A 218,918-nucleotide genomic window follows, 5' to 3' on the forward strand; every position below is an offset into this window, starting at 1 on the left:
CTCCCTCCCCACCACCCTCCCACCGTCTCTCTCCCTCTTGTGATCTTTGTCTGTCAAATAAATAAAATCTTTAAAAAAAGGGGGGGGAGTTTATTTTGGGGCGCCTGGGTGGCTCAGTCAGTTAAGCATCCAACTCTTCATTTCAGCTCCGATCATGATCTTGGGGCTGTGGGAGGGAGCCCCACATCATCGGGCTCCCTGATGAGCAAGGAGTCTGCTTCTGCTCCTCCCCTGCTTGTGCTCACTCTCTCTTTCAAATAAATGAATAAAATATTTTTAAAAAAATAAATGTTCGGGGCGCCTGGGTGGCTCAGTGGGTTAAGCCGCTGCCTTCGGCTCAGGTCATGATCTCAGGGTCCTGGGATCGAGTCCCACATCGGGCTCTCTGCTCGGCAGGAAGCCTGCTTCCCTCTCTCTCTCTCTCTGCCTGCCTCTCCGTCTACTTGTGATCTCTCTGTCAAATAAATAAATAAAATCTTAAAATAATAATAATAATAATAAATGTTCCATCCTACTTTTTAGTTGAACTTGAGAGCAATTTGGGTGGAAATGCCGATTCCCAGAATGCCTCACCAATGACCTTCATGTTACCAAATCCAGCAATCCTCATCTTACGTGACCTCTCAGAAGATCTGATGCAGCTGATAACCTCCTTTTCCTTGAAATATTACCTTTACTTAGTTTCCAGAATACATGTTTTTCTTTTATCTTGTTGGTTTGTTTTTTCTACCTCCCTGGCTGTTCTTCCTTATCTGCTTTTTTTTTTTTTAAAGATTTTATTTATTTATTTGACAGACAGAGATCACAAGTAGACAGAGAGGCAGGCAGAGAGAGAGAGGGAAGCAGGCTCCCTGCTGAGCAGAGAGCCCGATGTGGGACTCGATCCCAGGACCCTGAGATCATGACCTGAGCTGAAGGCAGCGGCTTAACCCACTGAGCCACCCAGGCGCCCCCTTATCTGCTTTTATAAGGAATCCCAAGTGCAGACCTTAGACATGTTCTCTTCTCTATCTGCACTCACCCACTTGCTGACATCCCAGTCTATTTGCTTGAAACACACACACACGTACACACACCACGCTCAAGTGTATATAGCCATGCTGGAACGCTCCTGAGTTCCAGATTCCTATCTCTAGCTGCCCCATCTCCATTTGAATGTCTAACACCATCTCAAACTCAGTATGTCTAAAACGAACTCTTGTCTTTCCTGCCCCCAAATACTCTATCTGCAGTTGTTCCCATCTCAGATGATGGCCTCTTTGGGTCATATGACCCCTACATTCACAATCATCCAATGGTTCCTCTTTCCATTGGGAAGAAAAGTCAAAGTCCTCACAATGACCTATAAGATACTATGCCATCTGGGGTGCCTGGATGGCTCAGAGGGTTAAGCCTCTGCCTTCGGATTAGGTCATGATCTCAGGGTCTTGGGATCCAGCCCCACATCGGGCTTTCTGCTCAGCAGGGAGCCTGCTTCCTCCTCTCTCTCTGCCTGCCTCTCTGCCTACTTGTGATCTCTATCAAATAAATAAATAAATAAAATCTTAAAAAAAAAAAAGATACTATGCCATCTGGTCCCAATTCACATTCTGATCTCATCTCCCTCTCACTGTCTCAGCTCCAGCTGTTTGTTTTTCTTTGAACACCACAAGCACGTGCCTACCTCAGGACCTTTGCACTTGTGGTTTTCTCCATTTTGAGGAGTTATCTAAAGGCTCAATTCTTTGAGTCTTTAACCACTTTCTCTGATTGGCCAATTTAAAGTTGACACCACCCTTCCCTTCCATCCGGTATTCCCTATCCCCTTTTCTGCTTTTTAATTCTCCAGGACACTTACCACTAACATGCTTAAAAAAAAATTTTTTTTTAAGATTTTATTTATTTATTTGACAGACAGAGATCACAAGTAGGCAGAGAGGCAGGCAGAGAGAGAGGAGGAAGCAGGCTCCCCGCTGGGCAGAGAGCCCCATGCGGGGCTCGATCCCAGGACACTGGGATCATGACCCAAGCCGAAGACAGAGGCTTTAACCCACTGAGACACCCAGGCGCCCCTAAAAAAAATTTTTTTTAAAGATTTTATTTATTTACTTGAGAGAGAGAGCAAGCGCATGAGCTGGGGGATGGGCAGAGAGAGAGGGAGAAGCAGACTCCCTGCTGAGCAGGACCATCGGATCAGGACCTGAGCCAAGGACAGGCACTTAGCCAACTGAGCTATCCAGGTGCCCCTAAAATTTCGTATTTATTTTGTTTGATCTTCCCATGAAAGCAGGAGTTGTTTTGTTCTCTGATGTATCTGCAGTTCCTAGGACAGTGCCTGACATATGGTGGGCAACAACTAAAAAGGGGTTGAATGACTGAATGAAGTTCGTTCAGCCCTTGTGGTCCAGTAAACAAGGGGCGCGGCTGTCCTCTCCTGAAGCTGAACGCCCCTCCGCTAAGAGCACTGAACTTCAGCTTGCAACTATGGCCACTTCCCACCATCTCCACCACTGGCACCACCACCCCCGGCCACATGCACCAACCCCTCTGGTCTGGATTCTGACAGAAGCTTCCTAATAAGCTGCCTTGTTTCCTCTTGCCCTGTTCCAATCTATGACTCACACAGCAGCCAGTTATCTTACCAAAAAAAAAAAAAAAAAAAAAAAAGCAAGTCAGATCAGGTCACCCCCTGGCATTGCCACGGCCACGGCCACACATTGGTGTTAGGTTAGTCGAAGACCCTGTGAAGCCCCAGCAGCAGCTTCTCCAGTCTGTGGCTGTCCCACGCTACCTCCCTTTCCCGGTCTCTTGTTCCAGCAACCTGGGCTTCTTTTCAGTTCTTTGAAGGGGCCAAACTCTTCTTGGCTTCAGGGCCTCTGCACATGCTATTCCTTTGGAACAGGAGCCAAAAGTGGGTGAGAGGAGCTTTAGCTGCACTCCCCCATCCCTCACCACACACACACACACACACACACACACACACACACACTCACTCACTCACTGCAACAGTGAGCCTGGTATGGAGCAGAGCATCAAGACAGGTCCTGCCCAGGCCCACCTTCCAATCATATTGCTGCCCCTAGGCCCCATGATCTGGAAATTTTGGGGCCTTGGTCATTGAGGCAAACGACTTAACCTAAACCCTGCTCACCCTTCAGGTCTTATACAAACAGTATTTTCTCTAAGAGGTCCCCCCTGCCCCCCACGACCTCTTCGTCCAAGTCGGGTCCGTTCAAGGCATCCACATAGCACTATTCCAATCACGTGTTTTTATTCTTTCTTGACCTGTCCGTTCCTCATAAACTTCGTGAAGGTAAAGATCCTGTCTATCTGGCTTACTACTGTATCTTCTGTCTCACAAAATGCTTTTTTGGAAAGAAGTCCTTTGCTCGGAATAAAGGCACGATGCAAATTGTGTGCGCGTATGTGTGTGTTTGTCTGTGTGAGATACACAGTGACAGAGGCAGACAGGGAGGGAGAGGTGAGGAAGAGGACAAGGAATGTGATAGAAAAGAATGGCAGGAAGAAGGGAAAGACCTGCAGACCACCTCCATCACCCTCCGAGAAAGGGGAAGAGGATGGAGAGGAAGGAATGCCCAGCCAGCAGCTCCCCCACCCCCACCCCGGCCCTCACAGTTGTCAAGAAAGTCAGTCCTGGTACGACTCCAGCCTCCTCTCACCAAGTACAAAGAAACCTGTTATGTAATTGGTTTTAATCCCAGAGTGGCAGGGCTTTAGGAATAAAAAGCCTGCAAGGGGATGAAGGGGAAGGACATGGACGCTGGTGTCCCAACCCCAGGCGGGGTTTGGAAAGGCCCCACCAAGCCTCCTTGCAACACTGTGTTCTGCCCAGGGCCAAGTTACCCAGGGCCCAGCAGTGTGGTTTGAACGCTGGGGGCCTGGGAACTACCTCACGGCAAAACTACCTCACTGCAACGATTTAGCTCTGCCTTGGGCTCCCAGCTGTGTAGGATCATGAAAAGAACAGCCGTAATCAGTAGGCCACCATCACGGGGATCAGGAGATGGTGCCTGTGAACACGTTTGGTGATAAACCAGAGGGCTCCGCGCCTGAGTGCAGCTTTGTGACCCTACGTGAAGTCCTGAGGGACAGGGTCTACGTGACCCCGCCTTGAGAGTCCTCATGTGGGCAGGGAAGGGTTTTCTTCAGAATAGACACTAGACGTCAGCTTTGCCAACCCGGTTATTTGTTCTGGGTAAACTCTTACTTGCAAGGAGTTGAACCAGCCACTGGAACGGTTAAGGAAGGCATTTTTAGGTAAGGGGTACCACACAGGGACCCAGTTAATAGGCGCAGCTGTGTAAAATCTTCTCAGGTAATGCTGCCCTTCATCATTTTTATGAGCTCATTTACAACAGAGGGCTGGTCCCAAGTTATCGGCTGTGTATGTATTTTAGGCTCAAGTCCAAGATCTCTGGCAAAACAACAGTTCTGGTTCAAAGCAAGGCTCTTCAAGAGCTTGTAAAACCAACAGAGGAGCCATAAGCATGCCAGCTACTCCTGGCACCATTCACAAATCCGTCCGCCTGTCATCAGTGCCTCGGGCCCTCTGAAATCCTGCCCTAAAATCCCATCAGCTCTGTAATTGCTACCTTTGGGTGTACAGGGTAACATCCCTGGAATCTGGAAATCAAGCTGCCCTCTAGAAGTTAAACCCTTCAAGTCCCCACACGACAGATAGGATTAGTTAACGTGCACCAGGCCCTAGAGAGAACAGGATGTCTCCCTGGTGAAAGCCGGAAGAGTTGGCCTTGGAAATTCAATCCAGGCATGCCTGCGTGTGAAGGAAGCAGGGGCAGAACAAAAGCTCAGAAAAGCTTCCGTACAGCAGGTGAGGGGCTCTGAAGGGTCTGGAAGACCAGAGAGAGGAAGGATCTGGCACTCACCAGAATAGAGGGGGACCTGGTGGGCAGGTATATCCCACAGAGAGCACACTGTCCTACCTCAGTGACACGACCCATGTAAACACTCATGACTCCCCGCGCCCTGGTCCATGCTCACTGAAGCCTCTGATTCTGACTTCCTGCGCAGGGGAGTGTTGCTGAGCGGTCGCCATGACACCGGTCTCAGGCCCCTTGGCAATTTTATTTCTCATTATAAATTAATAAATCATCATTTTGATAAGCCTCTTGAGAGTCCTTTTATTCTTCTCGGAACGCGATCAACTCTGATTTTACACTTGTACAGCTGATATCCAGACCTCAGCCCAGCCTGAGTGTGCCACCATACTCCCCACTCACATTTTAAGTTCTTTTTTTGGTTTGTTTGTTTGTTTGTTTGTTTTTAGAGTACATGCATGCGTGCGAGCGGAGGCAGGGGAGGGGGCAGAGGGAGAGGGGGAATCTTAAGCAGGCTCCATGCTCAGGGCAGCCTGAGAGGCGATCTCACCACACCGACATCATGACTTTAGGCAAAAATCGAGTCACAGGCTTAACCGAGAGCTACCCAGGAGCCCTCCTCACTCCAACATTCTTTTTTTTTTTTTTTAAAGATTTTATTTATTTACTTGACAGACAGAGATCACAAGTGGGCAGAAAGGCAGGCAGAGACAGAGAGAGGGGGAAGCAGGCTCCCCACTGAGCAGAGAGGACTCTGGGATCCCGACCTGACCTGAGCCACCCAGGCGTCCCTCCCACATTCTTAATCAGTACTTGCCCATTATTATTATTTTTTTAAAGATTTTATTTATTTATTTGACAGACAGAGATCACAAGTAGGCAGAGAGGCAGGAAGAGAGAGAGGAAGGGAAGCAGGCTCCTGGCTGAGCAGAGAGCCGGATGCGGGGCTCGATCCCAGGACCCCGGGATCATGACCTGAGCTGAAGGCAGAGGCTTTAACCCACTGAGCCACCCAGGTGCCCCAGTACTTGCCCATTATTGACCACAGCCTCAAAATCCTGTCCTAGGCACTTCCATGACCGATTGGTGGGACCAGGAATGGGAGATCACCTTTCACCCCTGCAGCCCTGGCCCAGAACAACTTGGCCAGTGTCTTTGACAGCGTGGTAAATGGTTCTCATGGCAGAAGTTACAGTAAGCATGATTTCAGGAAATGGCAAGCCAGCTTATAATGCCCCAAATCAGGGTTATTTTCTGGAGTACGTTCATCTATCTATTCATAATAATGTACAGCAAGAATAGAACAAAGAACAGTCATCATGTCGCTTTCTAAGTATTGCTTTGCACATGATCCCACATCGAGCAATGGCCTTACACTCCTGTGTACCTCAAGGAGCAATACACTTCTTAAAGATTCTGGGCTTACAGATTCTTTGTAAATAAACCGACCTATGTCCCCTGGGAACGTGGACTGCCATTTAAACTGGGCCATTGAAAACAATGTTTATCAGATGTTTATATTGGTAGAGTAAATTTTGGGATAGCCAAGCACAAACTTAGAATATAAACTTGTATTTCATAACTCTATTTTTGTATCAAAAACCCCTCATGTATTATAAAACAGGAATGAAATATACAGTTGATACAGCTGACCCTTGAACAATGTAGGGGTTAGGGATACTAACCCCTGTTCAGTCCAAAATCCACACACAATTTTTGACTCACTCAAAACTTAAGTACTAATAGCCTACCATTGACCAGGACCCTTACTGATAACATAGTTGAGTATATATTATATACTGTATTCTTATACAAAGCAAGTTAAAGAAAACGCTATTAAGAGCATAACAATGGGGGCGCCTGGGTGACTCAGTGAATTAAAGCCTCTGCCTTCAGCTCAAGTCATGATCCCAGGATCCTGGGATGGAGCCCCGCATGGGGCTCTCTGCTCAGTGGAAGTCTGCTCCCCCGCCCCCACCCCGCCGTCCCCTGCCTGCCTCTCTGCCTATTTGTGATCTCTCTCTGTCCAATAAATAATAAAGTCTTAAAAAAAAAAAAAGAACATCATAATGAAGAGATAGCACAGATACAGTTCTGTGTGGTATTTATCAAAACAATTCGGGCGCCTGGGTGGCAGTCAGTTAAGCATCTGACTCTTGGTTTCGACTCTGGTCAGGATCTCATGGGTTGTGAGATTGAGCTCTGCACTCAGCAGGGAGTCGGTGTGAAGATTTTGTCTCCCTCTGCCACCGCCCCCCCAAGTTCTCTCTCTCTCTTTCAAATAAATAAATAAATATTTTTTTTAAAAAATCCATGTGTGGGACACCTGGGTGGCTCAGGGAGTTGGGCCTCTGCCTTCGGCTCCAGTCATGATCTCAGGGTCCAGGGATTGAGTCCTACATCGGGCTCTCTGCTCAGCGGGAAGCCTGCTTCCCTCTTCCCCTCTGCCTGCCTCTCTGCCTACTTGTGATCGCTCTGTCAAATGAATAAAAAAAAAGCATGCGTAAGTGAACCTGTGCATATCAAATCCGTGTTGCTCCAGGGTCATCTATTCTAAGATTCACAGTCAGAATTTGGTGGAAGGATTCCAGCTCCTGCTTTTACTTTTGTTTTTTCCAAATGTTCTGTGAATCTTTATTACTCTTATAGCAAAACAGAAAATACATACTAATTTTCTTAAGTTACCCTGTGATGAAACATAAGCACGAAGAAGAATGAGAACAGAGACCACTTGAATATCGTACGTTATTTTCTCACCTGTTGCACACAGTGCAGGAAACACGATGAAGCAGGTACTGAGGCAGGGATGCAGAGACACAGCGGACCTAAGGTGGCAGCCCCCGGCACAGGTTCATGTCAGGAGCCGTTGCCACCAGGTCCACAGCCAGTCACGAGAAGCTGCATTTCCCAGAAAGAGTTGAGGTTGGTTTAACCAGAACCGCTGGTGTCCACAGGCATCAGGATGGGGGGACACGAATGGACCGCCTTGTAAACCCCCGAGGCTGAATGCTGCCTCGGCCGACACAAGGGGTGCCGTTTCCGTGCAGTCAGGCAGGCCGTGTTCTGCCTTCCATTTCTGAGAAGGAATAGAGGATGAACCCCAGAAAAGCCAGAGGAAATCTGACTTGGATTTCACCAAAAGTATAACAAAATTAAAAGTAGTAGATCTGGATCTTGGTGGAGGCCATCAGCTTTTCTAGCTGTCCAGAAACTGAATGAGCCTTGCGTTGATAAATATTCCCAATTCCCCTTCACTCCCACTGCTGGAACAAAAGCAGCACTGATTTTCCTAACAAGTGTTTCAAGCACCTTAAGTTTCTGGGCAGATTAATTCTTGCCTCTGCTTTAAGATAATTTGCATCTGAAGTCGACTTCCACAAGAATATGGAATTCAGAGCATCAGCAATACCAACCTTTTTTTTTAACTTTTTTTTTTCATAAAGAAGTTTTTTTTTTTGAAGGATTTTATCCATTTATTTGACACACACACACACACACACACACACACACACACACACACAGCACAAGCAAGGGAGCCGCAGGCAGAGAGAGAAGCAGGCTCCCTATTGAACAAAGAGCCCGATGTGGGGCTCCATCCCCGGACCCCATGACCACGACCCAAGCCACAGGCAGGCACCCAACCAACTGAGCCACCCAGGTGTCCCTAAACAATTTTTTATTATTTTTTAAAAAAGATTTTATTTATTTGACAGTGATCACAAGTAGGCAGAGAGGCAGGCAGAGAGAGAGGAGGAAGCAGGCTCCTCGCAGAGGAGAGAGCCTGATGCAGGGCTCGATCCCAGGACCCTGGGATCACGACCTGAGCCGAAAGCAGAGGCTTTAACCCACTGAGCCACCCAGGCGCCCCCCTAAACAATTTTTTTAAGGATTTTATTTATTTGAGACAGAGAGATACAGAGAGAGAGCATAAGCAGGGGGAGAGGGAGAAGCAGATTCCCCACTGAGCCAGGAGCCCAATGTGGGACTTGATCCCAGGACGCTGGGATCATGACCTGAGCTGAAGGCACTTAACCACCTGAGGCACCCAGGCGCCCCAACACCAACCTTTCTAGACACTTGCTCCAGCCCCACATTAGAAAGAAAATGAAGGTCCCTGGAAAGCACACTATAGTAAGCAAGTTGGTTTCAGACTTTTTGTTAAAAATATCAACATTGGGCAACTGGCTTATTCCCATTCCTACTCTCACGGAGTGTCTTTCGGCACGTGGCTGATTTCCTGACAAAGGAAACAGCAGAGGGCTACGATAGGCCTAGTTTGTACCCAAGTGTAACCACAGGGGTCACAGATCACGCTGGCAAATTTCTAATAGCCATCTCTTGTGACCACGGTCCTGGCTCTCCAAGCCCGGACGTTCTGTGAACAAGGCATGGAAAGAGCACCACCTCTGGGTGAAGTGTGATTCCTCTCCACTTCCTAGCCCCCAAATAACTAGGAAGAGATGCCCTCATTTGGGGGTGGATGGATCCAATCAAGACTGGAGCTCCTGCGCAAAGGGCCTCCTGGGAGCATTATCTGAGCCAAGGGCATGAAACTAGAATGGAAACTACTGAGTATGTGTGTGTGGAGGCTGGCGGAGGGGGTTGTCTCATCGCAAACGGAGAGAATTTAAGAGGAATAAAGCTATGGATCAAATGCTAGGGGAATATTCTTCCTGTTGGGAAAAGCCCCGGGGTTCCTTGCTTCTTGATGCCTGTTAGGAAAACACACACAGGGGTCCCCTGGCTGATAAAGTGACCTCAGGGGCAATGGGAGGTCAGCACTACTATTCCCTTGACTCCAGACCAACAAAGCATGCTGCTCTCTGCACAACTTGTCTACCTGCCCAGGAAACCAGGACATGATGATCAGGGAGGCAGGAGATCCTGCTGTGCTCGGCACTCGGAGGGGCTCGGTAAACACCTCAGTGAATCCGGGAACAAAGCTGCCAGGAGAAAGCTGTGTGTGGGGCGGCCTGGGGCAGCCAGCGCCAAGGCTCTAGGCAGCTCTCGGCCGCTCCACAGACCGGCTCCAGAGCACTCCCGTGCCTCCCGCACCTCCAAATGTCACCTTCTGACTGGAGCTGTACAGAGAAGCCGGGGAGACCTCCTGACACAGGTGGGTGTCCCTGGGCAAGTCCTAAGGCCTGACCCAGGGCTACCTGCAGTGCCTGAGACCGGATGTTGGGACCGGCCAAGAAGCGGTCAAGCTACTGTTGCGAATAGCTGGACACGGTTCTTGGCCCCAGAGGCACAGGCAATAAAGCACAGTGCTTCCAAGGATAACGCATGGTGGTGCCCGTTTATTCTACACCTGGTCACAGCAAATCTTACACACCCAGACCACAGCCAGGCTAAGCGCCACATGGCTATAAGCAACTGGAAGAAACGGAAGCTCTGCTCTGCTTTGGCGCATGGTCACCTGCACAGGAAGCACAGCGGCCTCACCAGCCTTCTTGGAGGCAGTGAGGCCACATTCCCATCCCTAAGCCTTAGGAACATCTCTGAGGGGCGACTCCTGTTTGGAGCTCCCAAAATCCTGGGTGCCTCTCTGGAAGCTAAGCCCCGTCCAATAAGTCATTCTGAGTCCAGGCTGTGCCAGAACCTCGAGCATCTGGAGCTGATGTCAAAGCAGCTCGGGAGCTGCAGGGGGACCTTAGGCGGGGTCACAGAGCAGCTCTGGGGGCCCCGGGGCTTCAGGGACGACGATCCTTCCTGCGGAGTTTGTGTCCCACCTGGGATCCCCGCTGGGCAGCTCTCACCAGGCCTTTGAACTGTCCCTGCAGCTTCACCTTCTTCCTGCAGGGAAAGGAACAGAAAGGTCACATCTCCCTGAAGACAAGCGGTCCCCCTCACCGTAATGCTGAAAGATGGCCCCCCCAGCATTAGGAGGAACAGGGGGAAAGTGTGCTGCCTGGCAGTGGACCGCACGTGATCTGGACAGACCGGGCGTTCCCCTGCCTGAAAGAGCAGTTCAAGTCAGCAGCACATGTGTGTGCCAATGGTGTGACGGTGCACATTTAAAAGTCCAAATTAAAAAACTGGGAAACACTTAGCCATTAAGCTGAAGAGTTTACTGAGAATGAGGCCCTCCCCTCTTTGGAGCTCAGAGCTCCCAGCCCCGCAGCCACCATCCCAGCTGACCCTGCACCACCCATCACGTACCTGCGGTTGAGCTTGGTTCTGTTGAGGGGGATGTAGGCGTAGGGGTCGAGCCGACCTTTCTTCTTCACGTCACCCTTTGCTTTCTGCTCAGCCATAGACACAGAATCAGCCAGGAGCATAAGGTTGCCCTTCCTCCCTGCTCCTGACTTAACAGGGCCCGTGTCCTCCCCTTCACTCTGTGCCTTGGTGGCACCAAGGGCACTCACATCCCTGCAGTGGCGCCCAACAAGGGCATGGACTTGAGATGCTAACAGATCCTCAGTGCACCCGTCGCCGTGGCCTGAGTCTGGCCCACACAGCTGACCTCACCCTTTCCCAGGGGTTCTGTCTCTACCCATGGCTCTTACCTTGGCCTTGTACTCGGCCCCAGGCATAGCCTTTTTGGCCACAGGGCGGTGGATGCCAGAGCCTCCAGCTAAAGGGAGAACACAGAGGCCATGAATCAGGCAAAGCCAGGGCAGCATCCTCCCATGAGAAGGGAATAGGTACCTTCTCTCTGCAGAGCTGCCAGGGAGCAGACAAATCAAGGCTCGCAGCCGGCTCTGTCCCCTACCCAGCAAGGAAAAAGACCTTCCTCGAGAAGGGACTGTCCAGTGGCTTGACAGTTTAGACCAGTGGGCTCGTCAGTGGCCCTGAAGCTGCAGAGACCGACCAGCGACGTCTGAGAACACACACCTTCTCTGCTAACACAAGCCACCCCACAGTCTCCAAAGCCAAATCCGCTCTGTCTGCTCTAGAGAAAGAACATAGGCTCTGAAGTCAGACCCAAACCCAGCTCCCTGTTGAACCATGACTGGCTGAAACCTCAGCAAGTCTCTGAGTTTCTGGAGCTTTTAACCTCATCTGTAGAACAAGGCACTTCGGGCTTCAGCTCGTTTGGACTGCACACTGACACTGACAGACAAAGGCAGCTCTTGTCCCATTGTACAGACTTGCGAACTGCAGGTACAGACACCCAGGTGCTTCCAAGGTCACCTGGCATTTCCAGTCCGGATCTGAACACACTCATGAGTGGAATTCTACAATGATGACTCAGGAGGACTCTCTGAGATACTCCCGATGAAGGCCGCTTTTTCTTTCACAGGTGAGAAACTGGAAGCTCAGAGAGGCGGCAGGACTGGGCCAAGTCAGCCTCACAGCAGAGCACCAGCTGTCCCGCCTCTGGGGCCTGCGCCACACTGGCCGGTTCCGCACCACACTGGCCGGTTCCACACCACAGCACCTCAGAGCAGAGGCGACAAACTGGGCGCTGGCCTGGGAGGCCACGGAGGGAGAAGCCAGGAGGCTCTCTAGCTGGGTCAGGCTGCCGGAAGACTCCGAGGACAAATCTGTTCCTGCGGCTGGCGACTTGCAACAGAAGCCCCTGTCCCTCCAGATGCACCGCTGGGGCTCTGCTGGGGCCACCCAAGGCCAGGGGCTGCCCGCAGGGGAGGGGGCTGGAGATGAGTAACAGAGACCTCCCCTGGCCGCAGGCAGCCATGCGGGTATCTCTAGCAGCTGCTCTGGGGAAACGAACAGCTCAGGGGACCAGAGACAAATGAGTAGGGGAACACCCTGGGCTGACCCTCCCAGCTGACCCCCCCAGCTGCCACCTTCCATCCTTCCAGGCTAAGGTGGTCTCCCCAAACCCAGCCCAACTCAGGACTGGACAAGAGATGCAGACACCCCCCAGGAAAAGGGGTGTGCTGCAAGCCTCACGGAAGGCCTAGGTGGGTGGGACAGAGATGGGGCTCAGGGGCTCCCAGAAGGGCTGACCTCCTGACCCCCCGGCCCTGACACTCTCAGGCCCTACCCCAGTCCTGGGTGACATATTGGCCAATCTTTGTCGGTGCTGACTGACTGCAATGTGGCCATGCAAACTCGTGGCTCTGCCTGCAACTCCCTAACACGGGGGACAAGGAACACAGTGTCCCAAGAGGGAAGCGTGGAGGCCTCACCTTGATACCGAGGTGGCATTTCTAGCTCCTCATCGTCAGCCTCGTTCTGATGCTTGAGCTTCTGGTGTTTCTTCTATAAAGTGGTGAGCAACATTCATTAACAAGGATATATGATCACCTCATTAACGTTCCCAGTAAGAGCAAGCAACCTGTGTTAGGAGAAAAGGTTCCCAGCCAAGCACTCCACCCTCCACTTACAGACGAGCACACTGAGGCTCAGAGAGGGTAAGGAACTAAGATCACACAGCTAAATAGCACAGAAGCAAGGTTCCAGCCCAGGCCCTGACTGCTTCACACAGAACTCCTGTCCCAGGGCTCCAAGTGCCCATCTAGGTATCCTAACCTAAGCTTACGCTCCTGTTTGGAGGGGGCCTCCTGCATCAGGGGTCTCTCAAACCCTTAGCTACACTCTGACCCTGTAACTCTGATCTTTTATGTCTGGTTTTCACCCAGGTCTCCAAACAGAATTCTGCATGGGTGCAATGCTGTGGTAACAAGGCAGTTCGTCGGGCCCTGGTGGGAAGACGGACATCTGGCCAGGGACAGGGCAGTGGTGAATGATATTAACGAAAGCAGTAATTTGGGGAGAAGACCACCAGATGCTATACTCATGTGCTTGACACGTCCAATCTCATCAAGCCAGCCCGATAATTCTTTAAGATCCACAGGTAACAAACTGAAAAGTCAGGCTGCAGTCGCAACGGGGCCCCAGGACCTGCCTTCACTACTAACACTGTATCCCCTGCCTCTCCCCTGTCCCAAGGGGGATACCCAGGAAGGCTGAATGGGCTGGCCATAGTCTGAGAGGACAAAGAAATAAGACATTGCTCCAAAGAGCCCCCGGAAGTGCTGTCTGCTGGGCGTAGGAAGGACAGTGAGGGGCTGGGCCCACATCACCCTCGCTAGTTCGGGTGGGGCAGGTGAGAGGCTGCACTCCATCCTGGGAGTTACCAAGGGGGTTAAATTCTGGGGCTCAGGGGAGCCTGGGTGGCTCAGTGGGTTAAGCCGCTGCCTTCGGCTCAGGTCATGATCTCAGGGTCCTGGGATCGAGCCCCGCATCCGGCTCTCTGCTCAGCAGGGAGCCTGCTTCCTCCTCTCTCTCTACCTGCCTCTCTGCCTGCTTGTGATCTCTCTCTATCAAATAAATAAATAAAATCTTTAAAAAAAAAAAAAATTCTGGGGCTCAGGAGATGGGAAGGCCAGGGTTCGAATCCCCTCTGCACCTAACAATCCCTGTAAACTACTTACTTTCTGCAAGCCCCCTCTGCAAATGGGGATGATGAGGGTTCCCATCACCTGTGAGGATTAGCTGAGGTGACGCGTGGGGCCCTGTGCACTCCCCAGTGGTGGCTGCCCCTGCCCCACGCAGGAACCTGCCCCTTGGAACACAAAGGCCAGATGTTGCTTGAGCCCTCGGGGGAGAGAAAAAGGGCTCTGCCTGTCTCCTTCAACTGGTCACCCACTACAGTGCGTCCTGTAACACACACCATACCCTCTGGACTGCCCCCTACGCACCACCGCAAGGCTCTGCTGTGGATTCAGGAAACAGGGCAGGTAGGTGTGTGTGCACTGTGTCCGGGAGGGGAGTTAGGGAAAGACAGGCAGAGGACCTGTCAGCCCAAGGCTTCGCCCTGAGGGCACAGCCACCCATCAGAGGAAGTACTCACACTCCTGACACCCATGTCTTCCATCACGTCAGCCATCTCTTCATCCTCCCCTGGAACCAAAAGGAAGAAAGGCCTATGAGCATGCAGGGAGCACCCGTTTGCCCAAAGCCCACACACATGTTGTCCTGCCTTCTCCTGTCTCATCAGGCTGACGGAGCTGGCAACTCCAGCCCAAGAAAACCCACATCCTTCTGGGCGAGACAAGACTCCTGAACACCGACTGCCTCTTTATCTTTCCCATCCTAGGCCCCATGGATGACGGCCCCTCAGGGAAGTGATGATCCCACTTCTGAGATAAACACAGCTTGTTCTGAGACCCTAAGAAAACCCTGGGTTTCCTCGGGAGTCAGACACGCCTCAGGCCCACAGACATCCCGCTCTTCCTGGAGGACAGCCTCATTCTCCTACTTGAGAAACCTTTCTTTCTTTTTCTTTTTTTGCTCTCTATGAGCTGAGCACTGTGAAGGAATGAGACAAAGAAGTATGAACCAAGAAAATACACAGGCAACCAAAGTAAAAATAGATAAAATGGACTATCACAAAACTATACTTCTGTGTCTCAAGGACACAACAGACTGAAAAACCACTCTACAGAGTGAAGGGGAAAATGTATTTTTAAATCACACAGGTGACAGAGGTGCCTGGGTGGCTCAGTGGGTTAAAGCCTCTGCCTTTGGCTCAGGTCTTGATCCCAGGGCTCTGGGATCGAACCCCGAGTCAGGCTCTCTGCTCAGCAGGGAGCCTTCATCCTCCTCTCTCTCTCTCTCTGCCTGCCTCTCTGCCTACTTGTGATCTCTGTCTGTCAAATAAGTAAATAAAATTAAATTAAAAAAAAAATCACACAGGTGATAAAGGGTTAATGTGCAAATTGTGTGAAGGCCTCCACAACTCAACAACACAAAACAAACATCTCAATTAAAACGAACCAAGGGTTTGCGCAAAGGGAATTCTGGCACACGCTGCAGCCCGATGAGCCTTGCAGACACCAGCTGAGAGAAATACACAGGTCATGGACAGACAGTGCATCATTCCACTTACTTGAGGCACCTAGATTCCAACTCAAATTCAAATGACTACAGACAGATTCTGGAATGGGGACTGTCACGGGCTGGGGTGGGGGCCAGGAGCAGGGGCTGTTTAATGGGCATAGAGTGTCAGTTTTGTAGCTGAAAGTGGTCGTGGAGATTGGTTGTCAGACAACGTGACTGTACTAAGCACCAGTCTACATGCTCAAAAATGGTTCATGGGGTAAGTTTCTTATTATCTGTACTTTCCCCTATGAAATTCTGACCAGCCGGGGGAGACACAGTTAAGCAAAGTCAATCAACAAGCAAATTACACCACAAGACAACCTGGGACGACATGCCCCATGCTGGGTGGTGCCCAGGCTTGCCAGGAGCGCTGGGGGATGAGGCTGAAGGCTAAGGACCATGGACGGGCCACAGAAAAGCACTCGGATTGGATCTTAAAGAGCGGGGAGGCAGGAAGAGAAGGGAAGGGTGTTCCCAGCACCAAGGACATCTGGGCAAGAAGGGAGCAAGGAGACTGAAACCTAAGAGCGGAGAGATGGGGCAGCGGCAGGACTGGATCAGGAACCAGTGTGGTCACCCTTCCACTATACGCAGACACGGCTGTTCTGGCTACCCACTTTATCTACAACCATGATGCCCATTTTGGGATAAGGATATTAAAGCACAGAGAGGTTAGTGATTGTCCCCGGTCACACAGCAGGTAAGCCGTGTGAACACTGGTTCAGAGGCTGTAGTGAGTCAAGCGCCCAGGGATCAGGACAGTGGGAATGAAAAAAAAAGAGGAAGGCAGATAAATGTCTGAAAACAGGCTTTCTGATCCAACAGATGACACGGGGGAGGGGCATCAGGAAAGACTCCACAGGACGGAGACTTCTCACCAGGGCCTCTCCCAGACAGCAGGAGACCATGCAGTAGGGAAGGAGGCAGGCTCCAAGCCTGGGTCCTCTACCTCTAAATGAGCTTCCGGACCTCAGCCAAATCACATTTTAAAAAAAAGAAGGAGAAAAGGAAAAAAATGGGAGAAGAGGAGAAAGAAAGCAGCAGAACAAAATAAATAGAGGCCAAAACAGTGTCACACACTCTTAAGAGGAAGTACGGTGTTTTGAAAGTTCTGCCTGGATGATGTATATATTGTATAAATGGCTAGCTTGCAATAGAAAGATTTCTTAATGTGGTCAAAAAAGTTTGAGAAACTCAAAAAGTTTGAGGAAGTTGCCTTAGCTCCCAGCTCCTTGTCTCTGCTGTTACCTACACCCCCCAGCAAGTGGGAGCTGAACGAGTGAGTGAATGAACAAGAGAGTGCAGCCCCGCCCAGGCCAGCACTGTGTCCCCGGAACGGATGACAGTCCCACCTTTCGTGCCTTCCTCCTCCTCCGTCCTGGCCGTGACAGCATCGTCCTCGTCCTCCTCCCGGATGATGAGGCGGCCATCGGCGCTCACCTTGAAGCCGTGGTCCTTCTTCTTGGCCCGGCCAGGCCCAGGCTGTGTGGCTGGTGTGACAGAGTTGGACAGTGAAGAGGTGGCAGGTCAGTCCTAAGACACCCACAGCCCCCTCCAAACCAACGACACGGGTGCCTGCAGCACACGGTGTGTGACTGTGGTGGTGAGGGGTGCCCACTGGCCTCTGGGGATGTCACCCCAACCCCTAAATGGGGCACCAAGGCGAGCCTCTTTTCTGGACTCATGTGCCAGTCACTTCTTGCTTACCGAGGACTCGCTGGGCCACCTTAGGGTCCAGGAAGTTGAGGGGCTCATCTCCACCACCCTCCTTCAGCCACGCCCGGCTCCTCTGTCGGGCCAGCCTCCGGCGCTCCTTGGCCTGGCTCCTTTCCTCTTCTTCCTCCTCCTCTTCCTCCGAGTCCGCCAGAATCTCCTCGATGCTAAGGACAGAGAAGTGGCAAGTCAGGGTGTTCCCAGGAGAGGCGGGGGCAGCTGAGCATGGGCTGGGCAGGCTGTGGCTGAGGAAGACCCAGTCCACACGACCCCACTACGGGTCTTACCTGTCCCCTTTGCCCTGGGCAGACTCCTCTTCCTCCTCCTGCTCCTCTTCCTCGGCAGCCTGGCTCAGAGCACGGTGCCTCTTGGCGCGGGCCTCTGCCTTCCGAATGTTCACCAGGACCTTGTGGTACTCCTCGGGCAGCAGCCCCTTCACCAGCTCAAACCTGCAGGGCAGCGAGAGGCTGGCAAGGCACACGGGCCACAGAGCTCTTTGGAAGTAGAAGGGCTCGGCCAGAGCCCTGCTGGCCACAGGGGCGGGACTCAGACCCAAGCCCTCCTGCCCAGTCCGCTCTCTGCAGGCTCCCTGCGGGGACTGGAAGCCCCTCAACTCCTCCCTGGCCCTCCCCCGTGGCTCCCGCACACAGACCCGAACTTGCGGATGAACTTGATGAACAAGTTCCGAAGCTTCATGCGGAAGTGCCGCCGCATGTCGTCTGAAAGCTTCCCGATGGCCTCCATCTGCCGGGCAGAGCAGCAAGAGTCAGGGGCACCCTCCACCCTGTCTGCCTCTCACTGTGGTGCAGACCAGGCACACAACAAAGGGGTGAGGGTCGCAGTAACCCCATTCCTGGCCCACCTCTTGATCCAACTGCATTTTTGCAACCCGGCAGCCGTCCACCTTCCCCCTAAGCCTCCTCTGTGACAATCCACGACTACCCTTCCGAGATTATAGCTTCCGAGTCTTCCGAATAGTCTGGCATCTCTCCTTTATTACCTCACTGAATCCTTAGAACCCCATGAGGCAGATCGATCATGACACCCAGTTTACAGACGAGGAAACGGAGGCACAGAGAGTTAAGTGGCGGCTCCACGGCCAGGGAGAGCAGTCAGCCCAGACCTCTCTGATGCCATGGCCCACACTGGGCCCCAACACCGCCAGGCTTCTCCAGGTCCCACACAACCCTTCCACCACTCTGTGTTCATCTCGTGGGGACAATTCACACACCTTCGTTGGGCTTGGCTGGGACCCACGAATGGGTGGCAGATTTCTGCAGTGTCCCCAAACAGAGCTGGGGACACAGAGCCCCAATGACCCTTTGAAAGGCTTTCATAAACTGTCGGAACCCCATGACAGACCACTGCTCTGCCCTTCTCATTTCTGGTCCCCAGTAAGGTGGCAGGCTCGGGAGGGCAGGGGCAGGCTACCTTGACCCCCATCTCCCCTTTCTTTCCTTTACCCAAGGCCAGATACGAAGAAGAGAGGCAAGAGAGACTTGGAGGTGCGACCCCACCCAGCTGGAAGGGAAACACTGAGGAGGTGGACGTAGGGGCCAGAAAGACCCTGCCGGTGGCACACCCTGGGCCCAGCTGAGGGGCTGGGACCCAACCCCGGGGCGCTCTGTGGGCCCTTCTGCAGTCAGCCGGACTGTCCAGAGGAGCTTTCTTGAACCCAGAGGGTCAGAATGCAAACACACAAAAAAAGAAAGCAAGATAATGGGCCCCGTGGTGGGGAGAGCCCTGAGGGTCAGTTCTGAGCTTTGCATTCTGGTCCCAGGGCCACTCTCACTAGCAATGTGACCTGGGGAAATCTCTGGCCTCAGTCTCTCCATCTGTAAAACAAAGGGTGGTCATGCCTCCTGGCCTGCAGCCTGCAGAGCCCTTATTTCTATGAAAGGGGAGGGGGTGGGCCATAGGAGGCAGCCTGGCACCATGCACCTCCTTCACTCCCACCAGGTAGGTATGTGTTACCCTACCGGTCCTTTCCAGGGCTCCTGCATGACCTGTTCCATGAGATGGTTCAGAGCTAAACACATGTCCGGAACTTGCTGGCCTCAAGGCTTGCTGGGTCCGTGCCAGCAGGCCAGAGGCCAGGCTGCCACCCACCGAGGGGAAGGGGGCGCTTACCACCAGCGGCACGTGTTTGGCCAGGCACGCCACATCCATGACCGCTACTGCCACCTTGATGAAGCCCAGTGCTGACTTGACCACATCACGGGTGCGGGAAGCCAAGAGCAAGCACACGTTCTCCAGCAGCTGCTCGATCGTGCTGGTTCCCATGAGACCTGGAGGTTCCAGAGGGCCACCGTCAGAGACGCCCAGGACCCCATCCACACCAAGATCCCTGTCAGGTCACATGAGTTGGAACTAACATTTGGGGGACTTCTGTGTACCCGGCAAGGTCCTAGTCACTCCGCATAGAGTACAGCCAACCTGTGATCAAGTCGTGTTTTTCTCTCCCATGTTAGAGGTAAGAAATTGAGGTCCTACGAGGTCCATAAACTTGCTCAAGGTCTCCCATGGTTGGTAAGAGGCAGAACCGGGACTAACACCTGGGGCCTGACCGCCTCTGATCCCCTCTGACAGTGGGACACAGGGCAACTGCAGGTACACAGGAAAGATGACATGGATAGCAGCAGGGACAAGAGGCAGCTAGGCGTGGCTTTGGTTCTTTCTCCTCCCTCGAAGAAGGAAGGTGATAGCTATCTTATTCTGATAATGACCTTGCCCTGACCTTCTGGGCATTTTCCTATCCTGAGGGCTCCCCAGGCTTTCAAGGAAGCAGTATTCACCTTTAAACTCAAACAGGAGGTGGGTCAGGGCCAGGATGCTGCAGCTGACCATGGTCACAGCGCCCACGAGGCCAGGGTAGATCAGGACGAGGTAGCGCTGCAGGGCTTCTGGGAGGGCGAGACAAGGGCAGTCACACAAAGGCAGAGCCACTCCGCATGCTGCACCTTGGGCCCCCCAGGGAATGGGACTCCACCCAGAGAGGAGCAGCCTGCCCGCTCCAGAGCCAGGCGGCTCTCCCCACCTTTTGTCTTTAGCTAGTGGTTTGGAAGGGTACCTCCCCGACACTTGCGAGCGGAGCACGTACCCCAGCCCCTCACCTTCTTGGTTTGGGCCAAACCGAAGGAAAGCACGGCCCATCTCCAGCAGCAGGGCAAAAGCGTTCTTCCGAGCCCCCACCGACACCTCCTTGGTGCACAAGATCACCTGCCCAGACAATCCCTTAAACACGAGCTCTGGAGCTGCCCGCTAAGGGACCAGGTGGTGGCCTGAGGCAGAAGGGGGCAGGCAGGGGTGCCGAAGCTCCCAGGCAGAGAACTGAGGCACCCCTCACCCCCATACTGCTCTCCCCCAATCCTGACAGGTTGTCAGAAGCCACACTCCAAGGAGCCCCTCAGAACACACGTACACCTCCCGCCCACACCCCTCACCTCCGGGACGAGGGCAGTGATGAACTCCTCGTGTTCAGCGGACAGCTTCTTCACGATATGCATGAGGCACTTCAAACGGGGCTGCAGGGCAGGGCGAGGAGAGTTAGGACCCCTCAATGCCACCTGTGCCCCTCAAGTCCCCTGTCTCTGGGATGCTTCTCCCCCAGTGTCGCCCCTCCTCCCGTGGGCAGAGCACGGGTGCCTCGGAAGCCTCACCCTCTTGGCAGGGGAGGAGGTGCCCTGCAGCGAGTCCAGCAGGGTCGCCTTCAGGTCGCCCAGGTGGCTCTGCACGAAGCGGGCCCCAGGGCCCTGGGAACAGGCGCACACCTCCTCCAGCACCCGGTAGGCCTTCTTCTGCACTCCGTGGGCCTTGCTCTGGGCAGGGACATGGTGGTCAGGGAGAGGTGAGGGAGGGGACTCGGGGTCCCCCATCCATCCATCCACCCCCACATGCACTGTTCAAGGACAGTCACGATACAGCCACCATTAACTGTGACCAGCACTGGGGGGATTCGGGACCGCAGCCTGCCTCTGGAGGGCTGGCAGAGTGGGGGAGGCTAACTCTGTGCCAGGCAGTGGGGGGATGCTGCAGGGGGAGAAGGCCCGCCAGCCTCCACTCCACTCCACTCATAAGCCTCACAGTGACACTCATCCAGCAGCGGGACCCTGCAGTGCCTCGCCTGCACTGAGGCCTGTGTGCCCACTCTCCTTTCTGGCTGGAGCACTCCGCTCTCCCCTTCTTTGCCTAACTCTTTGGCATCACAAAGGAGCTCTGTTACTCCCGCTAAAACAACTCTCCAGAAGTTAGGTGGCCTTGCCCTGGCCTTCTGTGCCTGCCCGAATGGTCCAGACAAGAAGACAGGTCCCACCTTTCCAAGGAGGCCCCTCTTCCCCCAGGGGTGGTCCCATGGGAGTCCAGCCCACACGGCTCACCTCCAGGTAGGGCCGGATGGTGGAGTACAGCTTGCCGATGGCAGCTTCATCCGCGTGGGGAGCCAAAGCCACAACCAGATCCAACACAGACAATCTGCTCAGGGCAGAAGACCAAGGACGGGCTTAGGGTGGGCTGGAGAAGGGCACAGACTATCAGTGCCTTCTATCTACTGGGTACAGAAGTGGGAGAAGTCAGGGTGAGGAGGACCAGGGGCCCCAAAGGAGCCTGGGAACAACAATCACAGCTCGCAGCCAGTTTAGCTGTACGGAACCATCTGTGGTTCCAAGGTCTTCATGTGCATTTAAGCCTTCAGTCCTCACAACAACCCTGGTGCAGGTCTATTATCAAGCCCATCTTCAGAGAGAAGGACAAAGAGCGCACAGAGCAGGTAAGTAATCTGTCCAAGGTCACAGAGCTTGTCATCAGTAGAGCTGGGATTTGAACCTGGGCTGTGTATCGCCAGGGTCCGCATCCTTCCCCAACAGGCTGTAATGCTTCTCTGAGAAGGAGAAGCCAGTCAGGCTTCATTGTCGAGCTGGGACATTCAGTATCTCAAAACCTTCCCAAATAACAGCAGAGAGAAGCCACAGGGCTTCTGCTCGACACACGCTCTAGCCGCCTGGGCTGTCCCAGCTCAAGTGAAGCGTTTTACCTGGTGAAGTCAGAGCTAGCAGAGTCCAGCACCTTCTCGCTGGCCTTTTCCAGGAAGCTGTTCACCAACTGGCAGCCGCAAGGGGATGAAAAAGAGGGAGTCGGTGAAGAGAGAAACACAGAGAACTGCACCCCTCCCCACACAGCCTCGACCCAGGTGCCGCTGGTATCCAGTGCCGTCCCCCAGGTGGTGGAGCCCAGGCAAACCCTGGTAGGTGGGCCCTTTCTCACACACCCAACCCAACAGTCAGCCACCTGACCGTTCCTCCCTCCCCTCCACCAGCACGCTCACCTGAGGGTCTGTAATGGTCAGGTAAGTTTTGACCGTTTCTAGCACAGCCCGGCGGGGGGCTGGGGTGTCCCCAGCTGCAACAGGTTGCCCGTATAGGTTGAAGAGGATTGGCAGAAAGTTCTTGGCAAAACGGCTCACCTCCACACGGTCGGCCTCTGGCAGGAGAACCAGTTTGTGTAAGAGGGGCAGGAGTCAGCCCCGCCTCACAGGCTGTTAGGGCTGCGGCCAAGAGGCAACCTTTTGGAGGACTCATGACAGGACCTGGAGCCCACACATTTGGGGATTCTCTGTGACAAGAGGTGTCCCCATACTCTACACTCCTCCGTGGCTCTGTCCTGTGGGTCAGCCAAGAGCCGGACACATGGTAAAGCCCTTACACCGACTGGATAACACCCAGCAGCTGTCAGCATAGTGGGAGTAAAGAGAAAAGGGGCAGCTTTCAGTGTCCTACTAACTCCTTGGGTCCCCAGCAGAAGCCCCAGGTCCCTGCAAAGCCTCAGCTATGGTTCTGGCAGTGAGGCACAGCAGGCCAGGAGACCCAGGCCACTGCCACTGCCCCCCTCCCCACCCCTAGCCTTAGGGCCCATACATACCCGCCTCACAGCCCTTGGTGACGAGGGTGCGCAGGGCTTGGCACACAGTGACCCTTAGGTCTGGGCGCTCACTGATGGCCGTGCCCAGTGTCCGTGCCAGCCCTTTGAAGGAGGCGGCCACGTCTGTGGGCTTCATGCAGAACCCAGGCAGGAGGGTCCAGATCTGGGGGGTTGGGGAGGGATGGGCAAGGAGAGTGATGTCCCGCCACTCAGGCCCCCACACCATCCAACTCATGTCCCCCCAGCTGATCCCTTACCTGCCACTGGAGTGTATCGTAGATCTTGGACTCCACTGTCCTGCCAGCCTGGGCCAGATCCGTTGCTGTGTGTGACACAAGGAGAGAGTGGGACCTTGGGCACCCTTCAGGCCAGGAGCCTCATTTTTACCAAAACCAAAAGCCCAGTAATGAGAACAAGAATGTGGGTGATTCCGCTCTCCCCACAAACTGAAACATGATACTTGTTCATTCGAAAAAAATTTAAAAGATCTACATAAAAGGCAGTGGGTGTCTCCTCATCATCTTAGCCTTCCAGGGATAGCCACGACCTCTACTGACTCCTTCACATTTCTTTACACACACACTTTTAAAAATATAAACAGGCCTGTACGATGCACATACTGTTCCGAAACCTGGTTTTACTTGACGGTAAGGTTTCTGAGTGGGAGGCTGTCTGCTGGGCACGTCCATGACGACTGCACTTCCCGCTCACATGGCAGCTATCGCCCGGTCTACTGAGGAGCAGACCCGGAGAAGCTGAATCAACTGCCCACAGTCACCCCGCTGCGGTGCAGCTCCACTGAGATTTGCATCTGACCTGCTCAACTCACCGTCTCTAAATATGCCCGTTCCCGCGTGAGGTCTCCCTCTCTTCACAAAGACCACACCTTGGCCCACGGCGGGACTTATCGTAACTAAGTTTACCAGAACCCCCCTGAGGAACGTGGAGGTTTTGTCAGATTTTTATGAGGAACGGCTCTGCATATATACAAACTGGTTTGTTCTTGTCTAATTACCTCAGTAGGACAGGAGGCCGCTGTTGGCCTGCCACAGGGCAGGGTCCCATGAGGGGGAGCTGCCTGGCTGTGCCTTTAAGGGAGGAGGAAGGCCCTCAACCACTGGCTGGCCACCTGCCTAGCAGAGGGATGCGGCCCAGTGTCCTAGGAGCCCTTCCTGACCCCTTCAAGCCAAGGCTCTAGGACTAAGGTGGGGTCCATACCTTTGTTCTTCAGGGTGGTAGCCAGGGGTAAGAAATATGTGGTGAAGAAACCGAGTCGTGTTTCCTGGACGTGGTCCCGGATGACAGGCAGCAGCCAGCTCCGTGGGAAATCCAGAGTCTCCCTGGGAGGAGGCAGGGAAGGCCCAGTGTGAGGACAGCAGACCCAGCAGCCATGGCCCACCGAGCCGAGGAGCTCGAGCCCTGCTGTGGCCTCTCCCGCTGACCCCCACGTGACACACAGAGACCTCACCCCAAAAAAGTTAACACCCTACTGAAGGAGAACAAGCCGCCGACTGCCCCGGGGCCTCGTAGGGAAGTCAGCCAGAACCGCACTTACTCAGAGCCATCAATTTCCAAAGGCACAGCCTCTAAAACCACCTCGGGTCCCATGCTGGCCACCGCTGCCCCCACGGCCTGATCCAGAGCTGCCGTGTGAGGGAAGTGCGGGGAGAGACGCAGGTCACACAGGGACTGGAGGCACTGGAGCAAAAAAAGACATGAGAGGATACACCAAGGCCTGCTCACAGAGCAGGAGCCCACGGCTGAGTCAGGGCCAAATTCTCAAACAAGAGGATGAGAGGTCAGGAACACGGGCCCATGTTCAGCTCTAGGTCAGAGATCACAAACCAATAACCACATTTAACCTGTTGAAGAGTCTCACCTCTCCCCAATGCCCCAAGAATTTAAAAGATTCTGTATTTATTAGTAACACGTAAAAATCAGAGTTCACGTACAAACATACATTTCCAGTTTATCTTGAAAAAATGGGAAACTCTGGCCAAGGGAAAAGACACACCCACGTGTGACAATTAGCAAATTAGCAGATGCTGAGGAGTGGATGTCCCTCAAGACAAGGCTGTGACCTCTGGCCCACCACAGCCCCACAGAAGCCACCAGGGCCTTGCCTGTAAGCAGCCAAGTTCGTCAATCTAACCTATTAGAGGCCAGGCTTCTTGAGGAAGCCCTTGCTGTCCCAGAGTGGCTCCGTTCTTCCAACCAGCAATGATGAGAGTCAGTGAAGGCCCCAAGAGGCCAGGATCTGATGAGGGGTCTGGGGCTTGCCTCCCTAGCTGGGGAGGATCCCTAGGGGATCCCTGACCCTTTTTTTTTTTTTTAAGATTTTTTATTTATATATTTGACAGAGAGAGAGAGAGACAGTGATAGAGGGAACACAAGCAGGGGGAGTGGAAAAGGGAGAAGCAGGCTTCCTGCTGAGCAGGGAGCCTGATGCAGGGCTTGATCCCAGGACCCTGGGATCATGACCCAAGCCAAAGGCTGACGCTTAACAACTGAGCCACCCAGGTGCCCCAAGGGATCCCAGATTCTTAAATAGTTTACTCTCGGCTGCAGTAATCTGTCTGGGACCTAAGGCTGCTTAAAACACTATAATCCCTTGTTAGAGGAAGTTCAGAGAATTAAAAACAGAGAATAGGAGTAGGGGTGAGGGAGAGTCATGATGGTTCCCTGTTCAAAGCCATCAACCCCAGCCCGGACTTACTGGCCAAGGGGCCAGGGGAGGTCCCACCCCTCTTTTTGTTTCTCACATGTTGGCTCACTTTCCTGGAGACACTGTGCTGGGCACCTGCTGTGGGTGCCATTAGGGATACAACAGGGGGTAAAGTGCACAAGTAGCAGGCACATGACCACTCTAGGAGCCCACAGTCCGACAGCCCAATCGCCACCTCCTGCCTTGGCCCTGGCAGCTCCCCAGCTCACCTTCTTCATCACAGGATGGGCCTGCCTCCCGCAGGCCTGGAAGAAGACACACAGCAGCTGCAACACGGAGCTCCAGGCTGCGTGGAATCTGTATGTCAGGCCTTCCTCCACTGCCCTGCCAGGGGAACAGTCAGGGTCAAGTTCCTGCTCATCTGGGCCCCAATCAGGAAGTCAATGGCTGGCCCATGAGCTTCAGACCACCAGCTGGCCAGTAAGCATGGAGCCCCAGGAAAGGCCAAAGGGGAGAACTAGCATTTACGATGCAGCCCCTGTGCTGAGTTTCATCTGAAATCCTATTGCTTAAAGAAAACTCTGAGGTACGTGGTTTCTTCCATCTTCAGATTGGGAAACTGAGGCTGAGAGAGAGGAAATAACCTGCCAGGGTCACTCTGCTAGTGGCCACCCTGGGCCTCCAAAGCCCATGCTGTCCCTGTCTCATGCTCTCCTGGTCCGACCCAGGATGGGCTGCAACGGTAGAGCAGGTGGTCTGGGTCGAGCGGGGAGAGTGGCACAAGGTTGGCTCTGCCTCCCAGCCTCCTGGAGGTCCGAGGCAAGAAAGGCCAACAGGGGTCAGAGTCGGGAAACAGGAGAGCTGGAGGTGCGGGTGGCTCCGAGTTTTCCTGAAACTCCATCACAGATGCATCCAGAGGCAACAGGCCTGTTTCCTCACAAGGAGCAGGACCCAAAGCACCACAGCCTGGAGGTGAGCACACAGACCCAGGGCAGACACCAAAGATCCTCACTCCTTCCCCAGGGCCCCTCCAATGTCTGCAGTGCTCGGAGGCCCCTCACCAGCTGCAGGAAGGACAAGGATGGTCAGTGGCCACGCCTGGGAATGGCTCCTCTTGCAGGCGTGGAGGGCAGCACGGCACGTGAACAAGAGTGGGCTCTGCTGTCAGGTGGCCCCCTCCTAGTTGTGTGACCTCAGCCTGTCTGTAAAGTGGGGGTCAGTACATATCTCCTAGAACCACGAAAACCACTAATGGCTTTTATTCGTTGAGTGCTTAACTGCGAGCCAGATACAGTTCTGAGAACTTTACACATACACACACATTGAACCCTCATATCTGTCAGTAATCTTTGACTGATGAGGACCTTGAGGTATTTAGACGTGGAGGACACGGGGGAACTTGCCCCAGATGACCAGCTCAGAATCCATACTCATGAGCACATGATGGCACCTGGAATGTGGCCAGTGCTCCATCAACAGCAGCTATTCTGGCACTGCACACGTGCCCCCAGTAAGTGACAAGTGGAACACCTGTCACTACAAGGAACTTTCTAGAAGGTACACCTATTCCTTCCTAACACAGATGCTGTGTTCTCACCTGAACATCTTGAAGACATGCTGGGCAGGGCCAGAGGCTGAAGAGGTCACGGAACCAATGCTGGCCATGTGGGGAGCGACACATTCCTTCAGGATCTCCTGCAAAAAGAGGCCCCAGCTGTCTGGGCCTAAAGCAGCCTCCCAGCACCACTCAGACCTCCTAGCAAAAGTGATTGCTTTTGGACACTTCCAGGAAGTCGATCCCCACCCCAAGATCCTCCTCCCCAGATCCAGCTAGAGGTCTAGGGCGAGTTCCAGGAGAGACAGAGCAGCCAGTAGAACCCTCTGTATTCTCTGCTTCCCCCCCTAAAGCTGGGGCTGGGGTACCTGAAGGCTCTGAGTGGCAGCTGTCACCACCTGCGAGTGTGGGGAGAGGAGGCAAGTGGTCGCGGTTCCAAAAAAGCGAGGGAGGTGGCCCAGCCCCAGGTCCCGCTGCAGTCTGTGAAGACAAAAGGCTTCTGTGGGGCCTGGTCCTGGGCCTCAGGGACCCACATGGCCCAGGTCCAATGACAGTCACTGATTTGGAAGGTTCTACAGGGCCCTTCTAGTGGGCAATTTTAAAAAGTACTGTTATTCAAGTTAATAGCCACATGTGATAAAAAAATTTCAAGTAGGTCTTCAGAATATAAAGAGTATACTTTATCACACTTTTCTCCCAGACTGACCTTCAGATGAACTTTCCAGAGGAAAATCAAGGTTAAGTTTCTCAAATACTCTTCCAGAAGGTCTTACACATGTACAAACATAGGAAGTAATATATGCTAACATCTACTTAACACTTTTCATTCCCCAAGCACTGTTATAACATATTCGTTCACTTAAACCTTGTGACAACTGAGATTCAGTCCAATGACTTAATAATTTATTGTAAGTGGGGAACCTGAGGCACAGAAAAGTCAAGTTACTTGCCCAAGGTCACGTCGCGAGTAGGAGGCAGGAGTCAGGATCACACCCTGACAGTTTCACTCCAGAGTATGCTGTGAGTCTTCTCAATACATTTTGGGGATCTTTCCGGGTGAGCATGTACCTCTCTACTTCAGCAACTTTTTTTTTTTTTTTAAGATTTTGTTTATTTATTTTACAGAGATCAAAAGTAGGCAGAGAGGCAGGCAGAGAGAGAGGAGGAAGCAGGCTCCCCGCAGAGCAGAGAGCCCAATGCGGGGTTCGATCCCAGGACCCTGGGATTGTGACCTGAGCCAAAGGAAGAGGCTTTAACCCACTGAGCCACCCAGGTGCCCTACTTCAGTAACTTCTAATGGCTACAGAGTATCTCACAGTATATTGACCAGTCCTCTCCTCAGATACATTTGTGTATGGTTGTGTTTGGCTTCTAGGTTTTTCTGCTATTAGCTACAGCATTACAACAAACAGCCTAGGATGTATGTCGTGGCACAATTGTGGGAGGCTTGCAATCTCAGGACTAATCCTGAGAAGTGGAGGGGACACCTGGGTGGCTCTGTCAGTTGAGTGTCTGACCTCAGCTCAGGTCATGGTCTCAGGGTCCCAGGATGGAATCTCGAGTCCAGCTCTGCACTCAGCAGGGAGTCTGCTTCTGCTTCTACCTCTCCCTCTGGTCCTCCCCACTTTGCTCTCTCTCAAAGAAAAAAAAATCTTATAAAAAAAAATTCTAAGAAGTGGAGAATAAGGCTATTTTGCCATTTTCTGTCCTCTCCAGAGAAAAGCTGGATGGTGTGGATAGAGGATGTGGGCCCGGCAGGTGCGGGCTGGAGACCTGTCTTCGCTCCTTTGCAGCGGCATGACCAGCTACCTCGCACTGCTTGTTTCTGGCTCAAGAAAAAGGCTAGCAGAGGCGCCTAGGTGGCTCAGTGGGTTAAAGCCTCTGCCTTCGGCTCAGGTCATGATCCCAGAGTCTTGGGATCGAGCCCCACATCGGGCTTTCTGCTCAGCAAGGAGCCTCCTTACCCCTCTCTCTCTGCCTGCCTCTCTGCCTACTTATGATCTCTCTCCATCAAATAAATAAATAAAATCTTAAAAAAAAAAAAAAAAAAAGGAAAGGCTAGCACATTCCTCCCAGATGGCTGTGATGAGTGAGGTGGACAATGAGGGAAAGCACTCAGCGCAGGGCCTGAGAGAGCAGGCCGATGGGAGCCCTTCAGCACAGGGAAGGGAAGACACAGCATGGTGGGGCCCCAGGGTCCTCAGAGATCCTCACTCCAGGCGAAACCCAAGTTGCCAACTGATACACTTATTCTTCTCAGCCTTATTCTGGAAAAGCAAAATTATCAGGTGGCTACTGTGAAGTGGCCAAGCTCACACATGCATGTTCTGACAGACACAGAGCAGACACTGGGTGTACAGAACTGCAAACCCCAGAGGAAGAGCCTGTTAACCCAGGTGGGAGGAGGGGTAAAGCCACAGAAAATGCACGAGGTCGTCTGAGAAGGAAACCAACCACAGAGGATTCAGTCAGGGGATGACAAAACTGAGGATGGAACTGAGGCTCCACCTCTGGGGCGGTATGCTTAGCCCACCCTGTTGCTCCTTAGAGCTCACTGGTAACTGCTCTGGCAAGACAGCACCAGCCCCACAGGCCACACCATCCTGCCCTGCACCTCAGAACCAGAGCTGGTCTACAGCACACTTGACAAGGAAACACTGCCCTCCCTCTCTAGCTTCCGGCTTCTGTCCCTCCCATCTGCACTGCAGAGCAGGTAGCCTGGCTGGAGGCCTTGGGACACCCCTCCACCACACCTACCTGACCAGGTTGATGTGAGCTTTCTCCATGACCTTAAGCCAGGCCAGCAGGGGTTGTAAGTCATTCTCGCTGGGAACATAATCATATAAGGCCTAGAGGTTGGACAGGGAATAAGCAGAGGACTGAGTGAGTATGTCTGCTGTGGCCTAATGACAATGACCCCTTCCCAGCATGTCCCAATGACAGGCCTGCACAGGTGGCCCCGGAGCTCCCAAGCCCCTTGGTCTTTCCAGGTCCTGTCTTTCCCTATTCGATGAAACCCTCCCAGTTCTGCTCTTATGGGGTCAGTGTCTCTAGAATCAGCTGAGTAAAACCTGGGTCACACAACCCTTTGGATCTCACAAAAGCCACAGAGCCTCTCTCAGGAGAAATGTACACAGGCGCACATATGCACACTTTGCAAACAAGAAGGGGATGTTTATGCTCCCTTCCCCAAATCCATCCAGGGATCCCTAAATTTGAGAGCCTCTGCTCAAGATATGGGTTACAGCATGAGACCATGCTGAAATTGTTTATTAAGTTAAGTAAGAGTCGGAGTCCCCATGTCCTGTGGACACTGATGTGGCTTCGGTGGCCAGTCTCCTAGCTGCCTGCTTCCTCTCTGCTTGACTACTGGCCTCCTCCGCTGGGCTAGTCCAGTCAGCCCACTCAAGCTCACTCTGTAGACAAGTAACGGGCCCCCCCCTCACCCTTCTACCATCACACCTCTCTGTATCAGGCCTCACCGTGATGATCTGGGCGTTGAGCTCTGCTGACAGGGTGCCCAGGCTGGGCTTGGCAAGGAAGAGGCTGTGGAAGGCCTGCATGGCACAGGCTGTCACCAGCTGGAGAGGACACATACACTCAGTGGGGGACTGCAAAGCCCATGGCTGCCCTGGGCTCCTCAACCTCCAACTCCAGCCAGTGGGCTGGGAGAGACCCACACCCCTGACCTCAAGCATGCCCCCCACGCCTAGACACTCAGAGGACTGTCACTATATGAAGGCTTGGCAGCTACTGAGAAATTTTTAAGAGATTTAAATAAAGATAATAGAGGAACATGACCAAATAGTTTCTAACAGAATGGGTTATAGAAGCAGGCTATATGTGGTGGGCAGGCTATGATTATGGCTGTATTTTCACAGGTTTTTATCTGTTTGTTTATCCAAAAAAAATATCTGAAAGGACATACAGCAAGTTGTTCTGAATGGGCTCTTCCTTCTAAACAATGATTGTGTTATTTACATAATAGATGCTTTAGAAAGAATGTATCCTCCTACAAGAGGCTATACAAAAATTAACAGAATTGTGCTAGCATGACAAAAATGTAGATCGTTTTATGTATTAAAGCTACTGTACAAATTTGTGAGTAAATAAGCAAAAAGAAAAAAAAAGAAAAGAAAAGAAAACAGATCCATGACTGTGGCTGAAACAGCTCAAGCAGGGAGAGGGCTGCTGCCTTACCAGTCGCGCCTCGGCTCCCTTCCCCCGACCCGATCCCTGAGACCAGCTCCCAAAGGGACCGGGACCCTGAAGATAGCCTGGTCTATCCGACACCAAGAATGGCTGGTGTCCTTGGTCGTGGACAAGAGCAGGGTTGGGGTGGGGAGGCCCCGGCTCCTGCTTCTGGCCGGACCGGCAAGTTCTCAGGCATCAACATCATGGGCCTAGGGTCTGAAGTTTAGCCCCCTGCCCCAGCACACTCCTCTGGCTCCCAGGCTGAGCTCACCACATGGCTCAAGGTCATGACCCTGAGAAGGGTCTCACTGCAGCTCTTGACCAGGCCTTCTGGGAAGCAGGGCAGCGCGTCCTTCAGCAGCGTCAGCATGTGTAGTGTGGTGGTGGCCTCCTTAGAGCCTGGCAGGCGAGGGAGCTGAGCCTCCAGCCCACCCTCTCAGGGTGGCCTCAGCCCACTCCTCCCAGGCTGGCCTCAGCCCACTCCTCCCAGGCTGGCCTCGGCCCCCACCGGCCCTGCCGGAGACCCGGTTCCCCACCTCCAGACTTCTCAATCTCCTGGATGCAGAATTTGGCTGTGGAAACGGCAGCAGGATGATGGGCAGGGGCTTTTTCACCAAACATGAACTCACTGCCCTTGAGGACGGAGCACACGCCGTGCTGGGCAGCCTTCCGGATCTGCGAGCCAGGGAGATGGGGGCCAGGCCCAGGTTAGCATATACCCAGCAGCGCGGATGGCATGCCTCCTCCACAACCGACACTATACCCAGCCCTGCCTGTGTGCAGACTCCTGAGCAGGGCAGTGAGACGAAGCTCGGCTCCGATCTCTGCTCTCCCACTAGTTCCCCAAACGGCCTTGAACGAGCTAACCACTTCATCTCTGAGCAGCAGCGTCCTCATTACTCCAGGGGTTCCATCAGTCACCCCACAATACCAAGTGTGACCAAGCCTGGCACTGTTCTCAGGACTGACGGTCTGGCAGTCTGGCCAAAAACTCGCTCTCTCTTTGGCAGGCAGAACACACACACGCATACACCAGGAGGTAAAAGTACTTTGCAGACTATACGGCAAGGGTTGTTACTTTTTACACAGTGGTCAGGCAAGTGTCACTCCAGTGAAGTGACACTGCAGCAGAGACCTGAAGAAAGCGCAGAGCGGCCTCGGGAATACACAGGGAAGGAGGCGTGACCCGACCTGGGGAAGCGTGCGGAGCCCCTGAATGACTGCGGACCGCTGCTGCTGTGCTAGAACAAGCGCCCTGCCCTCAATTTCAGAAGGAAATGCGGTGGCTGGCCACCACTGCCGAGGGCCTGCTCTGAGCCAGGAACTGTGAGAGACACTGGAGTTGCCCCACACCCTTGCAGCGAGCTCAGTATTACCGGCCCTATGTTCCCGCTAGGAAGCTGAGGCTCAGAGAGCTTAAGTAACTCGCCCAAGGTCACACACGAGTGGTGAACCCAGCAGCCAAGTGAGGAGTGTGAGACTCCAAAGCCCCACGCTGCCCCTTCCTGCCACTGTAGCTAAACCTGTCACTAACCAGTGAGGCAGCAGGGACTCAGGACGGCCTGACAGTGAATACCCCTTCTGTAGGATGAGGAGCTGCCTCTCACCTTCTAGGACTAAACAAAGACGGTGTCAGGGACAAAAAGTAGAGCCTCAGGGCAAGAGCCCAGCCCTCGGGGCAGCCTCCCCTACTCCCCCTACTCAGACAGACGAGCCCACTTACTAGAATGGCTGCCCCCTGCCCCCATATCCTGGGGGCCCAGCAGCCTCACCTTGGGCTTCGGGTGCACCGTGAAGCTCAGCAGCCCCTGGTACACTTGCAGGGTCACAGGGTAGCTCCAGGCCTCCAGGTCCTGCTTCCGCAGAAGGGTGGCCAGGCAGGAGAGGACCTTCAAAAGAGATTCGGAGTCTCTCAGTTTCACCTGCTCCAGCCAGCTGGGAGAAGAGCCCAGGTTCTCACCAACTCCAGAAAATCACATGGGAATCCGTCGGAAGCCCACGTGGTGCCTGTACCCCTCCTGGGGAGTATCCGAGCTCCAGCCAGATCTGTGGGGCTCTGGAAGACAGCAGAGGGGAACCAGACCCAGACACTAACCCATCGGAGGGCAGAGGTGGAGCCACTGTTGGTCTGGGCTGCCATGATGTCCATGAAGGCCTTGGAGGTGTCGGAAAACTTCTTAACGAGTACAGGACTGGGCACACTGTGGGGGAAGAAAAGAGACGGCGGAACCCCGAGGGGCGTCCTACAGCAGCAGGAGCAAGCTTAGCCCTGGTCTGAAGAAGGGAGCTAGACAGAGGGAGGCAGCGCTAGCCCAGTCACTCAGCAAGTGGGCGGGAGTCAGGACAGGAGCCCACTCTTCTGGACACCACCTCCGTGAGCTTTTTGTGGCACCTGAGCTCCGCGCCTCTTCCCTTCTCCACTACCCATTCCATTCCCACTAGATGGGCCCCCACTGCTCTCCTCAGTCCTCTCCCTACCTCCCCCACCTGCAAGACCAGGGGCTCACACCCTGTACAACACCCCAAGCTGCCCCGGGAGCCTCACGCTGATAAGGCCATGATGATATCAGGCCAGCTGATACAGTTCCCTTTGCCCCAAGAGACTCTGGGCTCAGACCAGGGACAGGACTCACCGCTTCAGGACAAGGTTCAGCAGGTAAGCGACAGCAGCCAGAGACTCGGGGGACTCCACTGCCTCCACTGTTGTCATCTGAGGGCCAGACCACAGTGGGTGAGTGGGAAGTTGTGTAAGCTAGGCAGGTGGGGTGCTAGGGGCACCCTGTGCCCAGCAGGATGGTGAAGAACAAGAACACTGGTGTCAGAGGTTCAAATCCTGGCTCTGCCACTGTGTGACTTTGGGCTAGCAATAAACCTTCTGTGATTCAGCTTCCTTACTAGTAAAACAAAGATAAGTTGTTCTAACATTTCACCAAATTCGTATGTGTCAATCCCAACACTGCCCAGCCCATAATAAAAACTATGTATTACTGGCTAACTTATTCATTATGCAGAAGGCTTCTTCCATAAAGGGCCAGATCATAAATATTTTTGGGTTTGCAGGCCATAGATGGTCTCGGTTGCATATTCTTTTGAGTGTGTTTTGAACAATCCTTTAAAAATATAAAAACCATTCTTAGCTCTCAGGCTGTACAAAAACAGGCCTTGGATCAGATTATCCCATGGGCCGTAGTCTGCCAAACCCTGTTCCAGAGTAGTGGTTCTCAAACTTTTACATCGTAGAATTTCTTGCAGAGTCCCCGAGAGAAGTTTTGTTTACATAGGTGATATCTACTGATACTTACCACATTAAAAATTAAAACTGAGAAATTTTTAAAATACAAGCATACACGGGGCGCCTGGGTGGCTCAGTGGGTTAAGCCTCTGCCTTCAGCCCAGGTCATGATCTCAGGGTCCTGGGATAGAGCCCCGCATCAGGCTCTCTGCTCAGCGGGGAGCCTGCTTCCCCCTCTCTCTGCCTGCTGCTCTGCCTACCCTCTGTCAAACAAATAAAATCTTAAAAAAAAATTAAAATAAAATAAAATACAAGCATACACAAGTACAATTAGCTGTTGAAATAACGTCAGCAGACATGAGATAACTTCTGGAAAACTCTATAGTACACTCATGAGCGAATGAGAGTGAAAGGGCAAATGATGTTGTAGTATTATTATAAAAATAATTTTGAGGGGCACCTGGGTGGCTCAGTGGGTTAAAGCCTCTGCCTTCGGCTCAGGTCATGATCCCGGGGTCCTGGGATCGAGCCCCACATCGGGTTCTCTGCTCAGCAGGGAGCCTGCTTCCTCCTCTCTCTCTGCCTGACTCTCTGCCTACTTGTGATCTTTGTCTGTCAAATAAATAAATAAAATCTAAAATAATAATAATAATAATAATAATAATAATAATAATAATTTTGATAGCCCACGAACCCCAGAAAAGGGTCTCAGGACCAGCCTCCCACCTGCCCCACCCCTGGCCACACTTTGCCAACCATTTTTCTAGAGGATTCCCTGGGCCTAACTCAGCTTCATGGATCAGGGAAGAAAACACAACAGCAACAACCAGAATGGTAGGTTTTTGTTCTGTAAGGATAGTGTAGCAAAATACCACCAGCCTTATGAAGCTACCACCTGAGAATGACCAAAGCACTCTTTTTTTTTCTTTTTTAGTAATCTCTACACCCAACCTGGGGCTTGAACTCACAGCCCCAAGATATCAAGAGTCATATGCTCTTCCGACTGGGCCAGCCAGGCGCCCCTGAAGCACTCTCCCTTACCCAGGAATATCCTGCTCTATCTCCTCATGCCAGGGGCACCCATCTTCTCTCTCCAACGGGAATAATCTGCTGTTCTGGACACCCACTCTCAAGTCACACCTACTCACCAGTGCAGCGAAGTACTCAGTCTCTGTCTCCTTCCCTCCCTGGGAGCGAATCACCTCAGTGACAGCAGCCAGAACAGCACAGATCTGCACGTAAAGGAGAAGGCACCTAGGACATTTATTTTATACTGAATCCCGTCCCTGGGCTGCTTCTTTTCCTTACTCCTTCACAAATTATTCTCCTGACAAGGCCTAGAGATAGATAAGATGAACTGCACTCAGAGCCAGGCACACACACCATAAGACCCAGCGAGTGGGCAGACAAGTTTGCTGAGACTCCACCTCTAAGACCCATCTCTTACAGGAATACCCGCATGAAACTGCAAACATTTAGGTACAAGTGTGTTCACTGCAGCAACAAACTGAAACAACACAGCAGCCATCAACAGAGGATTAATGAAGTATTACTATTATTATTTTTCAAGATTTTACTTATTTATTTGAAAGATAGAGATAGAGATAGAGAGCACAAGCAGGCAGAGCAGCAGGCAGAGGGAGAAAAGTAGGGTTTCCACTGAGCAGGGAGCTGGATGTAGGGCTCGATCCCAGGACCCTGGAATCATGACGTGGGTCAAAGGCAGACACTTAACCAACACTTTAACCGAGCCACCCAGGTGCCGCAATAAAGTATTATTACTACATAATAAGTAATGATGGATTCAAATACTACAGGACTATTGAAAATAATGGGAAACAATACTATATTAATTTAGAACTACTGTTCAGTGGGGCAAAATTGCAGAACACTGCATATAAAATATAATCTATAAACGTAAATAAAAAAATACACAAGAAAGTCTAAAACAATAATGTTCACAAGAGGCTACTGAGCACATGGAACATGGCTAGTGTGACTGAAGAACTGAATCTTGAATTCATAAATTTAAAAATGAACACTTAAGGGGCACCTGGGTGGCTCAGTTGGTTAAACGTCTGCCTTCTGCGCAGGTCATGATCCCGGGGTCCTGGGATCAAGCCCTGCCTGGGGAGGCTGCTTCTCTTTCTCCCTCTGCCCCTCCTGCCCTTCTTGTGCACACAAGCACACATGCTCTCTCTCAAATAAATACTTTTTTAAAAATCTAGTTATGGGAAAACAAATATATATATTTTTAAGATTTATTTATTTGAGAGAGAGCACTCGCCATGTGTGCAAGTGTGGGGAGGGACAGAGGGAAAAGGGAGAGAGAGAGAATCCCAAGCAGACTCCTAAGCAGAGCCCAACTCGTGGCTCGATCCCACCACCCTGATATCATGACCTGAGCTGAAATCAAGAGTTGGAGGCTTAACTGACTGAGCCACCCAGGCACCCTGAAAACAGATTTAAAACAGCTTAGATATATGACTGTAAGTTTTAAGAAAACAGATTTAGAACAACTTGGAAATATGAACCTTTTGCTATTGTAAATTTTATGACCAAATCAAGTCCTTTCAAAGAAGAGTTAGCATCCAAATAGACATGTAAAGCTAACATACACTCCAGATTCTGAAGACTTAATATGATAAAAATAATACAAATCATCTCATTTTATATCGATTATAGGTTGAAATGACAATAATTAATGATAGTAAGCTTATTATTAAGATTAATTTCAGGGGGCGCCTGAGTGGCTCAGTGGGTTAAGCCTCTGCCTTCAGCTCAGGTCATGGTCTCAGGGTCCTGGGACTGAGCCCCAAATCAGCAGGGAGCCTGCTTCCCCCACTCTGCCTGCCTCTCTGCCTACTTGTGCTCTCTCTCTCTCTCTCCCTGTCAAATAAATAAATAAATAAAATCTTTTAAAAAAAGAAGATCAATTTCATTTACTTTTTACTTTTTTAAAATATGGCTACTAAAACTTTACAATTATCTGTGTGGCTCGCACCACATGTTGGACAGTGCTGGGCTAGGCAGATACGTGATAAGCCATCAACAGTAACTACCATGAAGAAGTTAAGCTGGGAGAACAACTTTGACGTTTTATTCTACTCCCATCACTTTGGCACCATTCATAATTTTGACATTTTTCATTTAAACAATTAATATAAATATGTATAATTTAAAAGTATTAACTAAAAAAATACAAATACAATCTGGTTCTTGTTAGATAAAACATTTTCTATCTATTGTTACTCAGCATTAATTTACTTAACAAACGTGTCTTGAAAATATTCTATGTAGGGGCGCCTGGGTGGCTCAGTGGGTTAAGCCGCTGCCTTCAGCTCGGGTCATGATCTCAGAGTCCTGGGATAGAGCCCCGCATCGGGCTCTCTGCTCAGCAGGGAGCCTGCTTCCTCCTCTCTCTGCCTGCCTCTCTGCCTGCTTGTGATCTCTCTCTGTCAGATAAATAAATAAAATCTTTAAAAAAAAAAAAAAAGAAAGAAAGAAAATATTCTATGTAAAAAGTCCTGCCTTACGAGAGGTAAGTATTTGGAAAATATTTCTAACCCGAGGGACTTTACACTTGAGTAGGAGAGATGCTGGTAGAAAAAAGCAGAAAGTGGAACCCGCCCTAGGAGAGCTAGTGAGTAGGGAACACAAAAGGTAGGAGAGATGACACATCATCCAAAAATACCAGCTGTCTCCCGCCACAGTGAGCCAGCACTGGGAGAAAATAAAAAGAAGCCCAAGTCTGTCTGGCTCCTCCTCACCACCCCCAAGTCCTCCTGACCCTCCCCCCTACCTCCTTGTGCGCAGCTGAGTTGGACTCCCAGAAGCGCTGCACTTTGCTGAAGGTGACATTTGTGCAGTCCGAGAGGCCGCTCAGGAAAGTGCCCGAGGACTTCTCCGTGAGATCGGCCCCCCCCTCCTCTTCCATGGCCGTCTCGGGGGCTTCGCTTTTGCCCACACGCAGGGACCCGGACTGCAGCTCATTATGCAACTTCACCGCATCAACAGTCAGGTCGCTTTTTCCTGAAAACCGGAGGCACAGGTGAGGCCCTCACTTCTACCTGAACCTCCTTTTGGCCGAGATCCACCCATACGACAAAAACTAGCAGGGTCCAGGCCCCAGCTCGAGAGGCTGAATTCTGAACATGGCCTGCCTCATCAGCCCACCATACCCCTAGAACTTAGCAAACCCGCCGGGTTAAAGTTTCTGCTTCTGTGTCCCGACGGATTAAGTGCCGGTGGGAGACGGCGCGGGGGCTGCACGCAGGGGCTTGGGACATAAATGCAGGTGAAAACACTTTGGTCAGACTCCCCCAAAGTTAATTACAGGTAAGTCCCAACTCTGACACCCGTGGTACCCAGGGCTAGTCATTTCCCTACTGCGGACTCCATTTCCCCATCTGTCAAATGCGGAGGGTGGGTCTTTACAGCAGGCTCCACGTGCGACGTTCTAGGAGAAGAAACGTTCAGCGCCTGGGCCCCAGGGCCTCCAGAGAGGCCCAGACCATCAGACCCAGATCCGCCAGAACCCCGCCGCCAGCGCGTTGGAGTCTCGACCCCGCTACCTGAGGGCCGGCTGAAGAAGCGGCTGCGGGCGGCCTGGCGGTGGCGGCAGATGGCAGGGTTGCTGTCGCTACTATGGCCTTTCTTCCAGCGTTTTAACTTGGCCGAGACACCAGAGGGCAACTTCCCCGAGCGACCCATGTCGACTATACCGGGGACAGAGAGAGCTTAAAGCTCCGGCTGCCAGGGACCGGGAAACACGCGCAGAACCCACGTGGATAAGTAGACTGTTTCACTTCCGCTTTCTCTGACGTAACTTCCGGATTCGCGTCTGTTTCTATGGCAAAATAGTCAACATCCGGTTTTACATTTCCTCCGTGGTCAGGGTCCCGGAGCCGCGTAGATGAGGCTGGTTGCTGAGGAGTCCCTCGGGCTTATCTTCCAGGGCATCGGTTCTTGGCTACAGGAGTGAGCCTTATAAAACTAGAATTATTTTGCAGATTAAAAAACAACCAAACGTGGGATACCTGCGTGGCTCAGTCGCTTAAACCGCTGCCTTCCGCTCAGGTAATGATCCCAGGGTCCTGGAATTGAGTCCTGCATGGGGCTTCCTGCTCAGCGGAGAGCCTGCTTCTCTCTCCGCCTCTGCCTGCTTGTGCGCTCACGCGCGCTCTCTCTCTGACAAATAAAATCTTAAAGAAAAAAAAGTGTATTTGTAATTCTTTTAAAGATCTAATTTCGAAAGTAAAGCTTGGAAGCAAGTTTATTTGAAAGAGTCAAAACCTGGGCAAACTTGAAAGAGTAGAAAATCAGTTTGCTCCGAAACGAGAAAAAAGCTGCCAGTGATGCTCTAAACCTGCTTAGTTACTTTCATTTAGTACCGGGGGGTACCCAATTGCTAAACCGCCCCCACGCCACTTCCTCTCACTAATGTCTTCTAATCCCACATCACAATCAGCAATCAATCCTGAATTAATTTCACTTCCATCCTCCCCAAAGTCGTTTAAATGGAGCCCAAACCTTAAAAAGATGCTTTCCTCCCCTGTCTTGGGGTGCAGTATTCCAAGATTCCTCTGGAATTCCCTCTCCCACTTCAAATCAACAAACCTGATTTCATCAAACTATGGCTGGATCCTGGTGAGTTGTTTTGCTTTGTTTTTAAGTAGGCTCCCCACCCACCCAACATGGGGCCTGAACTCACAACCTTGAGATTAAGAGTCATATGCTATACCGACTGAGCCAGCCAGTCCCCCTGGTGAGTGTTGGCTGATTAGGCTTTAATGCATTCATTTTACAAACATTTTTTAGCTGCCACTGAACAAGACATTTCAATAAGTCAGACTTCCAAATGAACCAGAAGTGGACAAAATTTCTGTATACCGCTTCTTTCACTTGATACAGTGTGAATTTTTCCCCTTGCTATGGTCTGAATGTGTTTTTTAATATTTATTTATTTCCAGAGAGAGTACAGGCAGAGGGAGAGGCAGGCTCCCCACGGAGCAAGGAGCCAAATGCAGGACTTGATCTCAGGACGCTGGGATCATGACCTGAGCCAAAGGCAGATGCTTAACTGACTGAGCCACCCACACATTCCTGTTGTCTGAATGTTATATCCCTGCAAAGTCCCTATGTTGAAATCCTAACTCCCAAAGACGATGGTGTTAGGAGGTGGGGGTCTTTGATTTAAGTCATTAGAGTGAAACGATCTTGAATGGAATTGGTATCTTACAAAAAGATTCAAGAAAGTTCCCTAGTCCCTTCCATCATGTGAAGACCCAGCAAGAAGGAGCTGGCTATGACTCAAAAAATGGGTCCTCACCCAAAGCATGCCGGCACCCTGGTCTTGGACTTCCAGCCTCCAGAACTGTGAGAAATAAATTTCTGTTGTTTACAAACTACTAAGCCTATGTTATGTTGGTATAGCACCCTGAACAGACTAAAGACACCCTTTGTTCTTAAATATCCTTTTGCAAAGGTGATTCTCATAAACTGTTGCTACTGAGCTCTGGGGAGCTTGGGAAAAACATAGATCCACCATATAAATTTCATGAAGACAAGAATTTTGCCTTTGTCACTTCCATTCCCAAGATCTGGAGGAGTGCCTGGCAAAGAGTGTAGGCACTCAACAAATTAACTGTTGAATGAATGAATGAATGAATGAGTATATGTGTGTTGTGGTGGAAAGAAGAGGGACTAAAATAGGGGCACAAATTATAAAAATTCAAGGATAAATATAAATACCAATAACTTAGCCAAACTGAGATGGTGTTTGCCTCCACATATAGACACGCAAAGCTCAAAACATACATTTCTGAGGGAGTTAAGAAGTATCAAAAAATAAATTTTGGTCCAAGAACCAAGAAGCTATAGATGGGGAATAAAGAGAAGGCTGGGATGAAATTCATGCAACAGTAGTGTTGGTGCTGGAAGCAGTCACCGGGGGTCATCCAGATCACAGGTCACACGCCAGTCAAGGTCAGTACTGTAGTGGTCTGTAGTAAAAGAAGTACAAACTAGTGATGCTGATACTCAGATGCCTTCTCTCTTACAAAGCAATAGTGAGACTAAATGGAAGGTCCCCCCCCAAAAACATTATTATTTGCCAAAATAAGGAGTTGGCAACCTTCGGTTGGGTCCTCTTTTATTTTTTAGTTATTTATTTATTTTTTAGACCAAGGAGAAGGGGCAGAGGGAAAGGGAGAGAGAGACTCTTAAGCAGACTCCATGCCCAGTGCAGAGCCTGACACGGGGCTTGATCTCACAACCCTGAGATCACAACCTGGGCCAAAATCAAAAGTTGGACAATTAACCAACTGAGCCACCCAGAGGTGCCCTAGGTCTTCTCCTTTTAAAAACAAGTTTACTGGGGCGCCTGGGTGGCTCAGTGGGTTAAGCTTCTGCCTTCAGCTCAGGTCATGATCTCAGGGTCCTGGGATTGAGCCCCGCATCGGGCTCTCTGCTCAGCAGACAGCCTGCTTCCCCCTCTCTCTCTGCCTGCCTCTCTGCCTACTTGTGATCTCTGTCTGTCAAATTAAAAAAAAAAAAAGTAGGAAAAAAAAACAAGTTTACTGCTGTGTAAAATGAAACATCTATAAGCCAATTTTTCATTGGAATATCTGAGACAACTCTTCACTTTGCCAAATCCAGAAGTATTAGAAGTCAGGATAGCATTCCCCATGCTGGTAGTAACTGACAGTGGGAACCAGGTGTGTGGTAATATCCTAATTTTTTAGCAGAAGGGATTTTACACGGAATCTTCACTGCGGGATAATTCATTAGCTGTGTGCTTATAATTTGTGCGCTTTCTTACACAGGTTACTCTTCGTTGATTTACTAAAAATAGAAAGTGCTCCCGGCATGCAGAGCAGAGAGAGGACAGAGACTTAGCATGAGAAGGTGTCACTGCAGAGAAGGTAACTCAGTGCTGACTCTAGGCCCTGTACCTCCAGCCACGAGGGTCAACACACCACCTGCTGGCAGAGCCCGCTCCCAGGACACAGACTGCGGTCTGGGTGGTAAGGCTGAGAGAAGGGAACTGGTGGCCTGAGGAGGAAGAGGAAGCTGAGTTTGGAAACTGTTGTAAGCAACCTGGTGCTCAGAGGTCTAGATATGGGAACAGTCACTGAGAGAAGACCTAGAAAGTGTTGGTAAGAGTCTGGACTTTACTGCACGACACTGGGCAGGGATGTCTGTTTCACGTCCTGGAAAGTGGTGATAATAATACTGAACCCAGGGGCACCTGGGTGGCTCAGTGGATTAAAGCCTCTGCCTTCGGCTCAGGTCATGATTCCAGGGTCCTGGGATCGAGCCCCACATCAGACTCTCTGCTTAGCAGGGAGCCTGCTTCCCCCTCTCTCTGTCTCTGCCTGCCTCTCTTCCTATTTGTGATCTCTGTAAAACAAATTAATAAAATCTTTAAAAATAATAATAATACTGAACCCACTGGGCTATCCTGAGGATTCAACATGAAAGTGTGTATGTCAAAATTTGTACATCTCCAAAACCGTTACCTTGCGATGAGTGTGGTGGTGCACCTCTGCCAGCAGAGGGAGCTCTGCAAACAGCCAGTTAAAGCTGAAACCCTGGAGGGAGGCAGCAGTGTCTGGGGAGCAGGCTGGGCGTTTGCAAATCAGATGGGAGATGAAGAGGCCCTGGCTAGTGGCAGTCTTCCCATCCTTTTCTTGGGCACAGACACCTGCCTCCAAACTGAGTCTGCTAAATCACAACCAGGTACAGCATCTCGATGAACCACCTGTCTGGGAGTGGGCTGGCCCTCCACCTGGAAGCACACTCCACGCAGAGCCTCCTCCAGAAGCTGGTGTCAGGAGAAGGGACACGAGGCATCCAGATGGCTTGAGCATACTTTCTCCCACTCTGCACAGCTAGGGTTCACCTTTCTGGTGAAGGACCGACTTCACTGTCTTTGAATTCCAGCATCGTCTTCTACCTAAATGAATTAGCCTTCTCTATGATAATCCATACAATTTATGGCTAATAAGGACCACTCACATTTGTAGGATGGGTCCTGTAGTTAGACCTTCTGGGGTAGAATCCAAGTGTCTGACCTTAAGCAAATCACCTTACACTCTAGGCCTCAGTTTTCCTCAGCTATAAAATGGGGATAAGAATGCCTACCCACAGGGTTTATGAGAACTAAATAAGATAATACCTGTAAAGTGCTTAGCACACCTCCTGGCATGTAGTGAGAAGGCAATAAATGTGAACTTATTATTATTCAAAAAGCTCTCAGGGTGCCTGGCTGGCTCAGTTGGTAGAGCATGTGACTCTTGATCTTGGAGTTGTGAGTTTAAGCCCTCTGATTACTTAAAAAAAATAAAATCTTGGGGCGCCTGGGTGGCTCAAGTCAGGTCTGCCTTCAGCTCAGGTCATGATCACAGGGTCCTGTGATTGAGCCCCGCATCGGGCTCTCTGCTCAGCGGGTAGCCGCCTTCACCCTCCCTCTCTCTGCCTACTTGTGATCTCTCTCTCTGTCAAATAAATAAATAAATCTTTAAAAAATAATAATAAAATCTTAAAAAAAAAAAGAAAAAAGAAAGAAAAGCTCTTCTCAAGTTCCAAAACCCCTTCTAACCTATTATCTAACTGAGGAGAACAGAACAGTGTCCTCATTTCACGGATGGGGAACTGTTATTCCAAGGGCTTCCATGACACCCCAAGGTCACTTAGTTGGTCAATGGGCAAAAGCCAAAAGATCCCATCCTTACCCTAGGAGCTCCCTCTGCAACCACTGCTCTCAATATTGTCTGTGAAGCGCACATGCAGGGAACAGAGCTGCTGAACCCAAAGCATTGAGCCCACGGCCAACAGGAAGGCCATTTTTCCACCAATGGAGCTGTTGTCTATTACGACACTGGGCAGGAGGAAAGGGAAGTTGAGGCTTAGCCTCTTGCCCCACACAAAAAGGAAGCAGATGGCTTGGGTGTTTAACTTAGAGCTCAAGTTCTGGAAGAGGGAGACAGGCTTTGTCACTCTAGGCAGCCCATCATGCCCCAGGTGGTGGAGTTACGACTGCTTGGAGGGTTGCCCTCACTGCTGGAGCTGTGTCAAAGCCCAGGCCATGGATTCAGGCAAGCCCGTGTTTGGAGCCACATCCCAGGTGTGACCGGGGACAAGTAGCTGAACTTGGTGAGCCACAGTTTCCTCACCTGAAAATAGGGCTGCTGTTCCAAGGCTAAAATGAGATGGTGCACGCAGAACACTGATCCCCATGCCTGGCACATCACTGTCACAGAAGACTGCGTGTCCCTCAGCCTCTGCGGCTTTAACATTCCATTTGGCCGAAGAAGAGCTTGCTCCCTAGACTAATTCCGGGGGGACAAACAGATGGCCTGGTGTGCTGAACAGGACCCCAAACTGTGAAGAGGACTGAAATCTGGGCATGGCAGGTGTGCTCTTACTCAAAGAGGGGACTGCGCCCAAAGCAGAGTCCACCTTCATTTGTCACCTGACAGGACGTGACCGTGACAGGCAGGAGGGAGTGTGGGTGAGCAGAGACCATGTGATCGCCACTCTAACCTGGCATCCTGATGCCCCCAAATTCATTCTTACTGCAAAATTAGGCATTTCCCCACCTACTACTTCCAACCTCCCATTCTTGTCAGGGACCTCTGTATCAGGAATGAATTGTGTACAGCTGCTAACATGGAGACCTCAAGATAGTAGCTCAAACACACAGGATTAATTCTTCACATTCGGCAAGTCAGGAGGTAGGTGGGCTAATATGGTGGCTCCATAGAGTCCTCAGGGTCCTAGGTGTTCTCTTTTTCTGCTCTACCCTCCCTGGTGTATGACTTCCATCTTCGGTGTCACCTCATGCTCCAAAGATGGGGTGCAGGAGCTCCAGCCATCGCATTCAGTCTAGGTCAAGGCCCAGACTCAGTAAGATGGAGCCAAGGGGGCACTCCCAGCCAAGTCAGCTCCCTTTAAGCCAGTTCTACTCACATCTGATTGGCTAGAATTTAATAATTTGGCCAAACTTAACTGCAGAGGGGCTGAGAACTATAGCCTTTTAGTCGGGAACATTGCAGCCCACCCCCTTCCTCCCAGTGGGAGTTCTATTGCTAAGGTAGAAAGGAAGAACTGATACGGGGTAGGCAGTGAGCTGCCTCTGAATCTTTGGTGTTGAGAGGACTGGTTCTGATCAATTTAACTCAGTTACATACCCAAAAGTTCTTTCTTTTTTTTTTTTTAAATAAAGATTTTATTTATTTATTTGAGAGAGATGAACAGAGAAAACACAAACAGGAGAAGCAGCAGAGGGAGAGGAAGAACCAGGCTCCCTGCTGAGCAAGGAGCCTGATGTGGGACTCAGTCCCAGGACTCTGGGATCATGACCTGAGCCGAAAGCAATCACTTAACTGACTGAGCCAGCCAGGCGACCCCCAAAAGTTATTTCTTGAGCACTAATTATATGCAAGACACTGTGCTAAGTTAGCATATGGAGGTACATAAAGATGTTTGAAGGCTCTCCTACTCTTAAGAGACCTACAGGTTATGGGCTCCTGGGTGGCTCAGTTGGCTGAGCATCTCACTCTTGGCTTCCACTCCAGTCATGGTCTCAGGGTCGTGGAATGGCCCCAGGTAAGGCTCCGTGCTCTGCGGGGAGTCTGCCTGGGATTCTTTCCCTCTCCCTCTGCCCCTTCTCCACCACTGCCCCCCCCCCACTGTGTGTGTGCGTGTGTATGTGTGCACCCTCTCTCAAAAAACAAATAAATTTAAAAAATCTTAAGACAACAACAATAACAACAACAACAACAAAAGAAACATACGGGTTACTGCGGCTGAGACAAGCACAAAACTTTTCAGTCTTCTCATCTGTAAATCGAAGATGTATCTCATTCTCTTCAGGACCTCAGAACTCGAATGCTCACTGAAGCTCAATTCATAGAAATGCTTTTTGCTTCTGTGTCTCTTTTTTTTTTTTTAAGATTTTTATTTATTTATTTGACAGACAGATCACAAGCAGGCAGAGAGGCAGGCAGAGAGAGAGGAAGGGAAGCAGGCTCCCCGCTGAGCGGAGAGTCCGACGTGGGGCTCAATCCCAGGACCCTGAGATCATGACCTGAGCTGAAGGCAGAGGCTTAACCCACTGAGCCACCCAGGCGCCCCTGTGTCTCTTCCTTTAAAAAAAAAAAATATTTGAGAGAGAGCAGAGCGAGAGAGAGAGCGAGAGAGCACTAGTGGGGGTGATGGGCAGAGGGAGAGGGACAAGCAGACTCCCCATGGTGCACAGAGCCCAATGCTGGACTCGATTCCAGGACCCTGAGATCATGACCTGAACCGAAGGCAGACGCTTAACTGACTGAGCCACCCAGGCGCCAATCCCTGCCTCCTCCTTGACTGCTGGACCCCCTGAGGACAGGGACCATGTCTGGTCCACTCTTGTGTCCTCAGAGCCTTCGTCAGTGTCTGCATTTAGTAGGTGTGCAGTACTCCTACTTGTCAAATGGTTACGTGACATGAGCAGAGCTCACCGGGAGGTGCAGGAGAGGGTCAGGATCGCTGTCAGAGGGCTATCTTGGGAGCAGATCCTGAAGGGCCTGAGGGTCAGAATAAAGAGTCTGGATTTTCATAGGGAGTTTTTGCACATTGCAGTCTGGGAAAATAACTGAAGGAGCTTGTACTTTAGTAGAAGTATTGGTCCTCCATTTAGTCAGCCGATACACACTACTGCTGAGTATATCGGGCATTGTGGCAGAGAGGAAGAGAGGAAGGTGACATTTAGCAGTCGTCTCTGTGCCAGGGACTCTTCATGGTCATAGCAAGGAGACCCAGCATGGATGAGCGCTCCCAGAGCCAGGCTTCACTGGCGGCATCCGGCCACGGCCTCACAACCACGCCGTGCAAAGTCAGGGAGATTTTTTTTTTTTTTAAGTTATATTATTACTTTTTATTGTTAAGGAATCCATTTCTGTGATTGTCGTGAAGCCCAGACTGGATTAAGGGTGACGAGTCCTGGAGGTAATTACACCCCACTCTGGCCTTTGTGGATACAGCCCCTGTTATCTCCCTCTACCTCAGCTGAGAACCCAAACCCGTGAGGCCTCCATCCCTGCCCTCCTGTTCCTGGAAGGTGCTAAACAGGGGCTATTGTTCTCCACGCTTTACAGGCTTTACAGACCGGGAAACCAAAGGTGGGAAAAGTCACGTAACTTGCTTTAGTTTTCAACAGCATTAAGTGCTGGAGTTGGAATTATCACTCTTTGCCCCAGGTCCCATCCTTCAGTTCACAACGACTGGTTACAAAGAGATGAAAGTCAGCCTTGCTCTTGCTCTCCCGTGCAGGGTTCACTGGCTGGCTGGAGAGGAAACAAAGGTAGGGGGGAGGAGAGATGAGCTGTCTATCATCCAGCTATGCCCCTGAGGGGGTTTGGGAGGTGCTGTGGGAGGACCCAGCCTGGCAGGGAGTGGTCAGACCTAGTAGAAGAATCAGGGAGAGCCTTGGGTAAGGGGACTGAATTGGTCTGTTTGGGCTGTTTATAAATAACAGAAATTTGCTCTTCACAGTTCTGGAGGCTGAGATGCCCAGGATCAAGGTGCAGGCAGATTCAGGGTCCGGTGAGGGTCACTTCCTGATTCCCAGACTGGAGTTGTGGATGCCAGTTACAGACTACTACTGTACCAGTTCAGATGAGAAACGATGAGGTCTGACACTGAGACTGTGATTGGAAACTGTATTTAGGAGGTAGAATGGGCAGCACTCACTGGCTGACCAAGTATGAGGGGTGAGCAGGGTTGCTGTATACGGTTGTGCAAACTGTGGACTGACTGCTTCATTTCCCAGCTGAAGGAGTTGAAATCTAGTCTTCACTGGGGCTTGTCTAGAAGAGTTGGCCTTTTTCTTTTTCCCTTTTTTTTAAAGATTTTATTTATTTATTTGACAGAGACCACAAGTAGGTAGAGAGGCAGGCAGAGAGAGAGGAAGGGAAGCAGGCTCCCTGCTGAGCAGAGAGTCTGATGTGGGGCTCGATCCCAGGACCCTGGGAACATGACCTGAGCTAAAGGCAGAGGCTTTAACCCACTGAGCCCCTGGGGTGCCCCGGAGTTGGCCTTTTTCTAATTCACCAACAATACTGGAGCAATGGCTTTAGAAGTGAGGATAAATTACTCCCAGGAAGGGGATATTCCAGAGTATGAGTGTGTCTATGGAAGATACCCTGTCTCAGTATCTGAAACAAAAAGCTGGATCTATTACTTGAGAGCAGAGCAATGCCTACAAGGTGTGATCCCTTTGAGGGGAGCGAGGGTCTTCTATAAGGTGCTGGGAGGTATGAAGGTCAGTGATGGACACACTGAGAGGAGGCAGAGTTTGGGGATTGGTGGATGATGCAGAGCGTGGCTGGGGCTGACTGGCTGGGTTACAGAAGTGTGGTCACTGAGGCAAACCGTCATTGTTCAGTAAAAGGGAGATGAGCTGTCATTGATTAAATGGTTTAAAGTCCTTTATGGTGGTTCCTCGTTGGCATGGCTACAGGATAATGAGAAACTTGTCCAGGAAACTTGCCCAGGAAAATGAGAACTTTCTTTTCCTCAAGTGACAGCTAACTCAGACCATTCATCCTCCCAAGGGCATTTCACTTTAACAGTGGACCACGGCTGCTCAAGGGGATAGATCTCCAGAGGATTTAGAGGCTGTTTGGGGTGAGGTCAAGGCTGTGGTAGGAAGGCCTGGTGTCTGTCACCTCCCTCCAAAGTCCTAGGGCTGGGTGTTCCCCCAGATGGGGATCTGGGAGAAAAATTAGTTGCATAGCCAGGAAGGGCCTGGCCTGGGGTGGCATATGAAGTCAGAAATGGGACCTAGGCACCTGACTTCCAGTCACCTGTCTGGAAGGAGATGTGAGGTGCCTGGAGGCAGAGTTTGGGGCCTGAGGCTAGACTGCCAAGTTTTTGTCCCTGTTGCCACCAAGACCTCACCTTCATTCCTCCTTTACTCTTTCAGTCGGTTCAGCAAGAACCACTGGTGCTAGCCCAGCCACACCCTAAGGAGCGCCCCTGGAGCTGCCTGAGGAGATCGGGAGGCGCGTCAGGACTGGCAGGAAAAGAAGACTGTTGCTTCCTGCAGCTCAGCAGCTGAGTCCACATTCCCAAGCTCTCCCTACACACCCCCTCCCTGCCCACAAGCGATGGCTCTTAGTGGCGAGGCTCTCACAGATTTTTTTTAAACAGCTTTACTGAGATATAATTCTCAAACCGTCGACTGCACCCATTTCAATTGCACAATTTAATGTTTTTAGTTCACTTCACCGTTATGTGTAACCAGACCACAGCCCATTTTAGAACATTTCATCACCTCACAGAGAAACTCCATGTCCCTTCTTTAGAAGCCCCCAACCCTCCAGCAGGAGGCCTTTTGCATCTGACATCTCTCCTCAGCCTACTGTTTTCAAGGTTCATCCAGGCAGCGCGTATCAGTGTTCCATTCCTTTTTATGGTTGAATATTCCACGGTATGTCTGTACTACATATTATTTATCCATTCATCAGCCGACAGACACTCCGGTTGTTTCCACATCTTGGCTTTGGTGAATAATGCCTTTTTTTTTTTTTTAAAACATTTGCATATGAGTTTTGGTGTGGATATTTGCTTTTATTTCTCTTGCGTATACACCCAGGAACAAAATCACTGCATCACAGGGTAACTCCATGTTTAGACATTTGAGAAACTCATGTGGGTTTCTGATTGTTGTTCTTCTTGTCCACATATCTTAGGCTGGACAACCCTGAGCGGGCTCCTGTTGTCACCTCTGGGAGACAGGCATTTCCTCCACTGTGTTCAGATATAGGACAGCCACCCACTCCCCAGCTCTGCTCTCAGCAAAATCCTTAGCAGGCCTGTTGGAAACCTGGTTGACCACCTTGCCATTGGCTGACAGGCACCTTGGATAACCTCCCTCCGTTAGTCAGTAAGTAGTCACTGAGTGCAGACATAAAAACATTTCTGACAAATTTATTGAATGTACATACACGACCATGAGAATCCATCCCCCAAATCTCCCACAGCTGGTTGACCCGGGGCTCCCACTGTGTCACTCTGAAATCCCTCACAGCATTCAGTCAGAGGCCGTGCTGCCCACAGGCTGCCTGCCGCTGACTTAGTATCCCTGTGCCAAGGATGCGAAGGCAAGGCCTGCTCTGAAGAGTGATCTTGGCTTGAGGATTCCTCAACCTCCCTCCTGAATTTCCTCAGAAACGTTCCACTCCCTCAACCTTCCTTTAATCCTTCTTTCACTTGGGTCACACCAACTCTGTCAGCCTGTCACCCTCCCATTTCCTGTCTCAGGCATTTCCCCTAATACCTTTAATGCAAATCCTGCTGGGCAACTGCTTCTCAGAGATCCTGTACTAATTCATACCACTAATCTCTCAGTCCCTCACTACACTTAACGTGAACCGTTCCCAAATAACAAAAGTGTCTCCCTGTTTTGTACTTAGAATTTCATCTAAAGAAATAGCGTAGGAAAACAGTTTTTTTTTTAAGATTGTATTTATTTACTTGACAGAAATCACAACTAGGCAAAGAGGCAGGCAGAGAGAGGGGGGAAGCAGGCTCCCTGCTGAGCAGAGAGTCCGATATGGGGCTCGATGAAGGCAGAGGTTTTAACCCAATGAGCCACCCAGGTGCCCCGGAAAACAGTTTTATGTAAAGGAAAGTAGAGGAGTCCAAAAGGTTTGCTTATTGCCCACTTTGAGCAGTTTTATCATTGTAGTTATGACATGCAGGGCCTAGGCAGAGGGTGGTTTCTTTTTAGAGACCGGAAGAGTTCCAGGATCCAGAGAGAAGGGCTTGTACTATCGCTGGGCCAGACACTCAAGTCCGAGGCTGGGTTCTGAGGACAGAGAAGGAAGGGTGCTGTCAGGGGAGTTGTAGGAAGCCACAAGTACACTGCAGCGTTGTCCTCTCTCTTTTCCAGTGACACTCATTCCCGCTGTTTATCCTCAGATGGCGACTGCAGAGGGCTGGAGTGGGACTTTCAGGCCTCCTTAAAAGCACTCTTCCTCTACAAGCCCAGAGTCCTGATTAGCTACAATCACTTGGGCTCACTCTCGCTTCCAGACAGAAATCCTGTCTTCCTCAGACAGCAGCACCGATAGCTGGCACGTCCGAACAGCAGGCTATGGATTCACAAGATGTTCCACAAGTAAGAACCCGGGGTGTCCTGGCAGGGATCCCTGTGGGCCAAATGGCAGCTGCCCCTCCTTCAACCCTGCAGAGGATTTGGCTTGTCTCACTTCGATTATAAACCGGGTCCTGCACTGAATGTTCGGTGCTTGATAACAGAGTTGTGCTTCTGTGGAAAACATAAACGGGGAGGGAAGGCTGAGAGAGGGCTTTACTGTTTTAAGGAACAGTGGAGGGTAATTGGGCTGTGCCTCCTGATTATCCTTATCTGAGTTTTTGTAACAGCTTAACCGATAAGCTGGTTGGTTGAAAGCTGTTAGAGTCCTGAGATTTTCCCTGGGTCTGGGGAATGAATTAAAGCACTCTGCTGGAAGAGAAGCTGTCTGCTCTAAGAGTTTGGGGTTTTGAGGCTGGCTGGAGGCCTCAGGTAGAGATGAGGGCTTGTTATTAATGACTGCTCCTGGCCCAGGACCTGACAGCTGAGAAGAGTCTGGAGCTTAGATCCCCACCCCACACTCCAGGCAGGAAGAGGGACTTAATGGGCCACAGTTGCCCCTGCAGGGTAAGAAGTGAGGGCAGTGACCTGGTTGGGAGCTGTGAAGTCATTCCCTCAGGTTGCTCCTACAGCTGGAATCCAGCTGCAATCAGCCCCTCACTCATCCTTTGCTCTCAGGATGTGTGAATTCTCTTCCATATCCACGTGGTGCTTTAGAAGGGCCCAGGAATCAACCCTGACAAATGTCTCTGTGCTGTGTGTTCAGTAGAGATAACACTTAAGGTTTAAAAAAAAAAGTAGTTGAGGACAAACCCCACTGATTTATCCTTACTTTTGACTGACATTTGAGAAATCGCCTTGGTTTGATAGGCTCTAAGCTTCTTCCCAGATTTGTGATTGAAGCTGAGTGAATCCCCATGTCTGCCCAGGAATTCTGGCTTCCAGCTGCAAAAGCAAGCCTTCAAGGTCTTCTTCCCACAGTGCTTCCCATCCCCCGAGCTCTCCCGCTCTCTGGATCTCTCCAGGCTGCTGCCTCCCCAACTTTGGGGCCCTTCCCTGTGGGATCACCTGAGTCCCCCACTAGTGTGCTCTTTTTGAATGGTTCAGGTCACTTTCCTCTTCCGTTACATGTGAACCGGAGGTAGCAGGAGGTGGGAAGTTGCAGTGGAGAATTTTCAAGACCTCTCCCAGCCCTGACACTCAGGGCAGAGCTGTGAATTCCGACAACTCAGTTCTCTGAGTCTGGGCATACAGGGATTTGGGAACCGGCCTCAGCTTGAATCCCGAGCCCTGTAACCTTAGGCAGTTTACTTCATCCCTCATTTTCTTCATCAGTAAATAAGGAAATAGAATACCTGCCTCACAGGACCACTATGAGTATATGAGGATTAAATGAGTTAATGTTTGTAAAGCACTTATAACACTGTTTGGTACATAGGGGGTTTTTTTGCCTTTTTTTTTTTTTTGAGAGCATGTTAAAAACTTTTCTAGAATCTGTTAAATATAGCACACAGCACAATTTCATTGTTAGCTGTTTACCTGTGGGCCTTATTGGCACTCCACTTGCTGTGAAGGGCAGAAAACACATTCAACCCATCTTTGGCCCTAGCACACTGACTCCTGGTTTGGTGCTCAATAAAGTGGCTAGTTTGAAATAAACCAGGAGTCGGTGGCAAGGGTAGCGGAGAGCTGTCCAGACAAGCAGATATTAAACTGCTGATTGGGTGTAAGGGGAAGAACAGGCAGTGACTCTTTTTCTGGAATGTTCGAAGGGGTCCTGAGTTTGCGTCACTGTTGGAGGACCAGGAGACACCGACTAGAGAGAGTGGGAGACACCCGAAGAGGTGGGATAAACGGCCCAGTGTTTCTGGGAAGCGCAGGACTTTGGAACCAGCAGTCAAGGCCAGTTCTCTTACGTGTAAAATAGGATATGAATATCCACTAAAATGAGAAAGCACTCGTAAGGACTATTGACTGAATAGCCCTTCCAGATAGATTGGCACCAGCTAAGTATTTATTATGACCATTCACGAATGAGGCTGGGCGAGGTTAAGCGACCTGCTCAAAGATACAAAGCAATAAAAAAGTAAGAGTGAAGATTCGAACGCAGGTGTGTGAACTCAAACTCTGCATACGGATGGAAAAGTGACCTGGCGCAGTTAAGCCCCGTTCAAATGATAACGGCCACTTTATTAGAACAAACGGCTTATGAATAACAGCAATTCTAGGACAGCAGGGTGGCTCTCGAACGCCCCCTCGGGCTCCCACACGCCCGCGGTGCCCGAAAGTCCCGCCGCCTTTCGGCGCTTACGTGCGCTCCGTGACCGCCTCTACAGACTAGGGGGCCGGCGGCCGAGAGCGCATGCGCTCTGGCGCCCTCGAGCGCGCCCCTCCCCCACGACGGCCGCAGCGTGGGCACGGGGCGCATGCGCACACCCGGCGGGCGGAGGGCGGCCCCAAGCCAGTGGGAAGATTTGGGCGACCCAGTGCGCGGGAGCCCGGCGATAGGGTGTGAGCGCGCAGGCGCGGCTGGGGCCGGGCAGCAACTCCGGAATCTCTGCTAGTCCCAGTGTGTGTCGCACCCAGAGCCGCCGCCATGGCTGCATACAAGCTGGTGCTGATCCGGCATGGTGAGAGCGCTTGGAACCTGGAGAACCGCTTCAGCGGCTGGTACGACGCCGACCTGAGCCCGGCCGGGCACGAGGAGGCGAAGCGCGGCGGGCAGGCGCTGCGAGGTGCGGAGCGGGCCGGGCTGGGCTGTGCGTGGGGGCTGCGGAGGCCCGGGCGGGTGCCTCACGGTGAGGGCCGCCGCCTGGCTCGCCCCCGTGCCCTCCCAGAGAGGGCTGACCTTGAGCTTCAGCTTTCCAGCAATTTATTTTGCAACTGACGAAATGGGCCCAGGTTGGGGGGGGGTCGACTTGCTCAAGGTCATCCAGTGGAGTGAGGGGCCGCGCCAGGAAGAGGGCCGAGGGTGGTCGCCCCGTAACCCATTGCGTTCTCCACGACACCACCTTGCGAAATTCTCCTATTTAATAGGCTGAGCATTTAGTAAGTCGGGGACGGGTTATTACATGGGATGCCCGGTGCCTTCCAGCAGCCGTAACCACGCCTTTTCAGGAGGTCGCTGCGATTCTAATGAAGCGTCAGGCCACACGCGGGTCCCTGGCTGTGGGGGAGTAACGCGGCGGGCGGGGGGTGCGCGGGTATGCAGCGGGCCTCAGAAACCCACGTGCTTATGTAGGCCTTTGCTGTTCAGCATCCCACAAATTCTGTGTCCAAAATCCATCTTCAAATGTAATTGAGCGAATGAATGAATGAAGGATTTGAGTTGATCCTGTGCAGATTCCATAGACAGATTTTAACCCCCTTTTTTCTTTTCTTTCCTGGCCCTCTTTCATAGTTGGGAAAAGTGAAGATTGCATAGATGACTTGTTCAAGGTCGTATCTTTCTATTCCTAGTCCATCCCGCTTGCTCCAGTTTGGGTTGAGTAACAGGTGGGCAGAGGTGGAAGTGGCAGTGAGATAAACTCATCTATCCAGGCTTGCCCCGCCCAGGGGGGATAGCTCTCCTTGGTTTTGGAATGCTTTTTATAAGGAACCATTCCCAGCTGTCAGCAATTCAGAGACTCTCTCTGGTCTGAGAAGGTGTTCCTTTGATGATTAGGGCAGATCCTGCCTTGCTCCTTTCTAACCTTTGGACATAGAAGCAGCCATTTAAAAGGGTCATTGATGCCTGATGTGGAAGAGGTATTTGGCCTCAGGTTACTCTAGCGTCTTGCCTTCACTGTAGATTCTTTGAAATGAAGCACAGGTTTGGAAAGTGGGAAATGTAATCCTGCTGGCTGTGTGTGTGAACGCTTTGGGATGGTCTGGTGTGACTTACAGTAGGAGAGGCTGGGAAAGGGAAAGTGCTGGTAAAGGAGGCCATTTTCTCTCCTGTCTGGCATGAAGCCCTGTATGGGTCTGTGGTGATTTGCTGAGACTAACCCAGGACAAAGATAATGCAGCTGTACCCTAAAAGACTGATCAAATGGTCAAACTTGTAATTTCTCTTTAACAGACCCTGTTTCAGGTTTTTTTTTTTTAAACTTGCTTATTTTTAGTAATCTCTGCACTCAATGTGGGGCTCAAACTCATGACCCCAAGGTCAAGAGTCACATCCTCTTGTGACTAAGCCAGCCAGGCACCCCCTATTTCAGTTTGTAAGTAAATGTGGGTAGCATTAGTTAGAGAAATTTCATTTAAGATCTTAATATCTGTTATGGGCATCACTCATGATTATATTAAAAAAGACTGAAAGCAGAAATCTGAATGGTGAAGACCATTATGATTAATGTAAGAAACCTAAAGTAAATACATGAGTAAATCTTAAATTCTTCAGAGCTTTCAATCATAGTAGGGTTAATAAACTTTTTTCTTTTTTAATATTTTATTTATTTAACAGAGGCACAGCGAGAGAGGGAACACAAGCAGGAAGAGTGGGAGAGGGAGAAGCAGGCTTCCCGCTGAGCAGAGTCGGATGTGGGGCTTGATCCCAGCACCCTGGGATCATGACCTGAGCCAAAGGAAGATGCTTAATGATTGATCCACCCGGGGACCCCAAGGTTTATAAACTCTTGAGTTGTTTCAGAAGAAAGCCAGTGAGAACTGAGTTCCCCCATGCAGTCTTACTTCTGGGGGAGGATGAGGTCCACACCACACCATTTACCCCGCCCCTGGGCTATGCTTTTATTTAATGGGAAAGTTAAAGGAAGAGGCTGTAGAGTTCTCTGTTAAGAGCCCTCAGGGGAACTACTTTACTCCTTGGGGGCCTATTTGGATATCCAAAGGTAGGCACTCCATTGAGAATGGAAATAATTGCAGTGAAACAGCCAGTAGCTTTGCAGCATGGGAGATGACGTTTGCACTATGGATGGTTGCTTCCTGGTGACTCAGCCTTTTACTGGGGAGCCATCCCTTCCTTAGAGTTAGGGAGGAAATAGTAATGAAGTCTACTAGGACTTGTCCTGAGGCTCACTGATGAGATTGTTCATCTTTTCCCTTGTGGGTAGTGTAGTGGTGGGTTTCCTGGTGATTAATCCTCCCTTCCCCCATCAGCATAGTTCTTACTGGCCTCATTCTCAGCTGAATGACTGGCAGGAGAATTCACTTCACATTGCATTAATTACTGTTGGCAACCTCCATATGAAGCAATACCCAGGAAAGTTTGTGCTGAATTTCAAAGAGGGCCTTGTAGCCTCATGGAGGAAAACACTACATGAAGAAAGGGCCATCTCCGGGGCGCCTGGGTGGCTCAGTGGGTTAAAAGCCTCTGCCTTCGGCTCAGGTCATGATCCCAGGGTCCTGGGATCGAGCCCCGCATCGGGCTCTCTGCTCGGCGGGGAGCCTGCTTCCTCCTCTCTCTGCCTGCTTGTGATCTCTCTCTGTGTCAAATAAATAAATAAAATCTTTAAAAAAAAAATTAAAAAAAAAAAAAAAAGAAAGGGCCATCTCCTTATTAAAGTGGGAGGGGGGATAATCTTTCATGAAATACGAATTGTAGCCTGTTGGTTGGGGCAGCATAACTCTTGATTACCACCCCTTAAGAACTAACGAGTGTGGAGGAGAGATTCATTTATAAATGAATCAGTGCACAGCATTTGCTCTTTTTGCTTTCTCCAGGTGGTGGCTTCTCCTAAACCTTGGTCTAGCCATCGACCTAAGTAGGTATAGGCTGGCACTTGACTGTAACAGAGACTGGATAAAGAAATTGTGATGTGATTTCCACTCCATAGTGAACGTACAATTTCAGGCAACAAATTTAAGTTTTAATCAGCATCCTCTAAGAGCTCTTGCTGTGTCCTGATTGTTGGGGGTTTAAAATCCACTTCCCCTAGACAAGAAGTTAGAACTGAAATACATTAGTAATCATTGGTCAAAAGTGACTGTTTTAACTAAAATACAAACATCCAGATCCTTAGGAGTTAGGAAAATGTAGAGGGAGCTAGAGATGGTGGTTATGAGTTGGATTTTGGAGTCATATAGCCTGGATTTTAATCTCTCATGTATAAGCTGTGACCTTGAATAATTTGCTCAACTTCTAGCATGGGTTACAAGGATGGTTTGAAGACAAAACACATACAGAATAGTCCAGTGCTTGACAGATGGCAAGCCCTCTATACGTAATATTATATATTAAGAAATTCCAAGTTTTTAAGCATCTTTTTTTTGAAAGAATTGGAGAAATAAGTTCTTAAAATGGCTTAATTACAGCACTGTGTGGTTTAGGATAAGCCCCACAGATGGTACACAGTAGCTACTTGACAATATGTTTAGGTCTTGGGTTAGGTGAATTATTGGGGAATCATGTTGTCAACTATAAAATAACAAATTTTTATCTTTTGTGAAGGCACAAGATTGTCTTTCCTGCTGGAGTATACAAACTAGTTAAATTTATATGTAAGAAAATTCTGGTTCCAGAGTGGATCTGATTAGCTTATCACTTTGAATTTCTGATTCCCAGATGCTGGCTATGAGTTTGACATCTGCTTCACCTCAGTGCAGAAGAGAGCAATTCGGACTCTCTGGACAGTGCTGGATGCCATTGACCAGATGTGGCTACCAGTAGTGAGGACTTGGCGCCTCAATGAGCGGCACTATGGCGGTCTGACTGGTCTGAACAAAGCAGAAACTGCGGCCAAGCACGGCGAGGCCCAGGTGAAGATCTGGAGGCGCTCCTATGATGTCCCACCACCTCCAATGGAACCTGACCATCCCTTCTACGGCAACATCAGTAAGGTATGGTAAAACGGGGTTTGGCTCAACTCCACTTAGGACCACGGGTTATGGTTCTGGGCCTCACTCTTTCTTAGCTTTTTATTAGTGTCTGCCTAGTCCCATTGAGTTTATAATTTATAATAAATACTTAATTCTTTCAATTATCCTTCTCTAAGGAATGACCTTCACTTGTTAAAAGATTTAGTTGATAGTTACTTACCTAAAAATATATCCCTTTTTTTTCTTTCTTCATTGACATACTTCATAAAACCTATCCATAGTTGTAGGGCCCTTCTAAGACAAGTGGAAGATTAAGTGAATTGGGAAGAGCCTTGTACTTACTTTCCCCCCCTTCTTTCCTAAGTTTCTTTGAAAAATTAATCTTCCCAGTAGTGGGCAATGGTGGTAGGAAGAGCAGCAAGGTAATAATTAGCCCCTTTTCCAAGCTCTCAGCTCTATTCTGTGTGCTGGTGAGAGATTTTGATTCATCACTTTAATTAGGGGATGAGGAGTGACCGGAACAGATGCAGCTACTACTAATGGGTGAATTTGGATTTTTTTTGTTGTTTAGGATCGAAGGTATGCAGACCTCACTGAAGATCAGCTACCCTCCTGTGAGAGTCTGAAGGACACAATTGCCAGAGCTCTGCCCTTTTGGAACGAAGAAATAGTTCCCCAGATTAAGGAGGGGAAACGAGTACTGATTGCAGCCCATGGCAACAGCCTTCGGGGCATTGTCAAGCATCTGGAGGGTATGTGTATTTTTCAGGGGAACCCTCAAGGAGGCATACAGCAAAATTGCCACTAATCAGGGACTTATTGCATGCAAAGGAGACCTTCGGGGAAAGGTTAGACATATTGAGAGCCTTGGAGATAGATTGACTCCTGGTCACCCTCTACCCTTGTTTCCTCAAAGCATCGTAGACAGACTCATTGGGTGCTTACTGTATATGCAGAACTTCAGGTCCCCCTTCAGACCTGATGCAGAAGCTGCCATCTGTTACTCACATACACTTTATAATTTGAGATGCTCACCTTTAGACTAGGATTGCCAGTTGAAACTGGTAAAATCCTCCTTAATCACAACCTGGTACAACTTCACACATGAATCTCAATTTGCATTCTAAATTGCTTTACCTGAGGGCCTAGAGGGACAGATTTGCTGATTTTTGGCAGGCTGGATGGACCACATAGGACATTTGAGTTGTGTTTGGTCCTAACCCTACTTCAGGAGAGAGATCTGTGGTACATACCTTTCATACTTCTTGCTTTTCAGTGGCTGAGAAATAAGTATTGGGTGCATTCTTTGGGTGACTGATCTGTAATACGGATCATTACTGTTATTACAAACACCAGAAAGGGTGTCTTGTTTTATTTAATTCCTACTGAAGTCCTTTGTCACCTGCAGGGGTGACATGGATTTGTGTCTTGCATGGCTAATCACGGTGTGTATTTTCAGGTCTTTCCGAAGAGGCTATCATGGAACTGAACCTTCCAACAGGCATTCCCATGGTCTATGAATTGGACAAGAACTTGAAGCCCATCAAGCCCATGCAGTTCCTGGGGGATGAAGAGACCGTGCGTAAAGCCATGGAAGCTGTGGCTGCCCAGGGCAAGGCCAAAAAGTGAAGGGAAGCAGGCAGACTACTTCCCCAAGGATACCTCCCCTCCCTGTCCATCCCACTCCTCTGCACTTCTTCCCTGCACATGTCACACTGACCATATCTGTCGGTATCTTAAGTTTTAGCTGCAGATGAGGACCAGTGGCTCCTAATTTTGTTTAGCCATTTTGTTTCTTGCACCCACTCTCTTCATATATTCTAATCAGAATGGCACTTCTGGGGCATGGGTTCTCAGTCCAAGCTGAGAGAAGACTCTTACCCAAGAGTAGGGAATTAGTAATGCTGGGGGTTTTGCTACTGTTTTATTATTGAGGACCTGCTTGCAATGGGGATAGGGAGGAACCATACTAGGTGTGACCAATGAGAAGCAAGAGAGCCTATGTGTGTTCCCACGAGCAAGTCCTGTACTGTTCTGTACAGGTGGAGGGGGGGTGCTCTAGTCATTCCAGTGGAAGATGAATGTAACCTGCATGGTGATGAAAATAGTAATTTCCCCTCTGACCCTAGAAGAGCTGGCTCCAGAAGATTGGGATCAATCTGAATGTTTTACATGTTGCATTTACTTTTACAAGAAAAAAAAGAAGTACATATATATATATATATATATAAATAATACAAAACGAAAACCCTTCTGGGGTTTCTAGTGGCGGTTGAAATATTCCCACATGTGATCATCCAAAAATAAGCCATTCCTCACACCAGTGTGGGATAAACTCCTTGACTTCTGAGGCCTAGGAGTTCATCCTGCTGTGTGTTTTAGAATCCCTCCCCTGCCTTAATGTTTTATGGCAGTGAGATGCCTCTTGATCATGTCCGAGTGTGTCTTTCACTGTATCTGTTTCTGATCATGTTCCAGTTGCTTGGCCCCACCCTGGGCTCAGTACTCATTTTGAGCGTAATTGTATTAAATCTTTTTTCCAGATCAGTATAATAAAGGAGTGATGTGCAATATCTTCTGTGTGATATAGTGATCCCTCTAGAGCTTTAGGACAACCACTCAGTTTACCCAGCCTGGTCCACATATGGTATATCTTACTAGGTTTTCCATCTTAGGTTGGGGGAGCTGAGGTGGGGTGGGGGGCAGGTCATCTTAGCTGAACTCTCCATTCCTATTGCCTCTATAGCTCTTGTTCAGTGATGCTGGTTACTGAGTACCACTTGAGTGGAAAATCAAATTCTGAAACCCCATTATGCCTTTTGAGTAAGGTAAAGGCTTGTTTACTTTAAAAAGCTAATATTTTTCTATTAGAAATCTATAAACTTGATTCACTTTTCATCTTCAGAAATTACACAACTTTATAAAATGATGCAGGAGAAAAGAAGTTGATTACATTATATAAATAATTAGGAAGGGGCATGGCTCACATTTACCTTCTCTCTAAGGCCTTTGAAAAGACTGTGGGATCATAAGAGAGACTCCAAGGCAAGAAAAAGCTCTTAATGCCTTTCTTCTAGCAGGAGGAAATAGGGGCCTCCGTCTGGGAAGCTCTCACGAAGCTCCTCTGTGCCGTCTACTGGCTGAGGCATGTTAACATACACAGTCTCTAATCTTCATCACCTCTGAAAGGGCTGCTATCCCCAGTTTACAGAAGAAAGAGGCTGAAAAAGATGCAGAAACTGGTCAAATATATGCTACCAAGTACTGGAACCCAGAGAAAAGATGTTCAACTAAAGTCCTTATTTCAATTTAAATACTTGTAATCATCTTCTTGAGTTTTTCACTTGATCTGTATACAGTAACTCTAGGATGAGCTTTAGTAATTTAAGTCTCCCAACAGTCTGGTGGAATGTTAAATTTACTTAGCCTATACTGAATCTTAGACTGAAAGTTGATAATTTCCTTTGATCAAGGCTCTTCACCCAAGTCAGACTGGATCAGCTTAGATTACTCTTACTCTGTGTCCTGACATCATCTGAGTTTATGGAAGTCTTCACTCACTGACTAGAACTCTTAGAGGCAGGAAAGTAACAGAAAGCCTGCATTATCTACCAACACCACCAGGAGACCAACAACTAGCATCCTTCCAAGACCCTGTGTAGCTAGGGTAGCTAGCTAAGCATAATCATCTGGTGGGGCGGGGGGTGCGATTTGTAGGCAGTTTTGAAAATCAGCTCACCCAGGCTGAGAATCACTATTCCAAGGCACAGAAACCAGTATCCTCCTCATCCCTTAGAACCAGTTGTAGATTAGCAGATATCATCACTAAATATCATTATTTGGGCATAGCTGTTGAGTCAGCTATGAGAACACTCAAAAAAAATTTTATTGTGCTTTTGCTATGTTTAGTCACGGTATCAGGCACTGAAGATTCAAAGAGATTCCTGCCCTAAAAGCTCAGGCTATTAGGGGAGACAGGCACAAACTTAACATGTAATACAATACTGGATGGTTAATGGAGGAAATCCATCCTGCTCTGCAGATCAGAGAGAGCTGTTATTCAGCTGCTTCAAATGTTCTTTCTGACACTTTATTAGAATGTTTGTTTACATATCACCTGTCTTTTCCTCATTAGAATGTAAGCTCTATAAGGAAAGGATTCTATCGTTCACTGTTTTAAGTCCTGGCTGCTCAGTATATGTTTATTGAATGAAGTCCCAACAAGCACTCAATTAATGAACCATTGCTAATTTGGAGAGCCTTTAATTTCATGCCCAAGGTTCTAGTCAATATTTAGAAAAAGGCACCATGGTACAGAAGAAAAAATGTTGGCTTTATAAGACAGACCTAAGTTTGAATAATGCTCTAATGCTCTGCCACTTGATGTCTGTGTGACTTAGGGCAAGTGAACTGATTTTTCTAAGCCTTAGTTTACTTCTCTGTAAAATGTAGAAATGATCAGAACATTCCAGGGCTACTGGGAAGTTCAGAGGTAAGTAAAGTGGCTAAAGTGGTTAACGCTGTAGAGAGAATCAAATGGTAGCATCTTCCTGCAAGGCAATATGGGAACACCTAACCAAAATTTAAAAAATACCCATTCTTTGACCCAGCGTTCCACTTCTAGGAATCTGTTTTGCCACAGAACTTAGGCATGCACAAGGACACGTAGGATAGGGGTTTTCTTGGTAGCATTGCTATAAAAAAGGAAAATCTGTAAAGTTTTAAAACCTTTATCAGTAAGGGGACTACTTAAACTACATTGTAACATAAGGCCTGGAATTTGACAGATCCTTGATAGAAGGCAACCAGATCTGTAATAACAACATAATACTGGTGTGTACTGGAACTTGGGCATTTCTTCCTCACAATATCCCATGAGATCATTGGAAAGAGACTTAAAAATAACTTGCATTACTATCAATGTTCAACATCCTGATTACTTTAGTATACTATAATTTGTACAGTGTTACCGTTGGGGGAAAAATGGGCAAAGTGTACCAGGAATCTCTTACTATTTCTTAAAACTGCATGGGGAGCTACTGGTCTCAATTCTATTTTCTATTAAAAAACCAACCTAACCTATTCAAGGCTAGCAGCTAGAGGATATAAACCCAGGTGCTGACTCTGGAGTTCACAGGTAACCACTGTCAGTACACCTAAAAGAGACAGGCTCCTTGAAGAACATCTCAAGAACTGACATCTCTAATTCTTTCCTTCCATTCCCTTGGCAGCTTCTCCACGCTTAACCCTTATCCCTTCCTCATCCCCAAACTTGGATGTCCATTCCTTCTGCGCTTTGTTCAGGCTCCTTTTTCTGCCTTAAATATTTTCATTCCACTTAGCCAAGTTCTTCAGTTCCTTTTATTTCACACATCCTTCCCTGGTCTCCCATGACCGTGCTCTGTCCCTCTTTTCAGTTCAGGTTTAACAAACGTGTGCTGGGGTACCCACTAAATTAGTAATACTGTGTTCATCTAATTACTTTCAGAACTACTCACATGTACCCTGAATCACCATGTGTTCTTTAATTTTCACTAAACTGTACTGTCTCTCAATGAGATGTATATAAAGTGCTCGACTCAGTGCCTGGCACATAGCAAGTACTCAGTAAGTGGAAGTGCTTAGAACATACAAAATATAAGAAAGATTGGAGATTAGGCTTTTCCAGAGTAAGCAAGCACTTCACACATGTCTGTTAATAGGTATCAGCAACCAGGCAAACCCCTCCTCTGAATGTCATGATGCATTTTATTTATTTATAAAAAAAAATATTTATTCGACAGAGAGATCACAAGTAGGCAGAGAGGCAGGCAGAGAGAGAGGAGGAAGCAGGCTCCCTGGTGAGCAGAGAGCCTGATGCGGGGCTTGAACCCAGGAACCTGGGATCATGACCTGAGCTGAAGGCAGAGGCTCAACCCACTGAGCCACCCAGGCGCCCCTCATGATGCCTTTTAGAGGCTTCCCTACTCAAGACAACGAAAGCCATAAAATTTTTTTAGTAAAAAATGTTTTGTCTCAGCAAAAAATGGGTATTTGTAGGACCGTTAGAGGGAACAGGTTACTTCCAACATTATACAGTTTGTTGGCGCCTCCAAAAGAGAAATTGATCACTCCAGAAAATGAAATCCACTGAAAGGTTCATAAGAAAAATATTCCACCTAAAGTGTAAGTTGCTGGCAGATTTTTCTAAAAGTGGTTGTTGGACAACCCCAGGCGTCTGAATAAAGACAATGGCATCTTGATGTTGGATTCATACACGTACTCTTAGATAAACGGCTTACCCCTCTCTGTGGGGTAAAATGTGGCTTCTTAGGTCTGCAGGAATTCAGGCTGCACTCGGGCCACTTTCCGGAATTCTTTAGTGTGGGTCTTAGGGCACTGCATCTCACACCAACTAATGGGAACCATCTGGACACCTGAAAGGAAAGAGCTGGTGTTGGGAGTTGGAAACCCCAAATGTTTACCGAAGACCCTTCCCTTTCAAGGCTGGTTATGAACTGAAGTATCACCAAACAGCCTAGTGAACCTCACCGCATATGGAAAAAGCCTTACTGATGCCACTGACTTATACAGTGAGTCCCCCCATTACAGTTATATAAGGAGAATCATTCTAATCTCAGTAGTAAGTACTGACACTCATATTGCTGCCTAGATAATCAAAAAAACAAGGGTAACAAGGGCAAACAGTGGATTAATCCCAAACCATAGCTCCCAGGGAAAGGTGAGCACATGGATGCATAGACTTACCTGATTCACTGTGGGCCACCACCACCCCGAGCTCGTTCTCGGCAGTGGTCAGGAGGTAGTTGGATTGTGCGTCACCCAGGGAGATCTAGTCACACAACACTGGTAAAGGAAAATGATGGGTGATAAGTCTTCCCTCCCATAACCACTTGAGTTGTTTTCTACTTCTGTTTTTTGTTTTGACAAAGGACCACAACACTCCTGGGAATAAAGGATACCACTTTGGCCAAGACAATGTCACCTGGGCGGAAACTCTTATAAATCTCTACCTGTAAGAAAAGAACAGGATTGTTAAGTGAAAGCTCTAAATCAGATCTACGTGAAACTATTACCCCTCTGGTAGACCCAATCTACTTTTTAACCCCACAGGGTGAAAAGTCATCATTAGTCAAACCAATCAATAACTTCTACTGCTTCTACAGCATCGTTATATAAAGCAAAGATTTTTAATTCAGTAACCTGATCAGGAATCTGACTTGGACAAAAGTTACTATAGCTGGCTCTGAAAGGATCCAGAGTAAATCGGAACAGCAAAGAATAAACACCTGGTTTCAAAGGCAAGGAGTAAACTAATCGCCTTCTGGTCAACAGAGAGAACAAAAATCCTAAGGGAGAGGAACAGGACAGGGAGGTGAATTCCACACTTTCTAGTAGGAAACATCTTAAAATTCCTTGGATCTTTGGATCTACATTTCTATAGATGTTTGAAATTCACTGGAATAATTTAAAAGGATTGAGATTCCTAAAGTCATAAGGAAAAAAAGAAAAAGGACCAACCAACAACCTTGTCTTTTTCAGTAGCTCGGACATCTTCCTTGCTATAAAAAAGAATTAACAGAAAGATTAATTATCGGTGAGAAAGAATTATTCTGCAGAATCATAGCAGAAAAGCGCTACAAGAGTAGAGAGAACGCGGGGCGCCTGGGTGGCTCAGTTGGTTGGACGACTGCCTTCGGCTCAGGTCATGATCCCAGAGTCCCTGGATCGAGTCCCGCATTGGGCTCCCAGCTCCACGAGGAGTCTGCTTCTCCCTCTAACCTTCTAGCTCATGCTCTTTCTCACTGCCTCTCTCTCAATAAATAAATAAAAATCTTAAAAAAAAAAAAAAAAAAAAGAGTAGAGAGAACGAGTCATAATGGGACCCAGATGCCACGAGAGAAGTGGGGTAGAGAAGCATTCCAAGTCCTTATCTGGAGGAGAAAACCACTTTCCCATTCTTGGGTCACACAGAGCAGCAGTATCAATACCTCTGAGTATAGAAAAGCAGAACAGATTTGGCAGGAAAAATTAAGGAACTTTGCTGCCTTAGTAGAGCTTGAAGAGAAGCACTATAGAACAACACAGAATCCTGAGAGTGGAATGGGCCTCAGAAGTTAAATTATCTGGCTCACAACTGTTGATCCCTTCTCAAAGAACCTACAGGAAAAACAAACAAACAAAAAAACCCACCCAACTACCATTTCACCCACTAACCATTTTTTAAAGTATTTTTTTAAGATTTATTTATTTATCTTAGAGAGAGAGAGAGAGAGAGAGACAGCACAGGCGCATATGAGTGGAGGGAGTATGCACTCTATTTTACAGAGGGAGAGAGTCTCCAGTAGTCTTCCGACTGAGCGCAGAGCCCAACACAGGCTCAATCTCATGACACATGAGATTATGACCCGAGTTGAAATGGCAAATCAGCTGCTCAACCAACTGAGACAACCAGGTGCTCCTAAGATTTTATTTATTTTTTAAAAGATTTTATTTTATTTGACAGAGAGAGAGAGATCACAAGTAGGCGGGGTGGGGGGGATAAGAAGGTTCCCTGCCAAGCAGAGAGCCTGATGTGTGGCTCGATCCCGGGACCCTGAGATCATGACCTGAGCGGAAGGCAGAGGCTTAACCCACTGAGCCACCCAGGTGCCCCTAAGGTTTTATTTTTAAGTAGTCTCTATACCTAACATGAGCTTGAACTCACAACCCCAAGATCAAGACTTATCCATGCTTTACCCGTTGAGCCAGGTGCCCCCCCACACTAACCTTTTTAATGTCTCAAATCCTTGGGTTTAAACTATATTAAATAGGGGCGCTTGGGTGGCTCAGTGGGTTAAGCCTCTGCCTTCAGCTCAGGTCATGATCTCAGGGTCCTGGGATCAAGCCCCACATCAGGCTCTCTGCTTGGCGCAGAGCCTGCATCCCCCCCACCTCCGCCTGCCTCTCTGCCTACTTGTGATCTCTCTCTCTCTCTGTGTCAAATAAATAAGTAAATAAAATCTTAAAAAAAAAAAAACAAACTATATTAAATAAAAGAAAGGAAGGTATTTCCTAAAACGTCTTCTACTTTGTTTCATATGAGTCATTGTGCATCACTAGTCTCCAGCTTAGCTCAGTTCTTTTCATTTTACTTTATTTATTTATTTATTTTTTAAAGATTTTATTTACTTATTTGAGAGAGAGACAGTGAGAGAGAGCATGAGTGAGGAGAAGGTCAGAGAGAGAAGCAGACTCCCCGTGGAGCTGGGAGCCCAATGCAAGACTCGATCCTGGGACTCCAGGATCATGACCTGAGCCGAAGGCAGTTGTCCAACCAACTGAGCCACCCAGGCGTCCCTCATTTTACTTTAAAGCCCAATCTTGTCACTATTTTCCTTTTGTCTTAGCTCATACATTATAACCTTTCCTTTGGACAGAATCAGAACACAAAGATGGGAGCCAGAGAGGCAGGTATAGGAACTGTAATTGTTCCTAAAAATTCCAGTCCCCTCTTCTATCCTCAGGTGTGGAGGCCAAGGTAAAGACATGAACACTTCTTACCGGATAGTTCCTCGAAAAGAGTTCTTAAGTGGTGTGGACCCTACATACAGGATGTGCACTTTGGCAAAGCGTGAATTGATGCTAGAGACCTGTGAAACAGAGAAAAGATCAGCATTAGAATAGTAGCAGTTGTGAGCTCAAGGAGGCAGTAAGAAAGTAGGAATTACCAGGATTTTAGTCCAAGCAACCCTATTAATTATAGAATTTAAGACAAGTTAACTCCTACTTAACTTTGCATAAACGATACATGTCAAGTGGGTTGAGAGAGTCACTCTGGCCACCTAATAAAGTTACTGTAGGCATCCAATGAAATAATATGGAGCAGATCTTGAAAAATACAGAAGACTAACATAAATAGACACAGGATATTACAGAAAATCTGGACCTTCAGCAGATCTTGCTAAAAGCCCGGTAGAGTGAACAGAATTTAAGTGTACATTTGAGGTACTGCATAATATTTGGATCACTGCATCTTCAGTTGTTTTGAGAATAACACAGATTTTCTGCTGGAACAATTTATAAAGAAAGCAACTAAAAGCTACAAGTTAACTTAACCTGGCAGAAGGTGGGGATGGGGCACCTGGGTGGCTCAGCTGGTTGAGCGACTGCCTTCGGCTCAGGTCATGACCCCGGACTTCCAGGATCGAGTCCCGCATCCGGCTCCCAGCTCCCTGGGGAGTCTGCTTCTCCCTCTGACCTTCTCTCCTCTCTCATGCTCTCTCTCACTCATTCTCTCTCAAATAAATAAATAAAATCTTTTTTTTTTTTTTTTTTAATTTTTATTCATTTGACAGAGAGAGAGAGATCACAGGCAGGCAGAGAGGCAGGCAGAGAGAGAGGGAAGCAGGCTCACCGCTGAGCAGAGAGCCCGGTGTGGGGCTCGATCCCAGGAACCTGAGATCATGACCTGAGCCGAAGGCAGAGGCTTAACCCACTGAGCCACCCAGGCGCCCCTAAATAAATAAAATCTTAAAAAAAAAAAAAAAAAGAAGGTGGGGATGGGCAAGGAGTAAGGATATATTACATTTATTGATCACGGCAACCTTAACTTGTACTTCCCCTGGAATACCCTAAAAGACAAGATTTAAAAGGAATGCTAGAATATAAGCTCTTTTGCTTCCCTGCAGAATAAGATCTAGCTTCTAGATATTAAAAAATAGGCCTCCTTATTACCCTTTGACACCCCTGTTTCGCAAACTACATACTTAGAGACTTAGCTCAGTGAAAGAACTATGACTGCTGAAGCAGGCTGCCTTGATCACTATCCCAGAACTTTCCAGGCCAGCACAGTCCAGTAACCCTGTGCTGATAGAAATGTTCACTGCTGGCCAACAGGGCAGCACTTGAAATGTTGCTAGTGGGACTGATGAAATGAACTTTTAGTTTTGTTTAATTTTAATTCATTTCAATTAAATGGCCAATATGGCTAGTGGCTATGGTATTTGACAGTGCAGTTCCACAATGATCATGATTTTGCCATTGAACAAGTATCTTAAGCAGGGAGGTTAAAACCACTTACCTGGCTCCATAGCTCAGGGGTTAGAGCACTGGTCTTGTAAAACCACTTACCTTACAGGTTACAATAGCCCCCACATCCGGTAGTAGTTGGGACTCTGTTTCTCTCATCACAGAAATGACAGGAAGCTATAGAGAAAACAATAAAATGTAAAATCCTAACTAAGCCTCGCATAAAGGTATCTGTGGCTTAAGAGTAATGTAGTAATGCTTTGGTGAACAGCTGAGATCACAAGGATAGGTGGATTATAGACATAAGTGCCCAGAGGAGACAGCCTTAGAAATTCTAGACAATAGGAAGGTCAAGGGACCATTCTTCAAGGGAAGAATGTTACTAGAACACATAATCTAATCATTTCAGGTCAGTTCTATGAAAGTTTTTGGTGATTTTCTTGGGTTTCTTGGTATATAACCATCGTCTATCATCATGGATAACTTGACTCCTTCAAAGTTATACTATTTCCCTCTGTTTCTCACTTTATTGTACCGGCTAAAATTTCCAAATAAATATTATATAATAATGGCCATACTTGATTTCTTCTATTTTAAGGAAATACTTGTAGTTTTCTCTTTGAGCAAGGTATTGGCTGTTGGTGTAAGACAGATACATTTTAAAAAATGATTTATTTATTTATTTGTTTGTTTTTTAAAAGATTTTTATTTATTTATTTGACAGAGATCACAAGCAGGCAGAGAAGCAGGCAGAGAGAGAGGGGGAAGCAGGCTCCCTGCCAACCAGAGAGCCAATGCAGGACTCGATTCCAGGACCCTGGGATCATGACCTGAGCGGAAGGCAGAGGCTTTAACCCACTGAGCCACCCAGACGCCCCTAAAAGATTTATTTATTTTAGAGAGTGCGTGCATGTGCAAATGGGGAGAGGGACAGTGGGAGAGAGAGAGGAGAATCCCAAGCAGATTCCCCACTTGTTGGGGGGTCCTGACATGGGGCTCAATCCCAGGAGTCTGAGATCATGACTGGAGCTAAAATCCAGAGTCAGCTACTCAACTGACCAAGCCACTCAGGCACCCCAAGACAGATACTTTGAACCTCATCTTTGATTTTTATCTTTTCCTTGTTTACTGTGCTTCAGTTCCCTGGCTGCCTTTCAGTTTCACTAACTCATTAAACATCTTCCCATCTCAAAATTTGTGTTCAACCTGTTCTTTCTGCCAGGACTGTGCTCTCCCCACCAACCCAATTCTTATTTATCCTTTAGATTCAGGTTCAGTGTCACCTCTGCTGACCACAGTGGGTTTGTCTTTTACATGTTCTCACAGTAACCTGTAATATTCTTTCAAAATAGTCATCACATTTGTAGCCATACACTAATTTGAGCATTTACTTGTTTACAATTTATGTCTGTCCCTCGATAGCAGGGACCATGTGTATTTGGCTCACTACCATATCTCTAGAGGTCAGCATTGTGCCTGGCACATGAAAATGCTCAATAAATATATGAAATGAATAAACTTAATTATGTTAAACACATTCCCAAAATTGACTGAATAAAAAGCCTCTCATTTTACATATGAGGAAAAACCTAAAACCAGAGATCAAGTTTCTAACATGAAGCAGAAACAAGGCCTAGTTAGCCAGTACCTAAATGTTCTAATTCTGAATCCTCTTTCTACTATACCCCCTATTTTTAAGCTGCTCCTTCAAAGACTGTTTATCTGATCCTGGGCTAATCCTGGATCAGCCTCTGGAACTAAAGAGGACAGTGTTAGGCACTCAACAAAATTTATTGAGCACAGGCCCTTGTGCTTGGCACCAAAGGTATGGTTGCAAGGTTTGCTTTTGTGGAACTTAAAGAGTTTAGTAAGGGAAGAGTCAAGGGGGAACATTTAACTGAATGTTTAATTATTTGCAAAGCTGAGCACAGGGAAGGAAAGAAATGTAGTTCCTTGTGAGAGTTTAACAAAACAAAAAATAAAAGCTCATAAAACTCTTTTCCTTGACTAGTGGGTCTAGCATGGCTTCTCAGATAAAGTGATACTAGAGAAGCTATCTGAAAGGTAAGAATTAAACACGCAAAGGAGATGACCGTGTTCCAAACAAATTGTTTGTGTACAAAGGCTCTGTGGCAGGAGAGAGCTTACCCTACCAGCGACAGTGAAAGAAGCCTGTGTGACAAGACTGCAAAGCGAGGTGGGAATAGCGGAGCAAGCTGAAACCGGAGACAGGAGACATTCGGACAAGATGAAGCTCACTGCAGGGCTGAGTCTGCCTCTGCTCATTCCCTAACTTCCTTCCCGAGTGTCAGCAATTTAATCAAGCGAGAGGAACACATCCGGTCTGTGGTGGCCAAAATGCCCAGCAGTGGAGACCAGCTGTTCTACTGCTGAGGCACTAAAGACGCGTCCGTAGTGTCGCGAAACCAAAAGCTGCCTAAAAGAAAGGAAGAGAAGGGGGAAATGGGAAGCTGCCCGTTTACCGCGCCGTTCTCGCTGCTCTTCGTCAGGCAGCCAGCAAGCGAAGAAAAGATGTAGCCGTGTCGGGTGTAAGTGCCGCTGCCCGGGCTGCCCTCCTCCAAGTTACACAGACGTTCGCCTGAAGAAAAACGCTGCATCAGTCACGGGCCCCCATGAGGTGCCGGCCATCCAGGCTTCCTGCTCTATCCCATCCAGAATTCGCTATGGGCCCCTCACACTTACCGGGAATGCAGTACCTCACGGGTGGCGCCATGACTGCCAGTGGAGGGAAACGACGTCGACTTCTCATTGGCCAAAATTCAGGAGCGGTGCTAGAGTAAGAAACGCGCCAATTGGTGTGATTTATCACGTGATCGTCGGGAGCCTCTCCTCCGAGACACTTTATTTCCCAGGTTGCCCCAGGACCAGTCTGGGGGCGGGGCTCCGGAACGCTTGCGCGTGCGCCTGTGGTCCAGGATGGGCTGGCGGCGGGTCCCAGGCTTGGGGCTGGTCCTGCGGGTAGCGGGCGATGGTTGGTTGGACTGAGCCGGGCCCGGCCGGGTTGCAGAGCTGGAGGGGGTGGCAGTGAACGGCGGCGGAGGCTGCGGGGGTTCCATTTGGCTGACTGGGGAGTCGGCGGGCGGCAGGTAAGAGCGGAGCCGCGGCCTTTGCTCCCCAGTGCTGCCCTTTTTTCTAGGGTCGGGCCCTGTTCGGGGCCTTTTCCTGAGCCCGGGTTCCTGTTCTCTCTTTGCTCCGCCCTGCACGGCCTTGCCCAGCACAAGCCTGGAGGAGTGCACCCTTGGGGAGCTGTAACGCGCGGAGCTGGAAGGAGGTCAGCCAACTCAAGTTGCCCATTTTACAGATTTGGAAACTCAGATCCAGAGACAGGATTTGACTTGTCTGGTGGCTCAAAGATAGTTCAAGGTAGAGCCCAAACCGGAACCCAAGTTTTTGGTTTTTTTTTCCCCCCACTTCCATTCCATCGCACAATGACCACGCACCCCATTCAGAAGTAAAACCTTCTCCAGGTTTTTGTGACTGCAACTTCAGATCTTGCGGTCGGATCCTCTCAAGCGGATCTCAGGTCGTGTGGGCCCATGCTTAACTTTTTCTCTTTCAAGCCTGTTAGTCCGGAAGGGAAGTCTGCACGTGAGCAGAATGCTGCTCTTACTGATGACTGACAACTACTGCTTAACACAGCAGACGTCCTGAGAGCAGCATCTTTGTCCAGATGAGATTTGCTACAACTTTCATCTCAGTTTCCCTTGCCTTCTGGTGGCTTTGGAATATGTCCCTCCCCGTGCAAACCCTCCAGCCCCCACCACCCCAGTTTCCCCTTGGAAAACAGATGGTGACTTAAGAGCCTTGGAAAGAGGGGAGTGCTGTGGCTGACTTCAATCCCCTCTAATCTGGTGGCAGACGTCACTATGGCCCGTGGTTGCTACTGAGGGATCAGAATGCTAAAGGCTTGTGCTTGGGGGTGATAGTGAAGCTCAGCTTTGCTGTTTCCTCCTGTGTTCACTCTCATTCTCCGCACCCCACTACAACATACACACACACACACACAGTTTCTTCCAGATCTGTTTTACCTCAATTTCCTGAGAAGTAAGGAACTCCGTATGTTCAAGTGTGATCCCATGGACCACAGTATCTCTTCCCTGCCATCCCTGTACCCCCTAAACCCCAGTAGCTAAAATGATTTGCTCAAATCTGATGTGTAGCTCTGCATCTACAAGCTTTCAGCTTACATGTTTGGGTTGATTTCTAATTGGGACATGTTTTCCAAAATCCTTTTTTGCTCTTAAATACTATGATTCTAACCATGGTTTCCTTTTCTCTTCACTGACCGTAAAGAATGATAGCATCAGACGCTTTTTTAAATGTTATCACTTTGGCAGGAGTGCACTTGCTATTATTTGTAGCACAGATAGACGTTGGACCAGCCTCACCACTTCTGTGTCCTCTGTTCTTTAACAAGCATTTATTGAGTCCTTCTGTGAGCCAGGTATCATGTTAAGCATTTTGTAAATATTTCATTTATACCTTAACCAAGTGTATATATAGAACAATAGAGGGTTAGAGCTGGAAGAGAACTTAGCATTTAAGCCTACCCTGTCACTGAATGAGAACACTAGGAGATTGGGTGATTCGCCCAAGGTCACAGAACTACTTAAGTGCAGAATGGAGCCCTAGTCAAGTTATGGGGTAGATGAGAGTAAGTCTAATCCTGGAGGCAGGCATTTCCTGTAGAACTTCGGAATACCAGAGGTGGTTGAGGACAGTCCGAAAGGTGGAGAATCTGAAAAAGAATGTTTCTGGGTTTTTTGTAGACTGGAGAGATGGCATATAACTCCTGTTTATTAACAGGCAAGGAATGCATCTTATTTGTGAGCTGTTGCTATAAAGAGTATTTTACCAAATAGGAAACCCTCCATTAGCCACAGTAAGGGAATGAACAGTGATGTGGACAATCTGAATCACTTGGATTTGTTGTGGGGTAAAACGTTTGTCTCTTACATTTAACTATGGCCATATACTATTTTGAAAATTCATACTTCAAGCCAGACCATGTTCCAAGCAATAGGACTCCAACTCAAGAGGAAGGAGGAAGGCTGACTTTTTCCTGTCTCTCATTTCTACACTACATCTTAAGTCTCTTAGCTCCTAGGAGTGATGGGAATGGCCAGTTTCTTTATCCTGATGCAGAGTAAATCCTTACTGAATTGTCTACTCTTTGGCTGGCCTTGTCTGCTGGATTCTTATTTGCCTTAAGTCATTACAGGGCTTGTGGAAGAAGGTAATGAAATGTTTTTGTTTTTGTTTTGAAAGGCGTCTAGTGATAAGCCAGTGTGCAAGGAGAGCACCTTGCTCCAGTTACTGAACTGAAACTGTCACTACAGTGGAGCAGCCTACTCCAGTTTCTGTTGGGTTTTGAGCTGCCTGTTAAATAAGTCAGTGGAGTTGCTGAGGACATAGTAGCCCTAGGGGAAAATCAGATAATTTCTTTTCTGGTAAGGGCTTTGATCTGCGGAATTGATGAGACTAGCTTTGAAGGAGCCCATGACTTCTGTTCTGGACGTTGCCTGGGCTGCTGACCTCCCATGGCTGTTGAGTGAGGTAGAACTCACATAGAGGAATGAAGGTACTTTCAGAGGTGGGAAGGCTGGTTGGGAAGCTTGGGGGCAAGGGCAGCAGCTGCAGAGAAGACTCATGAGTGTCCAGCTAGAACTGGCCAGGGGAGACTCATCATAGAGGACAGACAGGCTCTGTAGTCTTCATGAGCCACAGCATGAAGGCCCCCTCCCACTGCCACGGTCTCCTGCCTGTGGTGGTGTTCTGCTGTGAACACCTGAAGTTGTCTTGGCTTTTGTATCCTTGGGGTGGGGCTGGGACTGGAATTGGAGACAAAGCATCTGATGTCATATAGGGTAGCTGAGGTGTCCTGACAGGCGACAAGGACTCTCAGGCTACCAGGCTGGGTCTGGTGGCTTGTAACATTAGCCCAGAGGAAGGAGGAAAGATGAGTATCTTCTGCAGAGATTCAGCACCAGGGCAGATCTAGATGTAGGACCCGCATGCTACGTGCTTACTCCCCCACTGGCCATTCCTTGGTGAAGAACAATTGTTTGGAGGTGGGTGGGTGGGCTAGAGCAGGCAGGAGACCCTGGGAATCCTCCCCTGTGATGGCCCTGCCCACAGAGGTGTGGTGCTTGTCTGCTGTGCTCCACCTACTGCTCTGTCTACACAGACAACTCCGAAGACCCTGCCTTGGCTTGGAGCTGCCTGCCTCTCCCCGAGCCCTTTACTGTGGCTCTTTACTCTAGGTGTGCCTCATCCTGGATTTGCTCTGCACCCATGTGGTGTAATAGAAGTAGGATTTCTGCAGGTTCAGAACCTCCAGACCCTACCCCATGTAATCTGGTTGGGACACTGGTGCCACCTATTCTGCAGAGAAGTGAAGTGACCTTCCTACTTGCCACAGCTGGTGACTGGCGCAGGTGGGCCTCATTCTGAGGTCTTTGCCCCCTCCTCCCTGGCGGGATAGGGAGGGACAGGACCTGACCAGCTCCTCACAATGGTGTGCTCTCCTAGGAGCCATGCGGGGCCAGCGGAGCCTGCTGTTGGGGCCCGCCCGCCTCTGCCTGCGCCTGCTTCTGCTCCTGGGCTACAGGCGCCGATGCCCACCTCTGCTCCGGGGCCTGGTACAGCGCTGGCGCTATGGCAAGGTCTGCCTGCGCTCCCTGCTCTACAATTCCTTTGGGGGCAGTGACACCGCTGTCGATGCTGCCTTTGAGCCTATCTACTGGCTGGTGGACAACGTGATCCGCTGGTGTGGGGTGGTGAGTGATGCCCAGGGAGCAGGAAAAGGGCTGTTTTGGGGTAGTAGAAGGACATGTGTCTGGTGGACCCACATTGGGTTTGGGACCCACACCAACCCCCTACCCCAGGGAAATTCCCGAGTCTGCCCTTGGTGTTGGCAAACTCTGACGGTGTCTCCCAACCTCACTGGTGTGGGCAGGTGTTCGTGGTGTTGGTGATTGTGCTGACCAGCTCCATCGTGGCCATTGCCTACCTGTGTGTCCTGCCTCTCATCCTCCGAACGTACTCAGTGCCACGGCTCTGCTGGCACTTCTTCTACAGCCACTGGAATCTGATCCTTATCGTCTTCCATTACTACCAGGCCATCACCACTCCACCTGGATACCCACCGCAGGTCGGTCCCCACAGGGCCATGTGGGAGGGATAGAGCTGCGGGCTGTGGGAGCCAGCCCCAGGAGTGGGGAGGGAGAGTGCCTTGGTACCTTCTGAGGTCCAGAACTGTGCTGCCGCCATTGTCGTGATGCTTTTCTCCCTCTGCACAGGGCCGGAATGACATCGCAACAGTCTCCATTTGTAAGAAGTGCATTTACCCCAAGCCAGCCCGAACACACCACTGCAGCATCTGCAATAGGTGGGTCTTGGCTTTGCTTGCTGTGAACCCGGGCTGTGGCCCTTCTGCTGAAATCCTAGGGCAAAATTTAGACCTAAAGTTTGAGAAGACGTTCATGAAGCGCCCGTCATACAGCAGGCAGTGTGCCCTCACGTCGTGACACCTGGTCCTCAGGATGGTCCTGGGTTAGGCATTGTCACCACTGTGGACATTGAGCTTCAGAGAGGAGTTAACCTTGTCCAAGATCATGTAGCCAGTGAAGCAGGGTTTGGAAGCAAGGCCTGGCTCTCTTCAAAGTCTGTGCCCTTTCCACCTCAGCAGGATGCTGGGCCTTGTAGGAAAGGATGGGCACTGACCTCTCAAGAACCTTGGCCACCGTAACAGAGCCTGTGTCCCTCCCTCACAGGTGTGTGCTGAAGATGGATCACCACTGCCGTATCCTTTTATGATCTCTTCTGCCTGAGGCCTGTTCCTTTAGCTCCAGAGCCCCGCACTGGGTTAAGGGCCACAACCAAGGCATCATCCCTCCAAGAACACTGGGCTCGTGAAAGTTAGTAGAAGAGGAGTGGTGGGGACTGGCCATCTCTGGAGCCAGGGCTGGCGGGGGAGAAGCAGGAGGCTTACAAGCTCTGGGACAGATCTTCATGGAGTAGGGGATCTATTCTAATAGTTTTCTTTTGTAGACTGTCATGCCAACATTTGTGGGATGTTAAGAGTTGTTTGGGCTTCATGGTGTCCACTGGGCGTGCCAGGTGGAACCACTGGCACCTCTGTACTGTCCCTTACAGGTGGCTGGTTAACCTAAGCTAGGTTGAAGTATTGGCAGATTCATTTTGCTGAAGGATTTCAGTTTTCACAATTTCCCAGTGGGACTAGTGAAGGCTCTGAAAAACTTTAACCTCTGGGAACAGTCCTATGTTTTCCTGCCTTTGGGATATAGTTCTTGGTAACTGGAAGCCCTGTGTTTGGATGATGCCATTATGAAGCAGGGATGAACCAGAGACCAGAAGCTGTGTTTGATCTTATCCTTAATCCTTCCCCTACCAGCCTGGCTAAACAACTGTGTGGGCCACTATAACCATCGGTACTTCTTCTCTTTCTGCTTTTTCATGACTCTGGGCTGTGTCTACTGCAGCTATGGAAGTTGGGACCTTTTCCGGGAAGCTTATGCTGCCATCGAGGTGAGCCCATGGTTAGGAGCAGGATCGCTCAGTAGAATTTGGGGGCATGGAATTTGTCCGTAAGGAGTGGGGCTGGTAGCACCCCCATCCTAGAGGCCTAAGAGTATAACCAGCACTGTTTTCCATCCCCTTAGAAAATGAAACAGCTCGACAAGAACAAACTACAGGCGGTTGCCAACCAGGTGGGCTGTCCCCACCCCACTGCCTCCTGCTGCTCAGGCCGGGGGTATAGAGTTGCTGAGGCAGCGGGGGCCCACCTGCTAGTGCAGTTGTAGAGGCTGGCTGAGGGGCCTCTCAAGACTGGATCAGGGGTATTCTGGGAGGCTATCTGCCATGGCCAGGCTCTGTGGCCTGGGGTAAACTAAAATCCCTGGTTTGTGACAGTTTTGGGCTCTCTATCCCATTATCACCTTCTTTGGGCGGAGCAAGGACTCTGCCTTGGTGATGGCCTGAGCAGCAAGGAGTCTGTGTTAGTCTGTGTAATGGGGTTCCAGGGGACAGAGATCAGGCTGAGCCAGTCTGATCACCCTTTGTTCCTGGTCTTTCTGCATCTGTTGTCAGGATCATTGCTTTCCTGGGCCTTTAAGGACCCCTAATTCTGAGAGGTCTTGGGTCATGACTGTACCACTTAACCTCTGCTGCCCTTTCAGCCCTCAGCGGAGCTCAGTTCTCCTGCTTGTATTCTAGGTGTGGGCCCGGCCTCCTCTCTTGAGGACTGCAGCTACATAGTGAGGGCCTTCTCGCTGGGAAGTGGAGTGGCTTCCCCTGGAGCCCCATTTGTGTTGTCAAATCTGAAGGCTCAGGGTCGGCTCCTCCTGTGCTTTGCCATCCTGTCCAGACCCGCTCTGCCCAGTATGTGTTCACATGATGCCGCCGCCAGGCTTGGCCCACCCATATGGCTGCTGCCCTGAGTTCTCTGTGGCTTGACTCCCTACTTTCTCACCCTGGGCTTTGGTCACTTCCCTGCCTGCAGGTGCTGGGGGCTGTGGTAGAGACCAACAGAGCAAATGAACAACCCTGCTCTTCTTTTTCTAGACATATCACCAGACCCCACCACCTACCTTCTCCTTCCGAGAAAGGGTGACTCACAAGAGTCTTGTCTACCTCTGGTTCCTGTGCAGGTATCAAATGCTCATTTTTGACAGTTTAAGTGGGGGGCAGCTAGAGGAAAACCGTTCCAGTGCCCATGTGTGGGCAGGGACCCACCTGTCATCTGCTGCTGTTCCTGGTGTGACTTAGCTTGGCAAAGAGTCAGTGCTTAATTTTCTTCAGTGTTTTGGGGCAGGGAACACTAAGGATGCTAGCACTGAGTGTTTTGTGCCAAAGTAAGTTAAGCTCCTACCTCAGGGTAGGACAGTGCAATTTCCAGATGAGGAGAACTGAAGATGAGAGGGTGAAGTGAGCTGCCGTGTGATCACAGCTGGGAGTGGGAGAGCCGGGATCAGAAATGTGTGCTGCCTGTTCTAAACCGGGTGCTTTCAGTACCTGCTGCTGTTTATAAGCTTGGGTATTTTAGGAAATATGGACCATTTTTATTAGCAACGCAGACTTGTTTCCCCATCCTTCTTCCCACATAATTTATTCTTTGCTCATGTTGATGCTTCTTCGTTGATGTTTTTAATAGACATAGTGAAGCAACAACTGACCTACGACATAGGCTGGGAGATAAGACTTAGGAGGTTTCCAGGGGATCATTGCTCAGCTCAGTTTCGGATTCAGACCTACTTGTAGCCTCCCCCTCCCCTAAGCTCCCCACCAATCTCAGCCCCTCTTTTCTTAGTTCCGTAGCACTTGCCTTGGGTGCCCTAACTATGTGGCATGCCGTTCTCATCAGTCGAGGTGAGACTAGTATCGAAAGGCACATCAACAAGAAGGAGAGACGTCGGCTGCAGGCCAAGGGCAGAGTGAGTAGGGCTGAGGGCTTGGGGTGGGGGGTAACTGAGCCTGCTGTCCTGGGAACAGAAGCCATGGCCAGGGCCAATAAGGGCAGGCCTCATAAAAGGTCAGAACTTGCCTAGCTGAGCCTTAGCTTAGCCAATTTAGGCTTTAAAATTAGGAGGGAATTAAGTAAAAAAGCATTTGTAAAAACCTGTTTTTTTTTTTAAACCTGTTTTTCTTGGCTCTAGGTTTTTAGGAATCATTACAACTATGGCTGCCTGGACAACTGGAAGGTTTTCCTGGGTGTGGATACAGGAAGGTAAAGTATAACATCTAGTCCAGTGCCATCCAGTAGAACTCACTGTGATAAGAAAAGTTTTCTGTACCTATGTTGTTTAAGATATTAGCCACTAGCCATATATGGTTGCTGAACACTTAAAATGCGGCTAATGCACCCACAAGTTATATTTTTAATTTAATTGTCACTAATTTAAATAGGCACATGTGGCTAGTGGCTCCCATACTGGACCACTGCAGATCTAGACTCAGAGTAGAGATCACTGTTCAAGTGAGCCAAAGGGGCTTAAGGCCAAAACTGTGTGGTGTACATGCATATGTGGCTTACAGATGACCACAGCAGAGCCCTGAGAGAGCTGCTGTCAAGAAGGGACTTCTAGGTAGGACACAGTGACCACCAACCTCCTCCCATTTGTATGCCAGTGTCTGGAGTTCAGGCCAGCAACATGTGAGATTGTAGTCATCTGTTTGTAACACAAGTCCTAGGACAAAAAAATGAAGTTCCCCCCTGAGCCCAAGAGACAAGGGTAAACCACTTTTCAAATTGCAACTCCCAAGACAGTAGTAACCAGGAGACCAGAAGTACCTGCCCTCTTCCCTTTCCTGTCCTCATTGCAGTCCTGCCTGACACTGCTTGGAGTGGTCCTTTAGAAGTTTCGCTTGAAACCTCTAAAGGCCCTCCAGACACCAGAGGGCACATGGGACAAATTAGAACTTTTGTTACTTTTGGGATTAATGCCAACGTAGCTTGAGGATACCTTGAATCCTTGCTGAGGACTGAGGATCAGGAAGGAAGACCAGGAACTCTTGGAACTCAGACATTCTGTCTTCTCTTATAGGCACTGGCTTACTCGGGTGCTGTTACCTTCCAGTCATCTGCCCCATGGGAATGGAATGAGCTGGGACCCCCCTCCCTGGGTGACTGCTCACTCAGCCTCTGTGATGGCGGTGTGAGCTGGATTGTGTCCGCCACAGCTTGAGCACCACCCTGCTTCCTACGGTGTCTCAAGGGCCTCCAAGGATAGCTTCTTGGGATCCTTGGGCAAAAAAGTCAGTGGGCCTGCCTTAGAGTACCGTGCAGGGACAACTCAAGGACCAATCTCCTGGCAACTGCAGAAACAAGGCACGATGTGGAAAAATCCTAGGACTGATGTTCCTTTACTCAGCTCAGGCAAACTGAAGTTCCAGCCCCAGACTGGAGATTAGGCAGCTAGCAACCTTGCCAGGTGCTGACCCCAACCTCCTCCAGGTTCCAGCACTGGGTTTGGCCACCTCCTCTTCCACTTGCTGTCTGAGGAAACACCTGAAGAGTAGAGCGGAGATTCTGGCTTCTCAACAGGGCAAGACACCATGCCTACTGCTGAGGTCACTGCCACTTCTCACATGCTGCTGAAGGTGAAAAATAAAGGTATTTGATTTTTAAAGATATGTAGCTTCCCTTTGCTTTTACTAGAGGGTGAGGAAGGGAGAAGTCAGAGTCAGCGCTGGTGAGTATGTGTTCTGGTCATACTTCTTGTGCTCTACTTGGAGGGGTGGATGCCCCCAAGAATTCCTGGCAAGTCCCTGTTAGTGTTCCTCTAGCTTACACAGTGGTGCTCTAGTTAGGTGCCACAGAGACATAAGTGGGGAGGGGGAAAATATCTGACAGCCCCATTACCAAAAGAAACCTTTATTTTCCAGTAGGTACACACACATCCATCATCCTGGTCCTCAAAGCCACATTCATCTGCATTCGCCCCACAGCAGCATATCTTCCTTCTTCTGACAAGTAAATGGAAGAGCCCTAAGACCAAGATTTTCTTCAAATACAAGTGGTCTCACACTCAGTTATTTCACAAAGCCTTAGAAGTCAGGATTCCTATGTTAAACAGCCAGCAACAGTGGCCCACGGAGAGGCAATCAGAGGCCAGTGGTCTCCCTGCCTTGGGCAAGATGGCTTGATAGTTAGTAATTCCAGGTTAGATTGTCTGTCGGAACACCCTAGGCTGGGACTGAGGGCTCAGCTGCCAGGGCTCCCCAGCAGAAACCTGTAGGCAAAAAGAATGTTGGCAGCGTCAGCAATGAGGCTCATTTCAATTCCATCTTGCCCATGACCTAGAAACTCACCATTCTCCCCTGGCTGATACTGCCTCCTTGCGCACAAGTCTCTTCTTGTCATCCAGGGGCTTGGCTAAAGCTCGGATCACCTGTGGTTTGTATGGCAGCAGCTGTGGAGTTAGAAGAGCCACAGCTTTGCTCAACCAAAGCAACTGAAAGGGCTGCTTCTCTGCCTCTACAACTAATGTTTTCCTCTTCTTTAGCGATTCGAGAGGATGCTCTGTGGCAGGATGGCCATTCCATCACAGGGCAGTCAGGTAAATGCCTGCCTGTGCATACCTCACACAGCAGTCACACAGCAGGGTGGCCAGTCCTGCTTGTTAAGGCAAAAAGGTACTTCTCTGGCTCTTCTAAGAAGGGTCCAGGCCAAAGAGGTACTTACCACAGGGGTGGGCAGACGAGTAAGAGCGTGCATACACCGCAGCGCAGCAATCCGGACCGCCTGGAACACAATCCCAGGGGGTGAGAGGAGACCCATGAAGGAGACACATAGATGCCAAAGAGTTGTGAGGGCTTAACGCACCATGGAAGGGCTAGAGCTGAGGTTCAGAAACTTGGTGACGAGGGTGTCCACGTGAAGACTCATGACCTGGGGTGCTTCCAACAGAAGAGGCTGAAGGCAGCTGAGGGTGGAGAGCTGTACTACACAGTCAGAGCAGGACAGGGCCTCCAGCAGCAAGGAAAGCAGCTAAAGGGCCACAGAGAAGGCAGGCACGATCATGTATGTGATAAGCCCGCTTTTCCTCCACCTCATCATGCCCCGGCTGGGGACACTGCCTTAGGCCCCCCGTCTGAGGCTCTGACTGCAGGGCTTACCGTGGGCAACTCTGGCAAGAGCACAGGCTTAGGCAGCCTATTAAGTACATGAGACAGGCCCTTCAGGTAATTTGGCTTCACATCTGTAAAAACATGGAAAAGCTTAGGCAGAAACTGGTCTTAGACATAGAGCTTGGGAATTCAACTTCAATCTCTGATGAAGATGGGATATCAGCCGAGCAAAAGGTTGGGAAAAACCCCCACAAACCTTTAAGCTCAGAAAAGGCAGAGAGACTCATTAAAGGAAAAAAGTGGAACAAGCATTGGGAAATTTAGCCTTTCAGGTACAGGCGACACAACAGCTCTAAAGCAGCACTCAGGTCCCAAATTATTTGAGAGAATGTGCCCTGAGCAAAGGAAAGGTCTATATATTTGGGGCCTTTCTTTTAGATCCCGTCTCACCTTGGGAAGCAGCATGGAAGCCCTGCACCAAAGCAGGCACGTTATCTGTGAAGAAGCGCTGGCGGAACATGAGCCGCACCTCAGCGTGGCCAGTGCGTGTCAGCACATCCGTGCAGTCAGACATGAGCAGAGAGAAGCCGTCGGCTGCTGCTGGGCCTAGTTCCGGATCACTCAGAAGGCCTGTGAGCTGCAGAAAAGAGGTGCACCAGAAGAGAAGAATAAATCTTAAATACTCAAAAGGAGGATGGCTGTCATTTCTAGGATGATAAAGAAAACTGTTTAGGTCCTCGGCTCTCCTGTCTCCAGAACAGACTTACCCGGTCTGTAAGGCAGGAGCTGAGAGGGTGATATCTGAGTACCAGGGCCTTTGTTACCTGTAATCAGAAAGAGAACAGAGCACGACATTTGAACCCCAGAACCCCAAGAAGCATGCTTATGGTTCAAGGTCAAATGGAGAAATTTCATTTAGCCAGATAGAACTGTCTCTGTCTAATCAGAATCCATTCTGGCTCCTTACCCAGAGAAGCAGTGTGAACGCCTGACTACGACAGGGCCCAGGGCTCAGGCCAGCTTCTACTTTGTCCACAGCTAGCTGCAGGAATTCATCCACCTGTTGTCCTAAAAATAAGGAACACTGATGCAGAGGCTACACATTTCTCCTTTAACAACAAAGGATATAAATCATTTAAATGCAGGGCTCCCTGAGAAGCCTTTAGAAGAGAATAGTACACAATCTGGCTGACTTTGCCCACTCAGCTCTAGGACACTAGTGTGAGAGCCTGGTATCTCATAACACAGGGGTACTAGTATTCGGAAAAAGCGGTCTACTTCTAGAAAAAAATGATCTCTAATAGCTCCCTGTGGGGAGTAGGATGACAGACCTAGACAGAGCACTCTGCTTGAACCCTCTTATCTTCTTATGTCCCGTAAGCTTTGCCCAACTTTGGTCTTGACTCTTGTCCCAAGCACTGTCCCTTGGTAGTCCCTATTATATTATTAGCAGCTCCTTTTTGTAAAGGCTGGACTTCCAAGATTTCATCAGTAATTGCTTCCAGGAGGCTCCCACCCCCAGCCTGATCTCAGTACCTGCAGGGAGCTTGTTGAGGAGTCCTGCAAAGCACTTGGCAGCAGCGGTGGAGGAGAACGGGCAGCTGGGGCAGCAGCTCAGCTCCACAAGCTCCCGCATGAGTTGGTTCAGCTGAGGGATTTCCACCTACACAAAACCTGACCATGTGATGCACGAAGAGAACACTTGCACTTCAAGAGATACCCAGTAGAAAGTGGCAGCAGGGGCCAGAATGGATGAGAACTAAATTCTCCAGTGAGGAAAATAGATCAGCTTAGCCTACGGCAAGTTTCTGACCGGAAGTCACTTGGGAGCTGCCTCCCCTTGTCAGGGTTAAACTAGGGTACTCCCCCAATGTACTCACATTTCGAGGTAAGGAGCACACAAAGGCCATGAGCAGTGCAACCAGCCGACTCTGCCCTGAGGAACCATCCTATAAAAGAAGAAGAGCTCTAGCAAGCCTGTCTTGCAGCACTAGGCTTGTCTGTCCCCAAACCCATCCCATATTAGCCCTAAAAATTAAAAGGAGTCCTGGGGCGCCTGGGTGGCTCAGTTGGTTAAACGTCTGCCTTCGGCTTAGGTCATGACCCAGGGTCCTGGGATCAAGCCCCACATCGGGCTCCCTGCTCAGCAGAGTTTGCTTCTCCTCCACCGCTTATGCTCTCTTGTACACACTCTCTCTCAAATAAATACGATCTTAAAAAAAAGAAGTCCAAGATTCTTTCCCTTCTGGTCCATTAGACCCTTACCTGGAATGGTTGGAATCTGCAAGGAAAGCTGTTTTCAGGCAGAAAGGAAATGTTGCCATCCAAGAAAAGGGGCACAATGTGGGCGACACTCTGGGCAGCTAAGCTGGGGAGAGAAGACTATGTATCACCAATGAGCCAGGGTTCTCAAGTACCCTCAGTTCACATGAGTGTCACTGGGCCAATGGGCCAGATCATGATCTTTCACGCATTCAACAAGTATTAATTTAGCATATATTATGTGCTAAGAACCGTTCCCATTTTAGGCCCTGGTGATTTAGCAGTGAACCAGGTAGATTAAATCCCCGTTCTCCTGGAGCTTATAATCCAGTCAGAGAACGCAATGTATATTTCCAAAATAAATAAATACATAAATTAAAAAATAAACAAAAATGCTCCACAGGTGATTCTTACGCACATCTGTAGCTAAGAAACATTAGCCCATGCTTCCCCCACCCTTATAACACACGGTGCTAAAAAAAGCCCCTTCCTTTTCCTTTGCCAGCAAAACAACTCCCTCCACATTTGATTCTGGGTAAGAGGACAGTTCCGAAGGCAGCTATCTGCGGCTTCTCTCCAAGACTGCTATCCTCCTGCCTAGGATCAAGCCACATCAATGATTATACTCACTCAGGGCTCAAGTGGGTAGTGGCAGTGCCAATGACAGACACCAGGGCAGCCAAGACCTCATCTTCCAACAGTACTTTTCTCAGAACTGAGTGTTCCTTCTCTGAAAAATTAACACACACATACACACACCATCACCATGCCATGACTCTGGTTCAGATGATTAGGCCCTGTCATCACCACAATTCTAGTCACAATGACAGCAGTTTCTACCCTGTCCTCTAGTGGTGCTAAGGTCCCCAGCAGCCCTGAGCACCAGCACAACCCCAGAAGCCGGAGTGGCTAACGTGGGCCACGAGTTCTTGAATACTCTGTGCTATCCTTAGGCTGGCAATGTGGAGAATAAAGCTAACTATCACAATCTTAACTTCAGGAATATTTTAGTTTTTCCCAAACTTAAAGGTCACACAGATTTATCATCATGGGTCCTCCTTATCATAGCAGCTACCTACAGGGAGCCCCCATAGGTACATACTATGTACTATGTTGCCAGGCACCACACATTTTTATTTAATCCTTACTAACTACCCTGTGACGAAGATACTACTCTTTGCCTTCCCCTTATAAGCGAGGGAACAGAGGCATACAAAGGCTAAGTATCTTCACTTAAGTTAACAAGTGGTGGAGTTGAAGCTGGCCAACCAGGTCAGCTTAACTCCAAGGCCTAATTTTTAACTAAACTAATCACATAGCAATTATAGAGAAAAAAGGTATGCATCGTTCTGGTGTTGCTAACACCGGTCAGGTTGGCACCCTTTGCTTGAAGTGAAATCTCACTTTGGGGACAAAGCATTCAAAAGAAGCCTCTGCTGGTACAGAATCTGATACCAGCGATAGCCTCAGGGTGACAGTGCCGCTCAACACTAGTGGAAAGCTGAGGTCTAGGGGCGGGCGAGCTCCAAGTCTAGGCTGCAAAAAGTCACCTGGCATGGAAGCCTGCACAGCCAAAGCAAGCAGGCAAGGTACAGCTGTCTGATGGAAATACCAGCAGCTCTCGGGGTCCCGCTGGCATTTCTCTGCCACCTGCTGGAGGCTCTGACAGACGGCAAGAACTTCACTGGTTTCTGCAACCACAGTCCCTGTGTGATGAGAAAATATTCTCTGTCAAGTTTTCTTAAAAGCACTTCCAGGTGTTTCACATACAGACTATGGGAAGAATAATAAAAGATGAGTGACTAAAGAGTCCAAGAGCATATTATAAAGAGCCAAGTTAACTGTATTCTCTTGCCTGCTCTTTTTCACCTACTCTGATTTTGGAGCAGAATTGGGAGTCAACTCTGCAGGAGAAGCACGCATACGTTTTCTCCTTTAGTTTTCATAACTCCCCGAGAATATCATTTCCCCCATTTCACAGAGGAGGATGTGGAGGCTAAACGAAACTACCAGTGGTTTCCCAGGGTCACAGTAAGTGCAAAGTTAGGAGTCAAACCCCGGCCATACTCCTGCTACGTACTGGCTGCTGGAACACCCACTGGCTCTGCCACGAAAAGCTGGCGGGTGCAAAGGCGGGAGCTTAGGAAATTAGTGAGGGCCCACGGTGGGCTTGCACAGGTTCACAGCAGCAACAGCTGCTATCACTTACGCCTGGAGCAATGGTGCAGAGGAGTTAGTTGGAGACCCTGCTCAAATTTTCATCAGCAGGGCCTGAGATTCTGCACTTCTACCAAGTTCCCAGACGGTGCCCAGGCTGCTGGTTGATGGAACACATTTTGAGTAGCATGGCCCTAGACTGGTGCTTTTCAATTCTGACTTCATGCTGAAATCACCCGAACTCTCAACAATTCCTGTTGTTCAAGCCCCATCCCTCCTCAGAGACTGACTCAGCTGAACTGAGGCCCAGGCATCACCATTTTTAATATAGTCACCAATGGACCACTGGCTTAGAGGCATCAACTCCGAAGCTGCCCACGGTTCCCCATTCAGCCCAGCCCCTTAATGATTATTCCCGGCCGTTACCTTTGTTCATCCGGCAGAGATGCTGTAGCAGCAGAGGCAGGGTCTCCTTGACAATATTGGGATGTGTTGATATAGCTGACAAGGCTTGCAAACAGCGTAGATGCCGGGAGCGTTTGGTGGGCTCATCCCCTCTAGACAAATCTAACTCCCCTGAAAGCAACCCAGGAGACATGATTTCACTGTGTGATGGCACTAGTGAAGGCCCCAAACATCCCTGGGAAGGGGTGAGCCACAGAGGGTCAGAGACACATACCTCTGCGCAGTTCCTCCGCAAGCTTGGGCACCAGGTGGCTACTGAAGGCTATGGGATAGAGAGCGGCCAGGGCTCCTGATGCTTCCAGTGCTGCCACCCTGCTGGGGCATAGGGCAAATGGGCAAAAGCTGAGACCTGGCCTATAGTTTCTAGCCTCAGCCTGCCACTAGACAGATTCAGAGGTGCGGGCTCCCAAGCCTGCCTTGCTAAAGAGCAGGACTCAAGTACCGACACCAAGTTGGACAGGATTTTTTAATGGCCTCAAAAGAAAGAAGTCTGGCATATCTCCAATCAGTTGGTAGCCAGAGTCAAACAGAGGGCCCACCTCCCCTAGGGACACTCAAGGGTCAGAAGCACAGAGCCCTGGAACAGCTTGCTCTATCTCGCTGCTTTTGATTCTCACCAACTCTGGGAGTCCTCCTCCAGGAAGCTCAGTCTGTACAAGTGACCCACTGCCAGCTCCAAGTCTCCGGAAGAGAGGAGATCTGTGTTAGAAAGAAACACAAACCTTATCATTCTTCCTCTGTAGCCACCACAACCCTTCCCAAAGTCCGATTAGAAATCCTAAACTATGGGGCGCCTGGATGGTTCAGTCAGTTTAGCTGTGGGCTTTGGCTTAAGTCATGATCTCAGGGTCCTGGGATGGAGCCCTGTGTTGTGGGGCTCATCGCTCAGCAGGATATCTGCTTGTCTCTCTGCCCCTCCCCCTGCTTATGCACTCTCAAATCTTAAAAAAGAAAAAAAATTTCAAATCACCCACAGTTACAGTGAGAACCAGGGAATTAAGGTTGCTCTTCACTGAAGACAGAAAATCGCAAGGAACAATCAATACCCTTCCTTTTCTCTTTCTCTTAAGTGTACCTGGCTGGGCACCCAAGACTGCGAATGTACGGATGCCAACAAGCTGAAGCTGGGTGCTGGGGTCTGTCAGAGCCATGAACACCAGTGAGCACAGCTGGTCCTTGAAGCCATTCAGCGGCCTTTCATCTAGAGACAGACAGAGTCCAGGTTAGAGGGGAGCCCTGACTCAGCAGTGATACAAAGACAACTTGGGGCAAGACTCAAGAACTTAATCCACTGGGTGTCTCCAGGAGGTACACTGGGAAAAAATAAACAGGCCTCATCTGGTGAGTGTTCTCTTGTCTACAACCTCAGGTTCTAGAGTACTTCTCTGTAGCATTCTTTGCCTGCCATCCTTTACAGGAATACAGTGCTCAGCCCAGGACACCACACCTGGAAGGTATCTTACCCTTGTCTTCATAGCTCCATTTCTGGTGCAGCTTCAAGAAACCCAGGATCATTTCAAGGATTGTCCGTCGCTGGTTGCTCTGTAATGTTTTAAGGCATGGGGGGCGTCAAAGAATATTTTAAAGGATTTCAGTCCTGCTCCTCTCGAAGCAGGGAGAATTATCCTTTTATGTAAGTGTGTCAGAAAGAGAGCGAACAAGGGTACCAGCAACAATTGATCAGAGCAAAACCCAATATCCACTATCTGGGACAAGCTCAACACTTAGCTCTCTCTCTGTGAAAGGGATCCTAGCAGAGGTCCCATCATTCCGTCAAAAGATTCTGTTTCCTTACCTGACCATGCTTGTGGAACTGTTCCAGCAGTAAAGGCAACACATTGCTGGTGATGCGGTCACAGGCCCGGGCAGATGCACCTGCAGCTGCCTGTAATAATTTGGCACTAGGCCACACCAGTTTCATGTCCGGTTCACACAGATGGTGCCTGCAGTCTAGAGAGGCAGCATGTCACAGACCCGGGGAGCAGGCTGAATGCTGCCTGACTCCCCGGCAGTCCACAGACATTGGAGACTGAGACCTGGGGCAGTCTGCTAGCAGTTACCACTCAAAGTGTTTTCAATTCAAAGTAGGGCTCTAGCACCCAAGTCACTGAACATGGAGGGCTACTCATAAAAGGTCACTGGCCTTAAGGAACTTCTTTCTATTGTGCTCAACCCCCTTTCTGGCTGCCATGGCCCCATTACCCTGTAGAATGTTGCTAAGGAAGGAGTCAAGGAGGTCCTCAGCATCTGCTCTCAGCACAGAGCGAGACAAACACGCAGTTAGAGAGTGGAGGGCCGCCAGGCCATCGGCCTCCACCCGCTCACTTGCCGTCTGGAACACCTGTCAGGGAGGGATCCCATGGCTACTGAGGTGAGCCTGCACCAGGTGAGAGCCCACCCACCCACTGCCTACTTCCTTTGGGAGGTGGGCTTTGAAAGCCTTTAGGGCAGAGCAATGGAAATTAACACCTACAGTGAGTTTCTTCTCAGCAGGTGTATTTTCACCAAGTCCTTAGTCCCACTAGAATTGATACATGTATTTTTTAAGAAACAGGATACCAACTTGGAGCAGTGGCTGCTGGGATCCCCTTTCCTAAGTGTCTTCCTCTGCCCTCCCCCCTTATTAAGTATGGTGCCAGAGGCACCATGACCTATGCTCCTTACCATGGAAGGACAGGAAGTGGGCACTACGCAAAAGTGACTGTGTGCCATCACCAAACAGCTGACCCTATGTAGGGACTTTCTCCCCTGTCATTCAACTAGAAGTATGCCCCCTTACTGGCTTGCAACAGGGAAAAGGACAGGGTGTTAGTTCCCCTCATGCCTGACAACTAGGAATTAATAGTAGTGAGTTAATCTAATTAACACTCACCTCTCTGCGGATAGAAGCCCAAAGGCTAGGGAGGAAGTCCTTTAGCTCCTTCTGTCCATACACAGCACAACAAGCATTCTGCCAAGGAAAGTGTAGGTATCAGCTAGCTACACCATCAGACTTTGAGGACATGCGGTTACCTCAGCATAATGGCACCTGAAGGAGCATGGCTCTCAGCAGAACCAGCAGAATTTCATAAGAATCCAATCAGGTCACAGAAAAATGGGAGTTCATCACCCACATCACCTGACTGATAGAAAACAAGCATAGAGCCCTGGGGCACCTGGGTGGTTCAGATGGTTAAGTGTCAGCCTTCGGCTCCGGTCATGATCTCAGGGTCCTGGGATTGAACCCCACATCGGGCTTCCTGCTCAGTGGGGAGTCTACTTCTCTCTCTCCCTCAAATGGAATAAATACAATCTTTTTAAAAAAAAAAAAAAAGGAGCTCTCATCAGCCTTTCCTCAGCTGCCACTCAGTTACTATTGGACCAGACAGTATGTAGCTGGGAGGGCTTTGGGTCAACATTTAGCCCTAGATGCTGGGTATCCCTCTCATGAGGGCCACTGAACTATTCCCTGACGGTGTCTACACTTGTTTAGTACCTCTATATTGTCTAAAGGCAGCTGGACCCTGGAAAAAGAGAAATCCCTCACCAGAGTTTGCAGAGAATCCAGCTTGGCACTCAGAATCTCAGAATCCACCTTCTCAATCAGCAGGGGCAGCAGGAACTGTGGGAGAGAAGGAAGAACTGAAGCTTGAGGCAGGTGTATCTTAGCCACTCCAAGGAACCAAGGTCAACTACATCTTTATTACCACCAGTCCCCAGGAGCTAGGGGCTACATGAAAGAGCTACAAAGAGTTGAGTCAGGAGTTGTGACTATAAACCAACCCTCCTGCCAAGCTGTGGCCAGATTCCCAGTTAACCTGAAAAATGAGCTAGTTGGCAACACTACAGGACTTTAGAACGTAGTGCCATATAGGGATTGGATTATTATTTTAAACAAGTAACGGTACAGGTTTCAACTTTGAAGATCTGAAGATACTTGCCACATAAGCCTGAAGACATTTGCAGGATCCCATACCCTAAAAATGTATTCTGGATCTTTCTTTTTTCCCCATGTTCTTACTGTTCTTTCTTCAGAGCCTTCTCTGGGCAAAGGCTACATACCTAACCTTGGCTAGACCCACCTCGGCGAATTGCGGTGTAGAAGCCAGCACAGCTCGAAGACTCAGGATGAGATCTTCTCTCTGGATACCATGGGGATCATTAGGTGGCTGGAAAAGAAAGGAGGGCCAAGGGTCTGTACAACTCTTCAGACCACCCTTGGACACAGGATTCAACCCAGCAATCCTGCAGAATAGGTGATATTTACACCCAATCTAACAGAACAGTGTGACAGGAGGCCCCAGCAGGAAGACATGCTTACACACTCCTTGGGAATTTCTGTCTGTTGGGCATTTATTTTCTATCCGATCTATCATCTTGCCACTCAAGAGAGAAGCACCCTGACTTTCTGGTACATTACTTTCTTCTCTCTATATATATTGTGACTATATGTTAGTAGACACTATTTTCTCTTTACAATATATATACGTCTATTTTTTTTTTTATTATTTACTTATTTTTCTTGTGTTACGCTAGTCACCATAAAATATATCATTAGTTTTTGATACAGTGTTCCAAGATTCATTGTTTATGTATAACACCAGTGCCTGGATGGTTTTGAACACATGATTTATGATCTTTTTTCCTACTTAATATATTAGGTCCATTTTTCTATGGTATTAAACTATTCTTTCACAACATTAGGTTTAGTGGCTGATACTATTTCATTGTATAGTTGAGCCAAAATTTACTTAAATAATTCCCCTTTGATGGACATTTCTATTTTTTCACCCTTATAAAAACAGGTATAATCTGGGAACATAAAAAAGCATTGATGGTTTCTGTGTCAAAAAGCCTGAAAACATGTATCACATTTTCCTTTTCTTCTTCAGAAGCAACATCAAAAATACAGCAAAGGGATTTTCTTTTAAGACATAAAGCCAGGGCACCTGGGTGGCTCAGTCTGTAAAGCTCAGGTCATGACTTGATCCCAGAGTCCTGGGATCGAATCCTGCATTGGGCTCCTTGCTTAGCATGGAGGCTGCTTTTCCCTCTCCCCCTCCCCCTGGCTTGTGCTCTCTCTCAAATAAATAAATAAAACCTAAAATATATATTACTAAAACAAAACATAAAGCTAGGGACACCTGTCTGGGTCAGTTGGTATAGCATGCAACTCTTGATCTTGGGGTCGTGAGTGCAAGCCCTGCACTGGGTACAGAGATTACTTAAAAAAAAAATTAATTAAAAATTAAAAAGAAAAGACATAAAGCTATAGGTTGAAGAAAATAGGTTAAGAGGTCCTGGCAATAAAATTTTAGAAGCTGAAAAGCAGATGGATAAGAAAATGACTCAACAGAGCCAAGACAACAAAATCCTCAGTAGGCTTGGAAAAAGCTGAGTAACTACCCATATACACTTTAGCTGTCAAAAGGCTTTGCAACTGGTAGTAACAGGTGCCTTTGGAGTTAGGAGTGGGGTTAGAGAAGCAAATCTGACCACCTAGATTGCTTCCCAGCTCCTCCCTTTCTCTGGCAGAATCTGGAGGTTTAATTCTCTGGGGAAGGTATGACAGACGTCTCTAATCTTAGAGATAAAAGTACAGTAGAGGGCCTGAGGAAATAGGGTTCCTGATCCAAAAGCAAGGACAAAGGAATCCCAAGGATGATGAAGAAGGAAGATTCAGTACCTCCTTTGCACTAGGAGTAGGAAGCAACCAGTTGAGACTGTATGTATGGTTAAGCATGGTTTTTACATTTTTTAAATTCCAGAGTAGCTTGCAGTGTTAAATTAGTTTCAGGTGTACAATACAGTGATTCAGTGATTCTATATATTACTTGGTGCTCATCAAGATAAGTGTATGTACTCTCAGTCCTCTGATTTTTACATTTTTAAATGGTTTCGGGGAAAAAAATCAAAAGCATTTTTTTTTTGTAAGATTTTATTTGAGAGAGAGAGAGAGAGAGAGAGAGAGAATATGAGTGGAGCGGGGGAGGGGCCGAGGGAGAGAGAGCAGCAGACTCCCTGTTGAATGCAGAGCCTGACATGGTGCTCAATCCCAGGACCCTGAGATCACGACCTGAGCTGGAGGCAGATGCTTCACCAACTAAGCCATCCAGGCACCCCCAAACGAATACTACCTTGTGACACATAAAAATTATATGACACTTAAATTTCCATGCCTAGGGGTGCCTGGGTGACTCAGTGGGTTAAGCCTCTGCCTTCAGCTCAGGTCATGATCTCAGGGTCCTGGGATCGAGCCCCGCATCAGGCTCTCTGCTCAGCAGGGAGCCTGCTTTTCCCCCTCTCTCTGCCTGCCTCTCTGCCTACTTGTGATCTCTGTCAAATAAATAAAATCTTTAAACATTTTTTTTTTTAATTTATTTGTCAGAGAGAGAGGGAGAGAGAGCGAGCGCAGGCAGACAGAACAGCAGGCAGAGGCAGAGGGAGAAGCAGGTTCCCCGCCAAGCAAGGAGCCCGATGTGGGACTTGATCCCAGGACGCCGGGATCATGACCCGAGCCGAAGGCAGCTGCTCAACCAACTGAGCCACCCAGGCGTCCCAATAAATAAAATCTTTAAAAAACAATAAATTCCCATGCCTATAGAGTTTTATTGCAATACAGACACTACGACATTCCAGTGTCTAGGGCCGTTTGTGTTAGAACAGCAGAGATGAAGAGTTGAGACGGAAAAGATACAACTTGCAAAGCCTAAAATAGTCACTATCTGGTCCTTTACAGAAAATATGTCCGCCCCTGCTACAGTGAGCACATATGCATAGTGAAAATCAAAGAAACCATCACTTACACTGATACGACCCACTATGATGATGGCATACAGCTAAAAGGGATTGATAGGACCATAAAGAATACTTCCTCAGTGTAACAAAGAGTTACACTAAAGCCAGGTGTGTCATTTTAGTTGATAAGAGCTTTCTGCTTCCCATATAGAATGAAGTACAGAAGAACATACAAAAATCTGCTTGAGGTGCACCTGGCTGGCTCAGGTAGAGCATGCGATGCTTGATCTCGGGACAGTGAGCTAAAAAAAAAAATCTGCTTGAATAAAAGAAATTGTCCTATCATTATCTAACTTTTTTTTTTGCCTGGAATATCTGAGAAAATGCATAAGCAGTTGGGTGCAGTGATGAGCTCTAAAAGGAAAATGGGTGGCGGCAGAAAAGGAGTATAGAAAGGCTTCATGTCCCTATCCTTTAAATGTTGAATCATGCTCACTCTATTACCTTTCAAAAAAGTGAATGACATAATCTTTCCTGCCCTAAACCAGCAACTCCACTTTAGGAATTTGTCCTTCATATATACACGCATATATATGTGAAATGATACATGCATAGGATATGTAAATTGCATTGCCTGTTACACAAGATTAGTAACATTTATTCCACAGAGTACTAGTGAAATTAGGTATTCCCACTGAAAGGAATACTATGCAGCCATAACGAATAAAGAACTAATTTATTTACTGATACAGAGTAATCTCTCAAGGTATACTAAAGTAGAAAAGGCCACGTACAGGAGAAGTGTATTCATATGCTGCCACTGGGAGGGGTAGGGGAGCATTTGCTTATATATGGATGAAAAGCTCTGTAAAATACAGACATAATTGATAAAAACTGGTTGACAACAGAGAAAGAAATGATGGTAGATATATTTTTCACCTTTTTACACCATTTAGATTTTGGATCCTATAAACGTATTATCTTTTCAAAACAAACAAAAAAGAACAGAGAAACCTGGTGGCCTGATAAAGAGCTTTCGAGATTTCAAAAGACAATAAGTTCTTCCGAGTTAGAAGTAGTGAAGACCACGACAGAAGAGATGAAGAGAATTTTAGAAGAGAGGTGGCCCCAATAACCATGGTGTCAACTGGAATAAGCTAGGAAGCAATTCCCTGCAGCCAAGATGGCTGTGTAACTTTAAAAACACTGAAAGTCAATACTCAGATGTTATTTGGTGTGCTGTGATTTAACTCCTTTCATTTCTCTGAAACCACTAATGCTTGCAGTACACATACCCATGCCTATCCATACAGTGGTGACACTCTTGAGTTTTTGAAAGTAGAAGGGATATCAAGATGCAGAGTGGGAGGAAGGCCCAAGGGGGTCAGAGCATGCTGTATATACTGTGCTCAACTGGGTCTTCTTTGTTTTGTCAATTTATTTCTTCTGCCTGAGATCATCCCTCAGACTCCAGGATTATATCCTACCATTCCTCGGAAACGAACTGAAATCCCATCTTATCTGTGAAATCCTTCCTGACTACTCTAGCTCACACTGAACTTGGTCTTCTCTGAACAGCTATACCACCACTTGTTTTGGTCCCAAATCCTGTATTGTTACTTAAATGTTTCAGCCTTTAAGGGCAGGAACCATGTTTTACAATGCTGTAGCCCTCACCACTAAGCACACTGTTAAGGAGTTTAAGGAGCCCCCAAATACCCACTGAATTGAATCCTTCCTCCGATGGCGAATGCTTCTCCAGTGCCCAGTTTATTAAAACGTAAGCTCATGAGGGCAGGGATTGTCTCCTTTGTTCACTGATGTCCCTTCAGTGCCTAGATAACTGGACCTGACTCATGGGAGGACTCAAGGATACTCAAATGAATCAATGAACAAATGAATGAACGAATAAAAGGGGCTACTTACAGGGGTAAAATCAATAGGGAAGTAACACGACGTCACTTCAAACAACTCCTCCACAAAGGGCCCTAAGGTAACAGAGAAACAATGAGATCAAATTATAATTTTCACTCATCTGACATGCCCTAACCAGCTAATTCAAGGCTATATGGACGTACCCAGGCTATAGTCCCTGGAGATGAGGTCATGGACGATGCGGAAAGCCACCAGAAGATTTCGGGGATCCTTTTCCCCATCCATTACCTGGATGAAGCCAAAGGTGAAGTCAGCTCCAAGGCCCTTCAGCTCTGGGGAGGAAAGAATAGGTCACTACCCTCCCTTGAGATAGAAAGCTGGCCTTTCTTCTGGCTTGTGTTCTCCCTCTACTATCGCTATGCCACCTTTCCTGCCTCCCAGAGTAGACATTTTTTGTTTTCCTATTCCAAGAGTACACAGTGAAGAAGAGATGTGTATCAATATATAACTGTTAGAGGTAAGAATTTAAAATATTAGCCCAAACTCTACCATTCCTTTACTTGGAAATGAGTGGACCTCTCAGTTTCCCTTCATTCTTTTCAGAGTGTTAGGTCTCCTATATGACTTCCAGGCTAAACAAGAGTCCTGGTAATGGGGTGAAAAAGGATGTGCTTGCTTTTCAGACTTGCCAAAGAGCCCCACCTCTTACCTTCTTCACGGGTTTGCATGAAGTTGGTGATGATACTGTAGACTGTATGTCGGTCCACCTGCAGCAGAGACTTGGGGGTGGAAGAGACCAGAACTAAGTAAAGAAAGTGCTCAAAGAGTATTTAAGTGGCCAAAACTACTTCCTGCTTCACAATCTCTAAGTGGACAGTGTTCTTTATACAAACAGAAGATGAACCTAAAAGTTCAGGACTTAGAAGGCAGTAGTTTTTTGCCACCTAATCCTTATCATATATGTCAGAGCTGGAAGACAGAGAATATAAAAGTGACTGTCTTCACTCACCTGGACGTGGACTTCCTGGAAGATAGCTTTAAGCACAGAGACAGCCAGCCCTGGAGGCAGGGCCACGCACAGGCTCTGGGGGGAGAAGAAGAGATGTGTGAGCATGGAGGGAATTCCAGCCTTGAAGACAATCCCAAAAGAGGTCTAATTAGCTACAGTGGGAAACACAACATCCAGGTTTAGGAAACTGTGCTAAGAGTGTGAAATGTGGTCCCTTTTCTCAATCTGATTAGTTCTCTGCAGCTCCTTCCACTTTGGTTCTGAATTCCAGTCCCCCCAGAATATATATATATATATATATATATATATATATTTTAAAGATTTTATTCATTCATTTGACAGAGAGAGAGATCACAAGTAGGCAGAGAGGTAGGCAGAGAGAGGGGGAAGCAGGCTCACCGATGAGCAGAGAGCCCGATGTGGGGCTTGATCCCAGGACCCTGAGATCATGACCTGAGCCGAAAGCAGAGGCCCAACCCAGTGAGCCACCCAGGCGCCCCCCCGCAGAATATTTTTACTCTCTAGACTATAAACAGAAGTGAAGTTAGCTGACACTAGTTTAGTCCCACATTTGGGCATTTGCTCCTTAGCACTTGGGAGTCTCACCCCCAAAAGGACAAGGACAGAATTCACTGGAAAAGGGATTCTGCAAACAAAGTATGTAATGAAAAAGGAGAACTCACAAGTGCCCTCAAACCTTGCAGGACAGATGGGATCACAAGATGATGGTCCTTCAGCCGGTTCTCATAAAACAGGATCAGGTGTACCACTGCACAGACCAGAAATGTAGCCATTATTTTACACAGACTCTTTCCTAAAGTCTGTAAAGGCTGTTCCTGTTTGGGCTTCACTACAAATTTTCTCCTTCACTAACAGATAAGTCCCATGCCCTCCCATTAGAGGGTGCCTTGGTTAGGAAAATATGTGAACATCTTTTATTATCCATTCTCACATAAGTCCACAGTTGAACCCACTTTTACCCCAGAACTTCCTTCTACAGAACCGGAGTTGGCAAACTTTTTCAAAGGGTCAGAGAGTAAATATCTTAGGCTTGCAGGACAAAGTATCAGTCACAACCACTCAACTTGCTGTAACATAAAAGCAACATAAACAGGAGGTGAATAAATGGGTGCAGCTATAGGCTAATAAAACTTTATTTATAAAAACAGGTTGTGGTTTGCCTACTATGCTATAGAAGAAAACTAAGTCTTTGGCTTTTTTCCTTGAGACTTCAAAGCATTACATACTTTTCCACTCCATCTAAGAAGCACTACTTTGTCCATTTTACAGAGAGGGAAAGATACACTGAAAAAAATGTCCAAGGCTACATTTGAAATCCCAGTGTCTTCAGTCTCGATTCTTATCATTTCTGCCACATATACCAGTGAGGAATGAAGATGCTGAATTAGTAGTCCACAGATTCCTTGGGTCCTCCCTTCTTTCCTCCCTCCCTGTAAAGTTGGCTTGAATAGACAAGGAAGGCCTTGGCTCAGCAATCCAGGAAGACACTCCTACTAGTGATGCCAGTACCTTCCTTCTCCAGGAGCAAGGACTGACACTGGAGTAGCACCTGTGACAGAAGCTGGATTCCTCGTGCCCGAGTTCGGGGTTCTGGATTTTCTAGAGAGGACCTGGGGGAAAGTAAGGATAGAGAGAGCCTGACATAACCCTGTTTATACCTTTTTTAAAAAAAATTTATTTTATTTATTTAGGGGAGAGAGAGAGTACGCGCACATACGAGTGGGGGGAGAGGGCGAATGAGAGAAGAGAATCTTAAGCTAACTCCCTGCTAAGCATGGAGCCTGACATAGGGCTCAGTCTCACCACCCTGAGATCATGACCTGAACTGAAATCAAGAGTCAGACATTCAACTGACAGAGCCACAGAGGAGCCCCATGTTTGTTTGTTTTTTAAGTAGGTGGAGCCCAACACAGCCACTGAACTCAAAACACTGAGATCACAACCTGAGTTGAGATCAAGAGTCGGATACTCAACTGAGCTACCCAGGTGCCCCACCAAACTTTTGAAGGAATAAGTATTTTGAAATTAGTCACACTCACCCCTTGGGCATAGAAGCCAGCCCAGGAAGGTATTCTGTAGGTGCCTAGTGTTACAGATAATAGTAAAGCCAGAGCCTAAAGAGCCAATCCTCAGATTGAACTGGCATTCATTAGAGGCTCATCTGACACCACAGCCAACAGAAGGATCCATCTCTAGGCACTGACTGGGCACTGGGCTTAGTCTTATACGATAGTGACATTCCTCCGAGACAGAGCTTAGCAGCTACCCACAGAGCTCAACAGATGACGGGCAGCTGCAACTTCTACCAAAACAGAGAATAAATATATTATTGCTAAGGGAAAAATGCTGAGAGCAACCAAGGTCTTAGGGGAAAAAAAAATTCTTTATAACTGGAAGTTTATAAAGTAAGATGCTCAGAATAAAGGTTTTAACTACTTAAGATTGTCAAATGGGAAAACCTGGACTGAGCCAATAAGGTGATTTATTTTAAAATAGCTCTTATATAGATTACATTTAAACATACTAGAAGAAATCTAACTGTAATTGTATGTAGTAGAAGATCTCTGAAGGAGAGCTGACCAGGACATTTGACTGAAATCTCAAGGATAAGGATATCTCTAACTAGAGATAAAGGGGCAAAAATAAAATCACCCTTGACAGGATCCCTAGAATAGGATCTTGCCGAAAGGACCCTGTTCAGAAGTAGAAAACTGTGCATTTAAAAATGGACCAAGGTACACAAATGCTCATAACAGCATTATTCAGAATACCCCAAATTTGGAAACAACCCATAACCAGCACTGGATGAACTGTTGAACAAAATGTGGTATATTCATCTAACAGATTATTTTTCAGCAAGAAATGAAGTACTCACAAGAGATACAACAGGGATAAACTTTAAAAACATTATGCTAAGTTAAAGTAACCAGTCACAAAGGTTACATGTTGTAAGTTTCTGTTTATATGAAATTTTGAAAACTGGCAAATCCACAGAGGTAGAAAGTAAATTAGTGGTTACCAGGGGCTGAGCTGAGGAGGGAATACTGACTGCTAATGGGCATGGAGTTTCTTTCTGAGGCAATGAAAATGTTCTAAAATTGAAGTAAGGGTTGCACAAGAATACACAAAAAATGAACTTTGTAATATATGAATTCTATATATCATATATAAAAATTGATATGAATTACATATTTAAATTACATATATCATATATATAAAGCTGTTTTTTTTTTTTTTTAAATGGACCAAGGCCACGTGTGCAGAAAGGCCAAATGGTCTCTTATGTGGGAAAGATGCATAATAGTGACCTACATTCCACCCTACCCTCCCAATTTTCTAGTTTTCTGCTTCAGAAGACAAGCTGGCTGTGACAGTTAACAACCTTTGCAAACAAGACTTGTCAATACAGATGATCTACCAAGTATAAAATAGGAGAAAAGCAGACATCAGACTACAAGAACATACTTCCTCTGGTATTTGGATATCTGGTTTTAATCCTGATTTTCCAGCTGTTTCTCCAAGGCTTTTCCTATAATGAAGATCTAGGGCAAAGTCAGCTTCCTGGCAACTCCCCAGGAAGAGCCCAGGAGCAGCTCTGAGTCAGAGCCATGCTGACCAGAATCCTATGGGGCAGGTGGGTCTTCTGAGAAGCACAGGAGGAATCCCAGCTCTAATTAACAGTTGATGGCCTTCAACCACCCATCTCACCCCACACCTGTGGGCTGATCCAGAAACTTCCAACACTTCCTCAGGAACTTTAGTCAGGTGGCATAAAACTTATTTTAGGACAAACACAGGCTTAGATTGAAGTACTGATAAGAAAGGGGGGTATAGGGCTACAGAGGAGAAATTCAGGACCAGTCAGCCCCAGGAAAGCAGGAGTGTACAAAATAACCTTTCAGAGTGCACAGGCAGGGTTAGAGAAGCGCGCTCAACAACAGAGGCTCTTACCCAAGGGCTTCCACCACTTGCAACACTGTATAGCTTCCAGATTTCACATCTAGAGGAAACAAAAGAAAAAAAGCATGAAAAAACAAAAAGCAGTCTTAGGGTTCAAAGGCTCTAATTACCAATGTTTCCGCCTACCCTAGGATTTGTACCTTGGGGCCAACTACTCTTGCCAAGAGCCCCTTCTACATGCGAGGTATTACTAAAACACTTCAAACATGCCACTTCAACTGTAAAAACTAAAAAGGAAATAAACATATCATTTGTAGATAATATGAGATAATATGACTGTATACCTTGAAAATCCAGGAGAAATAATTGAAAAAAGACTACAAGTAAAATAATTCAAAAGGGTAGCTGGGTACAAAATTAATATTCTGAAATTAAGAACCCTCACATATACATATATATATACACACACAATACCCTGTAAAATGGTCTCAAGAAAAAAAAAATCCTTATATATCATAGCAAAAAAAAAAAAAAAAAAAAAAAGGGAGGGGAGCAGGGAGAGAGAAAAATACCTAGATATAAACTCAAAAAAAAAAAAAAAAAAAAGATCTGAATAGTGAAAACTTTAAAGCACCAGTGAAGATTAACAAAAGAAAATTCGAACAAATCAAAAGCATGTCATATTCATGAAAGACTCCAAGATGATATACCTCCCAAAATAATTTTAGGATAATGCCTGTAAAAATACTGGTAGAAGTTTTATTTTGGGAGAGACTAGATAAGCTTATTCTAAAGTTAAAGTGCAAAAAATAACATAATTAGGCAAATTCTGAAAGAGCAATGGGGGCAGGAGGGAAGGTGGAACCTCTAGATACTAAAAAATTGTTATAAAGTCACAATAACTAAATTAGTGTGTACTTTTTTGTGCGGGTACTTTTGAATATACTTGAAGATTTCTAGAGCAAAAGTAAAAAAACAAAAGACAACCAGTATAGTATGAGTTCATATTTAAACAAAGAAATCAATGGTACAGAAATAGAATAAAGTCCAGAAAGAGATACAAATGCATATTTTTCCTATTTCGATTCTATTCAATCCTACTTCAATTAATAGGAAAAAACAGACTATTCAACAAATGGTGCTGGAATGATTGGGTAAATATTTGGGAAAAAAGTCTTGGCTAAAAATCATTCATCAGGGCACCTGGGTGGCTCAGTGTTAAGGTTAAAGCCTCTGCCTTCAGCTCAGGTCATGGTTCCAGGGTCCTGGGATCGAGCCCCGCATCCGGCTCTCTGCTCCGCAGGGAGCCTGCTTCCTCCCCTCTCTCTGCCTGCCTCTCTGCCTACTTGCGATCTCTCTCTGTCAAATAAATAAATAAAATCTTAAAAAAAAAAATCATTCATCAAAGTAAACTTTTCAAATGGATTAAAAAAAAGATATGAGAAAATTCCTAAGTATATATAACATAGAACATATAACATATAAGTATATATAACATAGAACTCAGAAGCCTTAATTAAGGAAAAAAAAAGACTAGTTAAAATCAGCTACATTAAAAAAAAAGTGGACTTTCTGCAGGGCAAAAACAAACAAACAAAAATACATCATAAGACCAACTGGGAAAACGTATTTGCAATTCTTGTAACAAAGGGCTTTTTTGACAACATATAAAGAGCTTCTACAAATCAATGAGAAAAAGATCAACAAGGAGATGAATAAATAAAGAAGATGTGGTACACATACACACACACACAGGAATATTACTCAGCCATCAAAAAATGAAATCTTGCCATTTGCGATGACATGGATGCAACTAGAGGGTATTATGTTAAGCAACATAAGTCAATCAGAGAAAGACAATTATATGATTTCACTCACTTGTGGAATTTAAGAAACAAAACAGAAGAGCATAGGGGAAGGGAGAGAAAAATAAAACAAAAAATCAGAGAGGGAGATAAACCATAAGAGACTCTTAATTATAGGAAATAGAGAGGGGCGCCTGGGTTGCTCAGTTAAGCATCTGCCTTCCGCTTAGGTCATGATCCCAAGGTCCTGGAATTGAGCTCCTCTTCAGGCTCCCTGCTCAGTGGGGAGTGTGCTTCTCCCTCTCCCTCTGCCCCTCTCCCCAGCTTGTGTTCTGTCTCAAATAAATAAATAAAATCTTAAAAGAAAAGAAACCAAGTGAGGGTTGCTGGAGAGGAAAAGGGTGGGGGGATGGGGTGACTTTGGTGATAGGTAGTAGGGAGGGCATGTGATATAATGAGCACTGGGTATTATAAACACAGCGAATATGAATTACTGAACTCTACCTCTGAAACTAAGAACATACCATATATTTTAAAAGGAATTTAAAAATGGACAAAACAAAACAAAAAAATGAACCGGCTTTCTACAGAAGATACCCATATTCACCCCAGAAATGCAAATTAAACTATATAAAAACTTTGTATTTAACATACTAGATTGGCAGAGATAAAAAAACTTTGTTAACACACCCATGCTTTGTGAAGGTATGCAGAGATAGGCAGTCTTCTATATTGTAGGTAGAGTATAAACTGGCACAAACCCTTTATGGAGGGCAATTTGACAATGTCTTTAATAAAAATTACAAATGTACATATGCTTTAATCCAGGGAATCTTCTAAAAATTTATCCCATATACTTGTAAAAGTGCTAAATAATTCATGTACAAGGTTATTCATTACAGAGTTACTTATAACGGCAAATAACTTCAAACAACAAATGGCCACCAGTAAGAAACCAGTTAAACAGGGGTGCTTGGGTGGCTCACTTGGTTGAGCATCTGCCTTTTGCTCCAGTCACGATCCCGGAGTCTCAGAATGGAGCACCACATCCAGCTCCCTGCTTAGCAGGGAGTCTGCTTCTCTCTCTGCCCCTCACCCTGCTTGTGTTCTCGTTCACTCTGTCTCTCTCTCTCTCAAATAAATAAATGAATAAGTAGGTAATCTTGGAAGGAAGGAAGGGTTAGATAAATTATAGTATATCAATACAATGGAATTCTCTGCAGCCAGTTAGAAAAATAATGTATGAACGACTGAATGTGTGTGTGCACACACACTGATAATGGGACATGTCTAAAGGTAGGGCAGTGTACATTAATAGTATATATATTACTAAGTGGGCAGCATTGTTTTTAATGGGAGGGAGGGTTGTTTCTATTTGCATTTATTCATTCATTCATTCACTTAGAAGACAAAAGGAACTAGTAATATTGGTTGTCTCTAAGGAGGGACACTGGATAGCTAGGGGGTTGAGAGGTATTTTTTAAAAAACAGATGTTGGGCGCCTGGGTGGCTCAGTTGGTTAAGCGACTGCCTTCGGCTCAGGTCATGATCCTGGAGTCCCAGGATCGAGTCCCGCATCAGGCTCCCAGCTCCACGGGGAGTCTGCTTCTCCCTCTGACCTTCTCCTCGCTCATGCTCTCTCTCACTGTCTCTCTCTCTCTCAAATAAATAAATAAAATGTTTAAAAAAAAATAAAAATAAAAAACAGATGTTTGGGGCGCCTGGGTGGCTCAGTGGGTTAAAGCCTCTGCCTTCGGCTCAGGTCATGATCCCAGGGTCCTGGGATCGAGCCCCACGTCTGGCTCTCTGCTTGGCAGGGAGCCTGCTTCCCTTCCTCTTTCTCTGCCTGCCTCTCTGCCTGCTTGTGATCTCTGCCTGTCAAATAAATAAATAAATAAATCTTTAAAAAACAGATGTTTGATTATGGAATAATTTTAGAGTTAGAGATTAGCATTGGTATATGACTATTAAACTCTAGGCTGTATTTAGATTTTACCAGTTCTTCCACTAATGTCATTTTTCTGTCTCAGGATCCAGTTAAGGATACCACATTGCAATTAGCCATCGTAAATTTTTGGTCTCCTCTGGTCTGTAAAAGTTTCTTAGTCTTTTTCTTTATGACCTTGATATCCCAAAGAAGTACTTTATGGAATGTCCCTCAATTTGGGTGTATTGGATGTTTTCCTCATGTTTAGACTGGGGTCATGGGTTTCCAGAGGAATAGCAAAGAGGTGAAGTGCCCTTCTCATCTTATATCATACCATACCAGGAGTACAAAATATCAGTAAGACTTACTGGTAATTTTAACTCTGATCGTTTGGTCAAGGTAGTGTCAGCCACGTCTCTGCACTATATAGTTATTGTTATTATTATTATTATTTTTAAAGATTTTATTAATTTATTTGACACAGAGAGAGAGAGATCACAAGTAGGCAGAGGCAGGCAGAGAGAGAGGAGGAGCAGGCTCCCTACTGAGCAGAGAGCCCGATGTGAGGCTCGATCCCAGGACCCTGAGATCATGACCCGAGCCGAAGGCAGAGGCTTAACCCACTGAGCCACCCAGGCGCCCCTCTAGTTATTATTTTATTATAGTTATTATTCCTTTCTCATGCTTTTTTAAAAAAAAGATTTTATTTATTTATTTGACAGAGAGAGAGAGAGAGAGAGATCACAAGTAGGCAGAGAGAGAGGAGGAAGCAGGCTCCCTGCTGAGCAGAGAGCCCGAATGCGGGACTCGATCCCATGACCATGAGATCATGATCTGAGCCGAAGGCAGAGACTTAACCCACTGAGCCACCAGGCACCCCTCTTATGCTCTCTTCTTTGGAAGGGAGTCACTTAGCCCCACTTAACACTCACGGGAGAAGCAAAAGTTAAGCTCCACTTCCTAAAAGTATCTATATACCTACCTATATTATGTGGAGTTATTCTGTAAGGAAGATTCATTTCTTTTCCCCATTTATTTATTCAGTCATTTATTTTACATCAGCATAGACTAATGTATATTTACACTTCAGGTTTTAATCCAATATGAGGTTATTTTACTGTTCGAAATCATTCTATCTTTAATGGGGAGGTTTTTAGGTTGTCTCTTGTCCCATCCTTTTATTTGTTTATTTTTATAAAGTTTTATTGAAATGCAGCCAGCCCATTATCTATCTATCTATCTATCTTTCTTTCTTTTTCTTTGAAGTAATCTCTGCACCTAGCATGGGGCTTTATTTAATTCATGACCCCAAGATCTGGAGTCATATGCTCTACCAACTAAGCCAGCCAGATGCCTCATCATTTTATTTTTTAAGTACTTTCTTACTTTTTTAGCACTACAAAATACTACTGGCTCATCCTGTAATTTCTTTGTTCCAGCTGTAGAATTCATTTTTTTCTTCAAGAAGCCTTGCTTCCTCTTATTGGGAAATGGTATTACAAACCAAGACCTGGGTGTGCTTGGGATACCACTGCTCCTAGGCCCTCTAGAGAGAGCTGGGAAATATATATACATATTAACCTATGTTTACATAAGTATCTTTCATTATTTTTCTATCCATATATATTAAAGTAAACATAAAATCATATTACAGTCTCCAGCTCTAATTCAGGACCACAGGTCCATTCTAGCCTCCCTCCTTACTTCTTTTCTTTCTTATTTGTAATTTTTTTCTCTGACAGTGAGAAATCTGGTTCCTATTATCTACCTTTTATTCGTTTTTCAACCTAGTATAGCTATAATTATTTTCAGAATTGTCAACCTCTGAGTTTAGAAGCAGAGTGCGGCATTGGTCTTTAGCCTTGCAGTTTCCTGCCTTTAGTGAGGACACAGTAGATACTAGTATCATAGTAGAGTCATTTGTCACAGTCTGCATTCCATGTTGAGAGAGAAGGGAGACTTTTCTGTATATCCTTTTGTACCTTTTAAAGGTTGCACCATGTGAATATATTACTTATTTTTTTAAAGATTTTATTTATTTATTTGAGAAAGAGCAAGAGAGTGAGAGAGAGCATGAGCAGTGGAGAGGGACAGAGGGAGAAGCAGACTCCCCACTGAGCAGTGAGGCTGATGCAGGCCTGATCCCAGGACCCCAGGATCATGACCTGAGCCAAAGGCAGATGCTTAACTGACTGAGCCACCCAGGTGTCCCATATTATTTATTTTTTAAAATACATTTTTTTTTTTTTTAAAGTAGGCTCCGTGCCCAGTGTGGAGCCCAGTGTGGGGCTTGAACTCACGACCCTGAGATCAAGACCTGAGCTGAGATCAAGAGTCAGATGCTTAACTGACTGAGCTACTCAGGCATCCCTTTAAAATACATTTTTAGGGGTACCTGGGTGGCTCAGTGGGTTAAGCCTCTGCCTTCAGCTCGGGTCATGATCTCAGGGTGCTGGGATCAAGCCCCATGTTGGGCTAACTGCTCAGCGGGGAGCCTGCTTCTCCCTCTCTCTGCCTGCCTCTACCTACTTATGATCTCTCTTTCTCTGCCAAATAAATAAATAAATACATTTTTAACAATACAACAATAATTCACATAGATCCACCAGGACCATCTTAGGATATATTCTCAAGAAAGAAACAAAGAGTAAAAGGTTAGCAATCTTCCTAAGGGATTGACTAAAAGAGAGGAGTTCTAGCTCAATAAGGTGTGGCAATCAGGGAATTCCTTCCAGCAGCCTGTGATGGGTTCCAAGCCCACCTTACTCCAAATGCTGAACCTAATAAGTTAGCTCTCACCAACACCAGACTTCAGCTAGAGTCAAGAGGCTTGAGAAAACTCCTTAAGTCTGTGGTCTCAGAACAAAGCTGCGAGCAGAACTGGGTAGAGGCTCACTCTAGTACTAGAGTAAGTCCAAACGGACTGAGAGAAGGAGTGCTGTCTAGTCAGGATTCATAGCTCGTGACTGGCACCAATTAGACATCAGGCACTCTTAGCCCTGCTCGTGCCAGGGTGTGGAAGGCCCAGCTGCTGCCCCTGCTCCTGAGAAAGAGCCAAGGGAAAAAATGTGCAGGCTGTAGGGTGGGGGAAGGGAAAACAGCCAGACTAACAGGACAAACCAAGGAACTGACAGTTGGGCTCTGTAGCCAATTCCTTAATGGCAACATTGAAGTGAATGGAGATACTCATTTCTGGGTTATACACTATAAAAAAGTACTGCACAATTTAGGAAGGTGGAAAAGGGTGTCTTTTGGAACCTCTTGGCCAAACAAAGTGCAAGAAACTACTGAAAACCCTATCTAAACACTAAATTTCAGTAGTGGCCACAGAGGTAGCAATTGTGCATAGGAAGCTATAGAGGACTGACAACTGTTACTAGCAAAGAACATCACTGAATTATCATTGTTCTCCAGCAACACCATCAAAGACTTTTGTGGATGCTGGTCTAGTGTCCACTGTTGGAAATACCTAAGTGCTATAAAACAAGGACCTAATAAGTCCCACTCAGTTGCCTCTAATTTTTTCATTAAAAATGAGGTATAATTTACATATAGTGAGATGCAGAGATATTAACAGTATAACTTGATGCATTTTAGCAAACATACACCCTGAGTAATCAATACCCCAATCAAGATGTGAACTATTTTCACCACTGGACAAAGTTCCCCCACATCCCTTACTAGTCAATTTCCTCTCCTACAGATTACCTCAAATTTGATAAATAAAAGACTTCTTCATCATGAAGCATACAGTACTATGAAACAGGCTGCCTTTTTAAAAAAATTTTTATTTATTTATTTATTTGACAGAGAGAGAGAGAGAGAGAGAGAGATCACAAGTAGGCAGCAAGGCAGGCAGAGAGAGAGGGGGAAGCAGGCTCCGGGCCAAGCAGAGAGCCCGATGTGGGGCTTGATCCCAGGACCCCGACACCATGACCCGAGCCGAAGGCAGAGGCCCAACCCACTGAGCTACCCAGGCGCCCCAACAGGCTTTTTTAATTACAAATAAACCCCCATCTGTATGAGATTCCTCGAATCCCAGTACATGGGTGAACTCTCCTGGCAGAACCTTTGGTCTGCACTTTTTATAAGGATCCTGTCTTGAATTAATGCAGCACAAACATAAAATACAAGTGAAGTATAAAAGTAATACAAAATTAGGAAAAAATGAAGAGATGTTGTATTAGCTGTATAGCTGTTATACAATAATAAACGAGAGAAAGGAAAATGGTAAGTATGGTGGCAAAAAACTAGAATCAGTATTCTGAGGATGTTTTCACAAAGGTAACTAAATATAACATCTTATTCTAGTTCTGTTGAATCTACCTCAGAAATGTCTTTTTCTTTTTTTTAAAGATTTATTTATTTGAAGAGAGCATGCATGTGTGCATGCAGGGAGGAGGGGCAAAGAATAAGGGAGAGAGAGTCTCAAGCGGACTCTGCGCTAAGCATAGGGCTAGATATCGGACTCAGTCTAATGACCCTGAGATTAGGACCTGAGCCAAAAAGGGTCAGGCACTCAACCAACTGCACCACCCAGGTGCCTCAGAAATCTTTTAAATATGACCCTTCCTTTTCATCCTTATAACCAGAGTATATAACAACAATCCTCTGCTTTTTGGAGTACTAAAAAAAAATGTCCCGGAATTTATGGATACCGGTGATGGTTGTGGAACATCATGAATGTTAAAAGCCAATTAACTATAGTCTTAAAATGGTTAAAGTGAACTTTACCTCAATTATTTATTTATTTTTAATTTGACAGAGAGAGAGAGAGATCACAAGTAGGCAGAGAGGCAGGCAGAGAGAGAGGGAGAAGCAGGCTCCCTGCTGAGCAGAGAGCCCGATACAGGGCTCGATGCCAGTACCCTGAGATCATGACCTGGGCCGAAGGCAGAGGCCCAACCCACTGAGCCCCCCAGGTGCCCCATGACCTCAATTTTTTAAAAAGGCCTTTTAATTCATCCACATCCTACCTAGAATTACCTCCCTAAAATGCACAATTACTTCTCTGCCCACCAATCTCCTTTTCCTCCTTACTGCCTAAGACCTGAATCCCTGGCTTGATGTCCTTCACTATTTAACCCCCAAATCACCTCTAGCTTCACCTTTTGTCATGACTCCTATCATTCAGTCACATGTCCCAACATATCAAGCTCTTCCATATCCTTAATCCTGTAAATGTTCGCATGGTTTGAAATGCCTCTTTCCGGACTTTGTCAAAATTCAATTTTTCAAGACCCAGCTAAAATGTCAACTCTTTTGTGAAGGCCTCCTTCAAAAAATCAAATAATCAAATAATCAAAATCAAATAATCCCCTACTGTGTTTCTCCTTAACTTTAACAAAACTGTCATGTGTATTTGTTTTCATTTATTCATTCAATATTTATTAAGCACCTATTATAAATCAGGTACTGGGTTAGGCCTGGAGACAGAAATACAGACAGAGAGCTCATAAGGAACCCAGTCTGTTGGAGCAGAAAGACATTTAAAACAATCATAGCATTAACAAGCTCAGTGTTACCATAGTGATATAAACAGAGACTTAGCATAAAAAAGGAATAAAATTCCTGGGTTTATGAACCATCCATCACTAACTTTAAGTGATTCATTCTCTAACACTGTAAGTTCTCCCAAATAAAAAATACCTAAATATCTGGAAATATCATTAATTATGCACTTGGACTCCTGGGATAAAAGAAGCTAATAAGGAGTTAATTTTCCTAAAGGTAGTCTCACTGGCATTAAGGAAAAACAAGCGTTAAGTTTCTTTCCCTACATAAGTACACCTAAATTTTTCCAGTGTGTCCAAGATTTACTCTCTAAAAATGGAGCTACTACCACCTCCTAACTACCCATACTTCCCTCAGCAGGGCACCAGTTCATGTGGAACACTGAGGAGTCATCAAAGAAGTATTTATATGAGACTGACGAATGCACAATCAGACCTCTGTCTGATGGAGTTGCAGCCTCTTGAGAATCTGGAGCAGCCAAGGAGGAAGGGGGAAGGATGTGAAGGAGCAGGAGACAGAAAAATCCCAATCAGTTCTAATCAAGCTCTCAAAAATGCCTTTTCTGCTGAGGATGCCACAGACATTTCTCAGAACTGTTTTATTGTTCCTTAACAGTCTTTTGGTTTCAGGAATAGTGGTCTCCCACGAAAGTGGAAAAATACAATAAAGACCAAAACGAAGGAAAATCCAAATAAGGAAGGAAAAGGAAAAAAGGAAAGGAAGAAAATTTATATCCATCAAGATGTCCAAACCTCACACTCTTCAAAATCAGCTTCCTTCCCAACCTCCATTTTTGGACAAAGAACTTCTCTTTTGCTCATACTTAGGCTCAAAAGCTTGGGGTCATCTTGGAGTCCTCCTCCTCCTTCAAGCCCCGTAACTACTTAGGCCTCAAATTCCACAGATTTTTCCTTCAACATCTCTCATTCCATTCACTTCCACAGCTTTTTACTGCATACTTACTTATGCTAGTCTCCAGGAGACTCGGGTGGTAGGCATAGGATAGGATATGGAGAGAGATACAGAAGAGCTACTAAACAAGTCTTCTAATAAATGAGGGCTTATGAACAAGTCTGCTAGTAAGTGCTAATAAATGAGTGGTTGAGAAATAAATACAAAGATTTTGAAGTGTGAGATGATGTCTGGCTAGAGTAATCAGGAAACACTTGGGGGGCAGGCAGTGAGCTCTCAAGCTGGGCCTTGAATCTGAGGTCTAACTTTAGTAAGATGGAGTTAGCAAAAGGAAGTGGGAAGGAAAACACTCAGGGAATAGCAAATCCAGGTAGCTGCCTGGCACTGAAGGTCCAGGAGGGGACTGGTTAAGAATAAGGGGTGGGGCCAGGTAGTGGCAACCTTTGAATGCTAGAATGAAAAGTTTTTAACCCTGGGATCCCTGGGTAGCTCAGTTGGTTGAGCATCTGCCTTAGATTCAGGTCATGATCCCAGGGTCCTGGGATCGGGCCCAGCATCAAGCCCGGCATTGGGTTCCCTGCTCAGCGGAGAGTCTGCTTCTCTTCTCCCTCTGACTGCCACTCTGCCTGCTTATGCTCTGTTAAATAAATAATTTTTTTTCCTTAGGTCTTTAACCCTTAGCCTAGTGGGTCATTTCTCTTCCATCATTTGTACCTTTACACCTGACACCTACTTTCTTCAGGAATTCCACAGCAAAGGTGCAAAACAAAGTTGGTCATAGCTGCCTGTGATTACAGGGTGCTCCTTCTGCATATACAATTTGTAGGACACGCTGCTGCTGTGAGAGGCTGAATAGAAAGCTGGTCGCGGGGCACCTGGGTGGCTCAGTGGGTTAAAGCCTCTGCTTTCGGCTCAGGTCATGATCCCAGAGTTCTGGGATCAAGCCCCACATCAGGCTCTTTGCTCGGCGGGGAGCCTGCTTCCCTCTCTCTCTCTCTGCTTACTTGTGATCTCTGTCAAATAAATAAATAAAATCTTTAAAAAAAAAAAAAGAAAAGAAAGCTGGTCGCTTTAGTGCTAACAAAACTAGACTCATGCTGGATTAGAAAGCACATCTTATTTTGGGAATGCTTCAAAACTCTTTCAGCCTTCAAAACCTTAACTAGGGCTGTGATCTCAGATTGAGAAAATCAATTTAATCCTTCTCAAATTTGCTTTCATTATATGACTCCCTTGCTCAAAGATCTACATGAGTTCTACTTTTTTTTTTTTTAAAGATTTTATTTATTTATTTGACAGAGAGAGATCACAAGTAGGCAGAGAGGCAGGTAGAGAGAGAGGAAGGGAAGCAGGCTCCTCAACGAGCAGAGAGCCCAATGCGGGGCTTGATCCCAGGATCCTGGGATCATGACCTGAGCCGAAGGCAGAGGCTTTAACCCACGGAGCCACCCAGGCGCCCCTACAATGATTTCTATTACCTACAATAGCTCATTCAAATCCCTCTGCCTCGAATCCAAGCTTATGCATAATCCAACTCCACCAAACCTTTTTAACTTTATGTTACTACCAAGCTCCTTTCCTAGTCAAGAGGGCTAAATTACAATGCGGCTAATGTTACAGTCTTAGTTGAGCTGAGTTAAATTTAAACTAGACAATAGTTTAGGTCATTTTTTTCAGGCATTAAAAAATATAAATTTTACAAATGTATTTATAGTACTTGGCAGTCCTTATCCATGCTGTCAAGTGTGTTTTGAATTTGAAAATTCCAAAATTATTGTGTTCATAATGTATAAATGTGAAAGAATAGTTACAAATGGCATTGCTATAACAGTAGGGGGTAGGCGGGTGCATTTTTCAAAATCAGTGAACGTTACACTTAAGATTGTACACTTCACTGAATATAAATTGTATACCAAAATAAACTATAAACAAACTCTAGTTAATAATACGCCTACCAAAGCATTTAGGAGGAAGTGTACTGATATCTACAATCTAAATAGATGGAAAGATACCCGACAAAGCAAGTTATATTAAAATGTTAATGGTCGTTTAGGTGGTGTGTGTAGGTGTGCCTGTTATGAAATTCTCTGCTGTATGTTTGAAAATTTTCATAATAAAACACTGGGGGAAAATGGCATTGATAACGTACTATATAAAGCTGTAAGAAGTTAAAATTTGGTGGAATGACAGCATCAGGTTTTTTGCTCTTTGATGCTTCCTTGCCACCTTGCACATACCCCATATCACCCCTTTTAAGATGTGGTAATACTATTTGTTTGCATGGTTGACTTTCCCACCACAGTAAGAGTTCTTGGTGGGCACAGATCGAATCTGATCTGTATTTGTATTCCTATTGCTTTGTATCGTGTTTGGAGAAAAATATGTGTTCAATAATGGTGGGATGACTGAATGAAAGTGGAACTGCTAAGGACCAAAGTACTGTATTTTCTCACAGATTCACTTTATTCATTTCTCACATTTCTAAAAGTTAGGATGTTCAATTTTCAAGAGAAATGTCTTTTACTTTTTCCCAAGCACGCAAAATTTCCAAAAACAGACAAAACGCATTTGTATTCACGAGATAATTTCGTATTCTATTACGTAAACAAGTCTGAAAGCCTTCTAACACTCAACTTTTTAGATTTTTTTTTTCCCTAAAATAGTGAAGTCTCTGACTCCCAAGGAAATCTGGAATTTGTTTTACTCAAATCCTAGATAAGCTGTGAGAAGTGAGAGATCCCTTAACTGGTCAAAAGCAGGAAACTGGAGATCGGAGGAAAGATAAAAACAAACACCACATAAAGAAGTCACGAAGCAAATTAATCAAGCACTTTACCAAGAAACGGAGGGAAAGTCTTAAGGAGCATACACTAGATATCTCAAACTCCCCCCCCCCCCCCCCCAAGACTGGCTTCTCCCCTCCTCTTTCCTCTGACAGCCAGTCAGAGATCGCGCCGCGCGGCCACCCCCGACATGCCACGCGACTAAAGCTGCTGCCGCGGAAGATGCCGCTTCTCACGTCAACCTCCGCCAAACAACGTGGTTTAGCGGCGGGAGTACCAGATTCTGGACTGGAGGACCTGGGGCTGAGTCCCAGTGCACCCCCTGCCTGATGTGCGAGTCTCTTGTCCTCTCCGGGCTTCAGTTTCCTCATCTGTGACTCGGTAATGACTCTCTAACCCCAGCTGGAGCACAGTGACTGTCTACTAAGATGAGTGGCGTAAAGGCGCTTTAAGGAAGATGCAAGCGACTCTCCATTTGTTACGGCTCTTAAGCATGCGGTGCTCACAACCAGCCCCAGACCCATCTCTCAAAGTCACCGCTGTTCCTCACTCCCTTCCCGCCCGGCGGCTGTACTGAGGCCGCCCCCTCCTGTCTGCCCCATGCGGAAGCCGCGCGGCGCCGTCTGCCATACCTGCAGCCACTTGGTCAGCGGGGCCCTCCTGCTGACCCATGACGAAGTCGTGCACGAGGCCCCACAGTGCGCCCGTAGGCGCCACCGCCTCCAGAGCGGCGGCGGCGGCCATGACGCGAACCAGAGACAGTGGGAGGGGAAGTGGGCGGTGGCACGGGACGGGCCTCTGAGCGCACGCGCCTCCTGAGCCAATCGCCTGGCGAAGTTTAAAGAGGCGGGGCGCTTCCCTGGATCACGTGCCTGCCGGCTCCCGGCCAGGCAGTTCCAGGGAGGGATGGGACGGTCCCTCCCCGAGGGGCGGGGCTTGGAGTCGGGGCGGTGGCTCGGGCAGGGAAGGCGGCTGCTGGGCACGCAGCCGGGGGCCATTGAGGGCGAATAATTCCCGGCCCGGCTCCCAGGGAGACGGGTGGCGGGGCGGGTACCTGGCTGGGTGGGGCCAAGGGGCGGTACATACCCTGGGGGAAACCAATGAGAAAATCAGGCCCTGCCCGAGGGGGCGGTGCTGTCGGTCACATGCGCACCTGGGGCGGGCGGCGGCGGAGGCGCGGGCACCGGGAGCCGGCGGCCGGGAGCTGGGCCGGGCTGGGGCGGGGTTAGGCAGGTGAGTGACAGGCTCCGGGGGGCCGGCCCCAGCTGGGAGCCCCGAGCGAGCAGGGAGTAGCTGCGGAGGTGCCCGCCCCCTCTCTCCGCCCCCTCCAGCGGAGCTGTTCTCCGGCCGGGCACCGTCGCGGGCCCCCCTGGCCCGGCCACCTGGGACTGTGGTGGGGAATCGGCCCCCTCCCTAACTCCCCTCGCCCGCAAAGTTTGTGGCGAAGCCGGCGCCCGGGCAGAGCGCGTCCCTGGGGGGAAGATCGAGGAGCGCCCGATGCGGGGAGACAGGAGCCGTTGACCCGGGACGTCGCCGTCCGGGGCAGAAGCGCGGAGCAGCCGACCAGCCCGCCGCCTCCGGTGCATGGGGCCCGACTGAAGAGCCAGCATGGGCAACTGCGTGGGGAGACAGCGCCGGGAGAGGCCGGCCGCCCCGGGACACCCCCGCAAGCGAGCAGGTAACGACGAGGAAGGGAGCAGGGCCACGGGCGCCTCGCCAGTTGTCCCCCTCCTCGCCCGAGCGCTGGGCTTCCCAAGAGACCTCCCACGGCTCCTGGCGCCTGGGTTTCCCAGATGGCTGTTTCGGAGCCAGACGGGGGCCCGCTCCCCAGCCCTGGTGGCCGGGGGAGCCGAGTTGGGGCAACTGCGAGCGCTGACCCGGCTGCGAGCCCAACTCGCTCCAACTGGGAAGCTCCTAGTGGGGGTGGGGGCGGAGGCAGGAAATGTTTGCAGACCGCAGCGGGGCCGGCTGAGGGGAGGGGGGCCCGGGACGGGGGCGCCGCTGGTCTGGCAGCCGGGTCGGGGTCGGAGGCTGGCCCGTCGGGGCAGGGCGCGGGCGGCCAGTCGTCCCCAGAACTCGGAGCGAGCGAGAACTGTCGCTCTTCCAGAGACTGTTTCATTATCGGGCTGCAGATCGTGTCTGCCGGAATCCAACTGGCAAAAGCAGCGCAGGACTCTGGGAAAGAAATCTTTATTTTTCCCGCAGGGCTTTTTAGAGCCTCCTGGCTGTCTGGAGTCTAGAAAAGGTGGGGCGTGGGGTGGGAATCGCGCTCGGGTTTGTTGGGATCCTTCCCAGCCTTGGGGATGGGATCTGCTCCTTGGTGATCCGCGAGGGCCGGGCAGCGTCTTCTCACTTTCTTGGTACACTCCTCCAATACTGGCGCTTCGCCCTGGGAAGAGGTCTGGCGTTCGTTTCCCCGGGTCTTGTACTCACTTCCTTCTCTGAGGGTGTTGCAAGGACCTTCTGAGAAGGATAAAAATCGTATACTTTAGAGTTGAAAGGGACCTTCAAAACTTTGGTCCAGATAGATCAGGAGTCCAGATAGACTAACTCCTCCTCTCTTTGTAGAAGCCCAGATCCAGAGAGGTTGAACAACTTGCCCAAAGACACACAGCTAGTTAGTAGTGTAGCTGGGGCTAGAACGCAGTCTCCTCTTCCACTCAATTGCTACATATCCCTTTATGTAAGAGGAGCCACAGGCATAGTTGTTAATGAAGTGGAAACTCTAGTTGGAATTTCCTGTGTCCTTTGACACCGAAGGTGTGTTGCTTGGGTTGTGGAAACTGGGAAGGAAGATAAGGGGAAAAGTGGGGGAAGCAGAGAAGGATGTCTGTGTGATGGACAGGATGACTTGTGGAAGAAGAAACATGTTTTTCTGGGGGTGGAGGGAGGAGGTAAATTTAACACTGGAAAACCTTTTGGCAGCCCTGGCCATTCTGACTGAGGAAAGTTGATTCTTAGACCCAAGGGCTTTCTTTCTTTCATTCATTCATTTATTCAACGAATATTTATTATTTATGTGCTCAGTCCACATGATTGATTTTGTAGCAGTTTTTGCTGGTGACAACTCTCTCATACTTGAAACTCTTCCCCCCCCCCTTCCTTTCTCCATGTTAGATTATCCTGGTTTGGTTTGGCTGCTCACCATCACATCACCTCCTAGCTGTGTACACACCCATGGTTCAGTTTGACATTCTTTTTTTTTTTTCGCCTCTCTTACTCCCTACCAGAGAAATTATACTCAGTCCCACAACTATATCCACTGGAAAACCTGTACACTGTATCTTCAACTATTATCTGTCAAACTCCAGACTCGTATCAGTAAATGCCCACTGGACACGCTGATGTAGTTATTCTCAGATTCAACACTTCTAAAAGCAAACGCTGCATCTCTCCCCTCAGCCAACTTCCCTTTACTCTTCCATTCTTGCAGCTGCCTAACTTGATACTTTGGAGATGTCTCTCTGCTGACTTTCTCTGCCTCCCAGGCAGGCAGTCACTGGGACCCGCTGGTCTTCCTTGGAAAGTCGTACAAACCTGCCCCTTCCACTCTGCTTCACTCCCTTGTCATCTCAAGTTCAACCCACTTCCCAAGCTGAACTTAGTTTCCCACCAAAGGCAAGTTCATCTTCAGTCATTCATCCAATGCCTGCACACTGTTCCCCCCTCCCCTAAAGATGTTTGTTAAATTAACCTGTTTCGAACTCTATAATTCTATGTTTAGGAATTTTTTTTAAGTTTTTTTTTTTTTTTCTTAAAGTAAATTCTACACCCAGCATGGGGCTTGAACTCATAACCGCAAGATCAAGAGTTGTGTGTTCTACTGACTGAGCCAGCCACGTGCCCCTGTTTAGGAATCTTTTTGTACCTCTCCAGTTCTGTAAGAACTTTAACTTTCAAGGCTGTTCAATTTGGTCAGTCCTTTTTTAAGGCGTGATTTCTTTCTCTTCCCTGAATTAAGGCCACCAGTGTTTGCGCTTTGCCATTTCCCCCCTTCTTATCAAGAGCCTTTCTTCCTTTCAAGGTTCGTCTCAAATCCGGTATCTTTCTAGAAGCACATTGCCTGACAATTCCAACTCCCCCCTTTCTGAGAACTCCTGCAGACACATTATGCCACTTACTTAACAATTATCTTCTCCATATTATTAGTCATTTCTTTGATGTTTACAGTCTTGTATCAGCAACTACCCTGCAAGCCTTGAGGACCTGGGTTCTGTCTTATCCTTACATGTCTGTCTCTCACCCTCGCTCATCTAGCCATACATGTACACATATGCTCGTGCACACACACACACTCAGTACTTAGCACAATGACTTATACAGAGGAAGCACTCAATATTTGTTGGTTTTAGAACGTTAACCCGACTATATCTTAGCATCTGAATTTTTCATGTAAATATTTTACTGAAGTACATATCTGCATTTTTTTTACCTGCTAGTGTATCATTTTTTCAGTTCCGTAGGTCCCCCTATGAACAGCTTTATTCATAAAGTCCAAAGCCAAGGGGAACTCTGTAGGTTGACAAGTTTGGTATGAGGGAAGGAATCCTTCTTAACTTCACAGCGTGCACCTGGCATTCCTATAACATCTGCAGCTTACCCTTTGACAAAGACATAGTTTGATGTTGTAACACTAATGCCTAAAAATCCCCAGCTCCCCTGGTAACTCTTACCTTTCCTTTGCCGCTGGTATAATGGGAAGAAACCACCAATAGAGAGCTAGAACCTGAGTTCTAGTCCCGGGTCTGTAGCTGGGTGACCCTGGGCAAGTCCGCAAACCTCTCTCTGGTCACACTTTCAGTATCTCAGAAAGGGGTGGGCTTGTACTAGATCATCAGAGTTGTTTCATCATCTTCACAAAGACAACTGTTCAAAACTGCGAAGTTATTGAGTTGAAATCCTGTGCCCTGTTATGTCACCCTTTGGCCTTAGTTCTGTCTTCCTAGTCACTTGGCAGGTAAAGTGGAGACATGATGCCCATTAGTCAGGGCATCTTGCCTAGCTAGAAAGTTTATGATTATCATTCTTTTTTATTTTTCTTTTAAAGATTTTATTTATTTGTTTGACAGACAGAGATCACAAGTAGGCAGAGAGGCAGGCGGCGGGGGGGGGGGGGGTGTTGTAGGGTAGGAAGCAGGCTCCCTGCTGAGCAGAGAGCCCTGAGGACCCTGAGATCATGACCTGAGCCGAAGGCAGAGGCTTTAACCCATTGAGCCACCCAGGCACCCCTCTTTTTTATTTTTTAACTGTTATTCCTAGTGCATCCCCAGAAGGACTATGTTCCCCCTTCAGGTGCTGGGTGGCCCTTACATGCTTCAGAGAATACTTGGGGATTTACTCATTTAGGGGGCTCCCCCCCGCCGGCACATATACCCTGAGTAGATCTATCTCTGCTCCTGCTGTGGGTAAGGCAGGCCCTCCCCCAGCCACCCCAGGGAGAAAGCGAGGTGGTAGAACAGGCAAGTCTCTTGCCCAGCTCCACCCTTTGAGAATGTGGCAGGGCTGAAACCCAACTATCTGACTCTGTGATGTGCCAGGAGTATCCACTTACGTTCTGGAATCTCAAGCCAGGTGCGGACAGACCCAGGGCCCTGTTTTGAGCTGGTTGGGCTTGGTGTTGTAGTTGCAAGAGAGTCACTTCTCATTGTGTGGGCTGCTGTGGCTATTCTTGAGGGAGTAATTGAGCAACTTCTCCATTTGCCCAGTAAATATTTACTGAGTGCCAGGCACCTTGCTGGCTGTGAACGGACATGGTCCTTGGCCACATGGAGCTTACAATTTAGGGGTGGGGGAGATAATAAACATACTCATGCACATTACACGTGATCATACATGGAAATCCTGTATGACAACACATACAACAATGTATTGCTATACAGCTGGTGATTCCCACATTCATAATTTCAACCCACCCTCTTCAGCTCTAGCCTTGTATGTTCTGCTGGTACGTACCACATTTGATGTGTAAAGAGCTTCTCAGTTTAGCATGTCCAGAACAAAAGGAACGTGCAACCCCCCCACCCGGCTCCTCCCCGAGTCTTCCCGTCTATTAATGTGATTTTGTCCTTCCAGTTACCCCAGCCCCCAAAACCTCGAGTCATCCCTGACACCTCCCCTTTCTCTCAGTCCCACATCCATTTAATCAATAGATCCTATCGGCTTTGCCCTAAATATATCCAGAACCTGAGTCTCTTCATCTTCACCACTTTAGCCCTGGCCTAAGCCGCCATCAGCCTCTTAACTGACCTTCCTGCTTCCTCTCTTGTCTCCCGACAGACTGTTTTCATCACAGCAGCCAGAGTGAGGCTGCGAACTGTAAGTCAGATTTTGTTACTCCTTTGTCCCCGATCTCATTCAGAGTCCTTGTGTTGGGTACAAGACACGATATGACTTCACCAGCTTACCTTTAAGCTGCCTTGTGCTCTTCATGGCCTGTTCCACCCCCTGATACCTGAATGGGTCCCTCCCTTGGTCTGTCTCCTCCACATCCCCTCAAGCCTTTCTCTGCTGTGAGGCCCTCCCAGGCCATCCTTTGAAAAATGGGTCCCATTCCCTGTAGTACTTGCTGTCAGCATTATCTGTCCCTCCTCCCCCATTTTATTTTTCTCCATGGCTGTTACCATCTTCTGGCATTGGCTGCCTCCCCTACTGCGGAGGGGTCAGAGATTTTTGTTTGCTCCCTGTTACATAGAGCAGTGCCTCACATACAATAGGTGCTTAAAAAGTCTTTGTTGGATGAAGCTACTGTGTCTAGCAGAGTTGGGAAGGTCTACAGAAAGGCAGGAAAGAGCAGCCCTGATTGCTCTCCTGTGTGGTGGATGTTAGGGCATGCATCTAAGTAAGGGCACTTCGGTTCAACTTCACAGTGCTGTGTTCTGTTCCTGACACTGGCTTCGCTCTCACCCCAGGCCTGGCTAAGGTCTCAGATACCTGGGACAGAATTCCCTCTGGTTTGGGAACCTCTTGCTAGGAGACACCCGGGCTAGAGCAGCAGAGCAGAGTCAAGTCCCCTAACCAGGCAATAGCACTTTCTTTTTTTTTTTTTTTTTTAAGATTTTATTTATTTATTTGACAGAGAGAGATCACAAGTAGACAGAGAGGCAGGCAGAGAGAGAGAGAGAGAGAGAGAAGCAGGCTCCCTGCTGAGCAGAGAGCCCGATGCGGGACTCGATCCCAGGACCCTGAGATCATGACCTGAGCCGAAGGCAGCGGCTTAACCCACTGAGCCACCCAGGCGCCCGCAATAGCACTTTCTTGATGTTTTATGTCCTTGCATGCATCTGAGAGTGGACCCCTCTCCCAGACACACATGGTATTCGTAGTCATGGGGATGGGGTTGTCTAACAGACTGGGAAGCAGGAAGGTGGGTGCTGTGGATTCCAGGCCTCTCTCTACCCAGCAACTTGCTGAGGAATTTTTAGAATTATAGCATTTTAGAACTGAAAGGAACTTAAAGTTTTCTTTAACCTCTTTTTCTTTTCCAGCTATTAAAAAGAGAATAAAGGTATATCTACTCCCTGCCGAGTTCACAGAAATGTGGTGCAACCTATATAGGAACTGCAAGTGAGAGGGGGTGGGCTCCTTCAAGTTTTGAGTGTGTTGGGGTCAAGACATTGTAGGGAAGGGCTCAAGGTCAATTGTGTTTAAGAGGGAAGAGGTCTATTCTCTCTGCCCCTTTCTGCCCCTTTTCTGAGTGGTGATCTTGGGCAAGTCACTCGTTTTGTGCTCGGTTGATTCTCTATTTTAAAAAATGTTAGTATTTCCAGTTTACTTCAGGAAGATGTTATGGGGATAAAATAAACTAAAGCTGTTTTTGAAATTACTTTCGTGACTGCATGGTCTGCTCAAATGTCAGGTCCCAACCCAGATCCTCATCTGCCATTGATGGTAAATAAGGCCTTGGTTCTCTGCTTCTTCCTAACTGTGTGTGTGACTTTGATCTATCTGAGCCTCAGTTTCCCGGTTCATACAATGGGATGACTGCTACCCTGCCCACCTCCCAGAGAGGGTTTAAGAAGCAAGTGAGCTCCTGATAAAAGATTTTATGAACTCCTAAAGTTTCTATTATCCTAGCCACAGGATTTTTACACACAAAAACCATAGCCAGTGATTTTCCCCACCAGATCATTGAAGCTTACTCTTTTTTTTAAAGAGCAAAACTATAAAAGAAATGTTTAAAAACTATTTTTGGATGGGAATCTTTCTGAAACGGATGATAAGCTTCTAAGCAAAGTGTACTGAGCATGAATAACCTCCTCTTTGCGACTCAGGGGTGTGGAGTTCAGACCTGTATGTACAAAGCACCTGCTTGGCGGAGGTGGGGACCACAAAAGCTTCTTTCTGTCAAAAGCCTTTATTTCTGAACGAAGCGAGGGTGAACGGAAGGAAATTGCTGAGGGAGAACCCATTCCACCGTGGCCCGGCTCAGGGTCCCAGGCAGCACTGGGGTGGGGAAGTTCTTGATTCCTGCTCTGGGCTCTGAATGAGAACAGCATCCTGCCTGGTGCATAATTGTGCTCATGACAGGGTGAGGCCTCTGGGCTTCTGAACCTGCAGGGCAGTGGGCCCTGCACTAAATGGTACCTGGCTGCTGTGCTTTCGGGCTTCACATTTCCACCTATAATCTGTCTTCTCCCTAGTAGCAGTCACCTCTTTTTTTCATTTCCCCACTTAAAGAGCACGTGCTTGGATACACGTGACGTAACTCAGGTATATCGCTGTGCACACTTCGTACCTTCACACTGCCGTGCAGCCATCCCCACCATCCATCTTTACAAGTTTTTCCTCCTTCCCAGTGGAAACTCTGTCCCCATTAAACACAGACTCCTCATTCTTCCCTCCCCCAGGCCCTGGTAGCCACCAGTCTGCTTCCTGTCTCTATGACTTTGACCACTCTCAGCACCTCAAGTAAGTGGAGTGAAGCAATATTTGAACTTCTGCCTTAGGTTTATTTCACCAAGCGTGTTATCTTCAAGGTTCATCCGTGATGTAGCACATGTCAGAATTCTCTTCATTTTTAAGGCTGAATAGCTTTCCATTGTATGTCTCAACCACATCTTGTTCGTTCATCTGTCAATGGACACTTGGTGTGCTTCCACCTTTTGGCTGTTGTGAATAGTGCTCCTGTGAACATGGGTGTACAAATCTGGTTGAGTGCCTGCTTTCGGTTCTGTTGTGTATATATCCAGAAGTGGAATTGCTGGATCATATGTTCACTCTAGGTATAATTTTTTGAGGAATTGCCCTTCTGTTTTCCTCAGCGGCTGTACCATTGTACATTCCCCCCAGCAGTGGACAAGGGTTCCAGTCTCTTCACATCCTCACCAAAAATGTTTTTTACTTTCTGGTTTTTGTTTTGTTTCTTTTTTTTTTTCTTTCTTTCTTTCTTTCTTTCTTTTTTTAAATATATTTTACTTATTTATTTGAGAAAGGGAGAACACAAGCAATGGAAGGGGCAGAGGGAGAAGGAGAAACAGACTTCCCACTGAGTGGGGAGCCCAACACAAGGCTTGATCCCAAGACCCCGAGATCATGACCTGAACTGAAGGCAGATGTTTAACTGACTGAGCCACCCAGGTGCCCCTGCCATCCTATTGGGTGTGAAGTGACACCTGATCATAGTGGTCACTTTGTGAGATTCCATCTACGGGGCTCAGATAGCAGCCCCTCCCGTTTCCTGGGGAAACCAACAGTTGGGATTGTTAGAATTGTACCTAGAGAAGGAGTAGATGAGCTCATAGTGAAGCCTGAGGGGCCTTCCAGGGAGGGAAGTCCAGGAGCTTGGATGGGTGGGTTCTGTGACATCTTTTTTTTTGGTCAGTCAGAATTTGGCTTACTTCTGGGTTTCTAATTAGATGGTCGATGGCTGGGATAGATGGATGGATGAATGGATGGATGGTGCTTCCAGTTTACCTTAGCAGATCTGTGTTATAATTCATCAGGCTCCCAGAGAATGTTGACACTGTCTTACTTGGGGTGCACACCAATTTTTTTAACCCTGTTTTGCATGTGAGAGATGTAGGACTGTGGTTCAGATGGGAGCTCGTAGGGTTGGCAGTCACATGTCGACATGGGGAGTTTGTCTGCTGCTCAAAGCCATGAGCTCTCTGTTGGGGTCAAGATCTCCCTGCTTACTGAGCTCATGGGGAAGAGGTCCCTTATTGTCAGGAAAGGGGCTGTAGCATCTTCTGCAGGGTTTGGGGTGAGGGGACGAAGATGGCTTCTCATTTGTACCTGTCTTCTCAGGGAGGCTGGCACCAGAGTCCAACCGAGGCAGCCAGCCGGTGACCAAGTGGCCTAGATCTTAGAGGACTCAGAGTTTTGTTTTTTAGGGCTGGAAGAGACACAGTTGGCAGCGGCTCACCTTTCCTTGGTGTTTACCATGTGCCAGGAGCATCACGTGCAGTATCTTGGCTAATCCTCACCACCGTCCTATGGGTGGACACTATTATCACCTTTTTACAGATGAAGAAATTGAGCCCTAGAAAAGTAATGTCTCCTGCCTGAGGCCATGCAGGTTGTAAACAGCAGAGCCAGGACTGGAACCCAAGTGGTTTGATCTTGGAGCAAGCTTTTGTTTGGCTCTTGTGTAGTTTATCTACACTGGGCAGGAGAAAGAGAACACATGTTTTTCGTATTTAAAGTGAGTTTATTATTGGCCCTGTCAGGCAACCATCTCATTTGATTGTCCCCGTTTTACCTATGGGAATATTTCTACCCATTTTACATATGGGAAAGCTGATGTTCAGGAAAGTAAATCAGTTGTGGTGTTCCTGAGGCTGAGGAGAGGCAGTGCTAGAGCTCAGATTAGGTGGTTTGACTCAAATTCTGGTGCTCAGAGCTCATTCTATTGTGGTGCCTTCCCCCACCTCTGTGAAAAGGAGCCAGAAGTCCGCTATAAAGCCTGCAAAGCTACAAGAACTGTAGCCACTCTGCTCCCCTCTCCTTGCTGTTCTCTCCTCCTTTAATGTCCCATCCCCCAAACTGCAGCCTCTGCACCCCAGAGCCACATGAGTTCATTGTTCTGGATCAAGCACTTGGCACTTAGTAGATGCTCAATAAATTTTTGTTGAATGTTGTTTGAGGGTTGAGTGTGCTGGAAGGGGTAGAATCTCAGCCAAGATTGCATTCCTAAAGAGAAATACAAGTAGAATGCAAATACCATTGTTTCCTCCTCCTTCTCCCAGAATGAACTTCTACTTTCCAACTCCCAGATGCCAGGGACTTGAAGAAAAGAATGCCCTGGCTCTGCAGACTTCGAATTATTCCAAGATTCCCAAGGGAAAAGAGGAACCAGAGCCCCGTTAGCAAAGTGCTTGCTGGATCAGGTGTCATTCTTTGTAATTAATAAGACTAGTGGTTTCTTGCTTTGTTCAGCATTTTGTAGTTTTTAAAGTGCTTTCACAGGTATTATATATGATTTTTTCCCCCACAAACATCCTCTTAGGTAGGCAGGGTGGGAATCATTTTTCTCATTTTGTGGCTGAGGATACTGAGATTTAGTGAGGTTGCCAAGCTGCCCAAGGTTATTGACAGGTAAGTGGTAGAGAGGTAGAAGCCATAGGAGGTGATGGCTCCACTACTTTCCCCCTGTGGTGAGAAAGCCTCAGTTCAAAGCCTCAGTTTCCACATCTGCAAGATGGGGACAAGAGCAGGGTCATTCAGGGTAGTCAATGGCTCCATCACACAAGTGGTGATGTGTGTGAAGTGATGAGCACTGTGCCCACACCCAGCAAATGGCAGTGGGTTGTTAATGACAATAACCAAAGCCAAGTTCATGGTTACTTTGGGGACATGTATTCTGTTGACTCTTGGTCAGCCCAGAGTGTTGGGAAGAGCAGAATGTAGCCTCCCCTTGCCCCACCTTAGAAATCTGCTTCGGGCCACTCTGTGGCCCTTCCCCTGAAATTGGAGTGTATAGCAAAGGCTGACCATGAGGTTTTTTTTTTTAAAGTTTTATTTATTTTACTTTACAGGGCGAGAGAGTGTGCATGCATGCATAGATGCATGTATGCGGGTGGGGGGAGGGCAGAGAGTGAGAAACCCAAGCAGACTCCCCACTAAGCAGGGAGCCATCTCACAACCCTGAGCCTGTGACCTGAGCTGAAAACCAAGAGTTGGCTGCTGAACTAACTGAGCCACCCAGGTGCCCCCTGACCATGAATTTCTTTTGATTTGCAAAACCTAGGATCTTCTAAACAGGGCATTTACAAGATACCATTTTTCTTTTCATAGCGGATAATTAGGACAATATGATAAGTATTTTGTTCATTTAATATTCGTTTGCATTTTATTATCCCAGCTCCTCCAGCTCATTAACTATGTAACGTTGGGCAAGTTATTTCAGGTTTTTGGACCTCACTTTCCTCGTCTGTAAAATAAAGATAACAGTACCTACTCTGTGGAGTTGTCATGAGGATTAAATGAGTTAATGCACAAAACATCCTTAGAATGGTGCCTGGGACATATTAAAATACTCAGTAAATGGCAGTTACTATTATCACCATGCCTGGCACTGTAAGCCACTGTCCCCAACCTTCCTCTTCCCCCGCAAGTTGAGATGCAAGGCCAGTGACGTTCCTACGCAGGACCTAGCTTCCGCTGTATACCGGGATTATCTACCATTCTTGTAATTCCACTCATTTATTCAGGAAAGCAAATTGAAAGCAAGTTGCACAAGAGTGATATTATTATAGAGATAGCCTTGAATCTAGCTTCATTTTTTAAAAATGTGAACCTTTCACAAAAACTTGAGAACTCTTGTTAGTTACAAATCTCTTCCCTCCACCCCTCCGCCCACCCCCTGACATACTCTGGCTGATTCCAGCAACACCCAGTGCCTACTTTTCTGGGCTGTCTCAAAACAGATACAAACATTCCTTGCTCCGTAGGTGAAGGCTGGGGAGTGCCCTCAGTGTGCTGTGGCTCATCTTCAGCTTGGCAGAACATCTCTGGGTCTGCTGGGGCGTCCTTCCTGGAGCCTGGCACATTTCTCTAATATGCGTTGACAACTGCAGACACCTCCTTTGTGAACTTTCTTGGAAAGTGATCAACATCCACAGCAGAGCCCTTTTCTGCACTTGATATACAGTCCCCTGCAACTTGGTTAAAAAAACAGGTGTTTTATAGTTATGATACAGTATACTTTATTAAGCACCAATTGTGGGGCAGGCACTGCTGTAGGTACTTTTACACACATCTCATCCAGTGTCCCTGATAAATCACTGAGAGGTTGTCCTCAATTTAGGGGAGAGGCTTAGTGATACTAACTACTGTGTGCAGGTCACACAGGGAGAAATGGAAGATTTGGGATTCCAGACCACTGTTGTAGATTCCCAGCTCGGTGTGCCTTCCATGCAATGCCTACCTCATTGTCAATTTCAGCCGAGGGCTCTCTGGGCCCTAAACAGGTGTGGCTGGTTTATTGACGTCATTGCCACCCATGAGTAGCAAATAGTCTGCTGCTGCCAGTTCCTGCACTACACACCCTGAATGTGCCAGAAAGAGCACTTCTTGGGACCACCAAACCTTTATGCGTTTGTCCCCGCTGCCTCCTTTCCCCGTCCCCGTGCAGTATCTCTGAAACATACCACACTATCCTCTCTAATGTGGGATATCACTCATGGCATTGATTTTTTTTACTTAGTGAATGCACTGTGTTCCCCCAAAATAGACTGTCATGTAACATGGGTGTTTTCATTTCTCATGACCTCACATCACCAAATCAGTACCATTTATTATCATCATTGAAATCAGTACCATTTATTAACCTACCATGCATGCATTCAACACCCTACAAGATCTTTGACACCAGCATCTTCCATTTTCACATCAGCCCTATGAGGCAGGTATAATCACTTGCATTTTTCCAGAGGAAAAAACTGAGGCTCAGGGAGGTTAAGACCCTTGATGACAAAAGTGGATGACTGCTATTTGAATCCTCTTAGTTGTATCCCAGGGACTTGTATCTTAAGCACTATTGGAAATTGCCTCCAAATATTCAGTACATGTCCTGGGCACTGGGTTAGGTACCAGGCAGAGCAGGAAGAGTTGGTTCCTTTCCTCAAGGAGCTCACGGAGTAATGAACCCAGTAATACTGGAGCTTCTGCGATTGGGTTTCCTTTTTTCGAAACCTGTTTCCGTCTGGCCGCACCCTAGTGGGCAGATCCATGGCACACAGTGCCAAAGGTCCATGGGGAGCTGGTGATGCTCTGCACTGCGGGGTTTATGTCCCTGATGTCTCTGTTTGCTCTTTGTCCTTCTTCCCTCTCTGCTGTCACAGCAGGTTCATGGAACAAGCTCACCTGGTCTCGCCCACCATCGTACTCCTGTTTGTGGCGTGTACTGTACTGGCTGCTGAGGAGAAGGGAGGCCTTACTTGGCTGGGAACTTACTGCTACTATGGCTTTTTATAAGGCCCCAAATGATTTTTTGAAAAACATCCACATGGTGCCTGCGTTGTTATCTGGGCCCTCTCCCTGAGGAATAGGATGGGCAGTCTTTGGAGTCAGTGGGCAAAAAGAGAGCTACACTGGGCCCTTTCATCTGCAGCTGACCCCTCCTGTTTGAAGCTGAGCCTAGCTCTGTCCTGCTGTGACATGTGTCCCATAGAAGATCCAGGGCCTGGATGTCTGGTGTACTGCTGACCATCAAGTACTCGTACTGAAGCCTTATACAGAGGTGTGTAAGTGGCCTGCCACATTTGACCACGCCACCCCTTGGGCATTTACGCCAAGGGCCCTGGCCCACAGGAAGTGTCCAAGGAGAGATTTCAGCCTACTGGTCCTATTCTCCATCATCCAATGCTAGTTGAGGTATGGATGGATGGGGACCTCTTTTATAGGCTGGGCCTGGGGCCCCTCAGTTTTAGAGATGAAATGATCTATTTTTCAAAAAGCTGTGGGGTTGGTAGACATGCTCAGGATCTTTCCTTCCTTTTAGAAGAGAATTGGCACTAATAAGGAATTCAGCTGGAAGAACTGGTTCAGGGAGGTCAAGCCACAGGTCTGTGGTCTGTCCTGCTCAGTCAGAGGTGGAGCTGGTATCATACCCAGGAAATCAGATTCCATTTCTCTTGGTTTTTTTCTTTCCATCTTGCTTCATACCCATGTCCACATTATATACATATGTCTTATCATCTATGATGGCTTCTGGCCAGGCTCGGGCAGGAGCAAGGACAAATTAAGATATGGTACCATTTTAAGTAAGACATACAGTGTAGACGAGCAGAGACAAAGGCAATGTGTAGACACTTTAGAAAGAGTTGAGATGGGATAGGGCAGTTATGAAGGGTAACTGAGGTGAGTTGCAGAAGGGTTAGTGATTTGAGTAAGGAGTGCAGGTTGGAGAGAAGCAAGTAATGTAATTTGCCTTATTATAGAAGTTGGGTTTATGTAAAAAGTGTGAACAACACCAGGGAGCCCGCAGAAGAAAATCTGCACACTCCCACCACCCTGGGAGAGTCCCCATCCCTATTTGGTGTTTGTCCTTGCTTGCTTTTGTATTTTTTTTAGGCAGTAGAATCAAATGGGCTGTGACCCCAAGGTTAGGGGAGGTCTCGAATAGTGAACGGGATGTTGTGATCAAAGAGGGCCTCTGATGGTCCTGCCTGTGTGGTGCAGATGAATGACAGGCTTTGGGTGCCCGCCATCTGTGAGCCTCCGATGAAGCAGGGGCTCCCCTCACCCCAGACTTGGGACTCCGTTTCATCACCCACTGCGCAGGAGCCTCCCATTTGCTCATGGGGGTCAAGGGAAAGAATTTCTCCTGAGTCGTCTGGAAGGCTTGCTCCCCACCATCCCCCTAAGCCACAGACAGCTCTCTTTCCTAGTTACCACCAGTTTCTTCAGCAGAGCTCTCTTCCCTGGAGTTGGGGATGCATGGCCAGTTTTGCCACACCACAAAGCCTTGCTGCTACGTGAGGTCATTTCAGGGGAGAAACTATATATAGCAGAGGACAGGCATCAGGACAGCCCCATACTGTCCCTTCCGCCCATGTAGCCAGAGTGACCTCAGACTCCACACTGGCTAGTGGGCACCACGTTGTGCCTGCAGTGCTTCCTCCATGTTTCCTGTGCTCACCCACACAGGACCGAGTTCTGGCCCTACCCAAGCCCAAGAGCCTTTAAGGGAGTAGCCTTGAGAGAGGGGCAGTGGGAAGAGTCCAGGGGCCAGAGTTCCCTCCCAACTCCGCCATGTGGCGCTCAGCTTGGTACATATAACAAGTAGGCACTGCCCTGGTTGATGCCAGAGAGACTGGGGACCCCAAGAGGTTCCACTGAAGTCGTGGGGTCCTACAGAACACAGTTTGAAAACCACTAGCAGGACCACCCTCTGGGGTTTCTTCCAGCCTTAGGATTCACGGGTCTGGCCTTGTGATGGCCTCTGGCATGAATGACTCGTTGGTAAGGGTGAAACTTTGTGACCTCTTGGAGATTTTGATGGTTATCCTGGATAGTCTGGGGGCGTGGTATAGGGACAGAAATCTCGGGGAGAGTTGTTTCCGGTGGGGCAGATGGGGAAAGTACAGACCCAGTCTGACTTGCTGGCCTGCGCTGCCATAGGCCATTTTCTCTGGCCTGCTCCAGCCTGTCCTTCCTTTCAGTGCTGGTTTGTCCCAAAGAAGAGATGAAAATGAGGTTATAATGCACTTCGGGCAAGGAAAGTGCACTTAATTTAAGTTGCCTGGGGCTGGGTTTCACATTATAAATGTGGAGAATTTGTAGAGCACAGAGGTGCCTTTGGCAGAAATCAGAAAGCCAGGATCTGGGGCCAGTTTTCCTTCTTTATTCAGCAAATTTGTTTGTCGAGCACCTACTTTGTATTCCTAGAGAAGCATAAGGGAGATCCCAGCTGTGTTAGGACCCCTTGACTGCAAGTAACAGAAACCAGCAGAATCTAGCTTAAACAAAAAAGCTGATTTATTATAGGGTTTCGGCGGGGGGCTGCTCAGGATCCCACAGCAAGATTGCTGACAGGCCTTAAGCAGGAATCGGAAAAACTTCGTTAGGATCTTTTCCCCTCAACTCCATCTCTCGGTCGTCTTCCTGTCTCCACAGCCCATACAGTCTCAAGTGCTCCTGTAACAGTCCCAGCCATACTCAGAGGGACTCAGCTCTCCCAGCCCCAAGTCCACATTCCCAGGGGAGCATGTCCAGTCGATCCAGCTTGGGCCTCTGAACTCCAGCCAGGGGATGGGGGTCACATGTGACAAGACCTGTCTGGGAGGGGCCATTCCTGACCCCTTGTCAATTCGAGGGAGCTCTGAGGCTGTCGGTTCTTCCAGGCCTTAGTGAGGAGCTCTGGTCCCCGGGAGGGAAGCAGGCATATGTGGAGCATCTACTAGCCATCCAGGAGATAAGCAAAGAGGTGACCCTTGGCAGAGCCTGCTTGTTCCCAAGTGTACGGCTCCTCCAGTTGGGGCTGTCGGGAGGAGACAGGGCTCCCCAAGCTGGTATGAACAGACACACAGAGCAGAGGCTCCTCCAGGTTAGCTCAGGAAAAAATGGTTTGCTGGCAGGATCACAGCGAGGCAGCTGGCCTCATGGGAGCTGGGGCTGGAGAGCAGTCAGGAATGGAGGCGGCTCTGTCTTTCGGGGGCTGGTGGCCTCTCTGCTTTCATCTGAGCATCTGCTCTTGGCTTCCCTCTCTGTAGACCCAGCCTTCTCCTCTTACTCATGTGCTTGTTGCATGACTGAGCACACCCGTGCCGCGCTCTGGCAGCCTGTGGATTGGGTTCGCTGGGCCTCGGGGCCACCCAGGTATAGGTCGCAGGTGCAGGGCCCGATCACACAGGATTTGAGGCTGACCCTGTCAGGGCTTTGGGTGGGACAGGTGTTAAGAAACAGTCTCCTGCAGTCAGGGGACACTTATGGACCCTGGAGGGTGGAGCCTCAAAGATGGAAGAGAGGAGGGGCTTGGGAAAGCAGACCAGCCTAAGCTCCAGCAAAGATGCAGGAAGGGACTGGGGGCAGGTGTGTGCTCCGGGGAGGGGGCAGTAAGAGGTAAGGTCCCTTCAAAGCTGAGCCGTGGGGCAGGGGTGTGGAGGTGATGGGGAGCCACTGAGAATGCATGACCAGAGGAATGTCGAGGTCTCAAGAGGTCACTCTACTCTGGACTCAAAGGATGAAGAGAATGGCTAGGGAAGGGATGGGGCAGGACAGAAGATGGAATCCCGCTGGGAGGCTGGCAGTGCTCAGGCAGAAGGGGAAAGGCATGTCAGCAGTGGAAGTGCCAAGGGTACAGAAGCCCCTTTGAAGAGAGAGTTTATGGGTGACAGGTCGGCTGAACCAGGGGGAGTGCCCAAGAGGCAGCAAGCGGGGGTGGGAGCACTGGGGAGGGCCCGGCCACACCGGGGCTTGGGGACGGCTTGGGGTCTTCGAAGTTCTCTGTGAAGGAGAGATTGTTAGCCTGACACAGCAGCCTTGCTGGAGTGCTTATTGTTGGGTTGGGAGAAGTGAGGATATTTACAGCAGAAAGGGAAGTCGCAGGGTAAAGGCGGAGACTTCTGGAGAATGGGTCCCAGGCCCACCAGCTCTGCTTCTCAGGAGCTAAGACCCTGCCCACGTTGCCTCAGCTTCCTCATCTTCAAAATGGGAACAGTATCTTCCTAGTCCCCTCCTAGTATTGCAGGGAAGGTCAGAGGTTATGTACATGACCTTGCTTTGTGCTCAGGAAAGGCTCACGCAGACGCAGGCAGACTTGTGACGATTGCTGCTTGTGTGACAGCCTGCACGGTGACCCCCCTGGGGGGTCAGAGAGCCTTCCTTCCTGGCCCTGGGACGACGTGACCTGATGCGAGCTCCCCGCAGCCAGCCCAGACTCCCTGACTCCAGATCACCTGGGGTAGTGTTGAGAACACTGCCTTTCTGGAACTTGAGTCTGGGGGTATGAATGACTCATAAGGGCTGGGATGAGTTCACCCCCACTGACTTCCCAGCGTTCCCCTGATGGGTGCTGTGTGTGTACAACCCGAGCCCAACAGGCAGGCTTGAGGCTGAACCCTCCTCCAGAGAGCAAGAGAGCGAGGGAGAGGAGGCAGCTGGGGAAGGGGGTGGCTCTGGGCGGGCGGAACCCCTGCATACTTCAGAGTGGAACTGCAAGGGGATTTCTCTCCTGGGGAGGTGGGGTGGCTTCTGGGCCTCTTCCCTGTAGGGAAATCCACAGAGCACTTGTTTCAGAGTTCCCAGGAAAAGGGGAAATGAAACCTGCATCCTGTTTTGCCGCCAGCCTAGGGAAGAGGACCCAGATGGCGAAGGTCGGCGGTGGCAGTAACCTAACACTGGTTGAAATCCTAGGGCCTGCGGAGTTTGGGGAACAGAGAGAGCTTGAGGAGGGGACCCGAGGTCAACCCGGGAGAGTGTCTGTGTGGCCTTCTTGTTCTGTCCCAACCTTTCTTCACCCAGTAGTGCCCAGCAGCCTAGTCCTTTCTTTCCATCCACCCCTCCCTCCCGATTGGCCCAGCTTCCCCTTACTGCCCACATCCTGTCATCTTCCTGGCTTTCTTCTGGCTTACCTGCAGCTTCCAGTCTCTGGGAAGGGGGCTTCCTGTGCCCACCTGTCTTTGGTTGGGTCTTTCACTCTTGCTTTCTCCTCCTCCCCCTCCAGCCCCTTTGGCTGTTTCCTGCGGGAGTTGCCTCCCCTCCCCACCCCAAGCCAGACTCTGTATTCCACTGCCAGCTCTGTTCCAACCCAGGCCCCTTGGAGTATTACTCCTAAAACGCAGCAGCTGTGCATGTTGCTGGCCTACCCAGCTGTTCTTGTCCTTGACCACAGAGGTCATGTCATTTGTGACAATAAATAGGAAACGAGAATGAGAGGATTGCCAGGTGCCTCTGGGCTGCCCTTCCAGCTGCCTGCATTCCTGCTGGGAAGCAATAATAGTAATCCAAATAATAAAGCTAACATTTATAAATACGTTTTGTGTTCACTTACCATTTTCCAGATGCTGTGCCAAACATTTTACACTTATTATCTCATTTAATCTTCATACTCACCCGGTGAGGTAAGTTGAGTTGTCATCCTCTCACAGTTCAGGAAAATCTGACATTATCAGCGAGTCAGTGGCAGAACAAGACCAGAATTGATATGCCTCTGACGCCCATGCCCATCTCTTTACTGTGGCGACGTGTCTGCCTCTGATTGGAGGGGGACAGGGGCCAGGGACCCCCACAGTCTGCTTCAGGTTCTTCTTTCCTCCAGCTGCCTGTAGCAACTGGTAACTAGTCCACAGAAGGACCCTTGTGCTGTCTTTTTTAGAACTGTGCTTTGTTTTCCTTTTCTCCATACCCCAAACAATGAAAAGTCCTTCAGATGGTAGGGGTCCCAGTATTTCTCTTCGCTGTGGACTCCCCCAGACCAATGTCCCATTTTACAGCTGGGAAAATATCTTCCTCGTCCTAATTGGACATTATCCTAACAAAGGAGCTTCAAAACTAGAAGTAAATAATAGCCTAAGCTCTCAACTTTCCATATGATGCTCTTCCCACTTCGGTCCCGTTGCCCTTCTATTCTGAGAGCTCTAGGAATATGCCCCAAAGTTCCTCTTCTACCCAGTCTTTTATTGACTTAGAACATTTCTACTCTTTCGGGAGGCCCTTTGTGTTCTATTCTTGTCCATGAGTGGCGATTGTCAATGGGAAAGGGAGAGAGAAAAAGAATCACAGTCTCTGGGGAATTAGGGTATATATGAAGTTGAAAATGCATATTCAGTATCATAATCACATTGTAGGTTCAGCAGGAATATACTGTTTTTAAAGTGTAAGATATTGAAATTGGAGTTTGATAAAGCTCTTGCCTGATGTGATAGTAATTCTCAAGTGGGCGATGGCACAGTTTTGGGTAGGGGTGTATATATGAAGTCTGGGGATTTATCAGAAGGGGGAGTGTGCTTAAAAAGGCTGAGAAACAAGGTCGTCCACAGGGGACTGTAGTATCCTGTCTTCCTGTGTCCTGCGGTCCTCTACCAAGAGGGCACTTGGGACGGTTTGCACTATTTGGGTGGGTCCTGCCTGTCTTGTCTTAGTTGAACCAAACCCTCTTAGGGCTCTGGGTGGCCTACCCAGTGGCCTCACCACTCGCTGCCTGCAGTAGGCCGGACGAAGGTGATACGTAGTGTCGAGGGCTAGTCCTGGAGAGTTCCAGTTCTGGATTCTAATCCAGGTTTTCTGTCCTGTTGCGCAGACCCTGCCATTGTGCCACAGCGGCCTAATGACAGAGCAGCTAAAGGGTGTTTGGGGAACTTGAAAACTTGTCTTGAGGAACTGGGACTCCCTAGCAAGAAAACACAGAGCCTAAGGAGATCAGGAAGGTGGTCTTTAAATCCCCAAAGAGCTGTGGTCTTGATATTATTACCGTTTACTGAGCTTCTGCTATGTGCCAAGTGTGCACTGGGGGACTTCACATACATGATCTCATTTAGTCCGCCTGATAATCCAAAGGGGGAGAACATTAGCATCTCTACTTAATAAAGGAGGGAACTGGGGTTTAGATCAGATGATCCACCCAAGATCACCTACCTGGGATTTGGAATGGGTCCCTCTGGCTCCCAAACTCATAACTGTGGAGAGGTTTTAACTACCGCGCAGAGTTGCCTAGAGCTTTCGTCATGTAATTCAGAACATAGAGCTGGCACTCATGGGCAGAAGTTCCAGGGAGCTGGTTTTTCTGTTCCCTGTAAGGGCGATTTCTCTTCTAAAGAAAAGCAGTCTGAAATTAGAAGGGGCTGCCTTCAGAGAGCCTAGCTTCTACTGCAGGAGCCCCTGGCCCCAGTGGGATCCGGTGGGGGCTACAGAAGTTGGAGCTCCCCTGCCCTTGCCTGGTGAGGGCTTTTTCCGAACCGAGCTGTGTGGCCCACCCTCAGCCGAGCACTGGCAGCAGCAGCCACATTTCCCGGACCATCCTGGCCCAGATCTTTTGTGTCGCATTTCCTTGTTCTCCCTGAAGCCCCAGCAACAGGGCTGGATCCAGCTTTCCTCCATGAGGAGCTGGGAAGCAGCGTTGCCCGGCCCTCTTTGGATCAGGCCGCATAAACTACCCGACCAGGTCTTGGGAGCCCGGCCTGGAGACTGGCGCTCAGATGGGCTTCAGGATGGCGTGCGTGTGCTTCCTCTGGGCTACTTGGGGCTACAGAGGTTTGCAAAACCACGCTGATTGTCCTTTGACAATCAGCTTTGCTTTGCCTCACTGACTTCCCGTGGCCACACGGCTGGCTCTGGGGTGCAGTGGGGTGCCGCAGGGTTCATCAAGTGAGTTGATGTGGGTGGCAGCCCTTTTGTAAACTGCAGAAGGCTGTCAGCGGTCAGAGCAGGCCAGATCGCTGTCTGGCGTTGAGCCCTGGAGGACATTGATGGGATGCCCCTGTCAATGCCAGAGCACATGGCAGGACATGAGCACTGGGAGAGCCAGAAAGGCGGTGGGGTCTGGCTGCTTATGTAGTATGGGGTCCCTCCACTCGGTACCCACAGGGGCTCAGGCCGAGTTTCCTTCAGCAAGCCTAGCTTCTGATGGTGCTCACAAGAAGACAGTCCTTCCTTGAGTAGGCCTGGCCCCCTACGGAGCACATTCTTTTTTTTTTTTTTTTTTTTTTTTTAAAGATTTTATTTATTTATTTGACAGAGAGAAATTACAAGTGAGCAGAGAGGCAGGCAGAGAGAGAGGAGGAAGCAGGCTCCCCGCTGAGCAGAAAGCCCGATGTGGGGCTCGAACCCAGGACCTGGGATCATGACCTGAGCCGAAGGCAGCGGCTTAACCCACTGAGCCACCCAGGCGCCCCTACGGAGCACATTCTTAGGTGCTGCTTCGCTGCCCGTCACGGTGGCCTCTGAGGGACGTCTGCATTCAGTGAGCTCCGGTGAGGCCAGCCGGGCCTCCTCTGGGTCCCCCACCCGCTAGTTCTGCAGGAGCAGGTCTGCTGCCCCTTTGTGGAGCTTTCCTGTTTCTGTTCCTGGGATCTGAGTCAACAGTGAGCACTGGTGACCCTTCTTACAGTGTGGTGAAGGTCAAAAAGAGGTGCGTGGGCCTGGTCCGAGTCATCCCAGATGTGTGGCAGGAAACACAGCTCCAGAGATGCTTAGTCTTGTGCTTCACTCCTTCAGTGCCTTCTGCCTCTCTTCTGACCTCAAGCATGTTTTAGAGCAAGATTCTGCGAGCACTTTCCTAATAGCAAGGTCAAAGCTTCTAGCTCCCTTCCTCTTGAAAGCATACCTGGCTGGTGGGGTGAGGGTGGGGATGGACACGCAGGAGCCATATGGTGTCAGGAACGGAACAGAGCAGCTCGGAGGAGGGATCTGGAGTGGGGCCAGGGGCTGATGGCTTAGTGCCTCGGCTGCCAGGGGCTGGGGCCACCCCAGTGACTCCTTCCTAATTCTCCTTTGGAGGACTTTCACCTACCTGTCCTCTTTCCTTTTTCCGCCTTTCCTGTTTTTCTTCTTGCAAGGCCCCTCGAGTTGTTCTGCCTTCCAGCTCTGCTCACCTGGAGATTCCCAGCTCTGAATCTTTAGCGTCCTTGACACGTCATCTTTCTCTAGAACGTCTTCTCCTTCAGGGCTCCGCAACCGTACCTGCCACTTCAGAGCGATGCCTGCCCGCACCTGGGAGCTATGACATCAGAGCCCCAACCAGACACTCAGGATACCTGCCAGCTGGCTTGCCCAAAACATGTCATTGGCCCTTGCAGTGGGGGACATGTTACTGCACGGGGACATTTCACGACAGTGCCTTAATCCTGAAGGACAAGTCCAACAGTAGGAACTTTATGCATCGTGGCCAGCCAGCAAGAGGATGTCCAGGAGTAATAGCAGGAAATTGGCGTTTGTGGAGTACCTAACGTGTGCATCCTGTCATTTCTGCTTGCACCAGCCCTGGGAGCTGGCATGGTCTGTCGTGCAGATTTGAGAACCAAAGCTTGCTTAGAATCCCAGGGCGGCTTCACGGGCGGGGTCAGCATTTGAATCTTGTTCTGCGTGGCTCAGAGCCTGAGCTCCTCCCCCTGGTCTGTGCTGGCCCTCCACTGGGTCTCTGTCTTCTTCACTGTTTCTTCACTGGCATTGGTTGTAGGAATTGATGTCAAGCTGTCAGGGGCTTGTCAGGCCCAGCAGAGCTGGGATGGTTGGGCAGACCATTCCAGGAACCGGGGTGGGGGGGTGGTGGCTGGAGGAAGGTGGTGGCTGTACCTTCTGGTCGGGTGTGACTTGGTGGATGTCCAGAAGAGGAATAAAGTCTAAGTGGTGCTGGGTGAAGCAGCCTCAGAAATTACAGCAGAACTGTTGATCTGGCCCTCGAGGCTGACGAAGACACAGCTTCCCTGGTTCCCTGGTTCCTTCATGGGAGGTGGTGTCGGCAAGATGATCCCCCCCCACACCCTGACCGCCTGAGCCAGGTCCTTCCCCATTTCTCTCATTCATTCTCCTCTTTCGCCCGACAGCCGGCAGGATGAGTGTGAGGAAACCCACAGAGGGGCTAGAACAAACATGAGTACACTTGGGTTTGTATCCCTTAAACCATTTTTTACCCACAGGAGTCAGCCTTTTTTTTTTTTTTTTTAAGATTTTATTTGTTTACTTGCTGCAGAGACAGGGAGAGCCCAGCAGGGGGGAAGGGCCGAGGGAGAGGGAGAAGCAGGGAGCCTGAGGAGTCAGGCTTTCAAACCTCCGGGACCAGTTTTGTCTTTCATGTCCCTCTCACGGACTCTGCTGCTGCCTTTTCCTTACGGAACTTTTGTCCTGATTTGTACAGTGGCTTCATCTCACCTCTTCTCCTGACGCTGCTGGGTCTTAGTGGGCTGGCTGGGGGTCAGAACTCCCCATTCCCTGGTCAGCACTGAGAAAAGTGTTTGAGGATGACACAGACTTATGTCCCATTGCTGTGCGGGAGTGCATTCATTAAAGTAAGACTGTGTATTGCTGTGACAAGGGACCTAATGAGGCTGTGGCTTAAAGAATGAGAAATTGATTTTTCTGGCTCATGTGATGGCCCTGACCTGACATCCCTGACCTGAACAGGCTAGGTGAGGGGCAGCTCTGCTGCTTGTGGTCATTCTGGGGCCCAGTCCCTTTGGGTTGTCCGCCATCACAGGACATCGTCTGCGGAGTTGAAGCTGGGTTGCCAGGGCACTTGGGTTCCGACCAGTGGAAGGGAAAAGAGAAGGTGGAGGAGGCATGCCCACCGTTCTTGGGCCCAGGTCCTCTACAGCTTGGCTTCTGTCCCTACAGCTCACATTATGTTGGCAGGAATATAATCACATGGCCATCCTGACTGCAAGGGAGGCTGGGAAACGTAGTTCAGCTGGCTGCCACTCGCCAGGGTCGGGGGAGAATGGGTTTGGGTAGGCAACTTAAAATCTCACCACAAAGGTGAGACTATTTTCATTTGCATGCTCTGAGAGAAGAATGTTTCTCTGCCAGTAACGTGCCCGCTCTCTTTGGTAACCACGCCCTCTCTGGCAAACATCTGTCTAGCAGGCTCTGGGCTGTACAAGCAGGGGCACCTGAAGCCGTGTGAGGCAGTTCCTGCCTTTGAGCAGCTCTGTGTGGTCTGGACGGGGTGGGTGGGGAGACCAGACCATCTCTAAGCGCCAGCACAGAGATTCCTCGCTCTGGCATGTGAGGCACAGCAGGTAAGGGGCTAAGAGGCCACCGTGGCCTCGAGATGCCGCTGTGCAGCCTGGAAGACAGAAGTGGCGTGCTGGGAACAGGTTTGGTTTGTGGAGTCAGGAGGGCTTTACAGAAGAGGTGGCGTTCGAGCAGGGCACAGAGGGGTTTCCCCTTTCAGCGAAAGGGGAGTCTTCAGGAGAGGAGTCCAAGAGCAAAGGCCTGGAGTATGCTGGGAGAGATCTACATGGCTCACCCCTCACTCCCTCCTGGCCTCTGCACCTGCCTCCTGGCACCCGCCTTCCCTGGCCACCCTTCCTACCATTATGTGTTCCTCAGCACTTTATTTTCTTGCTTTACTTAGAATAACACATAGAAATACTTGGTATAGGGGCACGTGGGTGGCTCAGTCAGTGGAGGAGAGGCTCTTGATTTCGACTCAGATCATGGTCTTGGGTCCTGGGATCAAGTCCCAGGGTGGGCTCCATGCTCAGCAGGTCTGCTTCAGGACTCTTTCTTTCCCTCTGCCCTTTCCCCACTTGAGAGCACTTGCTCGCTTGCACTCTCTCAAATAAATAAAGAAGCACGTGATATATCTTTACTGACCTGTGCATCGTTTGTCTCTCCCACTGGAGTGTAAGCTCCATGAGGGCAAGGACTTTTCGGAGAGTGCCTGGTAAATAGGTACTCAGGCATTTGTTGAATGAATAAATCAATACACAAAAACGTGTACTGTGGATCCAATTTTGGAAACCTTGATTTCCACACTAAGGAGATTGACTTTTATTTTGTAGGCAGTGAGGAACAATGGAAAGTTCTTGAGCAGGGGAATAACGTGCTGAGAAAGTTAGTGGCAACAGCAGAAAGTTAGGTTGGAGCAGGGAGAGCGTGCCACTTGCCCGGCCTAGCCCAGCTCCAGAGCAACCTAACCATCAGTCTGATGCCCTGTTTGTGCAGTCTTAAAGCCTGTTCCTGGACATAGTCATTTTGTTTGGGCCATGCAGAAGATTTAGTCCTTAGCAATGGGGTGCATGAGAACTGACTGCTGCCTTTCTTTTTGGGGGCCAGAGAGGGTCTAACAAGCACTATTGTGCACTGCTGGAGGAAGTGAAAATTGTTATGGTCTTTCTGGAAAGCAATTTGGCAATAGACACCAAGAACCTTAAAAATATCCCTACCTTTGACCTAGAAATTCTACCACGAGGACTTCGTCATAGGGAAATGAGTCAAGTGTGTGCAAAGCTGTATGTATGCAGAATTTCATCCTAGTGTGAAAAAATAGAAATAATCTAAATGTGTATAACTCAAGTACCTCTCAAATCCGCCCCTCTCCTCTCCATCCCCGCTAAAACTGCCTGCTACATAAGAGACACTCAACAAAGCCCAAGTGCAGATCCTTATTTTCTCCCCTCTGCTAACGTAGCAGAGTGGTCCTCCTGCCTCCAGTCTAGACCCCTGAGACCCACCCTATGCACATGTTCCAGAAAGAGCTGTCACAACTTCTGCTCCACATTTTCACGGGCCTGCCATCTCTCAGGGGCTAATATCCACACTGTCTCACTGGCCTAATGGCCCTCCGTGACCTGCCCACTTCCCACCTTGCATGGTGCATTCTACCGGCACTGTTCATGGTTTCCAGACCCTGCCTACCTCTGATGTCTTGCTAATATTGTTTCCTCCACCTGGCTCACCCCTGCTCATGCTTTCAATTCAGAGCAGACTTTAGGACCTGCCACAGGTCTTACCTGCTGGGTGAGACCCATCTCCTGTGTCCCCATGAGCCTCTGTAGAGTGTGGCCCTTACATTTGTGCATTGGTTTCTCTTATCTCCTTACATCTCTCTCTTAGTAGCTCTTACTTTGAGACCTGTCTCATTGACTTTGTTTCCTTGTTCCCCATGTTGGGGTCTGTGCATAGGAGAAGCTCCACTCATGTTTCTTGAATGAATGAATGAATGAGTGAATGAATGATGCAGCCTTCTGTTAGAAAGAAATGTATCCTGTACAGTGCCCAGCAAATAGTGAGTGCTCAATGAATATTTATTGATCTTTTTTTTTTTTTTAAGATTTTGTTTATTTGACAGAGAGAGACACAGAGAGAGACAGAGGGAACACAAGCAGGGGGAGTGGGAGAGGGAGAAGCAGGCTTCCCGCTGAGTGGGGACCCCCCCCCCCCGATGTGGGGCTCAATCCTAGGACCTTGGGATTATGACCTGAGCCAAAGGTAGATGCTTAACAACTGAGCCTAACAACTGAGCCCCCCAGGCGCCTCTGTTGAATGTTTCTACATGTCAGTGGAGTGTTTTGAAGTGTCTTGTTTGTTCTGGATTTCCTCTGTTTCCTGAGTTGATCTCCAGGGGTGGAACCTGGGCATCTGCATTTTCATGGAACTTCCACAGGTAAATCTGATGAGCGGAAAGGGTTGCAAACCACTGGAATGGCAGCTGGCATCTGATGAAAATAAAAATAGGATTAGGGACACACTAATGGTGGCGGTGTGGATTGTATACCCTCTGTGGTCCCAGCAGTGTGTTTGTGCATTGAGAAAAATAACGAAAATCTCCTGACATGTTATAGCTGGGTTTTGGGAGACTTAAATTTTTCTTTTATGTTTCTTTTTCTTTTTTCTTTTAAGATTTTATCTATTTATTTGACAGACAGAGAGACAGAGCTAGAGAGGGAGCACAAGCAGGGGGAGTGGGAGAGGGAGAAGCAGGGGGAGTGGGAGAGGGAGAAGCAGGCTTCCCGCTGAGCAGGGAGCCTGATGCGGGGCTCGATCCCAGGACCCTGGGATCATGACCCGAGCTGAAAGCAGACGCTTAACAACTGAGCCACCCAGGTGCCCCTCTTTTTATGTTTCTATTATGTATTTTTCTCCCCACTTAGCACCTGTCACCTTTTAAACCACATAAAAAATGACAAGAAGGGCAGTTGGATAGGGAGCCTTGACTGTGCGATGCTGTGGGTCCTGGGGCCACTCTCTGGGCCACAGCCTTCAGCTGGCTCCTGGGGCTGATTTGGCACCAGGTCCAGAACCTGACCCTTTTTGGCCCTTTCTGCACACCCAGCATTCTGGTGTTCCAAGAAGCTGGTTTCTGGGGACCTTGGAAACCACTGTGGACTATTCCTAGGTGTGAAGTAGACTGCCTTATGGTTTCCAGGCCCCCAGGTGGGGAATGTGATGGGATTTTGGTGAGGATTTGCCACCACAAAGTAGTATCCAGATGGGTCCAGGACAGAAAAGCTGAGCTGAGGTGGGGACAAGGCCAGAAGGGGCATTGTGACAGTGGTGGCTGGGTTGTCAGCGATGGCAGGCAGGAGGTGGGATGGGACAGCCAAGTGGGACACTGAGGGTTGGGGAGCAAGGTAGCAGGGGACTGACCAGGTCAGGGAAAGCGGTAGCCTGAGGGAGCACCCCAAACCAAGGTGCTCTCCGTTTGTGGGGCCGGAGTTGTCCACAGGAGGATATGTGTTTGCCTTTTGTCTAATGCTATCTTTTCCCCAGAAGCTTTTATGAGTCTTTTTCCCTCTTTATGTTCCCCGTCAAGGTGAGTTCTTTCTCCTTTAAAGCCCCATGAGTCCTTGTTCGTTCCTCTTGTGGCCTTCATCACTTTCTGACTTGCTCCTCTTCTTTCTGGGCATGTCCTGGGTCCTCCCAAGGATGGGACAGCATCGTGTGCATCTTTGCAGTCTACATGGGCCATGGTCGGGTCCAGGGAAGACAGTAGACTGTTTTGCATCAGCTTTCCCAGCTGGAAAGGTCAAGGCCAGTGCTAGAGCAGGGAGGCCTCTGCTCCTGGCCTTGGGGCTGGCTCCCGCCTGATGCTGCCCTGGGTCGCCACGGCGACGAGATGCTCACTCACATCCCCGGCTGTGCTGCCACCCTCAGCAGTTCTTAACCTCCGGCTGAGTTGAAACGGAAAGGACGCCTTTTCCAGCAGCAGGGCCTCCCTCCCTGTCTGCTTGGTGGCTATGCTGAAAACAGATCACCCTGCTGCCCCACCCTAGCCCCAGCCTGGCTGCCTGGATCCATGGCAGGGGCGGGGATGGGGAGTTTGGGGTGAAGCAGGTGGTCTCCTCCTAACACATTTATCAGCTGTCTCCTGTCTGCAAGGGAGCCTTCCCAGGGCCTTGCCTTCTTCTGGGTTTTGGCGCCGTGGGAACTTGCTTTTCTCTCAAGCCCTGGGAGGAGGGGTGGAGGATGAGGAGGCTGCTTCTGCCTGGCCTCTCTGGTGGAGCACACCTGAGAGAATGAGGCCTGACCTGTCTTCCCTGCCCCCTGCCAGTCCCCTTCTCCCTCCCCAAGCCTGACTCAGCTCCTGCTTGACACAGATCTTAAGCCCTGGTCAGACTGGTCTCAGGGAGGGCAGGTGGTACGGGCTGGGCCGTGGCTCAGCTGTCCCGGAGCGGGCAGGCCTGCAGCCTTCTTCTCTGGTAAACCCTGCAGGCAGGGCCAGCTGCAACCTTTCCGGGCCACCCAGCTGCTTGCCTTCCTGAGACAAGGGTCTGAGGCCGGCTCCATGAGGAAGTCTGCTGTTTTCTGCCTGGCAGGTTCCTTCCATTGCCTCCCTTTTCCATTCTCACCCTCACCTCTTCCTAGGACACCTGAGCTCTGGTCACCCCACGTGTGATCCATTCCCCCATGTAATCCATTCCCTGGTCGGTGTCGCAGCCTTTATTGCACACCTGTTGTGTATCAGGCACTGGCTAGAGCCCTGGGGCTCCTGAGATGGGTAAGGCCCAGCCCTGCCCTTACAGCCTATTTGCAGTACACCCCCTTCAGAGTGGCTTACCTGGGAGCTTTACTGGATCCAGGATGGCTAGAGTCTTTCTCTAGAGGTGCCTTATGGGTAGAAGGCATCCCCAGTCCTGGCTCAGCCTTATCATGACAAGGATTTTTTATTGCCTTTCCCCATAAGGTTCATAAAGTTTTCCACCAAACCACATTCAAGGAACACACACACATGCACACACACAATTTTTTTTTAAGTCAGTACATGCACAGATACATGGTTCTAGATAGTTTTGCCATAGACCTCTTTGTTTTCAGCATTTTTCAGAGCAAACATTCTCATGTAATTAATTGACTGTAAGGCAGTTTTGCCATAAAAAAATAAAATAACAGGTTGACAGTCTCCTTTCTTCATTGATGAATCAGCTGCCTTCAGCAGAGTTAATCTGTTGAAGCTAGTTGTCAGTTTGGTTTCATTTCTCCATTGATAAAAGTCTCATTTTTATATCATGTAAACCTCAGCTGGCCCTCCTAGTGGCCTATGTGGTGACGAGTAGATGATGTGGGGTCTTAAATAGTGGGTCTTAAAATAGTGGATGATGACAGCTCCGTATACAGACCTGCAAGATGGTTCAGTGATAAACTCACTGGAAGTGTGGACCAGAGTGTAGAGCCAGACTGCACACCAGCCAACCCAGGAAATGGGAGCACAGCGGTTACAGTGACCCAAGCTCGGTTACAAATGTGTTAGCGTTACAGCCTTTGCGTTTCTTCCACATTTCCTGTAGAACTTAGGAACATCTATCAGCACATGTGGGACAGTCTGCCAAGAACAAACAATGGTGTGGAAGGCTTTCACAACACAATACAAAGCTCTGTTATAAATATGCACCCTAGTACAGTTGACCCTGGAACAACGTGGGGGTTTGGGGTGCTGACCCCCTGCATAGTCAGTAATCCACACATAACTCTTGACCCCCCAAAAAACTACTGATTATAACTGCTGTTCACCAGAAGCTTTACTGAAAACATAGTCGATTAACACATTTTCTCTATTATATGTATTATATACTGTGTTCTTGCCATAAAATAAGTTAGAGAAAAGACAACGTTAAGAAAGTCGTAAGGAAGAGCACAGTGTGATATGTGGAAGTGTTGAATCATTATATTGCACACCTGAAACTATGTCACACTCTGTGTTAACTAACTGGAATTAAAATAAGAACTTACGGACGCCTGGGTGGCTCAGTTAGTTAAGCGTCTGCCTTTGGCTCTGGTCATGATCTTGGGGTCCTGGGATCAAGCCCCACATCAGGCTCCCTGCTCAGTGGGAAGTCTGCCTCTCCCTCTTCCTCTGCCTCTCCGCCCAGCTCCTGCTCTCTCTCTGTCTCTCTCTCTCTCAAATAAATAAAATCTTTGTTAAAAAAAAAAACCTTAAAAAAAGAAAATCATAAGAAAGAGAAAATCCATTTACAGTACTGCACCACACACACACACACCCAGCGTATGAGTGGACCTGTGCAATTCAAACCCATGTTGTTCAAGGGTCAACTGTATTTGGACCTTGATACCTCTCTTAATGACGGAAGAAACTTCAGTTTTATTTTTTTTTTAAGATTTTATTTATTTTATTTAACAGAGAGAGAGAGAGAGAGAGAGAGGCAGGCAGAGAGAGGGGGGGGGGAAGCAGGCTCCCCGCTGAGCAGAGAGCCCGATGCGGGGTTCGATCCCAGGACTCTGGGATCATGACCTGAGCTGAAGGCAGAGGCTTTAACCCACTGAGCCACCCAGGCGCCCAACTTCAGTTTTTTTTTAAAAAAGCATAATACTATGAACAAAAGACTTTGAAGACAAGTGATTAGGTATAATCCATAATATGAAATCAATTATTTGCATAGTATTGCCATGAATCTACACACCTTTTTTTAAAAAAAGATTTTATTTTTTTGATAGAGAGATAAAGAGCACAATAGGCAGAGCGGCAGGCAAAGGGAGAGGGAGAAGCAGGCTCCCCGTTGAGCATCGAGCCCGGTGCTGGGCTGGATCCCACGGCCCTGGGATCATGACCTGAGCTGAAGGCAGACGCTTAATGGAGTGAGCCCCCCAGGCGCCTCTCTACACACATTTTGAATGTATGAAAATATTTTGTATTTCACAGTATAGTCTTTTTAATTTTCTTACTCGTTTTTTGTGTTCTGTGATGTCCTTTTTAATGAATGTCCCTTTTTAAAATTTTCATGACTTTATCTTTTACAGCAAAATTGCCTGATGGCAATTTTATTAATTTTTTCATGTTTCATTATGTCTTTTTTAATGCCCCTCTTTTATTTTTCATTATTTAATCTTGTATGGCCGAATGGCCTTACAACCGGTTAGTTACGTCGTGGAAATGTTTGTGGCAAAAACACTGCAAAGAGGTCTATGGCAGGGGTGCTCGGCGAGAATGCTGGACACACAGGTACATACCCTTGCAAGTAAAACACCCATCACCCCACCCCTCCAGTGGAAAGACCCGTGTACATTCCCCCAGACTTTCCCTTTGCAGATGCTAATCCTGTCTGTATAAATTTGGGCTCATTTCCAGCTGCAGGTTTTCCTGGGAAGCACACAGCCTCTAGGTCTAAGGGCCACCATCTGACCCCTGGCAGGTTTTCTAGACCTAGACTTCTGCCCAGAGCAGAAGTGGTGTTAAGCTCCTAGTCCTCCTTGACAGCTACCCCCTTCCCCACCACTGCCACCAAGTCAGCATTTAAAACACTGTATGGAAAGCCTCAGTTGGCAAGGATGGTGCTGCCCCCTCCTCCACCACTGTTCCCTTGCGGGGAGGAGGACTGTACAGTAGGAAATCTCACCTGGATCTACAGATTGGGGAACTCTGGGTTTTCCCACTCGTTCTTCCTCCCTCTGGCCGTATTTCTTACCTTTGCTCTTGCCGCATCCCTTGGCCTTGAGAAACCAAGTCACAGAGACATCATCACCTTCCAGGTTGAGCAGAATACCTTCTCTGGCATTCTGTCAGCTCGCTATGGACCTCTGGTTTTTATACACTGACCAGTCTTTTCAATTGACAGATATGTCTTAGCCTTTCCTTTTAAAATATATATATAATCTAAATGTCGTTAGAAGTTCTTTTGAGACTCTGGATGGGGCGGAGGGATAATAAAACGTCTCTGTCATGACGAGGTCAGGAGTTGCTCTCCAGTCCCCTAGTGGGGGATGGCACCTAGTGGTGGCACAGATGTTCAGAACCAAAGCCAGCCAGGGGAGAAGGAAACTAAAAAAGAAGAAGGCAGGTAGTCCGATGGGTGCCACAGACTGCGTTTACTTTAGAAGTGACCCCTGCTTACCACACCACAGAGCTGTCAGACATTTATGGAGTCCTGGCTTTGTCAATCAAGAGTGGACACCAATGATGGCTCAGAGGGGCGGTGGGGCGGAGAGCGGGGCTCCCATCAGGGTCCAGGGGATTCCCTGGGCCTCAGCCCGTCTTGCTACCCCACGGCTCCAGATCTGTGAGGCTTCTCTGATTCCACCTGGGACTCCTCTTTCCTCACCCTCTTTGCAAGCCACGCTCACGGTGTTTGTTAGATCTCCTCCATGGAGCCTTAGAGATATGCCCGTTCCCTCCTCTGCGTCCCCACAGACTTCTGAGTCGTGGTTTCTGTCCCTCCCTGCATGTCTGGTGGTCCAGTCCTTCATCCGTTCATGCATTCCTTCACTCACCTAACAGAGGGACCTACTGTGTGTGAGGCGCTGCATGCCACTGTGGGGGGAGAGACAAGGGCGCTGCCTTTGAGCAGCTGACTAATACCGGGGAGACAGGGCGATGAGTAGACAAACCGTGGCAGAATCGGGATAGACACCACTGAGGAGAGAGGAGGCTGTGATGGGGCATAGGGGAGCCCACTTCCATTAGATTATCAGGGAGGGCCTCTCTGAGGAGATGCTGTTTAAACCTCGAGACGTGTTTGAGGTAATTACAGTGTCCTCCTCATTTCCTCAGCTTCCTTGAATTTGGAGCAGGATCTTGAACACAGTGGGTGCTCAGGAATTGTGTTGAAATGGATCTGGGCCGTGACCCTTTTGTCTGGGCCTCACCACCCCGTGAGCCAGTCATCGTTGTCCTTCCCACCTTGGGCTCCCTCCCTCCCACCTCCCGCTGTCATTTGACCGGGAAGAATTGGGTTACCTTGGGGGTGGGGTGGCAGGGTTCTGTGTGTTTGGGTGCGGGCCAGGGAGGGCTGCTTCCGGGCCAACCCCATCAGCATCAGGGGCGGGAGAGAGAGAACCGGGGCTGAAGACTCCACAGACAGCCTGGAGGCTCCGCGTCTGCTGGTCCTCTTGAATCTGGACCCTCCATCCGGGACGCTTCACGTCCCCTGCCACCGCCATTATCCCAGAGGGAAACTGAGGCCCGGAGCTGGGAAGCGCCTCCTCTAGCAGCAGCAGAGTCCAAAGTGGGGCAGTTCACTGTCTGCGGGGGGGTTGGGGGTGGAGGTGGGAAGTCAGAAATGCGGCAGTGAGGGTGAGGCTTGCCCCAGGCCTGCCCTCAGCCAGCTAGAGCCTGCTTATTTCCAGAGTCCTTGTCGCACATGGTCAGAGCTGGAAGCCACCCACCCCTTTGGCAGGTACACAAGAGGCCCCGTCGGTTGGGGTGTCGGTTGGGATGTCGGCTCCCAATATGCTTTCCACATACCTCTGCTCCAGCGTGCAGCAGTTTCCCTGCTTGGCGCTGGGTGTGGGTGGGGGGTTCTTTGAACAGAATTTGCATTTATCACTTATTTATTATGCATGTTTATTTTTTTTAATGTGCCACAGATTGACAGGTTACAAGGGTTTCCTAAATGACACATTCAAGTGTTTTCAAAATAGTGAGCACAAACATAATGTGTCACAAAACCAAACTGGACCGCTGTGCCACATTTGAGCCTGTCTGGTCAGGGACTTGCCAAGGCTCGTCTGCGTGTCCACCGTGCCTCGCACTGGTACATGACTGGGAGAGACCGAGCGGTTCCCATGGGTTCCCCATGGGTTTGTCAGAGTCTCCCCTCCAACTCTGGCAGCATTTTGTACAAAGAATCCTGTAGGTCTCTCATGTGTACACGTGCATGTGTGTCTGCGTGCTCGCGTGCTTACTTTATCTCACGTGTGGTTTGCCTTGCAGTCCTCTGCAGGGGCTGTGAGGTTCTGGAGGGCAGGAGTCTTGCCTTAGCTGTCTTCGTGCCCCTCAGGAGCCCCACACGGGCCTTTCCACAGGGCAGATCTGAATTGAGTCCGAGGGCTAGAAGGCATCCTGAATCCCTTAGTCCAGTCTGCTCGTTTCATAGACAGGTTTCCCAGGTGAGGGGCTGTCCCAGGTCAAGGGGCTGAGGTACGCAATCTTCCTAGCCGCATGGAGAGAGCTGCCCTGGAGGTGAAGGGCACCTGTCCCTGAGAGGCCTGGGGGGCAATGCAGCTGGGAGCCTGGGGTGTGGTGGAGCTGGCAGGGAGGTGCCGGGAGGGGAGGGCACGTGGGCGTTACCCCTACCCCCCACAACAGACCCACTTTACTGGCCTCACGTGGTAAGTGGGCTTCTCTGAAAGCCATTCCCTATTTTCTTTGAAACAGGAGTTTTGCTGCTTAAGAAAGAGCTTCCCTGCAGCTGGCTGAGGAGATCCTCTCCTTGTCTAGTTTGGGGGCCTGTCCTTGTGGCCTGGATGGAGGGTAGTGCTGTGTGGGAGGATGTGGGGGCCCTGCCTCTCGCTGCTCCCCATACAGACACCAGGGCCAGCTCCTAGAGGCTTCTCAGCCACTGTGAGCCCCCTGCCCCCCGGGCCAGTGCCTCTCGGGCATTGCCAACATTGACAGCTGTGGGTGAGGTACCTGGACGGCTCCAAGGCCCTTCCACACAGCCACCCCCCATCGGCACCCCAGAAGGCCAGACACAGCCAGCGCCGTTGCCCATTTTCTCCCCCTCTTCTCCTGAGGGGCCTAGGGCCACCCATCTGGAACCTTCTCTGAGGAAAGGGGAGGGGCATGGAACTTCCAGGGTTGGGATCACTGACTCTTGCTCCAGCAATCTGGATACTGTTACCCTCCTGTAGAGGGGTGAGGAAACCTTGCTGCTTTGTTGTTGTTGTTGTTCTTCTTCTTCTTAAATTTGTTCTTTATACTTTACAGAACTTCAAATAACTCAGTCTGTGTACAGATTAGGACTCATGGAAATGAAATTAGACCAAAAGCGGTTCATTCATTGATTCATCTTAGAAATGCTTCCTGAGCATCCGCTAGGTTAGCTTCTAAGTTCTGAGCACTTAGGACATACCAGGCCCTTGACATTCAGGAGAGGTGGTAGCTTGTGGGGGCTTCGGAACCAGCCTAGCTGTGTGACCTTCAGGCTAGGCGATTTGATTCTTGGAGGAGCTTAGAAACAGTGTCTGGCATAAGAATTTAATAAATATTAGCCAGGATTGTTATTACCATAGTTGTAACTGCTTATTACCATAGTTATTACCATAGTTCTCATCGTAACTGTAAGGCAGTGACTGTTATTATCCCCATTTTTCAGAGGAGAAGACTGAGGTTCTCAGAGGTAAATAACATGCCCGAGTCCTCCTGTGAATAAGTGGCCTCGCATCTCAGGTCTGGAATCCGAGGCTTTTGGCAGCCCGACTGCACTGCTTCTCCAGCTCTAGGCTAGGGGCCGGGCATTCGGGTGCCAACACTGGCAGGACCAGGTGCTGCCTCGAGGAGCTCACAGCCTGGGGTGGAGGCGGACACGCACACAGGCGGCAGTGAGTGAATTTCCGGATGTAACACGTGGGCTCAAGTCAAGCCAGGCTGGGTGGGAGGCGCAGCAGGACTGGCAGCAATGCCATTCTGGATGCAGAACTGGTCAGGAGTGTCGCCAGCTAGGCCCTCCCACCTGGGCCAGAGGCAGAGCCACCTCTGTGCCTGCCAGCTGTGTGTGTGTGTGTTGCGCCCAGGGGAGACGGCACATGGAATGGGGTCTGAGACAAGCACTGGGCCGGGAACGAGGATCTGAAACCACTCTCTGGATCCTTGCCATGGCCCCAGGGTCCCTGAAACTCAGTGTCTCTTCTGGATATGAGAGTAGTAATGTTTGCGATACAAGGTTGTTGTAAAGATTAAGTGAAAGGATGTGAAAAAAAAAATCTTTTTCTAATCCTAAATCTGGTGCTTAACACCTATTAATAGTCATGGCCACTTTTGAGCTCCTACTTTGGCCTCACACAGTACTAGGAGGTTATAGATAATGTCTTGTTTAATCCTCCATAGTCCTTCAAGACTTGTTGCTTCCATTTTATGGATGTGGAAACTGAGGTCAAGAGGCTCCCATCTATGAGGGCATAGAGTTAAGAGTCAGAACCAGGTCTTCTGATTCCAAAGTTACCTCTCAGGGTACCTGCGTGGCTTAGACATTATGTATCTGCCTTCAGCTCAGGCCATGATCCTGGGGTGCTGGGATCAAGCCCTGTGCTTGATCAGGCTCCGTGCTCAGCAGGGAGCCTACTTCTCCCTTTCCCTCTGCCTGCTGCTCCCCCTACTTGTGCTCTCTCTTTCTCTCTGTTAAATAAAGAAATAAAATCTTAAAAAACAAAAACAAAACAAAGTCACTTTGTTTGGGACACAGAGATGTTCCAAACCTGAGTTCTCTACTTTTCTCAGCCCTGCCCCTTGGGGTAGTAAGCCACTAAACCAACCACGGGAGGGTGTGGCTGTTGGGGCACCAAGCTGAGCAAGGCACTCCTGCCAGGCCAGCCACCCAGGCCTGGAGCTGGTGGTGAGCAGGGATGGAGGGAAGGGCTTTACCTGCCCATGGCCCCTGGTTGTGGTGAGAGCAGCAGGCTCTCCTCCCTGCCAGTCTGGCAAGTAAGTTTTGTCGGCCTGTGAGTCACACAGCACTGATGAGTCAGATTTTTCCTTTCTTCTTGCCCAGAGCAGCTGGGGAGGGGGTGGGAGATCTTCTTAGGAAATAGGACCTCCCTACCTCTGCTCTCCCACTGTCTCCCTTGCCTTGGAGCTGCACATTTTCTATCCAGAAGTCTGTGGCTCAGCCCCGGGGAAAGAGTCCTATGTCTACAGAAGAGGTGTCTGGGTGCTGGCTATGCAGGCATGAGAGACCAGGCTTCCGGCTGAGTAGAGTCAGGAGGGGAGGGCCTCCTTGTTAATAAGGAGAGTGAGATAGCTAGTCCAAGCTGTCTGGGTCCCAAGCCTCTTGTTTTGGCTTTCCCTGTCCCTTCTGCGTGCAAGGGCTTAGGCCATATCCTCTGGACAGTGAAGCCGGGTTTCCCCAGGCACAGGGTCCCCTAAGCTATCCACTTTTTGCCTTATTACCAGTCTGGCTCCAAGCCTTGAAAGGACTGTCCAGATGGTCGGCCTCAGGCAGGCCTGGGGTTCTCCCTGAGCACCCTCCTGCCAGGGCCTCTCAGAGGCCTAATTAAACAATCGGAGCAGCCAGCCAGGCTGGGCAACCTGGTTCCAGATCAGTGCTTTTCAGCCCCGGCCATATATCAGAATCACTGGGAGAGCGCTAAAACCCCCCTGATGCTCAAGCCACGCCCCAGCACAGTCAAATCAGTGACCCAGGCACCCGTGTTTTCCATATACCTGCTGCATTGCCCTCGAGAGCCTGCCCTCCAGCAACGACAGTCGATTTTCAGGGGCAGCGCTGTGCATGGGGAACGTGCACGGGAGGCGGCGTGTGACTCAGAGGTGCTGTGGGATGCTCACGTGCCACGGGGTCAGGGGAGAGGAGCCCGTGGGGCCTGGTGGGAAGAGGGCTGGCCTTCTGCATCCTGAGGGATAGAGGTCGTGACCAGGCAGTGCTCGCTCGGGAAGGAAACCAGGGAGGACACTGGCCTGACAGGGCTGGTGATTCACGGGCTGTAGGGGAGGAAGGGGGAAGAGTGAGTCAGGCACAGCTGCATGCAAGGCCTGAGCCGGGCTTGGGAGAGTGAACGTGCTCAGACGAGTCCTCTGTTGATCCACAAACAGAGCGCTGTGGGGTTGCAGGTCTTGAGCTGAGCCACATGAAGAAGTGAGTGAGCCTTAAAAAGATGGGCTTCCAGATCTCAGGGATGTCGGGCATCTGTGTGTGTGTCACACTTGACCATAGCACTTTGCACAGAAACTGGCCCGAGCATCTCAGTGGCTCTCTAAGGCGCTAAGAGGAGAGGCATTTGAATTTGGCAGGTGTGCTCGGAGAGGTTAAGTGCCATGTCCTGGGTCACACAGCATGGATCATGATAGAGAAGGACCCCGGTCTTCTGACTCCAGGTTCACCCCACTTAAGACACAGACCTAAAAGACAGTAATTTAGGCCCAGCTCCCTCAGGTAAGCTGGACTGTGGGAGAACACTGGGATTGAGAGAATGTAGAGCCACAACCAGGGGGAGGATGGGAGGGGGGCGTCTTTTCTAGCTCCAGCCTCAACAGTCCTGGGCGAACTTGTTACTGTGTTTGCTGTGGAAGCAGAGGGGTCGCTGCTCAGATCAAGGAAAGCAGGACCCCAGAGGGCCTTGGCACTGGGCAGACCTCACTCAGGCCAGTAGGTTAGGTTGGTTGAGGGGATGGTGAACGGGATGGCAGAGAACCCACAGAGAGAGAAACCACAGAAGACGAAAAAGGGATCTTCAGTCCGGGGAGGAGAAAACTACCAGCCCCGTGAAGGAGGTTGTGACTTGTTCTGTGTTGTTCCAGAGAACAGAGCCAATGGATTTGGGGTCAAAAGAATAGCATTAATAATAATAATGGCAAAAACAATTTCAGTGACCATAGTAAGTGTCTGCTCTGTGGCAGGTGTGGTGCTGGCATGTGTGTGTGTGTCTTCAGGTGAGGAGACAAGAACCTGGTGGGCCCGGGTGCTAGGGTGACCACAGCAGAAGTGTTCAGTAGTGGATTTATTACATATAATCTTCTTGACTCTATTAGTTAATTTAATATGTACGCAGGTATCTTTAATCCTCCCAATCTCCCCGAGAAGGAGGATGTCTCCGCTCCCTACTTCTGAGGAGAGGAGACTAGAAAGCTGAAGTCATTTACCCAGAGTCACTGTGCTCATTTATGATGGAGCTGATGTTCAAACCCAGGTCTGTCTGACTCCAAACTCTGGACCTTCAACCTCTGTGTTTCTCTCTTCTGCCTGCTACATAGCTAGTGCTCGGTGAAGGGTGACTGTAAGATCATTAACTTTCTCACCATTCGCCATGTCTCACGATGCAACAGGTTTCCTCTTGGTACCGTGACCGCCTCGTCTCTAGAAGTGCACACAGGCTGAATTGCCACCGGCAGGGGTGTTGTGTGGGATAGGAGTTGGGGGGTCTCCATTACTGAGCCCCCAACCAGCCATGCAAAATTAGCTGTGTTCCTAGAGACCTGGGTGCACAGTTAGGCCACCGTGTCCCGGGAGGGCCCAGCCCTGAGATTCCATTTATCTCTAGTGGGAAATAGAGGGCCGGGCAGACTCCTAACTCCTCCACACCTGCCCCAACGTGTGTTCTGCTTTCTGCTCTCCCACTGGTGTATTGGTCACTCTCAAACTTCTGACATTTCAGTAGTCTAGTTATAACTCTGCTTCCACTGGCAATGGAGTGGTTTGATAGGCAGAATTTGCTTCCCACTCCCACTGTGTGCACACACATGCATGCACACGTGTGTACACACACACAACACACACACACACACGGGGCAAGAGCTGTGCGGCGTGCAACTGTTCACCTCACCTCTCAGAGCCTGTTTCTTGGTCTATAAAACGAAGGGGCTAGGCTGACTGACTTTAAAGTCACTCCTGGCTTCAGGATTCTGCCACACTCTGGGGCACCTGTCCTGATGGAGCAGCACACGTCTGAGCACCTGACACCCAGTGAGAGCGAGTTTCCAGTGTCAGAAGTTGGGCTGTGCCATTTGGCCTCCAGGCATCTGGCTGCCAAGCCCGTGTGGACCCTCCTTGCCAGCAGGCCTGTGGAAAGCACAGCGGCAGAGTTGACCTGTCTCTCTTCCCTGGGGTCCCAAGGTTGCCAGGGGACCTGGCCAGAATACCGGAGACCTTTCTAGCAACCTCTGGAGAGTTTTGGTTTTATTTATTAGCCACTATCCTCCCTCTCCTGCCCCAAGGAAAGTGCTGACCCTTGGCTCTGCAGCCGCCCAGGGAAACAGGTATACATGGAGCGCACTCTCTGTTCCTGTCAGACGTGACCTCATTTAACCATCCCCCATCTTCCTGCACCGTGAGGGAGAGACCAGGAGTTTACGACAGACAGCAAGAGTTTTCCAAGTTTTCAAAATCACAGCAGCTTGATGGGGGGGAAAGGATAGTAACCTTTCATTCTCTTAATTGCATAGTGGTAATAAGCATTATTGACTTGGCGTGGTTGCTAATTACAACAGTCCTGCCTTTTAAGCATGGGACGGAGTGGTGTCTGTGATCCTTACAGCAATCCCGCGAGATGGAGGTTACGTCCTCTTTCCAGATGGGAACGCTGAGGTTAGAATAGTGAGGTTGTCCTCCTGTGCTCGCACAGGCAGCCAGTGGCTGAAGCAACACCCCAGCCCCATATCTGAAGCCCGGATGTAAGTGAGTAGCCGCATTGTAGAGAGAAGGTTTGTGAGTGTGTCTCTTACCTCATAATTCTCTATGAACTGGGTTTCCAGAAAACACATGCAATCAGGGCTGCTCCTAGAGCTGGTAGCAGTGGAACCATTCACGTTCAGGCCAGGACTCTGGTGCACCAGAAACAGGCATCAGTACGTGATGAAGGTGGGAATATATTCACTACAGGAAGGGAACTGGCTGGGAGCGTGGTGGGGGGTGGGGAATGGTCGTCGTTGTTTCAAATTCATATGAATCTAAAACAAGGAGAAGTACAGTGATTTCCCAAATACTCAAATGTTTAACTGTACTTGTGAATCCCAGCCAGCCTCAGAAAAGGAACTGTTGGTTGGGTGGCATGTTAGATCCCAGGGTAGACCCTGAGGGTTTGGGAGTTCTGTTTGTAGTTGAGATCAGACAACCCAGGAGTTTCTCAGGAGGGAATGGAACGGGATGGGGTTGGGGGAGGGATGGTTGGGGCAGGGGAAGAGTTGGTCAGTGCCTGGCCCTGGGAGGCTACCTTTCACCCTGCCTGGCCACATGCAATGGGGAGCCCTGGGCTGGAGGCACAAGGCAGTGTAGATGAGGGTCCTGCTCCCCCTAAGCTCACCCCAGTAAATGTGTCCTTTGTGTGCAAACATGTACGTTCCCTGCGGTTATGTGTGCCCCCCTTGTCCACACCCACTGCCCAAGCAGGGGGCCTCCAGGCAGGTTTATTTTTCTTGGCCGCACTTTCGTCTCTCCAGTTGCCAGGAAGGTTCCAGGCCCTCACTGGTCATGGTTTCTGACATCCAGCCCTTCTTCCTCCAACGGTTTCCTCTCTCTGCACCTCAGGAACTGGTTTGTTCCCTCCTGGACTCCCCCGTCTGCCACCCCCTTTCTTCCTAACTAACTCTCTTGCCTACGGGAATTTCTTCCAGACTGCTCCATCTGCTCCCCCATCTCAGATCCTGCCTCTCCGCTCTCCAGCTCCCCCTCCCCCAGCTTTTCCTAAACCGCCTGCTTGCTCACTGGGCAAACAGTTCTTGAGGCCGGCTGCACGCCAGACCCCGGGCCTGCCCCAGGACTCCAGGGATGAACTGGAGGTGGTCCCAGTTGGGCGGGGCAGGGGGGGGACCAGACAGGATCATCACAGAGAACTGCAGGGCCCGGCGTCACCACAGAGCCCGGTACAGGGCTCCCAGAGGAGCCTTGGTTCCTTCATTCCTGCCGGGACCACCTGGGACCTGCATGACCCGAGTGGCAATACAGTTTAGGAAGCCTGGCCTGTCACTTAGCAACTGGCTCCACCCTCTTCCCTCCCTGAACCCTGGAGCAGGGCCTGAGGGAATGAATGGGGAGGAAGGGCCCGTGCTGGGGAGGCCCCAGCTAGCAGAGCTGGGCTAGCACTTTCCCTTGGAAGGTTACTGGCTCGGAGGGTCATCCTGGGCTAAGTCTAACTAAAAATACCACGCTTCCTGAAGGGATTACCTGGGCCCCCCTTCCCCTGCCTACTCCCTTCCCCAGCGGGGCTGATCCTTCTTTTGGAGCCCAATGTTCTTTCTGACCTGCTGTCCCTCCACCAGATGCCATACTTGACCCCATCTCACCAGCTCCCTTCGTCCCAGCTGTGACTACCAGGGTGGGAGGGGAAGAGGAGGTCATCAAGTCTGCAGCCTGACCGAAGGGCCCTTGCAGCCCCAGATGTTAGGACAGGGAGGCCCTTGTCCCTGCCTCCTTCTTCTGCCCAGAGCCTCATCTCTCACACCAGCTGGAGCAAGCCCAGACTTGTCACATAATCAGTACTCAGAGGAGGACACTGTTGGCTCTATCCCTGGAGTAGGGGCCTGGGGATGGAGCTTGGTAACCGAGTGTGGAAAGAGAGCTTGGGGACTGTCGAAGGTATAAATAGGGCCGTCTCCTGGCTTGGGTGGACCGACTGTCCTGGGAAATCTCTGGTTCCCTTGGCTGGCCTCAGACTTGGTGTCACTTCCCAGTGACTCAGTTGTACCAGTCCCCAAAGCCGCAATAAGGACCTCTTGAGGTATGATATCAAGAGGCAAAGGGACTGCCCAGCTTCTCTCTCATGCAGACCTTTCCCCTGCCTGCCCCGCCTGCCCACAGCTGCTCTCAGCGGTGATTCCTTCAGCAGATTCCCCACCCCGTTCACTGGGCGTTCATCAGCTCCAACTTTAACTCGGTAGACACTTGCTGAAAACCTGCACCAGGCCAGCATGCTATGAGGCCATGGGGTGTTCAGCGGAATGCAGTCAGGGCCGGTTGTCCTTCTGTAGGTTCTTGAGAATCACCTCTTGGGCATCGTCATTCTGAATTAAGCAGGGGAGGCAGGTGGTAGTAGTGTGCACACATGCACGGACTCAGAGAGGCACACTAGCTTCAAGTAAATTGCAAAGGACTTCTGCTGTTCTCTCCCACTCATTATAGTGCCCTCCCTTGCGGGTGGGATCGCCAGACACCTTTCATTATGAGACCAAACCATAGCGTCCACCACCGTTCTCCTCCCCCAACCCAGACACTGTGCCCTCCTGCTCTTCTCCCTCTTTCCTCTCCAGGTCAGCTGTCAACAGCAACTTCGGAGGGGAGCCATTGAACTCACCTATGTTAAGGTGTGGAGGAGCCATTCCATATCTGTCGGCTGTGTTTACAAGTGGAGTTCTTCTTTCAGAATCAAGTACATAGCCCAGCCTGTCCCTTGTGATTCTGGTTCAGTGGGTCCGCTGGAGTGGGTGGGCGCTGGCGTCTGCCTTTCTAACCAGCAGCTCAGGAGATCCTAGCACAGGTGGTACGTTGGACAACCCTTTGAGACTCCAGCTTTGCCGCTGTACTCAGAAACCTACATTCTCCGCTCACAGATCTCTCTTGCTGTTTCCCGTCCACCGTAATCACAGAAACCTCCTGTTTTCATGGGCCTTTTGTACTTCCCCAGACAAGTGTGGACCTTGACTACAGAATGATTTCTTGTGGTGTTTGTTTGTTTGTTTGTTTTTAAAGATTTTTATTTATTTATTTGACAGAGAGTGACACAATGAGAAAGGGAACACAAGCAGGGGGAATGGGAGAGGGAGAAGCAGGCTTTCTGCCAAGCAGGGAGCCCAACATGGGGCTTGATCCCAGGACCCTGGGATCATGACCTGAGCTGAAGGCAGGTGCTTAACGACTGAGCCACCCAGGCGCCCCTCTTGTTGTGTTTTAAGTCTATCTTCTGTCAACTTCCTTAAGGATAAGGACCATTTGTTTTACTTTTTGACCTAGAGCATATTTAGGACAGGTAGAGACGTAAGTAGAAGCTACTAGATGCTCCTGCTGCAGAAACCAGCAGTGACTGCAGAGCTGCCCAGGGCTGCCAGCAACTGAAATCCCAGAGGCTGTGACCCTTGGGCTTTGTGGCTCACCAGCCCCCACAAAGCCCCTCACTCAGCTCCCCAAACTCTTCCCTGCTTTCCTGTGGCTGCTGTCTAGAACTGAACTTTATGTACCCTTTTTCTTTGTTAACAACTCCTGTTGTATTATTCTTCTTGCTGAAGTCATAAATGCCTGTTGTAGAAAACTTGGAAAATAAAAGCCAAAAAAAAGTGTTTTTTTGTTTTTTTTTTTTTTTTTTGCCAGTAACTGCCAATCGGCTATAACCACTGTTACCATTTTAGTGTAAATCCTTCCATTCTTTTTAATATATGTAATTTCACATACTTTTTTAGAAACAGAAGCTGGAGCACAGAGCACTTGCTGTTCTGTAACCTTTTTTCACTGTTTTGGGGCCGTTTCTCCACATTAGTCAGCTTACAGAGGCTGCCACGGACGCACAGATTTTATTTAGCCTTTCTCCTGCTGGCGTACATTTAGTTTGTTTCTGGCTTTCCCTGTTTAAAACCGTGTCGAGTTAAACAGCTTCATAGATGAACCCTCGCCATATACTTGCGATTATTTTCTTCACATACATTCTTAGAAACCAAATGTCTGAGCCAAAAGGATGCACATTTTTGGGTTTTTTGGTACCATACCGAATGCCCTCCCGGAAGTTTGTACCAATTTGTGTAACATATGAGAGTGTTCACACCCTTTCTACTGCCCAGTGTTTTTGACTCAACTAACTATAAAACATCGTGTTTTTTGTTTTTTTTTTTAAGTAACTGAAATTTAAAATATTCATCAATTTCCTTTTATGTTTGGATTAAAACCTTCCTTTTCGGTTTTCGTCTGTACCTTTGCCTAAATTATTCGCGTCAGAGTGTAGGGATCCAGATATTTTGGCATGTCTGTTAACACAGGCTTGTCCTGGGCGGGGAGAATTTTGCTGGGTATCTTTCAGCCGTTTTTGACTCACTGCTCGAGGGAGCCCGCACCTGGCCCGGAGGTGCTGCGGCTGCCCCCTGCTGGCTGCGAGGTGCCATGACGTCTGCAAAGGCAACTATTGGCTCCTGTAGCCTTTTCCTTACTTCCGCCTTCCCTGTTCCCGCCACCACCCCCCACTCCATTCTAATATTTTCTAGTGTTTGCCATCTGAGAGGACCAGCATACAGGAAAAGGAATTTTTACACCATTGTATCCTGGGTGACTGCAGATGCTGTTCATACTTAAAGATGCACACTTGCATTGTGTCCCATCTGTGGGTGGGTCTCTGATAGTTGGAAAGCATTCTGCGGTGCACATGCAGGGGAGGGGACTCTGAAAGCCAGGTATGTGAGCAAAGCACCCTTCAGGTGATGGGGCTATTTTTATCTTACGGAGACAGTGAGAGCCATGTGTACCTGGTTATACGTCAGGTATCCTCAGTGGTCAGGAACTGAGCCAGACCCCATCTGATGGGTTGGGGGTTGGGGGGATCTGGAGCAGAAACAGCAGATATCCAGATATCCTGAAGCCTAGTCTCTTTCTTCTTCAGGAAGCCTTTCTTTTTTTTTTTTTTGACAGGAAGTTGGATTTATTGGTGGGCATGAATATGACGGGAAGGGATAGTGCCAAGGTTCTCATGAGTGCAGAGCCCTCCATTTGTCCAAGGGACCACGGTTAGGGATGTATTTGACCCCACAGCCATCTGGGATAAGCCGCTTTTCAGCCACCATGTCTTCAAATTCATCTGCATTGAACTTAGTAAAGCCCCACTTCTTGGAGATGTGGATCTTCTGGCGGCCAGGGAACTTGAACTTGGCCCTGCGTAGGGCCTCAATCACATGCTCCTTGTTCTGCAGCTTGGTATGGATGGACATGATGACTTGGCCAATGTGGACCCTGGCTACTGTGCCCTGGGGCTTTCCAAAGGCACCCCGCATACCTGTCTGCAGCCTAAATTGGAGATAGCCATGAGGTCAGACCCCAGCATCCACCAAAAGGGCTGTCTCCAAGGTCCCTTAGGGCAACCCGTACAATCAACAGGCTACATACACTACCGAGGAGCCTACTGTTTGCAGCCATGCCACACTGGGCCCCCATAGACAAAGAGCACAGTTGGCTTAATTGGCTGCAGAAGGAAGCCTCTTTCTTAAATCCGGATGCTCTCGATTTCGAAAGTACTGACCAGCTTTCTCAATCCCCAGCGGGTTACAAGCCCGTTAGGGAGCCTGACCTCTGCCCATAGGAGCCACAGGTAGACTGGGACCAGTAAGAAGTGACATGTGGGCAAGAGGAAGGAGACAGGAAAACTATAGAAATCAGCTCAAGAAGTTAAAAAGATGATCAGGTCACCGAGTGGAGATATCACCCAGAGGTCCTTGAGGGTGTCACTGCATGTCTGTGAACCCCGGTAGATCGGATTTCTTGCTGAAGGACCAGAGAAATCATGAAGCAGAGCTATTTTTTTGATCCATGCAAAAACACAAACTTTCACAAAAAACATTTGGACAAAACTATAATCTGTCTCTCCAACATATCCTTACTTCCACACTTTTAAGCCCTTGATTGATCAGTTGATCTCGTTTTGATGTTTGTGGCTGGTGTGAGGTAGGGATTCTGTTACATGTTTTCCTTATAGGAGAAACTATAGCCCTAACACCATGTATTAGTAGTCCATTAAGAAAAATCTCCTGTGTTTCTTATTTACTGATCACACAGAATACTTATGGTGCCAGTTGGATGGGTGTTTTTCCCACACCAAGCAATTCTCCAATTTTCTCTGGACACCAACTGGTATCCTACAATCCTGTTCAATTCTGACAGTACCTGGAGTGAGTGCAGGCCCCTACATGTTAAGGGCTCACCCACCAAGACTGCCCCCAGGTTCCAGTTTCAAGTAGTGAGTGGGTCCCCAGATTACCCACAACTTCTGTCCGAGTTGGCTTCGAATCAGAGGTTCCCATGACCCTCTCCTTGGGTTCAATAGTTTGGTAAAGCAGCTCAATAGAGCCCAGGAAAACAGTTTACTTACTACCGCTGATTTAATTACCGCTGATTTATTTATTAAAGGATACAAATGAATAGCCAGATGCAGAGATACATGGGGGGAGGTCTGGAAGTGTCCTGAGCACAAAAGCTTTCATCCTGGACTTGGGGTGCACCACCCTTCCGACACATGGATATGTTTACCAACCTGGAAGCTCTCTAAACCCATACTTTTCGGATTTTTGCGGAGGCTTCATCACATAGCTGTGACCAGCTATTAACTTAATTTACATCCCCTCTCCCCTCACCAGAGAATGGGGGAGAGGGCTAAAAGTTCCAAGCTTAGCATAGAGCCCACCAAGAGCCACTTCATTAGAACAAAAGACACTTGTATCACCCAGGAAATTCCAACGGATTTAGGAGCTCTGTATCAGACATTCCTATCACTCAGGAAATTATAAGGGTTTTAGGAGCTGTGTATCAGGAACCAGGTCAGAGACCAAACATTACCAGAAACCAGGGGCAGAGACATACATATATATATATCTCACATCCATCTTCTACACACACCATCTGCAATGTTCCTTCTCATTTTAATTACATTTCCGTATATGCTTGGTCTATTTCTGGGCTCTCTGTTCTGTCCCATTGGCCCATTTGTCTTTCCCTGTTCCAGTACCACACTCACCATAGCTTTATAGTTTGTGTAGGTAATGGTAGTGCAGATTCTCCCACCTCATTCTACTCTAGGAGTGGCTTTGTCCTTCCGCATAAGCTTTAGAATCAGCTTCTCAGGTTCCTGGTAGGGGCAGGGGGAAGCTTCCTAGTTAGGAATCTTAATGGAATTGTATTAAATTTATAGGACAGTTTAGAAAATGGACATTTCTATGATCTCTTTGAATATTGTTTCATCCTCATTCTTCCTGTTGTATCTTCTGGAGATTCTGACTTAAAACTTCAGACCCTTTAAATGTCAGTTATTATGTTTTTCATTTCTAGAAGTCCCATATGGTTCTTTTAACCTCTGCTTGGTCATTCTCTATAATCTCTTTTTCCCTGTTCATATCGTTAAGACTTGCTTATTTCTTTTTCTTTTTTTAAGGTTTTATTTATTTATTTGACAGAGGGAAAGAGAGACAGCGAAAGAGGGAACACAAGCGGGGCGGGGGTGGGAGTGGGACAGGGAGAAGCAGGCTTCCCACCGATCAGGGAGCCCGATGCAGGACTCGATCCCGGAACCCTGGGATCATGACCTGAGCTGAAGGCAGATGCTTAATGACTGAGCCACCCAGGCGCCCCAGGACTCACTTATTTCTTAAACTTGGTATTTCATAATCTGGTCCGATAAATCCGCTATCTGAAATCTTTGTCCGTCTGATCCTTCCGTCTGCTGTTTTTGCTGGCTCTGGCTTCTATTGCCTTGTTTCCTTGTATGTCGTGATTTAAAAAAAAAAAAAAAAAAGGAAAAACCAAAAACTATGATCTTATCCTTTATTTTCCTTGGAACTTTATCCTGGGAATTCTTTGAGGCCTGGTTTAAAGTTGTTTTCCCACAAAGAGGATTTGCATTTCTTTCTGCTAACCTGGCAGCTCTTCAAATTAGATGTCTGGCTTTGAGAGTTTTCTGGCCTTCTCACTCAGACCTGCAGGAGGGCTGTCTGTGGATTCAGTCTGAGCTGATGTGGAATCCTCACGCTGTCACTTACTGTGTGACCTTGGGCAAGTCATTTGATCTCTCTGCCTGTCCCAGCATCTGTGAAAAAGCTATAAACACCTAGTGCCTTAGGCTGTTGCAAAGCTGAAGTAGGGAGGGTTGGGTCATATACAGAAATACAGGGCTCGCTGGGGGTTCTTCCACACAGTGGGTAGGCGGTGGGTGTCGTTGTGTTTCCCTGAGGAGCCTCCTCTCCTGCGCCAGCCAGACCAGGCGGCTGGTTGGCAGAACCCAGCTTGGGTCCGGCCCCTTGCCCAGAGGATTGGAATCTGAGTGGGAGCCACCGGCTTTAAACCTTCCTCCTGTGGATTATTCTGCCTTCGGCTCTGAGAGGTCTGAGCCTCCCGGAGCCTTTGAGAGATGCTTCTGCCCTCAGTCTCCACTTGTCTTGGAAGTCACTTGGGGCCAGGTAACAAGAAAAATGACATGTAACAGAATTGTTTTCCGCTTCAGATGCTGCAGGGATGTTTTGGTCGGTTGGTTATGGTTTTTTTCAAAAAACGTGTTCTGTAACTACATGGTAGGTACAAAAATAATCATTGTTCATCATGGGAATGTACATTGACATAATATAAGTGTAAAATAAAGTTGTATATTGGCATGAAAAAAATGTGAAGTCCTTTCTGTAACAAGGACTAAAAAAAATAAATAAATGTAACAGTATCAGCTCCACTGGGGCACCTGAGTGGTTCAGTCAGTGAGGCATCGAACCCATGATTCTGGCCTAGGTCCTCATCTCAGGATCCTGAGAGGAGCCCTGTTTTGGGCTTCGAGCTCAGCACGGTGTCTGCCTGGGAGTCTCTCTCCCTCTTTCCCCCTCAACCTCCCACCCCTCCTCAGGCACGCGCACTCACTCTCTGACCTCTCTCTCTCAAATAAAAGTCTGGTTTTTTTTTTTAAGATTTTATTATTTTATTTATTTATTTATTTATTTGACAGACACAGCAAGAGAGGGAACACAGGCAGGTGGAGTGGGAGAGGGAGAAGCAGGCTTCCCGCTGAGCAGGGAGCCCGATGTGGGGCTCCATCCCAGGCCACTGGGATCATGACCTGAGCTAAAGGCAGACGCTTAACCAACTGAGCCACCCAGGCGCCCCCAAATAAATAAGTCTTTTAAAAAAACATGATATGAACTCAACTATATTGAGAGAAATGGGGAAAAGGAAATATGTTCAGCTGTCAGCGGTGGTTATTTCTGAATAGTGGGATTCTGGAGTCATTTCTTCCCCAGTGGCAGCATGGCACAGACAGCAGTGAGAGGGTGGCCTCAGCACTCAAAGTCTTGTGTGAAATCTGTACTCGTGTGGCCTCAGGCACATGACAGGCTCTCATGGTCACAGCCGGCCCATCTGCCGGGCTTTGTGGACAAGATGAGCAGCGGGTTTGAAGTGCCCGGCCCGCCCCACCAACGGCCGCCCTTATTCTCCCACATGGACATTCTTGCCCGGTCTTTAAGGATACGGAGCGTGTACTCCTTTATAATTAAAGAAGGAGGCCATACATGCTCTGCTGACAAAAACTGTTTACGTCTCCCGGTTGGGTGTATGGAGTTTCCAGACTAATCCCCTGATGCTGCTGGAAAGGGTCTTGAGGCCCGAAGAATACTTGGGAGCCACTGCTGGGGAGGTGAGGGGTGGGAGGGTGCTGGCAGGGCAGGGGCGGGAGAGACTGCAGGTGCAGCCTGGCCTCAGAGGTGCTCAGCCTGTCCCTTCCGTCCGGCGCAGGGCGCAATGAGCCCCTGAAGAAGGAGCGGCTGAAGTGGAAGAGCGACTACCCCATGACCGACGGGCAGCTGCGGAGCAAACGGGATGAGTTCTGGGACACGGCACCCGCCTTCGAGGGCCGCAAGGAGATCTGGGATGCCCTCAAGGCCGCCGCCTATGCAGCCGAGGCCAACGACCATGAGTTGGCCCAGGCCATCCTGGACGGAGCCAGCATCACCCTGCCTCACGGTGAGCGGGCGGGGCTGGGCTTTGTCCCCACCAGGCTTGGGACCTCCAGGCCGCTTTGGGTGGAAGGGAGCCGGCCCCACACTGGGAATTTTCAATCCAAGCTGCTCGGTGGCCAGGGTGGCCCTTTGCTTGCTAATTCATGCAACCCTCACTGAGTATCTGCCAGGAGCGGGGACACAAACCAAAGAGAGACACAGTCCCCGCTTGTCTACTGAAGGCATAGAAAGGCACCAGCCAACTTCAAAGCAGCATGAGGAGAGCAAGCTAGAGTTGCCCGGGGTACTCTGGGATCACAGAGCATCTGAGAACCCTTCTGTTGAGGGTTACTATGGGCTGGGCACTGAGCTAGAAGCTTCTGCTGTAGTATCTCATTTAAGTTTATAACAGACTTATGCGGTAAAGTATGTGAAGCGGAGGGTCACGGTGGAACTGTAGAGTCACAGACCTGGGTTTTAACAAATGTCTCTGCTTTTGGTAGTGTGCCCCTGACAGGGAGCTTCTCGATTTTAGTCTCAGGAACTTGCAGCTGTAAAGCAGAGATATGCACCTCACAGGATGGTTGTTAGGACTCAGCAAGATATGCAGAACCACCTTTAGTCCAGTCCTGGAACTTAGTAGGTGCTCAGGACACAACAAATATATTACTGTGTGCAATACATAGTACAGGAAGTCCCCTGGGGCCCACCAGAGTATAAGCCATGGAGAGTAGGGCCCATGGCTTCTCACTCACCCTGGTAACCCCAGCACCCAGCATGTAGCTCAGGAGAGTTGTCGAATGAAAAAATAGAAAGTTACATAATTCACCAGCATTGAACAGTACCTGGCAGTACCTGGCAGAGCCAGTACCTGGCAGAGCCAGGATGCCGGCCCCATGTGTTCCTGATTCCACCTTGAACTCCTCCCAGCTGTCTGTCCCAGAGAGACCTGACTGTAGGTTGGTTTCAGGGACTGTGGGATGGCCATAACAGGTGTATTGGTTTGCTCAGGCTGCTCTAACAAAATACCACAGATAGGGTAGGGTACCTTATTACCCAACTGAGATTTCTTTCTCATAGTTCTGGAGGCCGGGAAGCCCAAGACCTACGTGCCAGCTGATTTGGTTTTCGGTGAGGGTTATCTTCGTGGCTTATCAATGGCCGCCTTCTTGCTACGTCTTCCCACACGTACTGGGAAAGCAAGCCCCAATGTCTCTGAGAAAGACACTAATCCTGTTGGATTGGTGCCCTACCCAAGTAACCTCCTTTACCCGCCCTGACTCGCATATGCGCCTGTCTCTTCACATGGCCAAGACAGAAACTGTGGGGCTCTCCCAGCAGACCCTGACCGCCCCACTTCTCGCGCAGGCACCCTCTGTGAATGCTATGACGAGCTGGGCAATCGCTACCAGCTGCCCATCTACTGCCTGTCGCCGCCCGTGAACCTGCTGCTGGAGCACACTGAGGAGGAGAACCTGGAGCCGCCCGAGCCCACGCCCGGGGTGCGCCGCGAGTTCCCGCTGAAGGTGCGCCTCTCCACGGGCAAGGACGTGAGGCTCAACGCCAGCCTGCCCGACACGGTGGGGCAGCTGAAGAGGCAGCTGCACAGCCTGGAGGGCATCGAGCCATCCTGGCAGCGGTGGTTCTTCTCCGGGAAGCTGCTCACAGACCGCACGCGGCTCCAGGAAACCAAGATCCAGAAAGATTTTGTCATCCAGGTCATCATCAACCAGCCCCCGCCGCCCCAGGACTGAGGAGCCCAAGGACCCCTGGGAAGAGAGGCCGTGGAGGCCTCTGCGGGGCTAAGAGGCCTCCCGGCGGAGCGCTGGGTCCCCCCACCCTGCTGCTGCCTCCGAGGGCTGTCACTTTCTTCAGGGGCGCCGCCTGCCATGTGGCTGCTGGGCAAGCCATGAAGGGACCCTGCCTCCCGGGGGGCCCGGGAGCCACGAGGGCCCCACACCCAGGAAGCAGTGCTGCCACATACAGGCTTTGCCAGCCTCGTTGGAGAAAAGGCAGACGGGGGCACTCCACCCTGCCTCTCTCCCGCAGCAGGTTCAAGCCACGAGGGGCCAGCCCGGAGGCCCCTAGAGCCCAGATCTGTTGTCTGGTGCTGCCGGCTGTGCTCACTCCGGTTTTCTGCTCAGGGTCTGAAGCAGCTGCTGTCCCCTTCCCCTGCCCCTACTCCCTGACTCTGCCCTGGGCCCAGTGCCAGTCCTCTGGAGGGGAGGGGATGGCTTGTGAGCCCCAGGGGCAGGGAGCCTGAGGCCGGCCTCTGCCTCTCCCTGCCCCGCAGCACAATTGGCAGAGGTGGAGGGGGCGGGTGGCCAGATGGCTGTGCTATTGTGGCAGGGGTCTACATGGGGCCATCTCCTGGCTGTAACCCAAGCGGTGGGAGGTCTGCAGCCCGGCCATGGCCCACAACAGGTCCCTGTGTACAGACATATCTGCATATTTATCAATAAAGCCTTTTGCTCCTACCTTCTCTCTTGCCTAGCTTTGACTTTGGGCTCCCTGGCTGCTCTGTGGAGCCCCAGAACTAGTTCTGGTGTGGGAGTGGGTCGCAGCCTAGAGGAGAGAGCCTTGAGTTCCTAGTGTTCCAGGCCCTGTGTTCTCATGGGTTCTCAGGAAAAACACTTAATCTCTGAGCCCACTTGGTTTTCCTTAATGTGGAGACAATGCCACTTGCCCTGCCTCTTCCTCAGTTGCCGGGAGGATTAAATGGGGTAACAGACGTGAGCGAGCTTTGAAAGCAGAGGCAACATATCAGGAAGGTGGTATTAGTAACCTGCCGGGTCTGCTCCTGGAAGCGGGAGGGTCCTGCTCGGGCCCTCAGGACTGATGTATACACCCCAATCCTCGAGATGCCTCCCTGCACCCTCAGGGATGTGAAAGCAAAATCTCAGACACATTTAGATTGCAAGCATGTGTCCCTTAGCAGCAAGGGGACCAGAGAGGAAAAGGAGCCAGTGCCTACCCTTCCTGCGGGGAAAGTGTACACATCACCCGAAGGGGACCTCTTTTAGCTAAGGGAGAGCTGCATGAGCAGTACAGAATTGCCAAACTGTAGCGTCTGTGCACACGATGGCCCAGGGCTCACTCCCAGAGTTCTAGGTATGGAGCAAATTCGGGTCTGCTTTTTCTCCATTGAGAGTATTTTCCTTCTCAGTGAGCATGGCCAGACCCCGGTCAGGGTGGCCTGACAAGGAAGGATGATCAGAAGGGGCTGGACGTCACCAAGGCTCGGGACTGCACTCTGGTCCTTTTAAGGTGGCTTCCTGACACCCTTCCTGAAGCAAGACCTTTTAAGTTTTGCAGAGGCCTGGTGAGACAGAGGGTCAAGGTTTTGTCAGAGGCTAATGGGCAGGCACATACAGCGACCCCTCACTAGGGAGCGCTGTGGGACTCCGGAGACACAAAGGCCGGCCTGAGCTGTGAGTGAAGAGGGAGGCACCTGCTCTTACTCCTGCCTACCACCTTAACACTCCAGCCCCGACATAGCAGAGTCGGCCCTGCCACAGAGCAAGCAGAGTCTGTTCACAGGACAGCTGGGGACACAGGCCTCCATTGAGTCCTCGCAGTTGTCTTTCAGTTCCCCTCACTGACAATAGTGGGCAGTTGCCAGGCGTCCAGCAGGTGGCACTGTCATCAGGGTTAGGGGCAGCCAGTGGGTCCTTTGTGCAGCCCAGCTGCCACCGCTAAGGCCCAGCCCGACCCAAGCATTCAGGACAGAGGCTAGGTGGGCTCCTTCCTGCAACCCTGCTCTTTTGGGGCACTGGGCCCTTCAGCTCCAACAGGTCGGGGGTGGGTGGGGCAAACTGCCCCTGCTTCCCTCGGCTCCCCGGGGCTGCCCGGGGTGAAGGTGACAGGTGGGGGAGGCAGGTGGAGAATTGGGCCAGTGAGCTCATGGCAAAGGCGCCCAGCAGGGTGGGGGTGGAGGGGGTACCCTGGCTTATAAAGCCCCCGAGGCCCCGGGGCCTGCAGAGGCTGGCGATAGACGGTACCATGGAGGGCTCCGAGGCAGTGCAGAGGGCCACGGCGCTTATCGAGGAGCGGCTGGCGCAGGAGGAAGAGAATGAGGTACAGGCATGGGTGTGGGGACCCAAGGGGATTCTAAGGAGATCCAGCTCTACTGTCAAGGGAGGTAAGAGCCTGGCTGCCGCATCTGTGGTAGGAAGGAGGGCAGATGTCCCCAGGGGCCCGATGGCTCCATTCCAGCCCCAGGGTGCTCCTGGTGGAGGGCTTGCTGCCAGTGGGAGACTGAGGCTTCAACCCCCAAGAACTGAGAGACGGTGGGGTGGGTGAGCCAAGCTGGGGTCCTGATATCCTGCCACCCACCTGGACCTCGAGGAGATGGGCCAGGCTGCACTAGAGCAGGACAGCTGGGGTGCTGCCTGAGAATAGGGGAGTCTGGGGCCCTGAGAGCTCCCAGCTGCTGGGCGGGAGGCTGAGACAGGAGAAACTCCTGCATTTGGTCCCTGAAGAATAGAGACTGGGAGCAGAGCAAGGAAGCGGTGCTGAGAAAGGAAGCATGGGTTTTCCCAGGACGACCAGCTGCACTCGGGGAGGCCGCTGGAGCACGAGGCTCTGGGCAATTGGCATTTTCTCTGGGAAAAAGGAGTGGGGAGAGGGGACGAAGGTGCAGCCATGTCTACTCTTCATTCTGTTTAAACTACTATTTGACTTAGAGTCTGCTCTGCCAAGTGCCAGGGGCTGTGAGGAGTAAGAGGCTCAGTAGGGCCAGCCCCTGCCTCCTCCTTACCAGCTCTACAGTCATTCTAGCCAGCATCTGTCAGGGACATAGTCCACAGAGAAACAGGCAGAGTGAGGCAATGGTGAAATAGAGCTATTAAGTCAGCAGGAAAGGGGGACAAAAGGTAGGTGAGTCACTCTGACTGTGGGTGCTAAAGGACCCCTGGGAACAAGATGGCATTTGAGTGGGACCTTCAAGGCTGGTGAGTGGAGATCAGAGAGGGAGGGAATTCCAGGCTAAGGAAAAGACAGGCACTAAAAAGTTTAGGTGAGTGATGGTGGGACTGTTGTGTGAAAGTCTGGTAGGGCCTAAGGCTGGGTACAAACCCTCGAGGGCCATAGGAAAGATATTTATTCTTTGGGCAATGGGGAGCCACTAAGTATTGCTGAGTGAGGGTGAGTGGTGCCATCTGACCTATTTTAGAAAGACAGCTCTGACAGCCTGAGAAGGACACATTGGCGAAAGACTGGCCCTAACAGGAATGGGAGGAAGGAGATAAGTCAGTTTGGAAGTAGGCTCTGTTCACTTCAGTTTGGAAGTAGGCTCTGTTCACCAAAAGAGTGGCTGAATAGGGGTGAGGAAGAGGGAAGGACCAGGACTCTGGTGGAAGAAGAGATGTAAACCAGAGGCGGAGGGTAGGGGGACAGGCTTGTGGGGGAAGAGTTTGGGCTGAGCCCAATGAGTCCAGTCTGGGGCATCCTTGGATCTCCAGGAATGCCACTTCTCCCCTGGGGCCAGGTAGGTGAGTCACGCCACTGTGCCACTTCTGGAGTGCTGGCGTTGGACACAGAGACCTTCAGCAGGGGGACACGGAGCTGTCCTCATCCATTCATTCACCCAACAAATATAGCAGCACGGCTGTCAGGACACCGGGTGCCCACAGAGCCACCCTTCCCACCAATGCCTGCCACGTGCCAGGCACTGTGCTAAGCTCTGTACAGGCGTACTTTCTTTCTTTCTTTTTTTTTTTTTTTTAGATTTTATTTATTTGACAGAGATCACAAGCAGGCAGAGAGGCAGGCAGAGAGAGAGTGAGAGAGAGGAGGAAGCAGGCTCCCTGTTGAACAGAGAGCCTGGATGCGGGGCTCCATCCCAGAACCCCGGGATCATGACCCGAGCTAAAGGCAGAGGCTTTAATCCACTGAGCCACCCAGGCACCCCCAGGCATACTTTCATTTAATCTGTACAATGATCTACGAGTAAGGTGGGCATTTGTTTCATTGTGTTTCACCCACTAGCACCCGGTTCAATAAACACTGAGTACTGACTGTGTGTCAGCCCCCAAAGACAAATCTGAAGTGAAGGACTAGAGAGTCTGGGTAAGGCCTGTGTGAGCACGAGAGTCTCTAGTTGTTCCCACCAAGTCCCAGCCCAGCAAAATTCTCAGAGGGGAGCCTTTGTCCAGCCTGCTCCCCCTTCTTGGTGTGGGAGGCGAAGGAGAATCCCGAAGGCCAGAGCTTGGGCTCTGTTGTGGGAGCATACTAGGTCAGGTCATCACTGAGGACTTAGGGGTGGGCAAAGATGCTGAGCGCCCCCCGTCGTGATCCATTCACTCACTCACTCATTTATTCTCCAACATTCACTGAGCACCTGCTGTATGCTAGACCCCATCATAGGTGCTTGGGTTACCAAGCTAATGGCAACCCAAGCCTACCCTTGGGATGCTCCATGAGGAACCCAGCCAGGGTCCCCCAGGCTGCAGCCCAAGGTCATCTCTTGTTCCTGGAAGAAGATGCAGTGTTTCAGGTGATGCCAATACTGAGGATACCTCAAACCATGTAAGCCCAACACAGAAGGGAACAGCCAGTGGGCACCAGGACCTCCCGAATGAAGACCGGGGAAGTCAGCCCTCAAAACAGCCCTAGAGGAGTATCCCACCAGAGCTCAGTGGAAAAGGCACAAGGCAGCTGAGAGCTCTGTAAGGGTGGGCCATTCCTCCCAGCCGCCATCCGGACTCTGTGTCCTCTACCCCGGGGTGAAGTTTCCCGGCACACAGAGATGGGTGTCAGCCTGTCACAAAAAGTGGCTTCCTTTAAAACAGAGGAGGGGGTCCTGAGAAAGCGGTCCAGGCAAGTCAAAACTACAAAGGGGGACTTGGAAGGAGTTTCACCCATCCAATTACAATGAGGATAAGGTGAATGCTGAGAGTCCCTTCAAACTGAAGCCTAGGTCGCCGTGGCTCTTGTCCCTCAGCTTCCCTGACAATAAGTTTCCAGCTCCAGGATCTCGTGGAGCAGTAAAATCTGAGGGAAAAAAAGTTGGTATCTGAGAGTTGCCACATTTTTGTATTGACAAATGAATCTATTTAAAAAATAACTATCAATTCTTAGCACAATCATTTCATTTATGTGAATCTTTAATGGCAACAAAGAAATCACCACCACCACCACCACCACCACCACCATCATCATCATCTCGGTGCTTTGAAAAGTGAATATATTTAATTTCACGAAAACTCATTCCAGTAGCCCTTAAACTTGTCTTGCTGAGGACACATGACCACCAGTGGACAGGTGTTTGAGCTGAGGGTGGGGTAGGGTTGAGCTGGAGAACTATGGGAGCTGGCTCTCCAGGACCAGTCAGGAGTGGGGCTCTGAAGTGCTCTGATGTCACACAGTAGGAAGTCCTTGGGGTTTCCTTGGAGTGGGTTGGGGGAGAGGCTACCTGCCCCCCTGAGTACTATGGGCAGGTGCTGGAGAACATCCTCTCCTTGGCTCACCAGAAACTCCGAGGAACCACACAGCAGAAGCTGCCCATGGACATGCTGGTGTTGGAGGATGAGAAGCACCACGGGGCTCAGAGTCTGGCTTTACAGAAGGTTAAGGTAAGCGTGAGGAGAGCCCAACCTCTGCACTCAGGGGATAGGACAGGCAAGCTATGGCTTTGCTCCCCCTAGCTAGTATGCAAACCCATTATTTCAGCACCCCCCACCCCAGGAGCATGCTAACAATGCAGAATCTTGGCCCCACCCCAGACCTGCTGAGTCACAATCTGTGTATGTACAAGATCCCAGGGGATGGACTCATTTTGGAAGACCCAGCTGATGGGATAGTAATATAGCTGGGCACTCTGCCCGTGTTAAGGGGCTTGGGAGGTTGTGTGTGCTGACAGGAGAGACCTCTGTGCTGCTAAGAGGAAAACCAGAATTTCCAGAACACTAGTGTGGAGGGTGATCCCAAAGGATGCTTGTCTGAAGGGCATCAACCAGGACATAATGGAAGTTACCTCTGGGAGAGAAGGGTTTTCTCTTCAACCCTTTTATGTTTGTGTATTTGTTTGTTTTTTAGATTTTTTAAAAAATTATTTATTTGAGAGAGCACGAGCAGGGGGAGGGGCAGAGAGAGCAGGAGAAGCAGGCTGCCCACTCAGCAGGGATCCCAGGACCCTGAGATCATGACCTGAGCCGAAGGCAGACTTTTAACTGACCGAGCCACCCAGACGCCCCTGTTTCTGTATTGTTTATGATCACACACACACACACACACACACACACACACACACACACATGAAACTGCATGGAAAGCTGAGGATTCAGATTCCATTCTCAAGGGCTGGGCTACCTCTGAGAGTCCCTCCTCTTACCCTTCACCTACATGAAGGCTCAAAGCGGGCAGTTTCTACGCCGTCCCCTCAAGTCTCCCCTTGTCCCCTGATTGGAGCCGTCTGTGTCCCGGTCTCATCTGGATTCTCCCTCTCCTGAAAAGCTCTCCTTATCCATCTCCCCAAGCTTGACTCAGGGGTCCCCAAGGCCCCAGCATGGGGTTTGATGAGCCACCTCCATGCAGGGCCAAGAGCGTGTGCGCAAGACGTCCCTAGATCTTCGCCGGGAGATCATTGACGTGGGGGGGATCCAGAACCTCATCGAGCTGCGGAAAAAACGCAAGCAGAAGAAGCGGGAAGCCCTGGCGGCCTCCCAGGAGCCACCTCCAGAGCCTGAGGAGATCGTAAGGGTCTTGGGGAGGACCCCTGTGTCGGCGCGGGGAGCCCAGGAGGGCCTCTGATCACTGCAGGGCAGCCCTCCATGACTGCATTTGTTCGTTCCAGACTTGCCCTGTGGAAGAAGAGACATTCCTGAAAGCGGCAGTGGAAGGGAAAATGAAAGTCATTGAGAAGTTCCTGGCCGACGGGGGTTCCCCGGACGCCTGTGATCAGGTGAAGTTCTACATGTACCTTCTGTCTGCTTCCCTTTCAGAGTTGCCTCCCCACTCCGCCCGCCCACTTGTGGGCCTGAGAACAGGCGTTGGGGGTCCTTCGGCACGGGGTTTGGCAGGAATTTATCTAAGTCCTTAGGCCCTTTTCACCTTGAACTACCTCCAGAGTAACAAAGGTCATATGGTCTTCTAGGGAAGAAAGGGGAATGGAATTAAATAATAAGAGCCCAAACCAAGAATTTGGGGCTCAAATCCCATCTCTATCACTCCCTAACTATGTGACCTTTGGCTAGCTCTGGCCTCAGTTTCCTCCTCTGTAAAACGACCTGCTTCTCTCAGAGCATGTCACAGGGATCAAATGGAATATTAATGCCTCAGTTAGTATTTAGTGAATGGAGAAAAAAACTATAGCACATGCAGGATATGATATTGTTTTTGTGTTGCATAGTATATTACACTTCCTTTTAAAACTTATTGATTGTCGTATAGTGGCGAAATACATATAACCTGAAACACGCCACTTTAGTAATTTTAAGTGTACAGTTCAGTGGCATTCATTAGATTTCCCATGCTGTGCAACCATCACCACGATTTTCAAAATGTTTCCATCGCCCTTCACACTTCTGTTTTCCCTGAAATCGCCTCTTTCACATTTCACATGCATCTCCTGGGACTGAGAAATTTGATGGTCATCCCCTGCAGCCTGCATTACTGTGGGCTTAGACTACATGGCCTTTCCCTTCCCTGAGACTCAGGAGTCTCAGTCCTCTTGATCCATCCAAACACCAACCACCTTCAAGCCCTGTGCTGGGTGCTGGGAGTACATAAAAGGAAAGACCAGGGTTGAGAGAAGGGGGAGATCCACACATAACCATATCTTCACTATGGGAAGATATGCCTCATGGCCTGAGGGTTTCAAGAGACCAAAGCAAAATGCTGAAATTCATTCCTTCCTTGAATGAGGCATGGGTATGCACCTGCCCCTTCTGGCCCTGGGCTAGGCACCCAGGGGAAACCTGCCCTTCCAATACCCTATCTGAAAGGTTCTCTGGGACCTCTGGGGCCAGCTCGGGCCTAGAGGTTTTAAATAATGGCACTTGAGCTGTCCCGCCTCTTGAAGGAGTAGCAAGAATTCATCACTCACAGGAAGTAAGGGCAAAATGGGCATTCCCAGCAGAGGGAACAGCCCGTGTCAAGGCCTAGCTTGATGTGCTTGGGGGTGGGGGAGGGCGAGAAGGTCAGAGTGCCCAGGATATAAGAGGGTTCCAAGGCTGCTCTGGATAGAATATGAAGGGCTACCAGAACATGGAAACGATGGGGACCAAACACAGGGATCAGATTCAAAATGGTTGGTAAGGTCTGTTCTCAGCCTGAGGCCAAAAATCAGGCCCTGACGGTCTCTCTGGGGACAGTTCCGCCGGACAGCACTTCATCGAGCTTCCCTGGAAGGTCACATGGAGATCCTGGAGAAGCTTCTGGAGCATGGGGCCACTGTAGACTTCCAGGATCGGGTGAGTAAGAGATGCCCATTGGGTGGGAGGTAGGAGGTGGGCCCAACACCAGTGAACCCTCCCTCCCGCCAACCTGGGACACAAACAGGTTTCCTCTGGGGCCAGCCCCCGCCTCCAGTGAGTTGTATGGCCTGGGGCCATCCTCCATAAACCTGGCTTGGACCCAAGGGTTCTCCTGCTCCACTTGGTCCACTGCCCAGGCATAGACGTGCCCTTGCCCCTTCCCTGTCCTCTTTCCCTTGATTCCTCCAGCCCTCTTAGCTGAGGTCCTTTTCCCTAGGGCACTTCCTCCCCTACAGCCCCATCTTTCCCTTCTAGCTGGACTGCACAGCCATGCACTGGGCCTGTCGTGGGGGCCACTTGGAGGTCGTAAAACTCCTGCAAAGCCGAGGAGCAGACACGAACAAGAGGGACAAGGTGAGGCAATAATGCTCACAGGTATTAGGATGGGTGGGAAGGGAGGGCAAGGGGCAGAGGACAGAAAAGTGCAGGAATCAGGATAGTGAGCTAGTCTGGTTTCTAGAGGGGCTGCAGAGTCCAGGAAGGGGTCTTTGCCATCACCTGTAGGTCCTTGGAGACAATCTGGGGATGGGAGCAGGAAGGACAGAGGAGAGAGTGAGAAGAAATCCACTATTTAGGGGGTTTTGGGATCACCCCAAAGAGGTGGGAGGATTTGTTCATCCCTGCAATTCTTCATCATCCTTTGTCTATCTGTCCGTCCATCCCTCCGTTCACTTATTCATCTGTTCACTTGTTTCTTCATCCACCATTTTTCTATTCATTCATTCCTTTGTGTGCAGCCTTGAACTAGGGTCTGCTGCTGAGCCTCTGTGGCGTATCTGTCACATGTCTTACAGAATTCTTATATAACTAGATGGGGAAGTGTATGTAAATTATTTACTGAGCATAAGGCTGATGTTTTATAAGCTTCTGCCATGCCTGTCCCATAGTTACCTTTCAGTTAATAGCACCTATTATAATTATTAAGAGAAGGGCAGCAGAGCTCACCGCTGTTTGCAGCTGGGTGAGAGGAGAATCATAGAAGGCCTTGCAGAGGACGAGGCTTCGAATGCTTCCGAGGTAGACCACTGGATAGCATGGTGGAAATGGTAGCATTCCCAGTTCTTGTGGGGCTCAGGCCCTGGCACTGGGACTTGGGGAGGGGATTAGGCTGGAGCTTGGACAACCTCCCACCCAGAAGCACCACAGTCCAGGTGCCTTGAGCCAGCGGTTCCTGCTTCCTTCCCACCCAGCTGCTGAGTACCCCCCTGCATGTGGCAGTCCGGACGGGGCACGTGGAGATTGTGCAGCACTTTCTATCCCTGGGCCTGGACATCAATGCCAAGGACAGAGTGAGTGTCCAGCTCCCCTTCTGCTCAGCCACATCCCAGGAGTGCAGGAAGCCCGAGGGCATCCACATGCCCCTGTGGGCCATACTGAGTGTTGCATTGGCTCTAGGAAGGGGACAGTGCCCTGCATGATGCTGTGAGGCTCAACCGCTACAAAATCATCAAACTGCTGCTCCTGCATGGGGCCGACATGATGACCAAGAACCTAGTAAGTCCATTCCTTCCCTGATTTGGTAACGAGTGTGCACCGCTCACACAGGCTCTGCTCTGGACACTCAGAGCAAACACAGAACTAAGAAAGATTCTGCCTGCCCTCGGAGCACACTCACAGTGGAGGGTCTCTCGGGGCACCCTGGGAATTGGGGGCCTACCCATCTTCCCAGATCTCTGTATGCTTATCTCTGTCCAGAGGGCAAGTGCAGAGAAACAGCCAGAAAGGACAGTAAGAGGACTTCCCAAAGGTCTCCAAATAGATCCGAGGGGGTCCTAATGTCCAGGCCTAAGGAGGCCAAAATCATGGAGGACCCAACTGAAGGGAACCTAAGCGTTTGGTTGGCACGACCACCCCTAGCACACTGTGTGGGTCTAGAGTTCTCTCGGAGTCCTACGTTGCTTAGTCCACGCTCTTCTTTGGAGCCCGGAGCAATCACGAAAGAGGGGAATGGGAATGTCCCCCTGACTCAAGAAAGACTAAGGGGATAGTGGGAAAGTCAGGAAGCTGTGCAGAGGAGGTGGGTGGGGATTTCTCAACCAGGACATTACTGACATTTGGGGCTGGAAATTTATTTGTTATGGGAGAACTCTCCTGTGCATTACAGGATCTTTAAGCAGCATCCCTGGCCTCTAGTCACCAAATTCCAGTAGTCCCCACACCCCTCACTGTGACAATCGCAAACATTCTAAATGTTGCTGCTTGCCCCTGATTGGAACCCCCGGTATAGATGAGGGAACCTCCTGGTACAAACTTCTGAGCAGTGACAAGATCTCCGCTTGGTTCCCCCAGGCAGGAAAGACCCCCACGGACCTGGTGCAGCTGTGGCAAGCTGACACCCGGCAGGCTCTGGAGCCCCCGGAGGGAGAGCCAGCATCAGAGCAGAATGGGCTGCAGGGTCCTGCGGAGACCCAGCAGGAGCCCCCCCAGCCTGTGCCAGCCCAGTAAACACCTGGCCCAGGCCAGCTGGGCACCCAGGCTGTCCCCTGCGCGCAGCCAGAGGTTCCTAAGAACGGCCCACAGAGCCGAGAACCCTGCCATTCCTCTGCGTGCGATTCGGGACACCCACAAACTACCGCAATAAAAAAAATAAAAGGTGTTTGCAATTGGTGATGTTTGTGTCCATTTGTGTCTGCAACATTCAGAAATGAAGAAAAATGGAACCAGGATAGGTTCAGGGAAGAGGGGGGTTGGAGCTCTTTGGACCCAGCTCTATGGCTTTTCCTACCCGGGCGTCTTCTTGCTTCTTTCCTGCCAGCGCTCTTCCCAAATCCCAGCGCGGGTCACCTGCTCCCGGCACCTCCGCTGCGCCCCCCCAACCCCGTCCTGGTGACCGCTGTCCCGCAGGGCCGTGTGTGGCCAGCGCAGGCTCATCACTTGGCGGCCCGCCCGCGCAGGAGGAGCCTAGCAGGGGATCAAGGGCCTTGGAGCGCGGGCGGGGAGTCACGGTTCCCAGGCTGCCGCTCACCAACCACGCTTCCACCCCGCAGGGCAGGGGCGGCTCAGCCAATCGGCTCCGCCAGCCGCGGCCCTACAAGCGGAAGTCGGCCTTCCGGGCGGGGCTGGCAACTGGAGGAGGAGGGCCCGACCTGGCCCCCACTAGAGAAGCTCCCCGGGGTCGTACTCCAGGAACCTACCCCCGCGCCTGGCCAGAGGGACACTGGACTGTGGCATTTGTCCAGCCGCTCCCTAAGGGGAGAATGGCCATGGGGCCTACAGGCTTAGCCTCTGACCCTGGGGACGCTCAGCCCAGGCCTACCCCAGCGCCAACAGTCAGGGGGCAGCAAATTTTTAACTAGACACACTGATCATTAACAAGGGTTGGAAGGAGTGTAAACTCCGTGTCACACAGGGGCAGAGACCAGCTGGGCCTCGGGCCTCTCGCAGAGATGCTGGGCCGTGGAATCTGGTCCTCTGTGAGGCAGGGGCTGAGCAGGGGCTTGTCCAAGAAGGTGGGGGGCTGGGCCTCGGGGGAGGGGAGGAAGGTGGACATTGCAGGCATCTACCCCCCTGTGACCACCCCCTTCACTGCCACGGCAGAGGTGGACTATGAGAAACTGGAGGAGAATCTGCACAAATTGGGTACCTTCCCCTTCCGAGGTAAGTGGGACCTGTCCTCTGGGGGAGTGGGGGAAGATGGGAATGACCCCAGGCTCCTCAGCCAGGGAGCTGCTCAGAGACAGTTAGGTGCCCAGGGGTCATTTTATTATGGGAGAGGAGCAGAGGGGACCGTTCTGGAGTTAAGATCTTGTCAGGAAGCTCCTTGCTAGCTTGCAACCTTGACGGAGTCTTGTCTGTCTCAGTTTCCCCGATTGTAAACTACCAGAGTGCCTTCCTAGCCCAGCATTATTGTGGGGCTCAGACTAGATAATGGGTACGAAAGTCCTTGTCAACCGAACACTGTGCGGCTGTGAATTCAGTGAGGGGTGTCACGTGGCAACCCAGCCAGTGGGCTCATTTCCCTAAAAGCCTTGTTTGCACACTCTCTTCTGAGCCAAGCCTTCCTCAGCAGAATTAATTCCTGTTCTGGATCCTCTGACTCATTTCTCTCTTTACGCATGGGTCTCCCCTCATCGAGGTCAGGGACCAGACACTTGTAACAATCGATGTGCAACACAGCCACAGCCACAGTAAGTGAAGGGAAGAAGAAGGGGTCAATTCCCCCCATCCTGCCCACCCTCGTCTGTCACCCGTGACAAGTCCCTGAGGCGGTAACCTCACTAGCCCCATTTCACAGATGGGAAGCTGGGACTCAGAGTGACACAGTCACTTGCCCAAGGTCATTCCTAACACATGGCGGAGCTGGGATTTGAACCCAAGTCTGACTGCAGGACTACGCTGGGGTGTTTCACACCACCTGCACCAACCACTGAGTTGCTAGAACAGACTGTTTCAACAAATAAAGTCCGGTTGGCACCAGCTCTGAAAATGGAGAGGTTCTGACTGCGGCGGGGCGGTGGACTCTAGATTCAAATCACAACTCCACCGCTGACTTAGCTGTGAGATCATCTCTCTAAACCTCAGTCTCCCCATCTGACACCTGGGAGTAGTAATGCCCACATCGCCGGCTGGCTGGGAGAAGAATCCGAGAGAGGGCAAACGAAAGCACACAGTGAATAGGGAAGGGTGATGGACCTTAGAAGTTACAGATCCAGTGGTCACAGTCACTAGGACCACTGTGGTCAGAGCCGCTTTGTGACGGTGACTGCTGGCCTGACCCAAACCCCATCCACATCTCAGGGCGGAGGTGCAGGCGAGCCTTCCCTAGGGCACAGTGAATGCCCTGTGGATGCCCACAGTGAGCAGTGACACAAACTTGAAGTAAATTTCTGCTCGGGCTCAGCTCGCTGGGGCCTGAAAGTCTGCATGGAGGCCAGGGTCTCTTGAAGCAAAGGGAGAAGCTCCTTGAATCTTTTATTTAAAAAAAAAAAAAATTTTTTTTAAGTAATCTCTACGTCCAGTGTGGGGTTTGAACTCATGACCCCAAGATCAAGAGTCACATGCTTCACTGACTGAGCCAGCCAGGCACTCCTCACTCCTTGAATCTTAAGAGGCAGGAAGACTCTGCTTCACACTCCAGGTTCAAGGACACCCTGGTGCTGGGGGTGGGGTGAACTTTGCGTCTAGTGTCTTCCTGCGACCCAGAGAATCCACTGACACCCCCAGGCTCTTCTCTGGACCCTTCCTTCCCTCCTACCTGCTCATCCCCTCCTGCAGAGGGCATAGGCTTGTCCAGGAGCACAGGCATGGGCGAATGGTACCTCCAGTTCCTGTTCTCGTGGGGTGCCCACTAGCCTGTTTCCCATGCAACCCACACAGGTTCCTGCTCCTGCCCCATCTCTCTTTTACCCACACACCAGGGAGGCAGTGGGCTGGGTAGAAAGAGCTCAGCATCCGCAGTTAGAAGGCCTGGGTAAGAATCCTGGATCTGTCAGTTATGGCGACCTTGGAGAAATCACTGAACCTCTCTCATCTGATTTCTTCATTTTAGAATGGAACTGAGCCACAGGGTTATTGCATCCCTCCCCAAGAGCTCAAGTGTGAGGTCCTGGCACAAAGAATAGAGCCCGTATGGTTCTGTCCCTGCTCCCAGGACGCAGCCAGAATGCCTGGGAAAGGAGCCGTGAACAAGTTTTGCTCTACAGACGGTGTTTCTCTGGCCCTATTCTGGCTTTGGTTTTGCTGCCCAACACTCAGGGGCAGAGGAGGAAGCCATCACATACCACATTGCCAGGGCCTCCTGCAGTAAGTTAAAGGTCATCTAAAGGGGAGGTAGGAATCTGCCCTTGATGAATCAGTGAACAGTTAGAGATTCTTCTGGAAGGTATTGCCTGAAACTGTGTAGCTCTCTTTATTTCTCATTTTTGCATTGTTAATTTTTACTGACGATTTGTATAAAGAGTATCATTTTTAAATGAAAGTTATAACTGGAGACTGGAGGGTAAAATTGTTGCAGAGGGGCCATTTGGCCCTGAACTCACTCCCACAAACAACCTCAGAGATGAACTTTGAATTGTTATTTCCAAATGAGGTCAGCAGACAACATAGATCTACTTCAGCAGGACTAGGGAGATGATGTTTCCCATAAAACTTTGAGCATATATCTCATTCCCTTAGTATGTATACTTCTAATTAAATAGAATTATTTTGCTTTAAAAAGTCACAATTTTATGGGGAGCCTGGGTGGCTCAGTTGTTAAGCATCTGCCTTCGGCTCAGGTCATGATCCCAGGGTCCTGGGATCGAGCCCCACACTGGGCTCCCCGGGAACCTGCTTCTCCCTCTCCCACTCCCTCTGCTTGTGTTCCCTCACTCACTGTGTCTCTGTCAAATAAATAAATAAAATCCTTTTTAAGAAATCACAATTTTCACAACCCTGTTTTGGCATTTACTTCTTTTTTTTTAAAATATTTATTTGACAGAGAGAGAGAGAGCACAAGCAGGGGGAGCAGCAGAGGGAGAGGCAGACTCCCTGCTGAGCAGGGAACCCGATGTGGGGTGTGATCCCAGGACCCTGGGATCATGACCTGAGTTGAAGGAAGACACTTAACTGACTGAACCACCCAGGTGTCCCGGCATTTGCTTTTTAAAAGTGAAATGTGTTTTTTAAAAAGTGTGTTAGATGCCTCTGGGAAAAAAATAGAGGAGCCCAGATTTGTTTCTACCCCTGAGAGGCTCTGGATGTAATTTGGGATTATAGGTCAGACTCTCCATTGTTTGTACCTACAGAGAGTCTGGTCAGGTGGCCCACCTGCTCAGCATCTAAACTGTGCCTATTTAACCAAGGCACAGGGGGAGGGGGGCAAATTCTGGGTTTGCAGGTGCATCACTAAGGCAAGACATAGCAGCCACCATCCTGGAATGGCCCCTGGGATCTGGGATCTGGTAAAGACCCTTATCCTACCCACTCTGCCTTCTCAGCTCACTGCTTGTCTCCTCTCGGTTGTGACCTCATGTTATTCTAGAATGAGCTCCTTCCTGGGCCCCTTTCCATCTGGACCCTGCTCTGTAAAGGGGTTGGGGCTGCAAATGGGGATGGAATGAGCTCAGCTGGCAGCAGGGGTGGCCCTAAATGAAAGGAGACACCGACGTCAGACTGCCAGGAATGGAGGCCAGCCCAACCAAGGGGGTCCTTCAGTTGTGGTCAGTGGCTTCTGCCCCCTGGGGCCACCGGATGGAGAGGGAGAGAAACCAAAGATTGGAAAAGAAGAAGGATTGAGTCACAGAATGGGTCACAAGCAGAAGGCAGAAGGGACTCAGAATTAGGGAAGCTAGTTTCCCACTAACCTTGGGGACAGCTGTCAGCGTGGGAGACCGGACTTGGGCCTCAGGAAACGCCTGCCAGGTTGGATGGGAGGGATGCTGTGGCCTCTCCCCACCCCTCCCCCTAGCCACCTTCCTCACAATGGGCTTCATTGCTGAGGTGGGAGGGGCATCCTAGGAAGGGTCCCACTGGTGGCCTGCCTGTCAGACAGCCTCAGGGAACCTGCCCTTTCAAGCATGAACCAGACCATCCGGGCTCCCTCACTCCCAGTGTGCTCTTAGCTCTGCCTGCCTGGCTTAGGGTCCTGGAGGCCATCTTGGAGCTCATCCAGCAACCATCATGCAAGGTGGTGCTGGGGGCTGCCCTCTTACTCGGAGGTGGAGGCCTCATGCTGTGGATGCAGAGGAAGAAGAGACGGAAGACATTCCTTGTGCCCTCACAGGAGGAGCAGGAGCCACCAGAAGGTCACAGAGCAAAGAATGAGAACTGGATTAAATCGCACTTTAGCCGCCTTTCTGAGGAGAAGCTGGCCTCCTGCAGCAGCAGCACCACGCCTCCCCCTGAGAGCGGCAGCGGGAAGGCCAGCACCACGGTGCACGTGGAGACCGTCACCACCAGGCAAGGCGAGGTGGGCACAGCCGTGCACCGGGAGGCCTTCACCACTAAGCAGAGGTTGTCTGGCTCCTCGGTGACCAAAGAGACCCACAGGGAGTCAGGAAAATCCTCGTCCACGGACGCGGCCACATGGGCTGCTGTGGCTGCCTGCACCAAGGAGATTGACAACCTGGGACAGCAGCTGGCTAACTCCATGTTGCAGCGCGCCATGACGTACCAGAACTCAGGCCACCTGGAGTCCAAAGACATCAACCAGGAGGAGCTGAAGGCCCTTGAGGAGGTGGAGTTGAAGCTGAAGGGGAACTTCCTCATGCAGCGAGACACCGCGGTAGCTGGCCTGAACCACACGCACACCTTCCACGGCCATGGTCCCCACGGCCACCAGGGTTATCAGAGCCACCAGAGCCACAGTCTGCCCAACCGTAGCCAGCAGACCTACCACCCCTTTGAAGCCACCTAACCACAGATGGAGATCCCCTTCCCCCGACAGGGCTGGCACACGACTGCAGGCCTATTTTCTCTCCTGCAGGGCACCCTGTGTGGCCCAGGGTGAGAGGCTGCCACCCAAACCCCTTCCTCCTCAGCCCCCCACAGAGCTCCTGGGCCCCTTCGAGTCTCTGAGGGTCTGCTGCAGAGAATGGCTCCTGATGGAGGGGAAGATGGAAGGAAGGGAAGCAGCTGAGACACACAGCGGGCCCCTGAAGACCCACCGAGAGAAGATAGGCGAGGCAGATCCCAGGAGAAGCTGAGAGCCCCAGACCGGTGCCAGATGCCTGGAACTGAGCCAATAAAGCCTTGTATACCCTCACTCTGAGTCGGGGGTCTCTGTGGCCAGCCTCAGGACTGGGCGGGGATACGGGGAGAGGCTTCCTACTCCCACAGTCATCTTCATGAGGCCCTTGGCCTGGGCTTTTTGCTGGGGTGATTCAAGACTCCATAAATCAGCTTCCCCGGGTCTCAGGTTCTGGGGATGAGATGTCTCCTGTGAGCTCAGCACCCACCAACCCATTGGTGGCCAGGGAAGGAGGGAGCAGCCGGGTGTCAAGAGGTGGGGAGAGAGACAGGCTTTCAGGAGCTAGTAAGCAAGGTGGGCTGTGGGTCTCTTGTCTTCTTGGTGTCATCTTCACCTTGTCTACTGCTGCTCAAGTCCTGCACTAGAGGGCTCTCTCCCTGCTTTCCGGGGCCACTGGGATCCCCATGAGTGCCTTCCCCTGCCTACCTTCAGAGCTGTTGTGCCGTATACTCTCTCTTGCTCATCGTACTATGGCTGCAGCTGTGGCTGCTGCTAGCACTAACTGGGAGTATTACTAGTACTACCAGCAGCTCCCTCTTTTTTTTTTTTTTCCTTTCTAGTTTTAGCATATGGCACGTTCTGTGTGAAGTGTACGGCCCAGTCCCATGGAGACAGTATTGCGTTATCTCCATCTTGCAGATGAGACCCCTGAGCTCAGAGACGTGATTCGCCTGACAGGGCATAGACAGTGGTGTTGCTGGAGTTAGAGCCCAGCTCTGCCCGACTCCAAGGCTCAGACCCCGAGTCCTCCCCTGTGCTGCCCCCCAGACCAGTGCCCCTTGGCCCTATGGGGAGGGCTCCGTCTCTCATGCTTACCTCTGTCTTCTTACCACATGTCCTGACTCTCTGTACCCTCCCTCAAGCCTGGGACTCCCCCTGCCTCCTCTTCCTGGGTCCCAAGAAGCTATTTCTGGGGTAAGGGGTGACCTCTCCAGTAAGGGAGTTCAAGGGAGGCAGCTGTCTCTCCCATGAAAGTGGGGAGAAGTCAGTTACACAGCACTGTCTAACCCCCAGCGGCTCCTTTACACGGAAATGTACCATTGGTATCTGTTAATAAACTTACCAGTGTTTTCCAGCCTGTGGGCCTCACACTCCCAGGAGAAAGCACCCTAAAAGATCCTTCCAAAAGATGGATAAATCGACAAACACCCTAAACGTTGATTGATTTTATGGGGCATAATTGGAAGTATTTGATTTCCTCTATCTATCCATCTATTTTAAAGATTTTAAGTAATCTCTACGTCCAACATGGGGCTTGAACTCACAGACCTGAGATCAAGAGTTGTACGCTCCACTGACTAAGGCAGCCAGATGCCCCAGTATTTGAATATTTTTAAAATTACTAATAAGTGACTTTATATATATGTTAATATATATGTGTGTGTGCATATGTATATATATATATACATATATGTGTGTATATATATATATATATATATATATACACACTTCAAATTTAAAATACTTCATAACGGGTGCCTGGCTGCCTCAGTTGGTGGAGCTTGCAACTATTAATCTCAGGGTCATGAGTTCAAGCCCCACATTGTGTATGAGGCCTGCATGAAAAATAAAGTAATTTATCAAATAAAAAATGTAAAAAAAAAATGCTTTTTAACAAAAATGTCAATGGAAAAAAAATATTCAGTCACTCTAGAAAATGTTGGAGGCTCCCAAAGTAGACAAAAAGCAAGGGTGGTGGGGCGTCTGGGTGGCTCAGTGAGTTAAGCCTCTGCCTTTGGCTCAGGTCATGATCTCAGGGTCCCGGGATCGAGCCCCACATCGGGCTCTCTGTTCAGCGGGAATCCTGCTTCCTCCTCTCTTTCTGCCTGCCTCTCTGCCTACTTATGATCTCTGTCAAATAAATAAATCTTAAAAAAAAAAAAAAAGCAAGGGTGGTAAGGTGTGGCTTCTGAAAGTGATTGCAAAAATGTATAAAATGCATGCATTTATCTGGAAGACCTTAAATCCCTTATTAAAAGTTTATTTCGTAAGATCTCAGGTTAGCTGCTGATGAATTTGGAATCTTTAAAAGTTTCAAACAAAATTCAAAGACTGCCATTGGTATTGTACCAGTGTTAATTCTCAGCGAACACTGCTAGGTTCTAATCTAAGCACTTTACAAATAGTATCTCATTTAAGCCTCACAACTCTTTAAGGAGGGCACTGTATTGTCCCCACTTTTCATGTGAGGAAGCTGAGGTTTGGTGAAGCCATTTTACTGCCCACCCCCCAAAAAATCTCATAGCTGATGAGGTCCTACGCTGAGAATTACACTCAGTCTTTCCTGAGTTCAGTCTATGCATCTGAGCCACTCCACCACATTGCTCCTCCAACACCCACTGTCTTCACTCCTGACCCATCCAGGACCCTGGCCCCTCCCCCTCCTCTAGTCCCCTCTCTACACCAGGGGAGGCACAGCAGGCCTAACACTGGATATCCCACCCAGAAGAGGGAGGGGGCTGTTGGCAGCATCATTTTAAAGATTTCAAAGTGCTTTCTTGTACATTTTCTTGTCTGGGCCTTTAAAAATATCGAAAAAATTTTTAAAGATTTTATTTATTTATTTGACAGACAGAGATCACAAGTAGGCAGAGAAGCAGACAGAGAGAGGGAGAAGCAGGCTCCCTGCTGAGCAGAGAGCCCGATGTGGGGCTCGATCCCAGGACCCTGGAATCATGACCTGAGCCGAAGGCAGAGGCTTTAACCCGCTGAGCCACTCAGGCTCCCCAAACATCAAAATGTTTTTATTGTCATCCCATAGAAAAGGAAATGGGGACTCAGAGACATGCTGTAACTCACTCAAAAGGGGAGTTGGGTCCAAGTCCTTCCCTGACTCTGTGATACTCCCTCCTCCCCGGCCAGGCCTGATTTCCTCCTTAGGAGTCAGGCCTGGGTCACATGCTCCTTTACTTGAGACAAGGGAAAGGCCACCGGGTGAGTCTTGAGTCCAGGGCCCTGCTTCCCCTCTGAGAGTGCAAAACTACTGGGTCCAGGAGTCCCTGGAACTGGCCACCAGAATGGAAGGGGGCTTGGGGAAGAGTGAGCACTGCTGAAGAAGTGACTGGAGCAGGAATTGGCCCAGCCCAGTGGCCAGCAGGGTTTCGGAGGGAGGGAGGTGTCTTTGGAGCCTTTTCCATAGAGGGAGGGGTCCATTCCTCTCTGGGGCTGGCAACCCCACAGCTGGGGGCAGGGGAACTCACTGAGAAACCACAAGCACATTTTGTAACAAGACAGAAGGAGGCTCCTGGCCTGACATGGAGAAATGGACCCCGAGGAGGTAACACAACAGAAGCCAAAAACTATTTGCCTCAAGATGCTCCTGGCAATGCTACCAAAATGCTATATATCCAGGGACCCATTGTGGCAATCCACCCCGTGGAATCTGATGCTGTTGTGAACAGCATGGAAAAAGGTTTGTGGTGAAAAGTTGACTCTCCATCACACCGTGTCCCCTAAGGATGACTCATGGGAACAGTCTCTCTTGGTCCCGATGCCAGGAAACTGTGTGTCTCTGGGGCAGCTGCTTTGCTTTTATCTTGCGTTCCACGATCTGTCAGCTGACCACATTTCCCTTTTAGCTTTGACTGTCAGGAAGCTCCAAATCAAAGCGAAGGCCCGTCTCTCAACTGCCTGCAGGGATTTTGTGGATCAGTATCGCCCCCCAGCTTTCTTCTCTTTCCTTTCTCCCAAGCGGTCCCCTATTTATTAATAATCTTGTGTCGCAGGCTGTGTTTGTCAGCCTTTTTTAGAACACTGTTTTTGGAATGGAATGGAGTAGAGAGGAGGAAGAAGAGGAAAGAGAAAGTGAAATGAAAGAAGCAGAGAGGAAAGTGGTTTTATACTAACATTCCCTTCGGATTCAGCCAAAGAGCATCAATTCTGTGATGTAAAAGGGTTGACACCTTACGGGGTGGCATTAGAAACCTCTCAGGTGATCGATCAAAGAGGAAAATGCAAAATAAGATCACGAGATGTCACTTTTCACCCAGAAAATTGGAAAAAATTAATTCTCACTTTCATCCAGAAAATTGGCAAAAATGAATTCTGCCCAGTGTTGGCAAGGAGGAACACTAACAGACCCTTCCATGAGCCAACGGGGTGCGAACCAGCTAATGAGGCAGACGTTTGGCACGTGAAGATACACGGAAGCGTGACTCAGCAGTCACACACCCAAGTGAACTGTAGAGCAGCTCAGACATGGGCACAGAAGACTTTAGTGGACGTGTTTGTTTTAGCATTATTTGTGATGGCAAAACTAAGGAAACATTCTAAATGTCCCCAACAGGAGAATGAAAAGTAAAGTATCGTCGAACCTCACCATAGAATATAATGGCAGTTAAAATGAATGAACCAGAACTGTGTACTGCTGTGGACAAAGGTCACAACATGATCTTGAGCACAAATAGCAAACCGAAGAACGTTGTTAAGAGTTTGATTCAGTTTCTGTAAAACTTACATGGCAAAAAAAAGTCTTGTGTCTTGTTTATGGGTCAATATGTACATCTTAAGGGGATAAAGACATGAATGGGAACAATGACATCCAAGTCAGGACAGCTAGAAGAGGAAGAAAAAGGTGATCAGGGGAGGGTTGCCATGGATGCTGGGTACACATCTGTGGATTTTATTATTATCTATTCTTTGGGGTATAGCTAAGATAGTTCATTAACACAAAGAAAATGGTGCGGACACTGCCGTCAGAACTGGGTAAGACATTCTGCCTGCATCAGGACAAAGATGGGAAGGAAATGTGTGAAAAGCTATGGTGTTGGGGAGGTAGGAACACGGGTGCATGTACCACCAATGTCCTGGTTGTTTGCAGAGGATGGGAAGGCATTGGCTGTGATGAGACCTCTCTTGCAGGCTTTGTGGTCCAGGGCTCCAATGGCGAGTTTCCCTTCCTGACCAGCAGCGAGCGGCTGGAGGTGGTGAGCCGAGTCCGCCAGGCCATGCCCAAGGACAAACTCCTGCTAGCCGGCTCTGGCTGCGAGTGTGAGACCACGGTGCTCTGGGCTTGGGGGGTTGGGGGGGTGTGCCTGGGGCTGGTGGGGAGCCAGGTTCCTTGGCCCTGGGGCTGGTTCAGGCTACTGGTTCTGTCTCTTCTGAACCCCTTGCTTGCCCTGGGATCCTAGCCCTGCCCTTCTGCCTCCTGCTGTTCCCCGCCATGTTGCCTGCTGTAGCCTATAGGCCACAGAGGGAAGACTCCCTCTTTCTTCCTATAGCCACTCAAGCCACCGTGGAGATGACTGTGAGCATGGCCCAGGTTGGGGCTGATGCTGCCATCGTGGTGACCCCTTGCTACTATCGTGGCCGCATGAGCAGCGCGGCCCTCATTCACCACTACACCAAGGTGGGTATGAGGCGTGGGCATGGGTTTGGGGCCTGCGACCAAGAGGAGGCTGGAGGAGGAGAAGAGACAGAGAAGCTGGGGCCCGAGAGGAGAGCCCGTTTCCCATGAATGGCATCTGGGGGAATGGGGAGGGATGCTGCTGGGCGACTAACCAGCCACACTGTATGGCTGTTTCCTCACCTCTCACAGGGGAGAAATGATGGTGGCTTCCTCATGGGGTCATTGCAAGGACCTAATTCCATCGAAATACAGAGGACTGAGAACTGAGCCTGGCACATAGAAAGCACTCATGAAATGTTATTATTATCATTTATAAGCAAGGAACACAGCACTGTGACTCTTAGTCCAGGAGGTTGGCCTGTCCAGGAGGCCCTGCGGGGACCCAGGCCCGGAGCTGCTGGTGGTGGGCAGTGCCTGGGGCTCCTCAGGCCTGGGGCAGCTGCCCTCTGCCTCTCCCTTCTTCTCTGCCTCCCTCAGGTCGCTGACCTCTCCCCCATTCCTGTGGTGCTCTACAGCGTCCCAGCCAACACGGGGCTGGACCTGCCCGTGGATGCAGTGGTCACACTCTCCCAGCACCCAAACATCGTGGGCATCAAGGACAGTGGTGGTGACGTGAGTGGCAGTGGCCCCCACCGGGGTCCTTCCTCTTCTCCCAGGCTCTCAGCTTCAGGGAGGCTTTGGGACCCACTTCAGTCCTGGGCTCCTGTTGGGGTTCTTCCCACCGTGTGGGCTCTCTGAGGCTCTGTCCAAGTTTGAGGGGAGCTCTCTGGGGCCAAGGCGCTCATTCCCCCACCCTTGGCCAGCCCCCGTCTCGCGTGGCGTGGAAGCTCGAGGCTTAGCGCTCACACGGGTTTGCTGTTGCAGGTGACCAGGTTGGGGCTGCTGGTTCACAAGACCAGGAGGCAGGACTTTCAAGTTTTGGCTGGATCGGCTGGCTTCCTGCTGGCCAGCTATGCCGTGGGTAGGCCTCCTGCTGTTCTCACACTGTTGCGGTGGGTGGTACAGCAAGGCCCCACATAAGGCTGGGTTTGGGTCTGCAGGGTTCTTTTGCCTTGCTTGTCTGAATATCGGAGGCTTACGAGTGACCTTTCTGGGCAGAAGACAGTGACCATGTGTAGTCCTTGGCTGTAGCAGGGATGCCTGAAGTTTGTTCTAAGTCCCAGGCTCTCTGCTTAGTTAACAAATTTATCTCTTCTAATCTCACCTTGTAAGTCGTCCTCTGAGGACAGAGGCTTTGGGGCCTTTCCTCTGGTCCAGGAGTGTGTCCCCCCGCTCCGCCCGCCGGGGCCAGGCCAGAAGGAACAGTAAGACCTAGAGGGTTGGGCCTGGGATCTTCAGCTACCTGATTCTGTTTCAGTCCAGGATCCGAGGAATGTCACTACTAAAGCAACTGTGCTGGTCTGCTGTGGGTCAGGTTCCTTGGGTTCAGGTTGGATTTGAGCCCCGGAGCGGGGAAGAGAGGAAGCATCGGCTTCCTTGGGCTGAAGCCCCAGGAAGTCCAGATCTGCGTTACTTGTCCGGCGCTGAGGGGGCAATTGTGGATCCTCTCCTCTGGTCTGCACAGACTGTGGCTTGCAGCCTGGGTCCTTGCACATCTCTCCTCTGCCACGTCGCAGTCTCCAAAGTGCAAGGCCAGAAGAGGGGACCCATTGAAGCCTTGTTCCTGAGGGCAGAGTAGATGGAAAGAGCACGGGCCCTGCAGGTGGGGGGATGTGAGTTGGAATCTCAGCTTGGCCACTTACTGAGTACTGCCGGGCAGGGTGTACAAACTCGCTGGCCTGAGCCTCTACTCTGTAAAGCAGGGAGGTGTCGTGAGAATGTGAGAGCCTCGGCCGTGTGTCTGCATAGTGACTGGCATAGAGTGGGGATCACTAAATGGCAGCTATCTTAGCTCATTCCAAATTTCCCACTCTCCGGTCTTGAGGCCACCATGCTTAGGGTCACCCCTAACTAGCCTTAGAATCACATCGCAGGTTGGCAGAGTGGCAAGGCCTCCCGAGATCACAGTCAGCCCATTTTCACTGCCCAAATGAGAATAGAGGACTGGGAGGTCTGTGACTCATGCAAATTCATGCTGCCAGTGGGAGGAAATACGTGGTCTCCTGACTCTGTCCAGGGCTCCTTCCACTGCCCCCGACCCCCAGCGTCATCCCAGACTGAATTCACCGGGGAGGGGGAGGAATCAGATTTCAGAAGAGCAAAGGCTTCCCGTCCACTCCATGCCCTTCCGGGACTGATGAGTCAGAGGCTAGTGGAGGTGTTGTCAACTGGCAGGTGGGACTTCAGTCTGGGAGGTGTGTTGAGGAGTGCAGGGGAGGAACTGTCCTTAAGTTAGCCTTCAGGCTCTGTTCCCTGACCTTCAGCCTGTGGGATCGTACTTCAAATATGCTGTCAGCTTTTCACTCTGGAAATCTGGACTCTGGACTCACAGAGCGTGGCTTGGACATGGCTAGCCAGCGGCATGGAAATCCACATCCTTTCTCCCCAGAATAAGAGGGGCGGGGGCTCAGGATTTGGAATCACCCGTGAGAAGCAGCTCTGGCTGACGTTTTGCAATCTTACTGTGGGGCAGGAGCTGTAGGGGGCGTGTGTGCCCTGGCCAACGTCCTGGGGGCTCAGGTGTGCCAGCTGGAGCGACTGTGCCTCACAGGGCAATGGGAAGATGCCCAGAAACTGCAGCACCGCCTCATTGAGCCGAACACTGCGGTGAGCTCCCGGACGATGGCCCCAGGGCATGGCGGGGGGGGGGGTGTTTCTGTGTCCTCAATGGGGTAGGAGCCCAGACAGGCCCAGCAGTCCCCACTTCACCTCTTCCCTTTCAGAAAGTCCTTTTAGAGTACGTCCCAGCATGGGAACTCCTTGTGCCTCTCCAGAAAATCACAACTTCAGCCAAAGTTGAACCCTGTTGGTTGCACTGTAGGGAGCCTGTTAAAATTCCAGACCTCTAGACCTGGAGTAAGCATTGAGACAAACATTCTGGCTGATCATGGTGACATTAAGTAAATCCAGGAACCTTTCTTAGAGACACGCTACCTGGAGAGGGTGAACCATGGGCCTCTCCTTCAGCTCTAGAAGGGCTCAGATCCTGGAAAACAGAATGATTGGGAGTAAAGGAGGTGTTAGGAGGCTGGATGTATTCAGAGCCCAGATTTCCCAGGAGAGTTTTGTCTTTGAGTAATCTAGTCTGCAGTCAGACGGTGTACCCCGATTCTGTATTGGGCAAGTCAAGGAGATGAGCTGAGATGGAATGCCTGTCAAGAGCCCGGCCGTACGGTGCTGAGCTGTATTGGCGTCTGACGCAGGGAGGACAATGTGTTTTCCTATAGACACGTTTGTATGCATATTTTAAATTAAACTTTTAATTTTGAGATAACCGTAGATTCAGATGAAGTTGTAAAAAATAATACAGGGGCACCTGAGTGGCTCAACCAGTTAAGCATCTGCCTTTGGCTCAGATCATGATCCCAGAGAGACTGCTTCTGCACTTCCCTGCATGTGGTCTCTCGCTCTCTCTTTCTTCTCTAATAAATAAATAAAAATCTTTTTAAAAAGAGAGAGAGAAAGAATACAGAGAGAGTCCATGTTCCCATCTATCCCCCAGTTTCTCCCAAAAACATCTTACAAAATTAAAGTACAATATCACAACCAGTATTTGGACATTGATACGGTCCAGATACAGAGTCTTTAATCACCAGAAGGATCCTTCATGTTATGCTTTCATGGGTACACCTGCTCCCCTCCTTCCCCCACCCCCTCCTTAACTGCGGCAACCACCCATACGTTCACCATTTTTATACTTTTGTCAGTTCAACACGCCCATGTGAATGGGATCATAGAGTCTGCAACCTTTGAAATTGGCTGGCTTTCATTCTGCAGAATTCCCTGCAGATCCATCCAAGTTGTTGCATGCAGCAACAGCCCATTTCTTTTTATTAATGAACGGTGGTTCACTGTGTGGCTGGGCCACGGCTCGTGGAACTGTTCACCGGTGGAAGGACAGCTGGGGTGTTACCAGTTTGGGGCTATGAAAAGCTGCTCTGAACATTCATGCACAGGGTTTTGCATGAATGTAAGTTTTCATTTTTCTGGGATAAATCAATAATTAGTGGATCATATGATGGTTGCATGTTTAGTTTTTTAAGAAACTGCCAAACTGTTTCCCAGAGTGCCTATGGCATTTTGTATTTACATCAGTGTAAATGTATGATTGACCCATTCTCTCTGCATCATCACCAGCTTTAAGCATTGTGACTATTTTTGATTTTAGCCATTCTGATAGGTGTGTAGTAACATTTCATTGTGGTTTTAGCTTGCATTTCTCTGATGACTAATGCTATTGGACATCTTTTTATGTATTTACTTGCCATCCGTATATCTTCTTAAATGTCGTATGTTTCTTGCCTACTTTATAATTGGATTTTTAAAAAGATTTTATTTATTTGTCAGAGAGAAAGAGAACACACAAGCTGGGGGAGCAGCAGAAGGAGAAGTGGGCTCCCCGCTGAGCAGGGAACCCGAAGCAGGACTAGATCTTAGAACCCTGGCATCATAACTTAAGCCAAAGGTAGATGCTTAGCTGACTGAGCACCCAGGCACCCTGGATTTTTCTTTTTACCATTGAGTTTTGGAAGTTCTTTATATCTTTTAGATACCAGCACATATTTTAGATACCATGCAAATATTTTCTCCCCATCTGTAGCTTGTCTTGTCATTCTCTGAACAGGTCTTTTACAGAACAAAAGTTTTTAATAGTTTTGATGATGATCAATTCATCAATATTTTCATTTGTATTTATGCTTTTACTATCAAGTGGAAGAAGGCTTTTCCCAACCCTAGATTGTGAGGACTTTTCCCTATTTTCTTTTCCTTAAAGTTTTATAGTTTTACGTTTTGAGAGCATTTTTGTATGGAGTATGGACTTAGGTGGAGGTTCCTTTTTTTGTTTTGTTTTGTCTTTTTGCTTCTGGATATCCACTTGCTCCATCATCATTGTCGAAAAGATCATCTGTCTTCATTGAGTTACTTTTGCATCTTTGTCAAAAATCAGTTGGGCTGGGGCGCCTGGGTGGCTCAGTGGGTTAAGCCTCAGGTCGTGGTCCCAGGGTCCTGGAATCGAGCCCCATGTCAGGCTCTCAGCTCAGCGGGGAGCCTGCTTCTCCCTCTCTCTGCCTGCCTCTCTGCCTACTTGTGATTTCTGTCAAATAAGTAAATAAAATCTTAAAAAAAAAAATCGGTCAGGCGTATTTGTGCCAGTTGATTTTTGGGTTCTCTGTTGCTCCCATCATTGGTGTGTATATCCCTCTGCAAGACCACACCGGATTATTCTAAAGTTTATATGGAAAGGCAAAAGAATTAAACTAGCTAAAGCAATTTTGGGGAAAAAAAAATAACAAAGTGGGAGGAATTAGTCTACCTGGTTTTAAGATTTATTACGTACCTACAGAAATCAAGTCTGTGTGGGACTACAGGAGGCATTTTGTCAATTGCTTTTCTGCCTTGATATGATTGTGTGATTTTTTTTTTCCTCTGTAGCTGGCTAATATGGTGAGTTACAGGGATGGTTTTCTAATATTGAACTAGACTTGCATCCCTGGAATAAATCCCACTTAGTCATGATGTGTAACTCTCTTCAAATATTGCTGAGTTCCATTTGCTAACACTTAGTTGAAGATTTTTCTGTCTATATTCATAGGAGATATTGGTATATAGCTTTCCCCTTTTTTAGCACTGCCTTTGTCTGATTTTTGGTCTCCGGATAGTAATAGGTTATCAGTTCACTGGGAAGTAGTCTCTCCTCTTCTATCTTCTGGAAGAGTCTGTGTAGAATTGGTGTTAAATATTCTCTAAACATTTTCTAGAATTCTCCCATGAGATCATTTGGGCCTGAAGATTTCTTTTGGGGAGGGTTTTTTAAAATTATAGCTCTGCCCCTGACTTCCACGGACACCTCCCTGACAGAAGGGGTAGGAATGCCTCCTTAATGCTTCCTATGTGGTCTCCACTGACATTACAAATATGTCTGGGGTGGGGGTGGCCTCCTTCGGTGTGGGCAGTGCTGTGTAAGCCTTAACTTTCCTCTCTGCTAAGAGCATCCATTGTTTTGGGGAGGTGGAGAAGGGTACTCTTTCCTGCGAGAGTCGTGTAGAAGTTCTGGCTCCCAATTCAACCTTTGCTGGCCTGGATGGGGATGGTAGGGATGGGGCCATGGTTTTTGTGGGGGTGCCTGGCTGGGGTAGAGTGGTGATTGTCTTAAAGTTTTCCATTTTACCAGGCTGCTCCTTCCTGGTCCTTGGCTTGAGTGAGTAGGCTTTTGTTGGGGGCTTGTATTATCTGTACCCACTGGCATTTTAGGGTTGCTGCCTTCTTAAGCTTCCAGTCGAGGCCAAGGAACTCATCTCTGTGTTCCTTGGGTCCTGAAGTCCCTAGCTTGTCTTCCTTCTCTCTACCTTTCAGAGTCTTACATTTGTTTTTATATAATGTCCAAGGTTTTTTAGCTGTATTTGTTGGGAGGAATATGGAAAAATACATCTATTCCATCTTTCTGGAAGTGGAAACTCTAAGTATTTTCCCTTCCTCCCTCCCTCCCTTCCTTTTTCTTTTTCCAACTTCAAGATCAGGAGTTGCAGGCTCGGGGCACCTGGGTGGCTCAGTCAGTTAGGCAGTGAAGCAGTTAAGCATCTGCCTTCAGCTTAGGTCATGGTCCCAGGGTTCTGGGATCCAGCCCCGCTTTGGGTTCCCTGGTCAGTGGAGAGGTTGGTTTCCCTGCTCAGCAGGGAGTCTGCTTCTCCCTTTTCCTCTGCCTATCACTCCACCTGCTTGTGCTGTCTCTCTCTCTCTCTCCCGGTGTCAAATAAATAAAATAAATAAATAAATAAATAAATAAAATCTTAAAAAAAACAAAAGAGAGAGTTGCAGGCTCTACCAACTGAGACAGCCAGGCACCCCTCTAATTATTTTTCTAAATGGTGATTTTTGCCCCCCATAGTACATTAAACTGTTTCAAAAATATATATTGGAAAACTTAAAAGTAGGTGCATTAAAACAGCATTCTTTTAGTTTTAAATATTTTATCTATATTAAAAAACATAATTTATTATAATTTAACTTTCCTGGCTTGAATGGAAACAACCTCATCAAAAATTTTCTTCCTGCATCTATTCCTAGAAAAAAAAAAGAACTAAAAAAACCATACAGAACACGGATCTAGGGGCACACGTTTACTTTTGCTTTGGGCCACGATATGGCAGGGCATGGTTCTGTTGGATCCTGTCTTTTTTTTTTTTTTTAAGATTTTATTTATTTATTTGACAGAGAGAGAGAGATATCACAAGCAGACAGAAAGGCAGGTAGAGAGAGAGGGAGAAGCAGGCTTCCCGCTAAGCAGAGAGCCGGATGCGGGGCTCGACCCCGAAACCACAATCTGAGCCGAAGGCAGAGGCTCAACCCACTGAGCCACGCAGGCACCCCTCAAATCCTGTCTTTATTTAAAACATTGACACTGTTCATTGTGGGATCTTTTTTTTCTTGCATTGATTTTGATTTTTTAAGAAAATATGGCACTAAATTTTACTTACCTTGATGACTGATTTTGTTGGCACCCCCTTAAGCTTTGCATCTGAGGTGATAGTCCCAGGCTAAGCAGTAATGCTTTGTTTGGGTAAAGTGGTGGGCTCTAGATCTCTCTCCCAGCTTTGATCTTTACTGCCAAGGAGCAGATGAACTCAGCTTTAGAGAAAGGACAGCTGAGGAGGAAAGCACAAGTCTCCTTGGGTGTGAAGGTTCTCCTGGGATAGGATGCTCTATTAATAGGACACAAGAACTATAGAAATGAGGGCCATTCAGCCGAGCCCCATCAGGGCACAGACTCTCTGGTATGTACTGGACACTCCAGTGGGGTGGGACCTCTGCTCTCTATGCCCACCCACCTGCAGAGAGAAGGTTCCAGAACCAGCATACCACCAGGACAAGAAAAGGAGGAGCTTTTAGGTCCCTTGGGGGTGTGGTTTTATAGTGGTATTTTCCCCATTTGATTCTTGTGACATGGGGTAGGTGTTGTCATCTCCTCATTTGACAGATGAAGCCGTGGGCTGCCCCTTGGGAGGAGAGGATGCTTGCTGCCCCGCTAGCTCTCCATGTGCCATCCTGCCTTACTCTTCCCTCGGGGCCTCCTCCTGTGCCAGCTCTGGGCACACACTCAGGAATGCCTGGAACACCTTTCTGCTGCCTGGGCTGTCGGCTCAGCCACCCCAGGAGCAGCTTGATGTCACCCTGTTGCCCTGCCCTGCTCGAACACAATGTCCTTCCTCTGCCTTCCCACCCAGCCGGCCTCCTGCCCTGGCTATATTTAGGACTTCCTGTGTTCTTTACCACCAAAGCATTCAGTTATTTCTGTGGGTCTGAGGAGGGGGCAACTCAGAGACATCACACACTTACGGTGGAAGAAGGCTTTTCTCTAGGTACTTCTTGTTCCCATCCTCTCCCTTAGGTCTTTCGCATCCCGCTCACGTTTTGTGTGAAAAGCCGAGGTTATTAGAACATCATGGCTGGGGCCAGGCTAGGAGGAGGATGGTGTATTACTCGTTTCAAGAAAAAATACCCTGGCCACCAGTGGTAAATGGTCATCAGTCATTCATCAGCGGCTCTCAACTTTACCCCAACCAACCTCTTTTATTATTTTACCCTTTGTGAAACCCATACTTCTAAGGTTTTACCTTCCCTCCAAAATAAAACTTTAGTAAGTAATGATTACATTCCTAGCTTTTAGGTAGTCAGAGATTCACCTAACACTTTTTTTTTTTTTTAAGATTTTATTCATCCACTTGACAGACAGAGATCACAAGTAGGCAGAGAGGCAGGCAGAGAGAGAGGGAGGGGAGAAGCAGGCTCCCTGCTGAGCAGAGAGCCCGATGCGGGGCTCGATTCCAGGACCCTGAGATCATGACCTGAGCCGAAGACAGAGGCTTTAACCCACTGAGCCACCCAGGCGCCCCTCACCTAACACTTCTGATCAGCGTGAAATAACCAGTTGCTGGTTATTATGCCAAAGGCGAAGAAACTTGATGCTTCATTTTCTAGAAGACCCCATGCATGATTTTAAGTTATGACAATAGCTTCCAGTCCCCCTCATAATGGAAAACCCTCCAGATATCATGTCGTCCAGCCCGATTTTTTTAGGCAAGAAAACTTGCTTGGATGTAGTAAGTTTGTGCTATATGGCTTCATAGTGGAATTTCTCAGGACAGCTGACGCATTGTTTTTCAGATTTGGGGTCAGGAGGGAGCTATGCATGGATCAGTGTCCCTCCTACAGGGCCAGTGGAGGTCTGGGCTATGGCCAACGCTCTCACAGACCCTTCCCTTTCTTGGCCTCCCAGGCCTGTGCCCTGGCCCTAGGTCCCTGGGAACCGGGATACAGACCCATAGCCTTACTATCGTCTCTGGTCCCAGGTTGATGAGTGAATGCCATGTTTCTCCCTAATGGGGTGGATTTTTCTCCTAAAACCCAAAGAGGGGACTTCCTTAATCTGAGTTGTTGGCATTGTGTTCTCTACTGCTGCCCTGCCTTCTGGTCTCTCAGTCTGAATTTCCAATCAACCAATGTATCACCGATTTGGTAAAGTTACTTTACCAGGGGAGGTGGGGAGGAACCCTAACTTTCTAAAGTGACACGTGTGTCTAGACATGTGCAGGCAGGGACTCCCCAGTTTGTTCTAACAGGCCCTGCTCCACAGGTGACCCGGCGCTTTGGGATCCCTGGGCTGAAGAAGACCATGGACTGGTTTGGCTACTACGGAGGCCCCTGCCGTGCCCCCTTGCAGGAGCTGAGCCCCACGGATGAGGAGGCCCTGCGTATGGACTTCAGCAGTAATGGCTGGCTCTGAGGGCGGGTGCCTGGCCTGAGCCCATCTCAGCTTCCTGCTCTGTACCTGCAGCTGAAGAGGCACATGGGGGTATGAGATTTCAAAGCCTGTTTTCCTACTTCAGTCCTCTAGGGAGCCTCTCCCAGGCTCTGCCATGCACACCCATTTCCTATTCTCGCAGCCCCATGAACCGTTGGCATTTGTAGCCTCAACTCTGGCTCTCTAGAGACCTTCAGTCTGGGGAGGAGCAATTGCTTGTCCCTCTCCTGTGCCTTCCTATGCCCCGTGACACATGACTGGGAACCAGCCGGCATGAGCAGGGGGCAACTGGGGCAAAAGTAAGGTCATGTATTTTACTGATGGGATGGCTGCTTAGACTTGGGGGTACACACCTAAGCCCAGAGCAGTGCAGCAGGGAGCCAGGGCTCTTCCTAAGAACCTGACTCCTTCCAGAGGAACGAAGGGGTGCGGTTCGGAAACCTAATCAGAAAAGCGTCTCTGGCCTTTGAAAGGCCCCCAAGTTACATTCCAGACACAGTGCCTTTCCTAAATCCATTTTGGTCATCTCATATTCTCATCTCTAGCCTTGATCTCAACTGTAGAGAGCATGGAGCTGGCCCAGGGCCTTGGCAGAGTTGGTAAATAATGACACCTGGTGGATAAATGTTACATTTTAGACTTCTAGTCAACCTGGTCTGAAACATTAGGGAAAGAGACTTGGTCTCAGACCTGGCCATCTTCTTGCCTTAGGCACTGTGCTTTCTTTGTTAAAAATAATACTTTGTTCTTACAATAAACTTGAATAACTGAAAACAGTGTGGCCTTGTACAAATTGACACCTCGCTGCCAGGTAGGTCTTAGGTTTCCTGCCTGGATGTCAAGAATTGCCTAGAAGCAATTTAACTTTCAAGGTCTGCTTTCTCCCGGCTCTGAGGGAGGCCCTAGCAGTCTACAGCAAAGAAGGTATTAGATCAGTGGTGGCCTAGGGGAAAGGCTTGTTGAAGTTCTGGGTGGGAGGTAGGAGACAAAAATGTTCAAATAAGATATTTAGAAACACCTTAGCACATTAGCCAAAAAGGCTGCTTTCTCCAGAAATGTTTAACCTTATTCAGTGATACTTAACTAGTGGCAGTAAACCAGAGATGAATGTTTTTAAAATTACTCTGGCTAAAAAGAAAGGTAAACAGATCCTTGTTTAGGACAAAGGCTAGAGGAAAGAATATAAAAGGTATTGATCTTCAGCTGAAATTGGCCATCAGGATGGTACTGAAGCTTGGGACTTAGCACCTGGGCTCTTCTCACAGGCAACATCCAGAAGATCTGGGCTCAGAGGAGAATCCAGCTTAGGGATGGGGCAAAAATTGAGGGATTGGGAGGCTGGCTGGTGTACTGGTAAAGCACTCAGCCTCCGGGCTTACATTAAGCAGGCCTGGGTTTAAGTTCTCAGACCTGCCCCTTAGGGTTGGTGGGACCTTGGGCAACTACTTAAGTGCCTGATCTGATCTGTAACTTGGGGATTATAACAGTTCCTTTCTCCCAGGGCTCCACAAGATCACGCATGTAAAGGGGTTAGCACGGTAGGTGAACACTGCACATTAGCTCAGTTGGGGAGGTATTGCTGCAGGAAAAGGGGAAATCCAGGCAGGAATTGACTTGCCCAAGGTAATCCAGCAGATATGAGAATAACTGGTTTCAGGATGGGGGCACTCATGATGCTCAGGGCAAGAGAAGTACTGTGGAAAGTGATTTGGAATCAGAAAAACCGGGATACAAATCCCACCCAGCTCTGCCACTTTCTAGTTTGGGCAATCTGAACCCATCTGATTTAAAAAAAAAAAAAAAAAAGCTGGTCATTCCCTTCTCTTACCTCTCATACCTCTCGGAGGTATGGAGAATTAAGTACTGTGTAGTAGAGTCTGCAGTGTCGGTTCCAAGACCCCATCTGTGATGAACTTTTAGAAATGGCAAATGGGCTGATTCATGAGGAGGCAGAGACAGAGTCGAGAAACTAAGTATAGGCAGTTCTGCTGATTGTTTATTCCTCATAAACACTTGTTTCTACAGTACAACTCGGAGAATAAATAGAGGCACAGGGCTATAATTTCCACCACAATCTGCTGTTAGGGTAAGGGGCTGGGAGTGGAGTGGGCATGTCTGGGTCCTGGGGTAACTGGAGGCCTCCGTCATAAACTATGCAGGGGCCCCATCCATCCAGATCTGACCCCCAGGGCTGACAGCCAAGCTCGTGATGGAAGAGTTAACTGTGAACCAAATGCAAGGAGCCAAATTCTCTTTTGGTTCACTGCAGTCCTAGAATCCGTCCAATTCTCCCCAAGCTCCAAGGGGCTGAGGTGGGTCTGACCTATGGGTCCAGTGGGAAGGGGCTGTGTCAGCCCAAGCCATCCCTAAGGATTCAGCTACTCCATGGTAGGGCCTGAAGTGGCCCAGAGATGTCTGTCCTCTGCCCTGGGGTAAGTAACAAATACACATTATGAGATGACTCCTCGTATCAGTTTCTTGACTGTCCCCCAGAGGGATCCTGCCCATGTCTAAGGAAGGAGAGAGGCACAATAGGGCACAAATTAGCTGCTGGAACTCAGGTAAGAAAGACAGCTTGTACAATCAAGGGAGAGGGAAATCTTATTCTTACCGAACCCTTCACAGGGGGACAAGCAGACACAGATACCAGCCTGGGGAGACAAAGTGGAAGGCCCAGAGTTATGAAGCCAACCAGCAGCCAAAGAGGGGGCGACACACAGAAACACTCTTTGACTCTCATAGGACTGAGGAGCTGTCTAAGCCACCCCTATGTTTCTCTCTGTTTCTCCAGGGTAGCACAAAGCACTCGCCCTAATCTGGGGCTAGGATCAACTGCCCCCAGTACAGGCAGAATGAAGAAATTCTGCTTCCATGGGCAGGAAATCAAGTAGAAGCAGGTCTGCACTGGGCGACCCGAGGCGTTAGGGACAGAGAATACCAACCAGGGAGAGAGGCAGAGACAGAACTGATGATCCCGCTGCGGGCCAGGGGAGGCCAGAGTCCTCACGACTTTCGTCATCAAATCCCCACCTGGCAGGTGAGGGGGCTCGTCTCCAGGCCTCCATTCCGTGGGCATTCTCATCTTCTCTCACATCCGGTTCACGTATTCACCTCGAGTGCATCATGGGGGCCTGCGCCGTGGCCCGAGCCCGGGCACGGGTGCACGACGCCTGTCAGGCAGCGAGATTTCTGGCTGACTTGGAGGCGCTCTGGGCCCGCTGCACGACCGCGGAGCACTTCTCCCGCCGCAGCAGCTTGTTGTTCTCAAATAGACCTTCGTTGCGGGGTATGCCGTGAGAACCGTCAGGGAAGGTCAGCAGGCCTTTGAGGGGAACAGAGCAAATGATAAGGGCATGCGTGACTCAGAGAGCAGCTTGCTATCACGGAGCAGTGGAGAAGGAAAACCTGCAGCCCTCACTCCCGAGCCCTGAACCAGTAAGTTCCACAGGCGGGCATCGGGCCTGATCCTATGGATGGGCAGACGTCCGGGAAACATCCAAGCTAACGAGGTGTACCTCCACCCCTGGCACGCTCCCACCCCCGGGCTCCCATCCTACGGGGCTGGGACTTACCAAAACCGTCTACTCTGCCATTTTTAAATTCCCCTTCAAATGTCATGTTGTCATGTCGGATGAAGACTCCGACGCCGTTAAACTTGCCCTGGGCGAATTCCCCCTCATACCTGCAGGAACAGGAGATGGAGGTAGTGAGTTGTCAGGTTAACTGTGTGAAGCAGCTACCAGTGGGTGTTACCTATTAATGCCAAGGAGCGGAGCGGATTCTGCCTCAGAATCCCCACCACCCCACTCCCAGAGGAGGGCCAGAGAGCATGTGTGATATGTGGCTCTAATCTCAAGGAGATAACGCAAGAGAATGGCAGTGGGGTGGAAGGTCACTTGGCTCCTCGCCATTTCAAATTTTAGATCTATTTATAAAGTAACTCGTAAAAGAACTGCTTACTTCTTGCCTGTTTTCAGAGGGCCTGGGCCAAGCTCAGGTCTGAGCAGCTATTTACCACTAGCAAAGCTGAGAAAGGAATGACCAGGACTTACCTTGAGCCATCGGAGAAGGTCAGTACCCCGAAGCCATTAAAGAGCCCGTTCTCAAAATGACCCAGGTAGGTGCCACCATCTGCAAACATCAGTTGACCAAAACCGTGTCTGCGGCCTGAACAAAGAGACAGTTGTCAGGTTGGGATAAGGCAGCTTCAGGGACCCCCCTCGATGCCTAACATCCCTTGTCGCTCGTCACCCGACCCACAAGGGAATGAAGAGAGGCAGTGATGTTAGTGGGGCAGAGAACTGCTACCCAGAGTCAGACACCAGGAAAATCTGGCTCCTGGGACCTTCCCATCTTGTCACGAGCATCAGATGTGGAGCAGGTCTTTCTCGGTATCAGTAAGAGGGCTGGAAAATAAAACTAACTACCATAGCGCCTTGACTACGTGTCAGACACTCTTCTAAGCACTTTGCATTTATCAACCTATCTCATTTTCGCAATGTTAAGAGGTACTATTATTATTCCCATTCACAGACACAGAAAGCACAGTACTATTATCATTCCCATTTCACAGATGCAGAAAGCAAGGCTAGGAGAGGCTATCACTTGCTCGAGACCAGAGAGCTGCTGAGTGGCAGAGCAAAAAAGCAAATGCAGCAGACATCCTGGCTGGAGAGCCCTCACCATTGACTTTTGCTGCCTCTCGGAGAGGAAACAGTGCCACAGGGCACCGTGAAGCTAGGGGGCACACCTCACGGGCTGACTGGCAATACTGATTCAGGTTTTGTTATGTCAGGAGGGCTGTGCTTACCCATTGAACTGACCAGAACACAGCAAAATGCTGGAGGAGCAATCATGTCCTTCCAGCAGTTGGGACAGAGACCGCCTGGCAGAATGGTGCCCCTCAACGGCCAGATTTCAGGGACGGCAGGTGTTGGGGAGGCAGGAGAAAGGTGGGAGATGTACCGAGCAAGGGCACATCCCATCACTGGAGCCAAGTAATTGCAATGAATTCTGCATTTTCTACTTTATAGGCACTCAAAATAATTCATTTTACTCTGCCTGGTACATGAGTATTTAAAAAAAGAATTCCCTGGGGTGCCTGGGTGGCTCAGTGGGTTAAAGCCTCTGCCTTCTGCTCAGGTCATGATTCCAGGGTCCTGGGATCGAGCCCCGAGTCGGGCTCTCTGCTCAGTGGGGAGCCTGCTTCCCCCTCTCTCTCTCTCTGCCTGTCTTCTGCCTACTTGTGATCTCTCTCTGTCAAATAAATAAATAAAATCTTTAAAAATAGGGCACCTGGGTGGCTCAGTGGATTGAGCCGCTGCCTTCGGCTCAGGTCATGATCTCAGGGTCCTGGGATCGAGCCCCGAGTCGGGCTCTCTGCTCAGTGGGGAGCCTGCTTCCCCCTCTCTCTCTCTCTGCCTATCTTCTGCCTACTTGTGATCTCTCTCTGTCAAATAAATAAATAAAATCTTTAAAAATAGGGCACCTGGGTGGCTCAGTGGATTGAGCCGCTGCCTTCGGCTCAGGTCATGATCTCAGGGTCCTGGGATCGAGTCCCGCATCGGGCTCCCTGCTCAGCGGGGTGCCTGCTTCCCTCTCTCTCTCTCTGCCTGCCTCTCCATCTACTTGTGATCTCTCTCTGTCAAATAAATAAATAAAATCTTAAAAAAAAAAAATCTTTAAAAATAAATAAATAAAAACAATTCCCAAATAATACCACTAAAGAATAAAAAGAGGTTAAAACACTTTATATTCTGAAGTGGAAAGGTTTAACTCATTGCTGGAGATTGGGCAAACAATGGCATTTTCTAATGCCTTTATTTAGTCCTAAAATCAAAGAAAGGAAAGGCACTATTCAGATTAAATCCTGGAATTAGACTATGAAGACTCATCCAGTTGGCTTCTCAGCCAAAGGAAGTGTTCATCACTTGATTCCCCGGGGGGTCCTCTCACCTTCCTTCCACTCGCCGCGATATTCCTCGCCACTGGAGTAGGTGAAGGAACCTTTTGTCAGGGTCATGGTGACAGCTTACGGAAGAAAAGGATAAAGAAAAGGATAAACACTGCAGGAAACAGAGGCGAGAACCAGAGTCACAGGATGGCTGAAGGAAAGGGCTGCAAAGCAATTTTGCAGATATATTCTATCAACTAACCAGCTGAGTAAGTATATGTTATCTTGGATACATTTAACAAACACATCCACCTTTCCAACCCCCCACTCCCACTCCCATCATCACCACCTCTGCTCAGTCTTATCCTCCTGCTGGTTTTAAAAGTTATCAGCCTTGGGGCGCCTGGGTGGCTCAGTGGGTTAAAACCTCTGCCTTCAGCTCAGGTCACGATCCCAGGGTCCTGGGATAGAGCCCCACATCGGGCTCTCTGCTCAGCAGGGAGCCTGCCTCCGCCCTGTCTCCCCGCCCCCCCGCCCCCGTGCTCTCTCTCTCTGCCTGCCTCTCTGCCTACTCGTGATCTCTGTCAAATAAATAAATAAAATCTTTTAAAAATATATTTTAAAAAAAGCAAGCAAGCAAGCAAGCAAGCAAAGGGCAGTCGCCCATAGAGAAAACCTGGGGAATGAAAGCACAAAGAGGCACATAACCCGGATGTTCAGTGGGAAAATAATAAACTGGGTCTTACTGCAGTGGAAAGTTTATTTACAGAGTAAGAGGAAATAAGTTTGTCTAGGTACTCAGCCGAAATCTGAAATCTGAGAAGAACCTTCCAGATTTAAACCTAAACTCTGTCGTTTCATAGATGGAGAGAGAGAAGTGAAAAGCTAGGCTGTGGCTGGGCTGGACTAGTGTCCCAGCCTCCCCCGACTGCTGCTAGTTCTTTCTCTCTTGTCTTGCACGCTCTGCTTTTCCGGTCAGGCTACCCTAAGGAGACCTCAGAAAGCTAGGCAGGAGAGTTTCCAGCTAATGGGGAGGGGGAAAGACAGAGGCCCTGGGGGAGGTTTATGAACAGGCACATAATTCAAAAGCAGTGCTTACAGAAAATGAACGTGGCAGTGGGAAACGGGAGGCTTTGGAGCAGCAAGAGCCCACAGCCAGAAAAGCCTGCAAGGCAGGAGATGTAATCCTTCAGGAGACTGTGCAAATGAGCACCGATTACTCTACCTCTGCTCGCACCCTTGTGATGTGACATGGCAGCACCTCCATTCACCGGCACTTTATTCCTCCGCCCACTGGGTCTGGGTGGGTTATGGGACTCAGCTTGGACTAATGGAACGTTAGCAAAAGGGATACAGCAGAGGTCTGGGAAGTGCTCGTCCACCACACTTGGAACTGTCCTGCCCCCGTGTGGACAAGCCCGGGCTAGTTGGCTGGTGATGAGGGGTCATGTGGAGCTGCTGTCCCAGCTGCCAACAGACACGACTGGGTGAGCTCGGACATGACCAACAGAGCTGCTCCTGAACCCAGGCCCAATTTACTGAGCCACAGAATGACGGACTAAATACATGGTGGTTGTTTGAAACCACTGTGTTTTGAGGTGGTGTGTTATTATTACCCAGCAAAAGCTAACCGATACACCCAGGTACATGATCATAAGGCCTGAACTAGGGGGATAACAGTATAATGGGAGCAGAAGGAAGAAATGGCTATGACAGAGTTATTAGAGAAAAATAAACAACCTAGCAACATTTGGAGACTGGCCAGGTATGGGTTCACATATGCACTAAAAGAATGCTTGCATATCTCAAAGATACCCTACAAAAGGGGATTAAGATACCTGACTAGCATTAAACACAAACAGAAGTATTTGACATATCTTAAAAAGTGCGATCCCTAGTTTTTTTTTAATTCCCTAGGTCTGTTTACTCACCTCTTCATCTTTTCCAGATCTAAGCAATACAACAGTTTTACAAGTGACGGTAACAATGCAGAGTCCTAGACCCACACCCAGATCTACTGAATTAGATTCCGTAAGTTAGAGCCTGGGAACCTGTAGTTTTAACAAGCACATCATTAGATTGCCACACACTTGAAAGCATGGGGACTACTACTCCAACAAACAGATACACTATGCGTGAATGTTCTCTGATCTATAAATCACTATTGAAAGGTCCCCTCTTAATAATGAACCTAGAGGGGGGTGCCTGGGTGGCTCAGTGGGTTAAGCATCTTCCTTTAGCTCAGGTTATGATCCCAGGGTACTGGGATTGAGCCCTGCGTCAGGCTCCCTGCTTCTCAGGAGACCTGCTTCTCCCTCCCCTACTCTCCCTGCTTGTGTTTCCTCTCTCGCTGTGTCTCTCTCTGTCAAATAAACAAATAAAATCTTTTTTTAAAAAGCCATAATCTAATTTCAGCTCACAGCTTTATGAGGTGGGTAGTACTATCATTTCCATTTTACAGATTAGGGAACTGAGGGGCAGAGAGGGTAAGTAAATTGACCAAGGTCCCCCAGCTAACATGTGCAAATTAGAAGCAGAAGCTTGGGCGCCTGGGTGGCTCAGTGGGTTAAGCCGCTGCCTTGGGCTCGGGTCGTGATCTCGGGGTCCTGGGATCGAGTCCCGCATCGGGCTCTCTGCTCAGCGGGGAGCCTGCTTCCCTCTCTCTCTCTCTGCCTGCCTCTCCGTCTGCTTGTGATCTCTCTCTGTCAAAATTAAAAGAAAAAAAAAATTAAAAAAAAATTAAAAAAATTAATTAGAAGCAGAAGCTTAGGGGTCAGCCTCTGGGGCCCATGCTCCTAAATGCCATCCTGTCTTCCTATCCCACATGTCTCCCAGTGTAATAAAGTGGTGTGTGGGCCCAGGAGCACCAGCACTGGGGCCACATCCCGGTGCACTGTGTGACCTTGAGAAGGTTACTTACATGCCTCTAAACCTTGGTCTCCTCCCCTGTAAAGTGGAGAAAGTATACCTACTTCGGAGAATTGTTATGGATTAAATTAAATAAGATACACTGGGGCACCTGGATGGTTCAGTTGGTTAAATGTCTGCCTTGGCTCAGGTCATGATTTCAGGGTCCTGGGATCGAGCCCCATTTCAGGCTCCCTGCTCAGCGGGGAGCCTGCTTCTCCCTCTGCCTTTCCCTCTGCTGCTCCCCCTACTTGTTCTCTCTCTCAGACAAATAAAATCTTTTAAAAAAATTAAATAAGATACATGAAAGTACCTAGAACACCACTAGGCCCTGTCCACTAAATGTTACTCTTTTCTTCCTTCAAAAACAGACATCTCAACTCACACATTCACTTACTATACTGGAAATTTCTCCAAAGTCTCAGTATAAAAATGCTACCAATATAATTCAAAGAACATTTGGAAAAGAAAAATCAGCAATTTTGCCTGAGGTAAATTCTAAGCTGAGAGAAAGTAAACTACAATTGCCACTTGCCTGTTTTTTTATCGCCACACTATGGGATATTTTAATTTAGACCTATGCCATGATGTTTTTGGATACAGATGCCGTAAGCCCAGAAACATTCTGATGTGCAAACAGCTGGGCCTAAACAGAGCAGGGCTCAGTCACATCTTCTGGGCCCTGGCCTTGTCTCACAGCTCTCATTTCCTTCCAGCTATGAGAACAGATGACTTCTGAGAATCCCTGGCTCTCACCCAAACAGGAAGCAACGTTTGTTTCTACCCCTGTAATGAGGCCAGCTTGGGAAGCTCTTCCAGTGGTGTCTGCAAGCCCCTCCCACAGCTCCACCAGGGATTTTCTCACTGTTGCTACTCGGGAGCTCCATGCTCAGGCTCTCTGACACAGCAGAAGATGCCCCGAGGTAGGGATCATTTTCTTCTTGTCTTAAAGCCCCTTGAACGCTCTGGAGCTATTTCTTTGATGGGTGACGCTGGTACCTGGTGTGCCATCTCTGTTCCACCAGTGTTCCACAAGGTCGGCATCCGATTTCAGGCTCAACCCTCTTGTTGTCAGCTCAGTATCAGTGTGCCTGGGGTAGAGGTCAGCATGACTCCACTGCAAATACAACATTAATGAGAGGAAGAGAAGCAGTTTTCCATCGAAACTGCAGAGGAAACCTCTTTCCAGTCCAGGTAGGCTTTGATAACTACAGGCCGTCTTCAGTTCTTCCCAAAACTAATGAAGTCAGTGTACTAAAAGTCAGCTTATGGAACATATCTGAAATATTTCATTCCTTCAAAACAAGTCAGAATCTTAAAAGGCCGTATCTTATAATAAATCTTATCACTAAACAACCAATCTGAAACATACACACAACATCATGATTCATGCAGGGAGATGATAAGACAAGGGCTATTCCTTTTGATGTCTGGCAGCTGTAAACTTGTCCTCACACAGAGATCTGGAAGGAGTTACTGCGGTGGCGTGTGAGGAGTCGGTCTGACTGTCCAGGGGCTGGGGGGAGCTGACTCCAACATTTGTTTACTTTATCTCAAGGCCACGTGAAACTTCCTCATAATGGCATCCCCTTGTTTCACAGGGTCCAGTAGAAGGTTGCTGAAAGGAAGGGAACAGCGTTTCTCCAGTTTGAAGACTGTCTTTGGACACAGTACTAGCCAGCCCCTCAAATTGTAAACCTAGCCCCTCTTTTGGTATGCTGTAGCTCTGAGGGAGAAAATTCTAAAGTTTTTAAAGAGGCCAATGAAATGGAAAAGATCATCCTCTAATTACCAAATGTGGCAGATTGTAACTTCCAAAGACATTTGCGGTCGTATCTCCTGTATTACGCATTCTATAATTTGACCTTGCCACTGCCCCATCAAAAGGTAGAGTCTAACTCTTCTTTGAATCAGGGCAGGCTTGCGATTGCTTCAACCAATAGAACACGATGGTAGAGATGGTGTGTTCCGAGGTCAGATCAGAAAAGGTGACGCATCTTCCCTCTTGCTCACTGGTGTGCTTGCCCACGGAGGTCTGACTACCCTGTCAGCACAGAGGCCACTGTGCTGTGAGGCAGCTGAGCCACAAAGAGCCACATGTGTTGCTGCTCCATTTGGCAATGCTCATCTTTGAATCAGCCTAGCCCAGGTACCAGCTGTAAGCCAAGGAGCCTTCAGATGATTCTAGCTCCCAGCCACTGAGTTGGCATCCCATCTGAGGTATCATGGAGCAAAGCGAGGTCATCCCCACGATGCCGTCTACGAACTCCTGACTCACAGAATCTGTGAGCATCATACGGTGGTTTTAAGCAGCTATGGTTGGGGTATAATGTTACACAGCTGTAGTAACTGGATCATCATCTCTCTACCTAACCCTGCGACCTCCTCTCTCATTTGTTTTTCCAAAAGTAAATTTCCATTCCTTTATCTAGGGAGACAGAGCAAACTCCCTTCAATAGTTGCTGGTCAACATGATGTCTATTCCCAAGAGCACAATGGAAGTGCTAACTAAAGGACACAGGTGGACACTATGGGTCTCAGGCCATGGTTGAACACATTTGACTAGAAACTTCTACCTATGTCCAAATAATTGATACTGTCACCGCCAGGCTAAGATCGTCAGTTGTACAGCCACTGACCCAAAAAGAAATCATGGTCATTGAAACAAATCTAGTTTAATACAGAATAGCCAGTACTGATGAAAACGACTGAAAACCCAACACTTTAATAAGGATCCAAATCAGTGTTTGTATCAGTGACCCAAAAAATCTTCTTAAAGAGAACAGGTTGGGATGCCTGGGTTAAAGCCTCTGGCTCAGGTTATGATCCCAGGGTCCTGGGGTCGGGCCCCACATTGGGCTCTCTGCTCAGCAGGGAGCCTGCTTCCCCCCAGCTCTTTCTCTGCCTGCCTCTCTGTGATCTCTGTCAAATAAATAAATAAAATCTTAAAACAACAACAACAACAACAACAGGTGGGCTAGGAGTTTAGGCTTCAGCTATACATATGAAATCTAGTCTCAAACCAAGAAGATTCAGGCTTCTAAACAGATACCCACCCTTTCTGCTCTTTTGATAAATGGGTTGCAAAGGATCAATTGAAACATTTACTTAAAAGAAAATGACTTTTGTCCGTGAAACAAATACACTGTTGCTCTGCACAAAAGACGATACCCCCTCTATCTTTATTTTCTCCTGATCCAGACATTTCCAGATAGAACTTGGAGACAGGAATGTTAACTTTTGTTTCCATTTCATTTGTCTTTTTTTAAAGAGTTTAGGAATCAAAGTTGCTAAAAAAAATATTATGCATTCACACTATCTTGCATTCAAATTCGGAGGATTAAAAATGACAAAAAAAAAAAAAAAAAAAGCTACCATAAGGAGGAACAGATATGGGGCACCTGGGTGGCTCAGTGGGTTAAAGCCTCTGCCTTCCGCCTGGGTCATGATCCTGGGTCCTGGAATTGAGCCCCGCATCCGGCTCTCTGCTTGGCAGGGAGCCTGCTTCCTCCAATCTCTCTGTCTGCCTCTCTGCCTACTTGTGATCTCTGTCTGTCAAATACATAAATAAAATCTTAAAAAAAAAAATAAAAAAGAGGAACAGATTTTCACTTAAAGAGTATTGCTTTGAGGCAGCCTGCTTTCCCCACATATACCTTTACATTGTTCCTCCAAAGCCTCCCCAGGGTATGAATATCTTGCCAAAGTTCTCTTAATTATAAAGAAAGCAGTCTTAGGCTTTTAGAATCCTAAAGAGAAGAAAGGAAGACTGGTGAACAAAAATTCTGGCTTGTAAGAAACCTAGAACAAAAAGTCACACATTCCTTTTAAAGTGTTTTAAATGAGTTTGAAATAACCGTTTTTCTTATAAATTTACAAGTCTCTTTACTATAAGTCTTCCTTGAACTCAAAAAGAAAAAAAATGTTTTGCTACTAGACAAAGGTCTTTTTTAGGAAGACTGTGGGACAGTTAGATTGAAGAAAGTGGGAAGAAAATCCTGATACCATAAAGAAGATTAAAAAAAAAAAAAAGGCTTGGGGGTGATGAGGACTGCCATGATACTATCCTATTTTATGAAAAAGGAAATGCGTGGAGCGAATTCTAATAAATCCGAGTTACTCCTGCGGATACCTAAGCAGTTTGGAGATGCTACCTAGCCGGCGTGCCACCATCCGCTAATGAGGCATCCCATTCCCCAAGCCTTGTTGTGTGGGACGTCTCTCCAGCAGAGTGTGACAGGCCGGCCCAGGCCAAACAAAGCCCTAGATCCAACTAAGAACATTTCCTAGTCGATCTCCCACCCCGTTCTTGGATCCCAGCACTGATCCTTCCCTCTACTCGAGCTCTGCTCTACCGCTGGGGCCAGGTCTCTGCTCACACTGGTCCACCATCCCCTCCGGACGCAGCACCCCCCCACCCCCCCGCTCGCCAAGCCAGGTACCGTGGGCTCTCCCTGGCCTCGGCCCCACCGGTAGAGACCAGAGGTTCTCTGGTCTCACGGGTTCGGTATCCCACCGGCCCCGCCCTCTAGTCAGTGCCTCCTGGATGGAATCCCGATCCCCAGCCGGTCATCTCGGGATGGGCTCCTCAGTCCTTTCTCACCGACCACAAGCTCATGGCCCCCTCCCTCCTGCGCTGCGGGCCAACCTGAGCTCCGCCTTTCGGGATGACAATCACGCCCAGACAAGGGGCTCCAGCGGCCGGGACGGCGGCTCCGGGCTCGCCCCTGCCACCAGCCTCTCCACCACCTCCACCAGCGCCTGCCCCACTTGACGCCGCCATCCCGGGCGGCCGCACTGGGCGCAATTCCGGCTGTCCATTGGCTGTTACCTAGGCAACCAGGAGCAACGCCACTCTCCATTGGCTCAGCGCGGACTCTGCGCCATCTTTGTGCGGGGCGGAGGGTCTCAAGAGCTCGGGTCAAACATCCGAAAGAGGGGTGGGGCTGAACCCGTGGTCCTACCTCGGCCACTTGAGGGAGATCTCAGGTCTCGTCTGCTCAGAGACATCCTAACCGAAATGTGGACAAAAGCAAAACAAAACCAAACCTGGGTCAGAAGAATCAGGGACCACCAACTCGAGCGCTTCCGGTCCTACGCGGACCTTCAGAGCTGTAAATGACTCCTCCCTGGAGTTTAAGCGCAGAACCCAAACCTGGATTTTGAGTTTCAGCTTTGTGAATTGTAACATGCTGGACCAGGCAGCTGAGGTTTAATGAGTGTCAGCCCGGTGCCGGCACTGTGATACGAGGACACTTACGCATTCAACTCGTTGTAAGGAGTTGTGTTGTCATTACTCAGATCTTTGTGTTTAAAATGTAGTATCGAGATTGGAGCGAATTCTCCAAATATTACGTACGCCAATCCTTTTATCCATTTATTTACTTATCAGTGTGAATGCAGCTAGAAAAGACAGGATCGCTGCCCTCATGGGACTTACTGCCTAGATGTGGAGAAGAAAAGATTCATGCACAGGGAAAAACATCAAAACTATATTTAATTATTAAAAGAAGGCAAGTGCATGAAGACAGTAAACAAACTGCTCCAATTTGGGTGTTTCTTCATATGTGAGATAGAAAATGAAAATAATAATAATAATAAAGACTCCCTAGCACTTATATGAGAATATAGTGTAAAATTCTCAATATTGTGTCGGTGACATTATGCTCCATAAATACCAGTTTTACATTGTTTGACCAGACTTGGATTCTATGTTCAAATTCCATGTCTGCCACCAAGTGTGTGTGACTCAAGCCAGTTATTAAGCTCTCCAGCCTGTAAAATGAGTTGGACTAGCAGACCTATAAGATTCAACCAGCTCTAACACTCAATGGTTAAGCATGCTAAACTGTGTGGTAGCGACTATAAATAAAAACACAGTCTTTGAGAGAATGGCATGTCAAGAAAATCTTATTAGATTAAAAAGAAAATCTAATATAACCTAATAAGAAGACCTTATTAGAGAATGTATATTAGGGAATTTGATGAAATAAGGTTAGGTAGATTGTGTGGTTAAGTTATGGAGAAACCTGAAAAATTTGGGGAAAATATGGTTTGCAAAATGTAGTGTTTTGAATGGGCAAATTCATAAACACAGAAAGTAGAAGTTACCAGGAGCTAGAGAAAGAGGGAGTTATTGTGTAATGGATACAGAGTTTTTGTTGGGTTGATGAAAAAGTTTTGGGTATAGGCAGTGGTGATGGTTATGCAACATTGTGAATGTATTTAATGTTACTGAACTGTATACTAGTGAATGGTTAAAATGATAAAAATACATTATTTTACTGCAATAAAAATGTAGTTTCTTTCTTTTTTTTTTTAAAGATTTTATTTATTTATTTGGCAGACAGAGATCACAAGTAGGCAGAGAGGCAGGCAGAGAGAGAGAGGAAGGGAAGCAGGCTCTCCGCTGAGCAGAGAGCCCGATGCGGGGCTCGATCCCAGGACCCTGGGATCATGACCTGAGCTGAAGGCAGAGGCTTTAACCCACTGAGCCACCCAGGCGCCCCAAAAATGTAGTTTCTTAATCAGAGCCGTGACACCAGGAAACCAGTGTTCTAAGAAAATTAATCTGGGGGGCACCTGGGTGGCTCAGTGGGTTAAAGCCTCTGCCTTCGGCTCAGGTCATGATCCTAGGGTCCTGGGATCAAGCCCCGCATCAGGCTCTCTGCTCAGTGAGGAGCCTGTTTCCTCCTCTCTCTGCCTGTCTCGCTGCCTACTTGTGATCTCTGTCTGTCAAATAAGTAAAATCTTAAAAAAAAAAAAAAAAGAAAGAAAAAGAAAATTAATCTGGTAGTGATGTTTGGAGATACCAGAGAGATTGGAAGCAGAAGAGCAAACTCAAGCTATTTTAATAATGTAGAAAAGACATCTTGAGAGTCTCAAAAGTAATGTGGCATCAGAGAATATGGAAAGAAAGGGAGTACATAATGATGTAGGAAAGATGTTGGGGTTCAGAGCCAATGGCCTACAAAGAATTTTTGAGACATCTTCAGTGTAAAAAGGTGGTTTTATTAAAGCATAGGGACAGAGCACAGGGACAGTACCTGTGGGCAGAAAGAGCTGTACTGGGGTAATGAAGAGTGGCTGGTTATATACTTTCAAGTTGTGAGGGGATTAGGCATAGTGTAAGTCTCTAAGGAATTTTGGAAATAACGTTTCCAAGACCTTGAGGGGACTAGCTCTTGTTAGGAAAAGGTCATTTATTACTTTCTAATAAAACCTTAGTCATGAGACCCTTCAGATGTGTATTGGTGGGTCATAGGCTTGGGGTGATGGCCAAGAGATATCTTGGGGGTAGAGATAAAGGAATTTTCCAAAGAAATTTTTATATGTTGAAGTAGACTTACAGGATGGGGTGTGGGGATTGTTGGTATAATGTTAAGCTAAGCATTTTCCCTTAGCAAAGTATTAATGTCAGGACAGCTGAGTTCCTAGAGGAATCTCACTCTGCCTGTTTTAAGTACTTGTGAGTGGGCTTTAAGTAGCAGGGAAATTTAATTCTTCTTTTGCCTTTGCTTCCCACAACATATATGAAACACATCTCATAGAGATATTTAACAAGAGACAATATAGTGTTAAAAGCATTGAGCTAGTCTGCCTAGCTGCATGACCACAGGCAAGTCACTTTACTCATTTTCCAAAATCATAAGAGCTGTAATGCCGTTTATATGTAATTCAGTTATATTCATGTAATTTACAAGAAACAATGTCTGGCATGTGCTTAGTATTTGGTGAGTGCTAGCTTTTCATAGGTAATAGGGAATATATTGACTTCTTTTTTTTTTTTTTTTTTTTGTTCCAGTAGAACAAGTTCTAAGTGGTAGAATCAAAAATAAATTTTGAGAATTTCCCTTAGATTTCTCAGGGGAGAACTCTAAATCTTGCAGCTTTCCTTGACAATAATTTGAAGCTTATGGGCTAAATGAGATGAATAATACCAAGAGATCATCTTTGTGGATGTGACCCCTGGGATGCAAGAGGCAAGTATTACTGAATTATTTGGTGTCTGGATGGAAAGGAAAATACATGTTTTCTAACTGAAAGAGGAAACTGTATGGAAAACTGTATGGACCTTTGCCTAAAACGGTTTACATGCCAAAAAAAGCTTAAGGCATTCTCACACATACAATTAAACAATAGTTTTTTCAGTGCAATTCAATTCAGTTCAGTACTTCTAGTATTTCTAGTACTGTGACAATAATTTGATTCAGGGAAGAATGACTATGAAATATTGGTTACAATATGGCTGATTATCTCCTGTGAAAACCCATGTCTCTAGTCTGCTGGTGATTCTAAGCACAAAAACAAAAACAACATCAATGATAAAAAAGGTGGTACCATTTGTTGAGTATACTAATCACTGTGCTAAGTGTTTTACTCTCTTGATTCTTATTTGAGGGAGGGATGATCATTTTTAGTGCACTTTTTAGGTACTAAGCACTATGCTCAGGGTTTTATATACATTATCGTCATTCTTATTTAATTGAGGAAGGGATGATAATTCCCATTTTGCAGGAGAGGAAACAGAGGCTTAAGCGTGGAGGTGGGCTTCAAATTCATGACTCTGATTCCCTTTTTTCTCTCCCTCCCCCCCTTATCTAATTACATTCTTTCTTTAAAACCTATCTCATACAATGACCTCTTTAAGGCCTTTGCTGACTTTCTAGCCTACCCGCAAATTGCTGAACTTCTATTATGAGTTTTCAGTTTTCAGTGTTGGCGCCTTTTCTTCTGCTGCCTCAGAGAGCTGTATGTCTTCCCCTTGAGGGCAAGGACAGTTTTCCCTTCTCTTTTCCACTAATAAAAATATACAGAGTCCCTATCGTGTCTAGACAGCAACGTTTTACAATGGTGAATAAAACAGTCATGTACTCAGCTCAGGGTACTTTCTAGTCTAATAAGATCATATCTTTCTTCAATGGACAAAGAAGCATAGAGCATGCGGGCTGGACACTGTGTAAATTGCATTAGGCCTGTGGTTTTTAAAAACCTTTTTATTTCGGTAGATTAGGGATTTTTTTTTTTTAAGATTTTGTTTATTTATTTGACAGACAGAGATCACGAGTAGGCAGAGAGGCAGGCAGAGAGA

At 49.0% G+C, this 218,918-nt stretch overlaps 11 protein-coding genes, 1 long non-coding RNA gene and 1 other non-coding gene across 29 annotated transcripts; 6 read left to right on the plus strand and 7 right to left on the minus strand.

Annotated features, from left to right (window-relative positions):
* Positions 1 to 10,118: 10,118 nt before the first annotated feature.
* RRP12 (ribosomal RNA processing 12 homolog) lies at positions 10,119 to 39,708 on the minus strand. Its single transcript, XM_047702515.1, has 34 exons — positions 39,482 to 39,708; positions 38,710 to 38,939; positions 36,056 to 36,139; positions 34,309 to 34,385; positions 33,771 to 33,876; positions 33,448 to 33,564; positions 32,212 to 32,350; positions 31,947 to 32,074; positions 30,964 to 31,062; positions 30,239 to 30,330; positions 27,850 to 27,961; positions 27,524 to 27,621; positions 26,196 to 26,310; positions 24,817 to 24,959; positions 24,480 to 24,601; positions 23,519 to 23,583; positions 23,262 to 23,424; positions 22,669 to 22,823; positions 22,378 to 22,445; positions 21,725 to 21,818; positions 21,008 to 21,166; positions 20,792 to 20,872; positions 20,462 to 20,567; positions 20,144 to 20,251; positions 19,479 to 19,636; positions 18,001 to 18,092; positions 17,636 to 17,797; positions 17,343 to 17,515; positions 16,988 to 17,125; positions 14,605 to 14,654; positions 12,938 to 13,010; positions 11,348 to 11,415; positions 11,001 to 11,083; positions 10,119 to 10,634 (listed from the first exon to the last, which is right to left on the minus strand). Exons 1-34 carry the CDS (start codon positions 39,618 to 39,620, stop codon positions 10,532 to 10,534), a joined length of 3,900 nt encoding a protein of 1,299 aa, XP_047558471.1. The 5' UTR covers positions 39,621 to 39,708; the 3' UTR covers positions 10,119 to 10,531.
* A 14,816-nt stretch (positions 39,709 to 54,524) lies between these two features.
* On the plus strand, positions 54,525 to 61,382 carry PGAM1 (phosphoglycerate mutase 1). Its single transcript, XM_047703296.1, has 4 exons — positions 54,525 to 54,788; positions 58,556 to 58,830; positions 59,381 to 59,561; positions 60,269 to 61,382. The coding sequence occupies exons 1-4, from the start codon at positions 54,650 to 54,652 to the stop codon at positions 60,436 to 60,438; spliced, it is 765 nt and encodes a 254-aa protein (XP_047559252.1). The 5' UTR covers positions 54,525 to 54,649; the 3' UTR covers positions 60,439 to 61,382.
* EXOSC1 (exosome component 1) lies at positions 60,981 to 72,631 on the minus strand. Of its 2 annotated transcripts, XM_047703300.1 has the most exons (9): positions 72,523 to 72,631; positions 72,303 to 72,418; positions 69,922 to 69,996; positions 68,353 to 68,441; positions 66,338 to 66,371; positions 65,772 to 65,822; positions 65,557 to 65,641; positions 65,091 to 65,225; positions 60,981 to 62,030 (listed from the first exon to the last, which is right to left on the minus strand). In XM_047703300.1, the coding sequence occupies exons 1-8, from the start codon at positions 72,587 to 72,589 to the stop codon at positions 65,119 to 65,121; spliced, it is 624 nt and encodes a 207-aa protein (XP_047559256.1). In that variant the 5' UTR covers positions 72,590 to 72,631; the 3' UTR covers positions 60,981 to 62,030; positions 65,091 to 65,118. The 2 variants fall into 2 exon arrangements, with proteins under 2 accessions (XP_047559256.1, XP_047559254.1); XM_047703298.1 differs by lacking the exon at positions 60,981 to 62,030 and having other exon boundaries at positions 64,818 to 65,225.
* A 103-nt stretch (positions 72,632 to 72,734) lies between these two features.
* On the plus strand, positions 72,735 to 81,993 carry ZDHHC16 (zinc finger DHHC-type palmitoyltransferase 16). 7 transcript variants are annotated; one of them, XM_047703290.1, is made up of 12 exons: positions 72,736 to 72,926; positions 76,104 to 76,277; positions 76,372 to 76,619; positions 76,799 to 76,993; positions 77,142 to 77,230; positions 77,616 to 77,644; positions 78,257 to 78,390; positions 78,525 to 78,572; positions 79,426 to 79,511; positions 80,171 to 80,294; positions 80,517 to 80,587; positions 81,405 to 81,993. In XM_047703290.1, the coding sequence occupies exons 3-12, from the start codon at positions 76,377 to 76,379 to the stop codon at positions 81,517 to 81,519; spliced, it is 1,134 nt and encodes a 377-aa protein (XP_047559246.1). In that variant the 5' UTR covers positions 72,736 to 72,926; positions 76,104 to 76,277; positions 76,372 to 76,376; the 3' UTR covers positions 81,520 to 81,993. The 7 variants fall into 7 exon arrangements, with proteins under 7 accessions (XP_047559250.1, XP_047559246.1, XP_047559245.1 ...); XM_047703289.1 differs by lacking the exon at positions 76,104 to 76,277; XM_047703292.1 differs by lacking the exons at positions 72,736 to 72,926; positions 76,104 to 76,277 and adding an exon at positions 72,949 to 73,111.
* A 225-nt stretch (positions 81,994 to 82,218) lies between these two features.
* On the minus strand, positions 82,219 to 115,564 carry MMS19 (MMS19 homolog, cytosolic iron-sulfur assembly component). 3 transcript variants are annotated; one of them, XM_047703287.1, is made up of 31 exons: positions 115,410 to 115,564; positions 101,888 to 101,936; positions 99,446 to 99,546; positions 98,599 to 98,684; positions 97,916 to 97,990; positions 97,616 to 97,685; positions 97,110 to 97,238; positions 96,958 to 97,019; positions 92,376 to 92,462; positions 91,841 to 91,915; positions 91,187 to 91,264; positions 90,517 to 90,655; positions 90,110 to 90,264; positions 89,778 to 89,856; positions 89,390 to 89,515; positions 88,932 to 89,013; positions 88,529 to 88,626; positions 88,276 to 88,425; positions 87,243 to 87,398; positions 86,323 to 86,422; positions 85,696 to 85,798; positions 85,311 to 85,379; positions 84,967 to 85,093; positions 84,398 to 84,498; positions 84,198 to 84,254; positions 83,881 to 84,067; positions 83,479 to 83,561; positions 83,186 to 83,350; positions 83,045 to 83,104; positions 82,672 to 82,772; positions 82,219 to 82,592 (listed from the first exon to the last, which is right to left on the minus strand). In XM_047703287.1, exons 1-31 carry the CDS (start codon positions 115,519 to 115,521, stop codon positions 82,565 to 82,567), a joined length of 3,090 nt encoding a protein of 1,029 aa, XP_047559243.1. In that variant the 5' UTR covers positions 115,522 to 115,564; the 3' UTR covers positions 82,219 to 82,564. The 3 variants fall into 3 exon arrangements, with proteins under 3 accessions (XP_047559243.1, XP_047559242.1, XP_047559244.1); XM_047703286.1 differs by having other exon boundaries at positions 88,529 to 88,629; XM_047703288.1 differs by lacking the exon at positions 115,410 to 115,564 and having other exon boundaries at positions 88,529 to 88,629; positions 99,486 to 99,546; positions 101,888 to 101,932.
* A 148-nt stretch (positions 115,565 to 115,712) lies between these two features.
* UBTD1 (ubiquitin domain containing 1) lies at positions 115,713 to 169,116 on the plus strand. Its single transcript, XM_047703297.1, has 3 exons — positions 115,713 to 116,455; positions 166,437 to 166,664; positions 168,008 to 169,116. Exons 1-3 carry the CDS (start codon positions 116,386 to 116,388, stop codon positions 168,391 to 168,393), a joined length of 684 nt encoding a protein of 227 aa, XP_047559253.1. The 5' UTR covers positions 115,713 to 116,385; the 3' UTR covers positions 168,394 to 169,116.
* Positions 142,512 to 158,502, minus strand: LOC125085113 (uncharacterized). Its single transcript, XR_007122778.1, has 3 exons — positions 158,276 to 158,502; positions 156,719 to 156,817; positions 142,512 to 142,814 (listed from the first exon to the last, which is right to left on the minus strand). It is a non-coding gene; the product is annotated as an uncharacterized LOC125085113 (long non-coding RNA).
* LOC125085112 (60S ribosomal protein L10-like) lies at positions 161,576 to 161,999 on the minus strand. Its single transcript, XM_047703301.1, has one exon. It carries the CDS (start codon positions 161,951 to 161,953, stop codon positions 161,651 to 161,653), a length of 303 nt encoding a protein of 100 aa, XP_047559257.1. The 5' UTR covers positions 161,954 to 161,999; the 3' UTR covers positions 161,576 to 161,650.
* LOC125085365 (small nucleolar RNA SNORA70) lies at positions 162,014 to 162,147 on the minus strand. Its single transcript, XR_007122891.1, has one exon. It is a non-coding gene; the product is annotated as a small nucleolar RNA SNORA70 (small nucleolar RNA).
* A 1,411-nt stretch (positions 169,117 to 170,527) lies between the features above and the next one.
* On the plus strand, positions 170,528 to 179,717 carry ANKRD2 (ankyrin repeat domain 2). Its single transcript, XM_047702900.1, has 9 exons — positions 170,528 to 170,716; positions 174,112 to 174,213; positions 175,175 to 175,333; positions 175,434 to 175,541; positions 176,953 to 177,051; positions 177,370 to 177,468; positions 178,305 to 178,403; positions 178,510 to 178,608; positions 179,404 to 179,717. The coding sequence occupies exons 1-9, from the start codon at positions 170,543 to 170,545 to the stop codon at positions 179,557 to 179,559; spliced, it is 1,095 nt and encodes a 364-aa protein (XP_047558856.1). The 5' UTR covers positions 170,528 to 170,542; the 3' UTR covers positions 179,560 to 179,717.
* Positions 179,718 to 180,084: 367 nt separating this feature from the next.
* On the plus strand, positions 180,085 to 201,803 carry HOGA1 (4-hydroxy-2-oxoglutarate aldolase 1). 3 transcript variants are annotated; one of them, XM_047702903.1, is made up of 7 exons: positions 180,085 to 180,711; positions 190,643 to 190,771; positions 191,002 to 191,129; positions 191,607 to 191,741; positions 191,994 to 192,090; positions 193,702 to 193,835; positions 193,952 to 194,092. In XM_047702903.1, exons 1-7 carry the CDS (start codon positions 180,501 to 180,503, stop codon positions 194,075 to 194,077), a joined length of 960 nt encoding a protein of 319 aa, XP_047558859.1. In that variant the 5' UTR covers positions 180,085 to 180,500; the 3' UTR covers positions 194,078 to 194,092. The 3 variants fall into 3 exon arrangements, with proteins under 3 accessions (XP_047558859.1, XP_047558860.1, XP_047558858.1); XM_047702902.1 differs by lacking the exon at positions 193,952 to 194,092 and adding an exon at positions 200,860 to 201,803 and having other exon boundaries at positions 180,100 to 180,711; XM_047702904.1 differs by lacking the exons at positions 193,702 to 193,835; positions 193,952 to 194,092 and adding an exon at positions 200,860 to 201,803 and having other exon boundaries at positions 180,089 to 180,711.
* Positions 183,681 to 185,797, plus strand: C14H10orf62 (chromosome 14 C10orf62 homolog). Its single transcript, XM_047702912.1, has one exon. The coding sequence runs from the start codon at positions 184,763 to 184,765 to the stop codon at positions 185,447 to 185,449; it is 687 nt and encodes a 228-aa protein (XP_047558868.1). The 5' UTR covers positions 183,681 to 184,762; the 3' UTR covers positions 185,450 to 185,797.
* A 1,202-nt stretch (positions 201,804 to 203,005) lies between the features above and the next one.
* On the minus strand, positions 203,006 to 214,618 carry MORN4 (MORN repeat containing 4). Of its 6 annotated transcripts, XM_047702905.1 has the most exons (6): positions 214,476 to 214,618; positions 210,827 to 210,944; positions 206,983 to 207,057; positions 205,080 to 205,194; positions 204,600 to 204,709; positions 203,006 to 204,349 (listed from the first exon to the last, which is right to left on the minus strand). In XM_047702905.1, exons 1-6 carry the CDS (start codon positions 214,608 to 214,610, stop codon positions 204,201 to 204,203), a joined length of 702 nt encoding a protein of 233 aa, XP_047558861.1. In that variant the 5' UTR covers positions 214,611 to 214,618; the 3' UTR covers positions 203,006 to 204,200. The 6 variants fall into 6 exon arrangements, with proteins under 6 accessions (XP_047558861.1, XP_047558866.1, XP_047558862.1 ...); XM_047702910.1 differs by lacking the exon at positions 210,827 to 210,944 and having other exon boundaries at positions 214,476 to 214,609; XM_047702906.1 differs by lacking the exon at positions 210,827 to 210,944 and having other exon boundaries at positions 206,983 to 207,092; positions 214,476 to 214,607.
* Between the last annotated feature and the right edge of the window lie 4,300 nt (positions 214,619 to 218,918).

This window comes from Lutra lutra, chromosome 14, assembly GCF_902655055.1.
Source record: "Lutra lutra chromosome 14, mLutLut1.2, whole genome shotgun sequence".
Taxonomy (NCBI): domain Eukaryota; kingdom Metazoa; phylum Chordata; class Mammalia; order Carnivora; family Mustelidae; genus Lutra; species Lutra lutra.

Excerpts from the sequence above, each read along its gene's own strand:
- RRP12 (XM_047702515.1), bottom strand. The coding sequence starts at position 39,620 with ATGGGTCGCTCGGGGAAGTTGCCCTCTGGTGTCTCGGCCAAGTTAAAA. Across the intron at positions 23,425-23,518 it reads ACGATACACTCCAGTGGCAG|ATCTGGACCCTCCTGCCTGG; the intron begins GTAAGGGATCAG and ends CCAACCCCCCAG. Across the intron at positions 11,416-12,937 it reads AATGCCACCTCGGTATCAAG|CTGGAGGCTCTGGCATCCAC; the intron begins GTGAGGCCTCCA and ends TTCTCCCTTTAG.
- PGAM1 (XM_047703296.1), top strand. The coding sequence starts at position 54,650 with ATGGCTGCATACAAGCTGGTGCTGATCCGGCATGGTGAGAGCGCTTGG. Across the intron at positions 54,789-58,555 it reads CGGCGGGCAGGCGCTGCGAG|ATGCTGGCTATGAGTTTGAC; the intron begins GTGCGGAGCGGG and ends TCTGATTCCCAG. Across the intron at positions 58,831-59,380 it reads TCTACGGCAACATCAGTAAG|GATCGAAGGTATGCAGACCT; the intron begins GTATGGTAAAAC and ends TTTGTTGTTTAG.
- EXOSC1 (XM_047703300.1), bottom strand. The coding sequence starts at position 72,589 with ATGAGAAGTCGACGTCGTTTCCCTCCACTGGCAGTCATGGCGCCACCC. Across the intron at positions 65,642-65,771 it reads ACATTGTCTTGGCCAAAGTG|ATCTCCCTGGGTGACGCACA; the intron begins GTATCCTTTATT and ends TTGTGTGACTAG. Across the intron at positions 65,226-65,556 it reads GGTGGCCCACAGTGAATCAG|GTGTCCAGATGGTTCCCATT; the intron begins GTAAGTCTATGC and ends CTTTCCTTTCAG.
- ZDHHC16 (XM_047703290.1), top strand. The coding sequence starts at position 76,377 with ATGCGGGGCCAGCGGAGCCTGCTGTTGGGGCCCGCCCGCCTCTGCCTG. Across the intron at positions 76,994-77,141 it reads CACCTGGATACCCACCGCAG|GGCCGGAATGACATCGCAAC; the intron begins GTCGGTCCCCAC and ends CCCTCTGCACAG. Across the intron at positions 77,645-78,256 it reads GAAGATGGATCACCACTGCC|CCTGGCTAAACAACTGTGTG; the intron begins GTATCCTTTTAT and ends TTCCCCTACCAG.
- MMS19 (XM_047703286.1), bottom strand. The coding sequence starts at position 115,521 with ATGGCCGCCGCCGCCGCTCTGGAGGCGGTGGCGCCTACGGGCGCACTG. Across the intron at positions 101,937-115,409 it reads CGCTGACCAAGTGGCTGCAG|ATGTGAAATCTGGAAGCTAT; the intron begins GTATGGCAGACG and ends TGTTTCCTCTAG. Across the intron at positions 91,265-91,840 it reads TGGATTCTCTGCAAACTCTG|AATGCTTGTTGTGCTGTGTA; the intron begins GTGAGGGATTTC and ends TTTCCTTGGCAG.
- UBTD1 (XM_047703297.1), top strand. The coding sequence starts at position 116,386 with ATGGGCAACTGCGTGGGGAGACAGCGCCGGGAGAGGCCGGCCGCCCCG. Across the intron at positions 116,456-166,436 it reads ACACCCCCGCAAGCGAGCAG|GGCGCAATGAGCCCCTGAAG; the intron begins GTAACGACGAGG and ends CGTCCGGCGCAG. Across the intron at positions 166,665-168,007 it reads CAGCATCACCCTGCCTCACG|GCACCCTCTGTGAATGCTAT; the intron begins GTGAGCGGGCGG and ends CTTCTCGCGCAG.
- LOC125085112 (XM_047703301.1), bottom strand. The coding sequence starts at position 161,953 with ATGCGGGGTGCCTTTGGAAAGCCCCAGGGCACAGTAGCCAGGGTCCAC.
- ANKRD2 (XM_047702900.1), top strand. The coding sequence starts at position 170,543 with ATGGCAAAGGCGCCCAGCAGGGTGGGGGTGGAGGGGGTACCCTGGCTT. Across the intron at positions 175,334-175,433 it reads CTCCAGAGCCTGAGGAGATC|ACTTGCCCTGTGGAAGAAGA; the intron begins GTAAGGGTCTTG and ends TGTTCGTTCCAG. Across the intron at positions 178,609-179,403 it reads ACATGATGACCAAGAACCTA|GCAGGAAAGACCCCCACGGA; the intron begins GTAAGTCCATTC and ends TGGTTCCCCCAG.
- HOGA1 (XM_047702902.1), top strand. The coding sequence starts at position 180,501 with ATGCTGGGCCGTGGAATCTGGTCCTCTGTGAGGCAGGGGCTGAGCAGG. Across the intron at positions 180,712-190,642 it reads GGGTACCTTCCCCTTCCGAG|GCTTTGTGGTCCAGGGCTCC; the intron begins GTAAGTGGGACC and ends CCTCTCTTGCAG. Across the intron at positions 191,130-191,606 it reads TCATTCACCACTACACCAAG|GTCGCTGACCTCTCCCCCAT; the intron begins GTGGGTATGAGG and ends TGCCTCCCTCAG.
- C14H10orf62 (XM_047702912.1), top strand. The coding sequence starts at position 184,763 with ATGCTGTGGATGCAGAGGAAGAAGAGACGGAAGACATTCCTTGTGCCC.
- MORN4 (XM_047702905.1), bottom strand. The coding sequence starts at position 214,610 with ATGGCGGCGTCAAGTGGGGCAGGCGCTGGTGGAGGTGGTGGAGAGGCT. Across the intron at positions 205,195-206,982 it reads TCGCGGCGAGTGGAAGGAAG|GCCGCAGACACGGTTTTGGT; the intron begins GTGAGAGGACCC and ends CTCTTTGTTCAG. Across the intron at positions 204,710-205,079 it reads ACCTTCTCCGATGGCTCAAG|GTATGAGGGGGAATTCGCCC; the intron begins GTAAGTCCTGGT and ends CTGTTCCTGCAG.